This window comes from Platalea leucorodia (genome assembly GCF_965183815.1).
Source record: "Platalea leucorodia genome assembly, chromosome: 7".
NCBI lineage: Eukaryota > Metazoa > Chordata > Aves > Pelecaniformes > Threskiornithidae > Platalea > Platalea leucorodia.
The window spans coordinates 31,526,870-31,815,227 of NC_138829.1; the positions used below are offsets into that span (position 1 = coordinate 31,526,870).

Consider the following 288,358-nt stretch of genomic DNA (forward strand, 5'->3'; position numbering starts at 1 on the left):
ATGAATGTTTTCACATCTTTCTAAAGAAATTCTATCTATGAGGTTGAAAATATATTCCTTTCTCCCAGGAAAGAAGCTTCATCTTTATCTCTGGAGGCACTAATATTGCTATATGGTAGATAGACAGAGAGATAAATGGAAACCTCTTATATATTCCTTCACTTGAGAGAAAATGCACATTTCATTTTGCTCTCCAGCTGTTTCACTTCTGTTCATGTCTTCTTTGGATATATAAGGAAAATATCATAACTGTAGCTTCCCATTATATATAATCTAATTTGAGCCTGATGACACATTTTATTAAGGCTTCTAAATGATTGCTTAGATCTTAAAAGACATTTATATTTTTATTTAATCTGTGGAAGTCATAAATGCTAATCGTCAATTCATATACCTAATCTTTAGCCTTGCTGTGTAAAAAATGTCTTCTTTATAAAAGCTTGCTTCATCAAATATTGCATTGCATCTTTCCAGATTGTTACAAAAGGGATGGTATGCTAAGCAGTAAAGCCAATAAATTTTATCTAAAATATATTTAAAACACCTGGGTCATTTGTACCACTTTTAAATATAGAGGGTATCGCTTCGCTATGGGAGACATAGCAAGATAAATAACTACTAGTAAAATTATGGTTCATGATTCAGGAAGATACAGCTTAAAGCTGGAGATGCAATCATCCATCCAGGTGAGAAAGCTCATGTTAAGAGTCACTTCACAGAACTAATATGCGCCGATAAATCTTTGACAAGAGAAGCAGCATGCGAAACCAATCAGGTCCACGAAGAGTAAATACAAAAGAAGGAGAAAAATCTGCCAGTCATACCAATTTTGGCAATAGACTTCTGCTTTTAACCTTTCATTTTACCCATTTAGATGGTGATCTACTGGATTTCCAGGTATATAATGAACAGCCAGTGCCTATATGCATAAAGGCCATACTGTTTCCACAGTGAGTTGAATATGTCCTGAATAGATCAGATCTACAGCACATACACAATAAGTTCACCTATGTTTGTGCCAAATTTTTCCCAGGATGCCTCAAACATGCTGTGTATTTACACAGTAAGTTCGCATATATGCATATATATGCCTCCAGAGCTAATAATCTTGGATCCACTAATTTTGGAGAACAGACTAATAGTTTGAGCAGTCTGGTACCACAGCCATGAGTAGGAACACAGCATTGTCACCCAGTAGTAACCCAGGTATGCCCTGTCTCTTCAGTATGTTCTGTGGGGCACCACTGAATCCCTCCACAGAAGAATGGAGGGTTCCCTCTGTCCTTTCTTCACTTCAATCTCTATCAACTCTAACACTTGGCATATCAGGAGTCACGCCTTCGGCCTTTGGCCTCCATGAGTAATGCCACGACGCAAACACAAGCAGCACCACAGCTTCATTGTAACTTGAGGGCCTATATGCCTGATGTAACTCCTCCCAAACTTTACATTCACAATATGGAAACTTGGAGAGAGGTTGTGGCACCACACAGCAGCAAAACTGAGTATGTGGAAAACACTGTTCTCCTCGGTTTCATCCTAGACTCTTCAGACAGTTTTCTGTTAAGCAGGTGGACCAAGTGCTCCTGCTCCAAATACAGAGTATGGTACCTTACTACTGAGAAACACAAAAATTAAGACGTTTATACCTCTCAAAAGTTCTAACTGCTGGAAGTAGAAGATACAAAGGGTTTTCCTGACTCTGATCCTTCTCATGAGCTGACACTTGTATTGTGTTTAGTCAACAGAAATATATTAACTTGAACAACCATAGTATGTAGGCCACAATACTGCTAGCTGAGTGATAAAATCCATGGGAAGGTAGCTAAAGCTAATCAGCCAAAGGAAGAGAGAAAAGTTCCCTGACAAAGAGGAGTGATTTCCTGAGGGAAATGATGGAAATGCCATCAAAAGAGAATTTTTAAACCAAACTTGACAAAAAGAAATGTGCTTCAGGAAAAATCCTGTGTGTATCTTATGCCAAAGAAATGTGCTGAGTACATTTCTGTTTCTTAGATTTCTCCGATTCTGCATCAGTTTATGCTATGTATTAGGAAAACAAATGCTTTAAATATATAAGCTGACTATGCAAACCTGAGCAAAATTATTTTCATCATTCTTAGATAATCTTTCTAGATCATCCCTGATGGCAAGAAAGAATCAGGGAATCTGTCCAAATTACTGAGAAGTATTTCTAGAGGTTTTATCTTAATGGTATGGATTCAGTGTGTATACTTGACCCTTAAATTAATCTGTTTTTCTATTATCTTCCAAATTAAAGTTCAGTATTTCTGGCTTTCTTGCTTTAACTTTTTCCAAATTGCAAAAAAACTTCATTCCCCGTGCATCATTATTACAAGATTCCAATAATCTGAAATCAATTATAATGAATAGCAATAATTTGGTATAAAGTTCTTTTTCTCAGACAATATTCAGAGCCCAATAATAGGTAGATCAAAGATATTACAGCACATGTTACTCATCACTACAAAGAGCAAAGTTTCTGTGGTTTCAGATTGTGTTGAAAGACCTCACCACAAGAAGCAGAACCAGAATTATTCTTGAGTGATTGTCTTGCTCGTCTCTCTCTCTCTGCTGTTTTCCATATATTTTCTTGTTCATTTGTGAAAATTATCTGTGCACTAATGGAATTAAAATCTCCGTGTCATTAGATTGTCTTAGGGGAAGATTTCTGAGACTCTGCTTAAGTCTCCACAATTCATAGCTGTTCTGTGAATTGGAATCACATTTCAAGAGTTTTAGTGATGAAAGTAATTTGGGTTTTAAGAAAATTCCCATGATTTCCAAATGGTGGTCACTGAAAAAGATTAATATAATCCTAGACTATTTTTCAGGTACGATATTCATCTCTGCTCAACCAGTTCTGCAGTCTTAACAGAATGTCTGTCACAGAAAAATATCTGTTACAGAACTCTTCATAAAAATTAAAACCTTTTCATTTTGAAAAGCAATATTACAGAAGCAAAATGGCAGTTTCTTCATATTTAACAGACACTGTTTTACAAGTACACTGAATAACAAACAAATCTCTGGAGAGTCAAGTACAAAACTCAGGAATACATTTGAGAGGAGGCTGAGATAAGTATTTTTAGAAAATTGCTATGTAGGTAACTGGCTACAATACTTTTTACTGACATGATGATGCCTGACACTAACGGGCTTTCTTTTGTTAAGCAAAGGAAAGGCTTATGTGTTCATGTTCCTATGAGTCTGTTCTGCATTACAGTAGCTTGTGTGTTTTAAAGAGATTTTCTCCAAGGAATTGGCTTACTGTGTTAAGAGTGGAGAGAGGGTGGAAGGAAAATGGAGCAAAATAAAGGCTCTTCCCCACATGAATAATCTGCTTAGTGTGAGATGGAATTGTGTTTACCTTGTTGGATTTTAAAAGCCTTTTCATTTTACATCTTCTGCTGGGGGGCAGCAGATAATGGGACCCAAATGCAGAGTCATACTTTATGAACAGAGCATCAAACATGGCCAAATTACTTTGGGCTGTTGGTTAACAATAAAAATGACTTAAACCTGATTTAAGTAACTTAGATTGCAATTTGATTTTAAATTTATTGATAGAGATAGATCTAAACATTGTTCATAGAAAGTAAAAGTGATTTCTATAAATAACTTATAAAAAGTAATTATTTATTGCTAAAATGTAGCAGTAACAATGTTTTATTTCTAAGGATTATTTTTAGAGATATTATAGTATTAAGTAGAGAAAACAGGGGAAGTGACTCAAAAAAAACATCTCAAAGAAGAGGTGAGTGATCATCTGTCTGTTAAACCTGGCCTAAATAACCTTTTTTTGATTTTTCTATAGTGACAACTATGACCTCAAAGCTAATCAGTATAAACTTCATCCACTGACTGTGCTGATTTTGGCTGGGATAGAGTTAAATTTCTTCACAGTAGCTAGTATGGGGCTATGTTTTGGATCTGTGCTGGAAACAGAGTTGATGATAACACAGGGATGTTTTTGTTACTGCTGAGCAGTGCTTACACAGAGCCAAGGCCTTTTCTGCTACTCACACCACCGCACCAGCAAGGAGGCTGGGGGTACATAAGAAGTTGTGAGGGGACACAGCTAGGACAGCTGACCCCAGCTGACCAAAGGGCTATTCCACACCATATGACGTCATGCTCAGCCTATAAAGTTGGGGGAAGAAGAAGGAAGGGGGGGACGTTCGGCGTGATGGCGTTTGTCTTCCCAAGTAACCGTTAGGCGTGATGGAGCCCTGCTTTCCTGGAGATGGCTGAACACCTGCCTGCCGATGGGAAGTAGTGAATTAATTCCTTGTTTTGCTTTGCTTGTGTGCACGGCCTTTGCTTTACCTATTAAACTGTCTTTATGTCACTTTTCTGTTTTCAAGTTTTGTCACTTTTCTGATTCTCTCCCCCATCCCATTGTGGGGTAGTGAGCGAGCGGCTGTGTGGTGCTTACTTGCTGGCTGGGGTTAAACCACAACACTGACACATCTGCTTAAGATAGAAATTTTGGAGAATGCATGTAAAACTTTTTTTTCGGGGGAGGGGAGGAAGAAAAATATTCCAAATGTCAATTTTTGTTTTGCACAGCTTCATCATTTTGAAGCCAAGGCGACAATTACTTAAAGCAGTGAGTATTGTGATTTCCAGCTCCCACTAGATGTCACTACAGGACATCAGTTCAACTCAGCGCCGCAACAGGCCCCTGGAATTTTGACAGCTAGAAATGATACCTGTGGTTTTGTGTATAAAACTACTGTTACTGTTTGCACATGTAAAAAAATGTAACAATAAGTTAAACTTAAAGAATAAGATTCTTAACAAATACAGTGTCAGGCTGCTTTCTGAATACCAGGTGAGAAGAATGTGCATTACCTAGAAGTAACTTGTTTATCTTTCAGAGCATCAGGCCAAGCACCACAATATTTATTATGCATAGGCATCTAGATACCTTTTTATTTAGAACTTGTACATTAATACTTTGCAAATACTAAATATGATAAAAGTTCACACAAATTGTTAGTTGAAATATCAGCAGGCGTGTGGGTAACCAGTGGAAGAGGAAATGTGAGGTTTTTGCTCTATGAAGCAGTCTCACTTCTTAAGATTAATTTAATCAGGAATTAGTAAATGGAAGACTATGAATACTCAAAAGTACTTTATTTTGCATGTGGTATTCAAGCTTCCAAACTGGACACTCAAGTGGCACAATTTGTCTCAGTACTCTACAAATACGATCAAAATAGTTTTGTATTCATATGTTATTCAGGAATGCATTCATTCATTATTTAAGCAGCTGTAATGTTCTTTCAGAAGTTATTTAAATAATTATTTGGGTAGCACTCTGTACTTTTATTACAAATACAACATTTATTGATTAATGTTTCCATAAAAACAGTCAAATTTAGAATTTTTCATGTTGACACAATTATTTCTGTTATAGTCTTTCACCAAGCTATGGTACATTTGTGGAATGTGTGTATGTGTGGGAAAGGGCTGCACAAGGGGTAAACAACCACGAGCGCTCCATATATGTACAGAAGGGAACCAAACAGAAGCCAGCAATGTTGCATGGGATAGAGAGAAAAATTGAAGATTTTTTTTTCCTTCTGAACATCTTGGGAACACTTAAACCCTACTTACACATTTATGTGCCCAAAACCACGGCTGGAGTAAAAGTAACCAGTAATTCTACAGGGCACGTGTACTCATTAGGGCAGAGGGGGATATATAAAATGTACTAGCAGTGTGACAGCAAATGTATGCATATGAAGGAAGGATACAGTGCAGTAAGGGAACGAGCAAGCTCTTTGGTTTTATTGTATGTGCACCTGAATAAGAGTAATGGAGACAAGTATATCTTGGAAGAATCATAGAATCATTTAGGTCGGAAAAGACCTTTAAGATCATCGAGTCCAACTGTTAACCTAGTGCTGCCAAGTCCACCCCTAAATCATGTCCCTAAGCTCCACATCTACATGTCTTTTGAATATCTCCAGGGATGGGGACTCAACCACTTCCCTGGGCAGCCTGTTCCAGTGCCTGACTACCCTTTCAGTGAGGAATTTTTTCCTAATATCCAATCTAAACCTCCCCTCGCACAACTTGAGGACATTTCCTCTTGTCCTATCGCTTGTTACTTGGGAGAAGAGACCAACCCCCACCTTGCTACAACCTCCTTTCAGGTAGTTGTAGAGAGCAATAAGGTCGCCCCTCAGCCTCCTTTTCTCCAGACTAAACCACCCCACTTCCTTCAGCTGCTCCTTGTAAGACTTGTGCATGAGACCCTTCACCAGCTTCGTTGCCCTTCTTTGAACACGCTCCAGCACCTCAGTGTCCTTCTTGTAGTGAAGGGCCCAAAACAGAACACAGTATTTGAAGTGTGGTCTCACCAGTGCTGAGTATAGAGGGACGATCACTTCCCTCGTCCGCTGGCCATGCTATTCCTGATACAAGCCAGGATGCTATTGGCCTTCTTGGCCACCTTGGCACACCGCCGGCTCATATTCAGCTGGCTGTTGACCAACACCCCCAGGTCCTTTTTCCGCCAGACAGCTCTCCAGCCACTCTTCCCCAAGCCTGTAGTCTTGCCTGGGGTTATTGTGACCCAACTGCAGCACCCAGCACTTAGCCTTGTTGAATCTCACACAGTTGTCCTCGGCCCACTGATCCAGCCTTTTCAGATCCCTCTGTAGAGCCTTCCTATCCTCCAGCAGATCAACACTCCTGCCCAGCTTGGTGTCATTTGCAAACTTACTGAGGGTGCAAACATAAGAGACTGGTTGAATTGAGTTCTTTTTAAGGTGCAAAGAGACACATAGAGGAATTACATTTCATAAGTGTGTGACACATAGCTGTGTATGTTCAAGAATTAATTGTAGAGTATAAAAAAGTCAGTTTCCTACGTAATGTTGTTTATGTATGCAGAAGACAGAGGGGGACCTCTGAGGTAACGAAGGCCTCTTACAGAGGTTAAATTATGTAGAAAGTCAGGTGATAATTTGATAGAAATTAGTATTCTTCTGAAAGGAAACCAGGCAAAGACTCAAAAAATTTCTGATTGTTCCTGGCACTGTTCTGCTGCGTCAGCCAGGACAAGTCATGTATCTCTGTGTACCTCAGCTTTTCATGGCTGAAATATTACCTATGGTTTGAGTTCTTTGACTAAAAATAACATTTAAGACCTAGTACAGTGGATGGATTTCCGTGTCAGAACTTTATTGAAATTGTAGCAAGTGGGTTTCCTATTGCTATGCAAAATAATTTAAAAATCAATATTGATTCCAATTACTACTGTGCCAGCGTAGTCATGTGCTTGGGGTTACATCACAGTAATAGGAAGCTTTCAATCATAGAATCACAGAATCATAGAATCATAGAATCATAGAATGGTTTGGGTTGGAAGGGACCTTAAAAATCATTCTAGTTCCAACTCTCCTACCATGGGCAGGGACACCTTCCACAAGACCAGATTGCCCAAAGCCCCATCCAACCTGGCCTTGAACACTGCCAGGGATGGGGCATCCACATCTTCTCTGGGCAACCTGTTCCAGTGCCTTACCACCCTCATAGTGAAGAATTTCTTCCTTATATCTAATCTAAATCTACCCTCTTTCAGTTTAGAGCCATTACCCCTTGTCCTATCACCATGTGCCCTTGTAAAAAGTCCCTCTGCAGCTTTCTTGCAGTACTGGGAGGCTGCTATAAGGTCTCCCTGGAGCCTTCTCTTCTCCAGGCTGAACAACCCCAGCTCTCTCAGCCTGTCCTCATAGGAGAGGTGCTTCAGCCCACTGATCATCTTCATGGCCCTCCTCTGGACTCACTCCAACAGGTCCATGTCCTTCTTATGTTGGGAGCCATAGAGCTGAATGCAGTACTCCAGGCAGTGTCTCAGAAGAGTGGAGTAGAGAGGGAGAATCAGCTCCCTCAAGCTGCTGGTCACACTCCTTTTGATGCACGATACTGTTGGCTTTCTGGGCTGCAAGCGCACATTGTCAGGTCATGTTGAGCTTCTCACCAACCAACACTCCCAAGCCCTTCTCCTCAGGGCTGCTCTCGATCCATTCTCTGCCCAGCCTGTATTTGTGCATGGGATTGCCCCGACCTGTGTGCAGGACCTTGCACTTGGCCTTGTTGAACGTCATGAGGTTTGCACATGCTCACCTCTCAAGCCTGTCCAGGTCCCTCTGGATGCATCCCTTCCCTCCAGCGTGTCAGCTGCACCACACAGCTTGGTGTCATCAGCAGACTTGCTGAGGGTGTGCTCAATCCCACTGTCCATGTCGCCGACAAAGACGTTAAACAGGAATGCCACTCATCACTGGTCTCCATTTGGACATTGAGCTGTTGATTGCAACTCTTTGAGGGCAACCATCCAGCCAATTCCTTATCCACCAAGTGGTCCATCCATCAAATCCATGACTCTCCAATTTAGAGACAAGGATGTCATGCAGGACAGTGTCAAATGCCTTGCACAAGCAAGGTAGACGATGTCAGTTGCTCTTCCCTTATCCACCGATGTTGTAACCCCGTCACAGAAGCCCACCAGATTTGTCAGCCATGATTTGCCCTTAGTTAAGCCATGTTGGCTGTCACCAATCACCTCCTTATTTTCCATGTGCCTTAGCATAGTTTCCAGGAGGATCTACTCCATGATCTTGCCGGGCACAGAGGTGAGACTGACTGGCCTGTAGTTCCCTGGGTCTTCCTTTCTTCCCTTTTTAAAAATGGGGATTATGTTTCCGTAACATACTTTTCCAGTCAGTGGGAAATTCACCGGACTGCAACGACTTCTCAAATATGATGGATAGTGGCTTAGCAACTTCATCCACCAGTTCCCTCAGGACCCGCAGGTGCATCTCATCAGGTTCCATGGGCTTGTGCACCTTCAGGTTCCTTAGATGGTCTTGAACCTGATCTTCTCCTACAGTGGGCAGTTCTTCATTCTCCCAGTCCCTGCCTTTGCCTTCTGTGACTTAGGCGGTGTGGCTTGAGCACTTGCTGGTGAAGACTGAGGCAAAAAAGTCATTGAGTACCTCAGCCTTCTCCATATCCCTTCTAAATATCACTCAACAGAGTGCAATTTCTTTAATATGACTTTTTCTAGATATTTATTTTAATGGAAATGCATAAGATTTAATCAAATTTAAGTATTTTCAAGTTAGACTTGTTTTGGAGATAAGTAGCAGATATTTGGTGATACGCCATACCACATGTCATTCACTGGTAATTGCCATCACTTTGTCCCCTCCCCCATTATATTAATTTTTTAGCAGAAATCTCTTAGAGACAATGCCAGCCTAAATAACATTAAAATGATTGCCTATAAGAATCCAAGATTATATGCCCATGTGTGTAAATGTAAGCAAATGCTAATGAGGAGGCCTTAGGGGTGTTGTTAAACAATATTAGTTGTCTAATATTCTACTCATGATAACTGCACATAGTACCCATTACAATTAATAGGAGCTGCACATGCCTACTGAAGAGAAACAAAATAACTAGTATTTAAAGCATTTAACTTGGCTTCTTACAGGAATCCTCTAAATAGAGAGAAGAACATATGTATACACTGTGGGTCTAGCAGATTATACTGTCAGTTATAGTGGAAAGTCACCAGACTACATTTTAGATTTAAATTATTGTTTAATTAACTACCCAAAACTAAAGGAGTAATTTCAGTTGTCTTTACTAAGGTTTTCTAGCAGCTGGAACAGTACATCATGGAGGAACGTGGAGTCATGCTAAAGCTAATGTATTGAAAAAATATCTAAGAGTGAGCCCTAGACGAGACATGGGCATGTTTCCAGTACCTGTAAAAAGTGCAGACTGCTTACTTTTAGCAGCAGCAAAACATGCTATGTGATGCAAAGTTTCAGTGGAATGGGACCTCCCACAATCGGAGCTGTTCTCCATCTAAAGGATTGTGAACAACCATTTGCAAGGCAAGATGACATCATGGGTATATGGACAAGCCGATTGGCTACCTGGCATCCGAGCTTTCTTTTTTAACAAGTCTTTAGACAAAACAGTTGTGAAGGAAACTGATAAAGTGTGCCTCAGTATAAATCACCAAACAATGCCCTTCTCAGTTAGCAGAGAGGTGAAGCAATAGCTGTGAGATGTGAACTGCCCATTTTCATTTAGTAAAGAAAATAAGCCCCAGAATTACGATAAATGACATTGACTCTCAGAGATGCGCTGCTATTGTTCACATTCCTGCAGCTGTACCAGCTGATAGTTTCCAATTAGAATGAAATTATTTATAACCAAAATGTGGTCCAAAGTAAACTGAAATCCGTAAGTTCCAATATAATGTGAAAAGAGAGCAGAGGAAACAGAAATTTTAAAAAACCCTACCAACCATAAAAAACAAATCACTTCATCTCACAAAACAAGGCAATCCATCTTTCCTGCAAAGAAGGCTGAGTTCCAGTATGGCATTCTCTCATGGACTAAGGGGTTTCAGTATAACTATTTCTGCCTCTAAGTGCTTGGCCTTACATGGTCAGTGGAGGAAGTATTAGGCTATTAGTGTTTATTCACTAGTTTAGCTGTTTCTTAATATCTCAGAATCAAAGGTAGCAACCAGACAGAGTCATCTTATAGGCTACATTCAATTAGCTGTTTTTCACTTCTGTTATAAGAAAGAAAATGAAGAATACAAACACATCTAACTAAAGAACACATATAGCAATTTATGTAATTCCCTTCTGTTTTATTACTAGCATTTATGATTACAAATTTCCAGGTGAATGAAGCATTGCATGCTGCAGATGGAAGCAGAGCCTTCTTTAATCTGTGAATGTGGAAGGCTGGTAGAATAATGTGGTTGCTTCAGGCAGTACTGATGAACAGATTGCCCTCCTCTATCAACACTGCATGCTGGAGTATTGAAATTCCCAATAAAAACAGAGCAAACTCTGAGGTATCAGAACCTGTGGACACTTCTTTGCTTCTTCTCTGTTTTTTGCAATTGCAAGTGAGACTCAATATCCTAGGTTGCTATGCGTTACTTCATTATAGAAGCAGAAAGCAGAAGTTGGAGTGGATCAGTGGAGATAGAGTTGAGAGGCCTTGAAATAAAGGAGGCTTTAGGAAGCCTCTCATGGAGGCTTTAGGAAGCTGGAGGGAGAAATTGCACCAAGGTGTTGTTTTGCTTATATCCCTAATTATTTCTTACTTCTTAACAGCTGAGCATATATGCAAGGCTTACATTTTTTATTTTATAGATCATTTATCTTTAAAATGACACCTTGCAATATTATAAGAAATAATATTAAATATAATGTCTGCCTTCTAACACTATGTTAGAGAGGCTAGAATTAGAGATATTTCTGGCGTCTGTTGAATTCCACCCAGCTTGACAAGCACAAGTGTTCCCAAGGTTAAGTCTGGTTAAAAAGAGTGTGAGCAACATTCCCTGGGAGACTTGTCCAATATGTAATTACCATAACCGAGGGCTTAAATCAATGAGAAAGTGACTTTATTACTATTCTGTATAGGTATGCCAGAATTTTTTCCCTTTTTTAGTCAGGGCCTAATTAACAATGTTAGAATTTGTAAGTAATACAAGTTGCTGTGACTTAAAATTTTATTTCTCCCCTCAGATATCAAAACAACCTAATAACAGGGGAGAATTTTAAAGTTACTTCAATAATTTAAGAGCATACTTACCCCTCCTTAGTAGAAAGGATGAAGGCACCTTTAAAAACTGACAAAATGGTACAGAGCTCACTTAGAAAAAAAGCTGTTTAATCAAACACAGGAAAAACTTCCTGTAGCATTGTACTTGTTCTCTAAAAGATAGCCTCAAGGAACTGCTGCATTTAATAATACTTGATATCAGAGACCTAACAGGTGATATTATTTGTGGAAAGGAACACACGATGGCTATATGCTCTACTTTTTGCAATGCAGGTACAGCACCTTTGCCAGCAAAGCCTTACAAGAGAGAAAACACGGGTATTCCACAACTGCTAAGTAGAGAGGAGAAATTCCAAAAAGTAAAAAATATGCTTTGGCAAAGGACATAGGCGGTCCTTTTTATTACTGTGCTTCGCCTTCTGTCTGCCTAAGAAAAAGAGAGAGGTGGCAATCTATTAAATTATTTGAGTTTGAGTCAATAGATCTGAGCAGTCGAGTTTTTGAAAAACAAAACCTATATATGCTATATTAATTTAAGCAGTAATACATCATCTGTTCTCCTGGCTTTGCTATAGCAAGATGTTATTTACATTGGTGATGCTGGTCTAACAAAAGCCTCCCAGAAGGCGAGTGTAATGTAAACCATAATAATAAGGAACAAGCAAAACGTTATCAAACTTATCAGTAAGCAAATAAAGCAGATTTATTTTTCCAGTTAAGAAAAAGAATCTCATCTAGTAAGCTGATTGATTGACTGATTTTCTCCCTCATCACTTCTTCCATGGTTTAGTTGATGTATGCAACATCCAGGTTTCAACCAAACCTATATATTAAATAGTCTATAAGTTTATGCGTGACATAAAAGCTGTAATCCTTATTTTCTCTGGCAGCAGCATAAGCTCAGAATAAGTTTCGTTCGTCACTGACAAGACACTGTGTCCATGTGACAGTATTATCCACTGTTCATCAAGTGTTGGTGACCTGAAGTATGTTAACATCACGGAGAGGTGTGTTTGACTGCTCACAAACAACCTGGAAAGGTACTTTATATTATAGTTTAATATAAGCTACACTTAAGCTAATTTGAAAAACATATTGTTCTATTGGCTCAACCATGTAATTGTTTAAGTAAGTATGAATCCACTTTCTCATAAATCCTTGGTTAGCGTAAGAATGTTTAAAGAAAATTCAGTAAACTGTCAGGAGAAACACTGTGGGAGTGTGTTATCATCCATTTTGCATAGTGATTATTTCCTGTCTAACACCAGTTACCTTTTGCTGACTTTTAGAGAAATCAGCAAATATCCATGTCAGCCATCTGCAGTCAGCAGTTACTGAACGTCTGTCGTCTTCTGATAATTTTACTTCCTTGGGAAACCAACTTTTATGCTCAAATAATACTCATATAATGCTCAAATAACAGTCTACACTCTCTGCTGATTGGGCCTGTGTCATTTAAGTGAAAGACCTGCAAAACATGGAGCGATACAAAATATGATAGCAGAAAGAAATCTTAAAGACAGAGGCATTTATGTTCTATATCTTTTATTACTATAACCTCTCTCTTCAAAGATGCACAATATACTAAAGCATTATTTCATTAACTGTATATAGTGTAGTGACATGGAATTAGGCTTCCAGAAAGGACTAAAAAAAGGAAGTAAAAGCTGCAGTTAGGATCAGCCTACGATGAAGAAAGGAATAAGTCAAGAATATACCTGTCAAGAGGACCCTTGGTCAGAAGCTGAGTGGGACCTGAGGATGAAATGACAGGAGGCCAGAGGCACAGGTACAAGAGGCACTCAAATCAGAGCTATTCCAGACCCTGTAAGTGCATGTTGAGCAACTGGAGGGGTTTACTTATACTCCTAATGGATGGTCCATTACCAGTTAGACTTACAGTCGGTTGCAGTTAAACTGCTCTTAAATTTCACTGCTGAAGAGACTAAGCGTAATCAATTTCCCAGTCAGCCTTCTCTAGGTGGCCTATTTATTCCTTACTTGATCCTACACAAATTTTCTTGAGTATCTCGGGATATTTCACATGGCCTGTAGCCTTTGCAGGTGACTAAATAGTAAGAGTTTTGCAAGATTTTCTCACAGTGTGTGCAATGCAATCTTTCTACTGACTGGTGGTGGTGGTGGTGGCATGTAAGTGATGCAGCCTCAAAGTAAATTGTCTATCTAAAGCTTAAACTGAGACACGAGAAATATTGGTTGTAATGTAGAGTAATTCACGTGTAATTTGATGTGATCTTTCCTAAGAACAACTGATGCATCCAGAGTATCAAAACTCCAGCCAGTGAGACAACTGGGCAGTTTAGTTCAGTGGGTACTTACTGGGTTCACTAGGTACTTTCATCATTCTAGTCTATTATTTTTTTAACTCTACCAAAACTCTCTCAACACATGAAGGACTTAGAGATCATAGAATAGGGACATTTCCTACTGAATGCAAAAGATTCTCTCATTGTCATTATTCACCTGTGACAGTGCTTGACAAGTGTTATGAGAGGGTGGACCCAGCTAGGTGAATAAAGCAAAACACTTGATATTTTTTTTCACAAAAAATTATACAGTGTATATTATGGCAGGGCTTGGAGTTCTGTTTGGAAAATGGTATACCTTTCTGGCCTAGCTACACTCTCAATTTCTTTTCATTCTCCCATCTGCTCTTCAGAGGGAAATGCTTTAGGCAGAAGCAAATTCACCTGGAAAAATGAAGATCCTTCCTGTTCCTGGGTGTTTGTGCAAAATTGTATGAGAAAACCAGCTCTGAGGGAAAGCTTCTAAGCAGTGGTAACTAATAACCATCAGCAGGCAGAGAAAAAACCAATTCCAGGATGTCCACATTCTGTTGTGTCTTGCTGTGTGTTGTCTGATAATCCACTAACTTTATGTTATTTATGATATCCTGTGTTGTTATGCCTAATAACAGTCTTAAAACCACAACATATTAGAATAGAATAGAACAGAACAGAACAGAGTAGTTCAGTGGGAAGGGACCTACAATGATCATCTAGTCCAACTGCTGCATAGCATAACGTTGTTAATTTAGATAATTGTGTGAATCATATCAAATGAGTTGTGAGTTTGTTGAGCTATCCATATATGAAAAGCATACTAGTAACATCAAAAGCATACTAATAATATGATGTTCACATGGGATTACTATTTGTGGTACCTTGATTTACATAGCAGAAGGGTAAGTAACATGCCATAAAATCATGTACCACGTACACAGAATTTTCACGTCACCCTAAACGGTAATGTATCATTTTCACTCTTGTCCAAAGAAGACAATGCTGCATCTACCTTACCTTTCCAGCACATCAGATGAACAATATATTTCATTATAGATTGACATCTACACTAGCTTAGTGATTTCCAGTGTGAGCGTAATCAGGAAGAAATTAGCCTGAATTTGCTTAAGACTGTCTACGCTACTGACACACCTAAGATGCTTAACAGCATTGTGTAAAGATGTTAAGAAAATATTTGTAGCACTTCACGCACATCGACACATAAAACCAGTTCTCGTTGTTTCTACAGCAACAACACAGTACAGCCTTCATCTGACTTTTTTTTATACTACAGTTGCAAAATCCTGCTGAAGAGAAAGGTTCATTATGGGTGGGTTTGGTGTCCTGACAATTAACTCTTGCTGCTTCAATTATTTGTCACTGTGGTGGGTTGACCCTGGCTGGATGCCGGGTGCCCACCAAAGCCGCTCTATCACTCCCCCTCCTCAGCTGGACAGGGGAGAGAAAATATAACAAAAGGCTCGCGGGTCGAGATAAGGGCAGGGAGAGATCACTCACCAATTACTGTCATGGGCAAAACAGACTCGACTTGTGGAAATTAGTTTATTACCAATCAAATCAGAGTAAGGTAATGAGCAAATAAAAACTAAATCTTAAAACACCTTCCCCCTTATCCCTCCCTTCTTCCTAGGCTTAACTTTACTCCTGAATTCTCTACCTCCTCCACACCTGTGGCACAGAGGGATGGGGGATAGGGGTTGTGGTCAGTTCATCACACATTGTCTCTGCCACTCCTTCCTCCTCAGTGGGAGGACTCCTCACGCTATTCCCCTGCTCCAGCGTGGGGTCCCTCCCATGGGAGACAGTTGTCCACGAAATTCTCCAACATGGGTCCTTCTCACGGGCTGCAGTTCTTCATGAACTGCTCCAGCGTGGGTCCCTTCCATGGGGTGCAGTCCTTCAGGAACAGACTGCTCCAGTGTAGATCCCCCACGGGGTCACAAGTCCTGCCAGCAAACCTGCTCCAGCATGGGCTCCTCTCTCCACAGGTCCACAGGTCCTGCCAGGAGCCTGCTCCAGCATGGGCTTCCCACAAGGTCACAGCCTCCTTCGGGCATCCACCTGCTCTGGCGTGGGGTCCTCCATGGGCTGCAGGTGGATGTCTGCTCCACTGTTAACCTTCATGGGCTGCAGGGGGACAGCCTGCCTCACCATGGTCTTCACCAGGGGCTGCAGGGGAATCTCTGCTCTGGTGCCTGGAGCACCTCCTCCCCCTCCTTCTTCACTGACCTTGGTATCTGCAGGGTTGTTTCTCTCACATAGTCTCAATCCTCTCTCCAGCTGCAGTTCCACAGGCTTTTTTTCCCCCTTCTTAAATATGTTATCACAGAGGCGCTACCACCATCGCTGATTGGCTGGGCCTTGGCCACCGGTGGATCTGTCTTGGAGCCGGCTGGCATTGGCTCTATCGGACACCGGGGAAGCTTCTAGCAGCTTCTCACAGAAGTCACCCTGCAGCCCCCCTGCTACCAAAACCTTGCCACTCAAACCCAATACAGTCACATTTGGAACTTTTTTCTGCTCTCAGGGAATAAGAATTTTTATCACATTTCATGCTTGTAGTCCCTGATGGAATTGTTACCCATAAATTTGCACAGCATACTCAAAATATTAAGCCATCAGCATTTTATATGACACACATGAGTATAATGCAACAGTGGAGAAGAACTGTTGTTCATAGGTCAGTGAGGCAGATGATAAAATATTAATTTCCCTAAATTTTAAAACACAGTATTGCTGATATGGTGTAGTGAATTCTTGTATTATTACACAAATAACAATTAACAGACTAGAGGGAAGGGAAAAGTCTGAACAATACCACGTTTTCCATCATTATCAAATTGGCAGCAGGGATTTTTCTTCAATGTAAATAGGATTAAAAAAGACAGAAATCAGATCAGGCAGTACCTATGCATATATGCAAGCAACATAAGAATATAAACACAAATCATTCCCCGAAACTGAAGACCAAAGTCACTTAATATGTCTAATATATTACTTGTTCTTTTTTTCTTTCTTTTGAAAGAGCTTCTCCAAATAGCTATACAAAACAAAATTCCTACACTTTCACACAGATGACTACAAATTTTTCCCTTCCACTTCCGATTACTTCAGAAACAATACTCCGGGCTAAATTAATCAGATAGCAATACCCATATGATACATATTTCTACTCTAGCTTACTAAAATATTCTAAACCTGAAGTTCTTTGCTGCTACTTCAGAGTCTTACTGCCACAGAAAGAGTGATAATTTCATCAATAACTAAACAGCATTCAGGAGGCACATCCAATGCATAGGACTACAAAAGACTTGTAGTCCAAGCCAGATCATGTGACAGACCTGCCCATCCTTTTAACAAATCATGAGATTTAATAGAGTTCTCTTAGAATCCATCCCTTCTGCTCTCCTGCTGAGGCTTTGAGATTAAGTAAACAACAATGCTATTCCTTGAGAAAAGTGGCAGGGACACACAGGTCTGAATTTTGGCAGAGGTAATACATCCCCTTGCAAATTTGAACTCAATGAAATTGATCTTGCTTGTGTATCTTTTGCATGCCACTTTGCACAAATTTCTCTATATATTTTTATTGATATTTAAAAAGTTGCTTGCACTTTGTGCTTATGTCTCAAAGTGCTCATGTTGTTGCTCCCTAAGTTAGTTGGCCACTTAGATGATGGTGCATTTCAATGTTTCTGCTCCTGTACAGCTTGCAAACATTTTGAAGAAAGCAATCCTGATGAGAGAAGCTATACACTAGTAAATGTCAAGTATTTATAAAGAACAGCTCAATATCTTTGCTATCCGACTTTAATTATGTTTCAGAATTAGATGCTGGTTTATAAGCACTCTGAAAAAAGCAGAATATGCCAATCTCAGTATCTGACAGAATGCTACTATTCCCGCTTACAGTGGCAAAACCCATTATCCTTTGTGCTGTGTATTTTAAAGTACCTCTGTTTTTGTTCATTATGCTGTTTAGAAAGATCTTCAGTCTTTCTGATTTAACATTAAAGGCGTATCTTAGTCTCTTATTTAATTACTGTCACCTTGATAAACACTCTTCTAGGCTCTCATTTGAAGTTTAGTTAGCAAGGACAGTCAGTCGTATGTGGACAACTGACAGTTGGTCAACAGCTTCAGTATTGTCATGTTCAATAGTGAGCACTCTTTAGCACATAAATTAATTATGCATCAGGAAACACATTTTTTTTAAAATTCCTTGAATATGTGCAGTCCACCTTGTCATTTTACAATTAAACACTTACCTACGCACTTACATTGACCTAATGTGAGGTTCTTTGCACAGACTGAAAAAAAACATCCTTGCCAGAAATGAATACTAAAGTGATATCTCTGAGAGACAGGAGTCCCTAAATATATCCAATAGTTCTTTTTTTCACTGGCACACTTCGGGGTGCTGTTTTTGTGCCACAGAAGCAGCTTTGAGCAGTAGCCAACGCCCATACTCTTGCTACTTAAATTTCATTTTCAGTTTTGGTCAGTCAGAGGATGAACATTCAAAGTCAATCAGTTGTTTCCTTGCTCATGGCATGCCAGATTCTTTCGGCACTCCAGTATTCATCCCATGTGAATCATCTATCTAAACTGACCTACCTATATTTCACGTGAGCAGAAATAAATACCTGATTTTCTCAACTAACCAACATTTTTCCCATTCCCCAGCAATATTGCTACCACTAGAAAGTGGCTTTGTTATTCTATACTGGTTTTATTTCTTTCAGAAAATCAAGAGTAGAAATTTTTTGTATATGTGTATACACTGTATATATTCTAGTGTGTTATCATTATAGTGCACTAATTTTCTGTTGGAAATTAATGTAAATGCAAATGCCTATTTCCCATCCCTCTCAAACCTCACAATGCATCATACCATTTAGTTTAGGAGAGGCTTCCTTTCTGTACTAACTTCATTTATTACTTCCACATGAAAAATAAAAATTGTATCAGAACTTAAGATTTTAAAGATGATGATTAAACTTTTAAAAATTAAAATGCCTTTGCAGCACTTTATGAATGTTACTCAGAAAATGCCTTATAGTCCCATTCTCTTCTAGAGGAGTTGTTTCACAGCTGAATGTCATCAAGAGGTTATGCTCCATATTGTTTTCAAAATAAGTGCCTCACTTTCAAGCTTTTTATGGAGATGTTTTCCTCCATAAGTATCAAAATGAAAACACAGGTAGTGTTTTGATGTGGAAGGTAGTCCCAATTTATATCATACCTTATCCCATTAGTTGTTTCTTTTAAAGTACGAATATCCTACCAAGAAGAAAAACTAATTAGTCCTATCTAGACCATTGAGTCCTGTCGGGAGTAAAATATCCTGTCATGACTAAAAATATCGATAGTGAATTTTCTGCTTCTATAAAATCTCAAGAAATTTTCGAGAAATCTCAAGAAATTTTTCCTAATATCCAATCTAAACCTCCCCTCACACAACTTGAGGACATTTCTTCTTGTCCTATCACTTGTTACTAGGGAGAAGAGACCGACGCCCACCTCACTACAACCTCCTTTCAGGTAGTTGTGGAGAGTGATAAGGTCTCCCCTCCCAGGTCCTTTTCCGCCAGGCAGCTCTCCAGCCACTCCTCCCCAAGCCTGTAGTCTTGCCTGGGGTTGTTGTGACCCAAGTGCAGCACCTGGCACTTAGCCTTGTTGAATCTCACACAGTTGTCCTCGGCCCACTGATCCAGCCTTTTCAGATCCCTCTGTAGAGCCTTCCTACCCTCCAGCAGATCGACACTCCTGCCCAGCTTGGTGTCATCTGCAAACTTCCTGAGGGTGCACTCGATCCTCTCATCCAGATCATTGCTAAAGATATTAAACAGGACCGGCCCCAATACCAAGCCCTGGGGAAGACCACTTGCGACTGGCCACCAACTGGATTTAACTCCTTTCACTACAACTCTTTGGGCCTCGCCATCCAGCCAGTTTTTTACCCAGTGAAGAGTACTCCTGTCTAAGCCATGAGCAGCCGGTTTCTCCAGGAGAATGCTGTGGGAAATGGTGTCAAAGGCTTTACTAAAGTCTAGGTAGACAACATCCACAGCCTTTCCCTCATCCACTAAGCAGGTCACCTTGTCATAGAAGGAGATCAGGTTAGTCAATCAGGACCTGCCTTTCATAAACCCATGCTGACTGGGCCTAATCACCTGGTTGTCCTGTATGTGCTGTGTGATGGCACTCAAGATGATCTGCTCCATAACCTTCCCCAGCACCAAGGTGAGACTGACAGGCCTGCAGTTCCCCAGATCCTCCTTCCGACCCTTCTTGTGGATGGGCATCACATTTGCTAAATTCCGGTGAACTGGGCCCTCCCTGGTCAGCCAGGGCTGCTGATAAATGATTGAAAGCGGCTTGGTGAGCACTTCTGCCAGCTTCCTCAGGACCCTTGGGTGGATCCCATCTGGCCCCATAGACTTGCATGTGTCTACATGGTGTAGCAGGTCACTAACCATTTTCCCTTGGACGATGGGGGCTTCATTCTGCTCCAGTCCCTGTCTTCCAGCTCAGGGGGCTGGGTACCCTTAGAACAACTGGTCTGACTGTTAAAAACTGAGGCAAAGAAGGCATTAAGTACCTCAGCCTTCTCCTCATCCTTTGTCGCTATGTTTCCCCTTGCATCCAATAAAGGATGGAGATTCTCTTTAGCTCTCCTTTTGTTGCTAATGTTTCTATAAAAACCTTTTTATTGCCTTTTACAGCAGTAGCCAGATTAAGTTCTATTTGGGCTTTGGCCCTTCTAATTTTCTGCCTGCACAACCTCATGACATCCTTGTAGTCCTCCTGAGTTGCCTGCTCCTTCTTCCAAAGGTCACAAACTCTCTTTTTTTTCCTGAGTTCCAGCCAAAGCTCCCTGTTCAGCCAGGCTGGTCTTCTTCCCTGCCAGCTCATCTTTTGGCACATAGGGACAGTCTGCTCCTGCGCCTTTAAGATTTCCTTCTTGAAGAATGTCCAGCTTTCCTGGAGTCCTTTGCCCTTCAGGGCTGCCTCCCAAGGGACTCTGTCAACCAGGCTCCTGAACAAGCCAAAGTCTGCTCTCTCCTGGAGGTCCAAGGTAGCAGTTCTGCTGTCCCCCCTCCTTACTTCTCTGAGAATTGAAAACTATCATTTCATGATTACTATGCCCAAGATGGCCTTCAGCTGTCACATCACCCACAAGTCCTTCCCTGTTTGCAAACAAGTGGTCCAGCGGGGCTCCTTCCCTAGTTGGCTCCTTCACCAGCTGTGTCAGGCAGTTATCTTCCACACCCTCCAGGAACCTCCTAGACTGTTTCCTCTCCACTGTATTGTATTTCCAGCAGACATCTGGCAAGTTGAAGTGCCCCATGAGAACAAGGGCTAGCGATTGTGAGACTTCTCCCAGCTGCCAATAGAATATTTCATTTGCCTCTTCATCCTGGTTGGGTGGTCTATAACAGACTCCCACCATGACATCTGCCTTGTTGGCCTTCCCCCTGATTCTTACCCATAAACATTCAACCCTATCATCACCATCATCAAGCTCTAGGCAATCAAAACACTTCCTAACATACAGGGCTACCCCACTGCCTCTCCTTCCTTGCCTATCTCTTCTGAAGAGTTTATAGCCATTGCAGCACTCCTGTTCTGCGAGTCATCCCACCATGTTTCCGTGACGGCAACTATGTCGTAGTTTTCCTGCTGCACAATGGCTTCCAGCTCCTCCTGTTCGTTGCCCATGCTGCATGCATTGGTGTAGATGCCCTTCAGTTGGGCTATTGATCCTGCCACCTTTTTTTGGGGAGAAGCCCTAATTCCTACATGACCATTCTCAGGCACTTCTGTGGTTTCTAACACATCCATAACCCTTGCGTCTTTGCTGCTGCATGGATCTCCATCCCCTACCTCCACTGAGATGGCAGACCAAAGGACCTTGCTAGCACACCCTCAAACATTTGTGTGCCGCCCCCAGGCTTATCTCTAGTGAGCCTGGTTTTATCCCTTTCCCCCTTCAAATCTAGCTTAAAGCTCTTTCAATGAGCCCTGCTAACTCTGGTGCAAAGATCCTTTTCCCACTTTGAGACAGGTGTGCCCTGGGACTAAAACTACTGATGGTAGCTCCTGTACACAAAAAAAGTTATAAAGCTCTGCTCTAAAGTGTCTCCTTAATTTTAAGGAAATATTTATAGCTGTAGAGTCAATTGTAGAAAATATTTTTTTATTACAAAATGTTTAGAAATATCACAGGCTTCTTTTAATAAATTTATTTGAAAATAATTTATACCTAGTGCAGTCTTCATTTAGTAACCTGAAAGGTTCATTACTACATAACTAGAAAAGGTTGTACTTTAAATATAACAAGACCATTTATTTATGTATCTAAAATGCCATAGTAGTAGTAGTAAATCATTATATTAATTGGGAAACTATCTGGTAATCTAGTATACTTCAGTGATTTCTTTACAAATTTGGTAAATGCAAAGGAAGTTTTCCACGGTTTCCTAAGGAGGTTTGATAGAAGACCATCGTAATGAAAAGATTTTCTTTCTTGTCCTTGGGTCTTGGGGAGGTCATGGAAGAAACACTGTACTGTAGCTGCTAGAACTAGAAGAGAATGTCACTGAATGATACACGTACACGGGCAAAAACAATGGGCTGAATTTTTTCTAGAACACTTATGAGGTTTCATATTAGATAAGCGGTTCAGAAAAGTTACAAATAGTTCGTGTTAGCCCCATACACTTACGGTCCCTGATGATCTCTGTGAAATAGCAAGTGGATTCAAAAACACTAGTAGTATTCCATGCCTGAAACGTCTTAGAGGAAAAAAGACCACATAAATTTGATCCAAATGACTAAGTTTAACTACTGCATGAGCAAATCAAGATGACAAGGTAATGTAATTTCATTAAAAATAGTCATTGTTTTGACATGTAATCTGATTGGCTTTCAGAGTGTAGACAACCTGAAGGTGACTTGGCTTCATCTGTTTTGGCACTTAAACTGTGTATTAATTAATGATATGAACTTTGAACATATCAGGCAGTTTTCATCATGCTAACAAGCAGTCTCATAGTGTCTCCTCATCAACACTAGCTTCATGTTCTACTTCCACAACATTTCCAAGCGTTTTGAAATGATGCCCTAGGTTCTTAATCCTTCTCCAACTGAACTTTTTTCTCCCACTGGGACCTGTAATGAAAACAAGAATGAATAATTAGCAGTTTTTGTCATTGTTGACAAATTCTTAGAGCTTATAATTGTAGAGGCTTCCTGCAGTAATGTAGATCCATTCGGTTTCAGAAGCAATACATTTGTGGGAACTGAAAAGTTACACAAGTGCATTGTCTCAAAGTCCTCATGTACTAAGTTTATAATGGACTTACTTACATTGTGGTTCACATGTTTTTCTCATTTACACATTGCTTCGTAACTGCAAAGTTCCTGCCTGTCCTTTAACTCTGCACAGAAGCACAACTGGGAGGATGTAACTGCCTTCTAACAGGGTTCTTCTTGCTGTGGCATATTGATGGGTTTAGATGATTGCATCCATGTATACATGCTATCCTGCCGTTCATAATTTCACAGTCGTGTAAGCAGCCACATGAAAAGCTTTCAGAGTGCTAATTTTCAGAACTGAAAATGTAAAACTATTCGTATTTTTTTCATAGAAAAATGAAGGTTTTTCTCAAGTGACCGATAGAGAGTACAGAATGGTATGGGAAACGAAGGTCTGTTGAAGCGAGGTTTGTCCAGGTTATGCCCAAGAAATCTTCTTACAGTGTTTAATCTTATGACAGCTGCGCTCCATGGAACTGCCAGTCACAGTGTTGACAGTGGTGCCTTGACAGTGACAAGGTTTTGGTAACAAATTTGCAACTCAGACTATTTTAAAAAATAAATCGGAATAGCCATCTCCTTTAAACTCTTTAAGCCAAATGCAAAATGCACTCCTCTGACATCGCTCCTCTGTGATTGAAAAACATCAATGTACATGGCTACAGTCTTCCTGAGTGCTGTTGCATGGACAGTCACCAAGTTGCTGATCCAGTCTGTGGATCCCTTGTGCTTCTAGGATTAGGGAGCTTGAGCAGCACTCAAGACACTGAATTTGTGTCTGTCCTAACAAATACTGCCACAGCTAACAAATACTGCCACAGCTACAAGCCCAATACTGGTGCAGGAAACAGTGTAAACCCCAAGACTGTCTAGAGCTTAAATGTGCTGTCTCACAGAATCTCTACATTGCAGAACTTTAGGTTATATTATTTTATGATGGGTGAAGTAGTTGGCATCATGCAGACAACAAACAAGTAATATAAAGCTTTAGAAAGACACAACATCCTAATTTGTTTTCAGTCCTTGTGCAAGCAGAGAAGAGCAGACCTCAGGCCTGCTGGACCAGGTCACCTATGCCACAGAGAGATTTTAGAACTGTTCTCTCTTTTACTCATCCTTTTCTTTCCGGTTCAATTTTTCATTTGTCAGTAAAGACTTTCCTCTAAAGTTTTTTCTCTGATACTGTATATTAACAAGACCTTGCCTTGTGGTTTCTAATAGTAGTGGGGCAATGCTAGTGTGTTATATATAGTTTCTAGTGCCTATTCAGTGCAGGGATGGGAACCCAACAGATGCATCCTCTCACCTTAATACAAGAAGCATGATCCAAGGACACGATGAAATATACTTAAAGATATACTCATTCAGATGCTTTTTTAAAAGAAAATGGAATTTAATTTCCAAACTAAGCCTAAGACTCACTGGCTGAAAGGCATATGCCTGAATTAATCACAGTTTAGCAAACCAAACCAATGATTCTTTGATCTATAGCTACCTTAAAATCTTATTTAAGGAATAGCGGCATTATATTATTTCCTGGAGTTACATAATTGAATGAGGTTAATTTTTATAAATAATTTTTAAAGCCAATTGAGCAATCGTTGATTTTTGGAGAAAAACTGAAAGCAAAAAGGATTTAATTCTAAGTTGCTTTTAGGTGCTTGTACTCTCTTCTAAGACATTCCATACTCTGAAATGAAGCAATGTCTACCTCAGTAGATCCAACTCAGATTCATGTGGTTAATCTATACCATAAAGAAAAATGGAGGCATGAGACAATGTATTGGAACTTTCACTAAATGTGGAAGAAGCATACCGAATCAAAATACAATTTTTCCACATTTCCAATGTTTTGGCTATCAGGCATTTTCATTAAAAATCTTGTGAAAGAAGTACTTTCCAGGTGTAAAATTTCATTTATGTCAAACTGTGCTTTCTTTCTAATAGTTTGAGATGAAAAAACCAAACATTTCTGACAACGTTACTAATTAACCCCTTCAACCTGCTTTTTGATGATTAAGTCCCAGAAAACACTTTGCTCTGAAGTTGTAATATTTTTATGTCAATGACATTTGTAAAGTAGGCTGACCGACTGTATTGTATTTATTATGTTATCTTTTAAAACTAACTCAAACCCTTTTGGAAGAGAATTAGAACCTTTCAGAAATGCCAAGTCTTAAACAACAGGGTGCTGTCTGTATTCCTTTGACCCGAGCCACGTTAGCATCACTTATTATTTTACTGAAGAAAAGGAACTAGGAAGATCAGACAGGGAACTCCTTTAAATAAAAATAAAAATAATAAAAATAAAAATAAAAATAATAAAAATAAAAATAATACACATACATACCCCTGAACCCCAACATGCTTTGTTCTGATTTCTTATTTGTTCCTTACACAAAGGACTTTTAGTTTAGAAAAAATCAGTTCTTTATTACAGAATAGTAAAAGGTTTCTTAAGTTCTACTTTCTGTTCCATTTTTCAGATAAGACTAGGATAAAAACTGAGGTTCCACCAGAACAATTTTTTTTCAGCCAAGATATAACCACCTCTTTTAAGAACCGACTGAAGTGTTTCCATCTGCATTGAGTGCTGCACCTGAAGCCTGTGTTGGAGGTTTTATCCTGCCAACATTTATATGCTGATTACTCCTATAAAACTTGAGAGTCATTTCCCCAGCAGCACCTGGAATAATTGCAGAGTGACTGGCAAATGAATCATGAAGGTACTGTTAAGTGTGCCAGTCACTGTGCAGCTAATAATTCTCCAGAATCAACACGAAACATCAGCATATGACCTTTTGCTTCACTGCAGCCCTGTTTTTGTGTCCGTCTTCCCTTGATTTGTTTGTTGCTGCATGTAACGACGACAACAAAAGGAAGCACCATCCACACTAGATTCTTTTCCATTAAAATGAACTATGTTCATTGAAATGAAGAATTACTGTAAAGGCTGCTAAATCCAAGGGGCCTTTTATCAAAATAAATGACTACTTATTGGCTGAAGATGTCATTTACCTTGACATGCACCAGTTGTGCTTTAGTTTTTCTGCTGAACAGCAGTTAGTTAAAAGTGTAATGTACTTTTAAAAAACAGGTCAAAACTCCTCATTGTATAAACCAGGGATCCTAAGTTCTCAAAGAACAACATTTACATACTACATTCACCATGGTAATTAACTTTTTAAAAAAGATGTCAATGTGAGTACTACATTGCATCTGGCTTTTTTCATCTGAGAAGGATAAATTCTTTCAAAGCTATCTTTGCATCCCTTCATGCCAACAACTCCATCTTAGAAGAAAAATCAGGCTACTTAGTCAGTTTAAGATGCTAGTAGTTTGTGATAGTTTACTTTTTAGGGGTAATAATGTCTAACAAGCCCAGGACAATCACCTGATATGAAGAAGTCCTAATTGGAGCTGTTTTGGAATATTTTGACAACATGTTTATCATCAGAAAACTGTGTTTCACTGAAAACAAAGCTTTAAATTTAAAAATATAATCTTCATTATTATGTACATGATTTCATAAATACGTATTTCTTCAGGAGTATGAGATTTTCCATAAGGACTCCCATACCCAGACAGGTGTCCTAAATTCTGGGTTTCTGTTTCCTTTGCATTACACCTCTTTCTCTCACGTTACATTTTTCATGCTGTTTCTGGAAGGGTTTGCTTTCATTCTAATGCAGGATCAAAACAGTTTTACAAGCCTCAAAAGTATCTGAAAGACAAAAGTTTGATTTTCTGACAGGTCCTGATTTAAAACAGTATTACAGAAACTACCAAGAAAATAATGTGGACAATCAGTTATGATCACCACAGAAAGGAATGACGGCAACTGTTGATCCCCAGTCTGCAAGTCTTGCTGTGTTTTAATGGGAATAAGAGCAGAGGGTTTGGGTATTAGGGTAACATAACCAATATTACGTGTAGGATGCACTTGAATGCTATCCAAGAGAATGGTTTCCACCTGTTCTCCTATTTGCAATGGGACTCTGTGGCTTCAGAATATGTTTAGCATATAATTCTATTGGAAGTGCAGGATAATTATATTAGGAAAATATAAATTATGTAGAATGTTGGGTTTTTTCACTCTGTTAATCCTCAATTAAAACGATGCCTAAGAGTAGTGCAGTTACCACAACCATAATTAAATGATCATCCTTTGGTTTACTTAGCTGATAGCTGCCAACATGTAAAGAAGAGAATAAATATTCTAATAAACTGGGAGTCCTGGAAACCTCAGTGTTCTGCGTATTTCCACCACTTTATTTCAAAATACTTCCTCCCTCCTTCCTTTTCCAAATGACCACTTCCTGATGCTCTTCTCCCGTTTCCTCTTCACTCACCATAGGGTCCTTTGGAAGAATCCTGTCTCATGCCAGACCTTAAGTGTCCCTGATGCTCAACATCCCCTACTGAGAAGCAGGCACAGAAGGATAGCAGCCACTGCTAGGCAGTCCCTACTTTCCAGGTAGGGAAAGGTGTCACTGATCATGCACTACAAAGGCACCTCAGGGAAACACACCACAATACTGGAGCTAGTTTTGAAAATATGTAACTGTAATTATCCACTTACTCATGGTAGCCTCTGCTTTGTTGTGTTAATGCTCCTAGCTTCCTAAGCCTTGGCCCAGCAGGATTAAGCCCGGTACTAAGAAGCAAGAGACATTTGTGTGTGCCAATTGAGCTGCATTAATGAATCTCATGTTGTATGAAGTTGTCTAGAGCAATTCTCACATATTTCACAACTTCATACGTTCTTATAGAAACATCTTGGAAATCGTAACTACTGTTTTTGATCCTGCTACTATCACGTTATTTATATCATCAGGTTTGCTAAGTTCGTGAAATATGCTGTAGTTTAGGAATTGTTTCTCTAGTGGAAGCCTTTTTGACTTTCTGAGAGACAAGACATAACTTTAAGATCAATATTTATTTCCTCTTTGGATGCTTTCTTTCTCAGCAACATCAGAAAGTGTCCCATGTGAAAAATAGTTCTAATTATGTGTTATTATGTATTAAAACTCTCCTGAACAACACAGGCAGGAAAAAGAACAAAGTCTGAATTTCATTGATAAAAAATGGGGAGAGCAAATGGGTGGCCTTTTGACCAACATAAGCAGACTCAGTATAAATTCTACGGCAAGGAACTTCAGAATTTTTTAAATGAGAGCCAGTCAGAAAACAGAGGAAGATGTACTCAAACCAAGAGCAGACAAGTGTTTACAGCTTAATATATGTGTGAAGCTGGAGGTAAGAAAAGGGAAGGTCATATCTTCTACCTATCCCTCTGAGTCTAAAGCACACTTCCCTGTCTGAAAATTCATCTGCAGGACATTTGGATGGGACATACAGGCTGTATTTGGCACACAGATTACTGCCTGAAAAACCTTGCTGTAGAAAGTGCAGGTGGGAATGCAACAGAAAGTGCCTATTTCCTCTTTTACTAGTATAGTACATATACTACTAACAAATCTTATGACTGATTTATCACACTGCCTATGAATGCTACCAAATCCATAAAGCTTCCCCTTCATAATTAAATGTTTAAATCTAGTACCTAACTAAAGTTTACTATTAGAAGTACTGAGGATGAATAGCAAGGTATGCATTTTCTTTCTCAGTTCGTTAAGTACAATATTTATGTGTTCATGTAGTTGCCTGGTTTAAGAGGTTGTCATAAATGGGCTGAAGATACTTATGAGAGCCAGTCATTCATAGAAGTTTTAGAAGCTCCTCCATCTTCCAAGAACAATCTCCCAATTAGCTGCTTCAACATGAAATTGTGAAATTCCTAACCTGATAATACCAAGAAGCACAACATTTGGTGAAGATATTTTGATATGAACAGAGCTGGTAGCTGTAATACAGCAATAATTGCTGGCTCATTTACGGACTATTTAGCTCGTGCAGTGAACCAGATGAGAACAGCTAATGAGCACAGCTTCTTACTGTAATTAGTAGAACAGTAGTGGCTCACAGACGATTTACAGTTTGCAAAAGTCAGTATATTTACTGAAAAGCTTGTGTTCTCTATGAAGTTGTGCCCATATGATGACCTGAGCATACCATGTTTTACTTTCTAATAAGCCTTAAGACTGATTTATGACAACCTCAGAATTCATGTAAATCTAACAGAAATGCAAGACTGAAGATTTGTGTGTGCTGTCTCTTAGCCTGCATCCTAGTCTATCACAACCTATTTTGCCAGTTGACATATTTTCTTTCATTTCTATTACTGCAGAAATAAATTAAAAAACAAGTGGTATAATTCTTGCCCTACTGTCAGAGTAAAGACCATTCTCTGTTGTGGCAAACCATAGAAATACGAGCTTTGCAGAGCTAGAATTCAAACTGTCATATGGGCTAAAGAAGGGACAGCAAAATAGGGAAGTAAAATGTTTGCAAAAGAGCACTTGATCAAAATTCACATCAGTACAATACTGATATTTATAGACCCTTAAATGAACAAATGGATATTTTTAAGAAAGGTTTAATTCTCTTCCTTTCCTCAGCTTATACTTCTGTATAGATTGCTTATAGCCAAGACTGCAAATCGAAATGGCAGCCAACTATACCAAAGTGATATTTACTAAATCTATGCAGAAATATTAAATGTTCTTATAAAATGTCCAGCTCAGTGTTGCAGATTCACAGGACTTAACCAGAACAGAGACTGATGGCAAGTTTCTAGAATTTTATCTGCACTATTACTTTTATCATTGTGAGTGATACTGTTGTTCTTGAAGGATAAAAATATAATGTTACTGAACCTGTGAAAATACTCGGGCCTAGTAAAACCATAGCAGAGGCTTTCCTTTAGTTTAGCTATGTACACTTGAAATCATACCTCTAAGAGTAACCAAAAAATAATGCAGTTGGGAAATAACAATAAATTATGACGGTAACATAATTATGAAGCACATAATTTAAGAAATACATGAATAAACTTTTTCATTAGAGAAGAACATAGCTTCTGAATAAAATATACTTTTGCTTCAAAATGTAATCAAGGCAATGAAGTTATTCAGCAAATTCAATTCAAATTTACTGGTCAAGTTTGGAAGAAACAGGAGTGACACAGCACTTAAATTTGAAACATGAGCAAAAGAACTTCCTAAACGTTTCATTTTCAGAGTAATAAATACTACATGATAGTTTCATTTTATTGATAGTAGTTTGTCATTTATTTAACTGTCCAGTGATTAGATCTCTTACATGCAACATGAAAAACCTCAGGTCCTTCATGGGGGTTTCCAAGTCTTCATCAATATGTTCTATCCGCTATATTGTACTGTAAGGACATGTTCGTCTCATTTTCTCATGCTGACCTCTTTGCTCCATCTTGCAGGTACTACTTAATTATTTAATGAGTTAGAGAAAGGGAATTCAAATGAAGACATTTGACATACTAGGAATGTACCAGGTTCACTGCCTTAATGAATTATACTCAATAGCTCAAAAAAATTTGAGTGATGAAAAGATCACTCAGTCCATAAGAGACACTGGTAGTACCCCTAAGTCAAATCTAGCTACTTACAGTACTGTTCTAGTAAGTCTGTAAAATGGGTTTGAACACCTTTATGAGGGGAGAGCAGAATACACTTCTTCCAGACTTCTGCTTGAATGGGGGAGATTAGACTAGATGACCTCCAGAAGTCCCTTCCAACCCCAACCATTCTGTGATTCTGTGGTTGTATATTCTTTTTTTTTAATTTTATTCCAAACCAAGAACAAGTATTTATTTATAAAGCTCTGACGCATAATGTTTTATTTGTCAGCTTGCTGGCTGGACAATTAGAAGTCAACTAGCTATATAAGACAATGGACAAAATAGACTAAGCCAAATTAACTAGTGCAGAATCCTAAACAGTAAAAGAAGTTCAATATATTCTGGTTTTGTTCTTTATACTTCCTACCCATTCTTTTTCACTACTTCTTTTGCATTTTCATTGTATTGCATGCCTGAGGTGAATTCTGAAGCATGATAAAACACCATTAAAATGCTTCAGCAGCAACTCTTCAGCAAAATGATATGTAGGAAGTAATGATATCCACACGGTTCACTCAGAGTAGGGAGTCATTATCAGTGCCCAGGTATGCTACTACAAATCCGCTCCAGATCATTGTACTTGCCCATTTCTAGTTGGAAAGAGTTTTAAGGAAATTTAGCAGCTATTTAATGCAGAGAAGTTGAATAGTTTGACTAGTGAAACAGCTATCCATAGGACCATAGACTCTTCCTGCTTTTAAATATTTTTTGATCTTGCACTGGTTTCATTTTCTTGCCTATAGCCCCTCTTCACCATGGCTTCTTTCTCATTTTTGTGTCTTTTAAAATGAGGAAGAGCATATTCGTCTTTCTCTGCACAATTATTTCTCATTCCTATTTGGAAACTTGGGTCCCTTTGTGACTCTATAATGAAAAAGGCTGTCAAAGTCAAAACTCAGAAATCTCACTTCTAGCTGCTGGAAACAGCCATCTCAGTCCCAAACACTACTGAAAATTTTGGCTACAGAGCGTGACTAGTCTCTCATGTCTGGCCTAGTGTACCCAGATGCATTGATTATGTGCTTAAAGGTAAACAAGGGAGAAGAGTAATTTTGTATGAAAGCTGCACAAAGGCAGCTTCCTGTTTACCAGCAACCCCCTAGATCCTTTCTGGGTTTGTTTTGTCAATTTTTCTTTTCCTGTCATGGCTTTAAGTTTCTCTTCAGGAGTGTTGCGAAACTGTCCATTTAGAAAGTGAATACAAAAGTTCTCCTTGTACAGACAAACTTTAAGAACTTTCCTCTGCTGAATTTGTATGACTGAGATTTTTCAGATTTAGCCACTGGCTGGATTTGAGTACATTTATATATGGCTGGTGAAAGTCGCGTTGTCTTTTACCACACTGACTCTCACCACAAAACTACAAGCATATATAGCAAAATTGGGAGGAGCTAGAATTTCTCAGAAAATGATGTTTAAAAGAGATGAACAAAAACATCTTCTCGAAATATTGTTTTGTCAAACCTTACCTAGGGTCACTGTTTGGCAAATTTAGAAAAAAAATTAAAATGTGGCATTTCATTGGAAAGGTAAACACCACACCTGTACATCCTCTACTACTATTGCATGCTCATTTTTTTTTCAAATACACAATTATTAAAAAGAAAAAGGCTTTAAGTTAATGCTGATAAACTATGCCTTGAATTACTACTACTCTGATATACATATAGCAGATGAACATTTAAACTTAGTTCTACTCAGAGAAGAATCTAAATTACATTGTATAATATCACATTTAAGGAATATGTGTGATATTTTATTAAGTAAGTCCAAACCTACAGGAGTAGAATGACTTCAAAATAAAGTGTGATCCATGACAAAGTGTGATCCATGACAAATGAAGAGCTTTTCCCTTGAACTTGCAATTTTAAAAACATAAAGACAAGTTTCCTCTTTATGCATTGCTCTCTGTTTTGCAGGGGGTTTTGATCCAGTTACACTGTCACAGACGTCTCTACAAACTGTCTGTTATTGGTAAGTTCGCACTTCTGTAAATGATAAACACCACAGTGACAAACTGCATAATGCTCAGGAAATCCCCTAAGCTGAAAGGGTTTGCAGCCTGGGAAAGTATAAGCAGGGAATGATGAGTGCTTGCCCTGTTCTTATTTCTCCCCAGACACCCATTTCTAGCCAGTGCTTTTTTCCCCTTCAGTTCAGTGAGCCTCTGCCAACACAGGACAGGTGACCCTGGGTCTAAAGACTCCTACCCTGCTCCTGGAGGAGCAGCCCACCAGTTCAGTCTTTTCCTAACATTTGATATTGACTGGTCATAGCTTTTGATAAGTGACTGAGATCTATCAGTTTGGCCTGGACTCAGCAGAAGGCTGGCTCTGCCTGAAACCCCAGTTGCTGTGCCGGTCCAGGCGGAAGCAGGTAAACAGGACTAGATGAAACTCTGATCTGAATCAGTATGACCAGACTTTCAATATTGCTTTGAACTGTGTCAATTAGTTCTGTGCACAAAATCCAGCATTTAAAAAAAAAAAAATCTACATTTTGTCTCAAAAAAGCATATGGAGGATAAAAAATAATCACCTAATACACCTGAGTGTACCTCTCAAATGGGAGGAAGTAGAAGGAAATCTGATTAGTTAGAAGATTCACATTTCACAAAAAGTTTTCATTCATATTAGGAGATCATTTTTAAAGGTATGCTTTAGAATATTAAAGAGTAATAGTCTTTCAAATAATTGTAGGATTGTTTTCCAGTTCAACACTGAAATGTAAGTACACTGTCAGAAAAGTTTAACTTACTGTCATAAAAAATATCAGCTACTTTTGATACCTCTTCAAAGTGTGAATTCTTTCTGAACATTTAAGTGATATGCGTAATATCTTTGATATTATCAAACCATTATATATAATATAATGTAAGACTATTATTGAATGTAATACTTATCTCTATTTAACTACATAGATGTAGATCACCAGTATGTCTGCATTATCTGGAATATTTTAAAGTAAATTATAAATAAAAAGATTTATGTAATCCATAGTTGGAGTTGTACAATGATGAGAATTTAATTACAAACATTGAACACAAAATTTTAGAGAATTAAACATTTAAAACTTTGATATAGTTGCTGAATATGCAATGAAAAACAAATGAACATAACTCTTTTGCATGTTTGCAACACTACATCTTTTCTTTAAATTAAAAATTCATTATAAAGAAATTCCTGCAAGGAAACAACAGGAACTTAGAGGCAAGAAAATATTTTCTTCAGACTTTGGAGCCTGAATGCAATTTGAATATGATAGGAATTGTATTTTTCAGATGTTCTTCAGGCAAGGATTGTTAGTGCTGGAATGGGACAATGAAAAAGATTCTATATACAGATGTATCACTACTCACTCTTCAAAATCAGATGTTTGTTCATCTAATAAAAGTAGGCAAGAAGAGTCCCTGCTTTTTGAAAAATGTACTTTTTGAGAGGGCGGAGGGTGTCTCACACATAAGTTCCCATAAACTCCTTGGTCTTTCTATCACATATCATTGAAAGCATATCTTAGAGTTAGGTATCTATATCTACTTCTACAGGCTTAATCTATTTGACTCATTTTTTTGGAAAGGAAAAAAAGTTGTAGGATTCAAAGTCAAGTACAACTTTAAAGAAAATGATACAAGCTAAGAGACAGCATGATGTGCTGCTGGTGAAGGACCATAGTTCTCTACCTATAAGATAGCAAAGCAGATATGTCTGCTACCAGAGCACTCTTACTACCTTGCTATACATTTAGTATATATTATATTGTTTATAATACATGATATTGTGAAAGATAATTTTTATAACCTTAGAAAAAAGGTTAAATATATAAATGTTAAATTTCATATCTGCATGCTATGTTTTTTGGTTCATTCTGAGAAGCAGTCATAATCAAGGAAGTTTCTACTAACAGTGGTATGTCCTTTTTGAAGTTCCTTAGATCACTATTTTATCATTTGGCCAATAACACTGTTAAGATCTTGCAGTTGGGTCCTTTTCAGAAGAGAAATATAAGGATGACTGAGTTAGGGCTTAAAAAAAAATCTGTTTTCTAAGATGTGTCAAAAGGCACACTTGTTCAGATGGAGGTATTTTCCTCCTAGAGATGTGCTTGCTAACACCTGGATTTCAAATCTAAATAGAGATATCCAAACCCTAAAATGAGTGGCTTTGGTATTTCTTACTTGGGTTGGAAACAAAACCTAAGAAAGGAGCTGGCAGAGATTTAAGAAGCAGTTTTCATGCCTGGAGTTGCAGAATAATGTGCATAATGATTTCACAAGTGTTGCACAGTATGCGTCTTGGAGTATACATGAGTACATTCAACTTAAAGTCACATATGCACAACAAAACAAATAATGAATAATGAGATGCTGAAACCGAACTGTCACTGAGGTAGCAATTCTGTGTGTCTCATTTTTGCCTGAGTGACTCTTTCCTTTTAGCCTCAGACACAAACAGAACAAACAATTAGTGCAATAATTGATGATCTGTGCCTTCAAAGCTTGTGGTGAGCATGGTCATGCTTTATAAGTCTAATAATGCAAACACCTCTTCCTTGTGATTAGCATGTTGCCTGTTGTTCACTGATGGTGCTCGGGAGGTACATCTGTATCAGACAAAAGACTTTTATCTGCCTTTTTCAGTTAGTGAGCCTCTAATAAACTCATCTTTTGTCCCTTGCTGGTTTTAGATTCCAGTTACACTTGTTTATGGAATTGGTGAAATGATTACATATCTACTTCATTTTCTAGAACCTAACCTTGCCTTCTGATGGGGTTGAGACATAGTTGATTATGATATGTAAAATAATGCTGCAGGTATTAAAAAACTCTCTAATTTTGTATGCCTGTGTTTGTTTTCCTTGAGTTATTCAAACATTGATGTTTTTTGAGTCAGATTTTATCCACAACTAGTCTAGTGAACTTTTATTTGTAATAAAAAAGTCCTAGCTTTTTAAAAAGCCAGCAATATCAAAGATCTGTAATCTTAGGTTGCAGCTTTCATCAGTAAGTTCTAGGGTGGGATAAAATGAAATTATATTGTATGAAAGAAACTGATAAACAGCATGCCATTTTGTAAGATTTGCAAGAGGGTATCTTTCATGGTATATTAAATTCCTTGATTTCTAGATTAGGATCAGGTAGAAATTATGTCTGGAAAAAGTTTTATGATGATCCGAGACCATTCTACAATTATTAGAAGTTACAATTAATAGAAATGTAACAGATTGCATGCAGAGGACTCTTCACCAGTGATTTCAAGCCTCTAGCACACATGCACTTCTCTAAACTTGCTTGCCAATACTTCCTATACTTACTTGCTGTTATATTTCAGCTAATAGGTAAAATAAACCTTAAATGTAGTCTGCATTGCCAAATAAGACAATGAGGCTGTCCTTATGATATTACTACAATCTTCTGGAATCTATAAAATAAAATAATGGTGATATTCACATGAACCTGTTTTGCATGGAACAATTTTGACCTTCTGTGAATGAGTAAACTGAAAAAAGAAACTAAGAAAAAAAATCTACACTTTTGCAATAATAAAGGAATCTCCCCACTGAACCCAAGCAAATGCTTAAAAAATGCTTTATTTATTTGCAGGTATCTAATTTTTCATACTTCTGTGGGTTTAGAAAGACAGCAGGAAGCCTAAAAGACAAAAGACTGAGATTCTGTAGTATCTTATTTTCAATTCTGCCAGATTTTATTCTGATAGAAGCTTTAAAATATCCTATGTTAATAGTGCTAACACAGGCAATTCAGATATTTAGAGTTCTCTTAGCATTTGTGTCAAAACACAACACACAGTGTTAATAAAGCACTCTGCAGTTACTGGATAGCAAACACTGAGTAAAGTTATCCACTGTAGGTTCCGTGGCTTCAGATCTGTGACTGCTGGATAGCAAGGCATCCTTACTGGAAGTTCATTTTCTTCCCTGTCTTCTACAGCTGAGAACTTCATCATCCTTTATCTACATGCACACGATAAAGTCCAGTTCTTACCACATTTGGTGTCCTCATTCAGCATCAATTGAAAAGGTTGTTCTAAAGGTATGCCCTTATGTTTTTGGAGGAGCTAAAAGCTCCTCCTAAAAATCATCAGATTACTGATCCATGAAAAAACAGCTAAACTGAGATAAGATTTATAGCCATGTAAGCTCAAGTCTGCCAAGAGATCCACCCACACAAGCACAGATGTGTCTTGAGTGGGAAACACAGCATAAAAAAAAGATTGGTTAGAATTACATATACCATGATTTTGATGATCCTTTTTCAATGGTCTTTCTAGTGATAGGTAAAATCCTCTGCAGTATCGTCTCAAAATAAAAGGAGAAGTTGAGGTGAAGTTTGAGAAACAGCAAATTAGATTTCTGTCCCTAAGACTAAGTCTGAGCTTACCTTTCATGTTGTTTCTAGCATTTTTCTTTTTTGACCATTTATACATGAAACAAGAAAAGATTTTCACTGCAATGTCTGTCATGCTACCCAAGCTTTTCCTGAGTGCTTACAGTTGTGTCAGAGCTCAGTTAAGCACTTCAAGTTTTATTCCTTTTATTCTTTTCAATGCTGTTTCTTTACAGTGACTTAATCTATTACCAACTTTGCAACATTTAGTGTTTGTTTTGTTGTTTTCACATAACTAAATATCTTCCTACATAAATCGATGCAGAAAAAATCCCACTGCTCACTTTACATAGAAAAGCAGATTATTTATGCTTTGATGCATTTCTATTTCAACCCTGGGTGCTCTCATTTTTTATCTGCTTTAGATATTAAGAAAATTAAAAAGAAGTCTCTGTGATTCAGAACTGTAAATTAAGTTTAAATAGCCAAAAAATCTCTAAAGATGTTCAGCTATAGATGGTCACTCAAATAAACAATTCTCATACTCATACTCCGAAAATACAGAGACAAACAATATCTAATGTATTAAAGATTCAAAAAAGTCTGTGCAGGATGCCAATGCAAATATGGCATATTACTGCACGCAACCATGCATGATCACGCTGGGTTCGTATTGGCCGTGATGTGGAGGACAATTGGTAAAACAATAGTTTAACAAATGTGTCAGCTTAATGCAACGGTCAGAGGTTCTGTTGTTATCCATGACTCATAACAGTAGCAAACATGAAACACCTAGTTTATGCAGCTTCAGAGAATTCGCAGTGGTTATTCATAACAGCATGTACTCATTATCAAGCTTGCAATGTGTTTAGTTTGGTCTCAAAGCTTTTGTTTTGACAGATGCACTTTGGTCTCATAATTTTGAAATCCTAGCTCAAATTTTCTGACGTTCCAACTATTTTTGACATTGCGTATGCCTTGCAGAGGAGAAAAAGCAGGTGACACAAAAGGAAAATGAATAGATGTCAAGATGTGACATTTTGAATGCAAAGAACTTTATTAAGTACAAAAGTTTGAACAAAAACTTCCTAATGCTACTTCAAGGCCAAAGTGAGATTCATACTTTTCCATTGACAAGCTGAAAGTATCCTTGAAACCCATCAAAGCTGTAGCCTCTTACACTGATTGAATTTGAACCTACTCTATTAACCTTTGACAAGAGCAAATATTCAATTGAATAGAGGTAATTTTATTGTGCTTGGTGCATGGATACAGAAGAGCACTCAAAAAAAAAAAAAAATACCCATCAGCAAACTCTAACTGTAGCATAATAACTTTTTGCTACGAAAATTCTAACATCCTAAGATTTTCTCATTTTTCTTGAGTTTAAGAATACAATGTACCAGAACTATATTTTTTACTGTTTTGTGGAGATTTTTACTTACAAAAATCTTTTAGATAAAGCAAGCATAAAATAAAAATGTGTAGAGGTTGGTTGCAGAGTGAACATGATTTACTAGACCTTGAGCCTTATTATTCACAGACACATCAGATGATACTTTCAACATAAATCAGAACATTCCAATTATGTATCAAGACTTTGTACCACTCTTTGTACCCTTTTCTGAAAATCTACTGTAATTACTCTCCTGTAATGCATATGAAATACTAAAAGACAACATAACAGGCAGATGGTGAGTTGTCATCTGTTTTGCCTAATGGCCAAAAGTTACAAAGGCTAATTTTACTCCTTCCTTGCACCCCTTTAAATGACTTCCTGAGCCAGAACCCAATGAGATTCTTGTCCCCATCCAAGGTCAAGCTGAGCTGCTGGGGCTGTTTTAATGGAGCACTGGCTCTCAGCTGGCTTAAGGGAGAGCCATGCTTTGGCTGGAAAGAAATACCTCAGACAACCTCAAAAGCTTCTAGATCTGGTAGATTAAGATCTTATGGAATAACTGTAGATAAAGGAAAGCACAGCAAGGGGAAAGTGGAGTAAGGAAAGAAGTCAGCCTGAACAGGAATGATAAAGGAACTTGAACATTAGTAGTCTTCATTCTGCAGGGAAAAAAAATAATATTAGTGGGAACATCACTTGTAATTCTCATCCTGCAAGCTAGCAGGTGTCCTTACAAATACCAGACTGAGAAAGGATTTTGTTCTTTGTTGTCCCCATATCATATTTTCTCTTCTGTGACAGCTAAGTCTTTACTTTATGACTTCTTTGCCAAAGTTGAAATTGTTCTGCTCTCCAGGAGAGCCTCCTTCCTGAAGACAAGAATCAATGAACCCCACAGACCTAGTCTTCGTTAGGTGGAAAAAACCTCATGCTCCTACCTGATAAACTGTGGGATTCAGCTGCTACACACACACAAGAATGAGCAGGGCTATTGCATAAAAATATGTAAGGAATTAATATAAAATATGGTCGTTTTAATTAGAACAAGTTTTGAGAAAAAAAAAACAGTTATGTTCACAGGGGAAGAAAAATGTTTTTTCATCTATTACTATTATTTACTAAAATCTGAAAAAAGGTCTAAATTTTTTACACTTAAAAACTCCTCTCATGATAAAACTGGGTAATCCAAAACTTGCTGAGACCAAGGAAAAGCTATTCCTGGTTTTAACTGGTTCTGAATTAGTAAATATATGCAGATGTGAGGGCTGCTGGGTATTGAAAATTAACACGGTAACTTCTATTCCTCACTTTTTATGAAAGAGAGCCCCATGTCTTACCAACTAACCTATTATGGCGGTGAGCAATTCTTAATGGTGGAGTACCTTTGATTTTTACATTTCAGATTGACCAGATGATCTGGTCCATGTGACACCAGTCTCCTGCCTACAAACCAAGAAATTTAAACTTAAACTGTAAGGAGAACTGCAGCCTAAATTATGACAACCAAGGGAAAGAAAGGTATTGTTTCCTGAAGCACAGTGCATGTGCTGAACATCTAATCCTGCCAGTGAACATCCCTTTAAATCTTGCAGAACAGGAATGATTCCCTTGCTGACTAGTACCTGGTGTTACTTATCAGCTCTGCCCTCATGCTGCAAAAGATGGAGATGTCCACCTGGCTTGGGCAGCGGGGATGCAGGGAAGGCGAGATGGCCTCGCAGGGACAGATTTGACATGTTTGGCATGTAACCACAGTTTTGTGATTTAAACATCCATTTTAAGCAGTGGAGAGAGAGGGAGAGAGAGAGATCTATATGTACATAAAAAATTGTTTTACAGGTTCCAGGATATGTTTATTGGCTGAGAGGGAGGGAAGGAAGAAGGGGAGACAAGTGAGGAAAGGGTTCATGACATTGTCTGATTTTTTTCCTTTCTGCAATAATGATTAGTGTGACAGTGTCTCATTAGAGGCTTACCAGTTAGCTGTTAAAATGCACAGGCACTAGAACAAATGCATAAAGTACATCGCAATACAAGTTATTAAAAAGTTTTAAATTATAGTAAATTAAATCAGTTTAGTGAAAAGGTGCTAGAAAAAGATATGTAATTTATCTGAATGTGTGCTCTTGTTCCTGCAGTACTTTGGGAGGTGGCATCTTCAAGATGGCAACAAATTCATTAGAGTTTGGAATCAAAAAGTGCCCAAATTGAAATTCGAAGTAAAGACTCAGATTTCTTGGTCACACCTTTATTATCATTCCATTTCTTCAAATTTTATTTTCTTGTGTGACATGACCTGACCTCAGTGCTGGGAAAGGTCATGGAGTAGATCATCTCGAGTGCCGTTAAGCGGCACTCGCGAGACAACCGGGGGATCAGGCTCAGCCAGCATGGGTTTACGAAAAGGAGGTCCTGCTTTACTAACCTGGTCTCCTTCTATGACAAGGTGACCCACTTGGTGGATGAGGGGAAGGCTGTGGATGTTGTCTACTTGGACTTCAGTAAGGCCTTTGACACTGTCTTCCACAGCATTCTCCTGGAGAAGCTGGCTGCTCACGGCCTGGATAAGTGCACTCTGTGCTGAAAGGAGGCTGTAGCGAGGTGGGAGTCAGTCTCTTCTCCCTAGTAACAAGTGATAGGACAAGAGGAAACGGCCTCAAGCTGTGCCAGGGCAGGTTTAGGTTGGATATTAGGAAAAACTTCTTCACCGAAAGGGCAGTCAGGCATTGGAACAGGCTGCCCAGGGAAGTGGTTGAGTCCCCATCCCTGGAGGTATTTAAAAGACGGGTAGACGTGGTGCTTGAGGACATGGTTTAGTGGTGGACTTAGCAGTGATAGGTTAATGGTTGGACTCGATGATCTTAAGGGTCTTTTCCAACCTTAACGAATCGTTGATTCTATGATTCTATGTATTGTAAAGAGAAGCTGTAATGCTACTCAATAAAATTAGAAGCCTTCCCCATCTTTTGTAAAACTTTGCCCAATAAAAAACTACAACGAAAACTGATCACTTAACCATTGTGTTATTGAACCACGCTGTGCGCATACACTTGAAAATGGATAGATATCCATATTTGTGTTCTTATCTGGGTAAACTGATATAGTTGTATTCAGTTCGGTGCTATGCCCAAAGTTGGATTTAGGAATTCTAACAGTCATTTAGAGAGAAAATAGGGAATTTCTCAGAAAAAAAGAAAAGAACACAAAACTAAAAATAAAAAGGAGGCACTTCCCCCTCACTTTTTAAGATTTCTTCAGTGTTGTTTAAATAAGGTGGCTGTGTGTTTCTCTCAGGTGAGTGGAATTCCAAGATGTGACAGGTCTGTTCAGATGCACAGGATAAGAGCATTTGATAAATACATCTGGTGCATCTTTCAGCATAGAAGCAATTAATAGTATTACTATTTAAGTAATCATAATCAGAGTTCAAAGAACACTACATTAATTTGTACCAGGGAAATGTAAGACCCTGCAGTGCTATTGTTTCAGGTAGAGTAGGACAAGAATGTTAAACTTTTTCTAAGGGGATAGTTGAGTTTTCTGTCAGCTAGGGGTGAATTCAGGTTTGCTCTCAATTCTTTGTGAAACACTTTCTGATATCACCAACAAGCCTAGTGATTAAGGAAGATATCAGACCTTGAGTTTTTGTTGTTACCTTCTTTTGGTGCCATTATGCCACATGCAAGATCCCTGTGAGAAAAGGGTTCCTTTTAAGAGTTAGTTTTCTCTATTTTTCCTTTTCCTGCCATTATATTTTCTCAATTCTTTCATGTTTGTTTCTGTCTTAATTCAGTCCTTCCCTTTATATTTTATTCAATGAAAAAATCTTAATATCTCCCAACACCTCCTTTCCTTCTGCGGTAGTGCACTAAAACAATCACTCCTAAGACAGTGAATATGGTTGCTAACAGAACGTCATCAGGCTTCAGAGCTAAATATCACAATGAGATTAATGACAGATGGGAAATGCTCATACATTGCGGTCATGGTTTCAGTCTGTCTGCAAACACAGTTTGTATTACTTTATGTTTTGTTTTGAAAGAATCTCAACAGCTTTCTTTTTAAGGTTAAGGTTAAAACCTATGAAATCTGAATATACCATTGCATCAATATTGAAGCAAAGCAAAGAAGGACGTATGCCCTGTAGGATGGGTTTCTGATTTTTCTCAGCTGAAAACTCAAGCCAGAGATGTAGGTTGGCTTTTTTTTTCCATAGTCTGTAATAGTACAAAATCCTTGGTTTACCACATTCATGTCAGATATATAACAGTCCTATTTTTCTGAAACACTGGCATTTTCCATCAGAGGCAGGCCTGTGCTCCCTTAAGATACTTAATCTGGAACTTCTAGAGAGAGGGGTCAGGGGTGAGCCTAGCTGCCTGGCAGAAGGAAGGCAGGTCCTCAGGGGTGGCTTTGGCACTGTTGTACTCAAAGCCAGCCATATCACTTGGCCTGCTGTGCTCTCCACAACTTGCATCAGGCCTCAAGAAAGCTTTTATATCATCTGTAGACACACAATCACGCTGCCTTCCAGGCCACCTTCACAAAGGTAACTTCTTTTTTCTGTGCTCTGCATAGACATCTCTCCATGCCTGTCTCTGTCGCCCCGGTCCTTCCTAGCCTGGGTGAGAAAGATTTCTCTTGCTCTTCCATTGTTCCGTCATCAGGTCTTACAGTGGGCAGCCTGCTAATGCAAAATCCTGCATTTTACTATAAAAGTTAGTCTTAAAACAGTCAGATCTGAAGTCTCTCCACTATCAGTAAGTGGATTTAAAACAAACACATGCACCAATTCTTGGTAGTGCCTGGTGACACATGATATGCCTGTTAGCACTGCTGTTCAGAAAGCAATGTGTGTGACATGCAACAGATGCCCCATACCCAACCCTGAGTAAACTTTGAAAATGTCTAAGTGGCTGCTGAGGCCCAGATAGATCTATTCCTTTGCAGCCTTTGAGAAGAATTACTAAAGATGTCCAAGATGACATGGAAGCTACTGGCAAATGTGCATGGACTTAAGTTAGAAGGCAGGGCTTTGAGATCAGCACTCATTTTTCTGTGGAGATCTGCTGGACTGCAGGAAAAGAGAGTTCTAGCAAGTATTGATGAGATGAAGAGGGAAAGAAGAAGCCAACCTGTCTTCTTTAGTAAGCTCCTGAAAGTTCTTCCTTGCTGGGGCTGCTGGAGTTTTATTCTTATAATATTATACAGGGAATGGGCACCTGGGTTTAATACTCTTTGAAAGATCCTAAGATCTCTCCAAAGTCACAAGAAGAGGTAGTTTAAGGGTAGCTAGCATGTCTTATGTTCTTAGCACATATTGCGGGGTTAAAAAACCAGCATACTCTTGTACTCGGGGCTACAGAGATCACGTGGGTAGGATTTCCCCTCAAGAGAAATATTTAGTTCGTCCCAGAATAGAGCTTGTGTGCATATTAACATCTATGCAGCATGAACAATAGTGGATTAGGACCCTGGCATTAAATAGGGAGTGTGCCAATGTGACAGTATAAACATATCTTTTGAGTCTGCAACGTTCAGTAACATTCTACAATTCTTCTCTTCCATCTTGTCCAAATGAGCTTCTCTTGGCTCGAAGCCATTTCTCCATGATGTCAATGGCTTTAGCAATGCTAAACAGGCTGTGCCTGTTATCTTCACATCTTTTTTTTTTTCAGTTTTTCATTGTTACAGCTGCTCAGCCAAACCGTCAACAATTTATTTCCCACAAACTAAATTGAGCCAATAACGTTGTAATCCAGTATAAATAGAGAAGCAATTGATTCCAATTAGGCAAAAGTTTCAGTGTTTCCAGGCTTGTAGCCAGTTTGTGGTTTATGAAATTTAACTAAGTTACAGCTTAATCACTTTGCCACTAAAAAACAAATTCTAGCCAAAAATATCCTGATGATAAAGGAGGAGCGTGAGGAATGGATAAGAAGATCTTAGTGATGATTTTTTATAAAACAGCCATACCCAGCCATTGACAGTAGGGAATCACAAAAATAAGAACTCTACCATTCTCTAGGTGAACACAGGGTTGCGTAATGTCAACCAGCAGGCACAAAAAGCCACAAAGAGGTCTGTCTTGCTTTTGATTCAGTTATCTCAATGTGGAAAAGAAAGCAGCAAGGCAGACAATGCAAGTATGCTCTAAGGCTTGTCCTGTAGTTAAGGGAATCAATAAATTTAGAAAGCTATGGCAAATCATTCAAATCCTGAAAGACAAGAAGATATTACATTGGTGCTGGAAACCCGAGAAAAAGTGAAGGAATCTCAGCGTATTAGAATCAATAGGGATTCAAATATGCAAATGAAAGTTTAATGTTCATGAATTTAGGAAAAACTGAATGATTCCTGATGATACTCTTGAAGAAACATACTGTGTACTCTAATGTTTACGCTATTCCAGAATACCAATGACACTTTTCAGATTATAATATGGGCAACACTGTTGGCATAACAGCTGGATAACAATTAGAAAGTATAGGGATTATCCTCACAGGAACTTAATCATGATAACTTTGCTAATAGAGAAAAATCCAAATGAAAGTGCTCTTCTTTCATAGGTATTTCCCCAAACACTAGTCCTGAAAATTGTAATAAGAATTACAGGATAGACTATGTGAATTTTAAAAGGATTGCTCTAATAGCCAATACATTATAAAGAATTTAAAAGTACTTTAGTTCAGTCATCCCATCTCCTGTTTTTTTTTGTAGTTGTGCATTTGTCCAGTGCTTAATATTTCTCTCTTCCTGTTCCTGTTAATCTGAAAAAGACACACAAATGTTGGATCCAAAGTGGAACTGGTCAGTTAAAATGACAGTTAAGGACATTTGTAAAATGCAGACACCAAAGGGAACCTTCAAGCCCGAAGACAAGATTTATGTAGGTAATGAGGTTGTCCTACTTTGTTCAGCATGTGCTTAGGACTTTCACTTAGCAGACAGAGACCTGTGAGTTCAGCCCTGCATCTAAGCAGCCCGCTCATATCTCTGTTTTTCTGTGCCCATAGAGAACATGCACAGAGATGGTAAGGTGTTATGGGGGAAACTTTCATTGTGGATCAATAGTCTTGTGATTGTTGGACCACTAAGAGAAAATCAGAAGGTTAAGTCTATCATCTAGTGATCAGAAGTGTTCACAGTGCCATGGAAAGTCAGTTGTGAACATATATCCATATTCAAGCAAAAAAGAGAAAAAGCTAATGACACAGAGTGCTTCATTTAAGAGTGCCCAGGAGTCTCACAATTGGTCCATGTTCCAGAGACCTGTATTTGAAGTATTCCTCCAAAGCGGGCAGAATGGAAATTTAAAAATAAGTTGCCTACCCCTGAATGCATTGTTGGTAATAATATAACATTGCAGTTCATCTTTTCTCATTTAAAAAAGGATCGATCAAATCTAACTACCTCACACCAGACTGGGACTCATATGGAGATAAATATCTAGATCCAGTGTGGCTTATAATGTCCCCAAAGTAGCCAGGATAAAGCCACAGTTGGCTCACTGGCTATTGTGAATCTGGTTCAACTACATACTGCATAGATTGCTTGTATGCTGAACTCGATTGAGAGCTAAACACTGCAATTGCCTATGTATGTCCTTCACTAATGTAACTGTAAATCTCATTTTCACAGCCTACATCTCCAAACAAGTTCTAGTGGGTCCTGAAAGTGTTCAGCACTGGTGAAAATTATGATTAAACTCAGCAGGAGAAATGAGAACAAGTACATGTGATATAATGCCAAAGACACGAGAGATTAAAAAATAGCAAGAAAATTATTTCTGTCCACAAAATAAAATCATAGCGGCCTCAGGCAGAATTTATAATACAGGTTGGTGAGCATTTGTAGTAAAGGGCTTAGCTGAAAAAGATAATTAATCATTAATTCATTCATCCATTCATATGTTTCATCATAAAACTATTTATAAATTTACCAAACAAATTAGCCAAAATAAAATTTCACCTTAGACTCACAAGACTGATGAGAAGCAATGATGTATTTCTTTTGCCTAACAGCCTGATACTTGGTAAACAAAGGGACAAATTTCCTTTGAGCAAAGAATTCATGTTCATCCTAGGGTCCTGGAGGTGAGAATGACACCTTCATCCTTCTCACCTCAGTATCAAAGTCCTCTTTTTGCCTTCATCTAGGGTGGGTGGTCCAGGCTGAAAAGCACCATCACACTTGGGTAAAAGAGGACCGCATGTCCTCTTACACACGGACAGGAGCAGCACAATCGGCAGCTCCTAGATTCAGCAGACAAGTTAACTTTGAAGGGATGACAAACCTTACTTGGGTCTCTTAAAAGGTACTGAAAGTAAACTCAGTTCCTTGTTTAATAAGCCTACAATGAGAAATAGAACAGAGGAACAACTTAGTTTTTAAGCAAGCTTAGTTCTTCTTTTATTAGTAGGACACAAAGCTGTTGGTGTACATTACAACAGCTTAGGAGCAGCTCCAATTTGCTCTCAGCCGGCCTTGCTGCAGGGAATTCTTTGACACCAAGAAATAACAATAAGCTAGGTTTTAGTCATTCTGCCATGACATTTGCCTCCTTTTTGTTTAGTATACAGTAAAATACATTGTAGAGGATTCCTGAGTTCTCTCCAACCTGTTCTTGTTTTACCTGTGTTGCAGTCTCATACTGAAGTAGCAATAGAAGGCTGTCGTGCAACAGAGACTCAGACTTCTTTTATGTAAATTTCCTCTATCTAAATGTACAGATTCAATGGGAAAGAACAGGGAAGAAAAGAGACTAAATTTATAGGCGGTGCTGGTATGAATTATTATTGTTTCCATCCCATTCAGAGACCGTGTTGAGAAAGGTGCTGTAAAATTGCCACATTCAGTAAGAAGCTGTACAGAATTCTCTTTGTCAACTACTGTAACGTAATATCTTATTTATCTAACTCAAACACTGTGCCTGAGATAAGGCTTGATTAATTAAGAGCTTTCTGATTTTTCCATAAAAGACATCATGATATTAGAATGGTACCAGACGAAAGCCCGTATCTGTACCTTAATTTAAAGTTTGTGTCTGCGTAACAGATTCAACTGTGCATCAGCAATTTTGTAAATGCAGTTTGAGTAAACGTTATAAACCTAAAAAGAGCAGCTGTTAAATCTCTCGACAACATCTGTAACACTTCTTGTAAACATTGGGAAACCTGCTGTCTCTCATGATTAACTTCACTTCTTGTTCGGTAATATTATATAGGACGGATACACCAACTGTTGGGGACTTTTTTGTTTTCAGTAGTTATTTCCTTTCGACTTTAGTTGAAAAGTTATCTTTTCCTTTTGTGTGGCCACAGCCTTAGCAGGGGTAGCAGTAGTACGCACATTTTTCTTTCCCAGAGAAGTTAAAACGATGCTTTAAATATATGATTAGCCTTATTTAACATTATACATAATCATAATTATGTGAAATATTCAAAAAAGATCTGGGCAACAAGTGAATATATGGAAATAATAAACAGGATGATACCAGTGTATTAATATTACTTTTAGTGATGCTTTAGGTAAAATTACTGTTTATTTCCAAACAAAAAATTGTGTACCTTGAAAAACAGAAAATAAGAGTCCTTTTTGGCACAGTAAGTCAACACCAGAGTCAATAGCTTTGTTCTTCATTTATCAAGATCTATCTCTCAACAGTGAATTATGAGACAATATAATAACTCTACATCAAACTGTCTTTACTTTTATACAAACTGAGTTTTACTGTGTCAGTCTTGTCAACACTGCTGAATATTAATGTGAATAAAGTTAATTGCTGGGTGGATAAAGGTCTGATGCAGTCAAAGTGAAAGAAAGCACCTAAAAGAAATGTGTCATTTATGACAAGCTGCAATTTATTTCTACTTCATGATATGTACTGACAGGTTTCAAACCTTACTCTAGTCTTTACCATAAATTGCAATTACTATAATTCACAGCGACATTTGACCCAGAGGTTGCAACCTAGTTCACCACATATCAAAGATTTCACATCTCAGGGAATTCATTTGCAAACTCCAGCATGTATTTCTCATTGTGAATCCAATTGTTTGCACTCAGCACTGAATTCACAGGGAAGTCACAGGGAATTTTGTGACATGCACTGCTTAAAAAAAGAAATAGCACATTGCTTTAGCTGAAACATGAAGTGTTTATGACAAAATATTTACATATAGTTAAAGACTAAGATTACATTTCAGTATGACTGTACAATTATTAGTAAGTTTTACAATATTAGGCACTGGCAACATATTAGTCTGATGAACTTTGCTGAGTATTTTTATAATCAATCGTCAATTGTTCTAATAAATGTTGTTACTGGTACCATCAACAACACAGCTGAAATTAACTCAGTTTAGTCCCTGAAGTTTTGCTCATCTGTTACTCAGTATAGTTTATAAGAAAAGTGTTGACGAGTATTCAGTTCTTGGACCCAAGCAAAATTCCCAGTCTGACTGAGTTTATGGTGAATGTCTCTAGATCTATAAACCTAGTTTTGAAGTCTGTGTTTATTATGAGCCTTGTCATTTCTTAAGCTTTATAAATGTAACCCACAAGTACAAAAATCTCTCTTTAAAATTATACCAATTTAGAAAAGATCACAAACATTTTAAAGTTAATCAGATGATGCAGGTAATAAGAAGAAATGTGCTACCTCTAAACGATCAGACTTTTCAAGAGATTTAAAATTCTTCAGAAGACTCTATAGTAAATCATAGTAATTTTATTGCTACATGAAGTTTATTTCATATTAAATTAGGGCCCTACCAAATTAAAACATTTTCTATCTTGTTTTTCAATGCTATCAATCTTCCACATAACTTTGAAAAATGCAGTGCAAAAATAAGTATGTACTACCAGTATCTATCAGAAACGTGACACTTCACTTTTTGCTTTTTATTTCACTTATCCTTAGGAGAAAGAACTGGAACACTCATCTGTAGGTGTTACATGCCCTTCACATTTAAAATACAGGAAGAGCAGTTAGCAGCTTTTTTGATGTCTGTCTCTCTGGTTCATCCTTTTCCTTATAGTTGATTTCTTATACCTGATTTCTGATACAAGTAGTAGCGCCTGTGAAAGTGGGACTGTGATTTATGATTGCTGAGTACACTTTTAATTAACTACAGAGCTTTATTTATCTTGACTGTACCTTTGCCTTCTCAGGCCCATAGCTTGTCACTAAGCAACTATCAATGTTCTTCCCTCCATAAAAGTACCTTTTTTGCTAAACATAATAATCCGCATTTCCACAAAACCTCCAAATTCCCATTGGCTTCACTGAGATCAGAATTAGTGTTCTCTTCCTACTTCTCCACACAACTGCATTAACAGTCTAGAGACAACATTTAGAGAACCATAAACAGGGAAAATGTTTTAAAAAGCCCTGATAACATTGCTTAGAATAGCAGAGAGATATCTACTTCTCTCAACAGAGCACATTTTCAATTGCTTCTAAACGAATGACCTGCTTTATTGGGAAACCAGTAGAGACATCCACAGCATCACACCAGGGAAATCATATATGGAGCACCAGATTAAGTATTACATGGGTTTTGTTAGCAAGACTTTAGGCTTTCTGCAGATTCCTATCATGGTGGAGCACAGACTTGTAAGCTGAAACCATTACCAACAGAGTGTATAAATTGGTGATGAATGACAAGGAATGGTGCCTGAGGAGAGAGGAGTGCCATTCTACCAACCGCATGGACTAAATAGAGAGAAGTAGTTTGGGCCAGCAGAGGGAGGGAGAAATACGGAACAATTTACACTGTTTTAGATATAACTTATTGATATCATAGGATTTGTTTAATAAAAACTCTAAAAGGAAGGCTTATTTGTCCTAGTCTTAAAAATGACTGTTAGCCAGCACCCTTTCTGTCATCCCTTCCTTATGTAGCTATTTGTTCTTTATTGATAAAAGAAAACTAAAAATTAAATGCTTTAAATGTTTAAATGCTCTACAAACATTTAAATATGTACAGGAAGAGGGTCTTGATTTGTTTTCTCCAGTTCCATGATAAGGAATACTAGCTTTTGACAAAAATGTAATGGAATAACATTGTGGTGAAATTATTTTGCCTTAGTGGCCACCTCTATTGTGCATTTCTCCATGAATTTTATTTGAAATACTGAAACTGTCTTACAACAAAAGGCATTTGAATGCTTTTTTCCACATATTCTTTTTCTAAGTGGTGCTAGAACTATTAAGAATGAAAAATTGCATATTGAAAACGTTCAAGGTTTACACCATTATTTGTAGACATATAGAGAACAATAAGAGGAAAGAAATACTGTAATAAAGACAGCAAGAGAAAACCCATATCTGAAAACTCAGATTCACATATGACCTTTTTAAAATAATTAGGTATTCCAGGGAGGATTCTATGTTTCATTTTAAGCATCCCCATTATTTGCAGTACTACAATCCATCTACAAGTTTACCAAATGAACAAAGAGTAGTGACTTGGGCAGCAATATGAGAACAGTAATATGTAAAGGCATTTTTTCTTTGGTCTTTGCAGAATAAAACGTAATCTACAAAACAGGCTCTGATTTCCTGAAAAATATTAAACCTGCAATTTAGAGCTGTAGTAGACCTTCAGAGAAAGATACGTTATATCCTTTTTAACATGTCATTTTGAGTATCCTTTGTCACAAGCAAACATTTAACCATGTGATTAAACCTACGTTTCCACAACATTTACCAAAGACAGTAGTAAAACTGTTCCCTATGACAAACAAGTGAATGGAGTACATCACAGGATTAATTCATTTTACATGCTCTCCTTTTCTGAATTACTTCACTTAAACATGCATATACTTTCTGATATCCAGATTATGTATACTTAGAATATAAGTCCCTGAAGTATTGTTCTTCTTAGCTAAAAGTACCTGGAAGAAAAGTTTATAGTTAATTCTGGTTTAGTTACTATGACCTAAAAACATTTTGGCAGAGACTTGTTATAAATCACTGCCTATAACAAAGCTAGTTATAAGATTTACATGCCTGGAATTCATGATCTTATCCCACTGCCTACTGAGCATATGTCTGACTAAAAAAATGATAAATTATACATTCACTAGAGCAATAGTATGTCAAAGTTTGGACAGGTGCAGCATGTAACGCATCCTTTCCTCACTGGTTGGCCCTTCCAACTCTGGTTGTGAAACATGGCTATTACAATGAGGCAAAAGCACCACCTTCTTTGGTCCTGAAAAGTGTTGTTACTAAGAATTAAATCTTATTACCAAAAGCTTCTTTTAATCAGAATTTCTAAACACTTAGGAAATTAAGCAAAGCCTTCAGCACTTGTCCATGGGATCAAATCTACTATGCGTAAACACCTTATAAATCTGCCAAAAGACATAAATCTGAACAGCAAGACCTTTTTTTCCTAGACATATGCTATGCTTTTAATAAGGACCTGGCTCATTTTCAGGCTTATCTTTTTGTTAAGGCAGAATTGAAAGCAAAAGCCTTGGAAGTAGTTAGAAAAACAGTGTAATCACTAAGATAGATACCATTATCCTGTCTCTTGTAGCTTTTATATTTGAGCTTCTCAAAGCTATGGACAGCAAATTACTCATTTGATACCTGAGCTGCATAAAGAAGATTGAAATCTGGGCTGTTAATGATCTTTTCACTCTGTTTGGGAGATTCTCTGTTAGAGCTCATGTGTAGCACAGATGCTGGCTGTCTACATTATTCCTAGGCACCCAACAAAATACAGAGGTGGAAAGCGTCATTTATCCTAGATACACTAATGCTGAAAGAAATCTTATTACTGTATGAAAGCTGTTCTAAAGAAGGACATGGTTTTCTAGGAGACCAGATACAACTTGAAGAAAAACATCAGGTTCCTTTTTCATATTTTTTTGTAGTAAGTGACCCACATTACTAGATACCTTAAATCAACTTAAATGAAACAGAAATTTTGACTAGCAATTAAGGTGGTGATTAATAAAAATATAGACAAATAAATGATTTATTCAAAACAAGATTATCCAGGTGGTATTTTTACGCCTAATCTTTTAAAAATGCTTCAGACTGAAATGAAATGCATATGATAAAAGTGCACTACTTCTTATTTGGTTAAAGCCACAAAGCAGATTTTTACATTTTGGTTTGTCATTGCTAGATAGAACTTCTTACTGCAAAGTTCCCCCAGGAATGCTGGGGAGACAGGAAAAATATCGTCATCGCTGACGGTACAAAGCTGGAGCATATAAAAGACTAACTGACATGCTCCAAGTCACACAAGTGTGGGAGATCTGGAAATTCAGTTTGGGCATATAGGCTTCATGCTGTAATCAAAACATAACCATCTGCCTTCTTCCCTCTTCTCCTCTTACACTCTTTTAGTAACCAGGTAAATGCAGCTTTCCAGCATGCCATTGCTGGTTCCAAAAATCACTTAGCATGTCATTCATTTTAGAGCCTTTATCACCCACTCACGTTGGTGAAATGTGTACATGGAATTAACATGATTTTACCCTTTTTATCATCTTATAGATGGTGTATACCAGAAACAAGTGCAGTCCTCGGCATCTCGTTCTGAACGGCCTCAACAGGGGAAATAATACTATCTTTATCAAAGAAAAGGCTGATCATGTTCTACCGGGCACCTCAGGAAAAAATCTTTTCTCTAGAGTCAGTCCAGAATGCTTATTCTACAGGCATAACTAAAAGGCCACAGTCTGATTTAAGAGCTTACAGATTCCTTTAGTCTATTTCTCACTTCTTTTACATACAAGCTTCTCACCAATTTATGACTTCTTGAATGCTTACCCAACTCTTTAGGGAATACTTTAAAAATAGCATTTCCAATTTATTTTTTTTTTTTTGATTGACCAATCTTAGTTTTAAGTATCTTTTTGTATTTTCTTAATTTTTAGAAAAGTCTTCAGGTCTTCAGTCAAGGGTGAGGAAAGGAGTCACACAGTACAGGTAGCAGAGATCTCAGCAGTGTGCTCTCAAGGCTCCTCTAAGCATTCCAATTTATAAAAATAGTGTGATCATACATTCCAGCAAATACATAGTTCCTTCTAGTAGAAAACCTTGATGAATAATTCAAATTTCAATTTTTAACTTCCTCTACTAAAAAACACATTAATGAAATATTTTCTTCGCTTTCTATCCTGCAAAGACTTAATGCAGAAAATCTGTGAAAAAAAACAGAGGTGGATTTTCACTAATTGAAATGGTTAAGGGAAAGTCCTGTTACACTGCCCCAAATTCTTTCTCCAAGAAAACAAGTTTAGCATTGAAAACCTCTGTGCTATGTTGATAGTTACATTACGTAATCACAACATTAATTTAGTAAGTCCTGTTAGACAACTATCCAAAATAAAAAGAAATCTAAAAAAAAAAAGTTCATCTATGATAAAAGCAACCTCAAGAAATCATACTTTTTTTTAAAGTCAGAGGAAAAGTAACGTAGCAAACCCCATTGATAGAACTACAGTGCTAAAGGGAGACATCATAAAAACAAAACTATGCATTTTCTTACTGTTGTTTTGTTTGTTTGTTTGTTTGTTTGTTTTCTAGAACCCAAATCCAAAGTTACTGAAGAAGAGAACCTGGGATACTGAAAGGAAGGCAAAGAAACCGTTCACTCAATGAAAAGAGGCTTATACTGTTTAACTTAATTTAGTTTAGTTATCATCTAGTTTAGTTTCATTCAGAAGAAATAAAAATTTGCATGCTCTAAGTTCATGGAAGCACTTTGTTTTGCTTCTCTTCTGATTTTAATAAATCTAACTGGGAAGACTCTTGCCTGTTTGGGAACATCTCACACAATAGATCTCCATGATGAAAAAGTAACTAACTTCAGAGATTTATAGCACAAAGAGATTGCAGGACCTTAAAGTAAAATTTGGGGGGAATCAATTGGGTAGATAGTGGTGAGATTTTTTTCTATCAGGTGGCAGTATATGAACATCTGTGGGGAAGCCAATAGCAATAGGAAAGACGCAGAAGTTTGCCTGACATAAAGTAAAAGAGCAATTCTGATGGGGAAATATAGAATGAGCATATGTCTGCTCCACATGGATATTAAACTTTGGATGACATTTTCCTTAAAAAAAGAAAAACATCTTTTAATATTTCCTCTTTTGCTGTGGACTATCTGCTACACTGTTTGTAATAATTTGCGAATCATCCTTCAGGCACCATTTAACCTATCTAAATGCAGAAAGATGAATCTGGAATACTATCAAAGCACATATTGAATAGAAAGAGCCATTCTGCTTCAGCAGCAACACAAGAGACCTGGTTTTTATTATGCATGTGAAGTGTTTAATTTAAACTGTTAATAGTTAACCATGTCTGGCCTAGAGCTATGCAGATCTGGAAAAAAATCCATAAACAAAAAACCCTCTACCTCCCTTCAATTCTTTCTTCTGTAAAGTCAAAAAGAGAGAGAAAAAATAATTTTGGAAAATATGAAGATGGCTTATGTGAAATATCTTTTTCCCAGAGTGTGCAGAGAAAGAAGGTAAAAAGTTTATAGCACACACTGAAAACCCTAGCAGCCTCTGGGTTACCTGTATTAAAATGTCTGGAAAACAGGAGTACCTTACAACAGAGTTTGAAGTTGAGCTAGAGGTTGTCAGGGGAGCACACACAAAGCATTTATGAAAAAGGTATCTTAGAAGTCTAGGGTTTTTCAGCTGTTTAGGTGTATATGGTTAGCTTTGCACAGAGGAATCCTAGCCTCAGCATGGAATCTAACTCCATCTCTCATATTAAGTGAATTTGCCATTATTCAAAAGTGGTTTTACATATTTTATTAACAAATTACACTAATAAAATACATTTATCATTCATAATGCATAAGTTTATTTTAATAAGCAAATAACTACTCCTATATTTAAAGTTTTCAATAAAATTCCATTTTGGGGAAAAAAGGAATTATCTCTTTTTTTATCTTGCTTTCAAAAGATTCCAGAAATTTTATGGTTTTAGACTTGACATTTGATTAGCTAGAAAGATGGGAAAATGCCAACATAATATACCTACCATAGTAAATCAATTGTAAATTAAATAGTATAGAATCCAGACACTGTGTACTCTTCCATAATTAAACTAGCATATATATGGTTCAAACAGAAGGCAAAAGTTCAAGATCTTCTTTGCCTAAAGCATTTATATTTTCCACTGAAAGTAACTATTGTCCAAAGTTGCCTGTTTTTGGCATACAGGTTTCAAATGATTCCTAGCCCAGTCTGAGAAACAAGAAATTCAATTTTAAAGAGAGTGTAAATTAATTTAACTTATTAATCATTCTTTCTCTAGTGAAGTGATAAAATATGTACTTATAGACATTAATAAACTAAAAGAAAGCAAACAGAGAAGAAGAAATATATAATATATAAAAATGAATGGTCATGTACAATGGGGCAGAAGAATATGGCAAAAGTATTTCTTACATTTGATTCTTAATACTCGTTTAGATTTTACTATGAAAGTGGAGGAGTTGAAAATTTGAGTTAAATTTTAAGACTGCCATTTTTTAATAAAGTAATAAACTAAATAAAAGGTTAAAGTTCATTTCATTTTAAAGTTCCAGGTTAAAGTTAATTTCATTTTTTTTTACTAGAAAAAGTCAAATAATAAAGTAGTAGGATGATAAATGTTATTGGCTGAACAGTTAACATAATACAACTTAAATGCATCGTCCTTGTACTTCCAGTAGATGGCAGGTATAGTACTTCAAACTTTTAAAAACTCAACAAAACTCTTAATTTTTTGAAACAATAAGATGCTATTATCTGGGAAATTTTGTTTATAATACAATGGCCTTTCCATATACATGTATTTTACATCTAATATCCTTACAAAAGTTATATCAAGAAGAAAAGGAATGTTTAATACAAACAAATACTAAAAGAAAATTATAAAGTAATAAAAATAGAAAGAACACACTGAACAATACTTACAGAGAACTGGAATGCTCAGAATAATATTCACAATAAAGTAAAAACCACAACTGGCAATCTTAAAATAGGAATTTGAAGTAAGAAACTTTGTAGTTATTTCTCTTTTTCATAAATCTGCCTCTTATTAGGGCAATGGATATATTTTTTTCCATAAAGGAACTTTCAGTTTTCTGTTATGTGTCACTGAAAAACTAAGAACCATGAAATGACAGTCAAACACTTACAAATTCAGAGATTCCAGCAGTAAAGTTGTCAGCTAAACCAAGATCAACATACACAAAAAATGATGACTTTTATTTTTTACTGCAAGACCGAGTAATAAAATCGTACCTGCAGCAGAGGAGTCCCCCCTCTCTCACAAGACAGGATAGCTAACATTCAGTTACAGATTAGGGACAAAACCTTTAATTTTCTTGCCATTGTTCAGTATGTGACCCCATGCCTTGTGCACTGCACACTGCTACAACTTCAAACTCCTCTGAAGCCTATCTTATTAATTTCTGTAAGTGCTTTTTTTGTGTGCTCATCAGTTTCATAATGTCTTGAATACCAGTTTATCTTGACCAAGGTTTGGTGAGTTGACTTCTGATATCATCTCTGTTTTAGAAAGGGGAAAACTGAGATGCTTTGAGATTAAGGTCAAATGTGTTTGCAAATGTTCATTGAATTGTCCGACATTTTTTTGGGTGTGGGAGTGGTGGTGCATGTTAAGTGTTATAGCCTAACAAATACGTTAAAAGCAATTTTTATTCATTTTCATTTCAGTCATGAGTGCAAGTCGAATGCAAAAAATGACAATTGCACACTTAGTGACAATTTCCAAGATGGATGGTTTAAAGGGAAAGACTAACATCACACACAAACTGCCACTAAAATCACCATCTAAATACAGTTTTCCAGGCAGGCTTCCCCATCTTCGTCATGAAACCATATCTTGTGTTCTCTCTATTCCACACCTTATTCCAGCTTCTGCACAAAAGAGAACAGCACCTACTTTCTAGTTGGTTTCCCTAGACATCCACTGTTTGGTCACACCGCACTGAAAGAAAGGGGTGGAGTCATCCCACAAGCATGTTTATGGTTCTGGGTTTCTCTTCTCGAACCATATGAATATTAATTATTCCGCTTATTTCCTGTCTTGCAGGTCATATCCCCCAATCACCTTTCATTAAATTCCAGATGGTTTATCTTTGTCTTTAGTTAACTCTTCTGTCCTCTAACCAATGTAGGAATTCCTTTTTGGTTTTGGTTTTTGTTTTCTTTCCATCCAACCTTCTCCCTGGCTTCTCATGTCCATATATCTGCCAGATTATTGCACTTGTTCATCCACATTCGAAGTCAGGTCAAACCTTCCTCCGTAGTCCTATCCCTCCTCCAACTTTCCCTGAAAACAATACACTGGTATCTTATTTCAATCTTCCTACACAATTGGTTTTGGTTTTGTTTTAAGGGCAATTCATTGCCCACCTTCAATGTTTCACAGTTTAGACACCTGACTCCCTTCTTCTGCCTTCATTATTTCTCCTAGACTCAGGTGCTACGAGTCCCTTCACCCCAGTTCAGACACCAGCCTTGAATGAGATGCTTTCCTTTTTTCTGTTGTCTGGAAATCACAAACCAAGGTATTATGTCATATCATGAAAAAAAACCAGTAACAGATGATCATGAACACATCAATATCTATTATGCTCTTCATGCTAGTGCCTAATATTGATTCTCTCCCTAAATGGAGAAGCTCGTGCAAGGAAGCCTGGCTTTTGTCACATACTCTAAAGTTTGCCTGCTCAGTCCCACTGTGAAGATGGCAAAAGTCCAATCTTGTCAGTAATAAGAGGTGTGAGATGAAAACGATGATGGAATCAACATTCAGCATTATGAAGCATCTACTGAGCATGTACAAACTGAAGTTTTCTAAAGGCCTGTTACCTGAACAAATTTTGGTGTTTTAAGGAAATGGGAAGACTTCCATATGAATAAAAAAGCTGCCAAATCTCTTTTTCTGCTTATAGATTTGTGAATTGTAGAGTTTTTCAAGGAAAAGAGCAAGAAAGTTTTTTCCATGCTAATTTATTTCCCTCAGCTTCATTCTTGGAAACCATGCAATTAGTTTTAGCTGAATTAAAAAATAAAATAAAATAAATTCTCATGCAGGTGCCAAACATGAAAGATTTCAGCAAAATAGATAAATTAATTAAAGTTGTATGCAACAGAAAATAGAAAAGTAACCTTAGAAAGCAAGAAACTCGAACAACAGGTGATGATACCAGCTCTGCATTTAATATGTGTTCATACAAAGCACATGTGGCAGCAATAGCCATACAGAAAAAAGCACTTCTCATAACTTTCCCAGTGTTTCATCTGCACTCTGCCTATTTCCCGCTTTGGTCATTGCACTGAGGTCATGGTTTGGATCACGAGGATTGGTTTGATTTGAGTAGAAGAGGAATTTCTAGTGAAGCCAACTATGTCTTTAATGCAATCTTATTTATCTATCAAAAAAGTAAAAAAATCTCTTTTTTTTACACAGAAGGAATAAACAAGGAGATATTATCTTTGTGTATATTGCCATGCCTCAGTTAGCAATCAGAACAAAGAGCTGCTCCCAAGCTTTTTTGTTGGGGGGGGGGGGTGGGGGGTGGATCCGAACAGTTTTTTGGAATTCTGTAGCATTTCATTCATTTCATTCTTTGTGGCACTTTTTGCTGCTCCCTGCTCACAGACATGGATATAACATGCAATACAATCTCTTCATTCATCCACTTTCAGACACATTTTTTAAAAAAACATCGAGAGGTTTCCTCTAATTATAAACATAATAAAAATATATATACACTAATTATAGATCAGCCTGAACTGTTTATGTCTTCAGCCAGTAGCCACTTCTACAAGAAACGTGTCACTAATATTTAGGGCTTTTTAAAAGTGGAACTTCTTTAGATTTAAAAAAATTGAGTTTGCACAAATCATTAAAAATTCTAGCTAATCAGCTTTCATTTAAATGGCTTTCTGCGTATACATGTTACATACATGTATGCTATGCAAGATAACAAAATGACACCATATAAATGCAAAAAGGAGAATTATCTTTTTGAATAATAAAGATGCTTAATGCTGATGAAAAAACAGGATTTTTCATTAGAACTGAGTAGCACTATTAACCTCAGCCATCTTCCATACTTTTGGTCACTTCACGTGGGGAAAAATAATCTTTCCCTGAGAATACAGAAAAAAGGTAAGCAATAAAAGAATAAAAGAATTCAGGAAGTAGGCCAAAACAAACAATGTTCACTACTTAATAATATTGCAAGACTTTGTCAGTCTGATTCAGCCCAGAGTCTTGAATCTATTCCCTGTGAACATATTACTGTTAAAAACAGACAAGGAAGAGAGAATGGAGTTTTAACATGGCACTCTGTAGTCAGTTTATTTCACAAGTGTTGAAGGCTAGTTGAGAAAGTGGAAAATTTTTGAAGAACTTGTCACATGCTCCAAATATGTCAAACAGATCAAGAACTAAAGCTCTGAATGTCTATTTAGGGATAACACTATACAACAATAACTTTTTTTTTACACTTCTCTTGCAGCATGGTAGCAGTGAATATATCCTGAATGCTCTTCCTTTGTTTGCCACAATCAACTCCAGAGTATTCCCAAGGAATTAATTTCTGTTGCATGTTTTTATTCTTTTTTACATTACCACTCAGCAGGACCACAACATAGAAAATTGCAGGAGGATTTTCCTATAATGCAAATCTTCAGTATGCCACTGGCATATAAAGCAGCAACCCCCCCAAAAGATACATAGTAATACATGACGAAGACTAACACAAAAGAGATGAACAGGGATATCTGAACTCAAATTAATTTATGGAATATCCTGTGTACTTCAAATTCAATGTAAATATCCTGCTATGTGGAATTATCCATAAATATTACCAGATGAAATTATTTAAATATTTTTCTAGTAATACAAAGTTCCTGAAAATTTAAAAAAAAAAACAAAAAACAAAACAACAAAACAAACCAAACCACAAAAAACCCAGAAATGACCTTGTTTGTGTAGTTTCAAAAAACTGCACTGGGAAACTGTCCTGTATTACTAGCAGTCTAGGAAAAAAAATCCAAACAACAACAAAACCCTGAAAAGCAAATCCAAAAGCCAAACCCAAAATTCCCCACAAATCATGGCTGTCAGTATTTTGAGATATTTTTCTGAAAAGCTGCACAAACGGCTGCACTACCTTCTTCCCTCTGGCACATTTGCTTCATCCTTTTGTCACCTGTTCTCTCAGCAGAGGATAATAATAACTTTTTTTTTTTTTTCTCCAAACAAGATCTGCTTTAACTGAAATGCTCCAAGCTGCTACACACATGTAGTGGAAACAAGGTCTGGCCTCATCAGTTTTCCTCCTTGCTCAGTGACAAATGCAGCAGAGACTATCACCACCTCTGGAGGCTCTGCCCAGCCAGAGCTGTAAAGCAGCCCAGGGCTTCTTGTTTACTTGTAGATGTCAAAAGCAAGTTTCCTGTTCTCTAGAGGCTTAGGCCAAAAACCTAATCATGAACACATGCATGGAAGTGGAAGCCATTAGTCTTAGGAAATTAAGTCATTGAACTATGAGGGAAAAAAAGTTTGAAGTAGACGTTTACTGGAATTTTCAAAATCATTATTTGAAATACAGCAGCTAGCTCTCTCTGAAATTAAGAGTGTGACATGACTAATGCGACCATTTTGAAAACACTATCAAAACTTTTTAAAAGCATGAATGCTGGCACATTCCCCAAATAATTATAGCTGAATATAGGACTGGAGAACACATTTACTTCAGTGTCCCTGTATAAACAATGGAGAGAGACAAGCAGCTCCAGAGGGTGAATTGTTCATAAAACACACAGAGGACCATATCTCTCACCATTGCCTACCTAAGGAACTTCAAATAATTCATTTACAGGAGCCTCTGCTAAGTGCTTTAAGAAACATGGGATTCATCTGGACTAAAGGACAAGAGGATCTTTAGTTTCATGAGTTCAAAAAGTTCAGGGGACAGGATATAAAGTCATTCAGCATTAGTGTGGACCAGATATAGGATTTCGGATGACTTTTCAATAGCACTGGAACACAGAAGGAACACTGAAGCAAAATATTAAAGACAAACTAGCTTAATGTGCACGGACTTAGATATCTGGGATGTTATTAATCCAATTGTTCCTGAAGTCACTGTCAATCTTTTTCAGAATAGAGACAATTTTAAAAGGAGAAAAGGAAAATAATAATTTTCTTGATATTACAAAGACTGGAATTTTAAATGTGAGCATCCAATGAGAACAAATATTCTCAGTCTTGTTAAAAGGTTTCAATGTTTTTTCATATGAAAGAAAGGTAACAGAATGAAGAAAGGAGTGTGCATTTGAAGCAGTGATGTTACAATCACCAAAGATGATCTTGGCCATGCATTTATTCTTTTGAGAATGGAAGGCCTACTTGCCTTAATCATCACATCACCATGGATCCATTACTGTTGTGGAACATACATTGGCTTAACTGTCTCTTCAGTACTGAGTAAAAGTACTCTAACTGGGGAGATTATCCTGGTAAGAAGGCCTGGAGCAGAAGAAAGAGAAAATAATAGTTTTAATTTTGAATTAATTGCTTGTGAAATAAAGTAAATGAAACAATTTCTCTTCTTACATTAGAGCCCAATAAATTGTATGTAGGTCACAGTACTCTGACATAAACCTGGAATCTGCAGGTTTTGCACATAAACTAACCTATTAAATTTGTCTTCACCTCACTGTGGCTAATTTAATTCTCAGTTTTTCCAGGATAGTTATATCCAGCTGCCATGCGTTGTCTTACATTAAGGCAATTCTTGGAGCGAAGCATACTAACAAATTCTCCTGAGTCTACTACAGAGTTTCAAGTGTCAGAGACTGGGATGGGACATAGCTGAATATTTCTAATACAATAATTTGTCAGTTCATATGTTTCAATGCTGATATTTGTAATCAGGTTTCAAAACTGGGACAGATCACAATTCGTATCTTCTGTTTTGGCCAGGTCGTAGTCAGAAAGAATAAAAAAGTCCCTGGTCTGTTAATTAAGAACTGCATGTAATACAGAGCTGAGTGTGGCAATGACCTGTTCTTAAACAGATGACTGATCAGCCTTCGTTATCATGTCTTCTTATTCCTAATCACCATTTTCCCCAAGGCAGAACTATACCAGTATTATGAAGATTTTTGATGCAAAACAACCCCTGTATCAAACTGTGATCAGGAAACATGGTGGATCTTCCTTTCATTCTATATCTCTGATGTTTAATTCACTGCAAGTTAAGCGGTGAATTTAAAGGAGGACAAATTGCCAGACAAATGCTACCCTGAGTAGTCTGATCTTTGCAATACGTATTAGAATTAGAATTAGAAAAAAAGGTCAACTGCATCCAAAAAGAGCATTTTAGAAGTTTTTAAAGTGAAAACCGTACAATGTTTGCAAATACCAGAAAGTCATTAGAAAAGAATCACGTTGGTATAAAAGCTGCTGTTTTCAGATGCAGAATATTTACAAGATCTCAAAGTCCTTGGCTAAGATGCATTCAGAAGTATATGCTAAAATTTATGAAATTATTCTATTTTTTCTTTTGCAGAAAGCTTTCTGTCTGTGGAAATGTCTTTAAGCAGATTACAGTTAAGTCCAAGCCATTCTTTAGCCAAGATCACCTAACGGTTCTTTTTAAACACTGTTTAAACTACTGTTTATCACGAACAGACATTAAAAATTGCTATCCAAACTTCTTGCTTAAGTGTGATATCTAAGATAAACCCTAATTGGATTAATTTCTTGTAATTTATATTACATGCACATTTGACTGTGATTGTTGGGGTTTATTGATTTTCTGTGAACATTTTTGTCATTAAAAATATGTAGTACTGTGCAAAAAGAACAGAATATGCATGCAAATGAATGAAAATTTGTTTATTTAAAGTTTAAATATATTTAAGAAATATTTTTGAAATCCCTGTCAAATATTTATGTAGAGCTTTCAAAGTTTTAATAAAATGAAGCGAAACTTAAAACCAGAGTCACTGAATGCCAAAAGAGAAAATAATTCTACAGACTCAGCTAATACTTTGAAAATACATTTTCAAAATGTTCATGAAACCCTCTTCTGCAAATAGCAATCTGTGGGATAAGGTTCATGAACATCATGGGATTCCTATCCCTCCTGTGTTACTGTATTCTCCAAAGGAATAAGGGAAGGAAGCTCAGACCTTTGCCATGAAACACTTCAGTTACAACAGCTGAACTTTATCGCAGGCAGAATAAACTTTTGACGAAGAGTTCTTGCGGAAATGTTGAACATCTGTCTTCATGAACGGTATACAGGATAAATGATCCAAGCGATCTTATTTCAAGAAGCACTTTGTGAGTGTTAACTAGAGAATTCAGAGCTTAATCCAGCTTCTTACCATATATTCAACATAAAGATTTAATTTAATCTAGTGTTATAGATGAAAATTTAAATATGCCAGACTCAGGAAATTCAAAATGCAGGGTCTCACAGCCGCTGGCATTGAGCCTTTTTGCAGAGATGTAAAATTTTATTAGAACAATGCTGTGAGTATATGCCACTGTGGCTACAATGCAGTTAAGTGACAGTTGCTGTGAAAAACATAAATTTTAATTTCCTGACTTCTGCACATGGTTCACATCCTCTTGAATTAACATAAATATTTGTAATGAATATAATATTTGGCATTCCACACTGAATTGTTTTGGCTTTTGGAAAAAAACAGATGATTCTTCATTGGAAAGCATCTACCAACTACGATTCAGTTTAATGAAGTGTTGTATTTTAAATGCACTTCAAATCTTTAAATATATTAATAGTTGATATTTTCCGTTCATGGATTGTACGTTTTGCCTATTGCAAAATGTCTAAAAAGGTAACATATTCAAAACTTTAACTGAAACCCCTGGGGGAGGGGGGATTGATTGAAATGGGGAAAAAATGTTTTTTGATCACTTACTCCTCTCTTTTCCCTCCACAGTCCCTAGAGTTCCCAGTACAGCTCTGTACCAGTACAATTTGTATTTGCTTACTTTGAGATACTGCGTTGCTGGTTGAAGACTCATATAATTTATGAAACTTAACTGAATGTATTTGACTATTCTGGTGAATACAGAGAAAGCAGCTTATGATGAGGAACAGCTGCAAGGGTCTACAAAGCGTAAAGATCAATCACCCTAATATTAAAGATGTGAATCACTGGAGTGCTGATAAATATAATTAACTATTTCCTAGACCACATCACCTGAGATTAGGTCAAAGTAATACAGACCGGCTGTTCCATGATCCGCTGACCCCAACTGTCATTGCTGCAATTAATATGGACCAGCCAAGCAGGACCACCTAGGATTTTAATGAGTCAAGCTTTAGACAAATGCCTGCTCTTTGCTACATCTGTGAGGACTTTCACAACTCAGTGTCTTAAAGAAAGAAGATATAAAGTCACCTAAAACTATTATTTCATCAAATTTCTTCAAATAAATCAGATTATTAAAAACTTGCAACACATTTATCTGGATATTTATAAAGTGCTCTCCACAATGCTGCATGCTCAAGTCTGAACTGAAAGAAGCAGCTGGAGAGTATATTTGTTCTTTCTTGGCAGGAGGCAGGTGGGGGGCAAGTGCTTATTGAGCTAGTTTGATATTGGTGACACCTGAATTCAATTCTCTGCTCTATCACAGACCAATGTGGTCAGTAATTTATGAGAAACTGTCTCAGCTGTAAAGTACAGTGCACTGGTATGAAATTAAGCTTCAAATAAATTAACTTGTGTCCCTGTAGCTGGCTAACTGCAAATTATAAAGCTTGTATGTATACTAGTTTAAAGTAAGACTGCATATCTTTGTTTTCACAAAGTATCATGAATTACAAATGTGATTCATTCCATGACTCTCAATATGGGAATATTAGTTCTGCTGCAAAAATATACTTCAGATAGCATGGGGTGAACACTTAAAAAAATTCTAAAATACGTTGCTACTCTAATACCTGCAAGGTAGCCAGTGGAAGTCCAAAAAGTCCATTTGTGTCCTTAGCAAAGATTTGTCTTCAGAGTAGGTCTTAAAAACGTGAAGAGAAAGGATATTTTTTCCTACTTTTAGAAATATTAAAAATGAGTCTTTACCCTGACCCATAACTACAATATGAAAATGTGGTTGCAAAGGGACAAACAGTATTTAAAAACATATAAGCATATGGCTGGATTAAATCACAAAGATATGTTATCTGCCCACATCACACAAAAGCTTGAATCCGTATATTCAGATTGTCCCACTTACAGTCCTTCTGAAAGCAAAAATCCTTTTCCACCTGTACAATTCAAATAATTCAACAGTTGCTGAATTAAACCGAAATAGGAAGTGGCTTTTCTTTAGAAGTTTTGGAGCAGCTTCCTGAAGCTGTATTGTGTTTTGCTTTCATAATGCATGAAACCTAACCCTAACATCACAAAGGTTATTGAAGACTCTCGTTAGTCATGATCAGTAATACAGGAAAAAGCTAAATCCTGCTTTGTGCTGTATGACAGAAAGTTGGCTATAGTTTGCTTATTGAAACAAATAATCTTTAACAAATAAATAATATCTTTTTGTGCTGGTGCAACTGACCCCTATGCACCATAGCATCATTTCTCTGCAAGTGCAGCATTCCATCGTTATGTTTTTAGTATTAGGGATATATATTTACAGATATACACTTGTTGATTCAGATGCATTGTCAAATTTTAACTGTTTTCTTTTTTCCATTTTTAAGTGAGTAAGAAGAATTTGTTTTAAACAAAACTTATTCAGAATCAGGCTAAAAATTGAACAAAAAGAAATTTGAGATCCTAAAGTGAAATATTTAGCAACCTTTTCTTCACCTCTAATGTCTTACTACATAGCTGTGCTGAAACTATCAAGGCATAGTGACACTGGTAGGTACCCTGAAGACCAGATTTTCTATTTGTCCATAGACATTCACACACCAACTTCCAGCTCCTACAACCTACAGAAAGGCAGCTGCCTGACTCAGGGGTATACCTACCAAGAGAAGGAGCAGAGCAGCCTTTACCAGGAGCTAACACTTTGTCATTGTTCTTTCTGTACATAAGTGCCCTGATACCCCACAGAATCTCACCAAGGAAGGCCTATTCTTTGCCTTATTGGCTGAGCCTCCAGGTGAAGACTGGAGTTGCTCCAGTAACTGTCATACAGAGAATGTTATGGAGCAAATTTCCCCCTGAGGATAAACTATCCTTAAAATGGTATTTTTGACTTGATTCATTCTAGGCAGAAGGAACAGATTCCGTGCAAGTTTATCTTTAAGGCCAAGTACCTATCTCAAAACCAAATGGGCACATGGGGGTCGGTGCAGGCAATGGCATCTCTGTAGCTCAGAACATATTTTATATCCTAGTAATGGCCAGTCTCATTCTGCTTTTCTCTTTGTCTCCATGGTGGAGAGCTGCAGATAGTCCTACCACCCATCCACAAATGGTACAGCTATTAGGAAAAAATGAAGGAAAAGAATGTACGTGTGTGAATGCACTGCACAGCCAGAATTGGTCACTGATGAGCACCAGAGGTTTGAGGGACATGATGACATCAGGTACATGGCTGTACATGATGCTTGTCATCAATGCATGCTGCAGGTGGTCAATGTCACCTCGGGATCTGGTTGCTATTCCAGCACTATTTCTGTCTGGAAAAGGTGTAGCCATCTTAAAATACTTCTTGAAATGTAGGTTGTTCTTGCTTTAGGTGACAACTAGAAAGCACATCTCAGAATCATAAATTCAGATTAAGTTCTTTACTCTGTCTCAGTTTAAGATTGCATGGAAAATTCTCTAGGCTCTACAGGCTCCTTTTTATGCTTCCTTCTCTAGGAAATGTGATCCCCAAAGTATTTTCAAGTCTACAATTGGATCTTTGTGCTCACAAAGCATCCAGTGAAGCTCTTTGCTAGTCTTGCTACCTTGCAAAGTCAGTCAGAGGACTGGGTTCTATACTTGGAATATAAAAATATTTATTTATTGTATTTAAAAGACAAAATGGGTTATAAGTGGTTAGAAAGATATACACATCCAAGAGTTTGATACTCACAAAGAAGACCATCTTAAGTTGTCTATTTTTCTCTCCTAGTTCTGGAGTTAGCAGAAAATTGTTGATAACGAGTTCTTGACAAATGAGAAACAAATCTGCCTTAGACCTCTAGAAGAGAGATTTCAGAGACAAATGTATTATCATGTCTTTACAACATAGAGCCAGAATGTTAGCCTGATACTTTCTTGTTGAATCTAATAATGTGTAGTACAAAATTTACATCTTTTAGAAAATCGTCCACTTGCGTTTGGAAGATATCCACATATGAATTTCTCCACTTTCTTTGAGAGACTCCAAAGGGAAAGATGAAAAAAATCTGCCTTATTTCTGTAAGTTTGATTTCAACTTTCAGGGTTTTTTTAATGTCATCTTTTTTTCTAAAAAATCTTTTATTCTTGATAATATTTAACATGATCAAGATCAGATTACTTAGTTTATTTTTATATTCTCCTGTTTGTCTGTCTATATTTCTATCTAACTTCACATTGTTATATTCTCTTATATCTCTGAAAGACATTATTCTAATCAAGTTATTTTTAAGACTCTCTTCAACATGCTTCATTGTGTCAAGATGCATTAAATTTAAGCATAATCAAACACAGTGAATCTGTTTGAAATGTCTTCCTACTCTATCTTACCACTTCCTTGTTTATATAACCCAGGATGACAGTGCTGCATCATTGTGTAGGGCTTCGTGTTGAGATGTTTGTGTATTATGACAAGGAAAAGATACACTTTTTTTTTTTCCTGTGATGAAGCCTAAATTGTGGTTTAAATGAAAGGGCATTTTCTTTTATTACTTAAGGAAGCATTCAGCAATTAAGTCTTTTTTATGTGCAGTTATTTTTCCTATTTTGGAGTAAGGCACAGGAACAGAGGTTTTATTTCCTGTGTGTATTTAGTTCTACGAGGTTATCCTAAATAAATATATGATGCAATTGATGTAAGAGTGAACTTTCAGTAAGTTATTTACAAGGCTTGTATGGAACAACTTTTAGTGTTCATATAGTATGTAGCATGTGGTTACATGGGTTGCCCATCTTTTATTTGTTGCATATGAAAATGAAATGAAATGTTTCCTAATTTGAATTCCAAACTGAAAAGCTATGATAGGATGAAGTTAAGATTGCAAGACAGCGAACATAAATGAAAGGAAAATATAGTTCTAATTATCTTAAAATCCAGCCTGCTGAATTGTTGAGGTTAAATTTTTAAATCCAAACATTGTCAAGTAAGAAACTGTGATGCACAATTGTAGTACTCCTTACAATAAATTCGTTTCCTGGGAATCTTCCCTCTTTCCATTTTTACCTTTCTCTCTCCTGCAGGTTCCTTGGAATCCCCTGCACCATTCCATTCCTTCATCCTCTCCCCTCCTGTGTAAAATATTAGGTTCCCCCACAATGTTATTCTTAGCTCTGGCTTTTCAGTTTCATGCCGTGAAACAAAAGCAGCAGCGGTAACCAACTCCAATAAACATTAAAAGATCAATGACAATTTAGGTAAGAAATCTATTGATTCCCTGTTCCTATGGGCAGTCTCTCTTAACTCATTAAATCATTGCAAGTAAGGAAACTCACATAAAAGAATAGAGGACTGGTGTTTATCGTTTGTCTTATATCTATTGTCTCAATAATCCCACCTAAGTATTACCTGGGCCTGTATGTGGTCTTAGCATTCATGCAGCAATCATTAAATAATTGAGGTTAACCATAATTTAATTTATTCAAGTTATATTGTACACCAAATTTTGTGGATAAAAATATCAAACCACATAAAAGTATGGTAAAACTAGTAATGGGACTAACCAGTCTGACAAGCATCTTTTTAAAATACTGGAGTAAAAAGTCAGTAGTCATTTCAGAAATATCTATCTCCTAGATAAATTTCTAGCTCCATTTTAAAACTGCCTGTAAACCTGTATCCTTTCCATACTATCATACATTGCTTAGATCACAAATAAGACTCTGCCATCTTTACGTACCCTTGGCCACTCTGAATGTTCTCTACTTTGACATGTCCCATAAGCTTTGGAGACAACTGTTGATGGATAGTTAACAACTTATACCTCTTTCTTTAGGCTGTGTCTGCTCACAGAAATAGTAACACCCATTCTTACAGGTCAAAATCATGCATAAATTACAACATATGTATCTGATTCTGCATGGGCAGTACTCTCATTCCCAGGACCTGGATTATTTTTTGAACTGCCAAAGAATTTCAGTGGAAATGACATGGAGGCCTGGACAGCAGCCACAAAAATATTAGTGTTAAGTAACAATATAACAGGTTCCTGATGTGTAAAAGAACAAAGTTTGTAAATTGGTTACGCCTGTATGTATTAATAAGTGAACAGTACTTCAAGAACTTGGCTGTAATAAAACCCAAATTTAACTATAATACAGTATAACTGATTTTCAGTAGCGTACATATTTTACTAACTGAATTATCAATCTAGTTTCAAGACAATTACCAAAATATAGCAAACATACTAGCTGCTTGTTGAAAATTATCCCCAGCTAAATCGTGAAAATCATGTAATCATTTCTGAAGAGGAAACAGCTCTTATATACTATTACAAAGTCTGGCTCTCAGACCTAGAAATTTCAGGTCACTGCAGCCCAGAATTCTGTAGAATTGTATGACAGTGACATTCAGGAGACTGTTTGCTGAAACGGTGCTATGCAAGCGATGAAGTGTCCTTCACACAGAATACACTATGCAGAAATCATCTAAGAAGTAGCATTAAGAAATTGCTGAATAAAACCTGTGCTGTGTCTTCCTTTAAGGTACAATGACTACTTCATTTCCAGTATCCTCAGAATGGGAAGCATGTCCCTCAGCAGTTTTAAGCAGCAACGACTGCCTTGTTCCAGAAGTACCATGCTCCTAAGAACCAGAGAGCTAGTGAGGACAATTTGCACAAATATGCACAAGCAATGCCAAGATACTCATGCTTATCTGAATGCATCAGTTATTTTATCGTCAAGCCATAACAAACATCTTCAAAGCATACTTTGGGATAAATGGAGCCTGTCCTATCCCAGAATTTTTCAAGTATAGCGAGGTCAGTTTGGAACACAGAAAAAAAACACCAAAAAGCCTCTTCCATCCCAAACCAGCATGCTTTTTGCTCAAAGGAAAGAAATGAAGTATGCAGAAGTTTGACGTAAGAAAGCTTTATCCTGCAATCTTTCAGAACCTATTTTAATGTTAATCTGCCTTGTATGTCCATGGTCAGTTTGCCCAGAGAGAGGCTTACATAGGCTGAAAACAGTTTTGCCAGCCTAAATCAGATTTTAACTTCTATTCCTAAGATATTAAAAAATAAAAAAATCTGATTTTTTTTTGTGATCCATTTATAAAAAATACTACCTTGAGTTGTCTCAGATTTTTAAACTTGAGCTTTGAATTTTTAAGTTTAATGTTTTAAATGTTTTGTCCTAATTATCTAAAACATTTAGCAGAAAGTCATGGAAGATAATACTCCAAAACTTTCCTTTTAGAAACGCTGAAGCAATTTCAACAATTGGAAACATTTAAAAACAAAACAACAACAAAACCAAAACAACAAACAAAACAATTTGGGAGATTTACTGACAGTATTCACATCAACCATTTAGATCTTAAAATGTTATAATCTTCTCATGGAAAAAAGTAGCTCATCAGAAAATCCCTAAGCAGTTCTACAGCTAACATCTACTACTTCTCTCCAAATAAATACCCAGGAGCTTATCTGTAAAACTATTTTGCCAGTATTTCAGATATGAGCTTCATTTAACTTACCAGTTCAGCCCCTAACACAATACCAATCCCAGGTCCAGTGACATTTGCATTTCCAGCTCTAGTGTCCTTTTACTTTCCATCATAGTCTCCACATTTCTTCCCAAATTTCATTCCATTGTATTTACCAGTCTGACTTTCTCACTCTTCCTGGGTTAATCTTTTTTTTTCAATGCTCTATTTTTGAACCAAAGAACTTCCTCCTCAATGGTGTCTGCTTCAGGAGAGAAGTTATGGGAGCATGCAGTCCACTTTAAACATCATTTCACCATCTGAAAACAGCAGAAAGGAAAAATGGTTTCGCTTTTGTAGAGCTATCTTTAATAAAGTATGTTTTGCCGCTTAGTAAGAATGCACATACCACAGTATTCAACTGTAGCAACAGGAAAAGTTCACATATTCTTAACATAAACAGATTTGGCTGAAAGTTCAGTGTTAAAATCTAAGTCTATATAAAGAATATGTAAACCACATCTAGATGCAAGAGATACTGCTTGTAAAATTTGAGGTTTCTGCTCAAGTTTGTTAGTTGGAATACACAATACATTATCTGCATTTCGCAGATCATAATATAATGAAAAGTAACTTCTGGAAATATTGATCCACTGCCAACAGAAAAGATATGTTGGATAATGCTGTCATCCATAATGCCTTTTTTTCAAGCAGGTGACTAGCACAGTAACACTCTTAGTAACAATGAAAAAAATAAACCTAGCAGGGGGCAAAAGAAGTTATAGAGTATACAGATAATTTTCCAAATAGTGTCTGATAAACCTAGAATATTAGGTTACTTAAATATCTCACTGAAGCAACCACAAAATGATAAATACTTATCTTTGAAGATTAGTGGATGGGTGTGACACTGGGAGATTCAGAGTAGAAAAAAAAGTATTTGGGTATTACTGATGTGTGAAAGTAGTCTAGAACAATAAAGACATGTAAACACTGGAACACAACAATGAAATCAGTATCAGGCCAGCACTGATTTGTTGTAAAAGACAAATCATGCCAAACTAATTCAATTCCTCCTGTTACAGAGCATAAGCAATAGGTGTGATGTATTTTGACTGATGAGTTTTTTTGACACAGTCTCATAAACCATTCTTTTGAGCAAACAGAGCAAATCAGGCTGGGAAGAAAATAATATAAAGTTGACACAAAACTAGTTGGGTAATAACACCCAAAGAGTATGGGTGTGATGGAATTCCATGGGATTCTATACTTTGTCCTGTTTTATTCAATCCTTTACTAATGACCTGAATAATTACTGTACCTTTTAAACTTGTGGATTATACAAAAAGGAGATAGACTGCAAATGCCATGGAAGTAGCCGTGATTCAAATTCAAATGATCTCAACAAATTGGTGTAATGGCCTGGAAAAATAGGAGGGGTGTCTATACAGATATGTGTAATGAAGGATGCTTGTGCAGGAATAATCAACTTCAGATATACAGAAATAGGAACAAAATAATTACTTAGCAGGAAGAGATCTGGAGCTTATAATGGACTGTGCTCTGGATGCAAGTCAATACACCAAGAAGCTGGACTGCTTGAAAAAATGGCATTGGGATGCCTGATCAAAGCAGTAATCCTGGAGGTGTGTGTGGTTCAAGAATGTGTGAGATGAGGGAAACAGAAAAATTTTTAGTGATAGAATGCAAAAATGGGTATTGGCCTGATTCAGCAACAAACAGTGTCTTTCCTACTTTTACATTTGATCTGTTGTTGCAGGTTGAGGAGGTAAATTTTCAAGGGTGAAAAGCTGTTGTTGTCTTCAGCAGTGGCTTGGAGAAGACCCTCTTCCACAGGCTCTGCTCTGCGTGGAACAACCTATGGAGTCCAGCAGATGTGAACAAGTGGAAGTGACCTAAGGAGCAAAGGCTTTAGGCCAACTCACTTTCTTCCTGGACAGATGATGCCCTCCTTCTGAGCTAGAAAAGATACACTTCTTTCAAGGGAAAAAGAAAGACAACTATCTTTACATCCTTGGATTTGTGTGTGCTGTCACAGACAACAAAATCTGCCTGCCTTTTTTGGATCCCATTAAGAATATAAGTAATGGACAAAGTCCATTATCTTCCACTCTGACCTTGGGAAACAAAGAAGTTACCACTGTATTGAGTCCAAAAGCTTGCGTGTGAGTAAACTCTCAGTCTGAAGTTGAAAAGATAAAAAAGGTTATCTGCCACTTTCTTTGCATTCTAATGAGTAATCATTCTTATGGTTAAAATTTGAGCTTTATTTCCAGTCTCACTTTCTATCCAGCTTCCAGAGATTGCTGCTTCTTACTTCTTTCCCTGCTTTAGTCCTGTTATTTTCTCCTTGCCAAGATACACTATACTATTGAGTATACTGCCAAGCAAACTACTTTTCAAAATACTGATCCCAGAACCAGATATGATATTCCACTGTCTCACAAAACCAGTAGTAATCATCTCATCATAATCACCTGTGTTCTACTCTCTATGTAAACATGTCAGAACTAAATTTTAGGTTAACAACTTTGACCTAAAAACTAATGCCATCTATGTCAAAGAAACTGCCTTATAGAATATTCTCCATTCCTTAGGCATATCCTGCATTATTCTTTCCTAGATATTTGATCTTGAATTTTTTATATTAAAACACAGGCATCATATAATTTCTTGTGTTAAAGAGCAGAAAGATAAATGGATAGGTGGCTGTTCAAAAAGGACCAGTTACATCACAGATGGAGAAAAGCAGAAAGCAACAAAAACTTCATGAAGGGGGTGATGCTTATTCCCAACGAATAGAACAGAATTCTGTCTATACAATGTAGTAAGCTGAAAGAGAAGAAGAAAGATAACAGTTTCAGTGGAGGGTCAAGTATACAATACATGAGAACATACACAGACCACTATTCACCCTTCATACTGTAGTGATACAGAGTAATTAGAAGTAATGTTACAGCAACTATACCCTGGGGGCAGCTGGGAAAGGTTTGCATAATGTGATGTTACAGTGACATCCTCTGCTGACTGCCCTCTTCCTGTATGTAACTACATGCATAAACTGTGTAGCCATGTGCAGCAAACTCATTTTTTTTCTTTGTAAGTTCATGTGGCAGTTCCGGTACTGCTTAATTGAGCTGTACAGGTGCAGTGAAACCTAAACTTCCAGAGGTTTTTCCAACGATGCATGTACAGATGGGCTCAACCAGGCATGCACACTGTATCAGGTCACAGGGAAGAGAACAGACTGCTGTGGACGGTCTTTTCCCTTCCCTGGCATCAGCGCAATAATTCTCCCATCTGGAAGGATCATGAAATAGATGACATTTCAGTCAGTACCACAGGCCAGATTGTACTCAGGATCACATCATGTGATTTCACCGAATCCTTTTATAAATAGCATCTATATATGACTGGCTGACACAGTGTTGAAGAAGTTCTGTCCTCATCTATTCCAATTACAAAGGTGTATTCAACATGGCTGATACACTAATCAAATGACTCAGCAACCTCCAACTTTTTAAAAATACTGTAATCTTTCTTTTTAAAGAAAAACTTGTGCCCATGTTGGCACAGAGGATGTAGAGGATGTGGAACAACTCGCGCCCCTGTTGCGATCAGAGCCACATCTGCTTTTGCCACAGCAAGCTGTACAGAAGAGGCACTCTGAGAGTAGTCGATGACACTTATGACCCTTTACTGCCTTCAAGGATCACCTGAACAATGAAGCAAGGCTTCAGGATCTTCTAATATGCTTCTTTCAACAGGGGAGAAGTAGAAACTACAGCGCTCAGAAAAAAAACTACCACCAGCTAACTGACGTGGCTCTGGCCTTGCATTTGCATTCGAACTTATGACAGCCATTCATGGACAGCACCTGGACCTCGCATTCCCAGCCTGCGACAGATTCACACATGGACCCCGTAGTCCTCCTGTGCTGACTCCTGCACAGAATAGCTGGCTGGGCCATGGGATCATGGGAAGCTTGCAGCAGTTATAACGCCTCAGCAAGCTTTGACCTGGGAGCACAAATGTACATGCTCCAAAATATCCAAACACCAAAATGTCTAGTATACGGGGAGCTGTTAGGAAACAGCCCGTCACAACGCTAACCAGCATAGCCAAGGTACACTACTATACTGAAACTGATTAATTCGTAAGGAAATACTGCAGACCACAGCAAAATTAAGTACAATTTTCAACAGCAAAGCCGAAGAATATGGTTGAAAATGATTATTACTCCTCATGTGATAAGGAAAAGTCTAAGTGGGACTAGTAATCATCTCATTCTAGAGTGCTGACATTTGCAGCAGATTTAGTAGTCTGTAGAAGATGCAGATTAAAATGCAATAATTTCAAAAGAAAATTCACCAAAGAACAAACAGATTCAAAAATTAGATAGACAGTAAGGTGCTGTGTGTGCAAATCCCAGGTGGCAAACAAGCTGACAATAGCAAAATGGGTCCTAATAAGACAGCTGACCAAAATGAAACAACACTGCAGCTGTACATTTGGTCCAAAAAGCAGTTTGTAAAGACACAGGTTGTAAATTTGTAAATTGTAAAATTTGTAAATCAAATTTGTTGTAAAATTGTAAATCAACCACTGTACTTACTTACAAACATAGATATAGTACGACCATCCTTACAGGTGCCATATATATAGTTCAAGAGTTTCTCCATTGGTACCTAAAATATTTACAGTTCATGTTTCCATTGCCTTCACAGATTTCCAAGTGGAGATTAGGGATGGACTTTTAAGACTAAACGTTGCCTGCCGTCGGTGCTGCCTGCACAAATGGATGGGGCTTGCACCGATCCTGAGAGCTGGGAAGAGTAACTCATCCTGGTTTTAGGTGGCAGGGAGCTCCTCCCCAGCACAGACTGTAGCTGAAACTGGAACCTGGTTTAGAGAAGAGATGGGTGAGAGCTGTCCCTTGTTTCTTCCCCAAAACCTACGGGGGCTGCTGGAGGAGGCGGCGCGGTGCTGGCCAGAGCGGCCGGCTGGGGCCAGGCAGAAGAGCGGGGGCCAGGCCGGAGCCCCCGCTCCCCTAACACTTTTTTTTCCGTCCTCGGGGGCAGCTGCCGCCACCCTGCCCGGGAGAGGCCACCGCGCTGCCTGCCGGCGAGGGAAAACCACCACTCTTCCTCAGGCTCTGCCTCCACCTGCGGCCCGGGAGGGCGCAGAGGACCGGGCGAGGCGGGATGAAGGCGGCTTTGAGGTACTGCCCAACGGGGGTGACGGGGGACGGGGAGGCTCTCCTCTCCCCAGCCCACTGACCGGGCCGGGTGGGGAGACCAGAGACGGCTGAGGCGAAGCCCCGCCGCGGGGGAACCAGCCAGCCCCGCGTGGGCTGGGCAGCCCGGGGGCCGCGGCGCCGAGGTCGGCCCCTGCCGCCTGTCGGGACGCGTCCGCCGTTTGGTGGCGGCGCGGCGCGGCGCGGCGCGGCGCGGCCCGGCCCAGCTGGGCGGCGGGCCCGTCCCGGCGGAGGGCGCGGCCCGCCCCGCCCCCGCACAGCGCCAACAGCCGGAGCGGCGGCACCACCTCGGCGGCGCTGGGCCGGGCTCCCCCCTCGCCTTGCGCGTCTCTCTCGCCGCCTTTTCCTGTCTGCATCCTCCCCGGTCCTCCGCCCCCCCCTCGCCATTTTCGCCCGGGAGGAGCTCGGCGGGACTTCCCTGAAACTTTGCGGGGGCACTTGCCCGTCGTCTCCTGGGCGGCCGCAAACTTTTCGCCCCGGCGCCCGCCTTTCCCCCTCCGTCCCTGACCCCTCGGCTCCGGCGGCGCCTCCGGCGGGAAGTTTTCGATGAGCGCCCCTCCGCTGATCCGGCCGCCCAGCCCGCTGCCGCCGCCGGGGGCTGCTGCCGGCGGCGGCGTCGCCTTCCACCTCCAGATCGGGCTGAGCCGGGAGCCGGTGCTGCTGCTGCAGGACTCCTCGGGGGAGTTCAGCCTCGCCCACGTCCGGGAAATGGCTTGCTCCATCGTCGACCAGAAGGTAAGAAGAACGCCCCCAACCGAGCCCCCTCCCGCCGCCCCCCGGACCCGCTGCCCGCGGGCGCTGTTGGTGGCTGTGAACTTTCCTCTCTCCGGCCTCCCGGCGGCTCGGCCCGGGGCTAACGAGACCGATCGCAACTTTCCTGCGCCTCTCCTCCTCTGCCGCCGGCCCGGCTTCCCTCACCCCGGCCCCCGGCTCTTCCTCTGCCGCCCCCCCCGGCCCCGGTGCCGAGGAGGCTCCGTGTGGGATGCTCGCATGCGAGCTTGACTTTTATTTTGTTGGCAGTGGATGCAATTAGCTGTACTAATAGCTGTTCTTAAAAATAAACCCCAGCCGGATCTATCTGCCTGCTTTTTAATGCTGCGGAAGGAGGCGGGGAGGCAGAAACCTGTCAGCTGTGATGGCAGCGCGGCGCCCTGGGGCAGTTTGCGCGTTGTCCCGGCCTCTGCTGGGAGAGGAAACTTTCCACTAAAAAAAAAAAAAAAAGCAAACGGCAACAAGGAAAAACCAACCCCGAGAGCCCAGGATTCAAAGCGGCGCGCAGCGCTCCGCACGCCTTCGCCCGTGCCGGGCGGCCCGGCGGAGCCGTGAGCCGGGGCCGGGGGTGACCGCAACGCCCCCGGTCCCGCCTGCCCGCGGGACGGTGGCAGGCGGCGGGGGTGGGCGCTGCGCCGGGGGAGAGGGGCCGCGGTGCCGGCTGGCGCTGGGTGCCGGCCCCGGGAGCTGGCAGGTGGCCGCGGCGCAGGAGGGGACTGAGTCAGCCTCGCTGGCAGCTGCTCCGGGCGGCGGTGGGTCACTCGGCGGGAGGGTGGGGAGCGCCGGCCGGCGGCTGCGGGGTCCCTGGGGACCAGAGGTGGCACCGCCCGCGGGGGTGGCACTCGCCGCTGCTCCGCTGAAACGGTAGCATCGCCAGGCACAGCTCACCAGGGCTCTGGTAGAATTCGCGCAACGCGCTACAATCCACCTCGCTTGCGTCTGAACCTCCCCTGTCCTTTGCCTTTTCTGATTTTTGTGTTTTAATAATCATGTTGCATACTAAAAGTTTTACGTTATCAGTGTGTGTTGTATGAAAGACCCACATAAAAGTATCATAGTGGTTGCAAAGGATAAAAAAAAAAAAAAGACTAAATATTCGGGATGGTTATAATGGAAAAAGTTGGTCTTTTTTCCCCCCTTGTTTTTACTGAGGTAAAATAATTGCAGGCAGGGATTTTTTTTTTTTTTAAAGTTGATAGCTTTGCCTTATGTCTGTTTGTAGATCCCATCAATCCGAACTTCACTAAATAGCGGAATTTCTGGTTTTTTTGATGAGCACCTAATGAAGTGTTTGCAAAAAAGTTTGAAATACACATCTTCATTGCTAAATTTTGTATTTTTCTTAGTTTAAGAAATGGTTACCTGCTTTATTAAATTCAGTTCTGAGGAAAGGTGTACCCTTTTGTTATTACCGTATTTGCTTTCAATGTAGGCCAAAACTTGATACTTGGTCATATATATATGTCAGAAACAAATACTTTTAATATTTCACCATTCATAAGTTATTGTGCTAGCAATAATGAAAAGTTAAGATTGGTGCATGCATTGTTTATATTTTTGTGCTCGAGTAGCTTATTAATTCCATGGGTTTACTATAAACTTGAGTCTAATCCTAATTTCCTAACAATGTACCATTGTCTAAAGAAAACTAAATGTGTTGGCTTGTGCTCAAAGAGTCAGACTTATTTAAGTCTTACTTATTTAATACTTATTTAAGTAAGTACTGACATAAAAATTTTGAACACTTTTAATTTGTTGCAGTTTCCTGACTACATAAGAGAGAATCATTTAGCTGCTTCTTTACAGAGCACACTTGAATGAGGAACTGTCTTCTAGTCACCGTTTCTCAGAGCCCAAATGTCTGCTTTTCCAAGGCTGTCGAGAAGGAAGTGGCTGAAAGAAGGGGAAAACTGGAAGACAGACAGGCTTTGTGTTTTTTTCTTTTCTTTTCTTTTCTTTTTTTTTTTTTTTTCTCCCCAGGTGGTGGCCTCTACCTCCTCCACTCTGTGGATTTATTTGTGTGTTATTTAGTCCTCAGAATCTCTGTTTTAAGCTTAAGCCTGCAAGTATGTCTGTATACATGACTTCACTAACACACATCGTTTCACTAAACATGGCGGGATAGTTTGCATATACAAAGTTATTTGGCATACTGGTAGAGACCCTCTTCAAAAAAATTACGTAGTATCTGGAACTGTTGTGAGGTAACTTTTTCTGTGTTGTAGGTTCATGATTTTTCTCTTTTTCTTAAATGATTTGAAGCATTGCTTACTCTTGATTTTATGAGAAAGATGTATTTTGCTTATCATAATGAAGCAGGAGACTATACTTTAAAGAATATTTTAGTGAAATCTCACACTGTTTTCAAGTTTCTTTGGGCCTGTAAAGTAGTGGCCTACCAGGTAATAGTTTTCTCCCAAAGTCTCTGGTCTGGATTGTTTAAGCAGTATATAAGGATGATAAAATGTGATTATTTTTTTTTTTTTTTTTTTTTCTGTGATGTTAGACTGCTGAAATCAACTCTGTCTATCTGGTGTGCTGTTAAATATTTAAGCAGTCCTCTTGTACACAACTTTATTTTTAGGATTGTGCTGAATTCTCTTCAGTGTTAGTGTCAGATGATCTGTTTATAGAAAGCCTCTTCCATGGTAATGTGGGTATACCTGAGTCAAGACATTTATGACCCTTATTCTGCACGGTGTTATACACCAACTTAATTTAGTGCTACTCAAAATTTATGCTAAATTGACCTAAGCTTCTCAGAGTGTGCAGGGTGGAGCGTACACAGGCCTGAGTAGGATGTTAATGTAGACGGGATGTGTGTGTATATGTATTTATGTATGCATGTGTGTACATATGTATAAAACCACCATATTTCTAATCTTTATATGGTGGTTTTATACATAAATAATATAGAATATACATGTGCATGCATGTATATAAAACTGTTATTGCTATGTATAATTTAGAAGTTTATATTTTGATATAAACATGTACTTGCATATATTTATGCTAGTGGACTTTAAACAGCATCTGAAGTGCAAAGGTTAGGTTTTCTAATTTTTGGTAGGGAGTATAATTACATTAATAATCTAATGTATATGATGTGAAAAAAGGAATGAGCAAAGTGTGTCTTTTTCTCCATGGTCCATGAGAGGCATTCTTTCAGGAATTTCATCCTGAGATAGTTGTATGGACACTTTCTTAACAAATCTGAAGATGAAATGGTACATACCAGTTTCAGACATAAATTCAAGCACATTTAAATCTGTTAAGAACTGCTCTGAAGACAACGAAATTTGGTTCCTTTGAGTTTGTGTGTTTTGTTTGTCTTTCTTAGAACCAGTGACATGAAAACTTGAGACTTGTTCAGGTGGAGTTACTTTTTCTTCAGTTGAAATGGAATTTTAGCATTTAAATGATGATGTGGTTGACAAGAAATGAGGATCAACTGCAAAATGTGTGTCAGTGTTTGACTTCTAGGCTGACTCCCCCACAAGAACAGTGGGAGGATATTGTAAAATACAGTCTTTGTTTTGTGAAGATAAATAGTTTGAATTATTGCCCGTTTTGGGTTAGCTGCACACAATAGAACCACTTCCATAGGGCAAAAGTGTAATACGAAGCAGACTAAGTAGGAACGTGGCGTATTTTTAATTGTCTGGAATGATCATGTTACCAAAGACTTTTTCTTTTCACTAGTAAAAGATAAAGGAGGGAATCTTTATACAATTTTTTATACAAATTCATACAGTTTTAATGCAAAGGGGAAACTAGTTATTATTTATATTTTATGTTTGTTGAAATTCTTTGTCATTGTTATACCTCACATATGAGGTGTTGGGCTACTGTAGTGGCATTGTCAAGTTTTGAAAACTTTGAGTTCTCAAGTAAATATTTGATGCAACATTATTTGACTTCAGAATGGGTTTTATAAAATAGCCCTTAGGTCAGCTGCTAAGATCAGATGTTGGTTAGGCCTCTGCATTTGAAGGCAGAGAAGTTGCAAGGAATAGGAAACACAAACAACAAATACAAGAAACAAAATTTGATCTTCACAGGCCGTGGTGTAGTTCAGACTGATTTATAAAAGTAGTGTTGTAGATGGTTTACTGGTTTGGATAATTCTGAAATTTCACACTAGGAAAAAAAAATTAATAAACACAAAGCAGGCCATTTCAGGAAGGGGACAGGACAAAAAGAAAAGTAATAAAAAGGTGGTTCAAGTGGCATACTGCAGCTGAAATATTGTGCCCAGATTCATCTTTATGTAAAGTATTCAGTCTTAAATTAGGAAAATTGTCACAAATGAGACCAGGAGCCTTTTTAAAATATTATTGTACCTAATCTGTCTCCGAGAATCAAACCAAACACGTTCAGGAACAGGTATGCATCCACTTGTGCTTCTGGTTGAAATCTAACTTATTCTTAAATAAATAGAATAGGAAAACAAAAATAAGCTTAGTTTTGTTTTCTCAGGCTGGAATCTCTAAACCTGTGGTCTGAGTGAAGAAGGGAGTTTTTCTAAAGGTTGACATGAAAATATGTTTAACCCTTTCTGCAAGGGTTTAAAGCAGCCATGGAAAACATGTGGGGTTTGTTTATATGGATGATGTACTCCCCCCCCCCCCCCCCCCCCCAGTCTACAAACGCTCCTAAAATAAGCAAGAGCGTGGTGGTAATGAAAGAATTTCCTCTGGAGTGAGACAGGGACTCAGGGTGAATAGTATACTAGAAAGAAAGGTTTTTAGCCTCAGGATAAACAAGAGAAACTGTGACAGGTTTTTACCACAGTGACCAAAACTCATATACCTTCAATCAGACACATGGGTGTAGGTATTTCATATATTCACTGCATTTTTGGCTGTAGTCACTGCCTTCATATGTTCTGGATAAGTTAGTACAGATGTGCTGTTTATCTGTTAAAGTTACATTCTCATGGAGTCTTTAACTGGTGTACACCATTAACAAAATGTTAAACTTTCTTCCCTGAAGTGAGTGTTTCTCTGCATGGAATGCTTCTTTGTGCTTGTGTTGTGAAAACACCAAGTTGTTAAATTTCGTTTGAGGAATGCAAGGTGCCTTGTCATGCATATAAACATATTCCAAAGTGAAAGTACTTTTCCAATAATCTCACCCTTATAAACGCCAGTGAGACTTTTGATGTTTACTGTTTAATCTTTTATTGACTTTACATAATTATTCTCCACCCTGGAAACTGTAAGTCAGTGTATGTAACAGTAGTTTGTAGATTAGTTAAAATTACTTTTGGAGCATGTGTGAGAAAACGCTAGGAAAAGCATAACTTTGATGAAAGGAAGTCAGTTTGAATTTGTTTAAAGAAACTGTGGGGTTTTTAAGAAATGCTAACTTTGTTATCTATCCTGTCAGTGATCCAGATGAGGAAAATCGGTCTAATGCCACAAACTTATCTACAGCATTTGAGAAATTCCTTACTAAAGATTAAAGGCTATCAAATGAATTCTCACAGAATAAGAAATAAGATGGAGCTTTGGATAGAGGACAGGCTTGTAACCAAAGCAGTTGACATTTTAATTTTTAAAGGAATTATAAAAGGAGTCTTGTGTTGATCTTCTGTTAGTCCTGCTGATGGTTCCACCAGGAAATACATAATTTCCATAATGCTTATTCATCTTCTACTTTTTAAAAATCATTTGTATGACGTGCTCAGTGAATTTGCAATACCTGACATCTAACTGTCTGTCTGAAACAAGACTTACTGGGCATAAACCACAAGGATGATCTGGGAACGCGCAGTAAGCCCAGTGTGTTGCGAAGGTGCAGTGGGTTTACTGGTTGTACGCAGGTGATTTGTGCTGTGGCTTGTGTGTGAAACACCTAGTATGTGTGAAATCTGTGTATGGATTTGTGCAGACTTTGTCCACAGGTATTTTCCCATGATTTCTGGAAATCCCTCACAAAAGTCCAAAACTATTGGCTCTTCTTATCTAGATTTTTTTTTTTTTTTTTATGTTTGGAGAAATCTGGCTGTGTGGTTACCATGTGTATTATACCGTGGTTACCTGCAAGGAAACAAGCATGCTTCTTGAAGTCTATGTATTGTTACTTTGGTTTCTTATTTTTACTGTATTTTGTATATGAAACTATTTTGATTAAAAACTTTTGCCAAATGTATGTTTGGTGGTGTTTTTTTTGTTGTTGTTTTTTTTTTTTTTTTGTGACTCTACGCTAGCAATTATTTTAAGGACATCTTATGAAATTAAAAATTACAAATGATAAAGACAAATTAAGTACAGTGAGACCGAGTGTTGTCTATCTCAAGTAACCTGTGATAAGCACGTGTATTGTTTGTAGGGTTTTTAAATTATTTTTGTACAATGCTATAGGCCATCACGAACTTCTTGACTTTGCCCTCTGGTTGACATCAGACCAGTTTATGTTGACATTATGTAATATGGCTGCAGTTATACAGATGCAGTTATGTATATAAATTAAATCTCTCTCCCAAGTGATTATCCAAAGTGTAGGTGAATTCATTTTAGCTGCTCAGTGCAGATTTCTAAATGCTCTGCACCTGTTAGGAAACGTTTTGCTTCTGCCTCTATGTTCAGAAGTGTGTGCCACAGGTTGATCTATTCTCTAGAAATATTTGATTAATCCTCCCCATACAACAGTGTTGCTGTCTATGTGTCTTTAGTCAGTGCTAGCAATTGACTTGTATTTGGCTCTTGCTGCTTGGAGGAGTTCTCTTTTCAAATTGTTTTCTACTGTAGCTACTGTATGCTTCTTGCATAATGTCAAGTTGTCAGTTTTGGGATAGATTAGAAATCTGCCTTAGGGTGTGTTCCAGTAAAATACTCATTTAATTTTTCAGTGTCAGACTTCAGTGTCTCTTACACAGGGTTGGTTGTAGAGGTTCTGCTAGAAAGGCTACCTGAATTTTGTTATCATGTCTCCTTAACTCCAAGAGAATGTGGGTTACATGAGAATTAAAAAAATAAAAAAAAAATCACCATTTTGTTGAGATACCTTTTACCCCAGCCTTGACAGTGATTTTCTTTCGATACGTGTTATGTTCATTGTGCTTTACTACTTTGTGAGAGGAGACTTTTGATGCAATAATGCCTTTCTGTGCTTGGCTGGTGGGGCCCTCACTGGAGTAAGCTGGGATGCCCAGCATAAACTTCTCAGTGCTCTACCTGGACATCACCTTTGTTTACATTCTCCTGGCTTGTGGCGTCCCTATGAAAGTCCAGGATTTTGCAGGTCAAACCAGATTTTTTTTCACAGGATTTCAACTTTCTTCTTCCTCATACAAGACTTGTAGTAGTGCTAAATGATCTCTTGCTTTTTGGGACTATTCTTTCCTTTTAAATATTTCTGTCCATGTAACAGTCTAAGATGATGACAGACTTGATGTCACTCAAAAACTGTGTATAAGATTAAAATAACTTCTACATATCTGTCTTTGAACTTTTAAAGTATAAAACTGTGAATTATGCACTTCAAGTCAGCTACTTCATGAAGCAGAGTTTTGCTTTCTAAATCCTCTTCTAGTTTTATCCGCTGGAACAACGTGTGAAGGTTAGAAAGGCAGTGTAGTGTATCACACTATAATGTAGAGGTAATAGTGTGGACATATTACAGTGATATATGTATAGACATAAAGTTAGACATAAATTTCAGTGTATATCACTGCCTTTTACTTTCTCTTCCTCCATGTATTTGTGGGTTCCTTTTGCTCGTTCCTTGTAATTCTGTTTTCTTCTTCAGCTGAGGAAAACTTGGTGAAGAGGTAAGCTTTCACTTCTCCCACCATGCAAAATGTATAATGCTGTTGTGATTGACTCTCTTACACAGCCATGACCTGCTGTGTGTGCCTCTTCTGCAGTCAGAATCAGCTCAGAAACAGTGTTATGACATTAAAGCTAGAACATAGTTGGTTATTTTGATCAAAATTTATTGAATACCAATTTTTATTCTTTTCTAAAAAAGTAAGAAATGTGAATGTGCTTCATCTAGTCTGGATCTTGGCTGTTTCCTAAGAAAAGAAGCATTTAGAGGCTTTTATTAGCGGTTGGCATAAAAAGGTCTTTCCAATGTAATTTTAAGCACAAGGTGTACGAAGGTCTACAAAGAGAAGCTGCAAACCATGACCACAGTTGCCAGCTCTAAACCTGTATCTTGTACACTTCAGAAGAACCGTGTCTGAACATATCCTGTGCAGTCTGAAAGCATGTTCTGTTTCTTCTCTCTTCAAGTTATAAAAAAAAAAAAAAAAAAAGGAATCAACCTTGAGAAATTTTTTTTTTTTTTTCTTTCTCAAGTGTTAGAAATAGTTTTTGTTAGCATCTTGTCAGTTGCAAAAGCACCGACAAGACACAGCTGGGACTGGGAGCAACATTCTGGCTAGGAGGCAATTTGCCTAAAAGATGCTTGTCCTTAAAAGCAGCGACTTTGATAGTGCTTTATCTTTTTCCTACCACCTGAGAAATCCTTTTACATAAAAATAGAAATTACTAATGTATGTGGACCACAATGGTGAAGTGTACCACGGGCTCTCTCTTTGTAGCACCATAAATTATGTAATGTAGGTCCTTATGTAATGTATGGATGCTAGGCTAGGGTCTGTATTCAGACTGAAACAGTCCTGCAAGCCCCACAGATCCTTGGGCCACAAAGGATTGTTTATGTGATTTAAACTTATTAAATTGTGGTTTTGATCCATGGGATGGGGTGAAGGAAACCCCACTGATAAGGAGGACAGTGATCAACACTGTTTTCAGTCTAGCTGTAATAACTCTTCCATTTTGCTCTGGAGTTCGGTCCCCCTCTGCATCAGCTTTAAAGGGTTGCATTACAGGTTTGCTGTCTGTTTACATGACGTGACTTTAGGTGTGCTAATGTTGTAAGTGCTGAACTTATCTGTCTGAGTATTTCATATTGCCACCCAAAATCAACTACATCTAGGAAAGTGGGAAAATTGTACACTAAAATCATAAAATGCAACCTTTCAGATATTTGCAATATGTGGGAACTTGTGCATTTGTTCTGGTACATTTATTATACCTCTAAAAAGAAGAGATGCAGCAAAATATGGAGAATATGAGTGGGAGTCTGTCCCGTTCCAAAGCCACATAGTTTTCACTGCGTTTTTTCCCAAAGAGTTGGCTGTCCTACACAAAAAAATTGGGGGGGGGGGGGGGGGGGGTAAGAAATGGAGTGAAAGTTGAAACAATCTGGTAAAAGCCTGTGTGTGTGTTTGTGTGTGGGGTATTAGATTAAGGGAGAGGATGTCTTGATTCTAGACTCTGTTTTTATCCTCATTTCCCAAGGAAAATTAAACTTTGCTGTCTGTATGTTATCCTTCTCATATAACAGTATGTCTGCTGGCCTGTTTGTCACAAGAACCTTGATAAGTCATTGTAGCAGAAAGAGTTCAGGTAACCAGCTAACAGATTGTTAGGCAGAAAATACGGTAGAATCAAACAATTTGGAAAGTAAATATTTGTGCTCTACATCTAGAAACATCTCTAGTCTATCTTCAGTCTGTGTTTATGGTCATGCTTTTTGTTCTGATCTTGGCCCGGAGAATCTAGGTTAAATGATCATCCAATGTAAACCTCCTCTTTCTTCCGTCCGTTTGATTTCTTTCATTTGGCAACTGTCACAGAACCGAGGAGGTTCTGAGCTGCATTCTGGTGCTGAATTTGTTCTTGATGTGAACTAAGCAAGTTCTTTAAGTGGAGTTACGAAGGTGATGGAGCCAAACTCTTCTAGCTGGTGACAGAGGGTGAAACAAAGAGCAGTAACTGCAAATTATGATTTGAAAGAGATTCCGATTGGACACTAGGAAAAACTTCTTTGCTAGGAGAGTAATGCAGTACTGGAACAGGTACCCAGAAAGGTGATGGAAACTTCATACTTTGTTTTTGGACTTGGGTAAACAAAACCTTGTGTTGGAGATAGGCAGTCTGTAAGTGAAAAGTCAGACTAGATAACTTCCAGAGGTTCTGATGTTTCTGTGATTCTCAGAGGATGCAGTTTGGCATGATTAAGCTAATATTCAAGTTAAAGTAGTGGCATTGCCCTGTAGGACACAGCTAAAATTAGTTCAGGAGTTGACACAACCTATATATGGATTTAATCAATCCATGTTTTTCCTCTTCATGCTTTGTGTTACACCTGTAGCCTCTTGTTCGTCTCTGGAAAAAAACTTAAAATCATTAATCTTGATAATAGTATGCTTATAAAAGGCATTAACCGTATCTTTGAGAATGTAACTATTAAGGTGGCACATTGAAGTAGTCACCATGATGCTTTGTATGAGATCACCTGGTGTATTTAAAGAGAGGACTGTAAAGCAAAAAGAGTGGTTATCGGATAGTTAAATATACCTACAAAAGATGAGGTAGAAAACAGCTGGAAAAGCTATTTCTAACAGTGCTTTTAAATTCTTCATGCTTATGTGTGTACATTTGTTGCATTAATGCCTAATAGAGATTAAGCAGCCTGGGTTATGATAGAGCCTTATTATATGTTATGTTGTGTACGGGGAAGAAGTACCTGCCTTCAGTACTTTGCAGTCAAGGTGTGCTGGGCAGCTGGTTATTACACTGTATTGTAAACCACGTGGAACGATATCTCAGCATTAAAACCCGCAGTTTATCAGCAGTATCTTTGAAGAAAACCATATGAGAAATCCATCTTAGGTTGTGGGCAAAAGCACAAAAGTTCCTCATGGAAACCTGTGGTTAGCAAAAATGGTTAGTAAAAACCACTAGCCCTTTCAATATGAAATAAAGACCTCAAATCTTATGGATTAGAAATAAAAAAAATGTTCTGTAGGGGAGGGGCCTGCTGAGTTATCTATGCTTGTGGAATGGTGAAGGGTCAGTCTGTGCAGAGATGAAAGGAAGGAATGATAAAATGAAATACTACACCCATCTGCTGCAAAGATTGTTTTAAGTGGAACAATGTGTAATTTTTCAAGGAAGGAAGACTATATACTGCCTGAGAAGTGAGCTGATGAGGACATGCTTGATTTATATGTCTTCACAGTGAGGACATGTGCATGTTAGAGATGTTCTACAGGAAAAATGATGCATTATTTAGACCCCAGCTTGCTGTTAGGGCTTAGAGGGAAGGCCAAGGTTAAGGCAAAGCTAAAGTTAATGTTTGTTGTATTACTTCTTGTTTTCCCTCCCTCTTTGCTCATTTTTCCTATGCTTCTTAACAGGCTCTTATCAAATGGTCACATTATGTAATTTAGCCATCTAAAGTTAATATCCTGGACTGATAGACAGCCATTGAGTAAACTAAGGGCATATAGTCTAAGCTAAAATTTTGCTGCTGATTGTTCAACATATCTTAATATGCAATGCATGTTCATAATTGTATGTGCAATTGTATGCTTAAATTTTAAGAATGTTAACATTTTGGTGACAGTTCAGAGTACTGTATGGCTTGTATAATGTTTTGTACTGTGGTCACATAATTTTGTTAAATACCTTGGTTTACCCAGAAGTAAGTGCTTTACATTGTTACAAAAGGAAAAAAAAGATTTGTGGCAGTTTTACTGACAGTTTGGCAGGTTTCACTTTTTTTGGGGTGTAACCTAGATTAGAGAATAAGGATGAAATCCCCTTTGAAGACTAAAGTGTGAGACAAGAATTTCTAAACTTTCAAAGCTACTGAAAATCAGACCTGTTTGTTCAAAGATGGCCTAAGAACAAAAAACTTTACATGGTCAGTTTAAAAGGTTGGCAAATGTCTGCTTACTTATTTGAGAGGTAAATAATCAATATGTAAAAACTTGCTAGAATGTATTTGGAGATGCCTCAGGAAAAGATCTGAAGGAAAAAACTCCTTCATGGGTCTCGCTAAAACACTGGGTGTATCTCATACATTGCTGATGAGTGAAGCTGCATCGTTTACCTTTAATTTAGGAAGCATATTTTTTCTGTTAAGAAATCAATTTTTAAGTAATAATGTCACCATTTTTCCCCCCTCTATTTAGCAATACAAGAGAGAGGTTTTGAAAACAACAAAAATCATTATATAACAAGAGAGAGGCTATTGTTGTTATTTGATTCCAAAGTTGGCATTCAGATCCTCACGAATTAAATGATCAACCAGCTCTGCAACAATTTGAAAGTACATGAAGCTTTAAATTAGAATAATTTGTATTTTATTCTTTCTCTAGACATATAAAGAATTGCTTATGTATGTGAATGTAGCATTATGAGAGAACTTTTGCATTCTCTACACACACGTTATTTTGTCTGTATTGAGGAAATAATTTTTTTGTATTAGAATTATAAATGTAAGTTAACGTTTTGAAGTTTGCATCTTCAGGTATATTGAAATGCATTACTGTGCTGGCTTTACAAACTTTGGTAGTAAGGGATACAGAAAATGCTGAATCTGGGAAACGTGTATTTGATCTGACTTCTCTGACTTCTGCTGGCCATGGATGCCACTGAACAAGTCACTTCCTTCCCTACCATATTAGTTTCCTTTTCTGAATGGCATATTGATACTGAGGAGGACTAAATACTAATAAAGCAGGATTTTGGTTATGAGTAATCTTAACAGAATTGTTTACTCTGTGTAAAATATCTAAGAATTTCATATGTAGAAGTTTATAAATAAGTGGTTTTTGATAAATCTTAGAATTTACAGGGCAAAGATGTGTGTATACAACCAGAAATATTGATGAATATTTATGTAATATATCCTTAGAATGTTTCTAAGATGATAGGATATTATGATTGTTATTACATAGATACTTGTTAGTTGAAAATAATTAAAAAGGATTACAATGAATTATAGTAGTATTAACTACAATGTATACTGAGGATTGGTTTTAAATTGTATGAGAAATTTTTATGGAGTGTAAAATATGCTTCTAGATATCTTTCTGACCATGAAAATCTTGTTAGAATTCTTTGAATGAATTCTTGGTTTGAATACTCATATTTTGTGTGCTAATCCTGCAGTTGTTTCTTCTGGTACAAAGAAGTTGCCCTTTGTTCCAGTATATTGTTAAATTTTTCTGATTTGTAATTTCTTAGTATTCTTCTCCAGTAATTTCCACAGACAGAGATGTACTGTGGAAGGGACTACTTTTCTTATGCATTTTCTTGTAAGATAGAAAAATGTAACTAAAATGTCAATGGAAAGCAAATGTCAACAAAGTATATCATACCCCTTTCAACAAAAGAAAAGATTAATCATTTCTATTATTGATAAAATTTTTTATGTATAGAACCTTTGAAATTACACTGTTACTGGATGTTTTTGAAACCTTTTTTCTTTCTTCTTGTGGTTATATCAGAATATGGATATAGAAATTTGTGTTTCAGGTGTTTCTCAGCATGAAAGTATGAAAATATGTCAGTTTGCAGGAAAAATCAAGGTGCTTTCACATAACTTCTTGGATTTTTTTTGAAACATATTTTAACACATAATCAAATTTTCTTTTTTATGCTTATGTAGAAAAATAAGACTTTTTTCCTTACTTCCCCCCCTTATTTCTTTCTTTCTTTCCTCTTTGTTTAAAAACAAACAAACAAACAACCTTCAAATTAATGCTAATTTTAAGGAGAGATTTTTTTTTTTTCTGAGTCTTCTTCAGCTGTTGGTGCCCTGGAAATTTCTATAGTTTTCTGATTTTAAAGGAGCCAGAAATAGCTCTTATATTATCAGAGTAAAAAGTCACTGAAGTTTTTGTATTGAAAAATACAGAAATGTCAGCATAATAAGGGTAGGTGACCTCTCTTCTTTTTGATCTTTGTTCCATGAAACATTCTGTTTTGAAGCATATGACAGGGAATATTTTATTGAAGACTTTATATCACAGAGGTTGTTTTGTTCACTGAAACAAGGAGTTTGCTATGTCTTCCCTTAAATAAGCAGGATGGGAAAAGAAGAGTAGAAATCATTATTTGCAGTGCTATTGCATTGCCAGTGAAACAAGAAAAAGTGGCCAAATCCTTTTTGTTGCAGGTTCACATTTCTTGTGACTTCAGCTGGTGTATAAGTGAGGCAGTACGTATAGCAGCTGAAACTTCACTGGAAAATTATTTTTAGCAGCCCATTATTATCAGAAGGGGGCCTTACAGTTGTAGTCATCAGAAAGATGCTGCTGTGAACTCTTAATGTTGCAGTTGACTCAGCTCTTTGGAGCTGTGCACCTTTAGTTTTCTAATTCAGAGTTTTCTAATTCATCTGAATTCAGTGTTGACTCTGCTTTAACCAGCAGGTTGGACTAGATGACCTCCCAAGGTCTGTTCCAACCTGAATGATTCTGCAGTTCCAAGGGATAAAAATTGAAACAAAGTTCTTTCCATCATTAAGTACAACTTACTTACATTTTCTGCGTAGCAGTCTGTAGTTTTGTACAATAAAATATTCTAAATTACTACTTCTTTGCAGTTTCTCAGGTGGTAATATTGGGGACCACAGCTTGCAGATTCATATTGTAATGTTTTATCTATTTTATATTGAATTTCCATCAAGTTGCAAATAGCTCCAGTTTCCCTTGTATGCTATTATGCCATTTAATCTTTCTTTTCCTTTTGGAAGTAAAGTACTATTTTTCCATAGTATTTTATGGATTTATATTTTTAAAAGAATTTATGGGTTTTTTTTAAATTATCTTTTAAACCTCCAGGGAAAGGTTGGGAATAAAATTGTTGATAAGTAAGTTATTTGTATCTTCATACTTGGGTTTCCTATAAAGATAGATAAAGAAGAAAAAAAAGTTAAAAAGAGAAATTATAATCTTCTGTTATTTGTAAAGATAATTCCATTCCCTGAGGTTACTTTAGTGTTCTCTACTGCTTACAATTTTTCTTGATATTTAAAATCTCAGCAGCAAAGACTTTTCAGTTCAGTAAGTCAGAGCTTCTGTTTAACTATAACTATATATATATATATAGTTATATATATATATATATATGGAGATATTTAATCTGGACAGTCTTTTAATCCGATTCAAACCTAATTCAGTTTTTCCATTATTTAGTGTAATAGTGATTAGAATAATTTCTCAGTATGTAAATGTTTTGGCTGTCAGAACACTTAGTTTTTCTTTTGAACTGAATATTATGTATGTAGAACTTAAGCAAGCATTTAACTTTTCCTCTATCAGGTATCTGATCCAGTTTACTGCACAGCTGCTCTGAAAGGTCAGCAGGGGAATGGGGACAAATGGCAGGCTGATAGAGTGGACCCTACGGAAAGAAACTAGATCTTGGTTTTCTAAGTCTAAGACAGAACACGAAATGTGTAGTTATCTTCTCCTGTCATTTCTGCCCCCACCCCCACTCTCTCCCTTTTGTTTTTCCTATTGGTTGGGTTCAGTTACATTTGATGGAAGACTAGAAATATCAAAAGAGAATTTAGTTCTGTTTTTTCAAAGAGACCAACATCTGGGTAGAACAAGGAGCCAAGTAACCAGGGTGCCCTGGAGCTCAGGCTTATTGCAGAGAATTCATATCGGAGACAGACACTTCAACTGGCTTAAGCATAGAAAATTTTACATCAGAATTTACAAACAATTGTGAGACAAATCCATTGGAAATCAAGCTTTATTATTACTAGGGAATGGATGCAAATCATTGTACATCCTTAGATTCTCTTTTGCCTTCTAATTTGCTCAGCAGACAAAATTAGAGGAGCTGTTTCTAGGTTCCCTAGTTACATGTAAATTCTTAAATATTGATAGAATATTAATGAGCTTTCTTAAATTAGTTATTTATTCTAAATGTCTTTCATCACACTGTCTCTCCTAGCATCTCAGGATCTGGGCTATGACTCTTACAGGCAGATCCTGACTAGACTAACTAGCATCTTTCTCACATGAGCAAGATCACTTTTCTTGTCCCTTCTCATGACAGATTGATCTTGTCATTTTTTTGTATTGTTCCAATATGCAGTTTTAGACAGAACACAATTTGTTTCTGTGTCCAAATAGATTTGGACTGTTGTGGATGTTGTGCAAAAAAAAAAAACCCCAAACCCTAAGCATGCTGAAATTAATAGGAAAACTATCAGATTTGTAAATGTTAACTAGTTGAATTCTTCTATATTTTTTCCAAGAGAGCTACTAAACCTAGTTGCAGGTAGCAGTTCCACCTAGTTGCTTAGCTTATGTGTTTTTAATAGTACAGTTTCATTTGTGTTGATGCCAAAGATGTTATTTTTTTAAGTTTTAAGAAAAATACTTTTCTTTATTTTCTTGTATACTTTATTTTAAGCAGATATCCCAGAATCACACAGAATCATTGACGTTGGACACGAGTTTTTTTTTTTTTAGCTGACATAGCATCTTTTGATATGAGATTTTTGCGATTGCTAGTTGAAGACACTTGCCAAATGGGTTATATCTGCTCTTTCATGAGGTAACAGATGATAAGATAGACACCAAGAAAAATGTCTTGTAGAATGTGGGCTTAAATAATTGATAGGATATATGAAAACAAAATTTTCATGGGGGCTTCTGTGTTAAAAAAACAAACAAACAAACAAAAAAACACCCCACCAGACAACAACCAACCTAGCACTTGACCTCTAGGAATAATTTGTTCCTAATACTTGGACATTCACAAAGAAATACCTCTGCGATAAGAAGAGGGTCTGGTTAGTAATGTGCTATACTTGAGCTCACAAAAATACCATTTTAAAAAACATGAATGTACTTTTGACTACCTAGTATATACTGATTCACACTGTAGCAACTGTCAGATGGAACTGTTCTTCTAGGGTGAGAGATGGAGAGATTTACAGTGCTGTATGAAATTGAACTTTTTTATACGATGGAATAGTTTTGATCATGCAAAATCTAACTAGGTGTAATTGGCCTATATATTGAATAAATCAAATATTTTTACAGAGTTGGTGATAGTCTCCCTGGCCCCCCAAGTCACAATCCATGAACTAACCAAATAACTGCATGCTTGGCAGGTAAATGAAACAAAGGCCAAAACTGAGATGAAATCAACTGACTTTTATAATGCTCTCAGCTGCTAAGAGAAAGTTAATAGATTCTAAAGGTACCTGTTTCCATGTAAAATTTTCATCTGTGTAATTTGGTTTTGCCAGTCTGCTGTTGCGTACGGGATTAAGATCTTTGTTTAACAAGCCTATGTGAATAAGCTAACATAATAGTTGCCCTCCAGACATGAGCCTGCATCTATTTCTTTAATGATTCTTTTGGAAGTGGAGTTAGATGTCAAGAAGTGGTTTTTAGAGAAGCAGTATCAGTTTTCCTACCATTATTCTTGATCTTTTCAAAATTTATGTGTTCATTCATATTCAGCATGTACCCCTGACTCCTTTTCTGAAGAAGTGCTAGTTAACCAGTTGTTCTCCATGCTTAACTTTTCTCAAACTGTTTCTCCAGTAACACAGACCTGTAAAACTTCATCTTTTCTTCAAGTCACTTATCTATTTTTTTGAGATGTTTTTGAATTCTAATCCTGTCTCTTAATGCACTTGCTGTCCATTTCCGTTTCATATAGTATGAAAATTTGCTAAGAATTTTCTCTGACACACCATCTAGCTAGTCAATGAAATCATTGTCAAGAACTGGACCAAAACCAGGTCCACTTTGGAACCTGCCCTTCCTGGCCTTCTTCGACATGTCCTTGCTTTCTGACAGTGCTAAGTATTCCATTTGGGTCGAGTTACCCAATCAGTTTTGTTTCCGTTTTAAGACCATTTCAGATAAGTAATGTCAAATTTGCTTCTAAGAATGTCATGTCAAACAGTATTCAAAGACATGTCAAAGTTAAAGTACATGGCTTCTGCTGCTTCCCCTTTAACTTTACAGCTCACATTATCCTATCAGAGAGGTTAGATTTGATTTGCAATAATTTGTTCTTACCATACATAAATTGTTTGCCGTCTAACTCCTGTCTGTCTTCTGGGTTCATATAAGTAATCTGATAATTAAGAGCCAGTACTTTTAGGATTAAAGTTTGGCTGACCAGTCTGTAATTCCCTGATTCCTCTCTTTTCCCCTGATTTTTCTATCTAATGGTTTTTCATTAAGTCCTACCTTACTGCATTCATCCATGAGTTTTCAAATGCAATTGCCAAGGGTACTAAAATTGCTTTGAATTGTTTTATAAAATGTTGGATTAAGTTCTTCAGAGTTGTCCTTTTTTGAAAACATCTACTTTGCATGAGTACTCCAATTTTTCTCCCGCCTGTGTTAGTCATCTTTGTTTTGGTGATGTTTTTTAATGAAGCTTGATGAAGAGAAACATTTGAAAATTTAGCCTTTTTGATATCACTGATCTCTCTGCAGAGTAGCTGGCAAACTTTCGTTATATGTCTAAGACTATACAACTGTAATCAAATTATTACTTCCTATTGCTGATCCTTTTTACTAATGCAGTGTCTTGTGCCTTTTATTTGTCCTGGCCTTACATGTTTATAGTATTGTTTTGTACTCAACCTTCTTAATTAAACTAAGTTTCCACTTTCTGAATGTCTTCTTTTTATGTTTGAGGTCAATCAAAACCACATGATTTGCCTAGTTCAGTCTTTTAGTACACTTACTGTTTTTTCTTCAGCCTGTTTAATTTTTTAATGGAACAGCAGTTTTGGGTTCCTCCTTAGTTTTTTCTCAACTCTGAGATTATTGAGGACTGTAAGGCCATTGCTTTCATTTTATTCTTTAAATTTCTATCTTCTCTGAGGAATGTGAAGTCTGTCATGCTGTAGTTGCTCTTTGCCAGAGTGCTTTTCACCTTCTCATTCTCAGTCATTTCCTTTGTATTGATTGTATTCAGAATTTGAAGAGTCTTTTACTACTTTCTTCACCTTCTAATAATGTTTACCAATGCATTCCAAGAACTTGAGGGGCAGTCTGGTGCCTTAGTGACTAGTAAAATGCAAATAGAAAGGAACCAGGACTTTATTTGTGCAGTCTGTTACAGGTCTAGGAGCATATGTTCACATTGTGTATTTATCACGTATGGGAAATTTGCACCAGGTGTTGGTCCTAGGTGTGTACCACATGTCTGTGAGTGGTGCAAAGCAGACTTCCCTACGGATTTGTGTGCATGCACAGGGAGCATATTGCTTGGGGAGCTTTGAGAAGGTACACTTTCTCTCTGGTATAGTAGGTACCTTTTGTCTGCCTTGCATGTGCAGTGCTCCTGTGCACAGCTTCAACTTTGGTTCCACTGGAGGGGAAACTGTGCTGAATGCACCAGTGATCTGTTTCAGTGTGTGCTGTGTAACTCCAAGAATGGATAGGAGACCCAGCCACTAACCTAGATGTGTCTCTGTGTCCTGCTGTACTTTTCTCAAATCCCTAAGAAATTAAAGTTCTGTGCTTTGAACTAGTCTGCTGGCTATTTAGAGGCCTGATACAGTTCATTTTTAAGAGTCACGTGAGCCATTTCACCAGCTATTTAAGTCTTAATTATGCATTAGAACATCCATGTCCTCCAGTTTATTCTCCGTACTTTGTGTATTAAGCTGTTCTGTGTGAGGTCTCCAAGTTGTCTTCCTCCTGTAATGTTCCTATGAGTAGCCATCTCTCTATCCTATTTCATACAAAGTATGTTTTGTGCCTGTTTCTGTGTTTAATCTTTACTGTGGAGTTTAGTCACTACTTCCTCATGTGTTTTTGTTTGTTTGTTTGTTTAAAAAACAAACAAACAAACAAACAAACCCAAAAAACAGAAATGAGCCAGCCACAATGAGCCATCCCTGCCTGCCACAAAGGCGGCGAATGGTATCCTCAATTGCATTAGCCAAAGCATTGCCAGCAGGTCAAGGGAGGTGATCCTCCCTCTCTACTCAGGACTGGTGAGGCCACACCTGGAGTACTGTCTCCAGTTCTGGGCTACCCAGTACAAGAGAGACATGGAGCTACTGGAGAGAGTCCAGTGAAGGGCCACTAAGATGATTAAGGGACTGGAGCATCTCTCCTATGAAGACAGGCTGAGAGATCTGGGTCTGTTCAGCCTGGAGAAGACAAGGCTCAGGGGGAATCTTATCAACGTATATAAATACCTGAAGGGAGGGTGTAAAGAAGTTAGAGCCAGGCTCTTTTCAGTGGTGCCCAGTGCCAGGACCAGAGACAATGGGCACAAACTGAATCACAGGAGGTGCCATCTGAACATCAGGAAACACTTTTTTATTGTGAGGGTGCCCGAGCACTGGCATAGGTTGCCCAGAGGGTTGTGGAGTCTCCCTCCTTGGGGATACTCAAAAGCTGTCTGGAAATGATCCTGGGCAGCTGGCTCTAGGTGGCCCTGCTTGAGCAGGGGGGTTGGACCAGATGACCTCCAGAGGACCTTCCAACCTCAACCATTCTGTGATTCTGTGAAATAAGGTAACAAAGAGGAATAGAAAATTGTGGCTTCTGCCATCCTAGTGGACTGTGTCAACTGTTGAAGTACAGTCAGAGTCCTGGAAATTTAACCATTTTGCCTGGACTCCTGTTCGGAGAATTTGGAGTGTTTCAGTGAGTGATTTCTGGCAGGTATCCACAAACTTAATGGACTAATTTGATTTATTATCATAGGATCAAAAATATTTGGACTGGCACTTGCTTGTCTGCTTGTACTGTGACTTATGCAAAGCTTACAACGTTTTTCTAAATCCTGTCAAAGAGAATTGTCCAAAAAAGAATTTTGGGCCACACTACTGAGGGACTATGCTGTTATTGTACCCAACACTGCATATTTAGTCAGCTTGTAGGACTGGCTCTGTGAATAGTACACTGATACATAGATGGAAGATAACTTCTTGCAGCTTTCAATACGTTTTGAGGTTTCTTGCCATACATGCAATATTTGAAAGTATAATTTTGAAATTAATTTATACCAATTGGAGGTATAGAAAGAATAGTTTATTAAATTAATAAACCATCTAAAAATAAACTAATACAGTAAATATTCAGCATGTAGTCTTGCCTCTCAATAACTTTATCAGTTCACAAAAATAAACGTAGCTGAAGGTGATGCCTTTTCTTCTACCTGTGGTTGCACTGCAGTAAACATTTGTAAGTGTTTTTAATGTTATATCAGGAAAGTTCTGCTTTCTATCTGAAAATTAATTTTACATATTTATGTTTGCAGAAACAATTTTGCCTTTTATTAAGTGTTTCCAGATACATACCTGGGGAAATGATTTACTAAGGACCTAATTTAGTGATTCACTAAAGATCTAATATGCGAGGAAAAATAAGAGAGGCACAAAACCCATTAACTGTCACTTATAAAAATATAAAGTCTACTTGTGCATGTTGAGTTGTATCAACCTTAAGGAAAGCATTCTGTTCTACAGCTAAAGTTTTGTCATTTCTTTGAATTTAGTCCAAGTTAAGGTTGCAGAAACGTAGGTGTCCATTTCCTGAAAAATGAAAAAGGACATTAAGTTCTGTTCCTCACTTGACATTCCTTCTCTGCTCTCTTGTCGTTGTGTAAATATTCTAGGCAACATTCTCAGTTGTTACAGTCTTACTTTTAGACTTCTTTTTTCTGTACTAGTGTGTTTGATATCTATAGTCCAATGTTTATTAAGTTTTCATTATTTGGGGTTATGTGTGATGTCAAGGATTCCTGAGTGGCGTTCAAGTACTAGCCAGGTCCAGGGCTTCCAAGTGCAAATGGGATCTGGTGCATTCAGTCCAGGAAGGCTCTGGGCAGCAGTTGCATGGAGGAAGATAAATGGTCTTTGAAGACTTCCCTGTCTAGCTGTGTTACTAAAAGTGAACAGCATATTGGCAACTGTTGTCCATGTTTTTAGGTAATGATCAACTAATTATGTTTGTTAAAAACAAGAAGGAAACAAAAAGGCATGAATACATTTATGGAAGTAAATCTTCGGGGCGGGGGGGGGGGAAGGGTTTTGGATTTCCTGGTTGAATTTTTGTTTGGAAAAAAAAAAAAAAAAAGTGTGATACTTTTGCCCTTCATGGAATATATATGTATGTGTTTGTTCTATGTCTTTAATTATGTGCCAGTTTGTAGTACATCTAGGTAAGTGAGCCACTATTTCTACAAAGACTAATTTCAGCTAGAAGCTGTAGAAACAAGAACATGATTTAGAAGGGGTTATTTGTCTTTGTGGATATGTGTTCTCTTCTGCCAGGGAAAAAAACTAAAATAGTAAATATCTCTTTTCACCACTTTACCTGTATTTATTGTCACATTTCTGTTTCCTTGTGTGCAGACTTGCTGATGTCCCAGAGTTTCAGACTCTGTTTTATCTTCTACCCACTGCTTTCTGAAACTACATTAATGTGCCTCAGCTGTCTTTGTTTCTGTCAAATCCATAACTAATGACAAAATGGTTCTTTAAAAATTAATCAGACTGTTTCTGGGGGAATGAAAGAGTGATCTGCATGTAATCACTTTATCTGGAGAGGAGAAAAATATTCAAACATGTAAATTCATAGTGTGTAAAAAAGCATAAGGCTTAGAAATGTGTACACTGCTGTATTTTGTTAAAAGTTCCTACAGCTCCTCAATTCGTTCTCCAACCCATTTTTAAAATGGATTGCTACAAGTGAATCAGATGTGACTCATAAATCTGAAGGCATCTTGGGTGTAGTTATGTTAAACTATTAAAAAATGTCTTTAAATTCAAATAATGAATTTCAAAGTGTTTATAAAATTATGTACCATCACGACTTTCAAAATTTTTGTCATTTTCCACTTTTCTTGGTCCCACTGAAAGATTTGAAAAATACATATGTATTTTCCTTTCTTACCAGCAAGCACCAGCTTGCTACTGGTAGGAGATAAATGAGTAGTTTATCTTGCATTATTTTTACTACTGAATATATGTTACAATTCTTTAAACTGTCACAACAGTCTTGCTGACCCCTTCTCTTAAGAAGAATAAAAAAAGCAGTATTTCAACCCTAGGTGACCAAGAAAAGAATCTAAAAAAATTACAGAAAAGATGAAGGTGATGAATTTTGTATTTATCCATGTGAGTTTCCACTACTTGGTTTTACATTATGGATTTGAGTGAAGTTATGGATCATCTGAAACAGTAGATTATCTTGTATGGATTATGTGGAAGTCAGTTGCAGTTTCCCAGAAGGATGTTTGAACCTTATGGAGTTTTTTCATGAAGCTTTGGCAGAATTTTTTATACTTTAACCAAACATGGAAATATGCTATTTTTGCATATTTTTGCAATGGTAATTTGTATAGACTCTATGAAGAGGTCTTTTTTAATAGATGAATGTAATTAGGACTTATCATCAGAAATCTATACATATATATAAAAATTAAAAGGTGATCCTTGCTGCCCCAAATCAAAAAGTGTAAATCAGTTTTACAAACCTGTCAGTTTCAGGACTACATGAAGACATTTGAGTGACAACTTTTAATCCATCAATAATATTCTCTGTAGGAACTATGAAGTAAACAGGATGGTTGTGGAACAATGCCTACTCAGGCAGCTTGACATCTGCATCCTAAAATTGTCAAATGTGTCTCTTGGTGATTCCAAGTGGTCTCCTTTTTCCCATCAGACAAGATTCAGAAAAGTGCAGCCATGATTTTTGCTTAACTATTTATGAAGTCTCCAACATGAATAAGGCTTGTTGGGTCAGGTTTAGCAGTAAAGCAGCAGGCGCAGAGATACTGCACATTGGAAGAGATACTGTATTTCAGTTGAAAACTAAGAATTGAATTTTCAGTATTTGTGAGGTTGCTTGTTCAAAGGTTAGAAAATCCTTCTGGTTGAAAGCAACAAGCTGGAATGGTTTTCCAGTATCTTCTGATCTAAATTGATTGGCATGACTAAAAATGTGCAGAAAATTGCCATGCTTTAATAGGACAGATTGGTCCATGTTTCAGTATATTGGACACCTTATGGTATAACAGTAGAATGTAAATTTAAGACTCTCTCATGTTATTTGTGCTTATAATGGTAAATCTTTTGAACAAAGCCCAGATACTCTGAAGTTGTCTTCAACTCTAGCATTTTGTTTTTATAATATTAGTATGCATGAATGCCTGTGAAAAAGAGCTGCAGCTGAAAGGGTGTGCTTTTGCTCATCATACACTAAACCTTATCTGGTCTTTCTTTGTCTTGTGAAATGTGGTGGGAATCTGAACTAGGGTTCTAATCATTTCTGATTGCACCCATTTTTTTTTTCTCTCTCCAATTAAAAAAAGAATGACAATTTGTGTGACCTTCTTGGGATAATACTGAAGCAGAAGCTGTGTTGTCATGAAAGGAGAAATCAGTCAGTTGAGTAAGCAGTGACCGATAAAATTGGAATAGGTAACTTAGAGGAAAAGTAGGGAGCTGGATGAGGAAAAAATAGCTGGGGATGTATTTATGTTTTGGGAATATTTATTTTTACAAGTGAGAACAAGGGCGATTTTTTTAACTACAGAAATACAGGTCTAGTTTAGATGTAGCGTTTTGGAGCGTATCAGTTTGTTCTACAGAAGAAGGGACTGTAGAAGAAAAATTCTGCAACAAAGTTAAAGATTCAACTTACTAAATCAGTTTAGGCCCAGAAGCCTTTAAAACTCGAGGAGCCTAAAAAAAGAATATAGGTTACATTTTTATTTACAACTCTTTTTGTTAAGAGGATGTTATTTACACCCATAGACAAGTGTAAATTTTGTACATTCCATGAAACTTAATATATAATTAAGCTCAGAGATAGTATGCTAAAAAATGTGCAAGAAAATGCTGCACAGTTTTAGTTCAGAATGTGTGTTGTGTTTTAATCTTGACTGCATTTTTCCATAGAGAACAAATGTGGTTTAAGCTGATTTAGAAAATGCTGCACTTCTACCTTGGTTAGAGTTTGAAGCTAAAAAAACTTTTCTGTGGTTTGACTGTAAGTCTTAAGAATATCATTATTTTTAGAACAATTCTTTTACTGATTATAAACAAGCTAACTAACTTCCTCAGTGCTCTTTGTAACTGGCACAGATTTTCTACATTTCTGTCAGGATGAGGAGAGTCTCCTGCATTCCTTAAAATAAATTAAGCAACAATAAAATAAATACTTGAGACCGGATGGAAGTGGTCATTTAGATCTGATCTCCAAGCCTGGAGAAATAGTTGTCTGTGAACTTTTTAATTTGCCACACACTTCCAATGTTAGGCTATTCTGTGTTTGTTTTTCCATCAACTGTATGCCCTGTTTGCACATGCATGCTTCTTGCATAGCTTCCTGAATGTCAGCCAGCACTTGAGGGCACTTCAGATTGTGTATCCACAAACGGAATCTGTTTTCCTGGGGAACCTGGTGGTTTTGCTTCTTTTACCTTTAGGATTCTTTTCAAGGGAGCCCAACAGTTCTTTCAGAGGTGTAGAAATACTGAGACGGTCAGTTTTAGGAGACACAAGTAACATGAGAGTAAATTTTTACTCTTCAGTGCGTGTGCTAGTGTAGCTGCAAGAGACAACCATTGGAAGAAACAAATTTTCGGAGATCTTGGCTCCATTGCTAATGAAACCTCATCTCTCCCCAGCGTTTGATGAGTGACTAGGATTTTTTGAGGGAAACCTAGGGAACAAGAACATGGTGGAATTTGCTGACTGAAATCAAGCATGAAGTGTAGGCAACCCTTTTTTTTTTTTTTTTGTTTTTTAACCTGAGGATGAGATGTTCTATAAAACATACAAACTGAGATTGACCTTTACAAAAGTAGAAAACACAATTAGAGCAGAGCTGTAAAACTGTTGACATCTGGTTCTCTATGCAACCTCTGTATCTGGAACCACTTATATGCTATGTCCTAATTTATTTGCACTAGTAGAGCAGGAAATCAAGTTTGTACAGCTCATTGCACAAATACCTTGAAGTAGTGAAGATTTACTAGATCTAAAGCGATAGGTCCGTGCCAGCTGTGTCACTGGTAAAGGAAGCATTTCCCATTTCTTTTTTTTCTAATGAACAGAAGATGAGCAAAACTATCTCCAGAAGAAGAGGAATATCATATACCTCCGTACTAAACTAAACCAAAACTCAGAACGCACCCAGAGGAATACACATGTATCTGAACCGGGGTTGAACTGGGACTGAATGCTGAAGGAGGCTGTTGCCAACATGGAATCATCTTCATTTGTTGCAAATTTTGAAGTGTATGTGGTGACTGAGGCAGGAAAAAAAAGTGGAGAAAGAGAAGGGATAACGGCATAGTTTATAAAGCTGGATGCCATTTTGGAGGATTGTATACATCCCCATACCTGCTGCTAAATACCTTTGTGGAGCAAGTCAAGTAACTTTTCACTAATACTGCACCATCACTTTCTGTGTGTCCAATCTCAAACCATGAGACCTGGCTTGTGGAAGTGTAGGAGCTTGCAGCTGCAACTACATGAAGTGCTGAATAAACTGAACACCATGTTAACAAATACAGATTTATTATGGGTGTAGGGAAGAAGCAAAAGGGAGGAAACTATTGTGGCCTTTTCTTTTTGATTACCCTTTGTCACTTATAACTTGCAGTGCTGTGAAAAGCCTTTTCTCCCACTGTTCCTGCCATGGCTCCAACCACAGCCCTTCTTTATATTTTGCGACATGGAGGATGTGCCACCTTCATTTCTGGGTTTGCATTATACATATCAGCCACATGTAATGGGAAGTACTTTGAAAAAAAACCCACCCAGATACAGGTAAGATCAAATTCGGCACAGACGACTACTTTCTGCCTACTCTTCTTTTGACTGAGTTCAGGATAATTCAAACAGATCTAATCATATTTCTTTTTTCACGTGACTGTTGTCACAGTAATATTTTTTTGAAAGATTAACATACTATAGCAATGAGTATCATACATAAGTAATTGAGAAAATTTATTTAAACATTATTTAAAAGAATTATCAGCATCTTAAAATAAGTTGCTCCCTACTGTATCTGAACAACAAAGAGAAAACAAACTGTTTAGTCGCAGGCACAGAGTAATGGGGGGGGTCAAAAGTAGTATGATTACAAGTGTAATGGCTACCAGTATTATGGTCCTGCAAAGCAGATAAAGCTTTCATAGGCAGTCTTAAGTTTGGCGCTTCTGAAGGTTAAAATGTCTGGCTTTGCAAACTTAAAAATCTTTTTGTGTACATTCAGATGTATAATGTACTAGTTCAAAAACATACAGAGGGCATCGAAATGTTTTGTACTGATGTTTGTGTGTGTTGTCATTAGGTTTGGAAACCTTAAACCCTTCTTACAGTTTTGCCAATTGACCTAATAGACAAATATGTTTAATTCTGTTTTCATCCTGCAGCTTGTCATGTCATCACATTCAGTGATGAAATATTGTATGTTTACAAAATATCTGTAAACACATTTAGAAAAATTCTCAGATAGTGCTATGATTAAATATTTTTGCCAAACTGGTTTTGGCTAAGTAGTTCAGGTGATCAAAGTTTCTGTTTTTGTTTTCCTGGGTCGTTTGTTGAACAGTATAGCAGAAGAAAATCGCTGCCAGGACGAAGACTTTGCTATTAAGTCATATCGTTCTTATGAATTATACTCTTTTTACATTAATCAGATTCATATTCATAGATGGTTCTAATTTGTACTCAGATTTAATTTAAAAATATATTGTATGCATTAGGTTTAAAAGCACTGATATCTTAAATGGATGTATTTTATATATGGGAGCAAATCTATGGTAACTAATGCTAATAAGCAGCCTAGTAAATTGAATTCAACCCCATAATCTCACATCAAGTCCATTCATCACTCTTCCAGTGCAATGATCTGGAACGTTAAAGTGCAATTAACTTTACTTCTTCTGGGCAACTAAATGTGTTGTCCCTTCTGCAAGTATGTGCAGGACTTAGAAGTTTCTTTTATTTGGATTCCCTGAGGCAAGTACTTTCTGTACAAGGCAGAAAGTTTGAAAAACCACCTGCCCTGTGAAGGACATAAAATGTGCATGCCATTACTGACATTCTTCTACTTAAAACAAAACACCTGCAGTAGAAAGTCTGTTTCCTTTCTCCTCAGCTGCCATCAGTTGTTTTTGCTTAAGGGAGGAACGTAGGAAATGGATTGAAGTGGCCATAGCATTTGTAGCCCTGGTGGTGAAGAATTAAAAGGTTTTTTTGGGTGGGTTTTTGTTTGTTTGTTTGTTTTTAATTTTGTAAATGATACTTGATTTTTCTTCTGGTCTCCATACTGCACCAATCTGTGTCTTGGACATAAGCACATCAAAAAAAATCTCATGAGCCAGACGAGTTGTGTGTCTAGCCAAGTACTCCTGTCTGCAGCAGTAGTAGTTAGGAGAAGCTCTTTAAGGAGGCAGCTCAAGCCTGGCCCCTCTTGTCAGCTTATTTCCCATGCTGCCCCCCAACTCCAAGTCATTGATTAGGGATTTTAGAGGGCACATCCATTCTTATTTTAGGATCTGTTTTGGACTTGTGGTCCATTTATTTGTCTAATGCCTTTTTGATCCTGTTGCTGCTTCTCATTCCACAAGATCTCTATATGCTATGTAAGAAAGAGCTTACAGATCTTCTGTAAAAGTCTGTGTACTCTGTGCCTAAGGAACCTGAGGCATTTCTTTAGCTAGATTGCTACTTTCAGTTACAGGGAAAGGATTGTCTGTATTTGTCAGTTGGAGCATGCTAAGAGCTGTGTGTGTAAATCTTGTTCTGTCATCAGGGATAGTTTTCTCATATCTTATGGTCATCTTGAGTCTTTTGTACTGTACTCTGAGAATATACCAAGGGGTTTTTGAACTATGGGCCTGAATAAAGTGAGTGGTGAATGCAGCCAAATCAATTGTTCTGGTACATTGTAACTCTGCCTTGTACCCTCTTTCATGAGATCCTTGCAGCTATTCAACAGTTGCATGTACAGTTTTCATGTGGGGAAAAATGAAGTCATCCTCTGCCTCATGATGGACACTACTGGTAGGGTAAGATGATGGTCATATATATCTAAGTATGAGATACTGCTTACATTAAGTCTGCTTAGGTTGATTTAGTATGAGCTGGAGCGTGGAAAGATAATTTAACCATGCTTCATTATCTCAATCACATTTGATGCTGTAACTGATCCTTTGGTGTATTTTTATCCCAATTGCAAAGTAAAACATTTTAAGCCGTAATGTAAACATCAATCATTTGGTTATCCATCAAGCAAAATTCATCATGACTTGGGTTCTTTGGGCCCAAATTGAATATTGCAAGAATAATAGATTTTTTCAGAGTGGTTTTCATTTTTTTTTTTTTTTTTTTTTTTTTTTTCTTCAGGAACCTTGAAAAACTCAGTACTTGGAATACCTCACTGTGATAATGTATATAAAAGCCGCCTGTATATTTACTGTAACTGTTGCTTCTGAACAGAATATGAAAAGCCTCCTTATATTTTTGGCTAGCCAGGAGTAGCTGTCATACAGGAAAACAACAGTTTCTAATTCGCTATGTGTAATGACTTTTTTCTGAGATTATTTTAATATATTGAACTCAGTGATACGTTCTTACTTTCACTTTGTATCTCCTCTGGCTGACTAATAGAAAATGAAATGTTTCTCTAAATTTTGGAGTTTGTCTCTTGAGCCATCCTAATTCAGAAGAAAAGGAAGAAAGAGGTACACCTGATCATAAACACTAGCAAACATTCTTGCTTTAAAATTATATTTATTAGTATAGATAAAGAACAGAGACTTAAATCATTCAGGAAGAAAAGTTTCAGGATGCAACAACTATTTGCAGCATTTTTTATATCCTACTATATTTCAAGTTTGCAGCATTTTTCCAACTCAGTTGATCAGCTATCAAAAAAAGAGAGTGACTTGAGAATTGCAGCTGTTTCAGATGAAATAAAGGGAATGTCTACTCTGCAGTAAGGTAGGGATTTGCCTTCTGAAGGCCAGTGAGGATATTGTCTGCTCACAAGGTGGTAGGATGACTGTCCCTGTGGAGTTCTTCACTCAAAATGGCACTGGGCAAGCTGTTAGGAAGAGGATTTTTATGTATTTCTTTGTCCCCACCCCCCAAAAACACCACCGATAATCATTGCATCTATTTTATCAGACTGAATACTCAGTGACATGTGCTTTACAAATATGGATCCGCAGCTGGAAAAGACAATCTGGCAGGTTTTTTTTGGTTTTCAGCTGTTTAACTAATTGCTATGTATGTGAAAAACAGTAAGTGGAAATAGAAATAGACCGTATGAATTTTTATTATCATGAAATACAAATCCCTACTGAAACCTTGCTTTAAAAAAAATATTAATGGCTTTATCTACAGATAGAGTGGTATTTGTTTTTTCACTGTGTAGATTACATTCTTACTTAGTATATTTAATGTAGGGTTAGTGTCATATGATGACCTTTCAACTTTTGAATCACTGCTTGAAAAGTAATTGTTCCTAGAAGTTTGGCTATGTAGCAATAAGTCATTATAATATGAAGTTATTGTATCCTTTTTTATCTCTTTTTGGCTGTTGCAGATTATTGGGATAAAAATACATACTATTTTATATTGAATATTTAAAAAATGCTTTGATTCCTGATTTTTTTTTTTTTCTCTGCTTTGGGAAAAAAAAAAAAATTATTTTATATACTATGTTGTAGGAAACTGCTTAGAAAACTTCCTCAGCTGTTTTTTAAAGATCTCATTTTAATGAAGAAGGGAATATACACACAGTTGTTCTATGTGTGTGTGGATAATGTGTTTAAAACTGTGTCTAAAACCTGTAAAAATTTTAAAACGTAAGCCATTCTCCCCATAATCTTTGATCTCTGTGTTTTGACATATTGCTGTAGATAGAACTGACCTTATATATGGACTGTGGTGTGAAATGTGGTATGAAAGTGCTGATGTTAATTTACTATTACTTTCAATATTGTGTCTCTGTCATGAAAGTTTTACTCTTTGACATTTTCATGTAAGTGATTGAGTCATTACATCACTCTCTGCCTTTATTTCTTCACCTTTAAAAAATACGAGTGTATTTCAGTCTTTCTACAGTTGTGTGCTTTGAGATCAGTGAGCAATGCTTACAGAAGTGTTACTGGTAATAGTAGTAGTATATAACTATTTTAAAACTTTATTTCTATTCAGAATAAAACTAGGTGATTAATAAAGTATGTGGAAAAAAAGTAGTGCTATGAGGGCAAAGCTCATTTGTGGGAAATACGTGTTTTAAAGATGTATTTAATCATTGTTATAGGAATATAATTAATTTCTTTTATTATGGCGCTTATCAGGAAAGGAAAATTATTTTGAATTTTAGTTCATATCCGTTCCCAAATCTTAAAAGGGAAGGACTGCTGCTTTAAATGTTTCTGTACTATAAAGTGAACATTTCTCTTTAGATTTTAGAATGCTAACAAGTATCTGTGTGCTACTGTGTTTCTATTGTTGTTATAGGTTATATACCTGACACTTTGCATTCACACCTCTTTCAGTGACGCATGTTTAGAGTTTATGTAAATTCAACCAGGGGCCAATGTCACCGTTTCTGCTAGCTTCATATGGTGTATTGCTAAGCAACGTGTATGAACAACAGTGTTTGCTTTCATTTTTATCTCTTTCCTGTCCCCCTCCAGCCCTAAAAAGTGACACAAGTTTGAAAGGTGAGTATTAGCTTGCCAGGCAAAACAGTATTTTTAGTTCATACCCTATGAAGGATGGAAGATGCAGTAGGTAGTGAGGATTTTGGATGTTATTTAGTTTCATTCCTTAAATCTTGATGACATTCCTAGCAATTTTTTTTTCCTTGCCAAATGCTTTTTTTTTTTTTTTTTCCTTCCCCTTTTGAAAGCAGTGATCCATTAGTTGTTTGTGTGGGTGGTTTTTTTTTTTGTGTGTTTTTTTTTTCCTCCTTTACACCTCCTGGGCCATATTCACTTTGCAATACTGTTTTTCTCGTGTATGCTCCTATTATACTGCACCTGTACAAGATATGGGTAAATCTGAGTATCCATTTCAGGTGTTGCTGAAGACCTCTCATCACCCTATTTAGATTCGTGAAGTGTAAAAGTACAATGATAGAACATTATACAAATGTATATACAGAGAGAGAGAGAGAAAGACAGACAGGATTTCCTATAACTGGAGTTCATAGAATGTGTGACTCTTTTACATTCATATACAGCAAGCCAAATTCTGGTGTAAATTCTGGGGAGAAATTGGGAAAGAATAAGGGACCAAGTTCCTTAGGGTCCCTTAATTAATTTAAGCAAAGGAATTACTGTGTCAATACAAGAACTTGTCTGTTGACTTCCTTAAGCTTAAATACATGAAATAAGTATGCAAGGTTGGTTTTATGTCTGGTCCACATAGATCTTCTTAGTTCAATGAAGGCATAGGAATAGCAGGTCTATTTTTGGGAGGTACGTTAATGGGCATACCAAACCTTGAAGAGAGCCTCAATAGTCAACTGAGTTTGTGTGGAAAAATGGAAGTAAAAGGCACATTTTCTTGTCTGAACTACCGCTAATGCCAGAATTCAGGAAGGAGGTATACATCTGTATTCAAAGATATTTTATCATTTTCAGTTTTATTTTTCAGACAATAGAAACAAAACCAATTTGTCTTTCAATATTAATTTTACTTGTACAGTGCAAACTTTCCTCTCTATGAAGAGATTTTCCAAGATGTTTCACTGTTTTTGTTGTGTTCATGTGTGCTTGTTTTGTTTGTTTGTTTTGTTTTTGTTTGTTTGTTTGTTTTTTTTAATACTGTGGGGACTTCCCAAATCCTGCTTACCTTTTGCTAGGTTTTTTTGTGATGGTGTGTTGTGGATACCTTGTTTTGTCTTTTCTACTTTTCTAGAAGGAATAGTTTGAGAAATTCAGGATATGAGCCATCATTGCTTGTCCTGCTAGATTTGGACTAGGAGCAATTGAGTATACCATTTACTGATAGGTTGCCTTGTAAATATACTGCATTTTAAATCTGTTATTAAAATCTGAACTGCTTTCTCAGATTTTACCATGAAAATTAAAGGTATTTTACAGAACTCAAATTTTGTGCATTTGATATAATTTGCAAATAACGTGTAGCTAAAGGTAATCAGTAGTAAGTCTATTTCATTTTCTTTTTTTACTTAAATTGGCAGACTGATGGTAGCCTTATTCCTATGTTACCTTTCCTTTTTTCCATTTTTGAGGAGAAAAAGAATGTCTCTCCCAGAATGTTTGATTACACAAAGGTGAACTCCATTATTTTTCTCGTTTGATATTCATCAATTTGCATATTAATGTTTTCAATGGAAACTAAATATGTTAATTTCACAGCTTCTTAGCAGATACCTTAATCATGAGGATATTTGTATGTTTAAAAAGAAGTGAGGTAAACTGCAGCATTGGTTCATAAAATTATACTACAGGTCAACCTGAAAATCATGTCTGTTTCAGGGGCCTCATCTCCATAGGGAATATAACCAGCTGCCACTGAAGCTGAAGTTAACCCATAAATTAAGAGATTTGTGTTTTGGGTTGGTTGATCCCTCTGCCTTTTACCCCTGGTTTATGTAAACAGTCAAGCAAATGTTCAATCAGCAAGTCAGTCAGCAGGTCTTCTGATCTTTTTGTATACGTTCTTCAAAAATGTGTTTGTACACATAATAAATATAGGTAGCCTCTTCACCTTCAATTATGATTAGATGGATGAGGACTTCAATGCTTTCGTCTGTTGTAACATGGAGTTAGTGTGATGAAAGCCAAAACCCACTGTTTCAGAATCAAAATACATAGGAAAAACTAAAAACGTGTTCCTAAGACTTTCAAAACTATAGCTGCTCTTCTGAGGCTAATTTAATTTTTTCTTTGTGTGAAGTTAATTCCTTCCGTGTCTGCAGAGATCATATTGTAATGTCAAGTTGCAATAAGCTAAAATACATATAAATGGTAGCACAATTAACAGGTTTTCTATCCCAGTGAAGTAGAAATGTATCGCTGTAAGCAGGTCAGCTGTAAGGTTGGGGGGATACCCAAGAGAGGTACCTAAAATAATCTAGGCTCTTCTGCATAGTGATGGGGGAAGTGAGTTTAAGAAGAATGTAATTATCTAAGTTAGGATTTGCCCAAATGGTCTGTATGACCTCTAAAGTAGTCACCTTCTTGGGCTGGTGGTGGTGGTGGTGGGGCTGAGACGTATCAAATGACTGGGAACTCTTTTAAATATACTGAGAAATTTTTCAGTAAATATTAGATCATAGAGCAGTTTAGTTTGTACTGCTTGCATAATATTATTTATAGCACTTGCTGGATGTCATTTGTACGACACTATCATTGTATTTAAACTTGATTAATATGTCTTCTCACTTCATTTTCTTACACTGTATGGTACATGCTGAATAATTATGTCTGGAAGTTCATGCAGTTTAGACCTTAGTCATTACATTTCATAGTCAAATTTTACAATTGTCATCCAAATGTCCTCATTTAAATGAGATATGCATCTCATGAGGCTGTCCCAATGAGCAAAATTTAAATAAAATGCATGTCATCTTGTCATTATGAAGTCTTTGAAGAGATTTTTCTCTTCAGCTGTATTTCAGTGTTAACCCAATTCTTCACAGTAGTTTCAGTAACATTGTTGCTTAAAATGAATAAAACGTTAAATTATATGTTTTTTTCTTAAAAAAGCCCAACAACCTTAAAACAATCTACCCGTAATGTGTTGTTATTATTACAATAATAACAGTGCTTAAAACTAGTTGAACCTTGACTATAGGCAAATGTCTGGAAATTAATATTTTTGTGCCCCTCAAATGTCATCTTATTCAAATGTTGCACAGAGACATTACCAAGACAGACTAATATCTTATGATCTCTTGGAGCTAAATTAATATTTAAAAATCACGTTTCCTAAATAGTTTCTTAACAGGAATAATTTAAATTTTCAGTAAGTTAATTTGATGAGGTGAATGTCCTTTTCCAGACCAGATTTCAATTAAGACTAAGTAAAATCAATACTTTTTAAAAAACTTATTCAGCAGAAATAAGTACAGTTTGCGATATACAGTGTTTCAAGCCATTTCTATGAACAAATCTAAGATAGATTTTTATTCTCTAATCATATGTTTAGGGGATTGGCTATTTAGTAGATTTTTAGCTTTCCAGATGCTCAAACAATGCGCTTTAAGTACAGTATCCATAGATTATCCCCAGAATGCTGTAGATTAGCTATTTTAAGATTTGAATTGTGAATACAAGCTGGAGAAAAAGCACCAGCAGTTGCAAATGTGTTGTCTCAATTAGCTCATTTAAAATGTATTTACAAGTGAAAGAGACAAAGTAGGCAATGTCTGCATGTACCACTGTTACTTCATTAATATTTTATATACATATGTGTGTGTCTATAAATAAAAGCTTTATGTGAATTCTGTCAACAGCAAAGAGTATCTAAATCAGAGGCCTTTTTTGTTTGTTTATTTCACTAGGAGGGCAGTACAAGTTGCTATCACCAAGGACTGATTAGCAAATTTTGGACAATAATGAACGTAGTTAAATTTTAAGTAGAACTTCTTTCTGTTTGTTTAGATACTCAAAATTTTACAGTTTTGGCAGATAGGTTGCTTCACTGCCAGTTGGAACAGTATTTTTAATTTGCTTTAATTTAGTAATTGTAATGCTTACAAAAATATCTGTTTATTGAATGATCTGTAACATGTAATTGTTAGTCTTTAAAAATAAGGATAAAATATGTTTATTTTAATTTCAAATAATTGTCTTAAAATGTTTTTCTTATTAACAAACAGTACTTGTTGGTTCTATTTCTTGTTGTGCTACCTGGTTTAGCTAGTTTAAAGCAAACCAAGTTTGAAGCTGTGTGCTTTTCTTCTTCAAATATTTAGGTTGAAGAAATACTTAAGTTTATTAAATGGCTTTTCTGATGAAAAGCATTTGCCCCCAACCAAGTAAGTTGCACAGATACTTTAATGAGAAATCAATAAGGAGTTCTAATAAGTTCTATACATGGGTTAAAGCTAACCCAAACCAGCTTTTTAATTGCTTATGTCTGAGTTGCTAACAGTCCAAAGTGATACAGACCTTACTTTCACTGTAGAAGCTATCTGTACTGGCAGTTGAGTATGTTACAAAATATTTTTTTAAAATCAAGGACAGGCCATTCAGTAATGGTTTAATTTTCCGACTTAGTTTGGTTTAATAAAAACTGTATCTCAGCAAACATCTCCTCCATCATACATGGTCAAAAGAGTCTGCATATGTTATTGCATTATTACAGCCTTGCTGAATACAAGTAGACTTTGAGTGGATTCCTGCAGAACATGATGGTTCCAGTACATTTCAAATTGATGGAGGACAGCTACAGAGCAGACTTGCAGGCAGAAAAGAACCAGCATACGTAAACCCAAAAGAGTCAATTAACATTGTTATCTTAAATTTTTATCCTTCTCTAGTGACAAAGAAAACATGAAAAAGTCCTTTATTTGTTCATTTGATTTAACGGATCATGCAATTTCAAAATCATTACTGGTTGGGTGTTAGCAGTACTGACAATATTTTGTGTATGTTCTTTTACTTTCTTTTTTTGGTGGCCAGATTTTTATGTCATAGAATCATAGAACATCCCAGGTTGGAAGGCACCTCGAAAGATCACCTGGTCTGACCTTTTGTGGGAAAGGGAGCCTAGATGAGATTAGTTAGCACCCTGTCCAGTTGCATCTTGAAAACCTCTGGTGGTGAGGGGTCTATCTTGTCACGTGTGAGGAGTCACTTATTCCAGTGATTGATTGTTCTCACTGTAGAGAGCAATTATATTGAGGTGGAACCTTTCCCCCTGCAACTTGTACCTGTTGCCCCTTGTCTTCTCCAGGTGGCTCCTTCTGAAGAGGGAGCCTCTGTTCCCTTTGTAGCCACTCTTTAAGTACTGGAGCACACTTTAAGTACTGGAGAGTACTCATGTATGAGTATGAAATGGTTAGTACTGTTAACATTTTTGCCTGTATTGGTTTGGAGAATTTTCACGTACATATCTGGAACACTGCAAAATATTAAAAAAAAAAAAATAAAAATCTCCAAACAAAAAAAAATAGTGACTAAGACATTTTTTGTACTCCTTCCAATTTAAGATTATGTAATATCAGCATCCTGAAAACTAAGCTTCACTGTTGAGTAGTCCAGCATTTTCACAGCTGCGGTTATTGGAACTAATGATACAAATATATCAGATTTGTATTGTCAACCTATTAACCAAGTGTCTTAATAACTTGTTGTAGTTACAGGCTTCTGATGGCTAAAACTTCACATCCAGCACAGACCATGAGTTAAATGCACAGAGGAACTGGAGGCAGTGAAGTGTCAGTAGACCACTGATATCCACCTGAAGAATATTTAAAAAAAAAAAAGTGTTATTTTTTCCATATCTCACATTTCCCTAATATGAAAACATTTTTCGCTCTCTATTGTTTGCTTAGAATAACACTGTAACCACTGCTGGGACATATACCACCATTCTTGTTGCAGATAACTCACTTAAAATGCACATGGATTGATTAAACTACTGAAGTGCCTTGAGCGCTGACTTCCAACTGTGCATGTTCTGATTGCTGCTTGCAGTGTACGCTGGGAAGTTCGCTCGTGGAGAACAGGCAGACATTTGGTATTGCACCGCTCAATACTAATTGTGTAGCAAAAATGGTAATGGGTAAAAATGTGCTTAATGTTCTCAGGTGCGAATGGGTTTTTGAAGAAAAAGGAAAAGCCTGGCATTACTGTGTAGTTAATAGTGCAGATGTTCAATTTCTATATACGTTCTGTATGAACACTAGCTATATAACTAATAACACAAACTAGACAGTTTACTGAATCCTGTTGTCATGGTTAAATTTTTCCTCTGTTTTGCCTACTGAGGGTAATTTTTTGTAAGATCTTGTAAGATTTTTTTTTTTTTTTTTTACTGGAATTATCTTATTTGCACTCTTATTTGTTTTCTGAAGGATTATCAACATGTCAGCAGTTTCTAAAGGTGGAGCCTTAGTTATTTTTAAAATTGATTATTACAACGAAATTGGAAATTACAGAAGGAATCCTGTTATAGATTGTCGTATCTTCCTATTAAGATGCAAACTATGTGGCTGGTATTTAAGTTGGACAGCTGACTGTCAATAAGTGATACCAGATCACATTCTTAAACTTATAGGGGTAAAAAGACAGTGTTAATAAAGCCACTGTGTTAGTTGTTGAAGTTACTAAATTTGATCTGCTGCTGACTGAGCTCTTCATCTCGAGTGTCATGAATACTTTGCGTTAAACAACTCTGCATTATTTATTCAAATCTTTCATCCAGAAGACTAGATCACTTTCTGTGCTGATGGGAGAAAAGTGATTGAGTATAATCTGTGAGCTAGATGCTTGTAGATGCAGAGTCAAGGAATTACCAGTTCTTAAATGTACAAATAATTGGATTCACTGAGTTGGTTTTCAGCACTGGTTCACAATTACTGATTACAAGTACGGGCATTTTGTATAAATATGGATTATGACACTAAATTGGTGTGAGTTATAGGTGGAGAAAACAAACAGTATTTCTTTATTCTATGGTATGTTTCTTTATGTTTATAAATGTGGTTTGCTTCCAGTTCAGAATTTTCTGTCTTCTTATTTTTTATAGTACATACATATTTCAGATTTTACACTGCAAAGAGAGAAATTCTACGCGAACTGAATAGGCTTTTTTTCTTTAAGAAAATCTAGCTATTGGCTAGAGTCACTGTTTTGAAATGTGAAAGATTTCTCACCAACATTGGGTTTGCTTTTTCGTTTAAATAAGGTTCTCAATCTTATTACTGAATGAATAGTAAACTTACAGTCTAAAATCTGGTAACTATTCCATGACCATTTTTACTTATATGTGTATTTAACATTGAAGTTAAAATAATTAAAATTAGTGTTTATGTTCAATTCAAGAACTGTTTTGCCAACCCTCTTGGTAGCAAATGGCTGGCAGTATAGTTCAGCTTGCTTTATTAGCTCTTAAGGAAATTAGATGGGAACAAAACCCCAAACCTCTCCTATCATATTCACAATGGCTTAAAATTCTTGTACCTAAAAATGGGTTTGAGACTAGCAGGACTTCAGTAAAATTGCTTGCAGTTTCCTGATTAGTAGATGAGCTTACTGGAGGAGATCAGCACTTACTATTGGTTCTAGTAGGCCTAAAACTGCAGAATGAAAGATGCCTCCGATTTCACTAAGGCTTTGCTATCATACCTTTCAACTTTGGAGCCTGCCAGTGTGTGTGATAGAAGCCATCAAAATGTGTGAAAAATGACCCAAAAGCAGAACTGTTATTTGCAGTTATCAATACAAACTGTTATTGTGCCATAATTGACAGATGGTTTTTCACTCTAATATCTGTTTTTAAGGATATTTTTACACTGATTTAGACAGAGTTGTGTTGTGGGTTGTGGGTTTTTTTGGTGTGTATTTTTTTTTTTTTTTAAGTGAAAACAGAAAGCTAGGAATTAATGGTGCTCAACAAAGAGGAATTGCACTGTAGAAACACTGTAGGAATATAGTAACAAATTGAAATTTGTTATTTGAGTTGGGGAGCACTAGGGCCAAAACATGGGCTCTCGAACCCCTGAAAATGTGCTGATGAGTAGCTGTTGTCTGTTTTGGTGTGAAATACACTTTTCTTTCTGTAAAGCTCTGCAAGATCTGAGATTCATTCTGCTGCAGAGAGAGAGAGAATATTTGAGAATTCATAAAGCTGGATAGAGTGAAAACTGATTTCTTTCTAGCTTCAGTGAAGAACTCATTTGGCTAGAGCAGTGACAAAGTCTGCTGTTAAAGTGACTTCACCCAGTTCTTCCCTCCTGTCCAGTCATGTGCTTGGAGTGAATTAATGTTGATGGTAATTGTAGCTTTGCCTGAACACTGGCATTAAAATTAATGTGTTCTTAGAAAGTTACTGTTTTCATACAGGTCACATCTGGTTTTCCTTAGGTGTACAACTTCAAGACTAGAGTCTGGACCGAACATAGATTCTCTCTAATTTGATAGAATTTCCACCTGATTTTTCTCAGAACATTAAACCGTATACTTTTAAACTAAATTAGATTTTTCTTGATGCAAAATGAACAGGTTACAGTTCCTTGCTTGAGAACAGCAGTAGCCAGATGTTTGTGATGTCTAAAAGATCTGCAGTTGCTATGGAGGTGTATGTTAAGGTAGGCTGGCCCTGCTATGAAAACTGTTGTGTTTCAGTGGAGTATGTTGTTATTTGGGGAACTGTATAAAAACTGCACTGTTTGCAATTATGTTATGCTACAAAAAGTTTTGTGACTTTCATGGTGCTCCTTGGGTAGACTAATAGATGATCTCCCTTCTGACTCGTGCCTTAACTGTTACTAGATAAGAGGAAAACATAAGCAGTAGAACAGTGTTTCTACAATGCCATAATATTTCTGTAGATGCTTTTCTTGTGTTAATTACAGCAGGATTCTCCTATGAGAAGAATTTGTGTGGGTGACTTGAAGCACCTTCAATCTAACTACCAGCAAGGCTTCCTTCTAATGATCAGTTCTGCAAAGCGGAAATGCGGGAAGCTATGTTGGCTGTGGAAGCTGTGGTGGTGCTGCAGCTCTCTTAGGTGAAGTGATGGGATTAAAGAGCCTAGTGATAGTATGAGGACCTACCTGCATCTAGAGCTTGGCGGTTCCATCTGCCATAGTCTTTTTGTGGAGAACAGAAGAAAATTGATCTCAGGAGACACTAAGTGAGGTAAAATGATAGGACCTGGGTCAGGGAGGACAACTGTTTGAAAGAAATCTAAGAGAAGTAGAAGCAGAAAGGAAGAGAGTTGTATAAAATGAGAATAAGATGGTGAGAAATGTTAAGCTAGTGTACAAATACATGAAATACAAACAAATGAAGAGCTCTGAAAAGAAATTTTTTATTTTTGTCTGGGAAACAAGCCATATTAGGTGTTGGGGGTGGTGGTGGGATGGACAACATGAGAAGTAGAGGGGGATAAAAGGCATGAAGGCAAACCATTTGGAAATACTCACTTGCCCTCCTTTCCTTCCATTCTCCACATAGTCACAATTCTTCTTTTTCCTAATGTGACCTTGAATAATTGCTGGTCCAAAGTTGTTTATATGTAGATCTCTCCTCAGGCACTGCTGTGTGCCAGTACAACCATATCTGGAATTAGAAAGTGTAGGAAACTAATTTCTGAATACATTTATCCATCTCTCCGTATTTCAAAATCTGGACATTTGCTTTCTGCCAGTGGGTTTCAGGGGATTTCCTCAGCATTTGCTGAAGGTAAATGTTAGTGTATCAGTGGTAAGTTGCATGGAACACATTCATAGTACCTTCCTTTAAGCACCAACTGGAAGTTGTTACATGCTGCTTTGCCTGAAATTAAATAGAAAACTGTCACCAAAGATGCTTAATGTTTTTATATATACACACATATATATTTCTTCTCTTGGTATTTTTATTGCCTTTAACCCATTGAAGAGTTAATACTTGGGGCTGTCATAGGAGGTTGCATTGTCTCCTGTCTGTTGCTATAAATATTTCTGTCATAATCTTAATGGCAGTCTGAAGGGATACGAAATTTGCCAGTTTGCAAGAGTATAGCTTGCTTATGATCCTAGTACCACTTCCTGCCCTTGCATGCATGGATGCTTTTATACTGTGGGTTGGTTTTTTTTTTTTCTTCTCTGTTTTATATACCTGATGGGGAACTACTGGAGCCTTTGGATAGGGATTAAAAAAGTGATAAAAGCAAAAGTCAATTATGTCACTGCTTTACATAAACCAGAGTTTTAATATGATGAGCAGCAACACCTAGCCTTTAGGCATGAATGTTCTGCTGCTGAGAGCTTCAGTATCAAGCACTAATAACATGGGCATTCATCCCCACTGCTCTTTCCTGTAGTGATTCCCTGTAACTTATTTACTTTATTAAAGACACCAACTCTGATCTGACAGCATTTGCAATCTGCCAAAGTGTAAAACTGTCAAAAGATACATTTACATTTATAGCAGAATCTGCATAGCTGTACAGGAGGTGAAAATAAGTCAATATAAACCTTTGTCAGTGAAGATGGGATTTTGTGTACAAAATCTGGCAAAACAATTTATCAAATTTTGGGCTGTCCTTGGTGCCGGATGAGAAATGGAAAATTTTATGAGGAAACATGGCAAAATTTTGATGCAGTTTATTATAGGACAAAGTACAGGCAGTAAGCTAGCCACTTACACATTGAAAGCTTACAGTAAATTGTTATTAATCACTGCCTAGAACATGTTGCTAAACTGTCATTCTCTTTTGGAGGCTTACTGTATTTTTTCATGGTGGACCCTGCTTTTCTTCCAAGCTTTGACTTTATTTTGAAGCTTTGCTGTCTTGATATAATTGTTGAGGCACTCAAAGAAGAAAAAATCCAAGCAAGTAAAAAAAATCCCAAACAATTTTATGAAATACAAAGATGAGATTTGTGTTTAGGTTCTTGTTGGTTTGGTTTTTTTTTGTTTGTTTTTTTGTTTGTTTGTTTTTTTTTTTTTTGTTGTTTGTTTGTTTGTTTTTTAACTTTTGGGTATGCTTAGTTTAGTGGGTTTTTTCTTTTTTTTCTCATACCTTCACTAAAGATGAAACCTGGATTTTTGTCACATGCAGTAATAAATGAGTTAAATAATTCATAATATACGTACTTCAAAATAAAGATTAGTGTGATAAGCTCTTTATATTTAAGAGTATTTTGTAAAATAATGTCTCGGGACAAAAAAGTTGAGGGCATCTGAAACAAATTCAGTGTTGTACCGCTTTTTGCAATGTAGGAGTTAAAGTAAGGACAACTTCCATACATGCCAAATCTCAGGCAGTTTATTATATTTCCAACTGTTATTTGCTCCATGTGGACTTTTACTGCCTGTGGATCAGCAAAGATGGAAGAGCCATGCTCTGGGTTCTAGTGCTTCTTCTCTACGCTTGCATTTGGAAAGATGCTACTCTTCAATATTAGTTTATATCTTCCTGAAATATTGCAGTGATACTCATAATGTGGGTTGGAATCATGAAGATAACTGAAATTTAAACCTCTGGAAACTTAAGAAGTAAAACATAATGGTATATATCACATGGACGTATATAATCTTTGGAATATAGTGCAGAAACTGTTTGGTAAAACATTTAGTTGGTCGAGGCACATAGTAGCAGTAGTCCAGGGGGATCCCAGCAGGGAGGAAGATGTGGGCATGACTTAATGATATAAGCTATGAAGATGAGGGCTGTTTGGTAAACTGTATTACAATGCAGCATATGATGCTAAATCAGCACAGAGCAGCTCTACTTAATCGTTAATGAATTGGTAATGGACTAATAAGAAGGAAAATGTTGGGGAAGGTGGAAGTAGCGGCCTGATGTTGCAGGCCAGAGAATGGAAGATGGGACACAGGATTCCTCCCACACATGTAAAATTATTGTGAACACTGTGCAATAAAATGCTTCAGATATTAGAATACAGAGCATGTCTGTGAATCTTCCATCTGGTAACATTAGCAAGTATAAACTGAATGTTGCACTGTGGGGCCATAAATCCAAATCCATTGTGGTAAATTGTCCTGGATGAGGGAGTAACATGTGGGAATTACATAGCATTACAGCAGCTTTTTAAATGCAAACTTTGTGAAAATTGCAACTAACAAAATCATAATTAGTTGCTAAAATTACTGTTTCTCTTAAAAGATGTTTAATTCACTGCCGGTTTTTTGTCAATGTATAGCTGGTTTTGCTAGATAGGATTGTGAGTCTTTGCAGAAGGTACAGTGTCAGGAAACTGAAACTCAAAAATGGGAGATGAAGCATTAACTACCGTGCTGACACAGGATGGTCAAACCCTTAATTTACCCACAGTTAGCTTTACTTAGAAGGTTGAAGTAAATGTGCTTTATATTGTAATGAGAATTTATGTAAATTTGTTCCAGACTCACTAATTAAGTACCACTTGAAATTAATGATTGTTTTATGCTGAAAGCATATTTATGTTTTTTTCTTTTTGTTGTGGCAGGGGATAGTCCAACATGAATATTTATTAAAACTTTTCATGTTACTTAACGTTTTATATAGTGCTTATTTATTAATGTCTGTTAGCAATTTGTTTTTCTCTTACCAGTTTTAAAGCAGGAATGCAAGATAAGATTTTTGTTATGATGCTAAGATTGAGCGAAAACTTTAAACCATGGGCCCCTGAGAAAACAGTGTGGGTTTTGGTGGGGGTTTTTGGGGATTTTTTTTTTTTTAAGATTTATAGATTACATATGTAATTTTTTGGAGTAGATTTTTGATTGGGTGTTTGTTTTTTTTTTTTTTCCTTCCCCTCAGAAGCCTCTGATGTCAGAGGCCTTGAACACATCTATGTTTTTTGATACATGGCTAGATAATGTCATTTATTCACACTTTCGAGTTAGCAGTATTTAACCTCTCAATTTGCAATCTTTTTCATTACAAGAGACATTTAATGCATTGCTGATGGGGATTATGAGTGTACATTCTTCAGGTGTACTCTGTCATTGCATGAAAACACTTAGAAATTGCTTCTAATTTTTCCGTAACATATCCAAGGAGTGGGGTGACTGATGATAAAACATTCCTGTTTAGTATATGGCCACCTTAAATTTAATAAACTTGAAAATTTAGGCAAGTTCTAGATCTGGTAGTGCAATACACTTCTCAAGATAGTGTAGTTTTTTTCAAGACTTCTACAGATAAAAGATATATTTTAATCTCTGTCCATCACTTTGGAATAAAGATCTTTCTGTTATTTTCAATTACTTGATTTTATTAGAGTACTAGGTTAAAATCTGTAAGGAAGGAATACAGTGGGAAAGATTACAGGGGTGTTACTCAATGTAATGCATAATTTGTGTTGGACTGCATTTTTAAAAACAAAAAGAAAGCACTTTATCGTTTGTCAGACCATTGAGAGGGGACTTTGGTAAGTGAAGGAACTCAGACTTTTTTTTTTTTTTTTTTATTGGTCCAGAATACAAAATATTTCCATTGTGTTGACCATGTATTCAGCTTTAAAAGCTTGTGTTTTGAAAGCCTGTGTCTTCTGCTATTGGCTAATAGAACCAACTTTATTCTTCTGAGCTACTCCATACTCTTGTGAGGCTTAAAATCTTTTTTACTGCTGAGGTGTATTATCTATATCATTGACACAAAAAAAAGTCTAAGAAATGCATTCCCCAGCTACCAATGCAAATAGAAATGTTATAGTGGAACAATGACTTAGAGTGAAATCTAATATTATGCAAATATGTCATTGTCTTGTCTTAACAGAATGCATGTTAAAAAGGTGCTAGATTTGTATTTAAAAATTCTTTGAATGTGGGGTAATTCATGGTTTTACTGCATTGGTTTTGGACCAGATGGTCCAGCAGGTAGTTCTGAGGGCGTGTCAATACCATCATGCTTGGAGCAGGAGGGTTGGACTAGATGAGCTCCAAAGGTCTCTTCCAGCCTGAATGATTCTGTGTTGGTGTGTTCCATGCTTCATGCCATCATCCTCTCTCACCGGTTGTTAACACTGTGTTCTAAGTAGTTCCCATAGGAAGGCCAATGGAGAACAGAGTTCAATAGGTAGAGTTTCACCTCCAGATGCAGCATGGACATGATCCTGCCTACATCAGATGCATTCTGAATAGTTCAGCCTTCCAAAGGGGTCCCAGCAAGTCTCACAGCTTAGTGTTCTCTTAGCATATCTCAGTTATGCTGTTAAATGGCTTATCAGTGCCAAGCAGCATAAATCCCTGTGGAAACTTATGTATATTGTAGAAGTATATGATGTGGGGCTGTGGACACTATGGGCTTGGACCACGTGCTCTTGTATGGCTTTAGATTTGAAAGAATTTCATGAAATACTGGTGATCTAGCTCTGCAAGTATTTAGCACTGTGTGGAAGCATAGCTTCCGTGAGTCTATGTGGGCACTTGCTTTGGTGGGTGGGACAGGTGAGAAAGGACTAGACTTCTAAGATGTATTTTGACGGCAAGGGTGGAATCTCACGCAGCTGGTAGATGGGTCATCAGCAAAATATTGTGCCCAGATAACACAAGTGCTTTCCCACAAACTTTATCTTTCTCCTTTCCCCGATCATTGATACGGCGTGAGAGCTGTGGGCTGTACAATGGAGGGGATGCTGTCTTTGTCTTGGTTACAAAGACGTGGTAAGCAAGAGACAACAGGAAATACCATTAGTGTGGTGCTTTTACACAGCAGAGGCAGACCAACAAGAGTTGGTCCTTTCCTCCAGTATCCTGTGGCTGAAGGACCCCTACCTTTCCTTCTTCTCAAGCCTAAGCTGCAGGTTGCAGGGGAGCTGCACAGGTCTCCTAGGCAGGACCCCGCTACTGCTCCCTTCTGCTTATGGCAACTTGTTTGAATCTTCTGGCTCAAACTTCTTGACATTTATATTTCTATTTGGTGTAATTTTTTTTGTTGTGTGAAGTAGCAGACCTAAGCATTGGCATACCAGGAAGATGCAGGTGTCTCAGGGAGGTTGGACTGGACCAGCCCGCTTGACACGGTACGTTGTGTTCTAGGTTCTGTGACACTAATTCAAGGTGACACATGTGTTCTCCCAGCATAGTTCTAGTTGGGAGACTCAGTGCTGCCTGCTCGAAGACTGGCCTCTGCATCCCAGGACTCCAAAATGGAAACTGGTGTCTGTTGTGGGGACTTTGTGAAGGCTTTTGACACAGTCTAGCACAGATGATGCATCTCTAAACTCAGGATATTAGTGTTACTTGGAGCATGTTATTCATGCATTTGTGATCAGGTTAACCTGATGGACAGGTTTTTTTGAGTTGCATGATAGGAAGGTGACAATATTTGTTTTTCTTATTTGAATTTTTCAAATCTGCAGAAAGAAAAACTTGCATGAATTACAAGCTAAGAGTATGAATGCTATTTCAGTATTAAAGTTTGAAATAAATCTCAGTAAAGGTTTTGTTTGCCAGAGTACTGCCTGATTGAACTCTGTTTCTGCGCATTCTTGTCATCTTGTACTTTTACATAAAATCTTCATAAACTAAATGTGTCTTCCATGTGAACAAAGTTGTTAGTGTTCACTGATGTGATTATGCAGAGAAATTATGGAAATATGTATATTTCATAGAAAGTATAGTTAATATGGGGCTCAGGGGAAGCAAGTGGATGAAGCTGGGAATGGTGAATATTTACACTTTTCATCGTTAAGTTTTTTCATTTAAAGAGAAAAAGTTTAATATCTATTTGGTCACAAATTGTAACATAACTACCCAGCAAACTGATATATGCAGTTGTTATGTAGCCTTCTGTATTGCTGCAGCTGTCTATGAAATCAAATAAGGAAAAATATTTTCAGGCAGTATTTTAGTACTACTAGTGAATCAGGTCAATATTGAAACTATTTTGTGTTTATTAGGGTCTTCAAAGCTCCTAGATGCACTGTTTTCCTGCCAGCATAGTGGTTCCAACCACAGTTGGAATGTTATTATTAAGAGACACAGTTTGTAGGTACATTTTTATGTAGAAAAATATTTCTATATCACTTGCAGTTGTCCTCATTGGAATAGCAGATGTAATTTCTTCTTCACATTACTGCACATTTTAGGTGCAGTAATGAATTAACATTTTGAACAAGTGATGGTCTACCAAAGGAAGATATTAGTCCTGTGATACTGTAATCTCTGTAATTCATCCCTCACTTCATGCTTCCAAATATTAAGCAGTGGTTTGTTTTTATTGTGTGTATACAAACAAACATACAGACAGACGTGCGCGCGCGCGCATAACCACACGTTTACCTTTTTTTTCAGCTACAAGAGATGGCTGAAGAGAATGATGTTAAAACTTACTGCAGATATTCTTCTGGGAATATTTGCTGTTGAATAAAGTCAAGACTGACTGTGTGTGGTACACCCACTGAGTATTTAGCTCTGTGAGGCAAAAGCACGTAGTCACTCAGCTAAAGTTCCGATGAAATCGTTTTTACTTTTCCAAAAACTCTTTGTGTTTGCTGATATTTAAATTACTAGATACAGTGTCGGAAGACTCCGTTCTACAATGGCATACATTGATCATGTTAACTGCTGCGTAGACGTTCACTTGTTGCTGTGGTAACTCGGTTCTGAGGAGCAGGAGACAAGAACAGGGAGGACTTTGCATAACAGTGGTTTCCAGTTCCCCGGTGATGCCAACTGTGTACCAGTACCAACGCAAAATGAATATTCCTTAAACTGCACCACCGATATGCTAGAGATCATATTCATTTAAAAGAGAAATGGGAAATTTGACTTTCTAGAAATTCGAGCTCTGGATTTTGATTTTCAATTTCTTAGATTTAAATGCAACACTCCTTTGCCTTTTGCTTGCTCAAAGACTGAAGTTCCCACGGAGAGGAATTTATGGCAACAAGTGATTAGGTATTGTGTCGGGTGGATTTAGCAGGCAAATACACTGTTCAATCAGAAGGCAATCAAAAGGTATGTGATGTTACTGCAACCTCTTTAGCTTGAGGTGCTTAAAAAACAAAGTATTAACTGAATTCCCCAAAAGAAACTTATAAACCCCAAAGATTGATACCCCTTATTGTTGCTCCTCAGGTTGTGACAAAACGCTGCTTGCTTCTATGCATGGGTATTGCTAAACACTTAGATTTGAATTCATTGTGGTGTAAATGCAGGATGTGTTAGTGCTATTGTAACCTCTTTCTATAAGTTTGCTTTGACTGTTTTCAAAGACAGTGACTAAGATAATGTTAATGCAGAAAGCTGCCTTTACAAAAATGAACACTACTAGGTCATTCTTTAACCATGTGTGCATTTTTCAAGTATAACCCGTCAGTCCCAATGAAATTGCTTTGTATTAGTTTACTTTTGAGTCTTTTTAGATTAAAGTTGATAAGCACGTGGGGGAGTTGTCAGAAGACTTGCTGGAAATGCAAGATATGTGGTTATGAAAATAATTACGTAGGAAAAAAAGATTTTAAAAAGAATAAATAAATGTAAATTATAAAATTACAAATTATTGAAATTATAAATAAATTAAAAATAAACTATTTAAACAATTAAAATTGTATAAGTAGATAAAATCACTCTCTTATGAAGACTGCAGAAGAATAAAGCATTAATCAGAAAGAGTCTTATAGCACTTGCCTATAGGTATGGGAAATTGTAATATCCAGCCCATGGAAAAAGTCGTAAGACTGAAGTACTGTGAAACTAGAAGAGCAGAAAACTTAAAGCAGGAGGTAATGAGAATTTGAATGATACTGGAAATACCACAGAAGGTATGGATGCCAGTGGTAGCAATGAAGCTTTATTTGAAAGAAATACTTAGGCCTGGTGAAGGTAGCCGCTGTTGTAGGGGTGGCTGAAGGCAGAATGTAAGAGAGAAAGGGTAATGTTAAATGAAAAGAATTCCAAAGGACGAGGAAAGATTTATTTTCAAGTTCATTATAGAATTCAAAAGCAAGACAGAAGACATTTAAACCATGGTCTTTGACTTCTGTGGTAGGAAGAGGTAACATTTTTTTGTGTTAACTGATGTGTGTGGAAAAATCATGCCAGCCCTTCTTTAGGGCTAAAGTAGAAGCAGTGGCTCTACAACTAATTACAGTTGAGAACAGTTGTTCTGAACTTTTCTTAGTAATGTTAATCCATGTTAGATTTTCAGTGAAAAGGATGTTGGAACCTGTGCAACAGAGAGAAATATTAACAAAGGCAGTGGCAATAAGTTTGTTAGCCTTGTAAAAAAGAGAAAGACAAGTAGTTATTGCTTGTGCAATGCTGAGGATTGTTTGTATTCCTACATCATCACAGCAGCAGCAGTACTTTGTTTTTTTTCCCTTCTTTTTGCCAGCAGCATTTTTTTTTTTTTTTTTTTTAACCTGCCAGCAGGTAGGTCAGTCTAGATTGTAATTCCAGTGTACCTGTGAGACAGCACCTCAGAAAAATCTTCTGTGTACGAAAAACTCACTTGGACATTTAACATTAGCAGAAGTAGCTTGTTATAAAAAAATATCTAAACTAAATTTTCATAAAGTATATAGATATTAAAACAACAAAGAGCCATTGTAGTAATACAGATAGGTATATTATATAGGAAAAGGTTACAAAAAATTCTCAGGTCAATAGGGAAAAATTCCTGGGGTGATGAGAATAGAATTGATGAGTTTGGTTTCATATTTCTATTAAACTACAAGAACTTTCTGGAGGAAAGCTTGCATTATTTGAATTACCTTATTTATCAGATGTATTAAAATATTTACACATTAGTAAAAGTTAATGCTTCCTACACTATTTCTTTACCACAAGATAGTATAAAACACTGAAAATTTATGTCTGGGAGATTTCAGCGGATTTTAGCTTTAATATTAACTTGGTTCAAAAGATTTTGCATTGCCTCTGCAGCTTATTCATTATGCCGAAATCTAAGAGGATAAAGTTGATTAACAGATTAGTAATAACTTAGTATTTTGGTAAGATTAGTAACAACATGCACATGTTTTTTCCTTGACATTCAAATAGGATTCTAGGACTGAAAATGATCTCCTGTGTTATTGTCTGCATCAGCAGACAAATTGTATCATTTAACTTCTGTCATGAAATTGTCAAACTTTACTTTTAAGAAGATTTGGCTTTCTGCCCCTGGGGCTTTAGCTGGAAAAGCTATCCAAAAGATAAATTTCTTTGAAGCTAAGGAATAGTCTTTTAAGTATTCATCCTGACTCTCTTCCTAGTCACCCGATATTCACTTCTGTTAGGCTGTACCTTGATTTTGCGTGTTCTTTTTCCTTCTGTTCTAGATCTTGATATATGTGTAAGCTACTATTATTTTCTCTTTCAGGTTCATTGAGACATTAACTAAACACAGCTTAATCTCATCGCATAAGAGAGACTACTGATTTCGTTCATCATATTAGTTTTACTGTCTTTCCACCTAATAAATTTGATTATTTATTTATTGATTGATTTGACAGTGGCGTATAGGGGTTATGCATCATACCCACATTGAAGTCTTACTGGTGCTTTGTACTATGTCATGAACATATCCCTCTCTATTGAATACGCCTAGAACCTAAGGTATAGAATTTTTTAGGGGCACACCTCCATTTTCATACTTATGTTTTATACTTGGTTAAGATTAAATGCAATATTGTACTTCTTGGTCAAAGTCTGAAAAGTTTTAATATCAAAGCTAATATCGGACCTTGTATCCTCATATAACATGTCTAAAAAACTAAGTGTTTCTATCTGGGCTCTGCTATAAATTAGCACAAATCTTTTGATTTCAGTGGAAATCATCTTTGTTAATTGACTTCTAAAATCTAGTTTAAAATCTTTTATGATTCAGTTGCTGTTGAATATGAGGTCAGATGGTTATTGTTTAATGATGTAACAGTATATTTCTGCTGGATATGGTGAGGCAGAGTGTTGATGTCTAATTTAGTAAGTAATTGTGAACTCAAGAGTTGTTCCTGAAAGGGTTTATCGTGAGTTCAAAAGAGGGTGAAAGAGGTTGCTTGACATGATGTGCTCCTCTTTTCTGAGTTGCCAGTCTAAATGTATTTGCCATAAGTATTTTATAACTTCTGTTTGACTTGATAGAGGGGGCAGGAGCATCTCTGGATCGTACTGGTAACGCATGTGAAGCATATGAGATGACGGCAAGAATCTAGTGAAACCTAGTTTTCCACCACATTTTACAACAATTTTTATAAAAAAATAAAAAAATCTTAGTGGTAGAAAGAAAACTTGTAGATGGCTTGTACCAGACACCAGGGTGCAGGTGCTGGAAGTCTTTTGGATTTGCTCCATATCTGTGCCTGTCCTGTTTTCTAGGCTATTATTTTCTTTTGAGCAATTCTGTAACACCACTAGATGGTTTTCCACTTTTCTATCTCATCCATTCGTAGGATGTTTGCAGCACCTTGTAATTGCTAAAAGCCATTTAAAAGATACCTTTGCCTAGTCAGGTCTAGTGTGTTAGGATTTTAACAATATATTAAAAAAAAAAAAAAATTTTTTTTGTCTTTTAGTGCTGAAGGGATATATTATCTGTTTTACTAGGTAGCAATGTGTAAAAGAAGTCACTAAGATTTAAAAAAGTAAGTATGACATAGATGAAACAGGTAAATAAAAGTAACAACCTAAGAAGTGTTTTAACTCAAACTGCCATCAGTGGCCCTTGATATACTATAATTGTGGATATAAATGTGAAGTACATGCCCTTTTTCACTCTCAGGCCTTGCAAAGAACCCTGGTTGGAAAACAGTCTAAAATGCTCCTTTCTGCTCTTCTTTAGGGGTAGGAGAGATTGAAGTAGTTGTTCACTATGAGACCCAGATCCTCCTTCATTGTAGTTCTGGAATCAGTGTTCAAGGAATTTTGTGCCCTGTTCTCCTCTCATCACACTCATTCACTAGCATTGGCCAAACTTACTGTTCTTGTTATTTAAATCAATCCTCCATATTCCCTCCTTGTTCTTCTCCCTTTAATCATAGTTGTGAAGGGTAAACAATTAGAATCAATTAGTAAAAGTAATCTATGTAGCAAGTTTTCTATTTTTGTCATTAGGGAAAAAAACCCTCCGACTCAAGCCGCTGTAAAGAGATGCATTGTGTGCTACTATAAGGACTTAAAGTTGCCTTTTTCAGTAAGGAAAAAATAATTGTTAACATATATAGATTTTTAAAATGTTCTCATTTAATTTCAGTTATCACTTTGTTATATACTTTTTTATTTATTTCCAAATCTCAAGGGAAAGCATTAATGTAAAATGATGCTGATACATGGTGAGTTATTTAGCCATTGCGGTTAGCAGGCATGGGACTCTGTGGTTTAGTGGCTTCTTATATCTTTATGCAGGCACAGACTTTGGAGGAAGGAGAAGGGGGGTAGGGAGAGGTACATTTGTTTCCTGATGATTATGTTTTTATTCAAAATACAGTTGATAAGGTTTTTTTTCCCTAATTTGCTTCTTGCTATTTTGAATTTTTTTTCAAGACCCTGTTTCAGAGATGACTGCTGCATTTGAAATACAGGATTGGATGTCTCTTTGAAATGCCATTCTGTTTAGAAAGAACACCTACCATTTAAGTAAAATTATAGTGCTCTGAAAGAAAAAAAATAGTCTTTTGTCACTCCTGTATATTTATGCATATTTTATTTTAACCAGAAGGATTTTTTTTCCAGTTTGGCAGAAGTAATCATTGGCAGAATGATTTTTTTTTTTTTTTTTTTTTTTTACTTTTTTAAATACCAGTGTGAAGACTTCTCTTACTGTTTAAAATTCTTCTTAACAGCATAGTTAATTCTTTTTTTTCTTTTTCTTCCCGCCCCCCCCCCCCGTTCTTTCATCTTTTTCATAAATACAACCAGTTTCATTAAGGATCAGATGAGTCCATTGTTTTGGTTGTGTGGGCTTTTGGGTGAAATCAAGTGCTTTTCTCTCAAAGCCAGCTGTAGTTCAGGGGGAAGGGAGGAGGAGTCTGCTGTGGTGTGGGTAAGTTGGCATGGGCTCTTTGGTTCTTATATCTAGTAGGCAGACCAAGCTACTGGTGATTTGTCCTCGCCCAGACTTTTCTTTCTGAGACAACCACTGCAGAGTGGTCATTTTCCTCTACTTTTTTGGTTGTAAAAACTTTAGAGCAAAAAAGGAACTGACCTGTATTTAAGACGAGATTTAACGCAATATAGGCAAGATTGCAAGTTGGAATGATTTTGAGTGATGTTAAGGAGCAATAGATGTATTATCATTGCACCAAAGAGCATTAAACATTTTGTCTTCTTCCCTTTACAAGAAAACAAAAATAAATGGTTGCAAGGAAGATTTCTAGACTGCTCCTTATTTAATTATCTTTTAAGTGGTTGAAACTAGAAGCCTCACCTTGCATGTCTGTATTTTGTGCTGTATCGTGAGAAATGAGCAGTTGTTATGGCTTTTCTGAAATGTAACTTTTCCAAGTAGTGAATATTTTGGCTTTCTGAAGGAGGTTATCTGCACGGACTTCTGTAGGCTGTAAACAGAGGTTCTTGCTACAACCAGGTTTGTGGTTGTGGGTGAAGATGATCTGCAGTCTCTAATCAGATAGGTCCAAAGAAGGACCAGTGGGTGGGAAGGAGGGAACGGTCAGAAACCAATACGCACAATGTAAACTTGCACGTAATTTGAATGTGCACCTGTCTGTGGATATGAAATCCACATCTGTGCATGCAAAATTTTTTCTGGTTCCAGTAATTTGGTCTATATTCAGATTTGACTCTCCATAATAATACAGACATTTTGTTTCTACTTCATTAAGCTTTCTTTTTGCTATTTGTTGATTATTTTGTTGTTGTTGTTGTTGTTCTCATTTTACTGGATTTCAAGTTTATTTGTGAGTAATAAAAAAACCCTTACTCTTCTGTGCATAGGTGATACAACAGTGGAAATGATGTTGCTGGTGAATCATTTGGTGAGGAAAATATAATTGATTGTACAGAATAGGACTTCTGCTTGCATGCATCCTCTTAACGGACAGTTATATATTTCATTCTTTCCATTTGATTGGGTTTTTTTTAGCTTTCTCATTACATTGTAGGTTTTACTGTGGTACAGGTTACAAATGGTCAGCACAACAATAAGAAGCAAGAGAATCCAGTTATTAAAAGTCAATTTTAATTTATTGCTTATATTACCAGATGCTTTTAAATCATGGCCTCGGTCATTTTACCCTGTTGAAAATTCCAAAACATCAGATTGATCTGTCAGTGCATCGTATCCAGTTTCAAGTGCCTATTTACCTTGTTGGAGCAAAGCAATTAATGATCAATGTATGCTTCTAATGGTACATTGTGTAAAGTGAATCAAAGGTGATATAACCCATGAAGCGTTCTCCGGTGATTGCTTTAGGCTTCTGAAATGTCATTTGTTGTTGTTGAAGCCATACATGTTGGCAGTTCAAGATAGCATGCTGGATCACTGTACTCAGGTGGGTGCTTATTGGAAATGTTTATAGCTTTGTTCTCACACAGTTGTGCACTCACTGGTTTTAGAGGCAAGAAATAATTGAGGTGAAATTACCTGCTGATAATACATAATTAGTTGAGTAAAAGTATTCATTGCTGTGAGGAAAAAAGAGAAGCCATTCAAGAAGCACAAATATTATCTCTAAAGTACTTTCATAAACATTGCAAGGAAAAAAAATCCAAATTTTCTCTTTGCAGTTACAGAGGATCTGATACAATGAAAGGGACGTGTTTGTCATAATCTTAACACATCCCTCCATTATTTCATGGCTTAGTGATGTGTAGTAAGAATGCTGCCCTTTGTAGAGAATCAGAACAGTTGAACATGTTGTGGGAAAACACTTAGATTTATGTTTCTAAATGACCATTAAATGTTTTTATGATTGCAGTGACCCCTTCAGTGGTTGAGGAGTAGGTAAAAATGTTGGGAGCTGTGTGGAGCAAAGGGTGTTAGGTGGTGTGTGGGTAGTGAGCATGCAGCAGCAGATGTTTGTGTATGGAGCACCTTGAAAGTTCAATATTGGACGTGGAACATGCTGCTTAAGTATCACGCATAAAGGATGTAGAGCAGAAGCACTCAGCTGCAGCTGGTCTGGCTTGGTTTGGACTCTGGAATATTCTCTGAATCCTGCACTGGCCAGGAGTCTTTTCCTTATGGTGCACACTGAGAATTTGTGGCTCGCTGCATCAGTCAAAAAAATGAATGCGGTCAGAGCTAAATGGATTAACCACCACTATTTTTGAATGAAAAAATGGAATTGCTCTTTTTAGTTACATGTCACTTTACTTGCCTCTTTCTTTTGCTGTGTAAGAAAAGACGGGGACGGGGAAAGAGGATTTGAAAGTTCAACCAACAAAACTCAAAAGTGTTTTTTGTCTTGCTCAAAAAGATGGCTGTCTTAGCTATGAGCAGAAAATGCAAATAGCTTAAGTTACTGGGTTTTAAAATGGTGATGAATGAGGGTGTCCGTGTTGTTCCCTCTATTTTCCTTTCATCAGAATTTAGTCTAACATTTTTACTCCACGTTTGTAGGGTCATGCAGTTTACATGACATAAAGGCTTCTGCCCCCTTTGATTATGAACCTTACTGCCCATCTTCTTGCTTCTGATCTATCGCAAAAGACTAAGAAAGCACATAAAAACTGACTTCTGTGTATTCCTCTGTAATATCTGAGGTCTTGTTCACTCAGCTGCTGGTAATACAATCTCCTGCTCCCTGCAGGCTTCTAGTTGCTAGGAACTTTGTGTATTAAGTGTCTGGCTCTTCACCCCCAGCTGGCTGGGTGCCAAATGGCTGAGACTTCAAGCAAATGAGATTATTTTACAATGACTCGTTTGTTATTAGAACTTAGAAGGGTTTCTTTACATCTTAGATGAAGGTCTGAAAAGTTTTCTTAGTTTAATGTGACAGCTGCCTTTCCCCTGGCAGGAACAGAATTTTGACTTGGCTTGTAGTGCTCTTCAAAATATTGTGGTTCATGCCAAAGGCTTTAGTTTCTCTATAAAAGGCAGGAAGCCATAATTTCTTTGCTGTAAGCAATATATTTTTAATATGGTATTCTATATGAAATTACTCTGTGAACCAGTAGCTTCAAGGAGCTGATTTACCTTTTTGTTTTCAGTGTAAATTTCTTTTCTGCAGAATTTATAATTTAACAGTTCTCACTTTAAATAAGAAAAAAATCATAATCTTACCTCTTTATTTTATGACCTTGTTTAAGCCATTGTTAAAAGGATGACTCTAAAAAACATGTTTTCTTAAAATTCCAGCATCAATTCTGGAATACAGTTTTGCAACTGAAAATTGTAGCACTGCACAATGAGTAAAAAGTACATCGAAAAGATTTTTTTTTTTTTTTTAAATTCATTGAGTGATGCTGTTTTTACAAGAAGGCAGGAGCAAGCACTTGAAATTAAATATTCAGAGACGTTGTTAAGTCAGTATGTATTCACAAAGGCATTTACAATTTTTTTAGCACCAGGAGAGCTTCAGTCCCATCAAAAATAATAGGGGACCTATGTAAAGTCCAACATCAGAGGGACAGAACCATGAGAAAAGTTTCAGTCACTTGTTGACCCTGAGAACAATACAGTCAAATATCGATCCCATTGTATGAGAAGAGATGAGGTTTAGTGAGTGTGAAATTCTATACTGGAAATATTAAACACTTAAGTATTGAAAGATGAGAGTGGATAGTTGAAGACAAGCAAACCCATGCAGGAATTTAGGGTTGACAGTGTGTTGATCTCATCTGTTAGAGATGTGATTTCTAAGGTGCACATCCCAGACATATTAAACTCTAAGGCAACTTTTGTCTTGATGTTTAAAAATATTCTTGAGGCAGATAGGTCTTACTGAAATTAAAAACTGTCAAATAATCTGTCAGTACTAGATAGATGGGGGTGGACATGTATTCACCCACACTGAGATGCAATAACTTCTTCCCTTGTGAATTGTGGCAGCTATGTAATGTTGCAGAGGAGCTCTACACAACAGTTCAGGATGAAAAATGGGGAAATACTACTTCTCCAGTTGAACTTACAATGGGAATTCTAGATAATCGGAAGGGAAAGTCACAGGAATGTGACTTACAAATAGGAACATTAAACTGTAGGAATGTGCCTTATATAGTTTATTTTTCTTACTCTAAACTGCAAGTAACTTTTTCTTGTATCTTTCAGAAGACACAAGTTGTAGATACAGGGATAGAAAGACCCAAAACGCCTTCCTCCCCTCCAAGTCTGGATCAGCGCTCTCTGTACTGTTCTTCTCTGTCTAACCTGTTCTGAGAACCTCCAGTGATGGAGATGCCACAGCCTCCCCCAAAAGTCATTGCCAGTTTTTAAACTATACTTAAATTAATACTTAACTTGAATCCCCTTTGTGTAAACTCCTTACTGCCTAACTAACAGAACTAAAGACTGTTTTACAAAACTTTTTTTTTTTTTTTTTTTTTTTGTGCTGTCCTTGGACTGTTTCTGGGCACCTAGAACTAGACAGAGTGTTACATTAGAGATCTTGTCAATGTATGACACTATGGTAATTTGTTCGAATTTTTTTTTTTTTTATAAGAAATGCCATAGGAGTTGTCTGAATTAATTCCTTTTCAAACAGAGTGTCTCTTTTAGAAATAAAAATCCAATAATGTGGAAATAGCAGTACCATATTTGTTTTTCAGTGAGCACTTGTTTTAGCTGCTTAAAATAAGACAAAAAAGAAAAAAAAAAAAAAAAAAGGAATTGGACCAGCAAAATAATTGTTGTGTAGTCTAATTCTACATAGCCTCAGCTGTCAGAAATTGGAACTTGCTGTTTCTTTGTCTGCAAGGCAGATGAATCAATAGATAATCAGATTTCACTTTCTCCTACTGATGCTTATCAAAAACGATCAAATCACATCCTGACCTTGCTTTAGAAATTAAACAGTTTAATCCCCTGCTGCCACATACAGGAGAACATGTCTTTCAGTTCCTTAATTATTCTATCGTTCTTCCCTGAATCCTTTCTCCGGTGCCCTAGTTTTTTGAATTTTAAATGCTAGTTATGAGTACAGACTTCCAGTTGCAGTGGCATCAGTGCCAAAAGCAGAGGTAGTAAATCCATATGCTGCTTTGATATTCCCCAGTTTATGGCAAAAGCAATTCACTAAGAGTGCATGTTCATCTAATTACCCACTACATTAACTAAATTGCATCATTGCTTTTCAGAATAGAGTCCCTGTTACATCAGAGCAGCTTGCATTCCATGTTTCCAGGGGCCTGACATAATATTTTGTGAAGTCTGACTTTGTCACTGTTAAGTTTATGCTTGTGCAGTCTCCTCATTACATTATGAAGTTATCTAGTTTTTCTGTAAACCCAGGTGGTAGTTAAATAGTACTACTGTCCTTCATGTTTTCATTAGTTGAATTGTGTGTCTTTTGTTCCATGATTTTTGAGAAGTCTACAGTTACGCAGGTAGCTCTCTTTCCCTTTTTAAAAAGCAGCACATTAGTTTTCCTCTTGATTGCTCCAGAACCCAACCATTGACTTTACAGCTCTTTCAATTTTGCTTTAAAGTTTTTTGGACTTGCCAGTGTAAGTGTGCAGCTTCGGTGAGTCCTCTTCAACATCCATATCAACTGGTGTTAGAATAGAAAGTGTTTAATCATTAATACCTAATACTGGCTTTTCCCAAAATGGAAGGGGGGGAAGAAACTGATTGATTAATATTTATGGATGGTAGAATTGTTATAATTCTTTTGTTCCTGAAGTATTAGCAAAACTTCTAATGTGCCTTAAGTATGCTGACAGTAATATTTCTGCATATCTTCTGGCTTTCGTTAGTGGTTTTCTACAACTCTTAAGTTTCTATTTATATCTGTTGCTATCAACTTTCTGTTCTGAACATTATATTTCTATATGTATGAGACATACACTTTAAAACTCCTTTTGCAACCTGGCAACTTCTGTGCTTAGGGCATTTGTTTTTTGAAATAAATTTTTAAAAATTAATTAACTTTAAGGTGCTTCTCTTCAAATGACTTTCATAGTTCTATGGAAGTGTTCCTAGGTTCACAGAAGACTTTAACATATGTTTAATCTTTATGCCTGAGTGTGCTGAGAGATTTTCCTTCAGTGCATACGTGTTATTAAAGGATGTACTGGATGCAAATGGAAACACTGAAGCTATAAGCACTTTCGTTAAGAAACAATATTGCTGACTAGATGTTTGGGGAGGGGAAAGATTCCCAGTTTAGGCCTTTGCTCTCAGGAGGACTTTTTATTTTTAATCTCTTAACTGTCCAGTTTCTGTTGAGTGCCTATTACAGAGACAGAAACTTTCTTGTGATTACTTCGTGGTCTCGTACATCTTTCAGTGGTTTCTGTTTCTTTAGTGATCTTGTCCTAGCCTAATGATTAGGACTGTGTTTGAAAAATTGTACAGTCCAGCTTTGAAACATTCAGGTGGGAAAGCCTAGAAACCTAAATGGCCTCTTCCTGGGTGACTCACTATCTAGAAGTGTATATATATCTAGTATTATTATATAAAAGCTGCCATTTTTCTTGTCATCTTAAAAAAAAATAAAATTGTGCTGTTTTCCTATCTCCAAACAGGTGTTTGGCAAGGAAAATCCTTTTGGGTGTCGTGGACAATGGATCCCAAACCTCCCATGACAGGCCTTATTCAGATCTGCAAAGAGATGCTAAATTTGCATAAAACAATTTAGGACAGAAATGTCTGTAAACAAGTTCTTTACTGTCTGTTCTGGACAGTTTCCTCTTAGTATTTTGGATTTGCTAAGCCACATTTTGAATGGGGAATTAATGTGTATAACATGATATTATGAGTTCTTATTTATGTTAGTTGTGTGACTCCCTGTGCAGACCTGGTTCTAGGTATGTGTGCTCATGCTGAACTGGTGTCCAACATAAGCGCCCTCAGCCTTTTCTCCTGCTATAATCTCCTCCTGATTATATTCATTATAGGATTAGGGAGCCCAGTAATCCTGTTATTTGGTGTTGTCTCTTTATCCTTTATTAATAAGAATACTAGTTATTAATACATGGAAGTAAAATAGACAACTGACCAAGGAGCAAACCAGTTATTAGTACTAAAAGTTGAACCAACATGCTTCTTGCACTTAAAAAAACATTCATATTTCTATCAAATTCAGTAGAAGAGAGCCCTTTACAAGTATTTGTCAAATGGCTCTTACTGTATTTCCTAGAATATAGAATTAATGTTGTGAGCAGATGAAAGAGTAAGTAATTTTCAAAATCTCTTCTAACACTTTACTCAAAATGTAGGGGAGTTATGCTTTTTCAGAAGGAAACCACATATTTGGGAATGCTTTAATTAAAACAGTAGTCTTGATCAGAGCCGTTTTGTTTTCTGTTTCTTTGCAAAAAAAAAAAGTTTTAAATTTATCTTTAAGCAATTACCTAAACTGGCATCTATCTTGAAGGAAATGAAGTGTATTTTGGAAGCAGAGTAGAGGTATAAACAAGTGAGATTGATCTCTAGATCTCTTACCTTTATTAGATCTGTCTAGATCTCTTACCTCATAAACAGAAACTTTGACTCCATGTAAGTAGTTTACATGTTGTGATTCTGTAAAAAGATCAAAGACACTTGTTCTATATCTGTATAGTCTATTGAGTTATGTACGTGACTGAGTCTCCTGAATTCATGTAGTGCTTGCTCAGAGATAGCTAAAACGCATCTGGTGGTCAACTCTCACAGAAATGGGGGTTTTGGAGAGGGGGGTTGTTTGTTTGTTTGTTTTTTTAAATAATGTGTAGAATTGGCTCTTGAATTGGTTTCTTTTCATCTTTCTTAAATTAGGAGGTTTTTTTCCCAGATGTAGTATGTGGCATAGAATTAGTAAGACTGCAGCTTCAGAAACAGTGAATCCTTGTGAGCAAGGGACTCTCTAGTCACCGTCTTTAAATCTTTTTCTTTTTTTTTTTTTTTAAATTAAAGGAACTAGAAAAAAAATACTTGATTTTGTTAGTGATTTATCATGCCTTTTCTGCCTATTCCCTGAAGAGCATGAAAGTTACTGCTTCAGTTCTCAACCTCCTTGGTGAGAACTGCAATCTGTTCATTAAGCATCTACATAAATGGATGTGTGTCAACAATCTGACACTGTTGTTGTCACATTATTCTCCTAAATGTTTCGCAGGAAGCACCATAATTCTGTACTGGGGTGGACAGTGTTGGGCTGCACAGAGAACATGTACAGAAACTGTGGGAGTCTTTCTGCTGAGGTCCCCGTATTGCCTTAGAGAAACGTGGCATTAATGGATCGGTGTTAGTAGCATAGTGCTCCCAAACCCTCAGTGTGAAATAACCGAGAAGACACAAACTGTTAGTGCTCTCCCTCAGTGCTTCTGCCAGTGAAAATTTTCAAGGAAATTATGGAGCGTATGCAGATGTGGTGTATGTGATAATACTTTTGGCTCCAACAGGATATGAAGACCAGTTTCTCTTTTGAGTCTCATTGTTGTGTGTTTATTACTTTTCTAAATATTTCTATTGAATTAACCTCTTAATCTACATGATAGAAGAGTCAGTGTGTTTTGATTTGCATGACACGTGAACTTTTAGAATTTTTATGTGACAAAATTATTTGAGTGTTTTCTCAATGTCTGAGTTATTGGACTTACTCTCTTTACATCTGCTTGACTCTGCATCATCTTCATTGCATTGGAAGCTGTAATAGAATACTCACAAAATGCTGAGGAAGTAACAGTAAAAAAGCTATCTGTTGGAGAAGATAAATTATATTTAAAAGTCAGAGGTTATTTTAAGTTAAGGTAGTCTTTACATGGTATTAGTGAAAATCAATTGCCAAGACATAATCAACATATATTTTTGGTAACCCATTACATGCGGTCATTCAGAATGAAGTACTTCTGCAGAAGTCTCAGTGAAAAATAAATCCAATCCTCTTAATGGAAATAGAGAAAGTTATATTTGTGCTACCACAAGACACTAATAGATTTACATTAATTATGCTAAAGTTCTCTTTGTTTGAGAGAGAAGTGTTATTATTTAAGATCTTTCATGTTTAATTGCATTGAGCTCTGGTGGGTTGACCCCAGCCAGCAGCCACGTGCCAGACTCAGTTCAGGAGCAATGAGAGAAAACTTCCCTCCCCCCAGTCTTCCAATTTTTTAGAATCACTAAAGCAACATTGCAGGGAAGCAGGATCTACCAAGTCACCGTGATTTTACTGAAGTTTTGAATTGCAACCACACAAGTAAAACTTAACAACCTTTTTGAACAGCGTTCCTGATGTGCCAAATTTGCTTTCTGTTTGCTGTTGGGTAAAAGAGTCTAGATTTGAAAAAAAATGCCATGTAGTATTGTTTAAGATGCTTTTATTTTGATTCTCTGCCTATATCTCTTGCTGCTTACCCTGAACTGGGAGTTTTTAAAGTCTGCGTAGAAGTAGCTTGAGTGATGTGCTGTATACTCAATATTTTTGGCAGTGAGCAATTTGAGTGACAGAAGGCAAGCTGACACGCAGTGGCAGGAGGCATAGGTAGCAAGAGAACATGTTTTTTAAAGATGTTATGCGAAGGAAGCAACTCCTGACCTGAATTGCCAGAGGGAGCAACCTGTCCTGAAAGAGGCTAACAAGAAGGTTGCTCAGAGGTCAGGCTCCCTCCAAAATAACCCTGTTCCTGTGTTTCACCGTGGCCACGTTTCATCTGTTTCATGGATATTTCTGTGAGGGAGCTCAGCTGTATTTTTCCTCTGTGGTCATCATTGTTCCGTAGATGGCAGCTGCAGAAAAAGTTGTAGTTTGGTGGCAGTCCAAGTCAGAGTGTGTGGGCAAAGTGCTCTGTTCCCGATCTGAGAGAGACAAAGGAATCTGATTTGTGCAGCAAATCACTGCAGCAAAGAGAATTAGCGAAATATTTGTATGTGCGTATTTGTTATCTAAAATACTGTTTACATCATGAACAAGAAGAAGTTTGCTCCTTCCTGACAGCCCACTTGGAAAAGGCTTATTAACTTCTATGCTGCAGGTATCATGTTGTGCTTTATAGAACATGTAATTAATCAAGGATTGTAATAAAAAAAATAAAAAGAAGAATAAATACTGTAAATAGAGAATGACGCCACTCATATTAAAGTGTTAGTGAAGTAGTTTAACTGATGTTAGGAATGTTCCAAGTGGTGATGGTTCTCTGGAGTTATATGTACAAATATATCTTTAAATAAACCAAAATGAGAATACAGGCTTGAGTACTGGCCCAAAATCATGGAAGCTTTTTAGTTGTTTAACTGTGTACTTCCTGATACAGTTTGAATTGGGCCAAATCACACTATTTCAGATGGTGCCCAGACATGGTTTGGGTCGTAACGTGTGTAAGGGACTGTTTAAAATAAGCAGTGGAAAAGAGGTCAGCTATATGGCAGTGAGCCATTTCCCTGCCACTTAGCCTTGGATCCAGAGAATGGTTCCTGGCTGGTTTAGTGGGTATAATCTTAGAAACTTCTCGTTTCACTTAGAGATTAGATAGGAAGCAAACTTTCTAATACTTTTTTGGGAACACAGATGCAAAAAGGAAGCAAGGACCTATACCGCTGTTCCTATTTACTGCTTTAACCCTTGTAAACCTGGCTCCTATCCTCAAGGCTCACAAGATGTCAAGGTCTGTCCTGTGCTTCTGTTGTACGTGTATTTTCTTTTCTCTAGTCATCTCTCCTCCTAACCTTTCAAGGTTTCTTCTGTTGTTTCTTTACCTTTCCAGTGCAAGCTCTTTGTTCAGCAAGCATTTGTCTTCCTTTGACAAGGAAGACCTTGTCATCGTCTTGACCTAAGCCTGTTTTGGGTAGTACTGCAATGCAGGCGGTATCAAGATGGTTAGTACTACTCCTTATATTTTCTGATACTTACTTTTCTTTCCTGTACAACTGAAAGGTGATTGCCATGGGAAAAGAAACAAGAAAGGGGTAGAAAGGAAAGGAAATAGGCAGTTTTGCCTATCCTTGCTGTTTGGCTGTCTGGCAAGTGCAAAGGCAATCACCGGAAGGTCGAGAGAGAGTCACCATTTCTGAGATGTCTTAAGCACAGCATGAAACATCCTGGAATGAGGTGGAGATACCACTGCTGCTGGAGCAGGCACCACCCCCTGTTCTTACGCAGATGTTACTACATATATTCTGTATAGCCATAGTGTGAACTTCTATTTAAACTCCAGAGTTTTTGTTATTTTTTAGTAACGGTAGTGCTGTATCTGACTAAAGTCTTTGAATGCTAACTGGTATTTTTTACAACAAAACTGTGAAGTCGCATGGTATTTTCTTTATGCATAAAGGAAAGACTAATATTTTCATGAGAGTTTTGCGCTTGGTAAATAGAGCCTTTTAAAAATCTCTTAAGTTTTGCAAGTGAGTTAATAGTGACTGCCACAATTAAATGAGAATTAGACAGTCCTCTTGGCCAAAAATTCTCTGCTTTTCTGTATTGTGAATTTGCTGTGTTGTAACCTCTGTAGAGAAAGGAAATCCTGACTTCTAAAAATAAAATGCATTGTTATTTTAAGAATGTAAAAGAAGAATGTTTTAGTTTAGTTAATGTGGTTGTTTCAAAAATTTTGTACATTTGTATCTTTATTTTAAAACAGTTGTATCAATGTAAGACTATTTATTTATTTATTTTAAAACAAATTAGGGTTAGGTCAACAACCTTGTTTAGGTTAAGTCAACCTAACTTGTGTTTTAGCAAGTTAGGTTAGGTCAACAAACATTCAGCGTGACTCAACTTGTCCATATGCTGTGAAGACATTGTTTAGCCCACAGTCCGTATGTGTGCTGGATCGTTATCTTTGTGCTGTGAAAGACTTCCAGGTTTTATCAAGGTTCTTGTTGCTGTTACGGTAATCAATAAGGACTTTTCTAAGGGGAAGGCTTGGAAAAATCTAACTAGTTTAGAAGGAAAAAATAGCTACTACTTAGAAGAAAAAAACAGTTATCACTAAAAAAGATGTAGTTCAATTTAATGTTAAGAAAAAGGTCAATGAGGACTGAAAAAATTAAAAAGACAACTCATTACTTCCTAGAATAAAGCAACAGAAACTATCCCTTACAGGAAATGTGCAAAATTGTAGTAACTTGCAAAAAGACAGAAACAAGAAGAGGACTTTTTTTTTTTTTTTTTTTTTTTTTTCACCTTTAGCACTAAGAATCTATCTACCTGTTCTGTTACAAAAACAAGACAATTTTAGTATGTTGAAAGAAGTATTTTTGTGAAAACATCACAGCAACACACTTTTTCGACTATTGGATTACATTAGTAATTACACTGAAACCAACATCAATGTTTAGAGTATGTGTTTTCCAGCTCTTCCAGATAAAGTTCTATATGTGGAAGAAATTTTATTTCTCATCAGTTTTTCATTTGCGATATCTACTGTGCTAATCTTCCGAATACATAATTATTAAACCAAACTGGTAAGGCAGTTGTCTCACCTTAGACAGTCTCACTTTTCGTTTTAGTTAATTTCTATTAGAAATTGTGCTTTACTACAGAAAGAGGAAGACTGAATACGTTCTCCTTTCAAATAACTATGTATATGGTTAATTATTGTTATTTATTGAAAGCTTCCCAATTCATATTGGAAATACATTAACATTTAGATGTATCAGGTCTTTTAAAGTTCTATTTCTTTAATAATAGAACTATTTGATTGTCACAGTAATTGGATAGAGTTTTAAAAAATAGCACCTTTTTTTTTTCTCAGCAGTTTGTCTTTGATCCTTGTATTGAGAACAATTGTTAATAAGACAGCACAGTTATGGATGCACATAGTTCAGCTTGTGTCTGCATGTGGCCATTGAAATTATTGACTGATACAATGGATAATGGATTAAATGAATTATTGAATACTTATAATTAGAGGTTCTAGTTATTAAAATTTAATAGGAGTCTGCAATTTTTTTGTAGTATCACTTGAAGTCTTTTTAAATGAAGACCCAAAATTTGCATAATTATTTGGCTTCTGTACAGTTATTGGTGAAATATTTTGGTGGATTTTCTTGAGATGTTTACAGTTGCTAAGGGTAAAAACACTTCAATAATTGCTTCTGCTTTGGTATCTGCTGAGGATAGGTTAGTGCCAAGCCTCCTTTTCCCTATGTTTTATGGATAATCTGCTGCCATTGTACCCATAAGCTGGGCAATACCAAATTGTTACTTGAGATCCTGACCGGCAAGTTTTTTTTTCATCTGAAAAAGCAATTTTTTTTTTTTTTTTTTTAATGGGTAGATAACGGTTATGTGATATTTTCAGGAAATGAAAGAAGCACACAACATCAGTGCTTATGGGTGACTTCAAATGCTAGTAGTGTTTCCTGTTTTTTACCATAAAAGCTGCTACAATATCATATAAAACACATTTTATATGAATGTTTAGACAGCATTTTTTTAAGGCTCGGTATTTGGAATGAAAGTCTGTTACACTTTTCCCCGATAATACACTTTTATTGTGGTAACACTACAGTACATGTAAGGAGAAACTGCTGGCATAAGAAGAGACAAGCATTGTTGAAAAGGCAAGAGTGGGAACGCTGAAAACTGACATTTAGGTCTTTGTTGTTGAAATTTTTAGAAGTAAACCTTAGGGTAATCACACCTCTCGAGAGGTACATGTATGGATCTTATTTCTTGTGGAGGTGTAATTGATTAAAGTAGTACTAAAGTAGTATTTGCAGTCTGTGAATAATCACTGCATCTACATTCAGTAAATATTAATAGTTTAAAAGTTAATAAACTAACAAATTTAAATCACTATTATTCAACAATAAACATGTATTCAGAATTGTAATACATTTGTAATCACTACAAGCAACAGTAATGAACACTATCTTGGTAATAGAATATTTAATTTTCCTTTTAAAAGTGGACAAATAAGAAATAACTTGCAGCTTGATCCAGAAACATTGTCTTGCTAAAACTTCAGTCGCCATCTGCCATCCGTGAAAGCTGATTTTTAAACGGAGATGAGCTCTAAAGTTTTCCTCATCAAGCTGTCTGAAATGAATTTGACTTTACTGTGACATAATTGTTTATTTGAATGCTATTTTACACTAATGACTGAAACCTTTTATTCTGTGAACTTATATGTGTGTGCTTTATAAATAGTTACACTGATCAGTAGCAGACAAATTGTAAGTCAACTCAGTGCAGCCCTGTAAAGGGCACAGAATCCGGATCTTCCTTGAAGTTTTAAGCCTGGTAAACAGTCAGTTTATTTATTGCCAGAATTTTGTTTCTTCAGAGAGTGATTTATTTTTTTTTTAGATGTCATTGTCAGTATGATGAAAAATAGTGTATTATGTTTCCTTTCTTGCAGAAGAGCATGTTATAGATTAGATAATAGTTTGCTTTGAGAGTAATAGTTGTTTATATGTGATACAACCTTTACAGTAGTTTTCCTATAGTGTACTACGGTATGCCTCTGGTACATTACAGGCTGCTTACCAGTAATATGGAATGAGGGAATGATACAGTGCCTCCACTGTAAGTCCATTGCACTGATATAAACATAATAATGAATGGCTAATCTACATAGCAAGGCTGGACAACATTAACTGCTCTTATGGCAAAGCTAATACTTGTACATCTTATTAGGATAGTTTATATTTCAATTTTCAAAAAAAAATTTCTTGTATTAAATTACCTTTGATTTAGTAAATTAGTGAACAAAACCTGTGGATGTATAATAGAGTGTTCTCTGTATGATAACGACAGTTTTGTTGAGAACAATCATGCCAAATTCCACATTTTTTTGACCTAATATCACTGTGAATAGGCATAAGCAAGATTTAACATTGCTTGTGGACCAGGAGAGTTGTACTTAATAAAGAAATAATATAAAAATTACTAATACACATTTAGCCATTTCTTTTTCTTCCCATTTATTCTAGGTAGTAAATTTTTCAGCATCATGATCATTAGGTCCTATGAGGTCATCTACTTTATCCTTCTATCCCAACACAGAAAGATCAGCAGTCAGATTCCTGACATTTGTTTGATTTATTCTGTTAAAAAACCCTCCAGTAATAGAGATCCCCTTTCTTAGGCAAAAAAAAAAAAAAAAATTTTTTTTTTTTTTTAAAATTCTTATCCTTGCAAAGTTTTCCTTGTCTCCACTCTAATTCCCTGTATTGTATCCCTTCCTGTGTTTTAGATTTGCTAATCCTTAATGTTCCATGCAGAGGAGAAACAGATTAGTCCCTTCCTATTGGCACCAGTCTTTTATGTATTTGAAGACTATAATCATTTATGCCCAAATCCCAGACAGGGACTACATGTGTCTAGGCTAAAGAACCTTCCTTTTTATGGGGGATATATCTAATATGATGTATCTTCCTAGTGGTCTTACACATCTCTCATAAATTGACCTTAAGTAGCATAGTTGAAAGTACAAGTTTGGAAAATAGAAATAAGGCTCTTAAAAGGATTCACATTGCACACTGGATAGTCTCTTCAACAGTAATTGCATTCCTCCTTATTGGTATTTTTTTCTGATTTTTTTTTTTTTTAAGTAGTTTTGTTGAAAAAATACTCTCAGCTTTTCCAGAACTTCAGTGTCTATGGTGAACCAAATTTTCAACTTCTCTTCAGGTGCACTGAACCTTTCATTCTTAGACCAAATACATTTGGTAGTTTTAAGTGTCTTAGAAGTGTGTTATCCAAAATTTCTTCTCTTGACACTGGAAAATATGTAATAAATAACAACATCAAGGCTGGGGATAGACTTTTATTAATACAGACATTTTGCTAAATTGCAAATCTGGAACCCAAATTCTTTGTAAGTGATATAAATCATGTTAGAGAGCTCATCTTTCTCTCTATTAAAAAAAGGTGGGGGGGGCACACTTGAAATACACAACTAAACTGTGGGAGTTTAACAAGTTATTGTGCTGTAAAGGTCATTTATCCTATTTCAGTTGTAAATTAATGCACCTTAGATTAAACCACATGGAAAGCAGTTTAAGAAGATGCATTTTATTTCACACTTGGAGTACGCAACCAATGTGTATATGGACAGTTGTGATGTCTTAATGACTGCTGATGACTTGTTAAGCTTCCAGAAATTGATCCTTCTTTTGAACCCCATGGAAACAAATTTCCACTTTCCTGATTCTTCCAGAAATACTGTATTTCCTCATTATAGAAATGACTGTTTTACTCCTGGTAATTCTACTTTAAGCAGCTATTATACTGAAACAAGGGCTTTTATTAGTGTTGGGAATTTAGATCAAATACTATCCTTTTTAGCTAGCTTAGCTTTAGTTAGCTTTTAGGTAGCTTGACATATATGCATTTCCTATTTTGCCCTGTATTTGGGAAAAATAAATGCTATTTATAGTGTTGTAGTACCAAGCAATGTGGCTGCTTTTTTGTTTACTTTTGTTTGTGCATATCAACATTATTGTTGGCTGAAATAAGCTTAGCTGAGGGAATATTTTTGTCACTGTTGCAACAGTTGGTCCTTACACAATGTTTTATTTGGAGAATCACACCATTGAAATGGCTTTCTTGGCATGAAAGTAGTTTATCTGAGGAAAACTAACTCGAACCCAGAAGATAATTCTTGTATATAATTTACCAAAAAAAATGTTGTGATTGAATTCATTTTTCTCTACAGAATATAATAAATGATATCTCAAAATACACACATTTATACATATACAATACATGTAATATAGCGAATACTTTTATAGGTAGACAAAATAGAGCTAATTTGAAAAGAGGAAATGGAATGGGAATATAAAGAGGGAACAAACAATTTAAGTCATAATGAGTTCAGAGGGAAATGCCTGTATTATTTCTGAAATCCAGTGAAAGGAGAAAATTCTTTCAGTGTTTGAAAAAGATCATCCGTGCCCATTTTGCAAGATATTTTAAACTTTTCACTGCTTCCGTAAAAGAAAATTCTCACTCTTATGACATGCCATCAGGCTTGTATACTGTAGCAAGGTAGGAATCTGTTTCATTAAAATTATAATCCCACCGGGATTACTTTCTCATGCATGCTCTAAATTCAAAACACTTAGGACAAGAGTGAATCTCCCCACTGCCCGCTCAAGTGCTGGAGTGAGAGAAGAGCTTCTCCAGCCGTGGAGCACCATGACACAGGCATCTGAGTGGCTCCAGCAGGCTTTTAGGTTCAGCTCAGCGCTTCTAGGTTGGATGTTGAATAGCTCTGTAAGACACTTGGGTGTTTCTTAGTGCCTGTGTCATCTGCTTTTCTGTTATCTAGGCTACGCTAACACCTGTATGGATGAAGAGAGTAATTGCAGTTCAGATTGCATCTCCTTTCAAAAGCTTTGATTCACTCCCACTTATGCTTAATGTAAAGCAAATTTCTTTAAAAGCTAGAGTAACTATTTCACACCTAAGCCATGAGTTTAGTTCTTTCTTGAATTAGAAAAATGCTTGTGGATCTAGGTTGAAAAATTTATTATTTTAATGAGATTTGGAAACAATGATACCTTGAGAATTAAGGTCCTTCAGCGTTATTTGGCTTATTCTTACAATTTTAATCCTTAATACTTACTGCATCTTAAGTATGTGATACTTGAAATATTTCGTCTTCACATTTGGGACTGTGAGAGAAAATGTCATCTAGGTTATGTTGTCTTTATGCAAGAATATTCCATGTAAGAGAACTTTTTTTTTTAGGATTTTTGCACTGTTGCGCCGAAATTCCTCCCTTAGGTGAAAATTACTGTTGTTACAATATTTAGGAGTTTATTTCAATTCTATTGAAACTTTAAGTCTCTTCTGCTCCTTCTCCTTTAGTTAAGATGATAGAGGATATTACTTTAGCATTAAAATACAGCTATAGAGTAACAGGCAGACACAAAGACGCACAGATTCATATTCTTGCGGAATGAAAATCGGTTTTGTCTACATTCTCTTTCCAAAACTCTACCGTTTTACCTTCTTGGTAAATTTTTAAAATAAGGAACCATATCAACTTTAAGTTAATATTACATCTCTTTTGGTAATTGAATAAAAATTGAATGTTTTTGATGTGTAGACACCAATAATAATGCCTGTGTACAGTCAAGAATGGTTCCTGGCTTCCCAGGAAAAGGCACTTTTCGAAGGAAAGTATGAAGCAAGTAGAAGGTACCTGCACAGTGGAATCATCCAAATATGGCAGCATTTCATTGCTTCGCTGTTTATTTTATGATAAAAGGTGACTTTTGGCTGGCTAACAACTCCATTAGTAGTGTGGCCTATATGATAGTTTTATTTTAAATAAACAAAAATTCAGTATCCATCTTTACTAATTTTATTCCACCTGGTGTTGCTTCTGTAAGTTCTGGATGTGGTAATGCATATCTTTTACAGAATTAGGTTACTCAGTGTTCATTATTTTACAGAGGAATATGAAAATGGAAAATTCCATTTTTGCTCCTCTTAACAAGAATAAAACCATGCATAATGATTTTAGAAGGCAACAGACCAAACTTTTAGAGAGCAAGTTTTTGGTCCACATAGAGATGGTAATCATCAGTGAGAAATATTTTGGAAATGTGAATTGAGCATGTCATTGTAAGCCATTTTCAGCTTTATGAACATGGTAAAGTACACCTTGCTGTTACTGTGACTATTCATTCAACTGAGGTTGTGAATATGAATGGTTAACTGGTTACTAGGAAAGTTTTACAAATATGTATCTCTCTTATATGTGTAACTGTAATGCCTGTTTAGAAGTACCTGTGCTGATGTTGGTGCCAGTCTTCTCAAACTTTGGCAACAGATTGCCAATTCTTTCCGTTCATAATTAGTTGATGATAAAGGTGCTTAAGGAAATGGCCTTGAAATAGTATCTCATATCACATAGATAAGTGAACTATCTAGGATTTTTAATGTGGTGCACATGCACAAAAATTCTGCATCTTTAAAGACATGCACCATAGCAGAATTTTGCAGATATTCTGTGAGAATGTTTTATGTTTCAGAGTCTGGAAATTGTTTCCGTTCAGTATAAAACCTGTATGAATAACTATATATAGCAACTTTTTTTTCCGGCGGGTAATCTGCCCAATCAAGAATTAGCAGTGGGTTGGTACTTATAATCTGAAATAAGACAGAAAAAACTTCAGAGATTTAGATGCATTTCATTAAAACCAGGGATCTGGCCATTTTGTCTCTTTTCAGTGCATGCTTTAAAGCTTAAAAAAAAAAAAAAAAATTATAAATTTCTTTGGATACTTGGATAGGTTCCAAAGTTTCCGGTAGTCAGTAATGCATATATTGTTTTAAAGTACTTTTTTGTGGGGTTCCTTCTATTCTGCGTTCTTTTCAAAGTAATTATAACCTCAAAAACTGCTAGTTTATCTTTTGCTATGCTTATCATTGTGTTTCTTTCACTGCATGTTGATAAAATTCCCAAATGATATATGGAGTTGTTCAGTGATGTAAAATTGAACCGGATCTTTTGTATCAGAAAAAGGGTTTCTTCGCTATGTTTTCAAAACAAAATCTTAGTTCTTTAAACTGGGAGCATGAAAAAAATTAACTCATACTTTTGTGTTGCAGCAAAAAAAAAAAAACAACTGAAATAAATGTTGCTTAGATAATAATCTCAAGTTTAGTTTATAACCTCTGAGGTTTTTTTAAATCTTTTTTAGTGTAAACAGGATTTAATCTGGTTTCAAAGCTCCAACTTCTTTGCGTCGAAATAGACAATTATGATTAAGTTTGGAAATCTTGTTTTATGTGTCTAGTAACTTTAGTCTCAAGAAATAGGTATTTCCTAATGAGCTATCATTTAGGCATTGTGTCTTAGGCAGAGCTGAAAAATATTTCTTCTGGCCTCAAGGCATCTTTTTGGCATTAATCTGGGGAGAGTTAATAGAATCGTGGAATAATATAGGCTGGAAGGGAGCTCCATAGGTCATCTAGTCCAAACGCTTGCTCCAGGAGAGTCTAATTAGATCACCTTGCTGAGGAGCTTGCCTTTTGAAAAAGGTATCAGCAGTGGCTAAGGGATGCGCTTATTTCTCTTTCATTTCCTACTGGATACCACATTGCTCACAGAGGAAGAGAAAGGCAAATGAGCTTACTTGCTTGGGGGAGAAGCCATGATACAGTGATAAATATTGTCATATATGAAAACATACATATCCTGTTTGGTACTAGTCTGAGGAATGGTCTAGTCTGCCCTCAAAATTTAATTATATTAATTGTATTTTACAGGTATATATTTTACAGTGTAATATATTCTCATGGGTTTGTATTTGCAGTTTCCCGAATGTGGTTTCTACGGAATGTATGACAAAATTCTGCTTTTCCGTCATGACCCTACCTCTGAAAACATTCTACAGTTGGTGAAATCAGCTGCAGATATCCAAGAAGGAGACCTAGTTGAAGTTGTCTTGTCAGGTAACTAAAAAACAGTGAAAATTACTGTCATGCTTTTGCAACCAAGAACATCCACAGTATTTTTGTATCAGTTAGGGTTCAAGAAAAAGGAAATTTTGTTTGTATGGACTTTGACCTGTGCTGGGTCAAAATCTGTCTCAGATGTGTATAGACGTGCCTATTAATTATTTTTTTTTTTCTATTGCACTGTATACTTAACAGCCTTATTTTGTCCATATTACTAGTTAAGCAACAGGTTAATTTTAACAAGCAATTTGAAATACGTATATTCTACATTTTTAGAGGAAAAAAATCCTGTGTGGCTTCAAAGAAGCACAGTAGAAACAAAATGTAACAAGTAAAAACAAAATACAATAGATATTTTAACATTTACTTAATTAACAGAGTCATTTGAAAATTAGAATTGGTCTTCACATATCTTGAGTGAAGTATCAACAGTTTAATATTTAATTGGATAGAGTATGCATTTTTTCTATTACTCGATGCAGTCAGTTCATAATTGCCTGTGGAGGAATTGTCAAGGCTGTTCTTGCTAACAGTGACCTGGCTTCTTTTAAAGTAAGGATTATTAGCTTTTACCTTACATGAAGTGCCATGAAAATATCCACTGGAAATAGAGTAACTGCTTTTTCAAAACCCTACATAACAATGCCTGCCAAGGCTGGTCTGACTCCTTACGTGATTTATTTTTAAAATTAGGAAAGCAAGAGAAGAGGAAAATTTAAATTCTAGATAATTTTAAATAAAATTACAGAAATATATATTATTTATGGATGGCTCTTCAAAAGAAGTGCTAGATGTTTCTTGTACAGGACTAGTGATTGTGTGACAGGTATAAATGATGGTATGGAAGGTGAAAAGGTGGAACAAAAGAAAATAACTATTTAGGGCCTAGGAAATACAAAAGTCAGAGGAGACAAGTTGATAATATAAGTCCATGCAAAGCCAGAGAATAGAAGTTATAGTCTGAAGGTGACTAGCAGGTGAAGGGATGTAAGAAGAGATGTAGTATGAGTGAATCATGAGGTGAAAGGCCAAATTTTGGAGGCAATGAAATGACAGATGGATTTAAGGAGCATGTTTGGTCAGCAGACTGGCCATGGAGAGTGGATTACTCTAAGTGAAGTAGGAAATGAGCACAAATTATATGACTGGAATGTAGAGGAAGTCTGGGGATGCCATTAGGTGTCAATAGGACTTGTCAAAAGATTAGATGTAAGAAGGTATGAGATATGTGAGTAAGAATGATGTAAAGTTTACAAAGATATGCAGTAAAGTGAATGCTGGAATTGTAAAAATGTAAAGGTAGTATTTGATAAATAAAACTTAGAAGATGGCTGAAGGGCTTTATTTTTGCTGTTGGAACATGCAGTTAGAGCATCTGGAAAGATGCTTAAAAATAGGGAGATGTGTATGTCGTACAAAAGTAGAAATTGAATCTATAGAAGAGTGTAGGATTAGTGAAGAGAAAGCCAAAGTCCTAATGGATGCTGAAAAGAGTGGAGGTAAGAGTTAGGTCACATAATCTAAGCCAACTGAGCTTTTAAATGTAGTTTTCTTGTATCGGATCCTATTCCATACTCTTTGATTAGAATAGGAAGAAGTACAATAAGGAATAATGCAAGTCATTCCTGTAAGTCATCATTCATCCTTCCCATATCAGGAAACAAATTTTTCCCTTTTGAAAAGATACCAGTAATCTCTATTTCATATTTCCCACAGAAAATAATCACTCCAGATCAGTAAATCAGAGGCAGTGGGGAAAAAAAAATCAGCAAGGAATTTAGTGCGATATTTGATGTATTGTTTGTATGCTTTTGAAATGGAGACCTCATATCTTCCAGTTCGCCAAAATTAGGCAAGTAACTTTAAATCTTCAAGAGCAGCACTTTATGCAGTACTTGCAAGTGGTAAAGGAGAACTATACTGTTTAAGAGCATTAGGGGATTTATGGTTTTATTTTTTAGGTGAAGCGTCTCTCCACAAAAGTGGTCAAGCATAAGCAACTCTGCAATATTTAGAGGAAGGCTATTAAACCAGCGCTGTGTGAAAGTGTGGGTGGTACCTACAATTGCCTAGGATCCATATATTTTTGCCTCTCGCCTGCCAGCCTAGAGTATACATTGCTGGCTGAAGGCCTGGAATTTTTAATATCACAAAGTGCTGTTGTACTGTGTTCTAGTAACCAAATTTTAGCTAAAAGTAAATCCCCAAAATGCACTATTATATGCTTCCTAATTAATTCTGTTATACAGTTGTTGACAGTATAGATCAGCTGTATCATTTTATCTGGTTTTATTCATGATGAACTCATGAAAGAAATTTGTCTTTGTTTATTACCTTATTATTGTTTTACGTCATTTCTGTGATGGACTATTTCCCTATTGCAATTCACTGACTGTATCAACTGTGTCAAAAGTTGTGCAACTGTAGCAGTGTGTCGTGATGAGTTATAAAAAAGAAAAGGAAAATAGAGAATATAGGGGATCCAAATCTTTTAGAAGGTCATTGTAATGGAGAAAATTCATAGATTAAGGAAATTGTTGTATCTTAAATAAATTTACAATGCAAAATGCATGTGTAAGATTATGACGTATTGAGAACTATGCATATTATAATTTTTTGCATACTGCTTCATAGTTTTACAGGAAATAGGGTGTGATCATACCTGCATAGTCATAGTGTTTCTGAGTCTTTAATTCTTGATTTTGTTAACTTGTTTTCACTGAAAGCAATTAATGGTTCTAATCCCTGAGAATAATTCTTGTTTCAGTTTTATCATCCTATTAGCAGTAGTTAGTTAGTAATAGAATTAGTTTCTTGCTGTATCTTGTTTGTTTTGTTCTGTTTTGTTTGGGTTTTTTTGTGTCCCATCCTGTTCCCCCCCCCCCCCCCCCCCTTTTTTTTTTTTCCTCCTAGTATATCTAAAGCTACTTCTGGAAAATATAAGGGAGAAGTATTACTGTCTCTTTGACCAACCACCAGTCCAGTGTTAAAAGCTGTGTCACATGTTATTTTGAGAGTGCTTAATTTATGTAATCTTAACTACAGCCATCACTTAAGTCCTCACTAAAATGAAGTGGCTTTTTTTACTTACAAGTTAGGGTTGAGGAATCTTAAGACTCTTCCATCAAGATACACTGGTTTCTGAATTCCATATGGCCCAAAGAGTTTTGTTTGATTTTTTTTCCCATGTTTTTATTGAACAATTTAAGAAATCATTTTTCTCCTCTCTGCCAAAAGATTTGAAAGTCTTCCTTGGGCCTTTCCTTTCCTAAAATTGTTATCTAGCTCTTATGCAAATAAATGTGTATTTATAGTATTTTATATTAGCAAAGCTGATAAAGTATTCTTTTTAAAAGCACTTACTGTTAAACTAGCTTCAGAGCCAATAGATTTAGAACAGTACGGAATACTTTAAAAAATTATGCCCTAAGTAATGATATTCATGTCAAATAATCAAGTTCGCACAATGTTCATCCAATACATTTGATTGTGCATACCAGAAATGTACTCTGACCCTGTGCAAAAGATGACAAATTATTTATTTTTAGATTATGATTTAGATTAGATTATTATTTAGATTAAGACCACGTCTCTTTTGGACTAGGGAGGCCAGAGCTGGACACAGTACAGAACTGGACACAGTGCACAGTACTCAAGAGTGGCTGTGCAATGACATGGGTCATCACTTGTGGGCGCAACCTGTCAGGCCCCATGGATTTATGTATGTCCAGTTTGCTTAAATGTTCCTTAATCTAATTCTCGTCTTCTGAGGGTAAGTCTTCCTTGCTCCAGACTTTTCCTCTGGTCTTAGGGATCTGGGATTCCTGAAGGCTTGTCTTGCCAGTAAGGACTAAGGCAAAGAAGGCGTTGAACACCTTGGCCTTTTCCCTAGCTTTTGTCACTAGGTTGCCTGTCCCATTCAGCAACGAGACCACGTTTTCCCTCGTCTTCCTTTTGCTGCTTTAGTTACAAAACTGAAGCTCACTGTTCCTTCATATTTAATCAAATGGTATTCTCTCTTAATCTAGTGGAAATCATCATAGCACAATATGGTGAAACGGGACTGAAAAGACATTACAAGCACGCACCTCAGATAAGTAGGTCTGCATTGTAACAGCTATACAAACAAAACCCCAAAGAAAATTGTAGGAGTTTAATTTATTCGTTGCTTGACATAACAAAATCATAAGAAGATTATCCAAATTTGAGCTTTGAAGGCAAACATTTCTATTGCTTATTACTTTACTAAGGTACTGGGAAAGAAAACGTGAGATGTCACAACTCCTCTTATAGACTAATAAACTTCATTTACAGATCTTCTTCCCTCTTTTTCTCCAGAAACAAGTGTTTTCTTCTGGCACTACTTTGGTAATCCCAAAATTATATGGGGCTTCATGGAGAACCACTGCTTAAGTATGTAGTTCATGTAGTTCATGGAGTTGAGGACTTTTTTCTCTCTTCAATTACAATGGTATGAGTTCAGGAAAAAATATCATTTCATTACTCATACCTCTTCATGCAACTTGTCTTTGTAGATTACACACACATAAATGCCTTTCTGCTAGTACAGTTGCACATATGAGGTTTTAAAGTGATGTCGTTAATTGATGCAAGCTGCTTCTTACACCAACAGTTGTGATTTTTTTAACAAAACACTGAAATCAGCTTAAAAAAAAACAAACCAAAACAAAACAAAAAAAAAACCAGAAACAAAAACCAAAACCAGTTGTTACCCACCTAGCTGTGTAAAGAGATCTTCTTATGAAACCTTGACAGCAACATGAGGTTTGCCAGAAAAGGAGGAGTGGAGACCACTCAGTCATCAGTTGGTGATATCTCAAGGAGTTTAACAGCTGAAACCCAAGAAAAGGGGTGGGTCAGTTGTTTTGCACCTTTTCAGTTGCATTGTCATACCAGATTGCTCAGTGTGATTTCTTGAAGCTGAAATCCCAGCTTTCATCAACTTGCATCTGCTTTCAGTCTTCCTCCGGTCCTACTGCAGGAGTTTCCTGTGAAGAGTAATTGCTAAGACATGTTTTCTATATTGACATGCTGTAATACCAGCTCCTAAACACTACAGCAAGAGTAAGTAAAAGATCAGCCACACATTACCTGTTCCAATATTATAGAATTGGGAATGGTTTCCTCCTCCAGTTGGACAGGAACTTTAACATTGCAGAAATTGCTGGATTTAGACAGACTGATCTGCTAACAGTTCAGTGTTTTTCACTAGACAACACTGTGCTCAGAAGACTGGCTTTCTCTCTAAATGTGAAGGACAGCAAATGAAACTCGTAATATGTCATGGCCTGACTGATGATTACACTATTAAAAATGAAAGCCTTCAGTCAGATGTCTCAAGTTATAGAAGAAATTAAATACATTTCCTCCATAGACACTCAAGAGCATCAGTGTCCTCCCACAGATGACGCTTAACTAAGTGCAACAATTCATTTCTGCAATGTTAAGATTCCTGTGTCATGGAGGGGAGGAACGTATTCCCAGTTCTGCAACACTGGAGAAGAGAAAGAACTATATAAACAGCTGTAGTGTTCAGGGAAGTATTCAAACTAATGCAGGCGGGTTTTTCGTTGAAATATATTCAGACGTAGTTTCAAATTATTATAGATTTTGGCAATAGTGCATCACAAATTAGCTGAAGATGGGTTATCTCTCCTTTTTAATTAAAAAAAAAAATCCACCTAAACACAGGGCCATATGAATTTTTTCATGATACTTAATAATTTGGATATGCCTTGAAAATTTATTTTGAAGGGAGGAAAAAAGCTCTCTGAAAACAGGAGAGGTTAGCCTTGAGCACTACAGTGGATGATATTGAGCATTTGAGCAGTGGGAAGGACAAAAGAAATGCAATATATGTTCAGATACTTATGCTGAACTGGCTGAAGTGTTTTATTTCTAGCCTACGTTACAAATATCTAAATAGAATATACATTCTAAAGTTCTGTAAATTCAAGGTGTATTATGGTCTGAAAAAAGCAGTAGAACATAGTGTTACTGCTACAGCTTTGCTGCTGAAGACTCTGTGTGCTGTGGGTAAACATCCCCTGAGGCACTGATATCTGATGTCAAAAGCTGTACTGATCCACTGCATTCATTTTTTTATTGCACATGTCGATACTGGTCAGGGTAGAGAAAGCTGAACTGTCAGTCCTAGTACTATGGGGTTATACAATCAGTTCATATCCTAATACTATGCATTTTCTAGTTTTCATTGTAGTTTACTTAATTACAAGGTCTTTTATAAAGGCTGGACAACCTGTGATTAATTTTTTTTCTTATTGTACTTATGTTCTTGGCAGTTTAAGGAATAATAAATATGATCATCTTCTGGTTTACAGCTTATATTACAGGTTCTTGAGAAATATGAAAATTTATTAGAAAACTTTATAGTTGAGAAGAGTTACTGGTTGTAGCTGAAGCACTTCAGTCCATTTTAGGGAAGAAAATTATACCTGCGGATGTCATACAATATAACTGAAACAGTTTGTGGTAGAGCTAGAGGTTTCTGGTGAAACACAAGAAGTTTAATCAGCTCAGAATGCAGCACCTGCTGTGCTTTTATGTTCATAATTAACATTATTACTTGCATTTTGTCTTGGTGCATTATGCAGTAGGATTTTAATGGAGTGTAAGAATCGCGTAACTCACTGAACAAATGTTGTTGTGTGTCTGTTTGCTGACTGGTCCAGAGGAGATAAGCACGGGCTATTGCAGTCAGCCAGATGAATCGTCATTCAGTGCCAGTATAGATTCTGGTATTTTGGAAGTGAAAGGTCGGGCATTATTATGAGAGTGGAAGCAAAAGGGTGTGTTGAGTTACAGATTCAGTCAACTGCACATTAAAAGAGGAAAAGGGAACTTTCGTTATGAACATTAGTAGCCCTCATAAATACGGTTTTATTTTTACCTCTTATATTGTTTTCTTCCTTTTATTTTATGTATTTTTAAAATATTATCTGTTTTAACACTTTGTTTCAGTTGACTACGTGGGATTCTGATAGTGTTTGTATAGGAGGTATGGGAACATTTCAGAAACGTATTAAAACAACAAATTTGTATGTTGAATCCAGTTGCTTTTTTAGGCTGCACTCCTGGGCATTCATTGAACAATATCACTAATACCATTCTGTCAGTAACATATTGCTTGCCGTGTTGCTGTTTTCTTAGCTGTGCATTTTCTATTTCATTTCTTCTTCAAAATGTTCAAAAAGTTCCTCTGGTCTCCTGATGCAAAAAGAGGAAAGTCCTTTACTAGTGCTGTGGAAATCTCCACTGATGTGCTCACTGAATCTGTCATTTACTTAGTTAAATTGCATTTCAGACTGAAAAAGGATCTGAACTTTTGGAGAAAGGATTTTATCAAGCTATATTTGTAGGAAGGATTCCTTTTGCTTAGAATACTCTCAAAAAATTAGTAGGCAGCCCAAACCAGGAAGCAAGGTACAGAAGTCGCAGTCAAAGTTACAATCAAAGATGGCTGTAAATGAGTAATCAATCATTCATAAACACTGAAAGGAAGAGAAACCAACAGTTGCATCTTTGTAGGTGTCTCTCTCTAAAATGCAGTCTTACTGTTTGCTCAAGAAAAGGAAGTAAATTTATGTAAGGTGAGCTTAAGTTGAAAAGTGTTCTTCAGTCTTGATGTGATTAAGTAGTATTTGCTACAAGCTTCAACTGGACCTGTGAAAAGGTAACTTTCATGTTCCACTCACGAAATAAAGGATGCAAATGTGAACCAAAGTAACATAATGTAAAGTTTACAATAGATTTGAACAGAATGGAATGTGCTTACTCTGATAAACTAGCTTCTTTAAACTTAACTCCTAGTTTTTGAAGCTGTTTGGTATTCTTTTGACTGGCCTTTAAATATCATTTATTTCAACTGCCATTTGCTAAAGCCAATAAAGACATATTAAATATCATTTATTTCAACTGCCATTTGCTAAAGCCAATAAAGACATATTAATGATCAAGAGGTACAGTCCTTCATAGCCTTTCTTTCTGGAGAAGTTAAATAGTTAAGAAGTTTTTACATTAAGTTACTACATGAGCTCTGGACTGTAGATGAGTTAACCTTTTTCTAAAATGAAGGATGCATTGAAGTTGTTATTTCAAGCTGTCTGTAGATGCAACCACCACCACTTCATCTGTGTATTTATGACCTTTTTCGGACGAACTATATTTGCCGTTTTTCCCTTAAATGGAAGCACAGACTCTAGAGAACAAGTGGACAAATGAGAGTTGCTGTGGCTCTATACTTCTGTACTGACTCTTTTTGAGATCTGTTTTTCGAGGACTTCAAGGAAACAATTACTTTAGATGCCTTCAGACTTATGTTCTTGCCACCATAGTTTATGTCCTACGCTATACCTTATTCATGAGAGTTTATTAAAAACTGCTGTGTAAATTTGCCAAGTCTTTTCATGTTATATAGAGCAAAAAACAATTTTATATTTACAGTTTTAATATGAGTTTGCTTATAAAAACTCTATCTATTTTTACTGGGGCAAAATTACATTGGGATGTAAGAGACTTTTGCCCACTGCTGGAAGGCAGATGATGAAACGTTAACATCTTGTGCAAATTAGTGGAATGTACTTCATCTGATTGCTGTGAGCAGTTGTGCTCAACTTGGCAGGATTCCTGAAGCAACAAAGTCAAATAGCAGCTATTTTACGTTCCCTTGCTGAGCTGATGAGGGCAGGAATTGATCCACTGCTTTTGTTAAGAAGCTGTTTCTGTTTTAATATCACATAGACAGTACACCACATGATCATTAGATGTGGACGTTTTATTTGGATTCAGTACAGTTTGTACTGTCTTATATATGATAAAATATATTGAACTGAATAAAAGCTGTGGATAACTATACAATTATAGTAAGTGCTATATATCAACGTATAACTGGATTGTAATGTTAGTTCAACTGCCAGCTCCTTGAGATAAACATTATGATGTTATATCTTTGAGCATCATTCTATAGTACTTAAATAGTTGATCACAGTTCGCGATTTTGCTTCGTTGTCATTGAAAAGCATCCTTCTCTTGGTGTCTTCATAGCTATGGTAACACGCTCTTTCTGACGTATTTGAGAAATACAACTGTCTTTTCTCTATCCTGTCTAAGATGATATCTGTTGCAATTATTCTTCCTCTGTGTCCTTTTAATTGTCTCTAGCTGTCATCTTTTTTCTTTTTTCTGTAGAGGTAAGGCTTAATACTGATTAGGTTTGATTTTTGTATCCCTCGCTGTTCATTAGCCTACATCATTCTTGGATCATGAATTTCAGATAGATGATTTGTGTTTGAAGTTCTTAGGACTAAAAGATTCTTGCTGCCTTTGTTTTGTCTAATTGTCTTTTCTTCAGCTCATAAGTGTTATAATTGTTACCTTCTGGATACTGACTTCAAGATTCGTATTTTTTCTGCATCAACAGAATCTTTCTGAACTCCCCCTCCCATCTTGCCTTACCGTTCTTTTCTTTCTGCTGCAGGAGGGAGTAGGTAAAAATAGGACAAAAAAAAAAATAGATATCCTATCAACATCACTTCCTTATGTTCTTTGGCTGCATCATCGACCATACACACTGAGTAAAATGATACGCGACAGGCAAATGTTAGTAGGGAAGCAGTTAATGTGTCACCTTTGCTTCTGGTGCTCTTACAGAAGTACAGGTCATGCTAGTTATTCTTCCTTGGGACTTTCTATGCATTTTTAGTATTTAATGATTATTTCAGCAGCAGAAAATGTGAAATAATTACAAGATATTGTGAATGTGGATTGCAAGAAAGCAAGCAGTGTATTTTTTCACAGGAATAAAATTACATTTTTAAGTAAGCTTTTTGAACTCTAATAATTTCTCACTTGTGTCAAGATTTTAGATGTCATTTTTAAAGCTTGATTAGTTTGTAATCATAAATGATGTCATTTTGTATTTATAAAAAAATTAAACTAAATATTGGAAAAAATGCTACTGGTAGGGAAGATGCATTTTCCTTGAGAGAAGCTACACAAATCCTTCTGTCAGGACAGGACCTTTTCATGAGAGGTCACTGTTCCACTGCAAGCTAATAGATCAGACATCCTACATTGTACACCTTTAATTATCCAATTTTCAGAGATAACATATTTTCAGTTTATTTGTGCTGTTTAATGAAATGTCAAGTTTTCTGTTCATTGAGATAGCATACTTGGTTTTCCAGAAGTCACACAAACACTTTCTTCTCCAAAGGCTCATAAAGAAACTATGCTTTCATGAAAGGATAGGTGCTCAAATGGTTACATAACTATTTATAACTTAGGAAACAAAGGGTAGAAATACATGCTATTTTCACAGTGGAAGCAGGTCACTAGCAGAGGTTCTTAGGTCTGTGCAGGTAAATACATTCATATATGATCTGGAAAGCATGATTAGTAAAGTGTCAGTGTCACCCCAGATGAAATTCAGTATAGCTCAATATAAAGTGTCAGGGGAATTTCTTGATTTTTATCTATGTAACAAGGGGCTCAGAATTCGCTGATACTACCAAAAATTGAGAAGTTCAAGTTATAATATGAAAATGTCATCTTAGTGTTGAGTGCTAGTCAAGAAAAGCAAATATAATTCTTGGAATTCTTAGGAAAGGAGTAGAGACAAAACAGAAAACGCTTTTAATGTCACTGCCCTTGTGCCATCTGTCTTTGTGACCTCTTCTCTGCTTCAGAGAATGTTTTTGCTGCAAAGCATGGGCATCAGAGGTAGTCGTCTGGGGAAATACCACCAGATGCTGATGCTGCTTTGGGAACTCCTTTTTGAAAGTCAGGATTCCAGGCTTAGTAGATTTTGGTCTGATCCAGTCATTCTTATGATTTTGTATCCTTATCACAAGATTTCACTGAAAAGAAACATTTTTGAAGTTACATCAATTTAACAGGAGTAACCTCAATGCCTGCAAATTTTCTGTGCTGTTATGATTAAGGTAGAATAAGCAATTACATGATTTTTAATTATTATGCATCAATAACTTGTGTAGCCAGCTTTCCAAGAAAGGTGGGATTGAAGCTGATTACAGTTCATTAGTTACATTCATTGCAGTTAATGCATTGAAAAAAAAAATGCCTATCAGCTTCTAAAGTAGTTCTATTAAATTCTTGATGTTCATTTTATATGATATAGTAGGTATATATGGTAAAACCTCTGAACTTAAAAAAACCCCTTATTTTCCTTAAAATTTCTTATTCTCACTTGGGTGAGGCAATTTTTTCCCCTTATTCATTTTTACTCGGTTTTCTTAATATGATACACATCACATTTCCCCTTCTTTAAAAGGTTTTAGGTATTATCATTATGACTGGGTCTAACACAACCCACTTAGTAACAGTAGCTCAATAGATTATTCAAGTATTAGACTTCAGCAGCCCTCACTTTAGCTGATCCTTTCTCAGAAGACTTGAGGTTATGAATGAAACTTCGAGTCTGTGGTATATTGTCCTACATTTTAATTTATATTTCTATGCTCATTTGTACTTTTAATGTGATGGTATCATCTGATTAGCATTCTGAATCAATACTAAATGCTTATAATTAAAAAGGTATTGATGGAGAAAATGAAAGTGCATGTTAGTAGAAAACATATTTCCATCAAAGGATGAATCAACTCTGTTTACTGTTTTACAAATTTATTTAATCTATTTAGTCTTTCCTTACTCTATGGTGTGTGAAACTTGGACATGGCTATAAATTATTTCACAGGATGTGTCTTTAATAGCACTCGGGCTTTTCTTAAAGGTAGAGTGGCAAAGTCCTGTAGATCAGTGGTCTCTGAATTTTTTTTATTGTTCACCCCATCACTAAAAATTTTTGAGCATACACCCCCAATATACGTATATTTATTTATAACTTACATGTGTTGCTGAAGTTCTAATATGTTCTTCCTGCACCCTAATGAATTGTCTGGTGCACACCCAGGGGTGTGTGCCCACCACTTTGGAGACCACTGCTATATGTTCATTTGAAGTTGTATATTAGAAAAAAATTGTTTACCTCTAAAAAACTTAAATTGTCTTTTTTTGAGTATGTCAGTAAGAAAATTTCAATTAAATTGTCTTTTTCCTTTTCTCAGTTTTTGTATTCTTTCAGTTGTTGCTGCTGCTAACACAGATTCTAATCATAAAGCTGCCAAAACGTGAAGATTTCCTCACCAGATTCCATTCCCTTCCATCAAATAACTGTGTGTCCCACTTCATTTTCACTAGCTACAACATGTAATGGGGAACAAACTTTGCCTAGGCTAAGCAGAAAACTCTTTGATTTGTCATGTATTTGATGCATTCATTTGACAGTTTCTTTGACCAATACATGCTTGACCAAACATTTGTATCAGTGTATTTGTTAATTGGTAGTAGTGAGTCTTGAATGGAGAGTAGCTGTAAATGATTCAGAGAGGAGCATAATGAGAAATAAAAGGTAACCCACTTGGAATAACTTGCCCATCAGATGAGTTGTGGTGTTAACCTGTCAACAGTATATTCTACACTGCTTGGATATATGTCAGGGAAAGAAATCCACTGTTTGAAGAATCTCTCTGCTTTTTCAGTCTCTCTGAATTCATGGTCTCAATAACTCATTGCTCCAGTAGGTTTCAAATTAAATACGGCTTATGTAAAAAATCACTATTAAACTCATTGAATTTACTTTTATTGGCTGACTGCTGGCTTTGGTATTTTGAAAGAGCAAATAGCAATACACAGTCTTATGGTTATTTCCAATAAATGATGTTTGCAACCCTTTGTGGTAAGATACACATCTTCTTTTAGGAAGTGCTTGAGGTTTGTAGCTAAAGCAGGTCTGAGCACAAACAAACCTCCTTCCCTTGGGGAATATAACAATTTGAAACGGAAACTAGGAAGGAAGAGACTCAGGAACTGCCACAGGTTGCAATCTGCTGATTTTTATATATGGATGGTAGTGTGACTCAAGCCTGGAGACAGTGTCATTCCAACTGAAATCTGGCTCACTCCAGCTCTTAAAGAGGCCCCAAGAATGTTTCTGTTAACCTAGTTAAGGTGTAACTTGTTGCCAAAAAGAAGTTTGGAGAGCTTGTCTGTTTCTTAAGACATGAAGACTCCTATCGCTCTAGTTTGTTGCTGCAGAAAGTTATACTACAGGCGTTATGTATGGGGGGTTTTTGTTTGTTTTTTGGGTTTTTTTTTGGCTTCCTCCTCTTCTTGAATCCCGTAAACTCTTACTCATTTCCTCTCCAAATGAAACAATTCCAGTCTTTTAGTCTCTCCTTATATGGAGGTCTCTTTCATGCCTCCAGTGTTTTTTCTCATCCATCAGTTCTTTTCTCTTACCGTACTTTTTGGGTCGGTCTCACAGAAACTGAACACAGAATGTCAAGTGAGGAATATTAGTATCACCATTTTCTAACATTAATTTCAATCCCATTTATTTATGTGCATGGGTGAAATCCTGAGTAAACCTATTAAGTCAGTAGAACACTTCTTTTTATCTTCAGTGGAGCAACAATACATTCTCTAAATATTTTGCTTATCTTTTTGACCTTCAGATCTACCTGGCCAGGCACTGGAAATGTTTCCATGATGAGTCATTCTTGAATTGTTGTAGTCCATTTAAAAAATTTAACCACAGTTCAGAGCAATAACTTATTTATTTCTTCCAGGTGATGTCATCTTGGGCATTTCACGTGCAGATTGTCTATTTACTTAGCATTAAGTTCCCTTCTCCCTTTTCTAGTCTTCTCTTAGAAAGATTAAAGGGGGGACGAGAAAACGCAGTGGTTATAAACAGTCATGCTTCTGTTCATTGTCTCTGATGGTCCCATATCAAAGATATGAGACCTGAAGAAAGCATTATTAGTCAGGCAGACACTGCAGAATGTGCCAGAAGTAGTTGTATCTTTCCAGGACTAGTTGTTTCGTCACCTTCCCAGGGCTCGAGGTGAGGCTAACTGGCCTGTAGTTCCCTGGGTCCTCCTTCTTGCCCTTCTTGAAGGTAGAAGTGACATTTGCTTTCCTCCAGTCTTCGGGCACTTCTCCCGGTCGCCATGATCGTTCAAAGATTGTTGAGAGTGGCCTCGCAATGACATCAGCCAGATCCCTCAGCACTTCTGGGTGCGTCCCCTCAGGGCCCATGGACATCTGATGATACCATGCAAAAAAACCCCCACCTTTGTATATTCTGTATATAATTATATATATTTATGAATTCTTCGGGTAATTTTAAGAGATATCTAAACTTTTGCAGGTCATTCACATTAAAGAGTGTTAAAAATAGTTTAATGTACACAGAAGTTCCTTAGTGAGTTCAGTATAAGATTGTATTTTTAATTCCATTATACTTTTAGCCATCAGCATTTATTCACCATATATATTTTTAGCCATTATTCACCATTTAACAAACCATTTTCTTAACCTTTTATGAAAGAAACTTGAAGGAATTGGATAAGGTTTACAAGTGCTACTAATTCTTTTTGAGAACCTCTTCTTTTTGAGATGTATATTTCTGACAGTGACCATGTAATCCATCAGCTGATTTTTTCAGAAGCCTTGGAAAAGAACTGTGAAGAACTTACAAAACAAAGTCAGAGGAAATAAAGAGGTAAAAGACTCATAGTGTTTATGATATTAATTTAGATCAGCGTGAGCACAGAAAAGGAGCCAAGAGGCTTTATTTTTAATTTGGAGCTGCTCCTTCTTGCCAGTAGTAAGAGTTAATTTTGAACACTGCATCAATATCTCCAGTAAACTTGTGGAGTATTTAATTTTGTTTTCCTATGCTGAATTGATACCTCTGCAGTGTAATTTTTATGATTAACAGGGCCTGAGCCCGTGAACTAAGGTATTGTTCTTTTTTCCTTGGGTGAAAAATGGGTAAATTCATGAAGAAAGAATTCTGTGCTGGGATTTCAAATGAATATAAAACCTACTGTGCTGTATAGTTTGTAGGTTTGAAACTATGGAGTCATTCTTAAATGAATAGAAGTACATTAAAATTGAACATTAAAAATTCAGGATGTACAGATGAATCAAGCACGTGACCCATAAATATTAATCTTTTATTAAAACTCTCCATAAATGTCTGAGCTAGCACTGGACAAATGATTGCAAATCCCCTATGGTTTATTTCTTAAATTTCACGTCATGGGTGAGACAACGTAAACAACAACCCATAGTGAGTCTGGATACTGGGGTTTATTTAAGAACCAAGGAGATCAGAGCTTTTACCTTACTTGAATGCTTCCCATGCTGGCTCATTTGCTGCCTTCCCAGCCTTACATTCACTGGCTTCCCCACTGCCCCCCCCAGTAAGGAGGTGGTTGCTGGCCAGGGGAGGCTGGGCATAAAGTCATGTTTGTTGCTGCTGTGCTGCTGCTTGCAGCTACCAGTCTTGGGCATTATTGATCAAAATGCATGGATGTCTCCTGGCCTCCATCTCCCTGATCTCTGGCATCTTCCCCCACTTCTAGCATGTTACTTCTAAGCAGGATCTTCACCTTTGTCTTTCCAGCCCTCATTCTTTCTGAAATGACTGCTTCTTTTGGGGGACCTTTCTTTTCCACCTCCTCTTCTTTCTAGACCGCCAAGCTCACAGTGTTTCCAATCTAAATAGTCCATGTGCAGAAGCACAACACGTGATCAGCCTTGTAGTTGGTGGTTCAGTTTCCCGTCTCTCTTGCACTGGAGGTTTGAGGGCATGCCACTTTTGCTTAGTCTGGGTGTTATAAAAAATTGCAAGTAACCTGTACCAGTTGCAGTTAGCAAGTAGCAGGCTTATGCTTGAGAGTTCAAAACTGCATTCTGAAAATTTATCTCCCCTTCCATCCCTGCCTCCTACAGCCAATTACCTGCCAACTGTTAGCATTTATAATTTAAGCTATTTTTCACCTAAAACATTGGGATAAAGCAATAATAGGTAAGGAAAACAAAACAAAACTTACTGGATTAGAAAGATTTTCCTGCATGTAAAATTTAGATATATACATATCCAGAAAGCTCATTAGGTCCAAATTTTCCATATCCAAGTTCCCTTATTTCAGAACAGAGCCAGTAAAGAAATAGAGTGATTATAAATCTGTACATGTCTAGATTTAGGAATTTGTAATTTCTATTATGTATTAGGGCCTGATTATCTTCATTTAGTTTTTAAATCAGATTTCAAGGCAGAGATCAGAGATCTAATCTTTGGCTTGTATGAACTGCTTTAGCTCTGCAGACTTTGATGGGACTCTTGAAAACTCAGACTGTCTTTGATTGCCAGGATGGAATAGTGAAAAGAATAAAATGCTTTCCTTTCTCTTAGCCCAGTGAAATTGTATATACAGTCATTAATTGGTATGGTTTAATCAGTGCTTGAAGTGGTATAGTGTATAGTGGTATGTTATATTTATTTTTTAAGTGGTGAATGCCAGCAATTCCTGTAGAGAAGGTCTTGGTTACGAGTGCCTGTGGGAAGTCAACAGTGTACATTACTCTTAAGGGCATTCCAAATGGGAGAGGGTAGAAGGAGAGCGTCTGCTTTTCATAGCTGCAAGACACTGCTAATCATGTGGTTGATGGTTTCTTGTGCTGGGAGAGGCATGGATGCTAGATGACAGGTCCCATTATGTGAAACTCTGTTGCTCATAATAGCAGGATCTCACCTCTGCTAACAGTTCAGAGCCCTTTTGGACTTGGAATTTAAAACAATCAGTAAATCATTTGCCTCTTCCCAAAAGCAGGACCTTGCTTCTGTGAGTTGCAATGGCTTCTTGTTCTCATTTCTAGCTGTGCTGAATGATAGATCTGCTCCTGAGCCCAGAACAAGGAGTACTAGACATTAACAGCCAAGTCATTAATGGACTTGATGAAATAGTCTTGTCAAAACTGTTGTAGTTTCAGTGTCTGTGTTTTGGTGATACTAGGAATGCTTAAATAGATGATGACAAGTTAGCCTGAGAGTTAACAGTACAGTAGTAGTATCATATTAAGAACATAACATTGCAAACTTTTCTGCAGAGTAATAAGTTTTTCAGGATATGGTTGTAGGCATATTTGGAACTCCTTCTTTTTTACTGCACAATTTTATGTACAGCCAGAAAGTTGTATTCACAGCATCAGTGCTCTGTCAAAACAAAAGGATAGCCTGACATTACAGAAGCTTTTTTGTTAATAAGAAAGGTCTCAATTTAATTTGGAAAAAATATACATATCTTTCTCTTCATCAGCAGGGCTTCTATTTTTTCAGTCAATAACACAGGAGTATTCTGAAAGTTAAAACTTTGATTGTTAGTGGCTATATGAAAGCCTTTCTAGATGTGTAATTTTAAAAAGTAATGAATTACAAGATGATGGAAGGAGTTTAAAAGAACCTAATTCATATACGACTGCTTCTGGAATTACATGCTCTGAAAATTTAAGCTGTGCTAGGTTTAGCCCTAGAAAGTCAACTGTGCCATGTAGGTGTTAGAACAAGAAATACGAATTATCCGTGTTATACAGATTAAAGATTTGTGTAACTTGCTGGTTAACATAGTTCTTCCAGATCAAGTTCCAATGACACACTAGTTTCAGTGAATAGTGCTCTGAAATAACATCACTTCATGAGACGAGAAAACAGAATGCTGTCTGCAGAGCCTGATGAGAACACATAAATCTGAAGGCTAGAAAAACACTATTTTTACCTTAAAACCCAAACCACTTCCTTGTCTTTCAACAGAGTGGAACATTGCCTAAACAGTTTCAAAAGAAGGAGAGTGATGTTTTGTATTCTTGTTGCTATATTCTGCAGTACTTGCCAAATTTAAAGCTTTCTTAAAATAAAATGCATTTTTCCTCCCTCCCCTTTATTTTTGAATATTTACCATGTCAGTGTAAAATGATATGGCTTTTTTAATGTATCATTATATAAAGTGGTATGATAAGTTCCAGTTATTCAGCCAGGAGGGTTGAAATGTAGAATAAGAATGGTATTTATCACTGCTTATCTTTATTATTGGTATCTTTTTTTGATAATGCTGGAAGCATCCTAGAACTTGCCTTAGTTAACTTTTCAACCAACAGAATTTGTTGTTAAGTTCAATTTCTTGCTGACCTTCTATATGGGTGGTGCCTAAGAGTATCTTTAAGCTGTGGAGCAAGTCCTCTAGTAGTGGTTTGTTGGTATGCTGATGTACACTCCCTTGTATTCCAGACCCAAAACTTGGTACAAAGGTAGGATCTAACATTCCTTCGCTGTTCCCTGAAGCTGTTCCCTGCCTTTCCATGCTTTGTCTTTGGTTTCTGGAGCTTCTAAGCATAACTTTCAGGACCCTTCAGTTCATGTGGACCCTTCATTACTAGGTCCTGCTCCCTTACTGTCACAGAAATATAGTTCAGGTGTTCTCACAGTTCATGGTAAGTGAACAGTTTTGCCAGTGAATTCATCCCTGCTGAGTTCTAACTCCAGTGCATACTTAGTGTTGTAGCAGATATGGCAGATACAGGAGTGTGAGTTCACCATGAAAACTACAACCTAACCTGCTGCAGAGCTATTTAAAGCTAGCTGTAATTCAGCACAGACAATTTACTTTTCTGTCAAGGAAAAAAAAATCCCAATGTTAATTCAGTAATCAGTTAAACACTGAAGCAAAATTTAAGCTTCCATTGAAAGGCAATTTCTTTGAAAATTGATCATCTCTGTTTTGCACCATGTACTCTACAAGAAATTTTAAGGACATTTAAATTGAAGGATGTTTAAATGAAAAAAACCTAAATATGTAACACTGCATGTGTGTTTATAATAACTGGTACAACAACTTCAAATTCAGTACCTTGGGAGGTTTCTTTACATTTGATTTCTGCCTCCCTAAAATTGCATTAACATTATTACTGCTAAGTATGGTATTTATTTAATATCACATATATTTGTAATATGAACTAAACAAAAGATATAATAAAGTCACTTCTAAAATTTTTTTTTTCTTTTTTTTTCGCTTTGGGAGTAGAAACATTTTTTTATTACAAGAGCATGAGCCAAGATAACCCATTAATTAATTTGCAGGGAGACCAGAAGGTCTCAGTTACAGTTTTAATGGAAAGGATATCAGTTATTTCTTCACCATTTGTGAAGGTGAGGTGGGGGATGGGAAGAGAGCAGTACAACAAAAATGGAGTTGAGAGAATGACACTCAACAACAAAATACTTTCCATCCGCATAACAGCTTCAGATGGAACTGAATTCAGGACACAGGAAGAGAGCCAAATGATCAAATCCATAGGGCAAAACTGCTTGTGGGAGTTTTCCGACTTGCTTCTACAGAGTTATTGATATTTACTTTTCACAAAAACTAGCATTTTAATATAAAGATATATTAAAATATTTGTAATCCGTTATTTAAATTATTAAGCTAAATTGAAGCTACTGCTTTTTTTTTTAAGCTTAGTTCTGTTTTCACTGCGCTGTTCATACTATTTGAAAAACCACCCAGTAAATCCATGTAAAAACTCCTCTGCAGTCTTCCAATTTAGCAAACGTCATTTACGCAAAAGAGAATTTAAATACATGTGTAACTTTAAGAAGGTATTCAAGGAAATAGGCATAAACTTACATACATACTTAAATCCTTCACTACGTTGAGACTTACGCTATCTTTGTTTTACACATCACTCCTGTTTTAATAGTGCTTTAATTATTACTTGTATGCTTTTAGAAACAGCCTCGGGAAAGTCTATTTTTATAAATAAAAAGTTTTCATCTCTCAAATTCACATATACGTTATGTAGGGTCTACCTTATCTTCTCCCTTTGGGAAAAATGCATGCTCACTGAGTATCTTGTTTTAGTAAGCTTTTTGGCTTTATATTTGTTATGTACAAATTTAAACTAGAGACACAATAGCAAAGAAGTGTACGTTGCAGTTCTCTTGGAAGCTGATGGGGCATGGTGTTCCAGTTTCGGTGCTTAACCTTGAGAAGGCTCCCAGATACATAGCTTTTCCATAATCATTTTGTTATATGAAGAAGTGGACATGTTCTGTTTGTACAAGTGAAGAATAAATATGTACTTTTGTATTTTAAATAACATCAAAATATATTTTAAAGCTTGAGTGCTTGATTCTTCCAACGTATTCTTTGATTCGGTAGGAAGTGCAGAAAAACATCTGGCTATACGTACAGAAAAGAGGTTGACTTTAAGTCTTAGACAAAGTAAAGTCACAAGAATTCTGTTCAACATCTAAAATGTGTTCTGATGATTTGTGTTTTCTAGTATACCAAGGACAGCGGTACCATTACAGAGTGACTGTTGCCTTAACAGTAGTGAACTTGCCTGGTGTGGTCTGGAAAAAAATAGAAAAATAACATACTTGAAAAGTATTCTTATATGTTTGGAAGCCCTTGAGGCTGAAAAAAATGGCTGGCCTAACATTGTTAAATAAATATGAAACTATTTTATTTCAGATTCAGGATGCTCTAACATGTCGGACTGTTTTGTGGAGTCCTAATTTTATGAATTAAGTAAGCTTTTTGCATTGGCTTATTATGCAAACTAGGAACAGAATAATCCTGGGAAAAGAAAATGAAATCCTGGATTAAGCAAACTGTTAGGTGATTTGGATTGTTTAAATAAAAATTAAAAAAAAGAAGGTTTGATATCATTGGAGTCATTGGATTCTACTTTTGTGATGGTATTCCAAATACCTCTGTTAAAAGATCCCTAGACTGGAAATTGGTTGAGACTAGAAATATGGTTTTCTGTGGACATTTTTGGAAAAGTTTTTCCTAAGAGTAGGAGTTCTGTGCACAGAAGGAACTGAGTCCAGAGCATAGGTCTTTGTTGATACTCTGCTCTAATTAGTTAAAAACCTTTTCTTGATTGATATGCGGATTTTTGGTCCTCTTTTCTTAATACACAAGGAACAAGACAGGGGCTGAGAGTATTTGGATCCTTTAGGAATTCATTTGAATTGAACCATTAAAGACATTTTTGTTTTCTCTCAATTGCAAATCAGGAATGTATTTCTGTTGAGAGACAAAGCATTTCTATTAAGTGGCTACATACCTGGTTCATTCATACTGATATCTGTGAAGAGTAAACACGCACTTAAATCACCTGTTTAAATGGCAGTCTGAGTGAGATCAAATGTTTGCATACATGCTTAATTCTTAACATTTGACAGATATTTTTCATTAGACTATCTATGTTTAACATACTTAATAAAAAAAAGAAAATATTTCATTACAGTATATTTTTAAAAGTATTGTGGTACTGGCTGCCTCCGTATACTAAATAGTCCTTTAAACACTGTCATTGTTTATTTTTATAGTTTACACTAGTGCATTTAACTAGCCCATGTAACTTTTGCAACCGTTACACTAGTTGCGAGCTCACATCACTTTGAAAGGATTGGTACTTCAGGAAATGTACAGCAGTCTTCCAGACCGCTCTACAAGGTTTTTCTCTTTGTTGGTGATCGGGTGTATAATTACATGGTTTCTTTTTAAACTCTAATGTATTTTTTCAACTTGAGTGATCAGTTCACTGATACCAACACAGGCTGCTGAATAAGGTAGACCAAATGGTCAGCTGAAATGGCCTATTTTTGATACATTTTCCTTTACTTGTCTAAAAAAAAAATAAATGTTTATTTACTGGATGTGTTCAGTTTATCTTATGTATATAGACCTTTATAGTCTGTAAAACAGTATGTTGAAAAAATTCCAACATTTGATTCAACTCTGCCAATTTCTGATAAATGTTTGATATGTTTCTTTGGCTGCTTATGGCTTGGACAAGCATACTCTTGGCTGGTGCTTAGGGACATGGTTTAGTGGTGGACTTGGTAGTGTTAGGTTAATGGTTGGACTTGATGATCTTAAAGGTCTCTTCCAACCTAAATGATTCTATGATTCTATATGCCATTATCCTCCTGTGTTTTACTGGAAAAATACTATCGGGGAAGTTATTGCTGCAAGTTTGTAAAAGCAGCTTTATTCTTTTTCCAGTGGTCATTGTATATGATAGATGATATGCCATTGGTTACTGGTATGTCAGCAATCTTTTATCTTCAAATTATAGTATAATGACCGATACAAAATTCAAAGTTCGTCGTCATAGTGACCAAAAGGTGTTTTGCTTTGTTATGTAATGAAGTACCATATAAATGAAGCGTATTAATTATGTCACTAATTTTACTCATTTTTGGAATGATCTTGTTATTACAGCTTCTGCTACCTTTGAAGACTTTCAAATCCGGCCCCATGCTCTTTTTGTTCATTCGTATCGAGCACCAGCTTTCTGTGACCATTGTGGAGAAATGCTGTGGGGGCTGGTGCGTCAGGGACTCAAGTGTGAAGGTAAGCTGCAGTGAGATGTGATTTTCAGTCTCAGGAACGGACCTGTCCATTCCACTTATGCATGTTGTCTCTGATGCTGCTTTTAAGTTGGTTAGGCATCAGAAAAAAAATTACAGTAGGTAGAGACAATAAGAACTATCAAAATAATTAACTGGTTAAGGAATGAATCCTTTTGACTGTTCTGAGACCTCTTGAATATGGCTCTGTAACCTGAAGTGCCAAAAAAATTGATCTATATATATTTTTAAGAAAAGGTTTTCTGTGTCTTACACTTCCCTTATGAGCCTGAGCCTGTGTCTAATTCTATATCACATTAATTCAGATCATTTAACTGAAATTACTGTCAGTCCATATGAGGTTGTAATAGCTGTCTTTTCTCATTTTGCCACAACTATTTGACTCCTGGCAGGCTGCATCCAATGGAATATACAATTTCCAATGAAGGACTTCCTTACCTCCCAAATGCGGATCACAGAAATTTCTTGTACTTTGAGACCACAGATTTTTTTGAAAAATCAAAGAGAAAACCATGGTTATAGATACAACTATTCAGAACTCATAACATTATCTCTCTAAAGATTTGTAGAATATAGGAATTAAACCAGCAGAGTAGAGGTAAAAAGTTCAGTCAAAAATACAGGTGGTGTTTTTGAACACTTGTTGTTTTTTAAAAAAAAAAAAAAAAGTTTGCTTTTTTCCAGTAATAAACTGTAATCAGATGGTTTTAAATTTCTCTTTTCAGGATGTGGTCTAAATTACCATAAGAGATGTGCGTTTAAAATCCCTAACAACTGCAGTGGCGTACGGAAAAGGCGTCTGTCAAATGTTTCTCTAACAGGACTCAGCACCGTTCGGACAGTTTCTGCAGAACCTTCGCCCAGTGTGCCAGATGAAGCCCTTCTGGTATGGCATTCCCTAGCTGTAGAGGCTATGGGTGTTGCTGCTAAGAAACAATGACATTTAGTGCTATAGGATCTGGTTTTGCCTGTTATAGACTACGGAGGAGAGTGGTATGTAAATTATAAAGCATTGCTGTGAGAAAAGGCATCTTGATGTAAAAGGGAGGTCACCAGCTTAAGGTATGTGGGCTTAAGATATGTGGCGCTTCCGATACTCCCAGTAGTCTCCTCCCTTTGGCAAGAGTTATGTTATTTTGAAAGTCTAAAACTGCCACCCATGCTAATCTGAGTAGTTGCATCTTGGAGGATGTCTTCTCTGGAACTAGAAGTTGAACTTCTTCTGTATCAGACCATTATATCCATTGGTTTATGATATAGGAAAGATTTGCCTCAGGAGAACACTGTGACCCAAACAGCACCGTATCATATTGAGTACCTGTAACAGTCAAGGCTCTAGTTAATTAGTTGGAGCCTGTGTATTTATCATATTTCTAAGTGTTCAGGAGAAAGTAGGAGAAGTCTCCATTATTTCCTTAAACAGATCTTTGTGGTGAATGCGTTTCTAGATCTGTATATATGTATGTAGATTTACAATATACACACAGGCACACGTAAATATATGGTGTACTTGTATATGCATTAATATAGTAGTTTTCCATCATGAAAACAACTCTTCTGAGAACAAAACATAATGACTGGAGTAAATTAGAATGAAATGTATTTTTTTCTTTGGCATATTTCTTTTAACACTCATGGTCATAATATACTTGACTAGTTAAGAATACGCTGTGTGTAAATTAATCCACTCCTAAGTGAAAGTTTTGAAAACCTTAAGGTTTAAAAGAGAGGAAAGAATTTATAAGTACATGCAACAATTATCATGTTTTCCTCTCAATTACAATATTAAACTTATTAAACTTGACATACTAAAAGGACACTATTGCAAATGATGTAGACCTGGTGTAGACCTGTTTGTACCATCTATGAACCATAATTATGTACTTATGCTACTGATTATCATTAGCCTAAAGCTACTTGGAAATTAGGGTTAACATTATGAATCTGTATTTTCAATTGAAAAGCTGCATAAATGAGTAAGGTGCTTAAATTCTGCAAAAACTGCAGCAAAAAATCTTTATAGATTATTCATAATTCTCAGTAGGTTGTGTCAGAAATGCTGACTTATTCAGACCAAGACAGAAAATTTTGAGGAAGGCTGGCCCTAATTCTGAATTGTTTCTGGAATTTTGGTTAAAAAAATTATATGAGTGAGTGTCCTGGTATACTCTCTATAAATATTCACTGCACTGTACAGTTACAAGATAGCAAAAAATTTCAATTTGAAAACATTCTTAATTATATGACTGTTGTTTGCTGATAGATTCCGATATGAAATACCTGTTTTGCAAGACTACATATTTTAAAACTGTTGAAAATATTAAAATTGCCGGTGAAGGAATACAGTAAATTTCATATATACTACAGGCTATACTCCTCGAAGAACTTGTAATCAGCAGTGTACCCACGCTGATGATTTAGAACATCACACATGCGCACACACACACGTGCATGCACAAAGAAAATATGTTTACAGTAGGTACAGGGACAGGCATTAGCCCAGAGAAATGAAATAGCTTTCCTATTTCACCTTTATTTCAGGAAATCATGGTATCATATACCAGATTTTCAGAAGTGCTCTCACATATGGCTTCTATATGTCTTTTGTTTTGTTTTGGGTGTTTTACATTGAATGCGTTTCATTTTTTTCCCTTTTTTTTTTTTTTTTAAGTGTGCATAAGCTTTGTCAGTTCTCCTGTATCAGATCTGTCCTTTGGACTACATTTTTCTGCAGTACTTGTGAGATAAGTTTTATGGCAGTTTATACTGTGGTACCAATCAAAGCATGCACTTTGGAACATGTTTCATTTTTCTACAGTCTGTGTGAATATACTAAAAAATATCATCCTCAATGACAAAATTGTATCATTTATTATTAGTATTGGTGTGGCACTTGAATCACTGGTAATAAAATATAAATTCTGTTTGGGAACACTGAATTCAATCAGATATCTGTCAGTTCTTTCAATAGGACTAAAATAAATGTTATTTTTACCCCTATTCACTATGTAGAGTAGAGCAGTTGAGAGAGGAGGAGTTGCTGGAGACCTTTCATAGATGAAATTATTAACTAAGTTATGATTTCAGAACCTTTTTGTCAATGTTGTGTGAACCAGAAAGAAGCCAACTTTAGAGCACAGTGTTAAATTTAGCTTGTAAGTCTGGCTTCTGGAAAAATGCCACTTACGAAGTGAAGAAGGAAAAATGCCACTTACGAAGTGAAGAAGTTATGCTCTAACTTACGAGATTGTGGCATTCAAAAAATCTTTGAGACAGGATAATGTGGAATCTCGCCAAGGGTAGTTTAATTATCCTTTCATAGAGAACCACCACACACAGACACAGTTTCAGTTTGGGCATAAATGTTTTCATTTGCCAATAAAGCATTTCATTTGAGCTGAAAATTGACTAGGGGCTACATTTAAGTGCAGCTTTGAAAATCCACCTCCAAAGAATAAAATATGGGCAATATAATTTTTTTTTTTTTCATTTTTAACTTAGTAGTGCAAAACTCATCAAACAGAAATGCTAAAAACATGTAGAACTAGGAGGATACTATGTAACCCAGATTTTTACCTGCCATAGCTCAAATGCAATTCTTCTGCATTCTATTCTATAACATAGAATGAAAGTATAAAGTAATCACACATTCATGCTTGCTTCTAAAGTAACATTATTTTCTGTCTTTCCCCCCCCTTATTTCTTTGTTCTGTTTTTTCTTCTTTCCAACCTCCTGTCTCAGTCTCCTGTCAGCCCTGGCTATGAGGTATGTACTGAATTTACTCTACTTCCTATCATACTATCAGGAACATCCTCTTTTATGATTATCAGTGTCAATGTGAAGAAATGCAAGAATTTAATTAGATTAGTATTTTATGATCTTTAGAACTCAAGAGCATTTATTTTTCTTTTAGAAAGTATATCCAGTGCAAAACTCCGAAGTCCGGATTCCAAAGTGAAGGTTATAATTCTTATATTAAACATTAAAATTAGCTAACGTTAAAATATTTTGGTACAAAAGTGGCATTTTCATTTTTTAGGCATAATAGAGGTCATTGGTTGGACTGTACCCGCTTTTTTATTGGTAGTAACACATGGGAGGAAAATTTTAACTTCACTTTTTAGAACATTGGGAATTTGCTGGAGTAATGTAGAAAATAAACATTTTATTTTAAGCTGAACAAACCTGACCTTTAAGTGCTCACCAGCAATAAGTTTCTAATGCCATAATGCAGTGTGGTAGCTTTTTTTCAGAATATGGTTGCATTAAAAAAAACAGTTAGGATTCTGTATTTCTGTGGAAATAAACATGAACAGTGTACAACTAAGTTACAGCTATATATAAAAAGAGTATCAAGTTTATATTAATGAGGAAACATTTTTTTTTTAAATGGTACTTCATGTCAAAGGTTGTCCTCTTTGGCTTTCAATATGGATTTTCCAAAGAAGTTTGTTTCATGTTTAAAGTTTCAAAAGATTTTGAAACTATGAAATCTTGGCATCTTTCCCTTGCAGCCTGTATTTGAGATGCAGCCAGAGAAGAGCAGGGTTTGCAAATATTTTCCTTTTTAGAAATACTACATAGTTAATCTGAGGAATATTTTTGTTATACTGAAGTGAAGATTATCATGGCCAAACATCTATCTCTGAAAGAAATAACTTCTTTTCTTTCTAAAACACATATTCTTATTGTAGTGTGCCTAAGTATCATAGTGTGCCTCAGCAGTACAGCTCCACAGAATACCCATAAAACAATACAAACAAGCATATCTAGAATAAAATTTTTGTAACATCCAAGATAATTTTATTCTAAGTATGTGCTGTCTGAAAAATGATAAATCCAGCAATCCAGATGGTGATGGATTACCCTAAATTAACAGTAATTAAAAGTAGTTATGAAAAAAGATAAAGGTATTTGGAGGAAAAACAAAATTGTGTTTCCTTTGTAAAAAGGAAATTTAAAATACATTTATGTGACACAACAGCTTTTTAGTTCTATTTATTTTTATATATGTTTCCATTATTTTAATAAGTTTTATTTGTTCTTCTAGAAGAAATGAATATTTATGTGTTAAGGTGGTTTTTGAGACACATTGGCAGTGATTTCTCAGAAAAAGCCTAGCTGAGCTTTGCATTTCAAATAGGAATGCTGTGTCTTATGGGGCACAGGTAAGTGGAATAGAATAGACTATTTCAGTTGGAAGGGGCCTACAACGATCACCTAGTCCAACTGCCTGACCAATTCAGGGCTGACCAAAAGTTAGAGCATGTTATTAAGGGCATTGTCCAAATGCCTCTTGAACACTGACAGGATTGGGGCATTGACCAGCTCTCTTGGAAACCTGTTCCAGTGTTTGACCACCCTCTCAGTAAAGAAATGCTTCCTAATGTCCAGTCTAAATGTCCCCTGGCAGATCTTTGAACCATTCCCATGCATCCTATCACTGAGTACCAGGGAGAAGAGATCAGCACCTCCTTCTCCGCTCTCCCTCCTCAGCAAGCTGTAGAGAGCAATGAGGTCACCCCTCAGCTTCCTTTTCTCCAAACTAGACAAACCCAAAGTCCTTAGCTGCTACTTACAGGACATGCCTTCCAGCCCTATCACCCCTTTGGCCCTCCTCTGGATGCATTCAAGGACCTTCACATCCTTCTTAAATTGTGGGGCCCAGAACTGCACACAGTGTTCAAGGTGAGGCCACACCAATGCTGAATACAGCAGGATAATCACCTCTTTTGACCAGCTAGTTATGTTGTGTTTGATGCACTCCAGGATGCGGTTTGCGGCTACCAGGGCACACTGCTGACTCATAGCAAGCCTGCTGTCAACCAGCACCCCCAGATCCCTTTCTGCAGGGCTGCTCTCCAGCCACTCCTCTCCCAATTTATGCTTGTGCCTGGAATTACTCCATCCTAGGTGCAGATTCTGGCATTTCGACTTGTTAAATTTCATCCCATTAATCGTAGCCCAGTGCTTCAATCTATCTAATTCCCTCTGCAGGGCATATTGTCCCTCAGGAGAGTCAACAGCACCTCGCAGTTTGGTATCATCAGCAAACTTGCTAATAGTGCATTCAACTCCTGCATCCAGATCGTTGATAAATATATTGAACAGGACTGGCCGTGGAATTGAACCCTGAGAAACACAGCTGGTGACCGGTTGCCAGCCAGATGTAGCCTCATTCAATACAATCCTTTGAGCCCTGCCCTTCAGCCAGTTCTTCACCCAGCACACAGTAAACCCACTCATCCCACAGTCGGACAGCTTGTCCCAAAGGATGATGTGAGGGACAGTATCAAAAGCTTTACTAAAATCCAGAAAAAACTACATCCACTTCCTTTCCTTCATCTACTAGGTGGGTGACCTTCTCGTAGAAAGATATGAAATTAGTTAAACAGGACTTGTCCTTTGTGAACCCATGTTGACTGTGCCTGATGATTGCATTATTCTTTAAATGCCTTTCAATAGTATGCAGTATAATCTTTTCCATAATTTTTCCAGGAACTGAGGTTAGACTAACAGGTCTGTAGTTCCTTGGATCTTCCTTCACACCTTTTTTGTAGATTGGAATAACATTGGCTAGCTTCCAGTCAGCAGAGACCTCCCCAGATTCTCAAGACCTTTGGTAGAATATTAGAGAGTTACTTACATATTATCTTTGCTTTTTGAGGGAGAATCAGGAATTATTTTTTACTAAATAATTTACTTCATTTTAATTTAAAAAGACTATTTACATATCACTGACAGAATACAAAGCACCAGGTGTTGCCTGCCTTTGTAGGTTTGTTATAAGCAGAGCTGGTTTAGGCTTCTCAGCTATATGTAGAAGAATGATTTTTGCAGAACTAGGACAGCAGAGTCACTGGGAAGCAATTGTCCTGAGTTGTAGATGGCCATTTTTTCTTTTTTCCCTTGTACCCAGCTCTTTATACAGCTGCTCTTTTCTCTTACTCCACTGAAGTAAGGAGTCCTCATTTCCCGTGACTCAAAAATTCCCATTCTACGAAGCCTTTCTTTCCACACTCAGAAGAAGACACATCTTCTTTTCCCAGTTCCAGTCCCTATAGAGCCTCATATGCCTCCCCAACTCACTGAACCAGAAAAAAGGAGCCCTTGAGGAAAGGGTTAAAGAGCAGCTAGGGTCTTGCAGCTGAGAGCAGCTTCATGCCTTAAGCCAGTTGTAATTAGTAGGGGTCCTTTTCTAATGGCTAGAGTTCATTAGACAGAAGATCCTCAGAGGCAAAATTAATATTTCCTCTTGAAGAAAGACACTCAAGTTAACTGTGAACTAACACCACTCATAGTTATGTTCTATTCTTGTCACTTCCAAGTTATCTTGCCGTGCCCCAGTGATGTATGCTGCACATTGCTCTCTCTCTTATAGGAACTTACTTTCAGTGTGCTCATTTGTTTAATAAAAAACTCTAAGCTATTTTGGGGAGTGGTCCTGGAAACTTTTTGAGGTCCAAAATCTAGATGCTATTTAAAAATAATAAAAGTGTAAAATATAGGCTGTGAACTAAACCAATCCTAAGTAATGTTTACATTGTTTTAGTGCCAGATTCACCAGGTGAATCTAGAGTCATGCGCTGAACAGAACTGAGAATCAAGAACTCAGTGAATCTGACACTGAAAGTTAAATATTTAGATAGAAATTTAAGTTAATTCCACCATCTTTTAGTTTTCTTGCTTTTTTACAGTTATTTAAAATATTAAAACATTAAAGGTAAAAACCAACTCAACAAAAACTATTAAAAATGTAGTTCTCTTTTTTTTTTTTTTTTTTTTTTTTTTTTAAAGCATTGCATGTCTGTGATGTTCAAAGTCCAGCTGAACCCTGAATTAAAACATTGTAGGATACAGAAAGTAAATTTGGAATGGCTTACCTCATACACTGCTGTGCCATTAAATAAGAGTCCCTGTACTAGCTGCCATGCACTAAATACTGTAGGACTGAATTTCTTGTGACTAATTCAAACTACATTAGAGCTTTTCTGGCCTAATTTGCCCAAATATGATTGTTTCAGAACTTCATCACAGCTAGATGAGATCTAAAAGATGATTAAGCCAGTTATTTCAAGTTAAAAAATGTGTATTTAGGAAGGTGCTAAATATTGCATCAGTTTTGCACCTAGTATTTTCCAAATATCTAGGAAGACAGGTAGAAGGGAAAATGGTAAACAGCTTATGATGAACATGTTCTGAAATTTCTTATGTGACATGTCTGCTGATGTTTTTGAATGCAACTTGTTTGGGACCCCTTGGAGAGGTTTTATGGGTATTTGATTCTTCAGCTTGGAAGAGGAGAGAGGTTCAGGTTGTTCTTGTCCTTAGGTAATCGCCATTTGTTCTTAAATCCCCTGTTTTGCTTTTAGGAAAGACATACAACAATAATAGTTGTCAGCTTATAATCCTTCATATAAGTCACCATGGCTTAAACTGAGGACTTGTAGATGCTGTGCGACTGTGACAGTAGCAATTCTTTAGGAATGTTTGGTACGTCTAAGCAAACGTACACTCAGAGCTAAGTTCTTGTGTTTCCAAGTACTAACACAAGGGTTCACACATATTGAAAAACAAAAAAGTGGCAAACCCTGCAGCACACGTTTTACTTTCCTGTAGAATCTCCGAAACAACATTCGTGTTAGTGCTGGGTCCTCTGAAGTGGTACAAAATCTCAAAGTGCAATTTGTATTTTGAGGAATAGAGGCAATCATCACAAAGTTTTATCTCCACTTACCTGGCCCAAACATGTTCAGTGGTGCTTTCTTCTAATATATAAGCTTGTTTTTGTGCATTGGTAATATCCTACTGCCCCCAAACTTCCTCTCTTTAGACAGGCCTTGTCAAGCTGACTTCTCTAGACCTTCTCTGTCCAATGCCAAAAGTGGCTGTGGTTAAGCCCAAAGGCCTGCTGGTTATCCCTGATTTGGTAAAGATGGTATGGAGACAGTGTCAGATGGGATGCATTTTTACACAGACATGGGGGGTGGGGGGGGGTGGGGGGAAGGCAATATCCATATGTGATAGTGTGAACCAGAATTGTACAAAGATTCCCTGATGGGTTTTGTCTTGAATTATAACTTGGCTATGCCACCTTTGTATCATGGTATGTGCCTTGTTTTTGTCTGTCTTATTAGTTCTACGTAGTAAGCAAACTGAGCTGCTGAGTCTGGCTTATGATGTGGGCATTCTAGTAGTGCAAGAGACTTACATGAAAATAATTTATTGCTTAAAATTATGAAGCACATAATAAAGATCAAACTAAACCTAATATTTTTGAAGGAACTCGCGTCTGTAAGATGCAGGAAAAAAACTGTGTGCTATATAAGCCTTACTATTCCTGCTGTCACTAGCAAATCCTTTGTCAGCAAAGGGCTTTTGTTTTGGGAAATCCCTGACTCTGAGAAGTTAGTGTAGTCACACAACGACTGCTAAAACCCAGTAATCTTCTCTTGTTACTTTAGAAAATAAGGCAGGTTACAGACAGCATTCAAAACAAAACTGTTTGCTGGTATTGATGTCTGAGTGGAGGAACAGGGTACATAATAATTTCCATCTGTGGATAGTTTAATATTAACAGCTTGTACTGAAGTCAGTTCTTCGATGTGTTTACACATGTAACACTCAAGTATTTTTCAGACCATAGCTATCTAACTGTGGTGCTTGTAAGATTAAATCACACACTTGACTTAAAGAGAAGAGTGCGAGAAGCCTCGAAAGACAACACAGTTGATTGCATTCTAAGTGTGGTATTTCAGTATATTTAACTGAAGATTTGTTTCCTTGAATTCACTTAATTACAGTCACATAGTTTAATTTGTAAAAGAAAGTCAACATTTGCATTGCATTAAAAACATAGTAGTTTCTGTGGTTACATAGATATCTAGCATCTCATTTGACAGTAGCTTCCTGTGAAGAAATTGTTTATGAACATATTAAGGCTTTATCCTCTGCCTTCAATATAGGAAGGAAATGCATGTTTCAACAAGCATGCTTCAGCACTGAAAATGAAACTTCATGTGGACAGTTATTGCTGTTTGTTTTTTTTAAATATGCATAACTTTTCTCAGTTGTCCAAATAAGCAAAAAAAACCTGGTTCATGATAGTTTGCTTCTTTTTTTAAGGCAAACATTTCAAAAAGGTAGGAATACCTGTGTTGTTTTTAATATCTCAGTATAAAATACAGGAATACTGTCACAATACTTTTTAGATATCGAGCCTGCAAAGGGTTAGCACTTTGTGAACAGTGTTGAAAAATTATATATTTAGAAGAGATAGGATGCGTAGCCTGTTCTCTTCTGAGTGAAGTTTACTGACTTGATGTGTTTCCACAAGCATGATTTAAAATAAGATGATCAAATGTCAAAATTGAAGTATTTCTTTTCTGACTCTTCTAGAACATGAAGCTCTTCAGTGAAGTTTTGTCAGAATCCCTGGGACATTTTTAGTGGGACTGTTGAAAACCTTTAAAAGAAGTCAGGCACACAGCAGTCTGTTTTATGTTTTAGGCTAGCCTGTGCAGCTGGACTGCAGGGCTGTTCCTTGTCTTTGTTCCCAGGAGGCCAACTCTGCATCCAGGCAGTCAGCTTTTCTTGCTTCCCATTAGTCCCTTCAGCATCTCCCTAAAGCTTTGATTTTGGTGCCTGGGAGGGATAGAAGTGGTGCTAGGAGACAGTCAACCTCACCCAGGTGATTAGAACAGCTGAATCTATTGGCAAGGAATAAGAATTTATGTTTGTTTCTTAATTGTATTTTGCAATGGATTTGGACAAGGTAAAAACACAGATGGAGGAATCTCCTGCTGAGGGATGTTGCCTTTGGGGTACCAGTTTTATGGAGGACTGTCTCCTTCCTGCAATGACAGGGTTCTGCACAGTGACTTTCCACTTCTGGCTACTGTAGACAAACTTGTTGTGTCCTTGAATAGCTTTTAACAAAACTGACCAGATAAACCATGAGTAGCTTCTGTATATTCCAAAAATTCAAAGACATTGAACAAGAAGGAGGGGCAAGGCATCAGCTAATAGTTCTGCAGAATGCCCCATGTTGGGGAAAAGCTTGGCACCTCTTTCTTCTTGGAATTGAAAAAAAAAACCTTTTTTTTTTTTTTTTTTTTTTTTTTTTTTCAAAATAAAAGAGGCAGCAAACACTGGATTCTATTAGATATTCTCATAGTTTAAGGCATAATTGAATTGAACTTTCTGGATATGATCAGTGTCACTGGCTTGGTTGGACAACCATACAGTTAAATATGTGCGCATGTTTCTTCATGTTTGTTGTCACTTGGAAAATCATATTCTGAGCTGTTAAAGTATAGATTACCTTGCTGGGATGATTGTTCTAAAGGACTGTTTAGTGTTTGGAGCGGTGCAGGCTGTTAGTTTCCATGGTGTAATCCAGTTAAGCAATCATTTCCTGGGAAGTTTCCAGATTTGCTGAGTCAGGAGTCTGGCTGTCTACCAGGAAAAACTAATTTATCTTTCTAACAAACCAGGCGCACTAGCCGAAGAAGAAGGTGCTTTGTGGAAGAGATTCTTGCTTTTGCAGTGAAAATAGGATAGTTCCTGGTTTCCTTTTCTTTTAGGGGCTTTAAATTGTGGCCTCTGTGCTGGAAGTTAAAGCTGAGTGATATTGGCAGGAGTTTTGGAAGATATTGGGAGGAGAAGCTCATCATTGACAAGAGGGAGGAGGTACTCTTCCTCCTAATCAGTTATCAGAGGGATGTGGAGTGATGCTCTGGCTGCTGCTGCCATGAGTTCTCTGTCACCAGCTTACCTTCCCTTGCTACTTCTGAGCAGGAGCTGAGGGTCGCATTGCCTCCGGCTGCAAGAGGGAAGGAGGGCGAGTCCGTCATATCAGGCCTCAGCATGCGGGAGAGAGACCAGATCCATGACTGCTGATGTCTTTTCTAGTATGGGAGGAGGCGAAGCTCAGCTTTACCTCTTACTTGACCTGAAGACACTGTAAATTAAGAATTGCTGGTGTGTTAAACAGTGTGCTGCACTGCTATTGTGTAGCAGCCCAGTGCTTGCAGAATGGCAAAGAAAAGCTGAAATACTTTTTCTGTGACTTGGATTGTAAATAGAAAAAGCTGACAGATACTGCCTACAAAGAATTTGTTAGAGTGAGTTTAGGCCTGCCTATTTAGTTTCACTCATTTTGATGTGAAGGTGGTGAAATTGTTGTGTTCATTTGTTATTGAGCTTGTTATGCATTCTCAGTATATTATTTTTAACAGAAATATGAGCAGCAGTTTGAATATTAAAATCACATTAAAAAATTAAAGTAGGGACCAGTTTTGAAGACTGACATCCTGCGGTAGGTCTTTGTCCTGGTTTCAGCTGGGATAGAGTTAATTTTCTTCCTAGTAGCTGGTATAGTGCTGTGTTTTGCATTGAGTATGAGAATAATGTTGATAACACACTGATGTTTTAGTTGTTGCTAAGTAGTGTTTATATTAGTCAAGGACTTCTCAGCTTCCCATGCTCTGCCAGGTGCAGAAGAAGCTGGGAGGGAGCACAGCCAGGCCGGCTGACCCAGCCTGGCCAAAGGGCTATTCCATACCATATGACATCATGCCCAGTATATAAAGTAAGGGGAGTTGGCCAGGGGGCATCGATTCCTGCTTGGAGACTGGCTTGGCATCGGTCAGCAGGTGGTGAGCGGTTGTATCATTTGTTTTTCCTGGGTTTTGTTCCTCTCTGTTGTTGTTGTTGTTTTCTTTCTCACTACATTTTTTTTTTTAATTTTATTTTATTTTACTTCAGTTATTAAACTGTTCTTATGTCAACCCACGAGTTTTCTTACTTTTGCCCTTCCGATTCTCTCCCCAACCCACCAGGAGGGGGAGGGTCGAGTGAGCGGCTCTGTGGTGCTTAGTTGCCAGCTGGCATTAAACCACGACAGTCTTCCAATGTTTATCTTTTGTTTAGTATCCATTACTGCTTGAACTGTAGAGAACACTTCTAAGTTACTAGCAAAAATGTTTTTAATCTATTCACTGACATTACTTGGCAGCCATGTGACGTAAGACTTGAACTAAATCCTTCAAAAATTATAAATGTGCATTGACCGATATAAATTTTGAGAAACAAGTCTAATAACCAACGGGACAAAAGCTTTATCAATGGTGACTCAGTATTTGATCAAAGCTAATGGTATGATGAGTGACTGTTGCAGAGTTATCATTCAGAAAGGATTGACTCAATGTAGAGCGTCTAGAATTCACTTTTTGTCAAACCTGACGTTTTCTCAGAACCATCCAGAAGCATATACTAGCACATTAAAACTGAAAAACTTGCCGTCAAACTGAAAAGCAAAAAATATAGCAAATAATTTGTCCCACACTCATACTGTATCACACCTGAGATTTGATCAGACATCATCTACGCAGCACATCTCAGTGGTCAGAGCCAAAGCTGTAGGGAAGCCTGTCTCTCTCTGTTAATCATATAAATGCCTAAGATCAGTCTCAGTATATTTCAGCAATACTACTGAAGTTTCTAAAACCTGCAAGGCATTTGGTGAGAAAAACTGGGCCAAACCAGCTTTCTAAAATCCTTTGAGCTGAGTTTAACTAGATATAAGTAATTTGGACTTTTAAAAAGCTTTTAGCAGTACTCAGTTGCCAAAATAATTTTTGATTTGGCAGTAATTTAGAAAATGAAGGCAAAGAATGATAATAGAAAGTAGGTTTAGTTTAGGTGATATTAGACAGAGTTCTAAGAGAGATCGTAATGTTAGGAGATATTTGGGTCACTGGTACTTCAGGCAAGAGTAAGATTGTCAAGAAATAGCTCTAGTGGTAAGAACAGTAAATTGAAATATTAGTTTGTTGCAGTGACATAATGAAACCAAACAATAGAACTCTTTCCTCTTAGAAATTCTTACTCCTTTTCAGTTAAAGTAAATTTTAAGAGAATAGTGTCACTACATGTGAAAAGTCCACCAAATGTCCATATTCAAGACAAAGACACCAAAGTGTTGTGACTAATGCCTTGCAGGTAGTGTTTAGAATTAAGGCAAACCATTAAAGAATTACTTTATTCAAAAAGAAAATACTCATATTAAAATGTAGTATGTCACATGTATAACTGTTATGGTTGTGAGCACTGAAGAGCAAATTCAGAGCTAGGTATCTGAATATAACGTAGGGTTGAGGATGTAACTTGTAAGGCACTGCACTAAGACTGAAGTAGCATCAGTCTGGGCCCAAACTATCCCTATTCTACACCCAAGACTGAGAGGACCACATCCCTATTTCTGGCTCCTCTTGTGAGCTTTGTCCTGCCCAGAAGTACTGAGGGCTGTCCTTTGCAGGTAGTTTGCACAAGCTGAGCAATGCAGTTTGTGCTGTATATGTGGGCTCATTCTTCCTTCCTGCTGGGCTTCTGCCCTCCCTTTCAAAGCCCTGTTCATGTTGACTTCATAAGACTTAATGCAATCTGCCTTGGAAATATTAGGCAACTAACAAATATTAAATAAATTTAATTGTAAACTGAGACTGGTTTGGGGTATTTTTCATATGCGTAAGTGCTTTACAGAGCATGAAGATCTAAAACTCAGGAAGCAAACACATAATATAAAAGTATGTACTCATACTTTTCCCACTATTATGTGTGATAAAGACAGATGCTTTCTTATACTTGCTTCAATCTAGTTTGTTTATGGTGACCATATGTACCTGGCTCATACAATGTATTTTGCATATTTTTCCTTGATTTGACAGGACTGTGTTTATACAATGGATAAGCATGTGATGTTGGCATTCTTGTCAATTAGCAGGGTAGCTCTAATGTTCAGCAAATCTATTGCATATGCTTCTTTGGAAAGACAGATAGTTCTACAGTATAATCGAAATAATTCATCTTCACAGTAAGGAACCTTTCTGAACTTTGGAAGAAAAAAACCTTTTTTTTTCCCCATGGCAAATACGCTGTGAAGGCAGAGCCTGGAACTCCTTAGGTTCTTCTGCCATCAAAATGACTTTCAAATTCCTCGTTACTCCAAGATTCTCAGACAGAAGCATACAGAAATGTATTTTTATATTTTGCTGACCAGGAAATAATAATCAATCAGCCTTCTCAGATGAAGAATTCCCTGTAACATTATCAGTTTGAAACAAAACAGTTTTTCAAGTTAGGCCAGTGTGAAGTTTCAGCTACTGTAACTTTTCGAACAGCACAGGCTCACTAGGAATGACTCATTTTCTAGCCTTCAGTTATCAGATTATTTGCAGATGACGGTAAGAAGATGCTGAGTTTTAAATGATCAAGCTGCATCTTGTCACTTTTTTTTTCTCCTTTCCATGTTAACTGTGGGTGTATTTTGGTTGTTTCTCAAGGGCAATTCTTAGGAGAAAGCAGTTTTCTGGGTCAGTTGCTTTCTGGGGTAATTACCATATTTACATCTAAGTGTATTTAGTAGAAAAAAAAATCAGGTAACTCATTTCTTTCAGGAATTCTTTTGATTCCATACCTTAGACTGTGTGTCTCACTTAATACATATTTATGTATATGCATTTAAATACCTATTGTGATCTATTGTGCATAATCTAAATGTGGTAAGGTTAGCAATAGCAAAAACTATATAAATAAAGGGGATGGAAAATACTAATCCATTTTCTATCAAAAACCTGCATGCACACAGAATAAGGTAATAATTTCCTTAATGTTTATACAAAAAATACAGCCTTTCAAAGTTACCTTTGATATAAAACAGAAAATAAGACAGGTAAAAATGGCTCGTGTTTTTACCAGAACACAAAATGCTTTTCTGAGAAATTTTAGTGAATATTTTAATTTTGATTAAAATTTTTTTTTTTAAATAAAAACTTGTTTCAGTCACAATGTGAAATGTATGATAGTAGTGTTGGCAAAGATATTGTTTGATACCATTCAGATTTTTCAAAAGCAGTCTGAGAGGTATGTTGCATGTTCTATTAGTGTTTAAAAGCACTTACATTACTTTTTATGACATATGACTTACTGTTCTTGAGGTGAGTGAATATGTGAATGTGATATTCTTTCAAAAATGAATACATTATGATTATTTCAAATGTTCTTTTTGTGTATGTCACAGCAAAAGACACCATCAGAATCATTCACTGGGCGAGAGAAGAGATCAAATTCACAGTCCTACATTGGACGACCTATTCAGCTAGACAAGATCTTACTGTCCAAGGTTAAAGTGCCTCACACTTTTGTCATCCACTCTTACACACGGCCAACAGTTTGCCAGTACTGCAAGAAGCTTCTCAAAGGGCTTTTTAGACAAGGTTTGCAGTGCAAAGGTAAGTAAACGCCTTTAGGAACATAAAAGCTAAGCATAATAAAATTAGTAAATTAGCATTTGAGTAGTTACTATGTAGCCTTACTCATGATTTCCTCACTAAACCGTCTAGGTGTAGGCACATGTGCAATTACATTGGATTAAGCTGGAGTCAAAATTACAGTAATTGCTGTTCTGCAGGAGCTGGCTGCATGGCTGTTCATTTTTACCCTGCGGTATATCTGCAGTAGCTGGCATCTTTTTCATTCAGGTGTAAATTATCTTGTATTTGGCACTAGGTGAGCATGTGCTCACAGGCAGTTACAGCAGAATAGCTAACACAAAGGACTGTATTCTTATCTTCATTGTTTTCAATTGCAAAGTCTTATGCTTGAATTGAAGCATGTGCCTGAGTCCCAGCACTTCAGAGTTTTGGGGGAGTAGTAATGGAAATAAAATAAGACGAGCTTATGTGAGAATTTAAAACCACATTTTTTCAATGTGACTAATGTGCTCTCAAGTCTCATGGTGTTGTACCTTAGTAGGTGCTGAAGTGAATCAAGCACCTCGGATTGTAGCCTTGATTATTGGCTCACCTTAGCCAACTAGAGTGCCCATAAATACAAAGCATTGTGCATGCTATGGTGTTAGACAAAGTTGGCTAACAGATCCTTAAAATCACCTTCCTTCTATTAAAATAAACAATGACTATCATAGAATTAATTAGTATACTTTGCTTCTTTAAACTAACACCCTGCAAAAATTCAAAGTTGCGTTTATTTAACTTAAGATGTGATTCTGATGCGATTTAACTAAAGCAAAATCTCTATGAAGGCATCACCTGTTTCAGTTCATTTTGAATCCCAGTGACATAAGCAAATATTAACCTGATTTTTTTAAAAAGTATTTACCTATAGTTTGGCACTGCTGTACCTCAGCTGGTTTTTCGATCAATCAGAAGTCAAATAATTACAAGGATATTGACAACTTTATTATATTTCTTCTTTCTGACTCTTTGCTTTTTCAGGTGTGTTAGTAAGTTACAGGTCTTAGTTTAAGTAAAATGTGTTCATAAGCCAAAAGAAAACAGTTAAGACGACATCTAATAAAGTGCTACTTACACATATGAAAACAGTAAAGTTAGAGTGAAATAAAAATATGTCGAATATAAGGAAGGTACTGAAGGAACCTTCCACTGAAAGCTGTCTAGAAGTTGCTTTGAGATGTAAAGAACAAATATTTTCTCCCGTATAATTGTTGGCTAGGGTTCTGCTGTTTCACTTTTCAGTCATCAGTACTGGATATGTAGTCAGTCTCATAAGCGACAGTGGATATACTGCAGCCTGATCTGCTTCTTTCACTGGAAAAGCAGCTCTGGCTTTGCAGCCAAGCACTCGGGTCTCCTCATTGCTCCCCTAGATGAGTTGGGCACGCGCTTCGTCCACGGCTAGTGTCTCCACCCAACTGCCCTGGGTAATGCTTTCCTTTCCCCTCAGGGAAACACGCTTCTCACGTCTTCATCCTGTCCCTTCCACTGGCAGGTGGTGTGCAGCCAGGCTAATGAACCCTCTCTGGGCACGTTAACTTTATATTAGTGAAACAGTAGGAAAAAATATAATTGTGTCATGGAAAAAGAGAAGTAATTTTACTGTATCCCTTTTTTTCTTAACAGACTGTAGGTTCAACTGTCACAAACGCTGTGCTCCTAAAGTGCCAAATAACTGCCTGGGGGAAGTTGCCATTAATGGAGGTAAGTTGCCTTAACAATTGTTTCTGTCATTGTTTAAACCATCAGTTAAATAGAACAGAAATGTAAAACTGTGACATGTACAAAGACAAGTTTTTCCATTGCTTGAGAGTGGCCTTTCCTCCACAATATTTCTGTTGTACGTTGAAGTTGAAGTGTAGGAGGAACAAGTGTGGGAGGAAGCCTATAGTGGCTCATACACCATCAGCTTGGAGCGTGTGTCTTCCAGATAGGTGGCACTGACAGACAGGCTCAGCTGAGCCACAGAGGTGGTGTCAGCAGCAGAATGGCCTGGTGATCATGGCCTGTTGAATGCAGAATGCCAAAGTAAAGCAAAAAGCCGCACACATGAGAAGTTGGCATTCACCTGTCAGATACAAGCACAACATTGCTTTTTAATTGGGGGCGGGGAGTGTTTGCTTTAGGATAATCTTCCTGAGAAGGAAAAGTATACCTGGAAGATCTGGGAAGGCCCTCCAGGAAAAAATTCCACTGCCTACTCTTGGCATAAAACTAATCGTATAATTTGCCAGAAATAAAGGCTTGAATATCTGCCTGTATTCCCATGCATGTGCTGTCGGTTTTGTGTCAAGTATAGGAATGTATGGGTAGGCTTGACAGACGGTACTGGAGAAAAAAAGGGTGGTTGTAGATGAGTTGTTGATTGCCTTGAAAATGTCATTTTTCTATGTGATAAGAGAATGAGAAGTGTGGTGAAGTGTTCAGTTTCTAATGCATATTACTATGTTAAGTTGTCAGCCTAAACCGCTTCTGAGGTTAATAAAGTATTGCCTTATTAAGCATCCTTTTTCAAACTTTAAATCGGTGTTCTACATTATTGAATATAAAGAATTTCCAAAATTAGGAATGTTAACTAATATTTTTCATAGTCTTTCTTACAGTAGTGTGACTGTATTACTACAAAGTTTTCCTGTTTAATGGCAATTAGTGTAGGCAAAAATATTTCAGATGCTGAGTATCCAACTTGAAACATGGCAAGGTGCATGATTTTCTGGAAGGTTGATGTTGGACTCCTACTGCATGTCCTCTCTGATGCACCTCAAACTGGACTCTTGGAGTCACTATTATTACTATTATTATTTTTTTTTAATCTTTACACCATTTAAACCTCACTTAATCATTAACCATCCCATAACACAACTATTTCTTCAGGAGTGCAAGTAATGATGCTTATGGAAGTTTATGGCTTGATTTTCAAATTCAAGAGCTAAACATACACCATGATATGTTAATTCCATGATAACAGTATAGAGTTTTCCCTGAGATTTGCAGTCAGAGAAAGTAACTAAATCTGATTATAAATGATAAAATTTTTCCTGCATAGGTGCAGTTTTAGAGAGGAGTGCAAAACAGGATTGCTCAACGGTGCTAAGACAAGACAGGAAAGCAAGCCTTGTTTCTGGACAGCTGGACTAAATGAACAAAATTACATTTGTTCCTGAATTACTCCTTGAAGTTCCCTCTTTCCATCTGAGGCAGCTGTATTTCATGCCTCCAACATACCTTCTGTGCCCCCTCCCCGTCTTTGCCCCAAAGGCAACATGCTACTTTTTTTTGACTTGCCTCCTACACATGAATCTGTTGCTGGGCTGATGGGAAGTGATGGTTTGTCTGAGGAAGAGCTGAGTGAGGAAAGCTTGTGCAAAGCCACTTGGGGTGAGAACAAGTACTCCAAGCTTACTCCAAGTGTACTCCTTGAAGCTCTCCATCTTAAAATTTATAGAATTTGACTTTACCTCACCAAATAATATCCATAGTACAGTATCCATAGCGTCAAAGTAGAACTCTTAATTGTGTGACCTAAATGACTGATATAGGATCCTTAGGATTATCTAAGGCAATTTCATCCTGGTATCTCATTTCTATTTTTACAGTAATTTGGTTCACGTTATTTTCAAACTTAATAAATAAAATACAGTATCTGTCACTCTGTCCATCTGCTGTGTGATACATCTTCCCCAAAATAGTAAGTGAAGGAAGAGCAGAAGCAATAAAACTCCAAGTATGGTTTCATTAATAAACACATTATATACTAAATGTGGGAGGTTATTTTTAACTGGTTGGGGGTTTATTAAAAATAGAGACTAAAAAAGTGTTGTAGGAATAGCAAAGAGCGAGCCTTGCACTGTAAAGTGTCATTCGTGACTGGATGACTGTTTCTGCTAGAGATGAAGTATAATGTGTCTCTTAATCACACATCAGTAACTTATATCCAAAAATATAAAGACTACTGTACATGGAAAGAAACCTTTCAGCCGTGCACTTCCAATTTGAGTGAAATGCCATCAATTCAAAACATTTTGCTGTCCGCCAGTTCAGTGTGCTTTTTCTTCTGGGGCATTGTCTACGTTGACTGTCAAGAACCTTCCTCCACACAATTAGGCAAAAGTTTCTCAGTGAGAATATTTGGTGTCTTCCGTGTGATTTTAACCTTACTTCAAATTTCTGAAACGCTGCAAACATCCCAGAAAAACTAATACTGTCTTTACTATCTGACAGGACTGGTGATTTTGACATGTTAGATCACAGCCTGTATAGCAGCAGGTTGAGTTTCAACAAAATGCCTTTCTTTTTTGGTGTTGTTTTTGTTTGTTTGTTTGGGTTTTGTTTGTTTGTTTTTGTAGTGTAAGTCCTTAGGTAAATAAGTTTAGAGTTTTCTCTTCCTTTCTGTCTTCCAGATAAATCCATTCACAAGCAGCAATACAATGAAAAGTTATTTCTTACATTAATCTTGCTTAGGCATATCTAATCTTGAAATGGAAAGTTTAACATAATTTAAATATAATCTGGAAAATACTATTAATACTATGCCATAGTCAAATAAGTTAAATCATAAGTCTTGGTATTTTTTCTATGCTATCTTACATTGGACTTTTTGATATTTAGTTAATATTTCTTTTCTAAAGGCAGGGAGCATTATTTCAATAGTATGGATTACTGTGCCATGTTATGCAGCCTTCACAGAGAACACTGGTGCAAAGAAAATATCTTTTTTCCCAAAAAATATACTTCACTTTGTAAGTAATTGTCTTGGGAGTTATTTCAATAGTTCATTGTCATGTCATCATCATATTACAAAATTCCTAGTTTTGAAATTACTGCTCTTCTAGCATCAGTTTGCAGCTGTAGCCTGCCAACATCATTAAGCCAGTAAACAACATTCAAGCTGCATAGAAAATCTGCCAGCAGATCTCAGAAATAAAGCTCATGAGTATAGAATGTTTAATAGAAGTCCATGGATAAGAAATTCTGCTTTGACTTTGGCATTTTTTAATAGAAAGTTGTATTTCTGAAAATACTTTAGTTTGATGCTTTTCCAGTTTTCTGTAGTGATTTTCTAAATGACTGGTTAAAAACCAGACTTCACTAGTACACAGAGAGTACTGAGTAGAGATAGACCCAGGCAATAGATTTCCAAAGAGAACCTGAGTTTTTCTGAAGCTCGAAATGTGTCAGGATGTTGTGATTGGCATATTGTATGTTTTCAGATAATAACTTCAGTAACATTATTCCAGATCTTCTTAGTCCTGGGGCTGAGTCTGATGTGGTCATGGAAGAAGGGAGTGACGACAATGACAGTGAAAGAAACAGTGGTTTTATAGATGACATGGAAGAATCTATAGCTCATGATTCTGAGATGTCAATGACAGGATGCCATAGTGACAACGGGGAAATGCAGGATGCTGATCCGGATCACGATGAGTCTAACAGGATGATCAGGTGAGCTGGGGAGTGAGTCTACCTTCCATCTTCTTTTGTATTTGTCTGTAAGTATCAGGTCTAGGGCTCAAGGGGGAATCTACATGGACCTTATTCTCACTCGTTGAGAATGGAGAGAGCTAATGATATGTGGTGGTTCTGAAATAGAAATGAGATTGCTTCACTGAATATACACATTAGAAATTTAAGAGAAGCTTAAAAATTATTGTCAAGTTGAAGTAGCAACTGAAAACTGGTGCACAAGTGATTGTTACAGGTCTATTCTCTTATGAAAATTATGTTGTGAAACTATTTATGCATGAGCAATAGAGAACGATTTTTTTTTTTACTTATTTATTTTCCCAAGCATTTTTCTCTGACTAATAGTGCAATGCCTGTTCCTTTAAATGGAAAAAAAAAAAAAAAAAAAAAAAAAAATTGTATGTGGTATAATCGGCTCTAGATGAATTGTTTGCATTTTTAGATACCTTTAGAAAGAAGAAAAGTTTGACAAACTTGAAGTATTACTTTGAAGCAAGTTATAAAATAGATTAGTGGTTTGAAATGACTAATCAGGAAGGAAAATAGGAATTGAGTTGTGCAACTTACCTCAGAAATGTCTGAGGAGAAGAAAACATTATTCAGTTATTGGAACTGTACAGAGTAGCAGGGGAAAAAAGTAGGGATTATTCATTGTCAGGGAACCTAAAATGAATTAAGTCCTTGCAGCTGTAATTTCCTTGATGCAAGGGATCTGTAACTTGAAGAATTATAGAATATTTTTCTTTCACAGGTCCCAGTTTGACCTTCAGTTTCCTCTTTTATTTTGCTTACTAGGAGTCTGTTTCAGTAACACGTTCCCCTTAGTTCTCTGTTACTAACATACACCTATTGCATTAATAGACAGCAATCGCTTTCAACAATATGCAGTTTTACCTCCCACAGCAGCAAACTGTTTTTCCTACTGTCGTATTCATCTGCATAGACACTATATATAGACACCTTGTATCGTTGGAATATAAGCCTGTGCTTATCTCACAAAATCAGTGTCATAACATTTTGAATGTCCAAGTTGTATTAAATGGACAGCATTGCAGGTTTTCAAAATATAAATACCCAATTAAAATTAATAAAAACATGGATAACACAGGTACATGTTTTACTTAGTTGAGGGGCATCCCTGTATTTCCAGTAATACCTTTCCCCAGTTATTTCTAAGGTTAGTCTCCATATCTATGGATTATTTTTAAGTGATCTATAAAAGGCAAATAAAAAATAAACCTCTTGTCAGTACAGACAGGAATAGTTAAGTAGGAACTGCAGCTCATTTGATCATTTTTAGGCAAAAAAGAGGTGTTAACTGTATGTTACAGTCTTAATGAAACTTTAAGACAGCACACTTTTTGCATTTTGATTGGAAACTGCCAATTCATAAAATGTTTCTTATTTCTAGGATGCATTACAGTGAAGCAGGGCCATCTGCAGACATGCACAGTCACAACAACTGTGGAAACTTAAGATATTATTCTTTTCCTGGGCGGTTTCTGCCCATTTTTGTTGGAGTTGTTGCACCAATAGCTTTGCCAGCAGGGCAGAATAAATGAGTTCTCTGTGCTGTGTTTTCATGTACAATGCAGCATCTCTGTTTAAAGTTTTGCCGGAAATAACTAAGCATTTAGGTTTAGGATTCAGATTATGAGTCCGTTCCATTACACAGAATCTGCTTTAGGAGTAGTTACCTCTAACACCAAGGAAAGTGGGAAGATGGGCTTGGTTACTTCTTACACCTCTCCAACTAGATATTCCAGATTTTATCTGATGGTGCAATCAGGCATACTGTCAAGTTCCCATGCCTTCCTGACTTACTGTGTGTCACCTGAGTTGTGGAAAGTTTCTGCATGCATACCCTAGAGTACAAGGCAATGGGACTTCGCTTTAGGTCTTTGAGGATAAAAATGTATTAGCTTAAACCTCTTTCTCTGAGAGGTTCCAGCAGATTCTCTGCTGTGCCCTGCCAGGGTACGCGCAGCTAGGCAGCTGACACATTTTCTACTCTGTAAACCGTCATCACTCCATTGTGTGTTTGAACCCAGGAAAGATCACAGGATGGTAATCTGATGAACAACGTTTACTTAGGTTATGAGAGGTTCAAGATCAAGTATTGGTCTGAATCATGCATAGCACAGGCCTGAGCTATGGCTCCCACACCCTAGCTGAGGCCCTAGTCATTTGCCCATCTTCTTAGCTCATCTTTAAGAATATTTTTGGGAGAGAGAGTGTGTGTGTGTAAGCCTTCAGAAGGTCTCTGACATTCTCCTGGTATAGCATTACAGTTTTTTTCCTTCGTAATCTCAAGATACTTCGAATGATAAAACAAGATAGTGTCCAGTCCAGGTCTGATAGTGATGATAAATATATATGTGGATATCGGATATATATATATATATATATATATTCTGATTTAAAAGAATTTTTTTCTTTTTGTCCAAAGTTGTCTTCTTTTTAAAAGCCTTTATTGATTTATTCTTAAGCCCTTCAACCAGCAACAATATTCCATTAATGAGAGTGGTACAATCTGTGAAGCACACAAAAAGGAGAAGTAGCACAGTAATGAAGGAGGGTTGGATGGTTCACTATACAAGCAAGGACACACTGGTAAGAAATGTTAAGGAAGACCTGTCTTACTATACATGCTATATGATAGTACAGAATCAAATCCTAACAATACTTTGATAATTTACAGTCACTCATGTAAGGCATTTTTTGCAGTATTTGTGGTTCCTAAAGTCCTGACTCTTGTCATAACTGAGGACTGGCACTGCTTGTAAGAAACAGGAGACGGTTAAAACACACAAAAAATACCTGAATATGTCAGTTGCATTATCATAGGCAGCCAAACGTGAAGACATTCTGAAGGAAGTAGAAAATAATGTTAACACCTTAGGGGTTCTGGAAAGTCGCTGTACCTTCCAGCTGCAGTCTCCTAGATACCTTACTGTTAGGTGAATTGAGAATTTTATAAAATAGATTTGGCATAGAAAAAAGTTACTTTCATTCCAACCTGCTAAAACAGGAATAAAGACTTTGGTATATGGCCTTCTAAAGTGAGCTGGGGTGTTAACAACTGATACAAAAAGAAAGTTTGATTATTTTAGCAGCATACCTGTAGCAAATTGTGCTGAATGTAATGCAGACATTGAAGTGACATTTTAAATTTTTAAAACTTGGACAATTTGAACAGAGCTAGGTTATTACCGAACCAACAGAGGGTGGCCCTATAAATCCCGAACTCAAATATAAAGTCCTCCTAAAAATCTTGTAATAACAAATGAATCTTTATCATTCACAATTCATCTCTTCAAGCTTAAGCAAAACATTTTGGAAGTAATGCTTTTGAGAATTGAACATTTCATTAATTTACTTAGAAAATGCTAGAAAGATTTTTCACTTGTTTTTCATTGCAGAGGAAACGACACTACTGGAGACTGGACAGCAAATGCATTACACTTTTTCAAAATGATACTGGAAGCAAATATTACAAAGTAAGGGATATTTTTCAATCTCTTTTTGTACCAGCAGAATATAATGACTAAATTGCTGAATTAATAGATACTTACTAAAAGTACAGTAGTAGTATAACCTTGATCTATGTTTGTTTTCATTATTTAAGCTGCATATGTGTGTTTTGCCTTTCACAAACAAGCCTCAGATCAGAAAGGTGTCAGCTAACAGGGTCCTGTAAAATACATATTGTGGAAATGGAAGGTTTATATACAGGGGCAATTCAGTATCAGTGACAAATTCTGCCAAGAAACTCATCTGACATTCTGTCATTCATAATACAAATTCTTTCCAAACACTTAGGTATAGTATATATTATTTTCATTCTGTCCTTTGGACATTATGTTGTGATTTTGGTTGTAAAAGATTGTTTTAATGCTCATATCCTTTTACCTGAGGCAGTTAAACTCCTTGGGCATTACTGCAGTAGGTTTTAATAATGGAAATTATTTTTTTCGTATGGCTTCCTCTCAGGGAAATATGTCAGTGAAACGTGCCCTAAGTGTTATTCAAGATGAAACAATCAAGTCTATACCTATGTTAAAGGTAGATTTGGAATCTTAAAGTTTAATAGATTTATTCTGCAAATAATTTATTGCAAATAAATTTTATTAAATAAGGAGTCAACAGGGTTTAATTTTCTAGTGGAATTCTGTTGATATATGGATGGTCCTGCTCTTTTCTGATGGCACCTCACTGCTCTCTTTGATAAGCTTAATTAAATAATCAAAGTTCTACTTGGTCTTGGAAAAAAAACTTTTAGTATTTTACCATCAGTAGTCCTCCGTGTCATGGAGTTTCAGGTTACAAGAGCCTTTTTGTTTGTACAAGAAGCATGTGGTTAATAGCAACAGCTAATATCATAAATTAGTTAAGTAAAACTCATGCTTTGGTTTTATATGTTGATAATCTTTACACAGAAAATAAAATATTTTTTTCATTTTAGGAAATCCCATTGTCTGAAATTTTGTCTCTGGAACCTGCAAAAACTTTTACTGTTCTGCCTCAAGGAGCCAATCCTCATTGTTTTGAAATAAGCACAGCAAATATAGTCTATTATGTTGGAGAAAACATAGAAAACCTCTCAAGTGTTCCACTGAATAACAGTGTTATTACCAGTGGTATTGGCATCGATGTGGCACGAATGTGGGAGATGGCAATACAGCATGCCCTGATGCCCGTCATCCCTAAAGGAGCATCAACTGGGTCAGGACCCAGCCTGCACAGTAAGTTTATTTATTTCCTCCATTTCAGATAAGTAGAATCATATCACAAATGACGTTGCTCAATCTTCTTCACACATTGGAAAGTATTGCACAGCTAGTAAAAGCTATTCTGTCATGGCTTATCACGTGTCTGCATATTATTTTAAACACCATAGTTTCTCATCTAGGAGAAATGGAAGGCCTCACTAGGACATCTGTGTTAATATACAAGATGCAGATTTGTTAGCGAGCAAATAGTTGTTATATTAGTAAGGCATCTCATCCATATTTGTGTTGTTGACATGAGTTATAGCCTCTCTGTGCAGAGGCATGAAGTTTTCTGAGCTCCAGTTGGAAATTGATAGATTTTTCCCATCATGACTGTAATTTATGTTTCTAGCTATCTGCAGAAACAGCTCTTCACTCTTTAGGTCACTGCAGCAGAGATGATATGCTCCCTTTCATCACATTTGGCTGTACAACTGCCACAAACATTGTCCCATGCTGAGATGAAATGAGCTCAAGTGTGAAGAACAGCTGTTCTAAGCACAAAGCATGGATGTTACCCAGAACCAAAAGGACTGAATATATCTTTGCCTCCAATTTACATACCTTTGGGTAATTCTCTAGAAAAGATGACAGCTTATGTAAACCAAACATGCAACTCATTTAAAGCTAGCTCAGGTACTGATAACAAAGTAACACACAGCAAACAATTCCCTGCTATTAGGCATGTGCTGCTGTGGTTGCTTTGCTACTTGTACTCAGCCTAGTCAGTGTAAAGCAAATTTGGATATGTCTACACAATTTGGATTAGACCTTTTGTTGCAATATTCACCCGCTTTAGCACTTGACATCTGGATGCTATTAATGCAGCGCGAAATGCTAATGAGACTGCAAGCCCTTCAGAAACCAAGTAATACAACAGGCTGTGGCATTACATCTCCAGGCACAACAGCTCACATATCAGATTAGATCAGCTCTCTCCTTTGCTTTCTTGACTGGGTTCCTGCATAAAATAGTGTCAAATTCTGGGTGTCATTTCGATCAGGCTAGTTGCCTAGTGCCCCTGGTTTGAGCCCAGCATAGCTAAACAAATCACCTAAAATGCTGAACTGGGAATGACGGCTGTCTTCTCTCTCTCCCTCTCTTGGGAAGTTTGAAAATTTTCTCTACAAGTCAGTAGTTATCTTTGGGGGTTTTGTGCAAAAATTAATGTCATCTGAGACCTTTAGAACAAATTCCTGTGGGGAGTGAGAATGATAGCAACTGTCTTCTGCTCGAAGTGTAAGACGCATTTCTTTGTCCATGCTTTTTTTCATGTAAACACAAAGCAGCACAATTTGTTTTGAAAACAAATTGGCAATGATAAAGAAGCCTCTATGTAACTGAAACATTCAATTCCAAAAAATAGTCTATTTTTAAGGAAAGGACAAGGGAGTAAGTCACACGGGGTAGAAGTTACTCATGCTACTTACTGCAACTAGGAGAGGTGCTGATGGGTAGTAGCGAGTGTCTTCAATGTGTAATACTGGCTTTATAGTAGAGGACACTGGTTTCAATGAGACTGAAATCCATACTAAGAAAATGAAAAGTCAGCATGAACAGGATTATAGGCAGAGGTAGGAGACAGAGGCAAAGAACTCCAAAGAGCAATTCTTTCTTCTCCAAAATGACATCTTTGTGTAATACAGTTAACAATAGGCATATTCTCAAGTTTTATTAAACCCCTCAGTAGGTTTGCAGTTCACAATGCTTACGGCAACATCCTAAGCTCTGAATTTGTAGAAGTTGGATTTGATATTTGTTGTATTAAAGCACAACTGCAAGTTTTTGTTTCCATTATGTGTTTTAATAATGTCTCTTAAGCCAGTTGAAATGCGTATTACTTTTAACAGTACACAGACCAATTTGAATGCGTATTGGCTTTCATCTGAATAGCGTCAAATACATTGTAGGTGACACTATAAATAAAAATGATTATTAAATCCACTAAATAAAAACAGTTTACCCTAGCTGCAGTTATGTTACTTGCATGAGGTATAAAGCCCAAAAATAGAATGAAAAAAAGCAATAATAAGCTTATAAATGGGAATTATGAGATTCCACTATTAAAAAATTAATAATGAAATGTATAATTATGTTCCTTCCCATACACTGCAAAACTGTTGTTTAAGTCACATATTTGTGGGCTGGTGTAATTTTATGTTGGCTGGTAGATGAACAAGCTGACCTAATTGGTCCGATTTCTAGAGCTGTCAGTAGATATTGATGTAATGTAAATGTCATTTCCTATTACTACATGTTTGAACTAAAAGCACGGCAATCTAAAGTATATTTTACTTTCTTCCCCAGGGGATATATCCATCAGTATTTCTGTGTCAAACTGCCAAGTTCAAGAAAATGTGGTGAGTGTTCTTTGGATACTGGTGCTAGACATGCTATGATTAAGCTTGCAAAGCCATTGATCTCTTTTGCAAAGAGGAATGTTAGAGGAGTTCCCATCAGCCATATTTCACTTACTTAGTAGAAATTAACAAACAATTCGCTTTGATAACTTCTGAGAAAAATCATCTTCGTGGCACCTTTTCTTGAGGTGCAAGAATTACATACGGGTAATTTCACTTAACAGAATGTAACTATGGATCCTTGCAAGATGTTAATTACCAAAAGGAAAAGCGAGATGTAGAAGTTATTGGTTCATGGAATTTGTCAGCTGAACTTCATAAAGCTAATCACAAGCCTTGATAAATTTACTGTTTCCTGTCGTCACTGAGAGATCAGATATTCTCTGTTGAACAAAGATGATGCTCTATCCGAAGGAAGAATTAAATATGTCGTTACACATACGTAAAGAATTCTGGGTTTCTTTTACGCTAGGACTGTTAGACATAGGACATGCAGTCAAGGTAAACAGTCACACCGCTGGTTTTCTGTTTCATGGGCAGGGGAAATAAACAGGACTGCCTGCAGCCAAGTACAGCTTTGGGGCAGCTCTGGTATTTGCTAGAAAAAGATCTTCCTGCTAAGGAAGGATGTGTCCATTTGTTTCCTAAGAAAAAGCAAGACAGCATTTGTTATCAACTCCTTGATGTTCTTTTACTCTTCTTTGTATGTGCTGCTGGTTAAACATCAGGAAAATGAAACTGAGCTCCAAGATTTGAGGTTTGTTTGAGACTCCCAAATGAATCTGCCTGTGTTTAGGCCCTGAGAAATAGTAAGACATGAGACTCCCTCCCTGGCACGGATGGAATATTTTACCCATCTCAGAGGACAAACACAAACAGCCAAAGCCCAGAACTGCTGATACTGACAAAGCTTTCTATAAAATAAGAAACCACTTGCGTTTCCATGGCTGACATGAGCTGGCATAGGAACTTTTTCAAGAAAACTTTAAATTCATAATTTCTCCCTTTTCATAAAAAACAGCAGTAATTCCTAGACCTGGGATCCTGGGACTTTGGGGCAGAACCTTTCTAACAAGACCCTCTTTATTTCCATATGTATGTTCGTCTTCAAATTTCACAAAGATAAAGTGTAATGTTGTACGCTGGGGGCTACTTGCCTGGAAGGTGGCAGTGGCTGAATCCTATCAAAGATGCGGCAGCTTTTACAGCAATTGCACTTAACGTGGCTTTTAAGAAAACTTTCATGAATGTTTCTGGCAGATAATGTATTTTGAAATGTACTGTAGTAAGTATATGCTACTTCCCATTAGAAAAAACAAATGAAATACAAATTTTGTTTCCATATCTCAGGGCTTAATATTTGTTATGTTTATATAAACAGGATATTAGCACTGTATATCAAATCTTCCCAGATGAGGTGTTGGGATCAGGACAATTTGGAATTGTTTATGGAGGTAAGACTTTGGTGTGCTGTACAGTTATGCTTAAGATAGAAAATTTCTTGAATGGTGAAAGTATTTGGACTCTGCAATGTTTTGTTACAGAAATTAGCAGCCCGTTGTTTTATATAAGCAGTATTCATTGAACAATGAAACTGGTTTTTGTTGACAAAGTCTTTTTGTAATTTGAAGTTTTCTACCCAGTAATAGGTAACTGTATATTAATTTTTATTAGCTTTATGTTCTCTATAAGCTCTAGTAAAGAAAACCCTGAAATGCAGAAAACTGTTCTTTTTGAGAACTATAATGGAAGGAGAAAAAAAATTATAATTTCTTCTTCCTACTGTTTTTCTTGGCATGCTTTTGTGAGGTTTTTTCCTTTGTTTTTCAGTAGTTCATTTGAATTGTTTCTTTTTTTTTTTCATTTTCTTACCCATTTTTCCTCTCTCTTTCCTCCTTTTTTTTCAGCAGTTTTTAGGGGTGTGTTTAGGTACAGCTGTTGTTTGAGACAGCGTGAAGTGAGAACTAACAACAAGTTTCTCACTGAAGAATCTCTGTGGGTCTCTGATAAACCTGGGACGTGTACTCACATGCCTAAAGGCCGTCACCTGTTTTGTTATTTGCTAGTCTGGAACTACTGTCAAAGGACTAAGCCTGAAACCTGCCAGTTGCACAGAATGCAGCTTAAGTATATGAACAAGCTTATATTTTTTTTATATATATATCTATCAGAAAGTTAACTTTGCATCTAAATCCTTAAATGCAGAGCTGACTTTCTCATATGTGTATGTTTCTTACATGTTTAAACAGCTTTGTCTGATGATAGTGAGAAGAGTTCTTTTGTCAAAGGGTAGAAAGGAGATGACGGAAAACTTTTAATGACTTACATGACTTAATTTGCTGCAAACCTGCTCTAAGAATTACTTGCTTGTGGTCATTTGTACAATCCAGTGAAAGTGGAGCATTTTTTAGAATTAATCGTGTTAATTGATAGAGGCCTTTTGTTTTATTAATGCAGGAAAACATCGCAAAACAGGAAGAGATGTTGCCATTAAAATAATTGACAAACTAAGGTTTCCAACTAAACAGGAAAGTCAACTTCGTAATGAAGTTGCAATTTTACAGGTATTTTTCTATTCTTTTTTACTGTATTAACTCCATTTATACATTTCTATAGATACCAGATAATATGATAATTATTTTGATGGATAATCACTACTATTTTTGCAAAAATACTAGTATTTTTGCTGCTAGACCTGCATAAACAGCCAAGACTAAATATATTGGCAATGTCATGTTAGGAATTAGAATTTCTGCAGTTTTAAGCACCAGGCACAATAAGAAAAATGTGTTTATTAAACTAATTTGAAGTTCTTCCATTTTCCTGTACTGTCCCTAGAAATTTCATGCCTGTTGCCTACAGGTTAGGCAGACAGTTTAAATTACGAAGTACTGAAATGTTGTCTAGTTTAGAGGGTCTGTGGACTGGCAATGTAATGATAAAACCTACTGATCATGTTGGGAAATCTAGTGCTGTGTTTATCTTCAATAGAATCTTCATCATCCTGGGGTTGTAAATCTGGAGTGTATGTTTGAGACACCGGAAAGAGTGTTTGTTGTTATGGAAAAACTCCATGGAGACATGCTGGAGATGATCTTATCAAGTGAAAAGGGCAGATTGCCAGAGAGAATAACAAAGTTTTTAATTACTCAGGTAAGTAATTAATTATAGGCCTAGAAAGAGATTTGAGGTTAATTATTATCACTGTTTCTTATGTTTTGCTTTTGGCATAATTTACTGCTTTGATTTATGAAAGCCTGAATTGTAATATCAGGGATGGTAAGACAGCTTTGTGTACATCATCTGATAGGTAGTAAACCATTAAGAGGACAGGATTAGATACCTGTGCAGCTCTCTGGCTGCTGGATGGAAGGGCCGTCAAGCTACAGTTTCTCATATGCTTAAAGAATTAAGCACAAGAAGGGGATGCAAAGCACTAACAGTACACCGTTGAAGACATACATAAAGAAATTGGAGCCTCTTGAACTTCCTCATGCCTAACCATTGCAGTTCACGCTATGCACTTTTGTGCATCTTTTCTGTGCTGAGATTGGACCTCAGCACTACCTCTGATTAAATGAATCTGGTTTCCTGTATGACTTCTGTTAACAGTGTGATCTGGGTTTTTTCTTTTGTCGTTCTTCCTGTTGTCATATTATCATATTGCTTCTTTGGCTGCCCATAATACTGGTTTAAATTTAGATACACAGTTGAGCAGTGAGCCACCTCAGATTCAAAGCAGCCTGTGTTTCAGCAGTCAGGAAAAAGAAAGGAGCAGGAACACCAGCGTTACGGTGGAAGTTTATTATATGGGGTAGAACATAGCAGGTTCCCTAGTTTCCAGGCTTTCATGGGCAAAACTGCCACCAGCTTCAGAATTTGGTTTCTTGCCTTCCCATGTTCATTCAGCCTCCTTGCCATTCCCTGCCCTAATATAGTGGGAAATTCTGCCAGCCCCTGACACAAGGAATGGACTTAAAGCCACAGGAATAGGATGGATATCTGTTACACTCTGTTGCCATGTTCTTGTGTATGTAACGGAATAAAAATACATGCAAGGCTCCTTATGCTTTCTCTCCTCAAGAAAATGCTTAAATTGGATCACATATTTCTGTGAATTTTTTTGAGTGAATTTAGATCTGGAAGGTCATTTTGGAAATGTTTCTGCTTCCAAAGGTTTCACACACAAAAAAAGTAAACAAGTACTTAGAACCCAGTTTTAAAAAAATGTTTAGAATATAAAGTTTTGGAGAGGGAAAAAATCATATTCCATAGGGTGAAACATCAAGAAAACTTGAGGCACAGCAAATAATAGCTGACATTTTTGCTTTTTCTTTTTTTTCCATTGTAGACATTCTTGTAAAAGGTACATTCTTGTTGGATTGTTTCTCCCTACGCCAGTCCTTGCTTCTCTGATCACTGATAGTGTCTGAACAATATAAAACAAACAAAAAAAAAGTACAACATTTAAAACTGAATTTCTTTCTGATTTGTTTCTTCACAGATCCTTGTTGCTTTAAGACATCTTCATTTCAAAAATATTGTTCATTGTGACCTCAAACCTGAAAATGTATTATTGGCATCAGCTGATCCTTTCCCACAGGCAAGTAGAAAATGCCCTTTCGTAAGACAAATTGTTCAAATTAATCAGTGTTAGCAATGATTATTTTATAAACAAACAAAAAAGTGATTAGTGACCTGTCTGTATCGCCTCCAGGAACTACACAGAATTTTTAGATATGAAAAAAATGATCACTTATTCAAAAAACTTTCCAAAGAAGACATGTTTGAAAATCCTTGCCTTTTGTCATTTGCCTAAAATATTCAACTAGATTTTCAAGTGTGACATAACTACTTGTGCGACTGTTTCCAATTCACTGACTATTACAGCACAAATTACTTACCTTGTTGACTTGGTCCAGATAAGTGACAATTTGCAAGCAGTCACCGGAAGGACAGTTATTTTTCTGAAAGTTAAGGTAGAGCTCATGAAGAACAAGAGCTGCTTCTTTAATTTTACGAATTTAAATGCCAGGTAGATTGCAGAATATTAAAATATACTTTCTGGCTCATTGTTGTATTTCTCATTAAAAGGTATTTGTATCAGCTCCTGTTACCTTTGATCTGTGGAGTTCCTCTATAATCTGCTCCAACTGCCCATATTCAAAGGGAGCGCTGTTGACAATTTATAAATAATACCAGTATCAATAATTGGAAACAAAGGATTTATACTGAGGCTTTAAGTGAGAATTTTTAAGCAGCTAAATCTGTCCCTCTGAAGAAATCAGACAAGGAAGTTTGCAGAGAGGCAGGGTGTAACTAGGTCCACAAGAAAATAAAAGTGGAAGTTCAAGAACTAAATTTTGTCAACTTGCTTGATTTAGGAAAAAGCCATAGGTAAACCAATTTTTCTGTTTGCCGTGTTTTTATGTTGTGAATGAATAAGTATTACTTTATATTACTGCTTTCACCAGGAGCCTGAGCTGTTAGGCCCATCCAAAACTGTATTTCTTTCATTCTAAGCTGTCCTGTTTTACTCCTTTTACTGTGGTTTATTCATGGAGTAAAGGAATACAGGAGATACAATGGACTGGTAATCTGGTCTAATGTCTCGTTGGAATAAGGGTATTCCTCTCAAAGAGGAGTTTTCAAAAAAGTATCCTTGAAGGAACAGTAGAGATGCATCTTGCAACTAAACAATGATAAAAATTCCTCAACTATGTATTTGATAGTAAAAACAATGTCTAACTATAGCATTTTTCTTTAAACAGGTAAAACTTTGTGATTTTGGCTTTGCCCGAATTATTGGAGAGAAATCATTTAGGCGTTCAGTTGTAGGAACACCAGCCTACCTTGCTCCAGAAGTGCTGAGAAACAAAGGCTATAACAGATCTCTGGATATGTGGTCTGTGGGTGTCATCATTTATGTAAGCCTCAGTGGTACCTTTCCATTCAATGAAGATGAAGACATACATGACCAAATCCAGAATGCCGCTTTCATGTATCCACCTAATCCATGGAAAGAAATTTCTCATGAAGGTAATATCTGCTTGTGGCTGTTTTTATATAAATACTAAAAAAGAATAGTTATGTTTTGCCTTTTTTTCCCCCCCTGTACATACTGGTGGAAAAAAAGATTTGAAATTTTGAGGTACCATAATGTAAAGTCTTTGTTTTGTGCTATCAGCTGCTTTAGACATTTCCTGCAGAGCATGTATAGACTGCATATGGCATAATCCTCTAGCGTGGGATCTCTCCAGGAGGTGTTGAAGGAGGCACATAGCCACCTACAGATTGGGTTGCTATAGAATCTTGTGGGGAACCTCAGCTGCTGGAACTGGTGTTGCTTATATTTACTTCTGTACCTCTTCTTTCAGCTCTAGTGCCTCTGCAGTCTTTTTCTCATTCTGCTTGTGCCAGTAATTTAGTTTCCATTCAGTAGGATGCTGTACCCTGATAGTCTTTCTGTGGAGAAGATAAAAAAGATACTGAACAATTCCAAGCAGATGAGGTTTCAAGAACAATGCGAGAAAGTGTCATAGAAGAGACTTTCTGCAGTGGGGGGTAAGGCTTGGAGATAGCCAACGAGACTTTTGAAACTAGAGTTCTGGTCAATGGCATCAAAGACTTTTGATAGTAAAAGAACAATGTGAATAATTCACTATGAACATCTTTAAGGAAGATGAATGAATTCTGTTAAAGGTGTGTCTAAACACAACTAAGTAGGGCATTTAACAAAAATATCAGTTCTAGTTTCACCAGCATTTCTTGTACATAACAAGCATTTTCAGGCAACTTGATTTGCTGTGGGTTTTGTTTTGTTTTATTTTATTTTGTTTTATTTTATCATTGTATTTATGTCCATAACTTTTTGCACGGTTGCTTCATAAGTCTTAAAGAGAAGGAAACATTATAAACGTCAGATTCTTACCTTTTTTCTGAATTGTAATACATACCAAATTGAATTAAAGTATTAGAATTGACAATTTCCGTTATTTACAGTACAGTTTTTCTGAGTTTCAGGTGACATGTTTAACTTACATGTTAATGGTAGCTTAGAGAAGTGTGCCTACTGCTTACTATAATATATATTATAGGCATGTGAGATTCTCAGCTGAAAAATGCTTTGAGAGCATTGTCTGTTGTTTTATCTTGGTGGCAGATGAAGTTTGATGAGCTCTGTTGGGGGGGAAAAAAAAAGCTATAAATATGCAATTACACACTGAAGTCCTCCTGAACCTCCACACACTTCTGATATGTAAGCTGACAGAATCTGTTGGCAGCAAAGCTTTTTCTGGCGCTAGAGATAAGCAAACAGCAATCAACACAGAAGAGGCTGCAAGAAATTGTCTCCCACAGGTTTCTACTGTGGTAGACAGAAGATCAATTTCTACATTCAGAGGTGAAGATTCAGTAGAGCACCTACCGAAAACTCACCTACTGGGATGTTCTCTCTCCTTTCACAGAATCACAGCCTTCATTAAGAGTTAATGGATATCAGGCTGGAAGCATGTAGAAGGATGGGAAAGAACAGACTTTAACAAATTACTAAGTTAAAATCTGCTTATACACTGTGATTTTATTATATATTTTGAATTCCTAGCTGATGAGCCACTCTATTGTGCTAAACGAAAACCTGAAAAAAGTCTGAACAGATCCATTATGTTTAACACAAGGAGTTGGAGTCTAGATCTCTGTCCAAATATTACTTGATAATGCTGACTTTTAGAGCTCAAAATTGAACTCAGACTCCAGATTAGCTAGGGGAAATAAAGGAACGGTTTTCTCATGTCAGCTACTCTGGTCGACACTCCTGCGCAGATCACAAGAGGGCAGGTGCATGGGCCCTGTACACCTGCTGGCCTGATGCAGTTTCTGTTATCTATGACCATGTAGCATGATTAAAATACACATCTGTACCCGGTGTCCTAACACGTCTAATCTGGATTACAATTCTTAACAGTGCCATTGATGCTATAAATCATTGAAGCATTTGAGGGGGGAAACACAGATGATTTTAAAGATTTTATGAAGTTGCTTACTCAACATTGCAAATAAAACCGGTTTGAAAAGGTACATGTATTTAAATGTGAACTATGATGGCATGAAGCTCATTTCAAGCTAAAATACGCTGGGGCTCATGAATTTCTCTGCACTAAGTGTTACAAAATTCAGACAGAGAATTAGTTTCAATTGCAACAGGTTACATTTGTGCACTTGAAAATCTTCCTCTAGCTTGCCATGGGCTCTTCCAGCTTCCCAAACAGATTAAGCTAATGAATTGGGTATTTGCCTGCCGTATCTTTTCTGTTATTCTTTTTGCCAATTAATCATTGAATGTTTTTCAACAGATGTTTTAACATACATGACTGTGATTACTTATTAAATTTTTTAAATTTTCATATAAAAAGATCCATAATAGATTTCTTTTAAAGCACAGTAGATTTCTTGTTTAACTGTTTCCCGGAATTTGTATCATAGCAATAATTTTCCCAAGAGGACATTAATTATCATCAACGAGTTCTTCCACTCATACTTGTAAGGGAGTTATACCGCAGTGTGGAATGTGATGCTGCCACAGAATCCAGCAAGGTCTTTGTAAATAAATTTTGATCAACCTATCACTTTCAAGGTGGTATGATTGAAATTGCTGTTTGTCTTGAAGGATCTACACAGGTGTTTTCTTGCAAGAAGCATTATTCTTTGTTTTAAAATTAAAACAAAATTATTTAAGTTATATTTTTACTTGTAAGAAAGAAAAATGTTGACGATCCAGCAGTTAGTCCAATTTATTTATTGACATTTAAAAACTTACGAGAACTGTAAAACATAATAAACAAACAACCGCAGTCTTCACAGAAGCCTTCAACCAAAATTTTGCTACACTGCTATAGCATTAAAAATTGCAACCAGTATTGATTAGACAAGTATCATTGTAGCAGATAAAAGAAATACGAAATAAATATTATCTTTAATGCAGGTAAGAAGGATCTTTTTAAAGTGTTATGCTGTGCGAATTTGAAGAATAGGAGCCATTTGTCCAAAGGTTACCATAAGTAAAACTAATGTAAACATTCTTCTTTTTCTCCATTACTTACTGCATTCATCTCATATGTCCAAAAGACAGTGCTGGGTCCAAGCACACTCTAACAACAGACTCTCTTGAGTTGTACATTATAGCTAGATTTTACAAGTGATAACTTCATCCAGAGACTATACTACATGTCTTAGTAACAGCAGGCAGAAACTGAGAATTCAGTGAACTTAGAAGAACTTGGCTACCATCTAAAAGAATTAATATTAACTCTATTTATGCATGCCAATAAAAATGCTCAGGTTCTCCTACCATATAAAATGCAATATGCATGACTGTTTCTTCTTTTTTTACTGCTGAAATATGTCAGTACTGCTTGCTATGAATGTTCATAATATAATAATCCTAGAAACACTGTTGTAGAACCGTGAGAAGTAGTAGAAGGAATTACATATCAATTTGAGCTAAAAAAAAAAAAAAAAAAAAAAAAAGGAAGAAATGTTTATTCCAACCTGTTGCTGTCTGTATCAACAATCCTGCTTGATGCCCAAAGCAAGTGATGGCAGATAAGACAGACACTCTAAAACAATAGCTGGGGGGGGTTACTTCACAGCTTACCAGGTTAGGATCACAAACATTTGCAGCTGATACACCTGAGCTAGCTGCTGCTTAAACCGCAGTAACTCATTTGCTTGAAATTCTGTGTATGTACTTTTAGTGGAGCCATAAATGTTTCAAAAGTTGTGGGGTTTTTATCTTGTATTGCAATTTTCAGTTTTGATTAAAAGAAGTGATCATCAACCAAGTGTATTGCCAGTGTCTGTGAAACAATGATTTTATTCAAGGGCATATAATTTGTCACAGAATGGTTAATGAAAGCAGTGCTAGGAATTTTTGCATGCCTATTGCAAAAATCGACACTGAGGAAAGCAGAACAGCGCTCAAACTTTTTGTTTCTTGCTTATGACTATTACTCTGACTCAGAGGGCCCAATTGGATGTAAAACTTCTTGCAACTGTAGTTATTTCAGCACTCTTTTCACACCATTACTCATGTAAAAAGTTTAAGAATAGCTAAACTTAGTTATCACCATGTTTACTTCTATTTTTACTGTAATCAATACACACACAATCTCACAGGTTCCTCCATAGGGAATTCTGATTTCCACCCCCACTAAGCAGCTGCATTTTCCCACCTTTTTCCAATAGCTGCTCTCTTTTGAAAGAATACTCCCCCAAAACTGAGTGTGTGTTTGTATGTCTAAATAGAATTGTAAGATGTTACTGTAGAGAGGTAGTTTCTGTGGTAAACTTCGGGTATCTTGTATAAAACCAGGTTTTGTCACAGCTATTCAACGTTCCATTACCCAATCTGCTGTTTCTGTTCTTTCTTCAATGATTGTCAAGCCAGCTTACATTTCCAAATTCACCAAATTGCTGTATGACAATTTGACCTTAATTCAGACTTCATTGTGGAATTTTGCTAGATATTAATACAGAGGAACCTACTTGCAGAATACTCTCCTGTTTTATAGCTTTAAATGTCACATCTGTCAAACATGGAGCTGTTTTCAACAGCATTACTGTTCGTTTCCAACTTTGACCTTCCAGCCCACCAAATCTCGAAAGATTTATTTTGAATTAGCTACAGGTTAGTCTGTGAAGGGTTTTGTCCCTCTGCCTGTTAGCGTATTTTATCTAGCGTGTCTTCACTGTGGTGGCTGTTCTTTTGAACTGCATGGTCCTAAAATGTGCTATGTCCAGCTTTGGATTATTCATGATGTGTTTTTCTGTTGTGGAATTTTTATAAATCCTTGTATGCATAATTTTTTTTCATCAGCTGCCAACACAGCTATTACTGCTAGCCTGGTGAGAAATGTGATGTGCGCACTGTTGATTGGGTGCTTCACATTACTTCATATTATTAAATAATTTGGGAAGAAACAATGCAATTTCTTCCATGCATTAAATTTGATCATGGTGTGCCTGTTACACTGCTTTTGAGTCAGAAATAAATACCACAGCTGCCTTCAAGCCAGTATTTATATAGACTTGTTTCAGCATAATGTGAATAGAAACTGTTTCACACAGTAATGAGAAAGTCACATGAATGAGCATTAAGTACGAGAAGGTCAAATGCATGTTATAGCTCAAAGATGCTCTCTACCTCAGTAAATTTTTAACTAGCTGTTTAAACTAAGCTCTTGTCTCTGCTTACACATGTTTGCTAGGATGGATTTGTATTAGAAAACTTCTCTTTTAGAGGTGCAGCTTATAATTGCCAAAGATTTCTTGCGTCCATGACCCTGAAAATAATAAGCTCTGCCAGCTGAAGGTTATTTTTTGTCAAAATAGTTGCATGTCAACAAAGATGTATTGACCAGAAATAGGGAAGGGGTTTATGCGTATGAAAAAATTATACCACTAACCAACAGGGCTATAAGAATCTAGGGCTTAGGAAGTCCTAAGTTTTACATTAATGGCAGCAGCTTCAATTTTTACAAGTGACGGCTGTAAGAGTAGCTAATATTATGGGTATACTTCAAAAATTCTGGAACAAATATGAATTTATTGTTAATTTGGCACTGCTTTTCTTAATATTCTCAAGGTGATATCTTTTTTATAACTTATGTGAAAATCTGAAGTCTGTATGGTAGGACTAAATGAATGGTAGATTCATAATAGGGTTTTCAGATATTTCATAAACTTCTATGTTAATGTGTTACATCCTAATTGAGTTAAAGCAGTCATTCCTATGAAAACTGTCATTATCCTGTGTTTATTTGATACTTAGGGTGAAAATTGTTACTGTGTCTTTACTACAGTTAATTATTTGCCATACTAATAAACTGCCATAAGCAGTTTAGAAACATTAACCTCCTGACTCTGGAGGTTCTTTCCAGTGAAGCATGCAATTAAAGAGCTATCTTTCCTAAAATCAAGGGACGTACAGCTTTTTAAAGCTACATTTGAATCTTCCTGTTGGGGATTCTGCTGAATGATCACCTATCTAAATGACCAGTAGTCATGCTACTGGAGCAGTTGGCTAGTTTATCTCCTGTAGCAAAGTCTCCAGCTCCTGGAACTTGATAAGCCCTCAGCTGGCTACTTATGCTATCCTTAAATCATGGGAAGTAAACAGGAGCCCATAAAAGTGTTAGGAAAAGCAGTACCATAATCCTCTCAGAGCTTGCATACAGGTTGCTTCCTTGGTGATAACCTATTGGATTCCTGTAGAAGATATGTAGACCATAGGTAGTCTTTCTTAACTCTTTGCATTTATTGAATTATTGATTTTACAGAGGAATATTGTTGAATTCTATAAAGCTCCTAAAATGTCTGACAAGGATTACTTTAAAACCTGATTTTTTAAAAAATAATTACTCTAGTGAAAATTAATAAAATTAAATTTAAAATACAGTGTAGTTGCTCCCCTTTCCTCAAAACTGCTTTATCTTCCTAGACAGAAAATTTAATTTCCTAACATTTAGTACCTCAGGTTGGTCCCATGAACCACACTTGAGTTGTATGTCTAAACTAAATGTTAATACTTCCCAAATTTTTACCTCCAGTGTTTTTAAGCAGTACAACCCAAAAGGTAATGATGAAACTATTAATTATATGATTTCTTTTTTTTTTTTTTTTTTTTTTTAATTCTGAAATTGAGTCAACATTTATCTTACTGTTCATACATCTTACATGAACTATTGCAAGACGAAATTACGCTAGTGGCTGTCAGGACACTATCAGGACAGGGTGGTATTTTGTAAGCTGAAAGAGAGAAAATAACTAAGATCTTTTCTCATTTCCTTTGAATAGTCCCACAGAACTTATCAGTGTCTGAACCTCTACAATTTATTTAGCACCAGTTAAATTCGGAATTTTCTCATTAACAGACTATTCCATCCCTAAGGGAATCTTTTAATCGTTCTCTTCTAGCACTCAGTGTGTCTGTATTGAACTCTCCAGCTTCTGCTTTCCTTTACACCGCACTGTCTTTTTGCTGCCAGTACGTATCGCCTGCATCTTGAGTTCTGATACTCAGAACTCTTAGGCTTGAGAAGTGGCTTTTCTTGGATTGCATGATTTCCTGGTAAAAAACAGCAAATCCTTTTTGCTGTTGAAACTCATGTTTGATCCCATTCTTCACCTACATTTGAAAACTTTGAGTATTAAAGCAAAGGAAATTGTATCGGGTAGTTTGGATCCTAAGTCCTTACAATAGTCACGTTTGCATTTGTGCTTGTTTATTGCTAAGAGGCAAGTGATATTCAAAACTTTCCTGGTGAAAAGAACCCTAGATAAAGAACTAAAAACAAGCCCCAGAACTTGTTACAGACACAGCAATATTCCGGTTGTGAAATAAGCAGGCTGTGTAAACTGTTCTCGATAACAAATGATTGCTCTGTACTGACAATCCTAACCAGCCTGTGAAGTTGCCTTTTCACTTTCATCTTTGTGTACCTTCTCTTGTGGTTGTTTCTAGACCAATGCCTTTCTGATCTGTTCAACAACCCATTGACAATTTCCCCCAAGAACACAAAGAAAAATGTTATTACATGTAATATGTCATTGTCCTGAAGGAAAAAAAAAGGGGGGGGCAACGGGTTCTTCATCCTGTGGTAACTTGGGGGAGGCTGAATAACTATGTATAATTTCATCACTTGTAAGGCTCATGGTCATACCTCCTTCCAGTGGGTTGGACAAAAGATGCATAATAGAGACATTATCAATACTCCACGGCAGGAAGAATATTCAGTAGGAACTTCGCAGTTACAGAGGCACATCTTGGGAAACATGCACTTATATCTCAACAGTTGGCTGACTGAAACCAGTTCTTGACCTATTTGCCAAACTGAGATTCATAGTGAATATTGAAAAATTATCTCTGAAGATCATATACACCTGAATACCACTGAAGAAGATAAATAAATAGGAACCCAATTAAATTCACATTCAGCACTGGCCTATTTATCAAAAGGCAGACTGAAGTCTTACTGAAATTCTGCTGAATTTAAGGGTGAGGTGACAGTGTTGCAGAAGATGCTGATGTTTGCTGATACCCAGATTTACTGCAGCGGGTAAGAACTATGTTCTCCTCTTCCAAGCATCAGATGGCCACTGCTTTTTCCCACGTTATATCAGAAGTCAGTCTATAACTGGACCATGGCATATGACTGACTTTCCTGTCTCTTTCTCATAGCTTGGAACTTGAGAATTTCTCTTGCCAATAAAGAGGAAAAAGATTAACCCCACTGTTTTGGGAAACAAATGAGTTTTCAGAGTGCTGCCATCTATCAGTAGTGCTCCTATTGGCTATCCGCTGCCTTTCTGATCCCACATCCACTTCACAGACATTTTGAGAGGGAACAAAATGAACATGAGTTAGGGGGTTTAGCATGAATTGTACTGTACACTAAAAGAGACAGTAGCTAGTTTGTCCACAACAGAAAAAGTAAAATTAGGACCATCTGTTCCAGGAAAAGCACGCCTAAGAACCTCTGGCAATGCTTTGTTTGTCAGAAGTCCTGATACTTGTTTTATCTCATTCCCACAGTGGCTTTGATTTCCAGGATAATATTCAGCACCAAGAAGTCAGGGCTACTTTAGTGATGGTCCGTTATTGCTAAGAATAGTTTTGTCTGTCAGACGTACTGCATACATCCAGATAGGCTGCCATATACATTCCCGTTTTCCTGGACATTGTGCTCATTGTGCTCTGCCCATGGCAGAAACACACTGAAAAGTCTAGCTGTTCAAACTGAGCCTGGAGAGAGGAAGCCTCTGTTAAAAAAACAAAAGCTTGTCCATATTGCTGTACAAAATATAACCAGTTTAAAGAATTCTGTCCCATCTCCTGCTCTTAAAACAGACAAGATGATTATTCAGCTCCTTCAATATCTAGCTGGCAATAGTGTCCATCTGATGTGTTTCAGACCCCATTCCCCTCAGTGATGCCATGTTTCTGTGTTACTTTCAAGACCATCTTTCACTGTCACCAAGATATAAACAAAGAAATAAAGATGTAAACCAGCATACTTTGCACAAGCCAGGGGATACTGTGATGAAATGGGAAAGTGGCAGTGATGATATAATTCCTTGTGGTCTGTCAGTTACTCTATAACAATAAGCTTCCCCCAGAACACATGCTGAACATTTAGCACCATCTAGAACAGAATTTAACCATTCATGATACCCTCTTTTTTTGTGTCTTTCTGTCTTTCTGTCTTTCTGTCTTTCTGTCTTTCTGTCTTTCTGTCTTTCTGTCTTTCTGTCTTTCTGTCTTTCTGTCTTTCTGTCTTTCTGTCTTTCTGTCTTTCTGTCTTTGTTTTTTAATGGCTTTATATTACATGCATTCAAAGCTCAGCAATCTCATCCCAGAGATTTTCCCAGATGGGTCACTCAGTGCAGTTCCATGCACTGGTCATTGACTCATGGGCTTCTTCCCTTCAGGCACCACAGCACACATACCTGTAGGTTCAGTGAGTCATCAACTGCTTCAAAAACATAGAAATTAAGACATTTGTAAAGAAGCCCTCTCGCCTTTACGAAACACCAGGCTGCTGACTAACAGGTAGAAGCAATGCTCAATTCAAAAGAGTAGTATTTGCAAGGCTTAGTGACTTAGAAAATCTGATTCTTCCACACAGTGCCTGGGAAGGTGATGCTGTCAGTCATCTAAAAGCGATACTAAGAGTCTCAGAGAAATATGTACATATATATATATGTGCATGTGTGTGTTTACTGTGGTACCTGAAGAATACTATAGTCCTCACTTACATGAGATTTTTTTCACCTGAGCAGGAACTGAGTGAGAATTATCTTCAGACTTTGCTGCGTGCCTGCAAATGAACACACAGAGGTAGACAATATACTAGCTAGCAGGCAACTGTTTAATAAAACTGTTGTAATCCCATTAGGAAGGGTTGCATGGGTACCTTCAGGGACATCAACATTGACTGCAGTTTGTAAAAAGCTGGAGTCAGGGGCGATAACTGTCCTCTTTTTATAGCTACCATGTCTGTCTCTCTCTCTCTGTTTGTATGTCCTAGTTGAAACAAATATAATTAAACTGATGTTTTCCAATATTATTTCTTTCCAGCTATTGATCTCATAAATAATTTGTTGCAAGTGAAAATGAGAAAGCGCTACAGTGTGGACAAAACATTAAGCCACCCGTGGTTACAGGTATTGCTACGTATTCCATGTTTTTTCCTACCTATTTGGGCTCTAAGTATATAAAAAGTTTTTATCTTTAAGCACAATAGAATCTAAGCAGATCTACAAACCTGAAGATGTTTTCAGATCCTGAGAACCTCATACTCCTTCACCAATTTATGTATATGTTCTAATTAGTTTTTGAAGTATTAGATTCCAATACTGAACTCTGTCATGTTTTCAAAATACACTACAAAAATATTTTATCTTGTTTGTCCACTGAGAACCTGGTATATATAAAAAACCCCTTTATAGTCATTTGACTTACATTTTTTCATTGCCTGGAGTCTACCCTGATTCACTTCTTAATAAAACTAATCAATGTGCTGCCGCCTCACAGTCGTTAGAAGAATTAGTGAAGTTGCGTGCTTTCAAGGAAAGTACAGTAAGCACCTTCAGTTGAAATCTTCAGCTGAAAACTGAAATGTTATGAATTTTTGAGATGCTAGCAACCACTGTCTTCTGCTCCTCGTATGTTATTTTTTTATCCTGACAGCAGCCAAATCACTGCACATTGAAAGACCTAAAACAGAATCAGTGCAGTGAGCAGCCAAGGCCTGTCCCACTGCCCCCAGCCAGGGAGCAGGGCAGGCTGGGGAAAACCCCTGGCCACGGCACTGGGACCTCTGCGGGGATGGGCACTGGCCAAGGCCAGGCTGGGACATCAGCTTGTGGGACCTCCCAAGGGATCCACATTTGCATGTAGGAAAGTAATCATGGCACAGGCATGGCACAGATCAGATGTGTAGTTCACAATCCCAAAGGAATCTTTATCTAAACTGAGAATGGGCTCCTACTCCAGTACCTTATATTTACAACTGTTTCTCAAAGTAGAGAGTGACCTGCTGGTATAGGAGGAAAAGGGCTGCAACCTCCCACCCCACATCCTGCCTTCCCAAGGGACAATTCTCCTAGGCTTGCCTTCTTCCTCCCAGATATAGAATCATAGAATCATTTAGGTTGGAAAAGACCTTTAAGATCGTCAAGTCCAACCATTAACCTAACACTACCAAGTCCACCCCTAAACCATGTCCCTAAGCACTACGTCTACACGTCTTTTGAATATCTCCAGGGATGGGGACTCAACCACTTCCCTGGGCAGCCTGTTCCAGTGCTTCACAACCCTTTTGGTGAAGAAATTTTTCCTAATATCCGACCTAAACTTCCCCTGGCACAGCTTGAGGCTGTTTCCTCTCATCCTATCCCTTGTTACTTGGGAGAAGAGACCGACCCCCACCTCACTACAGCCTCCTTTCAGGTAGTTGTAGAGAGCGATAAGGTCTCCCCTCAGCCTCCTTTTCTCTGGGCTAAACAACCCCAGTTGCTGTCACTCTCCAGTCTTTTCCTCCAAGACTGCTCTTCTGCCTGGCAACCATTGCAGAATGCATTTGTCTGAGCGTTTGGGGACCGGAGAGGTGATCCGGGCTAAGGCCTGCAGCAAGGATGCTGGCTGTCTCACATGATGAGTTAGAGTCCTTCGCCTCTCTACATCTGCTTTTATCACTTGTACAATAGTGGGTGGAGGTGAGCAAAGGTAAGGCAGTACAGCAGCAGCTCTGGCACCATGGATGAGATGAGTCCTTTTTCCAGAAGAGCCCAAACTTGTGGGCTAAGGAAAGATAACGGTGGTGTGGGGCAGTGAGACTTAGAGGTGATTTCTGAGAGGATATCTGTGTAAGAAGTGGGCCAAAGGATGTGAGATACTAAAGGTGAAGGCTTTCGTGCATTTACAGTGTGTGGGCTTTCTGGTGCTTTGGTTAGATGACCAGGCTTGTGTCTTAGGTTGAGACAAGGTGAAGGAGAAAAAAGAAAACTGGATACAGGATCATGAGCAGAGGTTAGTTTTTATGGGGCTAGGATTGGCTTTATTACTGCAGCTTCATGTATGCTGTGGGTGGGAATAAGAAAAGAAATTATTAAACTTGAGATACACTTTAGGCAGACCAGAGGCTGCAGAGCATGATGGTCTAAACAGCGTGAGAACCAAACCAGTTTCCAGCCTTACTGTTGACTGTCAACATGGAGTTCCAAAGTACCATGATGTTTAGATGTATACCTCTCTGAGCATACCAGTAATTGCCTAAGTTTGGAAAAGCAGATTTTTTTCTAGCCCAAGCCAAATTCATATCCTGCATCATTATACTGAGATGGAGCAACTGTCTTGACTAGCTGATATGGATCACTAGGATGCACATGTATGATTGAAAGATGTTTCTTCTTCCTTATTCATCTTGTGACTAGTGCGAGGAATTGTTTTACCACTCATGCCTCATTTAGATGTCATGGAAATCTGTAGTTCATCGATATGTTCTGCGATACAACCTGTAACATGCCCAAACTATACTTATGACAGAGTTTAATAAAATCAATTTATCAAATAATCCTCTAGAAATGAAACCTATCTCTATAGGCAAATTTCATATTTATTAATTATAAGATTTTTCCATTCTGGAGCAATAGGGATAAATGACCTTTAGATTGCTGAGTTAACAGCACTTTGCATATTATTGGTAGTAGAAGGGAATGTAATTTGTTTTAGAAATGTTAACACTAATACTGTTATTTTATTTCAGGACTATCAAACCTGGTTAGATTTAAGGGAACTTGAATGTAAAATGGGGGAACGTTACATCACCCATGAAAGTGATGACTCCCGATGGGAACAGTATTCAGGAGAACATGGATTGCAGTATCCAGCACACCTTATCAGTCCAAGTGCTAACCATAATGAAAACACCAAGCTAGAAGAAACAGAAATGAAAGCCCTCAGTGAGCGTGTCAGCATCCTTTAAGTTGCATCCCCTATAATCTGTCAAAACACTGTGGAATTAATAAATACATACGGTCAGGTTTAACGTTTGCCTTGCAGAACTGCCATTATTTTCCGTCAGATGGGAACAAAGCTGTTATGCTGTTACACTGTTGATGTATCTGAGTTGCCAAGACAAATCAACAGAAACATTTTTGTGTGACCAACTGTGTTGTATTTACAAAAGTTCCCAGAAACACTAAACTTGTTATTGTGAATGATTCATGTTGTATTTAATGTATTAAAACCTGTCTCCACGGTGCCTTTGCAAACTAGTGGTTTTCTTACTTGAGCCTCATTTTGGTAAGAACGAACTTTCCCATGAAGATCTGGGGGGTTTTGTGTGCATCGTTAGTATTGTAATTGTAAGCAAACTCTTGAAGAGTAGATTATAACTGCTGTTCTGTGAACAACTTCTACCATTTGGATAAAGGCTTTATTTAGCGTCGAAAAAATAGAAAAAGCAAAAAATAACGACTTGCATAGCACTGTACAGTTTCAAATCAGATAACCTGTGTGTATGTGTTTGTGTGTTTGTGTATATAGATACGCACACAGACACACGTACTATAACTTGCTCTTAAGCCTAAATGCCTTAGTAATGTAAACTGCAGCATATGGCAGTTGTATTTCCCCTTTTCTTAAAATATTCTTCTCTAATATGAATATTCTCTAATATGTACATTCAGAAGCTAAGTAACTTGTTGACTTTGTGTATATTTTCAATAAAAGTCTTGTTAAAATCGGTTCATTTGATTAATCTTTCTGTTAAAAATATCCCTGGAATTGCATCAGAAGTAGGTGGAGTAAATTAGTTCATCATTAAGAAGCCTATGTGGAGGTATGTAGGAAAATACTGCCAGCTAACCTGCGTACGTATAAAACACACTTTGTAAGAGCCTACTTGGACTGATTTTATATCATAAATTCAGTTTTGAAACATACTGGGGGAGTGGAGAAGTTGAGTACACTGATTTTGTACCAGTGAAATTAATAGGAATTTACTTTTTAGAGAAATGTGCTGCTTCTGCTTTTCCACTGAGTTCCATTGAACTGACAAGGTAGTATGGATCCCTTCTGCCCTCCTTCCCCTGAAAACTTTAAAGATACTAATTTTCACTTCTAACAATTACTTAGTGTTCCAACACTAACCTGTTTAGCTTTAACTGTGAGAGAGGTTCAGGCTGCACTGTAAAACACGTGCCAGAGTAACTCAGCGACAAGGTGAAAATTATTCTATGCCACAGGCCATCTCTGAAAAAAACAGCTGATATACAGGTACTGAAGAGAGACATTAAAAAAGAAGAGAGACGTGTGATGAGAGGCAGAAGTGTGCAATGCTAAGAGCCACATACAATCATAGAATCATAGAATCGTTTAGGTTGGAAAAGACCTTTAAGATCATCGAGTCCAGCCGTTAACCTAGCCCTGCCAAGTCCACCCCTAAACTATGTCCCAAAGCACCACATCTACCCGTCTTTTAAATATCTCCAGGGATGAGGACTCAACCACTTCCCTGGGCAGCCTGTTCCAGTGCCTGGCTACCCTTTCAGTGAAGAAGTTTTTCCTAATATCCAACCTAAACCTGCTCTGGCACGACTTGAGACCATTTCTTCTAGTCCTATCCCTTGTTACTTGGGAGAAGAGACTGATCCCCACCTCACTAAAACCTCCTTTCAGCTAGTTGTAGAGAGCAATAAGGTCTCCCCTCAGCCGCCTCTTCTCCGGGCTAAACAACCCCAGCCCCTAGCCACTCCTCATAAGACTTGTGCTGTAGACCCTTCACCAGCTTCATTGCCCTTCTTTGGACACAGTCCAGCACCTCAATGTCCTTCTTGTAGTGAGAGGCCGAAAACTGAACACAATATTTGAGGTGTGGCCTCACCAGTGCTGAGTGCAGGGGGACAATCACTTCCCTAGTCCTGCTGGCCACACTATTTGTGATACAAGCCAGGGTGCTATTGGCCTTCTTGGCCACCTGGGCACACTGCTAGCTCATATTCAAACGTCTGTTGACTGACACCCCTCAGTCCTTTTCCACTGGGCAGTTCTCCAGCCACCCTTCCCCAAGCCTGTAGCATTGCCTGGGGTGGTTGTGACCCAAGTGCAGTACCTGGCACTTAGCCTTGTTGAATCTCATACAGTTGGCCTCAGCCCATCGACCCAGCCTGTCCAGGTCCCTCTGTAGGGCCTTCCTGCCCTCCAGCAGATCGACACTCCTGCCCAACTTGGTGTCATCTGCAAACTTACTGAGGGTGCACTCAATCCCCTCATCCAGATCATTGATAAAGGTATGAAATAATAACAATAAACTTCTACTGATCAAATCTTGGCTTTATGTTACAATCATGAGCTTTTCATCAGATAAATCCATTCTTTCCTCGAAGAAGAGCTTTGTCCAGAGGAAGTTTATGCCAGATACATAGCATGACCAAAGCCAGCAGAATTTTACTTATTTTGCACCTCTACTGGACAGATAGTGTGTACTGTAGAAGAAATGAAGAAAGGGCACCTTTATTCAAACAGAAAAAAATATACTTTATAGAAAATTAAAAAGTATTGTGAAAAATGACTTGTAAATCTCTTCTTCCTCCTCCCTGCCTCTTTTCCTCTGCTTCCACTGCCAAAAAAGAAATCCTTTTCCACTTCAGCTGGACCCTGAAGGAGGCTCTCTGATAACACTGGTCTTGTAACATGTTCTGAAACAACTCTGGTTGGGCAGAGTTTGAATGTCTTGACTTTTCTGGCATACTGTAATGTCTGTATTTTCAGTCAGGACTTTCCTACAAGAGTAAATTTCACTAATCTTTGGCCATTGCTTCTTTTTTGTTCAGCCTCATGCTTAATCTTAAAGTAGCTGTAAAATAAAAATAGACTCAGGCTGATTATCAAATTTCTGTCAGTAAAGATGTATACATGTGTGTATATTTAAAAGCAAGTCCACTTACAGGTGCAGTAGTGGACTCATGGATATATAAAGATTGTATTCTGTTGTTTAACAACTCGAGGAGTCAAGCCAAATTAACTAACTTTTCTAAAAGGAAATTGAGGAGAATTATCAGAAGCATATAGATTTTATTCAGGTGCTGATATCATGACTGTTCTTAAGGATCCATGACCTCACAGAAACACCTTAATTTTGTTGTCTCATTCCTCTATGTTAACCAGTAACAGATTTACAGCTCTGCTTTCATATTGATCAATCTAAGTGAATCAGGATTTTATTAGTGGCCTGGTTTTATTCACAATTAGTGTACCAACCCTTGAGCAAAGGTAATTTTCAACAACACAGTTAAATTCTCAAAAATATCATGTAGCGTACTGGCACTCTGTTCTCAAGCATGGACACTAGTCAGGAGATTAAAAGAGAAAGCAAACTACTTTGCAGCTTGCAGCAGCATCTCTAAGAAGCTGGGTGACAAAACTAAAAACAGTGCAACTTTTAATGAAGGAAGGACATTGAGTACTTACACTAAACCCCATCATCTGCTGATTTCTGCCATAACAATGCTTCGCATGCAGAAGGGTTTGTTAAGCACAGACCTATGTTGATAAACATATTTAATCTCATGGAGCACTTTTGATAAACTGCCAACAGAGCAGAGACAAAAGTATAAATAAATTTCTACTCTGAGAAACTTTCTGACTAGCTACTAAACATGATTTCAAAGGAACTCTTGTTTTATTACTACGGACAGACTATACTTTTTTTCCTCCCCATGCCTTTTTTTTTTTGAGCACTGAAGCTTGCTTCGTCACTTTAAGGAACTTGTTGTGCAAATATTCATTGCTTTTCAAAAAAGAATCTGCCATTAGCCAATGTAATAAATTAAAATTTTCCCTGCTGCGGTTCAGAAATGTTGCACTGTGAAATTTGAACTGTTTGCATTTCAGCCAGACAGATGAATTCACTGATTCCTAACTCAAAGCCTAAATGGAAACTTGCTCTTCCAGATACATCAGCATCAAAGTGTACTGAAGAAAATGTGGGATTGTGTTGTCCTACATGATTTTCCTTTGCTCATTTTACTCAGGCTGCTCTGTAGTAATGTTTCCATAGCCTTTACATTTTCCATTAGGCCAACAGCTCCTGCACATGCATCACGGAAGCAAAACCAACAATGGTTATGCTGCACAGAAATATCAACCTGAGGATCTGTTGATGCTATTTCCTTTTCTGCTGCACTACTGCATATCATATGCATATCAAGTACATGTGTGCACATGATCATACATCTGTAAACATGTTTATTGTGTCAAAGCTTAGCTGTGGAGTGCAGAGAAGTAGCCAACACGTACTTGGAAGCTAGAACTTCTGATTTATGTTAAGTTGCCATTTCCACTTCTACCATCTTCTTTATTCATTCAGATACACTTTCTTTATCCAGTGTCTTGTCCAGGCAGTTTAACTAACTCAGCAAACAAGGTGAGCAAAAAACATGCACTTGCGCAACCTGTACAGCTCAACTGTCATGCAGCTGCTCAGCCATGTGTGACCATCCATCCACACCTTCACATCGTAGGATGGAAGGGAATTCCTGTCAGTGGGCCTTGTCTGCAATTGTCTCAGATACTACATCAGACCTCCTTGTTCTTAGCTTGTCAGGATCTCCTCAAAACTAGTTGGATATTCTGCCTTCCCCTTTTCTTGCTCCTCCCTCCTCTTTCCCCTCTACAGCTCACTACTGAAAAGCCTTCCTAGAATTTCACCTCTCCAGTGGGTAGAAAGTTGTAAATCCTGACCTCATAGCAAGGCAATAACCATCTGTTTTTTCTGTCAACAATAGTCTTTTTTTGTTTGAGAGGTTAAACAAACAGGTTATTTACTTTACGTTATTGGATAAATCAACACCTCTTCTGCACACCTGAATTTGTCCTGGACAATGAAGTCACAGAGGCAACATGGAAAATGCTAATAAGCTGTAAAAAAACCTGAACCCTTACTGCACTAATGGGAACATACTTGGCATCCCATGAAACCAGGGAGAAAGGAAAAAAAAGAATACTCCTAGGAAAACTTAAAGAATGAATCACTAGGCAGGTTAACCCTCATATACTGCTTCAGTCCATAAGACATAGGAAGAAAGATCAGAGTTGAGTAATTACAGATTATGGTGCAGTATTATTTAGATAGGTCTACCAAAATATTGACATCCTGGAAAAGCTCTGCTTCATACAGATAAACCAGAGCCCTGTCCCTGTAGCTGTTCAGCACCCAAAACTTTGCTCAACTTATCACTTTCCCAGAGATACTATTTTTTTGTTGTTTTCCAGAAAGATAGACTATAATTTATTCTAGCCACAAAGGAAGACAGCCACATACTGCACTGGCCACCTTCTACCTCATGACCAGACCTATGGCATCTGAACCAAAAGTCTCATATTCCTGGGGTTTATTGTACATGTGCCAAATGGGAAAGAGCTCAACCAAATCAAATGTAAACCAGAGAAACTGTCTTGGTAGATCAGGTACTTTTCAATGGTGACAAATTTCACACCTGAATGGGATGTAGAGTTTTGCCTTGCTTTTTGCTTAGCTCGTTCCTAGCAACTGGAACAAGTGAATGCTGAAATCGGGGTCTACTGGGTGAGCTAATATTTGTCCGTGCATCTTACTGAATCTTTGCTTTGCTCTGGTGAAGAACAGGGAGCACACATAAGAAGTGTAAACTATTTTACTTCCTTACTAAACACATCTACAAACTTGAACATCAGCTGTTCACAAATAAGAATTTAAGAAAAGTCTACTTAAGTTTCAGACTGAAAGGTTGCTATTTTGAAAGGTCCCATGAAATTAAATGTTTTGCTTGGGCATCCAAGCACTAAGGTCCTACACCCTAGGGCATCTAGCTCTGCTGTGAACCTGGAGGACCTGAGGCCTCATGCTGCAGAAGTCTGCCAGGCAGGGTGCCAACCAGGGGAGCTACAAGGAAAACAGGCACGATGAAAACGTGCCTTTAAGGCAAATACCGAAATCTGTAAGCACGTGTGTGCTGCCAAAGTTTGACAAAAATTGGCAGATTCTGTTGGAGTATTTCTATCCAGACAAACTATTTTCCAATATGAATTTATGATACATTTGCCAACTATAACTTAGTTTCCGACATAACTTCCAAAATGAATAGTGACTTATTGGTGACGACCTCTTACACTTCTATTGGGGACTGATTTTTCAGAAAGTCCTAATAACTACCCTTTTGAAAAGCAAGTAGTTCATTCCGGTTCCTCTGTTGACTTGGGCATACAAAAACATGAGTTAATTTTGAGCAGTTAGGTCACTAAACTTAATAAGTGGAAAGTGTACCGACATATTCTTAAAAAAAAAATAAAAATTGACTTGAGGGACCTGGCTCACATTTACCAAGTAAACAGCTGCAGCAGTTTAAGATGTTATTGTCTCAGCCCCAAGCTGTTTGTTACTGACCTTATAACAGTGAAAATAGAACTTTTCAACTTTTCTAGTTGACACTCAAAAGAATCTAAGCACGATTTTTATCTTAATGTTTAAGTTAATCTGCCTGATTGTTAATTAGAGCTGCGATGCTCCATTCTGCCAGCTCTGCCACAGGGACACATCTGGAAAAGAGGCAGGAGGGAGAGTGAGGGTATTGCACTACTGTAGCCAGGTTTGCCAAAAGTCACGTGTCAGAGTCCTTAATTACATTTCTCAAAAGTGAATTATGAGCTTGCAAGCCTGAATCCCTGAGGATTTCTAGGTGTCTCAGGCTTCCTGATTTCTTCTGAAATAGGATTTAAGGTCCTCAGTGAGTAATTAAGGACTGCTGAGGTTTCTAACCCTGCCAGTTTTGCTCATGGCATCATATCTCTACATGTGCTCACCACAGATGATCACTACAGGTGTTATGAATGGGAATCTTAATAAAAACAATAATTAAGGTGATGCTAAAAACCCATGCTCATGTAAAATGTATATATCTGCAGGCCTTATTCTTTAATCTGCCAAAAGGAATTATGTTCAAAAGCATGTACAGTCAAGAGTATTCATGGCACAAAGTGGTGAAAAGTTAGAGTAGGCATTTGGCTCACAGCCCCAGCCTGAAAAACCTCTAATAGGCAAAATGAGACCTACTACTAGAAACATAATGACTGTATTCTTTCATAGGGAAATAAGGAGCTCTTAATAGGGAGCACTTTTCATCTTCCTGGGCTGAACTCGACTTTACCTTAATCCTAATGGGAAGTTTTGTACATGAAAGTTCCTTCCGGAAAATGGGCCACTTCAAGATTCAGGGCTTTGAGTCTGATAATGGCCTTTTCATATTCATTGTCGCCTGAAAACAGCCTCCCTTGCCTAAAAAATGCATATGTATGTATATGTATATACATTAATGGAAAGTTGGAAGAGTTCCTGTTAAACAAGCAAAGCATCATCAGAGAGTATTACATATTTAAAATTGAAATACCCCTTCTCATTCTCAGATCTCAGTAAAACACGAAGGAAGAATTTCACAGACTGTTGTTTTCAAGGTCACAACATTTCAGGAAATTCAGAGAAAGTTGTAGGTTTAGGATGATGAATCCATACTTAGAAATCGGAATGAGCACAAAGCAAAACTGCTAGATATCCAGAATTCTGTTCCCCTTTTTGCATTGAGATGTGCAATACTTTTACCTTTTCTAAAAATTTATGACCGCTTGTCTGTGAGAAAGTAGGCGAATACCACTGTTCATGCTTCACAGCTGGGGTAACATAGGTTTAAACACACGAACTGGCTTGCTCAAAACAAGCTCACATTAAAAAAAAAAAAAAAAAAAATCAGCCTCAAAAGCAGTCTCAAACCAAGAGTACCTTCACAGCCAGACATTATCCCAACTTATATCTTATTTTTCTTATGGAATTAATGACACTTGGAAAATACAACATTCAAAAATATGCAGGAATGTACAATATTCTCAGTCAGCCTCTCATTATGTTTCTATATTTAACTCCATTTGTAGATGGCAAACTGACAAAGAAAGTAAATGAATGACTTGGGAGCAGAGAGCAGTAATCTGGAACTCAAAGCCAAGAAAAGGCAGGTGTACTAGGTGATGTTTTCTCACCTTTCCAGGTCAACTTGGATGTATCCAAAGAATATGCACCCTCAGATGATATGTTCTGTGGGAGGCAAAAGCTATACTGTGTGCGTGAAGTGGGAATTACAATCCATTTACAAAGAAATCTTTTTGTCAGACATTTAAAGAACTTCTAAATACACAAACTTCCTGCAACTACAACCACAGTTGCCTCAGAGGTCACAGTGTCCACATGCTAGCTGCTGAGTAAAGGCACAATCCTCGAAGTCCCCATAACAGTCACTGGCTAGCCATGGCAGATCCATGGGTTTCTGACCTCGTTCAGCAGAAATCTCTTAGCACGTTGCTAACAAAGTACTGTCACAAAGTAGGATATAGTTTCATAGTACATTAGATTAAACGGCACCTGTGCATCTCCTATCCCTATGCAAAATGGGGAGCACCTCTCAAAGAATATTGAGAAACCAATCCTGCAGTTCAATGTAATAAAGAATGCACACACAAATAGACTAGTGTGTCACTGATGGGTGATAGCACTTAAATCTTTCACAGTGCTATATGCAAAAAAGGCGTGGTTGCATGACATGATTTACTTTTTTGATCAGGGGACACTCCCTTCCTTTAAAAGCCTGGGGGCCCTTTGTCCTTGCACAAACCGTAGCATCCACCCAGTTCCTTTTGCATCTCACAGACCTCCACTGTTTCTAGAGTTACTGTAGATCTGCTAGATGCTTTTGCTTGAAAGGAGGTTCAGGCAGGTTTTGGACAGAAGGAAGAAGGCTGCCTACCAGCTCTTCCACTGTGATAGCAGACAGCCTGTGAAGATAATACCTCCTTGGCTCTGGGGAAAGAGACAACGGAGTGGGAAGGCTAAGTAGTGCAGAGGATGCAGGAGTAGTATCAAACACTGCAGTATTTTTTAAGCTTGATAACTCTGCTATCACAGATATTTAAAAGCATGGTCCACATACTCCATGTCTAATTTGGTTTGCGCAGACTTATTCATGTATTCATAGCCCAAAGGGTGATGAAATTATTAATTTATTACTCTAATCCTCTCTCAGTATTTGTACTCTTTTGTTGGCTAAGCTGGGGCTTTTTACCAATAAAATTCTGTTGACACAGCCTCTAGAGTAGGCATATTTATATGAGCACAAAAGTCTCATAGCTATAGAGGTTAAATCCCTACTCATACAAAAATAGGTATACAAATATAACTAGATCCAGACAATAACGTCACTTTAGCTAAATCTATGTAAGTAGCGCAACTTCAATGTTCAAACAAAGCCTTAGCTGCCCTTTTCAAATCACTTTGCCAAGTAGCTGTCATCATTTTATGATGTGAACTAATCGTGCATTTGCCTGAAACCACCAAAGCTATCTCTTTTGAGCCAAGTGGGTAACTGTTACCATCCTAGATTGAACTCAAATCAGTGATCAAAGACAAAAATGCCAAGGTATTGCCAATTCTTTGAGCCATCCAGTAACTAGACCTTGTGTTGTCTGATTTGCGTGATAACTGTGAAATAAGGGAGTGTGTGATTTTACTCCATTCCCAATATCTTTTCATACTTTTGGGTTTTTGTAGTAGATACTTATTAACAACTAATTTCCAACTCAGTGAAGACTTTATTATTAAACTGTAATATTCAATAAGGAATCATCCTTAGAGAAAACTGAAAATGCTGGAATTCTATAGGACATCTTTCAGTAGGGAGATAACTTTTGCTGTCACAGTCCTTTCAGGCTTACTGCTAAGTAGTTCTCATACAATTTGTAGGCTTTCAGTCATAGAAGCAGCTTTGTGCATTTGTGTACCTTGCCACCTACTGGCCATCTTGGATAGCTGCATAAATGAGTTCCTTAAGGAACTCCTAAGTCCCGAGGCTTTTCTCAAAAATTAATAAGTGATCGCTCTGTTTTTACAAAGCCTTAGGCATACACGAAGTATGTAATATGCCAATCTACTGTGACATTTTTAATATGAAAAGACAATAATTCATGATAAGATAGGTACTGTCTCCTTCTGTCTCATGTCAGAATATTTCAGCGTTTCCACCGCTACTGCTAATTACTCTATGTTTTAGAACAATAAGATTCCCCTCTGCCTTCAATTTCCATAACAAAGCAATAACTTCTTTTTAAATATAGAAGCAGATGCCCAACAGCTAGGAATCGATATAGTACTTCTGGCAGCTTCTAGTCAGCAGAGTTCACAGTGCCGTGTTGCCAAGCTACTTACAAGCAGCCAGTTCCAGCTAAATTTTAAAATAATGCTGCATGGAAAGAGTGCTGAATGCCCCACTTTCAGTTCAAAAACATTAGTCAATAAGACAATAGTGAGATATATAACTCAAATACATTCACTGAAAGGATTAGCCCTTTAATTGACAATTAAGATATTGTGCAAAGAGTCTCTATGAAGTAAAAAGGTTAGCTTACATAAAAATCTTTAAACAATTTGAATATAAATAAGATTCTGAAAGTTCTTTAAAACAGTTGGTCAAAGAAAAAATGTACTCATAAGAGTAAAAATTGATCTGGTTTACTTATATGTACAGAAGCCAAATGCAGAGTCTCTAGATCTAAGCGATTTTTCTCCGAAATATAGTAGCACAGTAGAAAAACAAGTTAAAAACCACAGTTAAACTGTAATGTGATACACTTGGGGATGCAAAAAGAAAGGTAAGATATAAAACCACCTAAAAATTGATGTGAGCTAATTATTGCTCTTACACTTCTTTTTCCTGCTTACTTTATACTTCTAGATATTCCTCCTGTTCGGTCCCACCACTCTTTTGCTTTCAGACTGTTCAGTATCTGGCCTCTAGTATATATTGGAAACTTTGACTGTTTGCTTTGTTATTGACCATTTTGATTGTAATCTCCTCCTAATTCTGTGTTTTTAAAGACTATCTTCAGCTAAGTTTTTTGCGCAAACAACTAGATACCCAACTCTGCTGAGCAATTTAGTGTGTAGCTCACATCTATCCACTATTATAGTTCCTCAAGTAAATATTCTGCCAGTTATATAATTTGACCTTTCTCAGTCGATGTGCAGTTCAAACCTCCATTCCCTTGCAAATAGTTGTGTTGTAGTCCACATGCTACTTGTGGTAACATTTTCCCTATTTCCCTTGCCACCAGTTCAGCTTCTCTGCACATCAGGCATCACATGTGAATAGAAATGGCCTCTTCCCCTGGAATATCTTCCTCTGTGATTCTTGTGTGAGCTCTCCCTAAACTGTTCATTGTTGGGCTCCTTTATGTATTTATTGAATAAGACCTATTTCCAACAAAGCCTTTCTGCTAGAGAGTCTTTACATTTGTCAGGACAAACCATCTGCAGTCCTGAAGTGGCCAGTTTGGTACTGGATTATCTTTGCATCTCCTTCTTCTCTTTAGCTGGGAAGATTGAGATGATGCTATGTGGCAACAGGATGAGCATGGAAAAACATGGGCAAAGAGGTGGCAAACAAAAATACAAGACTGCTTTCCTCCAGTCAAAGAGGCATACTTGCGAAAAGACAGAAGTGTTGGCTGATTTAGCTTTGGGGTATGATAACGTTGTTCAAGTGCAGAGCAGAATAAGTTTGGTGCTGGTTTCCAAGCATAGAAATGTGAAGAAAAACAAATATTGCATCAAAATGGAATCTGCAGCAGCAAAGTCCTTACACAGAATGCATGTCCGTTCCCGCTTGTAAGTGAAGCTTATCCATACATTCAGGAGACTATGTATGTTTCTGCAAAGGTAGCTGCCCTGTTGTCCTACAGAATTTTGCATATTAAATCTAAGTACAGTAAAAGCCAAATTCAGCATCACTAAGAAGTTTACCTATTTACAGGAATTGTTTTACAAGTTAGATTAGCTAGTTACATTTCTAGTATACAAGCACTTTGCAAACTTTATTTTATTGTTCTTTACAGAAGTCTTGTGAAGGAAAAACTACTATCACTCCTGTTACAGATTCTTTCTGTTGATAAAAAGCATTGAGATGTATTTCAGTTAAGCACTTTTTTCACAGTAACAACAAAGTCTGTGGCAGAACCAGAACAGAAACAGAACTAGAGCTCCAGAAAATGACTTTACAATACCTTTGCCACAATACAAAGGTACTAATCCTTTTGTATCAGTGAAAGAAATTATTGGATAAGTTCAGGAAATCATTTTCCTTAGTGTAATATCAAGTAATTAGATGCATTATTTGGATATTTTACTTGCTCCAGTGTGATATCTTAGTATTTCCAAATTCAACAGCACTTTATTTCTTAGATCTCCTGAAAAATGAGCCCTTGCAAGGCTCTGAACATGGCATTCAGACATTACTATCCCATTCAAAATTTGAAGACATTTCCTACTGACTTAGGCATACCATCAGTCTCTTCCAGCATACAGTTCCTTTGTTCATTTGTCAAATATTCTTGAACCCACTCTGAACTGCACTATTGCTTCCCCAAAATGTGATAGTTTAGGATCTGCACTGGTATGCAGATCCATCACCTTCTGTGAGTATCATCTATCTTTACTCGGTTTTATATTGTTTGATACTTAGGAAATAAATAAGTGAAAGCAACTTCAGTGGGAAAAAATATCATCTTTTCAAAAAGCACTGGGTCTATATCCTGCAAGTTGTGTTCTAACATGCACCACTGTTTAATAAGAGCTTGCTTCCTATTTGAATATGCCTTATTAAATAATAAAAACAAAATTAGCAGACAAAACAATCTAAATTATTTTGTTTACCTCTTTGCAGTGTTACGGTATTAAAATAGAAAGTATAAGTATTTAACAAGTTTGTGGGGGCAAAGATCAGCTTAGCAAATTGCTACCAGGAGATGGCACCATTAACAAAATAATTTGAGTGCTACATACAAGTTCCTCTTAACCATCTGTATGTCTGAACGCTTTGACAATTCCAGGTGTTGTCTGAGCCTGATCCTGCAAATCATTTATTCAGGCAATCCTCACATGTGAGTGATCCGAGGCATGGTGAAAGGATCCTGCATGCTGCGTGACCGGTGACTTATTTGCTCAGGTTGGCAGACCAGGCCTTGTGCTGACTTACCAAATACAGGAAGAGACTAATAGTTATTGGGCAGTATTTTCCTCCCTGATAAGTATATATTGATTTGGAAAAGGGATTGAGGGGATATAGTGATAGATATATGTCCATATATATATATATTGTTTTAGTAATTTTTTTTTTTTTAATCTTACTCTGCCATATATAGGCTGCAACTAAGTTGCATGAAGAACTGAAGAACTGAATGCAAATTCCCAGAGAAGTGCTGATATGAAGTGGACTGGCTCCAATTACAGTTTCAAGAGCTGACTGCAAATACTCAAACACTCCTTCCCGGAGATGGAAGGTATGACATTCTTTGTCATTCTTCCAACACCTCCAAAGAATAGCATTAAACTATTTTATATTTACAAGCCGGTAGGGAATCCAACTTAAAATGACAAGAGCTTAAAGACTCTGAGACCTTACCCTACCCTGCTCAGAGAACATCCCTGTGGTCAAATCAGTCCCATGGCAGGTGACGGAAAGATTTCGACTGATGACAATAATGTCAGAATTTCACCTGTTGACTGCAGACGAACTGGAGCTTTGCACTCACGCAGCTTGCAGGATCGGATCCCTTGTGTGACAGGAAGCAAAATATTTGCCATGTGTTTCATTTCAGTTTCAAGCACTTCAGGTTTTGAATCCTCTCGGTTAAGTAATTGATGTTTGAATGCCCTGTCCCCTCCTTGGTATTTTAAAATAAACCTTGCTATAGCACAGATTATGAATCAAAACAGCTGCTGTAGCTGAAAGTGTACTTAAACAGCAAGATGGCTCTTTGTGAATCATAGTAACTAGTCTCATATATATTGCTTCAGCACCCAGGGAGCTAAATTTCATGTATTTTGGTTTAAAAGAATCATTATATAGATCTGGTGTTTATAGTTTTTTCTTTTTTTTTTATGTCTCCCCCATCACTTCCTGCCAAAAAGACAATTGAACAAAAAAAATCCCTTCTTACAAATATCTGTTGTCAAACTTGCATTTCTCATATGCCGCAGCATCTGAGATTATGAATAAATCTTTTGTCTTCTGCAACTGCAACCGGAAGCAGTCCAAAATAGATTTTTACAAGCATTGCAGTAAGCTGTTTGCAAGACAGACAAACTCTGGCATAGAAGCCCCTCTAGGCATGGTTAAAACATCTAGATTAAGATTTTTCATTAGTTCATTGGTTTCATGGTGAACTTTTAGACGGCTGAATAAAGAAAACAAATCCAGAGCTCAAATTTTTACTTTCTGGTGGGATTAGGACAGGAGCTGTACATGTGTATTATTGTATACAAGCCAGGATGTGAAAACATGCAGGGGATAGGCAATTAATCTGCACTAAAAACTGTGGTGAAAATGCTGTTGTAAGAAAGATTGTGTATAATTTTCTGGAAGCATCTTAGTGCCCATGTAGGATCTAGATATGAAGTTTTCATTGCTCTACTAAAACAGAAGCCATTGCTTGAAACATGCAAAACCAGTCAGAAGGTAAAATATATGGGCACAGTGATTGAAAACAAACACAAGGGACTGAAAGCAAACTAGTGCAGAGATCATCAGGAGACCAGGAGGCAAGATCGCAATACGGTGTTATTTTATTCATCATAGAAACAGCCTAAATGAAGTAAAAGTTGTGTAATGCTGTCAAAAAGGAAAGAACTGGGGAAAAAAATCAACAACTGGAAAAACACATGAATTGTGAACAAAGATGTTCTCACCTTTTTGTTATCTGCAATGGAAAGGGAAATAAAAAATTGTGCTTGGTCTTTGTAACAAACCAGAACTCAGAATACCTTTCTCATCCTAACCAAAAGCAGCATGCAGGACCGTACATATTGCCTAGCTGCTTGGGGTCATTAATAAATGTTAGAGTATTAATCAGTCTTTCTGCTGCGGAATGATTGCTGCAACAGCTCTCCTCATCTTTCCTAACTTCCAGTCTTACTGCTGTAACTTACTAAAGCTTGTGCTCTGAGCTTCAGTAAGCTCTCTAAGCTACATCCTCTAAGAAGCTCTAGTAAGCTATGTCCTCTAAAAAGCTATATTTAGTGCAAAATATACCTTACTGCACACATACATGGCGAAAGATACAATAGCATCAGAGCTCTCTGAGCATGCGCTGGTTTTATCTACATTTCTGCTTGCAGTTCAAAATACAGGGAATTAGGTGTAAAGACATTTCAGAAACTATGTTTTTCTCTTTAATTCTTCTTGCCTATGACTTTTAGTAGAATTATTCTTCAATTATTACCTCCATTTAAATGAATGAGGGTGGGTGACAAGTTACACTGAGGTGAAAGCAGGATCAGTTTTAGTTCCGCATCCCTACTGGCCATTCATCTGATTGTCATGAGGGAATCCAGCCACTGAATGCTTGAATGTTTGGAGTCTCTGGAGCCGATGGGAAGCCTGAGCGCTGCCCTTTAACCTTCTGGCCTCTTGGCTTACTCTTAGATTCCCTCATAAGAGCTGAACCTTGCCGTCCAACTTCCTATCCCAGCAGTAAGTCCAAACTCCCATTGTCACTTAAACTCCTAGAATCTCCCTGAAAAGTGAGCTCTCTGGTTTACAGTTTAACCCTTCAAGAGCCAAATCAGTGATGTGATCAAACTTTCTGGTAGTAAAAGTTTTGCCCTCTCTTTTTTAAGCTAGGGTTGTTTTTTAACTTAATAAAATGGAGGAGCTTACAAATCTCTGGAAAAAGAACAAATAGCCTAAGTATAATGCCTCCTCCTTACCTTTCCCTATTTGTGAAATTTTTGAAAGTTCATCTGTCTTCAGGAAGATGGGGAAAGAAGATGCCTTCCTTCAGCAGGATGCCTCATCACCTGCAAACTTCTCATTTCAGCTCTTACAATTTGCAGGCAAACTTTGCTACCAAGATGGCTCTCCACTGCTTAGACCAAGTATAGCTTATAGTTATAGGTCTTGTGCCAGCAGTCCCTAGAAATAAAAGCTGAAGGGTGAAAGTAGGAAAACATAGGTTAGACTTGAAATCAAGGTGGATTTTGCAATCTGATGTGAATAACTATAATGTTCTCATTCCAGAAAATATGCGATAGATTCACACATTGATTGTGTTTTTCCAAGGAGAATATGAGCTGAATCCAATCCCGCCCCCAAAGTAGCAAATAATTATAACTAGACAAATCAAATTAAATATTTTGTAGCACGCTAAAAAAGCTGGAAGGGTTGTGAAACAACTAGGACAAACTTCAGAGAGACTTCAAGGAAAGCACTGTGTTAGCCTGAATTAAGATGGAACAGAAAGGAAGTAGTATGCAGGAAGTGCAAAGACAGGATGGTAGATTCTCTTTGATGCAATTGCCACAAATCTAGAAAATAACAGGACCAAAGGACAAAGATGAGGCGTATAGAGACAATTGGCTTTTTAATCCAGGAAAAATCATGTGTATAGCTGTGCTGGTTTTGGCTGGGATAGAGTTAATTTTCTTCATAGTAGCTAGTATGGGGCTGGGTTTTGGATTTGTGATGAAAACAGTGTTGAGAACAGAGGGATGTTTTCGTTATTGCTGAGCAGTGCTTACACAGAGTCAAGGCCTTTTCTGCTTCTCACACCACCGCACCAGCGAGGAGGCTGGGTGTGCATAAGAAGTTGGGAGGGGACATGGCTGGGACAGCTGAGCCCAACTGACCAAAGGGCTATTCCACACCATATGACGTCATGCTCAGCATATGAAGCTGAGGGAAGAAGGAAGGGGGGGGACGTTCGGAGTGATTGCGTTTGTCTTCCCAGATAACCGTTACGCATGATGGAACCCTGCTTTCCTGGAGATGGCTGAACACCTGCCTGCCAATGGGAAGTAGTGAATTAATTCCTTGTTGTGCTTTGCTTGCGTGTGCAGCCTTTACTTTACTTATTAAACTGTCTTTATCTCAGTCCATGAGTTTTCTCACTTTTACTCTTCTGATTCTCTCCTCCATACAGTGAGGGCAGTGAGCAAGCGCCTGTGTGGTGCTTAGTTGCCAGCTGGGGTTAAACCATGACAGTCTTTTTTGGCACCCAGCGTGGGGCTCAAAGGGTTCGAGATAACAGCAGGTTTGATTGGAATGTGCTAGATATTGAATGTATAGCTGTTATTGCTGTTTAGCTATTAATCCGCAGACTTCTGTGCTTGCCATGGGGCTTTCTTGCCTTACGGTATATTGGAGTCTAGTGCTTGTTAGTGGCTACTTTTTGCTTTCGCTGCTTGCTGTACTGCTGTGCTGCTGATCATCTTACTCTGCTGTGCCTGGGAACATTTTGATAACAGCAATGGCGATGCACCTGGGCTGGCAGATGGCCAGGGCATAGCTGCTGTTTCTGTGCTGCTGTACTGGACTGGAACTCCAGTGTGAACTCAAGTTGAAGGGACTGTGACCTGTGGCTGAGTCCACATGGGAGCAGGACACCCCAAAGCGTCTGTGGCTGTGGATAAGCCCATGCCAGAGCAGGTACCTCTCGAAGGGTCTGTGGCTGTGGCTATGTCTGTGCCACAGCAGGTATACCTCTGAAGGGATTGTGGCCCAAGGATAAGTCCATGCTGGAGAAGGTATACTTCAAAGCATCCATGGCTGTGGATAAGTCCATGCTGCAGCAAGTGCACCCTGAAGCATCACTGGCTGTGCATGAGGTCATGCTGGAGCACCTCAAAGTGTGTGGCCATGGATAAGCCCACAACAGAGCAGGACAGTCCTGGAGGGACTGCAGCCATGGGTAAGGCCATGTTGGAGCAGGTTTACTTCTGAAGAGACTGTGGCTCATAGATAGGCTCATATAGGCTCCACTATAGCAGGAACCCCTTGTTGCTAGCCAGGCTAGGAGCAAAGGGAGGAGTTCATTGCAATGTTAAACCCTATAACCTGGCCCAAAGGGACCAGGAGTGGAGACTGTAATGGAAATACCTTTAAATTGTTATAACCCTGGATATGAGTTGCGTGTTATAGGAATTACTATAGCAGGAACCCCCTGAACCAATGGAGGACAAGCATGTGCAAGTACAGCAGTGACCCGACCAGCAGTGACCCGACCTGAGCTGGCTTTGGTGCCCAGTAACTCCACACAACACACAACCTCTCCTGTCCTGAGTGACATAAGAGATGGAGCCCAAAGTCACAGACTAAATTAACTCAATGAACATTTTGTGGACATTTCTGGACACTTTATGGATATTTTACAAGGGTGGTCCCTAGACTAAGGGAATGATTCCTGTGTATTATATCAAAGGATGGGAAGGGTGGTGGTAGGTAATGAGGATGTATTGGATAGTGTGGGACCTGAGCGTGATATAAATGGTATGGCCAATACACTTCAATTATTCACCATGGCTTTTCCTGTCTTTTAATATACACACGAAGATATCCCAGCCAAAACTAGCACAACAGTCACTCTAATTTCTTCCACAGAATAGATTGTAGAATCTCATCCTAGTTATCTTTCCTATCAAGACCTGGAACTTTTGATTGAATATTGTAGAAAGAACTCATATCTTTAATTAAATAATTCAAACAGTAAAGGGTCCACCTTGTCACTTAGCAAATCTTCCTTAGTGATTGAGAGCTCTTTGTATTTGAAATGTGCACCTTATTTCTAGTAAAAGATGCCTAGCTTCAGTTTCCAGCCAGGAAATCTTGCTAAAGAACAACTTGCTGTCAGAAAACTTGTACCCTTGGAGACTGTGCAGAGCACAGGGTCAAGTCACCAGTCACAGAAGTTTTTCCTAGTAAGCCAGTCAGGGGGTGGGAAGCTGTTTTGTATGAGACCTATAGAATGATTCTGTTCCACAAACTTCAGGTATTAACTTCCTTCTGATATACTTTTTCTGTCCTTATGTGTCTGGTTCAGAGTTGATTAGAGGAGGAAATGAAAAAGGGAAACATTCCACATGGTGGAATAAAGATCCAACTCTTCTGACCCTGATCCTCAATTCCTACAAAGAAATGCAGCTATGCCTCCAAACATCCCCCAATCTGACAGCACTTGCATGCAAGAGCTTAAGTGCTGTAAAAAAACCCAACCACCCAACAAACAAAATGTGTATTGGTTAACATTGGACTATTCTTCAATTAGTTCTTAGTCTTTGTAGTCCTGGCCAAAATCTGATTTAGTGACCAATCTAACAGCCAGGAAAGGTTCACCAAGAGTAGAGCAAGTTGGAGCTGAAAGGCATTTAGGTACTTCAGTGATCCCAGGCTTAATGGAGACACACTTTGAGGCACATTTCACTGTACTCCAGACATTTACCAGCAAACCTAGTAAGCTCAGTCTGTCTCTACTGGCTATTAGGAAGTTGTCACAGGTATCAGTGCTCCTCCTTGCATAAATTTTCATGTAAATTTTAATCTGGATTGCAATCTGAAAATAGCAGAACTAAGGTAATGTTGGAAGGCTTTCCTCTCTCCTTTTTGCCCAGTTCACTGAGCGAAGCTGGTGAGTATACTAAAAAGCAGTAGATCAAAAATATCTGGACTCTGGAATCACAGGTCAAATTTCAGCAGGATTTGCTCAACTCTTCAGCCTTCTATATCATAGAATCATAGAATGCTTTGGGATGGAAGGTACCTTTAACGGTCATCTAGTCCAACCCCCCTGCAATGGGCAGGGACATCTTCAACTAGATCAGGTTGCTCAGAGCCCCATCTAGCCTGTCCTTGAATGTTCCCAAGGATGGGGCGTCTACCACCTCTCTGGGCAACCCGTTCCAGTGTTTCACCACCCTCATCATGAAAAATTTTTTTACTTCCTAATGGAAGTAAGCACAGAATATCAGGATGAAACCTTGAAAGGTGAGCACCTGCCAGCACAAAGTTAAAATATCTCCTAAGAGTTCAACCACAGGTAAGTACTGTGCTGATGGTCCTGGGCAAAATTTCCCTTCCAAATTTCACAATCTTAATAAAGGCTCTTTCTCCCTGTAGGAGTCTTCATTTGAATGAGCTCTTGGAAGCTGTAAATAAAACTGATCAAATATTTTCCATCCAAAGGATTGTGTATGCAGAATTATATTTTCAAGTATAAAGTGTCCCTTCCAGAAAAAAGCTCAAGGCCACTTAGCTTTCTCAGAGAGATTAAAAAAAAATTGTTTGCTTTTACAAGAAAAAAAAGTCGAGGCTTAAAAACCTACAATTTCTGACAAGCAGTACTGCACTCTGGTTTTAGGTTGGCATCAATTTTGTATGACTGCTTTAATCATAGTAGGTAAGCCAGTTTATTCAAAGATTAAGAAAGAGATACTCTTTCATAGCTATTTGAAATGGGGATGACAGGATATACCTTTCTAGCCAGTGTCTTAGTGGGACAATTAAATGTCTACTTTTGCCAAAGTCTATTCATAAGATAAAATTAGAGGTGAGAAAAATAAAAAACTTTGATGCCATCAAGTCCAAGTTACTAGAATTGTTGACCTCTCATAGACAGTTCAGATACACTGAGATCTGAATTGCTTCCAGAGAAGTGATGCATTCTTATTTTTACAAGGTTCCACAGCTGTGATTTCTTTTTTTTTCAAAGTACAAAGACATAGAAAGCAAAAGTCAAGCCACTGGGAAAAACATTCTTCTAAAACTGGATTGAAATCACTAGAACAGTGAAATAAATTGTAATTGAATTGTTGTTTACTGATGATTTTGCTACATTGTACCATGCATTTAGTTTCTATTCTCTAACTACAGAATATTGGTGAGTTGTCTTTCTTTTCCCTACCTTTTGTCCATACCCAATATTCCTTGCTCCTGAGGGCTTTTTAACCACAGTTGGAGCCCTTAAAGTTCCTTCTAAACCACAAGAGAACATGTACATCACCTCCACGTTATTTAATTCACAAAACAGATATTTAGAATTTGGTCATCAAATGATGTACCTACGAGGTACCTCAGTGATGGAGGGTCCTGGGATGGGAAGGGAAGGGAAGGCAAGGCAAGGCAATTGCCTTCACAACTTGCTTTGCAACTTCAAGGCCTGAATGTCCACTTTTTCATCTTAAAAAATGTGTTATTATTTATTATTGATATTGTAATGACCTTCTAGGCTACCAGTTAAGGATCAAAACACGTAAATAATATGCTAGGCTCAGGGCAGGTGGTCAACAAAAAAGGGTTGTCGCTTTCTGGAAGAGCTGGGAAGCCATTAATTAAAGGACTACTTTAAGTTTTCTCTGTACATTTTCTTTATGTTTGAAACACCTTGCATGCAGCTCTGCTATGGAAGAGGTTATAATCTGATTCTAACATACTAGCCCATGATACTCCCATTACTCCAGAGCTTTTACAGAAACTGGAGAAATTCATGCAATGCATAACAAGCAACCAACTTTCTCACCCTTATATTAGCACAATTTGTTTTTACCACTTTATCCCAAGAACTAAAAGTGAAGTAAGCTAATAAACTCATTACAGACAGAATTTTGGTAACTACAGTCATTAACATATCTGAAGTTTGTCCTGTGTATTAGCACCACCAATGCTAGGCTGATGTGTAGCAAAGAGCACCTGTCAAAACAAAAGAGCTTCACGCCTCACAAGTTTAAGCCTCAGGTAAGAAACTCAGCCTTGTGGATAGGCTGAAAAGTAGATGTTGCAACCTGAAACGAAAAAGACTTGTAAGAGAGAAAATGAGATCCCTCTGGGTGCCAATAGGCTTCTGTTTGCCACGATTAAATCCTCTTTGTTTCATTACATACATCAGTGCAAAAACAAACAGTCAGATCAAGATAAAGAGCTTGCAACACATCTTTCTCTCTTTTTCCCTCCCCATCACAATTGCCACCTTTTTCCCTGGACAAGCTTAAAAGAACTGGCTTTGCTCAGATAAAATTGATGAGACCTCTGAGCAGGTGCACAAGACAGCTTTTGGCTTTAAAAAAGTGTGAAGCACTTATGTCAATGACCTGATCAAATGATAAGCATGCTGGCTTCCTTTGCTCTCTAATTAATTTTCTCTCTTGAAGAGGATATCTAGAGTTGCATGATGCCTAGGCTAAGTCTTAAAGTCTTAACACCAATGGAAATTCAATGAAATACTGTTTTTCCTGGAAAAAAGAAACCATTGTTGTAGTACATGAGCCTCACCAGAATTAGAAGAACGTTGTAACTCTCCAGTTTGGACCAAATGTTTAGTTCAGCAATTGTTTTAAATGTTATTGTTAATATAACATAGAGTTTCTTTGTCTAAACAAAACAAAGATACTGGCAGCATAGTGGTTACATAAAGCTGGCAGGAACTGGGGTCACATAGTCATACATTTTAATTATCTTTTTGAATCAGGAACTTCATTCAGAGACATTTGTTACCATCTACTGTATTGTAAAGTAATTACAAATGACTGTACAACTTCTTCACAAACACTGATTTCTCCCTGTAGAAGCAGTATAGTCCAACAAGGGAGTGACTGGATCAAGTAATGACACAGTCTACATCGAAATAATAAACAACCCTTTGCATTTTATTTTTATTGAAGTGGCAGGAGTTAGCAGTGCTGCTGTTCAAAATGGCAATATACTTCCTATAACGCTGAAGTGCAAAGGTGAATGGTAAAAATGAGTGCTTCTTTAGCAGAATTTGATTGTGAAAGAATAGGTAGTTAACAAGCAATTTGTGCTTAGGGCAATTATCTTTGTGTTTCATAAAGTTAAAGGAGTTTGCAAAGCTTCCTCCTCCCTACCCTGTTTATGTTCTACAAATGATATGGATGTACTACCTCAGCTAGTAAAAATATATACAGGACAAACATCACTGCTGAATTAGTATAGAACTAATTGCAGTAACAGTTTGTGTTATTGAAGTTAAACTGACACTCAGCTTAGGTATCCTCGATGAGGTGAGATAAGGGTTCACTCAGGTGCGGATACACAATACAGTTGGAAAAAAGAGACGCTAAGCTAGTCTGATAATTACACTTTTTTGTTGATGACTTCCTCTCAATGAAAGAATAGGATTCCGCAAATGAAGTATGCCTTACTGTGTTTATTTACACACACACACAGACACACCCCCACGCACACCTGGGTGTAAACAGTTCTTGCTTTTTGACATTGGAGCCTTTGCTGTAAGCACTGCCAGCTCACTGCCCTCAGCCTGTGTTGGATATCGTTACTGTTTGCTAAAAACCCTGAGGAGCACAGATGGATCTGGCTTAGTTCTTAATACATAGTCCTTAACTGGTAGTTGTAGAAACCTCACTAACTGGGATGAAAGCAGCAGAAAAACATGTTGTGAAATTGAAAAAAAAAAAAAGTACTAAGGGGGGGGGATAAAAAATTAATTGAGAATGAATAAGAAGAAAATCCTCAGCAGATTAAGCTGAGCAAACTTTCTGTCTAGCATTACCATAAATGTTCAATGACACATGGATTTTTTTTAATCAAGATTTTCTCATGGCCTGACTAGTGTATAACAATCTTAAACTTCTAAAACCACCTATAGATATGTGTTTTAAAGTAAAATAGCATAGAGGACAAGATTGTGGTGATCTTCCTTGTGTTCTGTAGTGTTACTTAATATAATTTCACTAGATCACATAAATCTACTTCTGAAATGAGAGTTTCACTGTCAGTGAAAGTACTGCAGTATTGCTGAATCCATTCAGATGTGGCACTTTCTCTTCCTTGGTATGTTTTGCAACATACCAAGGGACTTGAGATTCAACAGTTCATGGCATCAAATGTTTGGAATTTCGGTTCCAAATTTCAGTTCCCACAAAACTCTGGACTGACCCAGTCTTGCACAGTTCGAGTTTTACCCCTGCAGTGACTTAGATAGCAGACAACCATGTACAACCAAGTCAGCCAACTGTATCACTCCTGTGTTAAGATGTAAAGATAAGACTACTGAAGTGAAGGAAATGCAGTAGAATTGCATATTTTTTTCATTATTAGAGTATTTTTTTTTTACTTTCAGAAGGAAAGAATAGTTGCTATGATTTTTTTAACTGGAAATAGTAATCTCACACATACAGCTTTTATTCTGCTGTTGCCATATTCACTCACATGCAGAATTCACGCTCAATTTCTTTGTAAAAGCAGAAAATAAGAAACTTTTAGATAATCCCTTCTTACAGCACACACTTACGACATACTGCTGTCCTGCCACAGACACTTTTAAACTGGGACACATTAGGTAAAAAAATACTTCAGTGGGCATAAACCAGTTGTAACTTTTGCAGTTAGGGAAACTGGCTTTAACATGGCAGACAACACCAAACACCTCCAATGAAGGTCTGATACATTATTTTGTCCCCACGGGATGACCCAGTGGTCAGGTGTATCCATTTCTTTTGCGTGATCCTGAATGGCCAAGGAAACTATGTGGTTCATTGTACAATTCCTATTTGTTTCACTGTACTGTTCCTATTTGTTTCACTGAAGGGATAATCCGTTTATAGAAGTGAGTACCTTTTATTTTCCCCATAATGTTGTTGGTATTAATATGTTCTAGAGAAAAGGAAGCTTACGTAAAACACAACATGAGAAAGAAAAATACTGAAACATGTTTTTAAAAATGATAGGAACATCAATCATTTTAAAGTACAGAAAGAAATGCACCTCAATATTTGTATTTACAACAAGAAAAAGTTTTTTCTTTTTGGAGAGGAAAGATGCAGAAAAGGGCACTGTATTAGCTAAATATTGTACCTTGCAACATCAGTCATTTCCTACTCAATAATACTGAAAGGGTCTAATTTATAAGTTTTTCCATTTCCCTGTTATGCTGGTTTGTAAGTTCTGACATTGCTACTGGTATGTTAATGAGAAGCTAGTGTTCCATTAAGAGTAAACCATATGCTCTACCGCATACTGTGAAAGAGAAAGCATATAATGTGACTGTTGCCTTAGTAACACATTAATTCATTTTGTCAGTGTTGGCACAGATCATTTCATTTATAAGAAAACAAGTATAATAGTTTACCACATCTATAATATTTACAGTGTTTCTGTTACAAAACAGTGACAAAAAGAGTTTAAAAAATAGAGTTGGGATAGTATTATTAAAATATGGAATTTGTGGTAAAAATGTTCCCATACAAATTAAAAATAAGATTGGTGTAAAATTTCTTTTCACATTATAACACCAAACTGTTTGCTTTTTTGCATATTCGTATTCCACTAATAATATGCATAAAAATATAGTCCATGAAAAACCACAAGTACATTAGCAGTTTTTAATGAATGCTAAACAAAATATTTCATACAACAGTTTTGTTAAGTTACAACCATTACAACCTAATCGTATGTTAGTGTGTTACTCATAACAAAGCTAAACATTTATCTCTTTTTATCTGTTCTTCCAGATGTTTCTTAGTATTTTAACAGCAATAAAATACTGGAATTAAAGGATTCCATTCTCTTAAGTGATCATATCATACATTTTATTCATTGAAGAAGTAGGTACATATATTAAAAAATGCATTATATGCTCTGGACAGAAATGATACTTAATATGAATACTGCGAAGATTTGATAAGGAAAAGAAGTGGAGAAGGAGGAAAAGTAATTCCTCTTATTATAGTCTGCACCTGCAGAATGGTCTCAGCCCTTCTTGTTCTTAGAACATTTTACACCTGTCGATGCATATTTGTAACAACAAACATTTTACATCTGTAATGCGTATGGATCACTTTATACTAAAATAAACAACACTACATTTTAGATATCATTGTCATGAAAAAAATATTTTTCTAGTACAACTACTCTCTTTTGCACACATCTCAAACAAGCACTTAATAAGTCATCAGCAGTGTTTACAGCTCTTTAGTTATTTGGGCTAATGCACATACCCTGTAACAGTTCAGTACAATTCAATTTCTTAACACAGTATGGAGAGTGGGCCAATTTACTCTCTCAAAAACAAAGAAGAAATCTTTATAAAACTGTGCTGAGACCATGCTTAACAAATCTGTAATGCTGTGGTTCTTTTTTAAAAAAGGATTTATGGCACTTTCTAATGTAACTCAGGAATAATTTCCATTAAATTATTTAATTCTTGTGAATTACTTCTGTAAAGAAAAATTAAAAGAAAAAACTATGGTAAGATAGTCCATAGTAAGCTGCCTCTGGAATACAGTCACAGAACAGAATGGGTCACAAAAATTAACACTGAAACATTTTATCCAATTTTTGTAGCTACTTATTTTTTTATTTTATTTATTCAAGAATAAAAACAAATTTGTAAAGCCTAAAACAGCCCTCTTTTAACTGTAGGCACTTTAGCCATTAAAATATATTTGTCACCTGTAAAACCAAATTCCATTTCTAGACTGAGGTGTTAATATTTTTTAGCTTAATATTGTGCAATTCAAAGATTAATGAATACAATTACTCATATTGGATAGTTCTCAAGTAATGTAGGTAGCACATTTAGCAATCTCTAGTTATAACTAATGTAGCAGCTATAAATAGGAATAGCTAATAAAAATACCTAAAATCTCTTGCCTGATGCAATACTACAAGCACAGTTCTGCATTATTGGTAGCTTTTTAGATTTATAGACTTCTGCTAACATCCAACATTCAGTTAACTCAAATCCAAAGACATTTTGTCTGAGGAAATTAAAGTTTATATTTTCTTAGCTTCTAAAATGAAATTCCATGCTGGAAGCTGGATGTCATACTGATATAAGATCACGTGGGAACACTGAACACTTGATATTTTTAAAGACCATATTTAATAAGGAAAAAAGAGAAGGATAAAAGCTTGTGAACCCAAGTGTTGCAAAACTTTCAGGGGAGCTATATAGCTACATTTGATCCAGAGACTGTGTAGAGTCCTCAAATTTTCTTTCACATCATAATCAGTCATATCACATCACCAGTATAAGTGACAGGAGAATCAGATCCATAATCTCTTCATGTATATACAGAAAGGATGAAATAAGAAAAAACAGAGGAGTGGTGACTTACAGAAGGAGTTCTTTACCATTTGTATAGTGCAATCTCAATTAATTTGTGATGTCATCAGGACTCCGAATTTTTGGAAAACTTTGGGTCTGACAGTTCTATATTGATTTCTGAGAGACTGCTGAAGTTAATTAAAAATGAATAAAATGAATTCATTGTTGAATTTATCCTGTTTTTCTTTTGACCTAAGTATTCAAAATATTTTTCATTATCAAACATAATGCTGTGTCTTCTCTTTAGGTCTCTGTGCATATTTCACAACTGTTATGGAGAAATTAGATGATTAGGTATGATTTGAAAAAAATTACATAGTACTAAACAACTAACATAAGCTTTTTGTGCAAAAGTAATTATGTTCAGGTAGAGGCAGATGATAGCCTAAATGACATGAATGAAAATTTACTAGCTACATCATATTACTACTAATAAAGTTTTGAATATTGGCTACTGTTTCGTACAAGATCATAGTTATGGTGTTTTGTCACTGTTATTACTGTGATTCACTTTGTGCAAACCAAAGCTACTAACTTGAAAGATTTACATAAATGTTCTGAAGATAAAGACTATTTTTTCAAAAGTGACTGCTGAAGTTTAGAACATGAGCTTGGATACCTATAGTAACACATCACTGAGGAAACCTTTCTCCAGAAATGTGTTCTTTGAGAGTGCACATTTAATAAGCAAAGAAATCTCAGTATGGCTATATCAATCAAATGGTAGCCCCTCATCTGAACCCAGACCTGGGTAAACTTTGCCCTGATCTCTTCAAGAGCACAGACATAAAATGTCTCCTGCATTTCTGCTGGACATCCCACATTTCTTACCAGTCCTTTAAAGGGCAGTTAAGGGCAATTTTAGTCTCTTATTGTTCTGAAGGCAGCATGCAACAACTGGCTGGGTGAGTAGATGGAGCAATGCCTTCCACTGAGCTGCTGATGTTAAAATTATCCAGTGCATCTCCATTAAAAAACAATGGACTAGCCCTGTCTGGACACTTCTGAAAATCTGTGTCAGAGAATTTTAATTTTACATTTCTCATTTAGTCAGTAGCAAGCAGAATTTTGACCCAGTATGGAGTACAGCACAAGTTCAGATCAATGCCATAAGTTTATATACAGGTGCACATTTAACTGGATGCACCAACGTGTTCTTCTCTCCACTTCACAATGACAGGCTGCCTCTTAAATGCATTCACTGCTGAGCAATACATCCGCTTACTTAAGACTACATGTTCCCTGCTAATCTTTTTTTAAACCTTCTGGATCTGACATCATATTATACACTTACTCTATATGTGTATAAAAGACCGGGGCTAATGTTTCATCATTCTTGACGGGGGAGAAGAACCAAGCTTTGTATTGGATTCTCTGGGGAAACATTTGAAACCTAGTTCTTCTCTAGTAATTGGCCTGAGTCCTGGCGGATACCAATTGATAGCTGAAATTCAGACAAATGATTTAAAATTCTTGAAAACTAAGGTACAAGCTATTATACTACCCAATAATTATTCTCTTCATTGTTGGATGCACATCAAGCCACATTCACAGTAGCAAAACTTTAGGTGGCTTGCTCCAGTGTTGGACTTACTATAATATGCCAGTTCACTTACAAAGCACAGTACGAACGAACACAGTGGTGTTTTGCTGTCTTGACACTGTCCCTGCATGTTTGGGCCAGACAGGAGCACCAACTATAGTGGCTACTGTAAGAAGAGACTCTGTTCCTTAAAGGCAACGCATTTATTTTCAGTCTCTCTACCACTGCTTTTGTCCGGAGTTCATTTACAAGAGGAACACAGCTTATGAAAAACAATTAATAAAGTAATGGGAAATTGTCCAAAAAGGATAAAGAATCTTAAGTGCAATGTGTAATATTAGAATGTTTAAAAGCTATTGTCCTCTAGTCAGTGGCAAAATGTTTAGCCTGTGACAAGTCTTGCAATGTGTCCATGATAGCATGTAAACACAGTACAGCTAGTCATATCTGGCACACAAGCATTCTAACTTGCTTCTGACAGCCAGCTAACCAGAAGCTTATTTAGATTTAGGGGGTGGTTGTGATGAGTCTTTGGCAGTTGTAGAAATAGTAGCCTAACAACTTGTAATACATATAATTACTCTCCATATCCCCTGGTCAGCATATCTTCTGATATGTAAATTAGATGGAGCAAGCAGATGTATAACCTAGGAAGCATTCCAGATTCATCTTGATAAAAGTATGGTATTCATACTGGGCAGGGTTCCTTTGTCTATAACAATGCCACCAGCAACACCAAAAATACATTGAATGTAAAAATAAAGCTATTGACCATTTCCAGGGGCTACAGTCTACATGGAAAGTTTTCATTCCACCTGCCATATTATAAGCAGTATTATTTATCAGCATCAGCATCACACTAAGGTAGCTATGTGATAAAAACATAGGAAATGATAGAAACTGCAAATGTCTTACAAAGAAATTGATAAAACTTGTGAATTTAGCTAAAAAGTGATAAGTGAAGAAGATGACAGTGGTAAAACCCATGGCTACAGAAGCTACTTTTATGTGCATTTGGAAGATTTAGAGATCTCTCTACCTACCTAACTACCTACTTGCCTAGTACAGTTGTCCCCCCCACAAACACTGAACCTATTCCAATGTCCCAAGCCCCTGACACTGGATAGCACAGAAACTCTTAAAGCAAATAAATCTTATTTCTTAGTCCAAGGAACAGTCATGGGGCACTTAAACCACCAACTTTTTTTTTTTTTTTCCCAATCAATACTAAACTCTTTTGGTAATTTAGCCAACTTCTAAACTAGTGAAAGGTAACATAAACCATCTGTGTTACCACTTGTACTTACAGTAGTATAGGCACAGTATTTTTTTTTTTTTTTTAGTGTTGCTGTTGGAACCAATGGCTCCTTTTGGTGTTCTCTCATGGCAGTGCTTACATTTGGTGAAGTAAATTAGTTGTCTGGACATATTTGGCTTTATGAACACTTTGAGTATAGTAAATCTGCTTGTAATTTAGGAAACCTCATGATGTGGCATATTGTCACACACAGCACAAATCAAACTTTTTTCTTAAGATTACGTTGTTGACATGGCTAGGATGTCTTTAAGACATGATTTTCACTGTTTCATGATGCTGTTATTCTCTAGGTGTATTATCAAAGCGTTGTAAAAGATGGACATGTTAACTCATAGAAAAAAACTATACTTTTTTGCTCTTGGCCAGATTCCCCAAATAGAATTGAAATGCAAGGTGTGAATTTTTCTTTGTTTATGTATTTATTCTATCACAGTATTTTGTGTTATTGTAGTGAGTTTAAGACTATCATAAATTTGAGATTATCTCTCAATACAAAAATTTTGGATCAAACAAACTGTTACAAAATCATTCCCTGAATTCATTGCTGGAATGTTTCTGGATGCACTCAGGCTATCTTATTTTAGTATCAGTAAATTTAAAGCCTCTTATGTTGAACAGGGAAAAATATTCAATGAGGACAGAGTAACCTGAAGTTTTTTATTTTGTATTAGGGTATGCAGTGTTTGGTTAAAATGTTTCTAACGTGAGCATGAAACATGCATATATTTATTGGCTGATATGTTCTACTGAATGTCCCATTGACTTGTGGGAACTGAGACAGTAAATTGCATTTTTTATTACTAGGCCCTCAGGTTCATTTCAGTGAGTAATGACATATTTTGCTACCCTTACCTTTCCAAGTTCTAAAGTAAGTTAGTTCTTTGTTTTCTTAACTACTGACAGTTCTGAGCCATTGTCTTCACTCTGTGCATCTTCAGACTTTTTGAACTGGGAAAGCTTATTTTCACCTTCTCTCAGAAATTTTTCTAGAACAGACTTGAACAAGATGTCAACTAGAGGAACCATTCTAAGGAAAATTTCCAATTGTGTGAGCAAATCAAAGGGTATACAGTGCATATTTATGAGCTGGAGAGTTTTCTATTGACTCTGCAGGCTTTTCAAATGAAATTTTCAATTTTTTATTTATATTAGATTAATAAAATCCAAGAGATCAAATCTGAATGCTGCCATATGAACACACTATAACTTAATTGTTCACTGTGCACAGGTAATGAAATGGCAGCAAATTCAGTAATTTTGTCACAACCTAAAGAACAGTGATTTGTAATATATACTGAAGTTTATTAGTTAGAGAAAGAACTAATAGGCTTTAATCTGTGCAAATAATTTTGTAGTTGACCTAAAATTTTAAGGAAATCAGTTTCAGTTCAATTTACCAGTCTAACCTTTATATAAGCCTTTTTATAGTTCCAAAATGTTTGTATGTTTATGTTAGGGACAATTTTTCTGATTTCTAAATTCTCAACATTGCTTTCCCTTTGATCTGTTGGCCTCATCTCTATTTTTTAAATTTTTTCTTTAAATAAATTAAAGTTTTCTATCATATATTCTTATAATAGAACTTTAAGACCATGGGAACTAAGAGATGGATCAGGTTAATATTGCCATTGCTTCCCTTAAAACCTCAGGCCTGAGAAACAAAATAGAACTTAAAGAAAGCCTACTAAGCATAGGAGTTTGATCTCTGAAATTGCTGTTTGCTTATTTTCTGTTATGATTTCAACATTAGTTGGCTGAACTACTGGACTGGGTATTGAAAAAAGTAATTTCAAAGGAAAAATTGCTTGCATTTTTGGAGATAGTCACCAGAGGGCATTTATGGACTAACTGAAGACATATTTCTGCATTCACTGTGGGAATGCTGAGAAGTATACTGGATTACACTATATTGATATGAAAACTAAATCACTACTTTTAAAAAATGGGAAGTTTTGATTTAAAATGAGATTTTATTTACCATGAAGGAAGAAAGAGAGATGACCAGTATAATTTTTGGCTTCTCTAGAATTAACTGACTGTATTAGATATGTCAGATAGCGTGAATTTTCACACCACCTCAGAAAAAAATATAATGAGAAAAGAAAAAAAAGAAAGGAGTGAACACTGTTTTCTTTCTTCCAGCATTTTATAAATATAAATCTAATATATAGCTGGAGGAAAAAGCTAGTTCTTTTTAAGACTACTGCAACTGAATAAAAGTAGGGTGATTTTTTTCTTTTAAAGATGGTTTCATCTTTTGTGCTGGAAGACATGCTAATTGATATTATTAAATAGCTGCCTTTCAATGAACATAATAATAAATATTCTAATAAAATAATAAAGACTTTGAAGAAATGGTTAGAGAACAGGTAGTAAAAGCTGATGTGATATTCCAAATGTAGGGGTAGGTCCAGAATATAAATTTACTTAAATACTTATAAAATTAAAATGAAACAATTTTGATTATCAACTTCTGTGAATATCCAGAATTCCGTATTTCATGTATGGCTATATTTCGGAATTAAATACCATCTTTAGAAGTGCCTTCTTTATCAAGAAGAATGTCTTTTTGGCCCAGTTCTCCCCAAAGCAGAGATCTCATCAGCATGAACTGCATAAAATACAACAGAAATCCTGAAAAGCCATGCGTTAGACAGGAAACCTTATAAAGTAAATCCTAGCTTTGATAGTAATAACCAAATACTGTGGTGGGTTGAATATAAACTAGACAATTATAAGTTTTAGTTTTTTAGTAGAAGAGTTAAATGGAAAGAAAATGCAGGGTGAAAAATATTAACAAAATTAAGAGAAGAGACCTAAGGATCTGTTAAAATATAAATGTTTTCCTTGGGTGGATATCTGCACTCATCTGAGTCCAAAGTTAGGACTCAGTGAATATCACTTTAGAAAACGCGGGTTTTAAATTTCATATTGGTGTTCTACCTTTAACATCCAACTTTTATTCCACGGAGATCAAAGGCATTGGTAATAATAAATTTAAGGCTGAAACCTCGTTGAAAGAATTACCTTATATTTACTAACATACAAGTCATGCTTTTTTTGGTAACATGGGTATATTGCATGCTCTTTCTTTTCCACAATTTATTTTCCTTTGGAAAAGGTTATATTTTGTTCATTGCAAAGCAAAATTTTCATATGTATTTGTAAGCCAAGGCTTTCAGATTGTAGTTCAGTGGAAGTTCAAAATGTTTCCATACCTTCCCTTTGTTTCACACTTCTATGGTACAATCTCATAGTAGTCCCATGCCATCGCGTGATCTTTTCAGTCCCCTCTTAGATCCCTTGTGAGTGAATACAGGTATTCCTCCAAATGTTCTACATTGGCTAAAATTATTTTAACTTATATAGTGTTAATCAGGTGTTTCCAGTTAAAAAAAAAAAAACCAACATAATAAATATATTGACTGTGTAATAGAAATACAAAATTACCAAAATCATATACGTGAAATCTTCACCTAATTACAGCAGCAGCCTTCATCTGTATGTCTCTGATAAGTTTAGAGTTAACACATTTAATGCCTTGAAGTTCAGGAGAATCCTCTTGTTAGAGCATTGCATGAAATATGTTTCAGAATAAGGGGTTACCACTGACAATGCCCTGCTTTTCTATTTAATCCTGAAGGTTCAGGTGTTTTCAGGTGTTGTTTAAGTAACAAAAGGAGAGGAGAGTGGCTACCTTGGAGGTTTCTTCCAAGATAACTACAGACCAGATCATCTACAGTGTTGTATTTAAACTAGAATCCTGAATTACACAGTAAAATGATACCTCCTGTATTGCATAAAACAACCCAATTCCCCGACTGTTACAACTGCATTACTGGTAGCAGAAGAGAGACACGATTTCTGAAGTGTCTTCTTGATAACCATACATTTAATTGATAGAGCTTTTACTTGAACTATATTTAACATACTCTTATTCAAAGTATCCTTACAGAGGCTGGGGCTTTAATACTGCAACTACATTCAATACATAAAAAAATTAAATTTAAAAAGACATGAAAGAGTTGGTCTTTTCTTTCTTTGGCCACATAATCTTCCAGAGCTTGAATTATATAGTAGTCTCTTATCTAGTTCTCTGAATGCTGTGTGACACCTCATCGAAATGTGCATCATACAGACTAACTGTTTCAGAGTAACTAGTTTAGGAATATCATAGATTTATATACATATATATGTATGTATATGTATGTGCATATACATGTAAGCATTGCATCTCTCTATTTTTTCCTTCTTCACTGTGTAAATCTAAGAGGCCAAAGATTCACAGACTTAAGAAATAGCTAAAAAAATTTTTTTTAAGAATTTTTATAACATTTATGGTTCTTTATAAATGACCTAAAATTGATAAAGTTATCATAGTCCTAGAACACTTGTGCCACAAGGAGATAATCACACTCTTAAAGGACCTTGAATACATGCAGTGTTCAGGTATATCGCCTCATAAACAAAATTCAGGCACCACTGATGTCAGAAAAGAAACTTGGTGAAAAATTCATTTCTTTGTGACATAAAAGTCTGTGACATAAATAAGGTGGGGGTTTTTTGCACTGCAATGTTTTTCCTGCATGTCTGTTTATATTCATTATTTCTGCTCTGTTATCTCCTTCCTTCCTTCCTTCCTTTTTCCTCACAACTGTCAGTGATGAGAAGCTGTGGAAAGAACAGAACACCACCAAGGGAATTGTTCAAATAGGGGCAGGCTACGTGGTTCAGAAAGAGAAGGCAAAGTCTAGAGTTCGGTTTGGAAGAAAAATGTGAATAGAATAGGGAAGAAGGGATTGAGAAGACAGAATTCAGCACGCTGGAACAGTGGCAGAGGTCAAATGAGAATGAGACAGAAGAGGAAGGAAAAAGGGAATGTAGAGGAAGAAAAATGAAGAACCAAGGCCTTCTAGGACTCTACAAAACAATTAAGGTTAGCAGGACACAAGTGCAAGCTTTCTTTAAGCCACTGCATTTCTACAAAGCAACCATCACACTAATTTTCCTGTAGAAATATAGCAGGTTATATAAACCATCTAAGGTTATCTTAACCAGTGATTAACTTAACTGGAGAGACTTGATAACAGAAAAATGAGTAAAAATGTAGTACTGCTAAAAGAGAGAAAAGAATGAGCAGAACTGAAAACAAATGGTTAAACTAACAGATTACCAGTTTTCCTTGGGACTGGTGTGGGATCTGATGCTACTTAGCATTTTCATTAATAACACTGAGAAAAAAAATTGTTTTGAAATTTGCCAATGACACAAAACAGAGAATCTTAATCAAAATGTTCCACAGAAAGACATCAAGATACTAAGGAGTGAAATTAGAGAAATGTGATAAAATGTATATGAGAAATCATTATCTGGAAAAATTAAAGGAAGAGAAGGACTTGTTAGATTTAATTGATTCATGTTCTTTGCCAAGGGATAGAGAAAAAAGCAAATGCAATCCTCTATTTTACTAACTTTGGATTAATCAAGCTATTTCCAGAAGAGCCATGTACCTGCTAATGCCATTGCACAAGAAACTGGTAGGATCATTTTACTACTGTATGTAGTTCTGGTCATCCATAGTCACTGAAGATAAACTCATGCTGAAACCAGTGAAGAGAATTACTGGGATGATTCGAGTGGATCTTGAAGGAAGGGATTAATAGAGATTGCCTTGATTAGTGTAGACAGATGAAGATGAAGTTCAGATAGATGTCCCAACCAATTCAGGAGCATGTGCCAACATCAAGAACACCCTTCCTGCAGTACAAGCAAGCAGCTTAGCTCGTTTTAAGGGCTTTATAAATGTACACATATATAATGATTGTCTGTGTGATGGCGGCATATTGGGCTCAGTGATCTTGAAGATCCTTTCCAGGAAAGACAGCAGTAACAGAATATGAACTTTGGCACTAATGGAAACAGTGCCTGTACAGGCCTGCAGGTTAAAATCACTTGTTCTTTTTGTGTTTATTAGATGTGCAACTGCATGGTATTACACAGCATAACTAAAACACTTTCAAAGATACAAAATAATCCTTTATCACATCTAAACTCTTCGCTTAGAGGAAATCCATAAACTGTAAGTCATGGTACTTGTTTCTAGTAAGACATGCTCTAATCCCCATGATTATGCCATTCCATCACCACCATTAGAGATTTATGGTGGAATAAGAGGAATTTCACTGTAAGAAGTGCTAAATTCAGATTTTTATTTATATTTATTGAAATAAATATTTTTAAAATATTTTTTTAAATAATAGTGAAAAAGTATGAACAGAAAGAATTTTTGGATGCTATAATTTATGACTTCATAGCTGACAGATTGGCTGACAAAGATTGGTGATGCTATGGATAATAGATCTGCTCCCATCTGTGGGGAGAGAAACACTTTGAATGGCAGTTTTGGAACCTCTCTGCTAGACAAAGGTAGTGACAGAATGTTAGAAATATCTGAGGTTGAAGTGGGGAGATGAGCAAGTGAAAGCCTTGAGAGGAGTTATTGTCCTGCTGGTGAGGAAACTAACAACATTCTTTTTTCTTTTTTGTCTGAAGTGTAAAACCTGTCTATGAAAAAGAAATATAAATTGAATTTAAAGAAATTTGAGTGGCCTGATTTGTTTTACAGGAATTCTAACCCAGTGGGTCAAAATGAGACTAATATATTCATGAATTAAATTAAATTCACAATTTTTTTCACCAAAGTGTTAAAAAACTGTGACTAATTGCATGAGTTAAAAGGTATTACTGGACAATTAGACCACTGTTTATGAGTATAGGAGCTCTGAAGACTGGCATCAAGCACCCTGGGTTTTGCTCTGGATTCTCTCGTAGCAAGTTGCAGTGATGACGAAGACATATCAGCCATTCTGGCATCCTTGTTACTGAGGTAATCCTCTCATGTAAATGGACACTTGAAGACAGTAATTCCTTAAACAGGCACCCAGGATTCCTGGAACTTCTCTGCAGACACCCGGAGTATGGTGTTCAACTCGCCTAACATCTGCTCTGTAAACAGTTGTTCAGGCGAGCCTTGTGTTGTCATCTGTATTGTTTTTGATAGCAATGGAGAAAGGAAGAAACCACTAAGGGTCATTTCATCCTATCCGAAGGTGAAAGGGATCAGTCCCTCTGTGAAGGTGTCTGCCATCCAGGTGATGACAGAGGGAGCCTAAACAATTACCTTAAACCAGATGTTTAATTTTCATGTGACTAAAGTTAGCTGAGAGAGCTCCCAGGGCTCTGCCAGAAAAGCTCTGATAATTCATGGCAAGACAATGCAAGAAATTATTACCCCTAGTTATCTGCCCTGTTTTTCTGCTAGAGTTTGACACCCCATCAGGGGGGTTGGTCAGCAACATGGACCCTTGCATTTCACATCCTAATACACGTATTTAAATAGCCATCAATGAATTAATGCAGCACGTTGTGGTTTGGAGAGCACAAATTGAGGAATGGGCATACATATTACCTTTTCTTTTATCTCTTCTACATTGGAAACAATCAGCAAAGAAACCAGATAGTCAGCTGTGGACTGCTGCAACACAACACAAAACATCAGGGCTTGTTTGGAAGTGCTCAGATTTGGGATATACAGAGTACATGCCTTCACTTATCTGAGCATCAGTTTCCCAGTACATAAAGAATGGTTGAAAATATTTATCTGATAAGAAGGACTCTAATGCACAAAACTTCCTAGCTCCCACTGTCCGTATAGTTCATTAACTTTTTTTAAAAATTCACAAGTGAAAATATGGGTGTGAAAGGACATATTTCTCAAGTTTCTGTAAATAACCGCATCATGAATAATGAAATTTCACTACTTTGAAAACGTCATTCGCTTCTTCTAAATCAATTGTAGATTAGAAAGTAGATTCTGTTGTTGTTGTTGTTGTTGAAAACAAATAAATAATGCCTTCCTCATGAATATTTTGCCCAGTTCTACTGTTTTAGAAGCAGTGATGGATGCTTGAAGCATTTTGTGTTATGAAATAACATTGCTTCAACTTTCAAGGCTGCAATGATCATAATTAATACTTTCTATCAGTACTTGATATTCATTGCAAGTACCAGTAACATTAGTGACATTGTTAAAAGTTCCTAATCTGAATGCTGCCGAGATAGACAAGATGCATGATTTTGGATCAGAATACAGTATCATTTAAACCTGGATTTACTTGCCACCATTTTTCCTGGCTTCTCCATCAAATGGTGCTTTACAGAGATTATTTTGGGACCCAAAATGTTAACTATTCATTGGAATGTGCTGTACAAACTTAGAAACATGATGAATGGTATTTTAAGCATAAGCATTTAAAATATATCTGTTCTGTGTTTAAATGTCAGAACAAAGCATATTACAGGAAAAACACCTACAAATGCAAAAATGCAATAAACCCACAAAATATGGGTTAAAAATTTCCATATTTGATCTGGGTAGCAAATTATAGAGAGAGCAAAAACCCCCTACGCATAACCATAGCTGCCAATTCTGGATCTTCCAAAAAGCAAGGGCAGGATACCAAGTACATGATTCTGCCTTGTGCCAAGCAAACATCTATGAAAATGTCACCTTTATGCAAGTGAAACACAAAACGAGTAGAATTTGCCCTTAAATGTGAGGGGGAAAATGTTCTGAAAATAAACAAAATGTTTTTTACTGCTAATTAAAACATGAATCAATAAATATTTTCCAAGTTAAATAATACTGTTCCTCTCAAGCTGAGCACCAATCTGCTGGGCTCCAGCCAGGAGAGAATCTTTTCTAGCATAGTTACAAACAACTACTGATGAGTGGGGTGGAAAACAGAAACATGAATACAACTTTCACAGCAATTCAAACAAAACTGCATGACTTTTAACATATCAGTTAAAGGTATTTTACCCTTTCCACCTCTTTGTATAGTGGTCAGTACATTGCTGGTGAGATAATGACCTAGAACGAGCAGTCAGATTACTGGAATTAAGATGTCAGTTTCAAAATAAACACCAGTTGGTTCAACAAAGCCCGCAGCTAGGATTATGTAAGGAGTAGGAAGACATTTAAAACCCAATTGAAGCAGCGTTACTGTTTCTGAACAGAAAACATGCTATAGCATCCTATTTTCCTGTAGACTTACCAAGTTGCTGTTGACGATTACCTGAAACTGATTGCTAAAACTAGGCTAGGAAGATGCTAAGGTTCAGTCCTTGCTTTGGACGAAGAATCTGATCAGATCCTCATTTCTTGTCCTCTTGGACTTGATATCTTTGGTTTTCCCACAAACGTTTTTTCACAAGTGGGTCTATGATTAGAGAAACAGATCCCCAGTTGCTATCACCTACTCTTGTTGCTTTCTATATTGATTATGGGATAACATTCCCAACAGAGAAGGTGTAGGAGGGACAGTAAGGGTCACTTGAATTATAGAAAAGTAGCTACCAAGATTTCAGAGTTGAACGCATGATTCGTACTGACCACTCAGGAGTTAAACCATGTCATATTTTGTAAATTACATAAGGATTTAGCTTAGTCTGAGAGTACTAAAAATTCTGTGAAAAGGTTTACACTGAACATGCTCCGACAAATATGCAACAAGTTACCTTGTTCTCTCTCTCTCTCGAATCTATTCTGAGCATAACAAACAAATTAAAAACCCATAACCCCCCTACCCCCAACTAAATTTTTACAAGAATGGAAAAGGTCTCTATACCTGAATTGTGGGAACATTTAAGGAACACTACATTCCACAATAAACTCCATTTGGATGTGTTCCTCTCACATACCATTTTAAAAAACAGTTTATGTTATCCTTTAAACAGCATTGTAACATTAAGAAGGCAAAGATTAATTTTTTTATTGTCTTCTTTTTTTTTTTCTGGGCTACATCTGCTAAGGTCCTAATCAAAAACATGCATGTCATTTGTGAAACAGAGTGATGTAATGTCCCTAGAAAATGCCAGTTGCCATAGATCTTATAGCCGAATACCTGAGGAAGCAGTTTTAATTTAAATGCAGATTCTGTGATTTGCAGATCCTGCTTTTTAATGTGTAGGCCTTTATGGTAGGTCTAAAGTATTAGGTCTTATATACATGTACATGCTTGACTCCCTTGTGTCTCTACACCCCAAAACGTGGTTGTATACTAGCTATTCTGGACAAATTTGTCACATAATATTTTATGTCCATTAGGCCTTAGACTAAACAACCTCAAGTAGTGGACAAAATACACTACATTTCCATACAAAATATTCAACAGACCAATATGACTGCATTATAGCTCAAACAGTCTTCAGAGTCACTGCTGACAGTATTTCAAGTATCTGGATTTTATAACAGCCCTGATGCATGTTTTAGGGCTACCTACAGTACTTGAAATTTTAAAGTTATTTGATCAGTGGCAAAGTTAACAGGGGAGCTATTTCTAAGTCTTATTGCCAGGCATGGAATGAATGTTTCAGTCCTGTTAAACAATACTGGACAGATTTCTGGCAAGGACAGGAATAAAAATACTCTGACCACAGGCGGTTCTGGCCAAGGATTTACCCAGCCCATGGCTACATCTGATCTCTACTTTCAAGAAGACTGTTCTGAACTCTTACCCTGCATCCCAGCCTTCCACTCAGTCACTCCATCTCAGCTGTCTCAGTTTTGCTTGCCTACAGCTCTGCTACTCATTTGTGGGTAGTGTGGGTGTATATATACGTATATTATATATATATTTTGAAGCACTTGGGTGGTGGGTTTTACAGCACTTGGATGATGAGTGCTGAAAAATACTGTGCAGTATGGGAAGTCAGGTGGTATGGAAGTATCAAGAACAGTGAGTGGTAATGATAGTAGTGTCAATGGTGGTGGGGTGATAGCACAGCATAGGCTGGGGGGCCCTGAGCCGACTTATGATTCTGAGTATGTTTCTGGAGGTAGCGCAACCCCTGCTTTGGTGTGGTTAACAGCACAGCATAGGGCACAGCCATACAGGAGCACTCTGGGTTGTATACTAGATGGAGAGCATGTGTCCTGCCAAAATATTTGAAAGTCCTATTTATTACTCCACCCTATTGTAATCTGAATGTGATTAAGGAATGTTGAGATCTAAATAATTTATTGGTTAGTGAACTAAAAGATGATGCTTGCTTTCACACTGCAATCATTTACATTCCCTTTGTGATGAATTGTGGCAGGATGTAAAAGAGGTTGCATTATATAAGCATAAAATAAAGAACAGTGGAATTTATAGCAAATAAGTTTGCTTAATCTTGCATTAATGAAAACTTCAAAGACCCGCTGTAGCTGCTGCATGGCAGTAGGGGTAGGCTGAAGATGATAATTGTAGGAATACAGATATATTATTAGAAAGAGCACTACTCTGCTTCCAGCTGCATCACTTCAAACATACTTAATGGTACACTTTACCATCTTTTGTGTTTAAGCATAGGGCATAGGCATACAGATAAATAACCCTACCGCTCACTCTCCCTTTTCTTTGCTTTTATATGCACTACATGCATGCATGAACATGGACTAGAACACAATCACTTCCTATGTAATGCGCAGGGAATACTTTACAATTCCCATATGGCTGTTCCTTACTTAGTACTTTACCTTTCAACCCTTTATTTTCTTTTACGCATTACTTCATTTCACTCCTTTAAAATAAGGACAAACAGAGAATGAAGTGTGATCTGATGGATAAAATAAAAGCTGGAAATAGGAGGCCAGACTAATTTTTGTGCTTTATAGAATATTCATATGTGACTTTAAACAAGTAAAATCAGAGAAACAGTCCTTTCTGGACTCAAGGGAATATGTTATGAACATAAGTAAAAAGATTTCAAAACATTTACTCTACTATAGTGGGTCATATATGTCCTTCATACAGAGACAGAGCTATAGAATAATACCCTGGAGGTTATAAAAAGAGACTATACATATGAAATCAAACTCTTCTAATGTTAAAACTAATATACTTTGAGCAATGTTAATTCAGTCCCTTTATGCATGTATGTACTGTTTCTTTACTTGAGCCTACCTTTGTACGGTCTCTGCCTCTTTTAATGTATGATTAGTTATTCAATATTTGACTAGTTATTCAAAGTGCGATCTCTCTTTTTTTTAGTGTTCACCACAGTATTAGAGATTTCTTCTTCAGTATTTTGGTTAGCTTACTACAGCATCTGAATGCTATAAAAAGTTAATCAGTTTATCTTCACAAAGTTCTGTGAAGATAGATGGTGTTATTATCCCTGCTCTGCAGGTGAGAACCTGGGGCATAGAGGAATTATTGGTTTAACTGAAAAAGATGCACCTACTCTGGAAGAAATAGAACAGGATCATCCAGTGAAGGACTGTATCATAATGCATCTATACCAAAGTAATAATTGCAGTATTTTAGGAAATACAATATCTTTACTTATTTTGATTCATTAACTGCAAAACCAAACATCTCATGTTTAGAACAGTTTTTAAAAAAAAAAAAAAAGGGACTTTCATGTCTAGAAGACTTCTAGAACTATGGAGTTTCTGGTATCAGAAGTCAACAAAGTAACTACTCTTTATGTGGACCAACCCTTGTCCATGTATGAATTGAATAACTTTATACCTACTTTTTAACTGCAGAAGAGTGAGACTCACTGGACTCCTGTTTTCAACCCTAATTCTAGAACATAATGATCAGACTACTCTGCCTTTGTGTCTCATTCCTCTCTTTCTCCTTGCTTTTTCCTGATCACCCCCCAAATCCCACTTCTCCATTCAGCCCTCCCTTTGCAAGTATCCAGTATCTCCATACTGATCCTTTTCCCCTCTGTAAATGTGTTGCTCAAGCTTCTGCTACCTTCCTCTGCTTCTTGGCTATATTTCTGTATATTCTGTGCAAACGCTGATTTGAGTCAGGGCATACCCACCTCTGTCCACATTGCCTGGGAGTTAAAAGGGGACAATGCTCAGAGGTCTGGAAGGCCAGGTTCTGCACTCAGTTTCCTCAGCTGTAGCAGCAAAGAAAATTGCTTGCAAAGGTATCTTTCCGTATTGGAGATGGACTGCACAGAGACAAGAACTGTGATTGCACATGAACTCATTTTTTTTCAGTCTTGTAACTATGTTAATCTTAGGCAAATTTCAAAGTGTACATCAAATGTTCGTTACCTGTTACTCTTGACAGGACCATGAGCTGTTCTGCATTAGAGCATCTGAACAAATGAACTACAGTAATTTTTTGAACATGAACTGAACAGTGTAGGGTTTTTTTTCCTTCCTTCTACTGATTTTAGAAACAGCAGCTTTATTTTACATGATTATTTTTTTAAATATACACATGCATGTATGCACACACAAATAATTAAATAAAATTAGCCTGAAGCAAAACACTGAAATGTCAAATTTCAGGTACAAATTTGGGTACAGTTCAGGTAAGGTTGCTAAATTTTGGCAAAGCTAGAACATACTGAAAAAATAGTTCTCGTAATTGAAAGAATTGAACAACTTTAGTTCTGGGGGTCCTACCTGGGACAATGAATCATGCCATTTAAGCCACTACATTGAATCACGCAGGACTAAAATCCTCAGGCAGTTCCCAGTCCTCTTTTTTTTATGCTTGAGTAGAGCTTCTCCTTGCAGAAAATAATACTGGACCTGCAGCTTAACAACTCCAATATTATTATCAAGGCATAGCTTGTTTATAACATTGGAAACTTCACTCGCTTGCATCACATGTTATCAGTCTATATCCCATCTTCCCTGCCAACATTTTCTAATAAGAACTTTTTTTCTTTTGTAATTATAAGCACATTTTAATTAACATTTCCTGCACATTAACTTATTTTGCTACAGATTTTTAAAAAATATTTTAATTGTAGTTTTTGATCTTCATTGCCAAGTCTTCGATGACAATTACACATTTTATTTAAAATATTTATCCATCAAACCAAACACATTCCTGTCTATTGATGTGATAGACATCTTTTATTGTTGTTAAGGTTTAAACCTTTCAGGGATGAAGAAATATTTAAGAAACTTAACTGATTAATACATTCACCAAGATATGTTCACATTACATTTTTCTGAGACAAATTAACAGGCTACTGGGCATCCAGAAATCATCTGCCTGGGGGGGGGGAAAAAAAGTAAAATATAATAATAATAAATGAAAAGTTTTCTTTATGGCTGATTTTCCATTCAGTTGCTCCCAGCTATAAAAGAGTTTTCAAAGCAAGCTATCCATTAGTTTTTAATTTAAAATGACTTTTGAAATTAATCCCTTTACCTCTCTTGATATCTTTCTGACAACCTCCTAATCTCTTCAAACTGTTGGTTAAAAAGTGCACCACTAAATCAGCCTGTCATCAATTTTGTCTCTCACCACAGTGACTCAAAGAGTTGCATCAGCTAGATCATTTAAAGAAACCACAACTTTTAAAAAGAACATCTGCTGCTGTAATTTATAATGTATAACATAATCTCACATCCAAATTTGACAGAGTTTGGTAATGTCTTCCAATAATAGGTTGTGAGAGATTCTGTCCTGGGATGCTGCAAACAAAACAGCAATAAATTATTAAGAAATACAACCACCAATCTAATAAGGAAAAGAAAAATAATCAATCTCTACTTTGAACACTGACAAATATGATGCCATGCAGACTCTTTTTTAAACTGCCTGTTTCAATTTTAAGTATGTACTGGTTTCTCAGGACATAATTTCCTGAGATTAGTGAATATGAATGAAAGTGCTAAGTGCTGACAATTTGAATTCTCACTTCCTTTAACACTCAAGTGCTAAATATTGCCCAAACTTTTGCTAAAATGTTAAGTATCTATCTTTTTTTTTCACTAGTAAATTACCATTGATTTGAAGATCTGACAGCTACAGCCATAGTATAGTAGGAAGAACAGTTAGTGTATAGGAGAGGTAAATTCCAAATCATTATGAGAAAAAAACATCCAGTTTTCATGTGGAAGGAAACCACTTCATTTCTGAGAGAGACCAAGAGAGTAAGTCAATGGGGGCTAAGTCTGGGCAGAAGCATCCGAAGAGCGGAAGTACTGTGGGTAGTGAGTAGTAGTCTGTACTGATACAGTGTATTCTTGCATATTTTTGGAAAAGGAAGAAAGCTCCGAGAAGAACAATTTCCAGAGACAAATTCTCACTAAAAGTCTGTCATTAAGTCAGTTACTTTTGTGACTAAAATTCATTGTATGGTTTCATGTCCTCATGCTCGGTGTACAGGTATTGTAAGAAGAGGAAATTGGGGATGGGAAGCCTATAGGAGATCTGCAGAGATAAAGTGGATTAGATAAATACTCAAGTTGCATTTAGAGAACTGCTATTAGTACCATCTGGCAATGAAAATATTGGTTGCTATCATGCAATTGCACTGGAACGTGGGTACCTTTTTGCTAGCTTCCCATGAGCGGTCTGGTATGGAAAGTCGCTTCCAATGCACATGAACAATAATGAGGAGGAGGAAAGGGGCTGGTGGAAAGCAGGTTCACATTTTTTAATGGAAAAGTTATCCACTCAGCAACAAAGGTGGTGAAGTTCCCAGTTTGAAAGTACTTTACAATCAGAGGCCTCATCAAGAGAGTCATTTTCAAAAAAGCACCACACTCCCTCATTGCAAATGAATAAAAAGCTGAGAAAACAAGCAGAGAATAAAGCTACTCTCAGCCTGGGGCTGGCTCCGTAGTGCGGCCTAAATCAATCCCCATCCTTTTTTATGCAGAGTGCACTTACATGCTGATGTGATGGCACAGTTTTGTACAAGAGGTCCCAGGTTTGGTAACTTAAAAGTGGCTTATACAGTTCTTAAAATACTTTAAGGGAGAAGGCATGTTGTCTGTAATAAATACAACTGTATACTGCAATTATAAAACGGCATTAGAAACAGAATATTATTTCTATTTTTATGTTGTATTGATTTTAAAGAAATTCTATTCTCTTATAGAATCTCTGGATCATTACTCATTTTTAACTTTACAGCATAAAATAATGTAAAAATAAATTGTGTCTTACCAACATGACCTATGCAGCAGATTGTGCAATCTTCATTTTCTAGGACTTCATACTCTTAGTACACACTGTCAATAATCCAGTACTATAATTACATTCGATTAAAATTATAAAAAAATATTTTGTGTGAAACTAGAAAGTTTTGGTTCCCTTCATTTGCCTCCTCTCACTTGAGTCTTTTAGGCCTTCCAGCGCTTCACCAAAACACTTTTTTTAAATGACAGTTTAGCGTCTCTCATATTTAAATGTCTCCAAAATTATGCTTGAAGAAAAATACAAAATATTGCGAAGACTGTAACAAAATGGAAAAAGTGTCATCACAACTATATGAGTATATTTTAATTTGCATTTCTGCAACTCATTTTAAAAGAAAAGAAAGTTATCTTTTCAAAATACAAAATAGGTGGCAAATGCCCTAAATAACTATGTAACAGGTAGTACACTGGTTGATACCCTGAATTATCAGTTTGTATCTCCTGTTTCTTCATATAACGCTATCTGACAATTAAAAGTATTCTTATACTCTTCAGAAGGAGATCTACTAGGTGGGATGCAAAACTGAGTTTATCATGTTACATCAATACCCTGAAATTTTCCTTCTAAACAGGACGTAGAAAATTGACTCATCAATTAAGAGGTAGGAACTCTAATACAATCTTTTAAAATATCCTAAAATACCCATCTTTTAAAATATCCATCTTTTAAATGTGACAGTACAGTACCATAACATGACACTCCTACATCATGATTTTGATGATGTATAAATCAGATGATGACAAACATCAACTGCACTGCATGTGTTCCTCATGATGTTCATAAACCTTAGTTTAGGAATGCAGATACTCAAGAACTGGCAGAGACTATGTAAACTAGCAGAGATTAACGTACCATGAAACAGAACAAACTTTGTTTATCTGCTCATGTACTTCTGCTACTAGAACTAAAATATGCACACGTTTTTTGAGATAGTCTGCTTTCTGTTTGGAAATTACAGAAGAATTACCCATACCTACACCAGAAAACATATTAATATTCTAAGAGCGAATTCTGGTGCATCAGATTTGTGGCTACTAGTTACTAGATTAGGTACTATTATCATTATTATATTCATCATTACCAAGAAAAACAAACAAACAAACAAAAAACACAAAAAGCCCCATTACCATAAAATCTACCATTTATTTACCATTTATCTACCTGCTATTTGCGAAGACCAAATCACTAAATCCAAATGCCATTTTTGGAGTTTTTTCTTTTTAAGAATTTCATATTCACACAAGTCATTATAAGAACTGTAAATTTCAATGCTAATTTGTACCTCTATGAATCTAACTTTCTACTTTATTAAAACATTATAATTTAACAAAGACTGAGGAACAGGCAGTGAAGATCTGTTGCTTGAATGTCATAATTTGTCACTCCTTGCTTCCTTGACATGGCCTGTTTTGAAGATCATGCTGCCTTTCTATACTTGTTGGATATCCATTCCCTAGGCCTCATTTGCTTGGGTGGTTCAAGCTCAGACTGTGTGGTAGCAATTTTTCAAATTCCCTGAAGCGCTCAGCCCCCACTTAGGCTTTTAAACAGATAACCATTTCTGCTTGCCTATAAAAGCTTTATATTCCAGAAGAGATTCTTCTTTCAGTCACGCTAGTTAAAATCCAGCTATCTCAACAGACTCTAATTTAAGACAAAGTAAATAGCAGAATCTGATTATTTATATAATTTTCAATCTGTGTTGTATTACAGAATATTTGTGGTGGTAAAAATAATGTCATATTTGTGCTAATAAATCAATATTTTATACTTTTTTTTTTTCAAAATTATAATTCTAAAAGGATCCGGTCTATGTATGGGCATAAAAGAATATTTTTTTCAAATTTTCTCATAGAAACTATTGCTGAAATTCCATAACCCATTTCTATCCTAATAAAACTTTTTCAGAAAACTGCTCTATTAAAAAAAAAAATCAAATAATTTTAAGATAATACTATGTTAGTGTCTGTCCTGGGTGGTACTGGAGGACATGCAAATGAACTGATGGCATGTGTCTGGAATTTCACCTTTCTCTGAAATGTCAGATATGGGTTATTGATGGTGTAATATTTATGACTCAGTGACTCAATGATATATTGCGATTCTTGAGCAACTGAATTTTGGTAGAAAAATTCTGAGTTGAAATTGTCAAGATTAACAAGACATCATTCCTTTATAAAAGCAAGGGGTGTATGTCCATCTCTGGAATATACCTATTCCTACTCAATCCCTCATATGACCTTCTTGTGATATACTCTCCTTGTGATACACCTGCCAAGACTCTCTAAAGTCTTGACATACGCGCCTATGAAAGACTGAGATTTACAGCTCACGCTCTTATTCTTGACTGACTCTCAAATCATCCCTTTCTGTTTTGTCTCACTTAGATCTCTGGAGGCCAAAATGGTTCTGATACATTATATCATAATGGCTAACATATTTGACCAGAAGCTAGAGAATATTAGTTCTGGGCTCTCCCAAACCTATACTTAAACCTGCGTCAGGTGACAAAGCAGTCTCATGTGGGACATGATTTATTCCTTACCTCTTTTGGTTAGGACACCGAGCAACAAAGAGTTCAGAGAGAAAGTAAACAAAGGGAGGCATTAATTCACAGACCTGTGATGAAGATTTTCTACTAGAATAGTCTGGGTCTGGGGAACTCAGTCCTCATTTCAAAAGGTTGAATATTTTCCCAGGCACATACATAGTTCTTTTCTGCCACTATTATATTGATTTGTACGAACATTTTCCTAGCATCCTACAATGTAAGAATTTTGGGCGAGGATTGGTAAATGTTTCTTTGGGATAATCCCTAAATTTGTTCTGTTACCCATATAGAAATGTATCTGTACAAGCACGAAGTTGAATTTCAGTACTGGGTGAGAAAACACAATGGTTTTCCCCTACTCATCAGTTTGTATTGATTTCTATGAGTTTATATGAGTTCGAGCATGTTTTCAGGGAAAAGCATGTTTCTTTTAAATTTAATATGAAATCTTAGACTCCTGTCTACCATCTCCAAAGAACAGTTCTCTTTTAAGAGGGCCTTAATAAATGAGTGGGGCAACATTTACAGAGCACCATTTGTGCATTCAGCGGCAGTCCTCACACTGTCTGTTAAATGGAATTGGCCTTAACTTCTGTTTCTGAATGTGATGAATGGCATCATTCAATAATATATGTTTGTCAAGTTGCAATCTTGTGCAGTGTTAAGCACAGTGTTAAGCAAGGTTCAGTCTGCATATAAAATATATCCTCTAATTTAAAAAAAAAAAGTAAGACAGAAAACGACAGGGAAAAACTTTGATGCAGCTATATATGCTATCAAAATTACTGAGAGGACATTAATCATTGGGAATGTTGTTTCATATTGGGTTTACTGTGCACAAACTGGTGAGAAGAATTGTACCTTGGGATTTAAATTGAAAAAAAAGTACCCTTACTCATGCAAAATCCTTCATTACTTATGAAAATGGGCATATTAATACGTGAGTGGGAAGGCAAATATTATGTATTTACATGTGCTAAATAATAAAAATTCAGGACACATATGCACAAATGCCTGCTTCAGGATGAGGAACCTGTTCTTTTTGCAATTTCAGAAGGGATGTAGGATTGTAATTCCTAACCTAGCAGCAATTTTTGTAGGATTTTTTTTTCTTTCCTAAAAAGAAAACTGACAAGTCATACAATTTTCAGCAATTCCTTGATGAATCTAATTTCTTCAAAAATATTTAAATAAGATTGTGGCCTTCCTTAATGAGTAATGAGAATCCATCAATACTAATCATAACTGTTTAAGGCACTTTCATGGTCAACCACAGAAAATTAAAAAAAGACAATTAATGGCATGTTGAGTGGATCAAACTTTATTTGTGCTAAACCTACTCTCTCAGGAGCATTTTCTATTAACGTTGCTTTCTGCAAGTGCTAGAAGTTTTAACCTTGGTGTAGCAGATAAGCCGTTGATCTGTCAGCAGACTTTTTCCTACCTCCCACAGTATTGCGCTTCAAAAGTTTGTTTGGAAATGAAACCAAATTCTATGTTTCCTCTACAGATGGTTGACCTCTTTCAGTTAGTGGCTGCATTACTCATTTAAACAATTATACAGGTCAGAATGGTGTAATCTAAATTATTTAGTCTCTGGGTGTTTTTCAGACACCACTGACAGTCCGAGAGGATCCAGCTGCTAGTTGTACCTGGATTTGAACTCCGCAAGATAACAGAGCTTTAGTTAAGAGTTTCAGTCATCATATATTGCTTCATCTGCAAAAACACATACCACAAACAAACTACTCCTAACAGACCCGTGACCTTGCAGGTATCAAAATGTGCAAATAGCAAGGCTAATTATTCCTAGAAGAAATGTTCAAAATAGTTTTTACTTTATTTGAATACAAGTACCTGGATGCTCCTTCATCATGCGAATCTTAAAAATACCTTTTTTGTTTGTCCCCCACAGGGAGCAATTCAAGTCTACCAAACAGACTAGCAAAATATTATGATAACCTTTTCTATCCTAATTTGTACTGGAGGCTGTGTGTGTGCTAGGATCAACATTAATTACTGTATAACATTTCAGCTGTGTAGTTCATAGAAATGTCAGGGAGTTAGCTAAAGGGGATGTGGGGTCCTGATATCAGCAGGGGGTAAATGGCCTCGGCCATTGTGCAGCATGTGGATGATGGGAATTTACAAAAATAGAATCCATAACTGAGGTGTTAAAGCTAACTAACCCCAGTAAAAAGTTCTCTTTCGCCAGGAAAACCATCACATAGATAAAGTGTTCACCAGCAATTACTTGCATTTTCTAGTAAAATTTAAGTTAATAAAGTCTGGAATCCAACAGTTAGCAAAACAGACTGTAATAATGATTCTACATAATAAGGGATCTACTTTGTTAAAGTTAATATATCAGTTTGAATTAATGCATTTTAAATTCAGATTCCTTTTGCAGCTTGAATCCAAACTAATTACAGGTTTTAAATTGTCACTAGTAGGAGCTCAGCCAAGGCATATTTCCTCTCCTCTTTAGCTGCACCCTGAGAATTCATGAATCAATTTTTTTCTGGGTCATGACTTTGCCCCGCCAGGAGCAGAGAAAACCCTTCAGTGTGAAGAAAATTTAATGGCAGAGATCCCAGTACAGGCAGAATTTGCACGCAAATGGCTAGGAAGTAAATGGCAGGGGAACTTTCCAATGCATGAGAAAGAAACCTTAAAATCATTTGTAGTAATCCAAACAGCAGTGAATTAAGCAAATAGTTTTAAGCACAGCAGTATCCATGTCTGTCTTGGCAATTTAGGATTGTTGGATGATTTAGGAGAGGGCTGCTTTTGCAAGCCTTTTTTTTAAACAGTAGAGGTCACCTTAGTACAAGTCTCTTCTGAAAAAACAGCTCACAACAACAATAAAAAACCCTTTTCTACCCAGATAAATTATGCACTTCAAAACTACTCACAACTTCCTTCCAATGTTTTATATATATTTTTAAAAAAAACCTAAAGTATATTGTCGGTTTAATTTCATTATATTTAGCTATAGGGATTATTCAGTATGAAAAGAGGATTTTTTTCAAAGTACATTTACAGTTTTCATCAGTGATCTACACATATAATTCATTCAAATATCTGAAAATTGGTTTGTGTTTTAAGCTTTACAATTATATAAAGATCTGTCAGGCCTACATATTTTTTTGTCTTTTATATTTACCATGGGGAAAAATGTGACAAAGTAATTTGTTTCTTGGGAGGAGATTCTCAGACATAAATTGCACCTATCAAAATTCACTCATCTTCATTAAAAAAAAAAGCATTCAGAAGCCTGACAAATCAACAAAAGATTTGGTAAATTAGCATAAAATATATCCAGCTTAATACAAATTGACAAAGCTCTTGCTACAGTATTTGTTTTCATGACATGGCTACCTTTTATCAGCATTGTACCTAACATCACCTTGGAAACTGCTTTGTGGAAAAGCTCTACCAGACACTGAGAATGAAAGTAGAAAATTATTTGATAAATACTTAGAAGATTCTATACATAGTGAAGGAATTTTTGTAATAATTTAAGACCTATCAGAAATAAATGCTTTGCAAAAAATCTGACTGTTTAAAGTGTTTATACATTTCAAAAGGAATTATGGAAAATGGCACAGAATAGCTTGCCTTAGATGCAAATACATTCTTAAATACTAAAATAATATTTTGTTTACACTACCAGTATTACTGGATTCCATCTTTAAATGGTGTAAAGTAACTGTTTTGGCAATCTTTTCCTCCAGAAGAGGTTATTTAAAGAATACACATTAAAAATCTTAGTTAATATCTCAAGATGATTATCTTTATACATTATCACTTCAGAAATGAAATGCCTGGGACATTCTTAAATGCTATTTTACTTCTAAATCACTTTATTAGATTTCCTGCTTGAGTGATTTGTGAAGAAAACATTACATATATTTTTTTTTCTGATTACCAAACCGCATTAGACACAAAAGTCTACTTGAAACTAGTTTACAGTTTAAAAACAGGTCTAATAACAGGTGAATGCTGAAAAATATGCAAACAAAATGGCAGACATGAATGACTTCATTTAAGGCATAATTGCTTCTCATCAACCCAAGAAATCATGCAGAAACAGTCCCTGTTTCAGCCAGCCAGGGAGAGACTAGAGAAATCACTCAGGCATGGATTCTAAATGGAAGGTCCACTCCTGGGTCTCAGCCAGGGAACCACTCCACACACAGATCCAAGCCTAGGGACAATAGTCCTTAGAATCACAGTCCATCATAACAGATAATTATACAGCAAGTAAAACAATAAGGTATTTTGGCCTTTCAACAGATAGACTAATTGTGGACTATGGAGTTCTGCCTGGGAGGCATAAAACACACCCCTCCGTGAGTCATTTTATTGTGGTGAGGAGTGGCATGAATTTTGTGGAAAGGGATTTTAGGAACTGGTGAGTTCCATATGTTGTTTTTTGCTGTATGTCTCGGGCACATAGCCAGAGTTTCCACGCACACAGCTAGAAGCTTTTTGAAAAAAATTTCTTCCCACTTGCCTGTTTAAATGTTTTAAGGAACATTTATATTTTTTTTCCCCATCAAAGTTGGTAACCGCAATTATTTTCCTCTTTTAAACATAATAACATTTCAACTTGGATAAGGTGGAAAGAACTATATTGGTCTTTTCAAAGGGAAAATATGTTAAGATTATATATTTTATATACAGATTTCATATCAATGAATTCATAGCGCTGGGTTAAAATATTCCCTGAAACTATTGTATACCATTTGTTTTCTGGGTTGTTTGTAGAGACAAAAAATCGAGGAAGGAAATACATGTAGCTCAAGACAGAGCAGCTTTTGAATCATTTTAAATGTGTCATTCTGTTTTATGCTCAGCCAGTTCTTTTTCTTCTACTTAAAAAGATGACAAGCAAGCAAACTCTTTTCTAGCAAATACAAGTGTTAGTTCTTGGATGCCATGCAAAGAGTGCAAATGCATAAGAAAGCTGACCTCCTGCACTAGGAAACAAGTACTCTATCTCTGCAATTTGTGCAGCCCCACTGCCAGCCAATTAACTCGAAGTTGAGTTTTGACTCAAACTCATGACCCTTCAATCCCCACAGTCATGTGTTACATCTGGTATCATTGAATTAGTCCTTCCATTTTGGCTTTTTCTTTTTTTTTAACCGTCCACTTTTTTTCTGCCAATTTTTTTTTCTAACCACTAATGATGATTCAAGAATCTTTGTACACTATCTGCATATTTGTTTGTTTTTGAGTAGAGCTCCCTTGGAAAAAATCTGGCATACATTTTTCTTTTCTAAGAATACCATTCAATTCTGCATTTCATGATACCCTTTTTTCCTGTTCTGTACTATAATGGTGACCATTACATCATGTACCCTGAGGGCTGTGCTTAAAAAGAGAAAGGATGGTGAAATTAGCAAAAATAAAAGGAACTCCCTGACTTGAATTCACAAACTGTGCTTGTTTTTGTTAAACAGAACAAAATCTGCAGTGACGGTAGCAAGTTCAATAACGTGTAGTGCATACGTTTTTCTCTCAGCCACAAAGCACCTTCCTTAAGAAATGCTTTTAAAATATTCCATGTAAACTACTGAAGATACTCATATTAAGTAGTACTCCCCAATCTGTGAGTAGATTTCTCAATTTATTTTTAGTGTTTTTCAATGGAGTACAATTTATTATCTGGAACCTGTTTTTCTCCCAATTATTTGTAAAATTCTATTTTAAAAATTCTAATTAATTGAAAAGAGGCAGTTGATTTATTTCACTTTTTCAGAAGTCAGACCTGAAGAATTAGGCAGAGTTGAAAATACACTATGTTAGGCATTTTTTATTCAGTACTGCTTTTCTAAGAATCCTACTTATGCTATCGAAGTACAGCGAATGGTAGCTGCGGTCGGTAAAGATAGATAATTCCAATGGTGAATGTGTAATCAGTCTTTCAGGGCTTAAAACATTCTTTTTTTTCTCATCATGTCTACACTGGATTTTCTCACTCAGCTATTGTATGTGCACTGCTTCATCCTTATGTCACTATACCTCCATGTAAGTCTTCTACTTGCCTTTTGAAACTAGTTGACTGTATCATTCCTCATATATACGTGTGTGTGTGTGTGTATGGGTATCCAAAATAAATTGAAAAATGAATATTCCAATGCCAACAGAAAAGTCTACGTTAGTGTGGTAAAAGTGGTCATATTTCAAATGCTTTTGTGCATTTATAAAATATTTTTGTAGACTACTGTATGGAAGTACGATAATGTCATTGTATCATACAGAGTAAGTTTTTAACCATCAGTGAAAAACAAATGATACATTATTATTGAATGATGTGATATTTAAATATAAAAGCAGTTGAGTGCCCTATCAGTTTCCTCTTAATATTTTGCTGGTATGAATGTTTTTCTGACTTCTAAATCACACATTTGCTAAAATGAGCTCTGCTAGATATCAGTTTGAACACAGGCACAATGTGTCTCAGTCAGATTCATAAAACAGATAGCTGAACTAGAGTTTGACTTTTGACATCAACAATCTGACTTCAATATTTCTCCACAAAAAGAGACTTCTGACTCTCATCGCTGTTTCAGTGTGATGGATAGCTTTTCAGCTGCTGACAGCAGTGAATGTAATAAATGTAATCATCCACACTGGGGGCTGAATATTTCTATTTTTTAAGTTTTCCGTCTTGTGCATTACGAATGACAAAGTAACACCTGCAGTATTACAGTCACTCCTTTCCTACACAACTGAAATACAAAAATATTATTATAAGTTGTCTATGTATTAGTACTTCAGTGCTAAATAAGCTTTTAATTACCTACATTTATTTTTTTCTCTGAGAAACACTTGCAGAAACAGAGCTTAATTTGAGCTCTGTTTGACTTCTCTGATCATCTGGGTTTTCATTGTCATTGCTTCATAATAATTTAATGTCATATATAATGACATAAAACCAAGGAAAACCAAAGAAGCTGCCAATCTGAACTGATCTAAGTGTTCACGAGTATAAGCGTAGAAAAGCCGGATTTGTTTGTGCCAACAACATTCAGCATGGTCTGTAACTGGGCTAGTGTTCCCTTGCTATTTCATTTTCAAATAGTCTTTCAGTGTACAGTGTAGCTGCTTAATCAGAGTGTTTTATCTACCACAATTAACAAAATGAGTGAATGTATATATTGGCAATACATAAAAAAGTAGTAAAATTATGTTTACCATTTAGTTAGCTAAACATTTTACCATCCTGTTTTTTCACTCTCTTCATGTATAAGCAACTATTATTATGTTTGCAACTAAAAGTGTATAGCTGGACCACATGCCTAATTCAAAATTAGTTCTAAACTTTCATTAAATAGCTTTATAGAGAAATATCTTTTGTTAATGAAAAACTTATTTGGAAGCATATAAAGCCGCAGTTTGCATTTTCCCCAGTCTCTGAAAGCAGTGACTTATCTTACTTTACATCTAATTAAAAGTTTATGGAGATGCAATGGATTTTTGTGCAAATTAGAATTAATTAGAGTTATTAAGAAGCCATGAAAAGAAGGATTTGAGCAATAGTGAGAAATATTATTTAAACCCTAATGGAATTCAGTGAAACCCACAGGTCTATTACAGGCCCCTGATTTGCCAGGATCACTGCAGGGAATCTAACATTAATAAGCACACTGGTAATTAAATCATTTGTTACTTTGTCTGTAATGTTGTAATGTTTCACTGATACTCTGTCAGAGCTCTTTGTGCAGATCAGAGCTAATCAAAGGTAATCAATTTTCAGCATTTGAGAAATCTGTAAATGATTATACATTCATCAGATCATTTAGTGGAGTGCAAGGAAAGTGCAATGCAATTAATCTTCCTGCATGAGGAGGAATTACCACCACAGAATTCAACAGTTATAATTAATTTCATTGTCTTGCTGTGAATTTTGATTGCTTTTCTTTGGACTGTATAGTACAAATGATGATTCATTGCAAAGTATTTGCAAAGCAAACACACCAGTGTGCTATGCAAATTAAAGTAGCTGTATAACAGATAGGTTTCAAACTTCCTATTTACTCAGGGTTGTTGAGTACTAATTTGCCAAATAATTGCTTGTTAACTTTATACGCTCTTCCTCTGAATATTGAGATTGGTAACCAATATAAATAGAAAGCACATGCTGTTTGATATCTCATGGTAAGTATTCAAAATACTAGTTAGCACTTAAACTTGCACTTAACTAGAAAAAAAAACATAATTTGCAACATATTTTTTAAGAACTGTTCATTCTACCTTCTTTAATATTTTAATTATTTCCTTTTTTCAGTGTGAACTGTACTGAAAGACAAAAAAAGAATTTTCGCAGCTTTACCATAAACAGCCATATAAGCTTAAACCAAGCAAAACAGTCATTTATCATTATTCCTTTAATATTCATTTTCCTTCATTCCCATTACTAAATATTAAGTAGCTTTTTCAGGATATTACCAAATTATAGTAGGCACTATAGACACATTTAGAAAATTAGTCTGTGTTCCAAATACCAAACTGTCAAAATCAAATCTTGTGCTCAAGGTTCCCATACCAAACCAGAGCCTACTTGAAGTGACTGGAGTGCTGAGTAGACACATATGCTGCTTTAGAGTCAGTTACAGGGCTGGAATCTAATTTTAGACTTTGGTACAAAACTAGATGCTACAATCAATAAGCATGATTTGCTCATTGTTAGTAAAATACTAACAGAGGAGAGATGTTCAGATTTGAGAAATGCCAAAATTTCATTGTAGAATTGCCAATTAATTTCAAAAGGTGGTGAATTGGGCTCTGCAGAGGGGAATATGGGAGTAAGCATTTAGTAGAAGTGGTAAGAATGTGTAGTTGCAGGCTATATATTTTATATGTCAGTTGATTGATTATTAAGTAATTTCAATTTTATTTTAAAAACTGTAATACATAACAAATACTGGGAATTATCAGTGGATGTCTAGTTAATCATTACTGGCAGTACTATGCATTAGATATTGCCTAACTTAATTTATAATCAGCTTGAAGTTTTCATTAAAAAGGTAAAACACTACAATCCTGTGTTATTTTATTCTGTACGAATGAGGTCTGGTAATAGTAATCACGTATATGATTATGTACGTATGTATATACATGCATATATGATTATGTAGCATATATGTACATATATATTCTTTAAAAGCCAACTCTTCCGTTGCTAAATGCTCTCTTTATGACAACACCACAAATAATACATGACATATTTAAAAAAAAAAAAAAAAAGAGACATTTCAAAGACAGCATGAGGATGGAATGGCAGTCTCCTTTTAATATTAGGTAGTAAAACTTAAACATTGTACAGCTAATTAGTGTAAGATACTAACAGAGGACAGAATGAGAGATGTTCAAATTTGAGAAGTGCCAAAATGTGGAGCTGGAAATACTGATTGTGTTAGTGCTTCTGAGAGCCCTGGAAAATTCTTCGAAAGAAAGTACACAGAAGTTTAAGGCATTTGAACTCACCTCTTCTCCGCTTCAACCTACTTGGCCATGACTAAGTCAATAGGCTGAGCTTGACTCAGTGTTTACAGTCCATAGCTGAAATTACAGACATATAAATCTAGATATGAAGTAAACACCATTTTCAGAATTTAAAGCTGAACAGAAAAAAGATTCTGACTACTTATAATCTGTTCTGCTAGCTCTCCACAGCTTGTAAAGGTTTTTTGCAGATTGCATCTTTTCTTGTACCAATGAAAACTGAAACAAATCTTAAAATTTAGAGTACAACAACTGTGCGTTGCATACACCTGAGGAGTCCATGCTGTTACTGGTTTAAGAAATGTTTATTTTTTATACGTAATCAGTAGTTTTGCCGTCTGAAAACTGGTGAAGTGCACAACTCAGAATAGCTGGAAAACTGTTCTTGATGGATATTGGGTTTACAGTGGATCTGTATCTTTTGGTGAAAGCTCCCAAAACAACAAAATTGTACTGGAAATCTTAGACAAACTGTTCTTTTCATAGAATGGGGTGCAGTTACAATGAAAGTAATTTCTGGCATTTGAACTGATTTGGACCATCCTCACAAGAGCATTCAGCATGGATTTGTTCATCACAACTGCAGGAAGAAACTACTAAGAAAATATTTATGTGCTTCTCAATGAGAATTTTCATTTGTATTTGAACAGGGGATGAGAAGATAAGATGAAAGGCAAGTTTTTCAACCTGCAGAGTCTGTTACTCTTACAGTCACAAAACCTTCCACATTTTACTAGGAATGAATGAAAGACAATCAGCACAACACTATCCAATCCGGACTGGAGTTCCATGAACCATGGGTTTCATTATGCCACATTTTTTCCATGATCTTCCTTTAAGGAAATCCCAGAAAGAGGTGAAAGACAAAGAGGTGAAATGAGGAAAAAGTAATATAAAATTAAGTGTCTCCCAAACCCACACATGCATATTCTACATCCCTGTATGTAGGCACAGATGCTTTCACCCTCATCTTCTCATAAGAGAGAAACTGCTTCTTCATTAATATTCTTCATTTTCTCTGACTGTATGGAAGACTTCAAATAGTTAAGATCCACACACAGTGAAGAGTTTGAGAATGGTCAATTTAGTATTGCTTGAAGGACATTCCCAAAATGCACACTGACCTCTCAATGGCCCTATTCAGTTCACTTTTCTTTGTTGTCTTAACCTCTGTAACATCATGGAAACCTGTAGTCATATTCTCATTCTATGCTCCAAGCAGTTTAGCTTGTCTGAATTGCACTATGTTCACTTTTTGTAAGTAAAGTATCCCATATTTAAGTTCATTTTTTATTATTTTGTTTTTTTCTTTTACTTCTTTCAATGATCTTTTATTGTCTAAAGTCTAGATTTCTGCCAAGTTTGTGACCTGCACTTGTCAGAGTATTGCCCACAACTCTGGGTTCCTTTGTTGAAGCTGTAGAAATAAAATGAATAGTATAAAAGCTTGATGGCATCTGTGGATAGGAAACTCATTAAAAGCCTCAGCCTTCTGTTTTATTTCTAACCACATTGCCCTGTGGGATTTCAAGGTCTTGCAGGATGAAACCAGCAGGACTCATTACTTCTAAAACAATGTTTAGAGTTCTATTGGTGGTGGAATGTTCTGCCAGTCAGGTAAAAAACCTAGGCCTTTATCCTTCCTGGGACAATACCAGGCAGCTCAGAAACTGTTTGGAAAAGTCATGCCTTTGAATGCAACTGCAGGTGTTGCTCCTCAAAGACTGTTGGTACCCTCCTATGCACCCTTCAAAGGAATAATAGAAAATTCACTTTGGGATTCAAATGAAGTCTAAGAAAAATTGAAATAATAGGAACAAACTTTTGAGACTTCCTACATTTTTCCCACGAACCTATGGACCATGACTAATACCCTGAGGGCAAAAAAACATCCTTTTTCCCTCTTACACAGGCATAGAATTCACGGTGTCAGATAAATAAGCTTCATGACCTCACCTTGTTTAAGGCTACCATTCAATTACTAGCAAAGACTAGTCACCACAGTGAGAAAAGAGTGTGACATTCTGATTGCTCACATTAATTAGAAATAGTTCAAAATTTATATCATAAAAGAATAGTAAAAAATTTTATAAACTTTCTTCACAAGATATAAATTTAAAACATTTAGCAAAAAGTAATTAGTATTAGTTTGAGCTCATGGCTCACTTTTTCTGCATAATTAGATACAATTATGAGAATATTCTTGAATATATGATAGAAACAGTAAGAACCTTGCAAGTGTGGAAGTGATTTAGCCTCTTAAAGTAGTATCATAACCTTGTCAAGTAGAATTCCATTTACAGGTTTGCCAAATAACTTATCCATGATGTCTGAAAATTTCAACCATTTTGTAAAAATGTCTAAGGTAGTAATAATTAATAATTTTTGTACACAAACTTATATACTCATTCATTAAATAGTATAAATCTTGACTGCGTATTGAAATATTATTTAAAAATCCAAGGCTGCATTATCTAAATTATCTAAAATGTAAAGAATGGCACATGCAAAACTTAACCTATAGATGGGATTTTATGAACTATCAAAGCTGAGCAAACATGTTTTAAAGAAAAATTGTTTGAACTAGAAATTTTCTTTATGGATGATGAGGTCACATAGAGATCACATTCCTGTAATTCAGAAAACAGCAAGATAGGACGACACTCATAAGGGCAGAAGAGAGCTGAGCAGCAGAATATCCTTTTTGTGTCTAAGAATTTCCTTTCAACAACAGTAATGACAAACAGCTAGATTATCAAGATAGAAACTGTAGAGATTTTCTCTTTTTGAACAAGTTTGCCAGCAATAGACTTATCACCACACCATTGAGTGGATAAGTTGCAGTATTTAAACATGTTACATCTAAGGAATTAGAAAGAAATATACTCTTTTTTTTCTCATCAGCTTCCAAGATAACTATGCCAAAAAACAGTGGTAAAGCACTTTTTTTTGTTGTTTTTCTTTTCTTTTTGTGAGCCTGTCAAATCCAGTAGTTCTCCTGTAATATCTCACTAGAGCAGATATTTTTAATTTCTAAGGCATTCTGTTTCTATAAAAAACTTCAGCAAAAATTCAGTCTGTAAACTGCAAGATTGTTTCCTTACAATTTAGAGTTGTATACTCTTAATACAAATGGGTCTAAATGTGGCACATATTCTGCGAGGTTTATTGACTTAGAATATGAAGTTCTTTCTTTTACCTACATTTACATTAGAAATAGGAAACCATAGCATTATTTCTGGTGGTAAATGAGGAGACTGAAGACTATTGGATGAAAACAAATGATGCCCTTCAAAAGAAGATACAGTTGGGAGCTTTGTGTAATTGTTTCTGCATTACTGCTCCCGCAGGACCAGCTGAAGAGATTACTATCCCCAGCCAACCCCCAACTGTTTGTTGCCATCCTCTTGCCAGAGAACACTGCCTTGCCAGATCCACTGGTTAAATTACTTGTGTGACCGCTCCCTAATTTATTTCAAAGTGAGTTGGGTTAGCAAAGCAGGCAAGCAAAAAAGATCTATTATTTCAATGGTTTATGCTGGCTCATTTTAATTTTAATAGCCTAGAAAGCAATCTCAGCAGCAGCTCAGCCAGGAAAACTTAAGTGGATGGCAGCTACTGAAAGCAGTCTGGGGTTGGTAAACTTCAGCTTACAGAACTATAGCTAAAGAAGAAAGATGCCCACACCATGCAGATTTAAACCAAGGTCAAGCAAAACATTTTGGGCACCTGTGTAACCTAAAGCACTTGGATCATCCTACTGTTTTAAATGTGGCTACTAATAAGCTATTAGTTAAGACTATGCTTATGTTATTGTGGAAAAAACATAAGTCATAGGATGAGGTTTATTTCATATAATTTTATATATGAAAATTAGGCATCTTGTCTGCATACATCTTCTAAGTTTGCCCTGCAGTCAGTGGAAGAGGTACCACATCCAGGAGGGTAATTCCCCCAGCTATCTAAGAAAGGAGGTGTAAGCTGCATTCTGAAGATGTTCATCACAGAGGAAAGCCATCACTTAGCTTGGAATATGTATCCATCTCCTAGGCTGCCAAAGTTAGGTGAACTGAATTCTATCCTATCCTTAATTTGTACCTCACCAAGTGGGCCTGACAACTACAACAATGTTGTTTCTGGAAAAAACATTCTTAAATGGGACAATCATCTTTAACAATGTCATTATAGCCTTACCATCCGTGTTGGAAAAAGTTATAAACATCTAATTAGCATTTAGTAGCAGAAATTAGTATTTTGTAAATATCTCATATATATGGATATATATGTATATATATGTGTGTATATATATGTATATCACTGTCGCCACTTCTTACTTTAACTCTGTAGCTTCCCTGGCTTCAAATAAACTTTTAGATTGTAATAACCTTTTCTAATAAATATGCACAGTCATGCAAAAAAGGAACATAAGTTTCTTTGGATTAGCTGCATAGATGTATGTAAATTAGCTACATAGACCTCTTTATATACAGTGTACTAAGAAAATGGACATTTTGAGAAATATAAAAATGGAATGAACTGCCTAAAGTACAGTAAAACATTTTTACAGTCTGAGTTTGAAATCTACTTTCCATGTTTATTGAAAAATATGTTGCCTGACAAGGTTCAAACTTTCTACCACTTTTAGTAGTCTTTGTTCAGACTCAGTATACAAAGGTTGAAAAGTTCTCTATCATCTTAGAAACTACTTTCACAATTGTAAATCAACTTGTACTTATATAGTTCAATTCTCCAAAGTGCTTAGGTCACTTACAGCTCATATTCAATAAGTTCAAGACCTGCTCTTTGCCAGTTAGTTATCAAGTACTCAGGTGAAGACTGAATTGAAAGCTTTTCAACAATTAATGAGAAATGTTTCAACAACAGATTACAACTGAACAAAGATGACTTCATGAAATCATCCCTCTTTTAGCAATGTGCAGTTGACTTGACACTTTCTAAACTATTTCTTTCACATCCTCCTGATAAGGGGTAAGAGCTGTGCAGAAATATCTAAGTTTGCTAACAATGGTTATTTACTCACTAGTGGTACTATCATATCCACTCACTAGTTATGCTATCATATCCAGTGTTTGAGATAGAATGACAACTAGTCAGTTTAATAATAGCAGGGGGAGGATAAGTGATCACAAGAGTAAAGATACAAAGGTGAAATGCTTTAGAGCCTAATTACCAAACTGTACGCAATGTGCACAGTCAGGACAATAGGATGATCCTGAATTCTGTGAATGTGTTTTCCGCAGAAGTTGGAAGTAGATAAATGTACATGCCAAAAAAACAGAACAACACCAAAAAACTAGTGAGGATGTTGTGGTTCTGACACTTACTCACAATTTAGAATTATTTCTCCTTGACAGGCTTAGGCATGGCTTCTTCATATTGCATTTTGATAAGAATAGCTTTTTTCCTCATTCATCAAATATTATAGTTTTAATTTAATTGACATATCAATACTTGATTTAGGATATAATTCTAAAAGCTTTCTTATGTTTTAGAAACCTGGAATCTGTGGAAGCTGGCATATGGGGGAAAATCATTAGTGAGGAACACAGTTATAATAAAAATTCACACAATACACAGAGTGTTTTAGAACATGAAACGTAGATTGAGTTCAGTTACTGAAAACATACATCTCTGTGGTCCAGTCTTACTCTAAATCGATGCTAGTTCATGCTCCAGGCTGCAAGTTTTCTGCAGTCAGCTGCAGTTGTGATAGGACTTGCTTTTACATAATCGTTTTGTCTTATCTGTAAGCATCCCTCACTTGGACAACTTGAGAGGCATTAAGGGTGTGCGCAGATGAACGAGTTACCCTCTGAACTTATGTTTCTCATACTCTGCAAGAATTGCCTGCAACACACTTTTACGCTGCATTATACCACTCAGAAAGAATACAAATATGGAGTAGATGACAAGAACAAGGTTTGCAACACCTTACCCTTCTGATAAGGTGTTTTTCATCTTTCCATAGCTAAGGTTTCCTGCCATCCCCTTCTTAAGACCATTTACTCTGTTGTGGTCTGTGAGTTGCAAAGTGAAAAAGAAACTTTGTTTCTTGCTTGTAATGAGGAAAGCATTTCACCAAGGTGATCAACGGGACTTGGTTTTTCATGCCTCTACAGTCCTGCAATACAATCTTTGTCACCTAACAAATCCAATGTTATCTCTATGCATATATAGATATATAAAGAAATATTTTAAACACTGATTCATTGTTTTTCCTATACTACATTTTTTCCTTCTTTCCTAATCTTCCTTTTTCATCGTATCAGAAATAGCATTTTATCTATCCAATCTTCACCTCTACAACTGTACAATTATAAACAATTTGCCCCTGTGCCCCTGCCTAGCTAGTCAAGTTAAAATCACAGTTCTGTTAGAGATTACAGAGAACAAAAAGAAGGCATGTTGGAGAATATTAAATCATGCTGCTTAGAAGACTGATACACACAATTAAACAATTCAGGTCATAAGTGCTCATGACTATCTTGTTGACAGTAAGTTACCACACAGTAATTTACAGGCATATTTTCCATCATCCCCAATTAGCTACAAAAAATTGCTTCCATCCAGATGAATCATGGCCTTGATTTTCTCCCGTCCAGACTACTGCCATGCAATATGCCTATGTTCAAAAGAAATTAATTTTATTGATATGTTAAGCTTCAGTACATGTCTTTGTCAGTACCCTGAGATGGTCAAATCTGTCCTCTGCCCCTACGCTAGTTTCTTAGAAGGTGCCGCAGTCATCCACATCAACTCCATTCTCTCACTTGTTGCTTAAGTTACTACTACTTTCTCCTTACTGGAGTGACATTTGCTGGGTTTTTACTGACACAGACTTGAGTGACTCAACTCCTGTTGCAGAGATAACAACTCCTGTTTGATACCTCACAGCTAATGCTGTACATTGGTTTGAGCATTAGGGAGGCTTTAAACTTCTAGAGTGCAAAGAAAATCTGGTTTCAAGTGTTAAAAACTCTTTCTTTTTATTCAGGACTAAAGCTACACCCTCTTACGGCAGTTGGAGCCGCTATACTGTAGGAGTAACTTTTTTTTATTCCTTATTTACTCCAGAAGCAGAGGAAGGCATGGTCTAGGGGAAAATAGTAATAAAACTCAAATCTGTGCTAAATTAGTTTTCATTTTTAGTAGCAACTATATATGTCTGTCCAGGAATTTTGACATTTTAGAATGTCCTGAAAAGAAGTACGTGCCTTTTTCAGTAATTTTTGAAAGCAAAACTGAACTTTGAGTGTTTCTTCTTCTTGTCATATTTATTAATCATTAAAGATTCTGACATGTTTTCTTATTATTGTTTAATACCAGTGTCAGTGCTAAACCATAAAATAGGTGTATATATCTGTTGTTTACTCTGAGATGACTACCATATATAAAAATTCATATTAAAATTAAATGATAACATACCAATGCAATAATGATTTTTAAAAGCCCTCTGCCTTTGAAATATATTGATATCTTTAAATAAGAAAAGAGATCACAGTTCCATATCCTACTATTGACACACACAGAAAAAAAAACAAAACTAAGTTGGAGAACAGACCTGCATAACATACGGCTCAGGGACTTCATGCAGCCCGCAAAGCAGCTTCTCTAGCATGCCAGCTATTTAACAGCAATGTGTGTACTGTTACATAAAGCAGGGTGTGCATCCTGGCTGGGCTTTTAACCAACCTCTCAGCTGAAAGCAGCCGATGAAATGTGTATCTCCTGGCCACACATATGGGTGGGTGGGAGAACATTATTTATGGTAAGAAGGGGAAGGCAAGAGACACTGGAGAGTCATGGCAAGAAGGTGAACTCAGTGGTAGCAAGGGAGGATCATCACTGTAGCACAGAAGTAAGAATGGATCTGATATTAATATAACAGATTCTGATGGCTTACATATTTATAAGGGGCATCCCTGTTTAATAATTTCATCTTTACATCCATTCTTGCTGCCATAATACAACATCTGGATTGAGTCTAGAAAACTCTTGAGGTGAATGAATGCTTCTGTCTGCATGCTACAATTTTAGACCAATAAGGAAAATACATATGACACAATGTAAGTGTCGTGTGCCTAAGTTTAATGTAAGATTTCACTTGCACCCACAATTTACTAATGATTTTTCTTATCATCTTTGGTTTTATTATTACATATTACATTTTACTGAATTATTCATTGTTATAGTTGTGGTACTTTATAAAAAATTAAACTCTCTGGAATCATGGTAGGACTTCAAAAAGTAGATGAACTGTAAGAGCAAATATGTTTTTCCTAAATGTGGCTACCTCAGGGTGATAAGAGGTAAGATTACCATCTCAAAGGCAGTTACCTTGACATAACAGATTATTGCTGCCAAAAGGAAAAAGCGGTATTTTCCTTTTCTCTCATACTGCTCTCCCTCTTTCTGCCACTTTTAGTTGTGGTGAGCAGTTAAATATCATGTCCCACTGGAACTGAGTCTGAGAACATGAATATACCTCGGAAGGTGGCTCCTTGGGAGTGCTCCTGAAAGTGTTCTCTGATGGAGGTCTCAGGCAGCAGCTTTCTCACAGAAAAGGTTCTCTCCTCATAGCCCTGAATGCCATAATTTCAGGAAGAACATAAAATCATCTGGGTAAGTGAAAGAGAGCAAAAGAGAGCGACAGAGCAATGTATCTCATGTCTCCTTAGTGTAAGCAGATGAAGTATGCTTTCTTCCTTCCGTTTCTTCATCTCTGTC

The 288,358-nt window shown here is 36.8% G+C and overlaps 1 protein-coding gene across 2 annotated transcripts; it reads left to right on the forward strand.

Moving 5' to 3' along the window:
- Positions 1 to 77,115: 77,115 nt before the first annotated feature.
- Positions 77,116 to 222,403, forward strand: PRKD1 (protein kinase D1). Of its 2 annotated transcripts, XM_082317007.1 has the most exons (19): positions 77,116 to 77,452; positions 151,208 to 151,346; positions 173,558 to 173,689; positions 174,432 to 174,592; positions 177,449 to 177,472; positions 189,789 to 189,999; positions 191,650 to 191,727; positions 195,261 to 195,465; positions 197,976 to 198,099; positions 198,909 to 198,986; positions 199,952 to 200,231; positions 202,566 to 202,618; positions 204,000 to 204,072; positions 205,076 to 205,182; positions 205,610 to 205,771; positions 207,123 to 207,221; positions 208,390 to 208,657; positions 218,754 to 218,839; positions 221,443 to 222,403. In XM_082317007.1, the coding sequence occupies exons 1-19, from the start codon at positions 77,264 to 77,266 to the stop codon at positions 221,659 to 221,661; spliced, it is 2,688 nt and encodes an 895-aa protein (XP_082173133.1). In that variant the 5' UTR covers positions 77,116 to 77,263; the 3' UTR covers positions 221,662 to 222,403. The 2 variants fall into 2 exon arrangements, with proteins under 2 accessions (XP_082173133.1, XP_082173134.1); XM_082317008.1 differs by lacking the exon at positions 177,449 to 177,472 and having other exon boundaries at positions 221,443 to 222,401.
- The last annotated feature ends 65,955 nt before the right edge of the window (positions 222,404 to 288,358 follow it).

Bases quoted from the DNA above. Each gene is read 5' to 3' on its own strand.
- PRKD1 (XM_082317007.1), top strand. From the start codon at position 77,264: ATGAGCGCCCCTCCGCTGATCCGGCCGCCCAGCCCGCTGCCGCCGCCG. The intron at 205,772-207,122 runs GTAAGTAATTAA...GTTTCTTCACAG, and splicing joins CAAAGTTTTTAATTACTCAG to ATCCTTGTTGCTTTAAGACA. The intron at 218,840-221,442 runs GTATTGCTACGT...ATTTTATTTCAG, and splicing joins TAAGCCACCCGTGGTTACAG to GACTATCAAACCTGGTTAGA.